This window comes from Arvicanthis niloticus, chromosome 6, assembly GCF_011762505.2.
Source record: "Arvicanthis niloticus isolate mArvNil1 chromosome 6, mArvNil1.pat.X, whole genome shotgun sequence".
Classification (NCBI taxonomy): domain Eukaryota; kingdom Metazoa; phylum Chordata; class Mammalia; order Rodentia; family Muridae; genus Arvicanthis; species Arvicanthis niloticus.
In genome coordinates, this window is record NC_047663.1 from 5,029,971 (window position 1) to 5,297,764 (window position 267,794).

At 51.0% G+C, this 267,794-nt stretch overlaps 1 protein-coding gene and 2 long non-coding RNA genes across 11 annotated transcripts in view; 1 reads left to right on the forward strand and 2 right to left on the reverse strand.

Moving 5' to 3' along the window:
• Positions 1-5,413, reverse strand: part of LOC143442597 (uncharacterized) — a 5,526-nt gene extending 113 nt beyond the window's left edge. The window contains exons 1-3 of the long non-coding RNA XR_013110875.1: positions 5,136-5,413; positions 2,959-3,027; positions 1-717 (exon numbers count right to left, since the gene is read on the reverse strand). The exon at positions 1-717 is cut by the window's left edge and continues 113 nt beyond it. This is a non-coding gene — a long non-coding RNA (uncharacterized LOC143442597). The remainder of the gene's footprint in view (positions 718-2,958; positions 3,028-5,135) is intronic.
• Positions 5,414-53,216: 47,803 nt separating this feature from the next.
• Positions 53,217-220,971, reverse strand: Septin9 (septin 9). 9 transcript variants are annotated; one of them, XM_076935407.1, is made up of 12 exons: positions 220,841-220,971; positions 199,161-199,211; positions 126,526-127,164; positions 63,388-63,579; positions 62,092-62,220; positions 61,701-61,782; positions 61,161-61,298; positions 59,510-59,627; positions 58,011-58,106; positions 57,738-57,834; positions 55,404-55,455; positions 53,217-54,459 (listed from the first exon to the last, which is right to left on the reverse strand). In XM_076935407.1, the coding sequence occupies exons 1-12, from the start codon at positions 220,857-220,859 to the stop codon at positions 54,324-54,326; spliced, it is 1,749 nt and encodes a 582-aa protein (XP_076791522.1). In that variant the 5' UTR covers positions 220,860-220,971; the 3' UTR covers positions 53,217-54,323. The 9 variants fall into 9 exon arrangements, with proteins under 9 accessions (XP_076791522.1, XP_034361352.1, XP_076791524.1 ...); XM_034505461.2 differs by lacking the exons at positions 199,161-199,211; positions 220,841-220,971 and adding an exon at positions 186,276-186,568; XM_076935409.1 differs by lacking the exons at positions 199,161-199,211; positions 220,841-220,971 and adding an exon at positions 152,038-152,089.
• Positions 220,972-246,520: 25,549 nt separating this feature from the next.
• On the forward strand, positions 246,521-247,960 carry LOC143442501 (uncharacterized). Its single transcript, XR_013110738.1, has 3 exons — positions 246,521-246,702; positions 246,797-246,911; positions 247,522-247,960. It is a non-coding gene; the product is annotated as an uncharacterized LOC143442501 (long non-coding RNA).
• Positions 247,961-267,794: the final 19,834 nt, after the last annotated feature.

Genomic DNA, 267,794 nt, shown 5'->3' on the forward strand with positions numbered 1-267,794 from the left:
CCTCTCCCAGGTAAAGGTGAGGTAGCCAGGTGGATCCTGGGAATGTATGGCAGTTGCCTTGATAATGATGTGGGGGCCGCCTAGATATGATGTCACTGGGCTTGGAACCTGATACCAACATACCTCCCTTTTTCTTATTATAAAGAGAAGAAAAAAAGGGGGGGAGGGGAAGCCGATGGTGAAAGGTGAGTCAGTCGTACGCAGTGTCTCTTAAACTACTTCCTGCTGTGTAGGGGCATAGTCCATTGTGGGGAGTAGCTGGCTTTCACTATCGGGGTCCACTCGGTTGATATATGTATCAGGTTCCTCTGTAGACAGCGGCTGGTAATCCTGTAACAGGAACTGATTAATAGTTTGGTTAGAAATAATAACACCAGAAGGATGACTAAAAAGGGTGTTACAAAAGAGAGTATCTGCTTTTATATGGGTTTAAAAAAGAAAAAAAACAATCTCAGAACTGAAGGTCTCACGTTCCTTAAAAATGGCATTTTTCTTGGAGGAACCAGTGAAGGCCATCTTCTTTAGCTGTCAGGACATCTGGGCCCCTCAGTTCTGAAGCACCACAGCTGGAGTCCTGCAGGTCTTGAATGTAGAAAAGAGTGTCTTGCAGTGTTGGTAGAAGAAATGGTTGGTCCATGATCCTAGCATCTGTATCTGACAAGACCAATATGGGCAGCCTCCATAATTGTCTGGCCAGTTTCTACAATAATCTTCTATCTGGTCAAAGAGAAAGCAAGTGTAGAGAGCACAATATTTAGATGGGACAACAGTTATAGGGGTGATAGCAATTTGGATCGGTTCTTGGCATCTGGCTATGGAGCAGTTTCCTGGCCCTGTTGGGAAGACTGTTTGTTATCTGTGGAGGTCTCTTGACTCTCGAATCTCCAGATGTAAGGCCTGACCTGAATAGAAACAAGCAGCAGGGGGAGGACAAGGAACCCATGTCTAGTCCAGTGAGGTTGAGCTCGGCTGCCGGAGTGGAGTCTCATTTTCTGGGATTGAGGACAAGGTGGGTGATTTCAAAGTCCTTAGAGCTTAATAGAGCACGGTCCTGTTAGGGTCGATGTGTATGAAGAGTCTATTTTAGGTGGGAGGATGAAAGGCTTGAGGTGAAACAAGTGGGCTCAATGAGGGAGTCCCTCAAGTTTAGCAGCTGTAGGGGTCACAAGAATTACCTTAAAAGGGCCCTGCCATTTGGGAGAGAGGGGTGAGGGCCGGTGACCTGGAGGGGAGAGAAGGACTTGGTCTCCAATGTTGACAGGCAGTGAACAGGAGACAGTGTGTGTCGAGGTAGATGGTGGTCAGCAAAGTTCCACAGGAGAGAAGGGAGGTGGCAAAGTAATGGGGTGAGTAGATGGTCTGGGAGGGGAGAGCATTTAGGTGAAAGACCAGGAGTTAGGACTGGACGTCCATACATGAGTTCAAAGGGAGAGATGAGGAGAGGCTGCTTGGGGAGAGCTCATAGTCTGAAAAGAGCCAGAGATAAAAGTTTTACCCAGGGGCTGGAGAGATGGCTCAGTGGTTAAGAGCACTGACTATTCTTCCAGAGGTCCTGAGTTCAATTCCCAGCAACCACATGGTGGCTCACAACCATCTGTAATGGGATCTGATACCCTTTTCTGGTGTGTCTGAAGAAAGCAATGGTGTACTCATATACATAAAATAAATGAATAAATAAATATTTAAAAAAAAAAAGAAAAAGAAAAAAAAAGTTTTACCCAGTCAAGATGAAGTTCCTGTGACAGCTTGACAAGGGTGGTTTTTAAAGAGTGGTTAGTTCTTTCTACCTTACCTGAGTAACTGTGGAGGTAGAGTTTAGACAGAATACTAACACTGTCTCCTTTTCTCTGCCATAGGCCTGACTTTTATGAAGTCTCTCCCTTGGGAAAACCAACACCTGCCCCTGGGAGAGGGGCCAGGACACAGAGCAAGAGACCTTTTGTGGGGAGGGAGTCTCCAAATCCTCTCTTGAGAGCAAAGGTTCCACCAGAACCAACACCAGCTATCATCCTCATCCATCAAGATTCAGAGTGAAGGCCTGTGCCACCGAGAGGGGTCAGCAGGCAAGGTCACTTGCTGCTCTTGCAGGGGACCCAACATCGGGTGACTCACAACCACCTATAACTCCAGCGTCAGGGAATCAGACACCCTCTTCTTGCCTCTGTCGGGAGCTGCATGCATATACACACAGACATACACATAAACAAAACATAAAAAAATAAAATCTTGAGGCTGGAGAGATGGCTTAGCAGTTAAGAGCACTGACTGCTCTTCCAGAGGTCCTGAGTTCGATTCCCAGCAACTACATGGTGGCTCACAACCATCTGTAATGGGATCTGCTGTCGTCTTCTGGTGTGTGTCTGAAGACAGCTGCAGTGTATTCATACACATTAAAATAAATAAATAGTTCTAAAAAGCAAAAAGCAAACAAACAAAAAATAAATAAAATCTTTACTAAAGAAGAAAAGGTAATCAGAAAAAGAAAAATGAATGGGTGCCTGCATCACTGGAGCCACGAGGTGGTGTCATGATGTTCTTCATATTGCATACGTGTGTAGACCCAAAATAGAGGGAAAGAAACACCCTCCTGGGACTCCACACTGGCCTTGCTTCTCTCTATGGCCCCAGGAAGGACACTGCCTGCAGGTCCCCTACAGCAAAAGGCAGCTGTCAGAGCAGCCTGGCTAGTGTGGTCAGGACCCAAGCCCAGCCCAGTCTGTTCCGCTGTCAGCTCTAGCTTGATTAATTCCCAGGAAGCTTTACTCTTGCTCCACCCCCCTCACAGCCCAAGATGCCAAATGCTGCCAGCTGTCCTGGGGCAGGAGGAGCGTTTGATCTGAACTGTTGTTATCCCTGAATGCCACGGCCAAAGCTAACTTCAGTCTCCCCTGACTGACCGACTTCTCCTCATCCCAGCCTTGGCTCCAGTGCCAGGCATCAAAGACAAAAGGAGCTCACCTCTGCCTGGCTGGCTCCAAGTGCAGGGCTTCAGTTGGTATCCAAATCACAAGCTGCCACTTGCACAGCCTGAGAAAGACAGGGAAAATAATTTATTCACAGGCAAAATGCTTCACTGGGATGCAGCCACACTGTAAAATCGCATGCAGCCACTAAAGGGAAACACACACACACACACACACACACACACACACATGCACACACTGAGAAGTATTTAAGGAATAGAATTCCAATGTGAACGGGGGGGGGGGGGGGGAACAAGATACAATGTGATTTCAAGTTTATAAAAATAAACAAAGAGACTAAAAAGGCAGAAAAGAGACCATCTTTCATTTTCATTTCCAGGGGGAAAAAAAGCACAGATAATGTTTGCTCTTCTATGCTTTTCTATAGTTTCTGGATTTTTTTCCCTCTATACACATAGATATTTCTTGGATAATGTGCAATTAAACGCTTGTTTAAAAAAAACAAAGCATAGGGGCTGGAGAGATGACTCTGTGGTTGAGTCTGCTCTTCCTGAGGAGTTGGTTCCGTTCCCAACACCCATCTCAGGTGGCTGACAACTGTAACTCCAGTTCCAAGGAGCCTGGTGTCCTCTTTTCACCTCCCTGGGACCAGGCATACATGTGGTGCACACGCATACTAACAGACAAGCAAACACCCATACAAAACAGATAAATCTTTAAAGCCGGAAGAAAGCCGGAAGATGCTTTGATGGCACAGGTCCATTCCCACCGCACGGCAAGTGGGTACCACGATCGGCAAGTAGAGTCTGCCCCACTCACTATAACATAGAGTGGGTCCCAGAACCCACCAGACCCTGTAACATGCTTCTAGACCCAGGTGGATGTGTTAGACCTGACATCAGAGCTCAGTGGACAAGGAGGGCTTGTCTGGGTGTCCCCATCCTTGGGACACCCACCACTTTACCTGTCCCAAATGGAATGTCTGGACAGGTACATGGAATAGGGGAAACTGACTACCAAAAGGAAAGGATTCGTGGGCACACCTGCCCTCAGTCTCATCCTGGTACTGAGCACCTCAATACCTCTTGGCTTCCCTTATCCCCACCCAGAACATGCCAGGCAGGCAGGTAGGTAGCAGGTGAAGGATGGCCAGAGGCTGGGAGAAGTGTTCGAAGGCCGCATCTCCAGCCATGTTAACTTCCTGAGCACCCACAACTATAAGACAGGGATGTAACAGCACCGGGCATTGAGATGCTGAGATGTAGTGTGGTCCACATGGGGGCCACATCCTCCTCCCTCAGGCGCCTCACTGAAAAGGTCCAAACCCAGCTCCAGCTTTCTGACCCACAGAGTTTAGCAGGTACCTGATTTTGCACTGCCACCAAGTCCCCAGGGTACCCTGCTTACTATGGGCGAGGACATGGGCCCAAAGCCAGAAGGCCATCAGCCTCACCCGCAGCTGGTGCTGGGCGTGAAGTTGACCAGGTTAGAGTAAACAGCTCAGGTTTCCCCTCCCCCCTTACCCGCCCCCCTCAGGGATATCTGTGTCACCAGTAGAGGAAAAGGAGCAGGGTGGGTTCGCTTTATCGCCCTGGCTTTTGTTTCTCAGGGATGCCGGTGCCCAGGGATGCGGTACCCTTCCAGGCGCCTCCCCCACTTCCCGAGTTCATCCGCTTTCCTCTTGCTTACAAACACCTGGAGCGTCTACGAATACGCGAGGTCTAGAAGTGGGGAGTTTATCACAGTTAAGTCGGTGGCGGGGAAAGGGGGGTGTGTGGAAGGGGAGGCGGCGGGGATCAGCAAAGATTAGTGAATTATTCACACCTCTCCATCAGGATGCTGGCTTCCCTTCTACTCAAGAACACGTAACAACACTCTTCTATTTTGCCGTCCATTTTGAAAGGATGCAAGGGAGGGGGAATAGTATAATGTTTAATTAAGAAATTAAGCCACTCCTTTCCTAAATATTCAATTCAGGAAGGGGGAGGGGAGAGGCCAGCCAGCCCAAGAAAATGGTTTTTATCACTAGGAGATAGAGAGAAAAAAATCCGATGCCCAAAATAGCCCCATGGTTGCCCTAGCAACTAGCATATGCTTCCCCTCCCCCTCCCTCCCGCCTTTGCATACGGCTGCATATTTCTATCATCTCCCTTGCAGGCACAGTTCATAAACACGGCGGCATAATAAAGAACGTTATCGCCGATGACTTACGGCCCAGCTGCGCCCAGCCAGATAGCAAGTGGCGAGCCAATACAATTTCATGCAGCGAGGGCCACAGATAGATGGGGTGCCCTTCAAGTGCGATGCTACTTCCGTGAGTCAATCCAGATTCGGAAATAAAGTTGGTCTCGCCCTCTTCCTCATCCGCCAGAGACAAAGCAGGCCTGGCTGATGCCCGGGAGTCTCATTAGGGCCGGAACAAGCTCGCCCTGAGCCCTGGATTAGCCTGCCAGACTTCTGAGCAGCGCTTTGCCCGCACCTCCCGCCTCTGCCTTGTCAAAGGGCCCAGCCTGGGATGGATGAGGGTCTGTTTGAATTAATTATCCTCTCTTCACGAGGATTACTGGGAGGGGGGTCCCATGGCTACGGTGGGGGTTGGGGTAGGCTCCACACACCCAGCCAGGATCCTCCAGAGGAGTGGGGGTGGGGAGGGGAGGTGTTAATCGAGGGGTCTCTCGGCTTTCTAATACAAGGACCCTCAAGGGCCACTATGTCCAGGGAGATTTCTCTGAATTAGGGACAGTTTGTTTCCTTGATTTGAAAACCCCTTCATAAAACTGCTTCCCTGGTCCTGGGTCCAGGCCAGGCCAGAGGTTTGTTTTACACCTAAATAAAATAGAGGTCGTGAGTGGTGGAGAAAGGATCTGGTCCACAAGAGAAAAGAGTCCAGGCTGCGGGCTCTGGGGGGCTCCTGGACAAGGACAGGAGTGGGGGGTCAAGGGCAAATCTGGACACCCTTACAGGAGCCTACTCAACCAACCAGCCACCCCTACCCATCCCCCATCCCTACCCTCCACTCCCACCCTCCCAGGCAGCACAGAATACCTAGGCAGAGAGGTCAGCTCACCTCGCCTGCCCGGTCCTGAGAATCCCCTACTGTCCCTCTACCACCAATGTAAAGTCCCTGCCAAGCCACTCCCTGGCCAAGTTAGACAACTGGAATAAGGTCTATCTGTGGCTACTCTCTGACTCTGGTGGGCAGAGGGCCAGGTTAAGGGGAGGTGACTGGTAGTGAAGCCAGGGACAATGTGGGCTGGGACTGCTGAACCCCAGGTAAATCAGGGTGGCAGGTTTGATCAGCACTACCTCCTGGGGCTGGGTAATACAAAGCCCAGATAAGGGCAGGTTGCAGTAATTGAGTCCTCAGGACCAGTCCACAGTAGAATTAAGCCAGCTGGGGAGCTCTGTGGTGAGTTGGGGGTCAGGAGAGTTGGGGAAGGCACCTTCTAGTCCTGGAAATCCCAAACAGGACCCTAGCACCCAGGGAGCCTTCTTACACCACAGGCAAAGCCAACTAAGAAGCTATACCTGGGCCACCTGCTCAGGGAAGAGCCAGAGAAAGCCTGTTGGGTCATAGAGAGGAAGCCAGGCAGGAGGGAGGCCCATGATCCTCCCTGGCACAAGGCCTCCTGAAGTGTCCTCTGACCTGGCTGCCAAGTCAGCTGTACTTATGCCATAAACGGCATTGCCTCTGGGTGAAAGGGCCTGGACATTTGGGTGACAATAGGTGTCAGAGGGGAAGACATGGAGGCCTGGTTTTTGTTCTGTCCAGGTATACCCAAGGTGCCTGGGAGAGGGGGTGGGGTGGGGACGTTCTCCAACATCTACGCCGAGCTACAGAAAGCAAGAAGAGAAAGCTACCCCTCTTTATCCTTTACCCCAGTTCTCCCTCTCAGAGCTCTTCCCCGGGTCCTATGAAGTTTCAGATTTACACATATAGAGGCAAAAATGGCATGACATTAAAAAACAACCATTTCAGCTGGGCTTTAATCCTAGCACCTGGGAGGCAGAGGCAGGCAGGTGAGTTCCAGGCCATCCAAGAGTACATAGCAAGACCCTGCAAAACAAACAAACAAACAACATTGAAAGTAGCAATTCAATGCCATTTAGCTCAATCACAACGGCAGGCAACCAGCATCTCTGTCTTGTTCCGAATCTTTCCTTTCTTGGTGCTGGGGACAGAACTCAGGGCCTTGGCTACACAAAGCAAGCCTTCTACCACAAAACGCCCTCCCAGCCCTCTAAACCTGCTTTATGTCAAAAGGAAACTGCTAGAATTTGGGCGCTGTGTCCCGCAGAGGCAGAGGTCCACGTGTGGATGGATGGCTTGGTCCCCAGGGTGTCATCACTGTGGACTTGAGCCTTGTGGGGGTCACTGGGTCACAGACCATTCTATTTCCTGATGAGGCAGGCTCATGGCTTTTAGACCTCCGTTGGGGATGCCAGGGAGAATGGTGGGAGCCTGTAGGAGAGCGAACAGCTTATCTCATGGCCTTAAGCACAGGAGGAAGATGGTCCTATGGCACAGTCCTACTTGGGGCACAACCTTTATGATCTTTAGAAATTTCCAGCTTCTCCTCCACTCTGCTAAATGCAAAAAGAGACTGGCACCAAAGACCGAAAGGTTTGCAGACTCGCTCAGCATCAAATCTGCGGCTGCTTCAGGACAGAGTTAGGGAAGAGGACCCAGAGGCAGCTCACCCTCGTATGTCTCCTCCTGTGTGAAAGGACAGGGCTCAGTGGGGCACACCTGGAACACAGCACTGGGGACTGGAGACAGGAGGATTGCCGTGAGTTTGATGCCAATCTGGGCTATGTGACGGATACCAGTCTAGTGTGAGCTACATAGCAAGACCCTGTTTCAAAACAAAACACCAAAAAAGAAGAAGGAAAAAAAAAAAAAAAAAAAACAACGGGAGGGAGCCGTCTCATTTTTCTTCCCATGGCAAAGGAGGTTGGTGACCCCTGCTCTCATCCAGAACAAAGCAGAACTAGACCTTGCATTCTTCAGACAGTGCAGGTCTGTGGGGTAGAAAATTCACAATTATTTCCTCCGTCTCTGGAAACCTTCACCCCCACCTCATAATGCTTACAGACTTCAACACTCAGAAAAATATCTCTGTATGTGGAGAGATTGTATGTGGAGAGACTGTATGTGGAGAGAAACACTGCTGAGAAATGACAGCAGGACTCTGTCCTCTCTGTCCCCATGTCATCTCAAGCCAGAGACCTGTTTCTTCTCTGTCATTCTCCAAGGTGAAGAGCATCTAGTCCCAGCAGTTCCCAAATCCCATCAGTAGCTGAGCCTCCAGGTCAGCCTTTGTGTCTTTGTCCCCTCTGCCCATCTCCAGTGGGGGTGAAACAGACAAACCTCCACTGGAGCCCTGTGTCAGAGGAGAGGGTGAGGAATTGTGGCCCCACAGAAGGAAGCTGGGATGGCTGGGACAATGAATGCCCAGCTACCTCTCTGCATTGAGCTGTTTATAAAAACAGACAGCTACACATTTCGTCTCTGATAAGACAGAATCCCCTCACGCTGCAGTCCTGGGCTCTGTGCTCTCTTGACTTGTCCTTCTCTGTCACATGACAGAGACCCCGCCCTATGATGCCCTGTGATGCTGCCTCCAGGAGGGGTGAGCATGGGGCCCAGGGCATGGAGAATAAGGGGTGCCCACTGCACATCTGGGGCTACAGTGAGTGCTAAGGGGAGGGGAGGGCTCCTGGACCCCCCCTCCTTGGGGTGAGAGATTTGTTTATGTGCTAGGTCTCATTAGCTGTGGCCTTCTGATTTCATCTCAGCAGACCACAGCAGATACATCTGGTATCTGTGATAAAACAGCTGAGGGAGAGGCTTGCTTTGCTCACAGTTGAAGGCGACAATACTTCATGTCATAGAAGGAAGTCACAGTGGGACAAGAGCAGGAAGAAGCTGCTCACATCCCCTGAAGCCAGGAAGCAGAGAGGGATGAACACTGGTGCTGGGATCACCTTCTCCTTTTTTTTTTTTTTTTTTTTTAGATTTATTCATTTTATGTATATGATGAGTACACTGTCACTGTCTTCAGACACACCAGAAGAGGACATCAGATCCCATTACAGATGGTTGTGAGCCACCATGCGGTTGCTGGGAATTGAACTCAGGACCTCTGGAAGAGCAATTAGTGCTCCTAACCGCTGAGCCATCTCTCCAGCCCTCACCTTCTCCTTCTTACTCAGTTCTAGTCTCTAGCCCATGGGATGCTGTCACCCATGCTCGGAGGAAGGGGTGGGGAGGAGGTCTCCCAACTTCCATTATTAAGCCGATCTAGAAACATCCTCACAGACACGCCCAGAGTTTTGATTCCCAGATGTTTCTGAGAGACTAGATCTTGGGTTCAGACTCCATCTCAGAGAACCTGACTGTCTTAGTCAAGGTTTCTATTCCTGCACAAACATCAGGACCAACAAGCAAGGTGGGAAGGAAAGGGTTTATTCAGCTTACACTTCCACACTGCTGTTCATCACCAAAGGAAGTCAGGACCGGAGCTCAAGCAGGTCAGGAAGCAGGAGCTGATGCCACAGCCATGGAGGGATGCTACTTACTGGCTTGCTTCCCCTGGCTTGCTCAGCTTGCTTTATTATAGAACCCAAGACCACCAGCCCAGGGATGGCTCCACCCACAACAAGCCCTCTCCCCTTGATTACTAATTGAGAAATGCCTTACAGCTGGTATCTTGTGCAGGAATAGAAACCCTGACTAAGACACTGACTGACCTCAGGTTCTCTAAGGAACTTAACAAGCTGGAACCTGGCACCAGTTTCCACATTTACTCCCCAACAAACCTGCACCTCCAAGTTACAAGCCTGCCCAGACACTTCACTTCCTAACAACCACCAATCAGGAGGAAGACAGAAATTAATTTAATGGTTTGGCTCTCAGCACCAGCCAATTATGTTAAAGGGCAAAATTCCGTAATCCCCCCCCCACACACACACATCTCAGATGTGTCTAGAGACCCCTCACTTGCTTATCATTTCCCATAAAGTCTTGTCCCCCTGAGAGCTGGGAGTTTCATCTTCCTGTCCTGCTTCATCAGGGATGATGGTGTATCCCAGGTACAAGCTTGTAAATAAAGATCCTAGTGTGATTGCATCAGAATCGGCTCCTTGGTGGTCTTTTGGGGTTCAAGAATGTTGAACAGACACAACATTGCTAGATCGTGCCAACCTGGCAGGCAGTGTCACCCACAGCAGAAGGCCTGGCATTGGCAAATGCGTCCTAAGCTTTCTCTGTTTTCTTTACATTTAGAGGCAGGGTCTCATATATCCCAGGTTGTCCTCAAACTCAATACAGAGCCAAAAATGACCTTGCTAGGATGACAGGCCTGTGCCACCATTCCCGGTTTATGTGATGCCAGGCTGAACCCAGGACTTTGCACATGCTAGGAAGGACTCCACCAAACTGAGCTACAGCCCCAGCTCTGGACCTTCCTTGTAACATCTCTAGGACAGCTGGGAAGGGCTGGATAAGAACCCTCTGAAGAAAGGCAGACGTGGACCCCAGCCAGACAGAACAGGACCACCTACAACAACTGCATGACACAGCTGCAGAGGACAAAGAGAGGGAATCTTGTCCTAGCCAGTGCGGCAGAGAGGGAGGCAACAGTTGCTGGGGGCTAGAAAATAAGACCCTCATGAGGTCCTAACCCTAAAGTGACATCAGGTGTGGCTATGAGAAGGAGGCACCAGCTTCCAGAAGAGCCGGATCTCACCAGGGCAGAGGTCACCGGTGCCACATGAAGGCCCGTTGTCTCAAGGGAATTGATGGCAGATGAAGGCCTGGCATCCGCAGGGCTGTGGATGCCGGGCGCTGAGAGAGGATGGTGGTGGCTGAATAGATGCCCCATAGGCTCAGGCATTTACACACTTGGTCCCTAGTTGGTGGTGCCCGTAGGTCCAGAGTTTAGAAGGTGTAACCTTGCTGAAGAAAGTGTCACTGGAGGCAGGCTTTAAGAACAGGTGGCCTCGGTGGCCTCAAGCCATATCAGGTTCCCTCCCTCAGCTTCCTGCTCCTGCCACTGTGCCTGTGCGCTGCCATGTTTCCGCCATACAGGCTCCCGCTGGAACCATACCCCAAATAAACACTTTCTTCCGTAAGTTGCTTTTGGCCATGGCGTTTTATCACTGCAGCGGAAAACCAGCTACTCCAAGTGAGAACAAAGAATGGCAGGGGAAAGGAGGCCACCAGAGGCATGTGAGGCCTCGGTACAAGGGTGGGGGACAGCCTTGCCTCTCCTGTTCTCCTAGTGTGTATCTGGGTGGGGGAGGGGAGGTGAAGGGTCCCTGGAGGGTAGCATCAGCTCTCTCCCAGAAGGAAATTTCACTGTGACAAGAAGCAGGAAGCCTGGGGTCACTCTCCTCTGTCTGCCAAGTGAGCTGTCTGTGCTGATCCTGGGCCAGGCCACCTCTTCAGAGTTGCCTTCTCCACAGGACCTCAAGCTGAAGCTGCTGGCCCTGTAATGTCTGCTAGGGCCTCTTTTGCCTGCTCCTGGACCTTTGTTTGTTTGTTTGTTGTTTGTTTGTTTTGAAGATTTACTTATTTGGGGGTCTGGAGAGATGGCTCAGTGGTTAAGAGCATTGACTGCTCTTTCAGAGGCCCTGAGTTCAATTCCCAGCAAGCACTGGAGGGTCATAACCATCTATAATGAGACCTGGTGCCCTCTACTGGCCTTTAGCAGAGGCCAAACACTGTGTACCTAATAGATAGATAGATAGATAGATAGATAGATACATACATACATACATACATACATACATACGTATTTTTAAAAAAGATTTATTTTGTGTACATGAGTGTTTTGCTTGTATAATATGTCTGTGTGCCATGTATATGCCTGGTGCCTGTGGAGGCCAAAAGAAGGTACCAGAGCCCCTGGAACTCGAGTTATGGACAGTTGTGAGCCACCACTTGTACTAGGACTTGAACTCACATCCTCTGCAAGAACAAGTATTCTTAACCCGTGAGTCATCTCTCCAAGCTTTTTCTTCCTTCCTTCCTTCCTTCCTTCCTTCCTTCCTTCCTTCCTTTCTTCCTTTCCTCCTTCCTTCCTTTCTTTCTTCTTTCCTTTGTTCTTTCTTTTCTTTTTGACACAGGGTCTCATATATTCCAGGCTGGCCTTGAACTCACTATATAACCAATAATGACCTTGAACTATTAATCCTCCTGTGTCATCCCCCGAAATTCTGGGATTTATATGCAGCATCCTGCTGGGCTACCTCTGAGGAACTTCTTAGAAACACGGGTGCCCAGACCTCCCTCCCACTACTCCAGTTCCCAGCCAAGGCTGAGGGTCCGCCTGGGTCAGCAAGACGGTCTCAGAGCCACACTGGGAAGCGTAAAGTCAGGCCATCGAGTTCCATGCAACAGATCCCAGAAAGACCGTGTCATCTAGCTGGATGCTACACAGAGGGACGTGTGTCTTAGGTGTCCCCTAGGAGCCAGGGTCTCCCAGACATCCAGTCACCACCAAATACCAACGCCATCCTGAGGAGGATACTCGCTCAGTTGGACACATGCTCGTTGACTCTGTCCAGATGCATCACTAGGAGCCGTATACAAACACTGGGAGAGAACAATTGTTAAATCCCACACCAACAGCTCGAGAGGCAATGTTCATCCGCTGAGACCCCGTAAATCTAGATATATTTTACGAATCTCACTTACATTTCTGCCCTGACTTGTACATAAAACTTGTAGAGATTTACACAAGCCAGCCGCACGTCACCCCTTCCCAAATGGCTCTACATCTCGGTGACCTTTCAGAAGCTAACGGCGGCTTTCCTGTTGTTACCTATAATTGGAAAAGCATCAGAGATAAGAAAATTTATGGTAATAATGATCTACCTGAGCAGGCTGTAAAGAATGTCGGGTCGGGTATCCGAGGGGGCGGAGGGAGACGAGTACCTGTTTATCTGAAGTTATCTCCATCCTCCAGGGCCACTGCCGCTACCGCTCTTGCCCCGCCCCCAAGCCCAAGGCTGCTGCTCGCACACAGCTGATCAGGCCCCCGATGTTGCAGGCTTCTTCTAGGTCTGAAAGCAGCTTAATTCTCCATGAATAAAGGCCAAGGTCTCAGAGGGGAGGGCACCCTCTCTCCCCTCCCTCCCCACCTAAGGCCCTTCCGCTTGTACATTGATTAACAGTCAATGGAGTTAAAGGTAAAAGGGGGTTGAGGAGAGAGATGAAGGTGTATGGTATGGGGCTCTTCCTTAGCCCTGGATAGCCCCGGCTTTCTGTCCCCACGCAGGGTGCTGTTCATTGGGGCACCCCAATGTTAATAATGTTTACATCTTGTTGGATCTGAGTTCCTGTGTTTCTGGCCACAGGAGGAAGTAGAAAACGACTTAGAATACCCTAAAATCTTCTAGAATTATGGAAATTGACTCACACATGCAGGAGCAACAGCTAAAAATTCACAATGGCCACCCTGGCTACCAAAAGAACATGGGTAACATGAGTGAGATTCTTTTAAAAAAAATCTGTGTGGGGGCCAGTATGTCTTGTCTTTTTATTAGCATGCATAGATTGCATGGAACAATGGGTTTGTTATGGCATCTCTAGATGTGTGTGTCTGGTACTGAGCTCAGCTTCACCCCGTCACCCTCTCTTGTCCCCTCCTGTCTCCTGTTGGTGTCCTTCCTCTTCTCAGTCAAATAATCCCTCTTCTGTTGTCAACATATGCATACACAAACACACACACATTCATGTGTGTGCACGTACGAGCACACTCTCACACACATATTCACACACCTGTGCACACATGAGCATTCACACACAAATGCACATATTCACACATGTGTACATATGTGAGCACTCTCACATACACATTCATACATCTGTGCACAAACACGCACTCTCACACAAATGCACACACGCACACATGCACATATGCAAGCACTCTCACATACACATTCACACATCTGTGCACACATGAGCACTCTCACACATACAAACACACATATTCACATATGTGTGCATGCATGAGCACTCTCACACACATGCACACAACACATACATTTCCACACACATGCACACATAAGCACTCTGTCTCTCTCTGTCTCTCTCTGTCTCTGTCTCTCTCTCTGTCTCTCTCTCTGTCTCTCTCTCTCTCTCTCTCTCACACACACACACACACACACACACACACATTTTCAAAACCTAAACTCCCCTTCTGAGAGGACATATTTGTCTTTCTGGGTCTGGCTTATTTCATTAGGAGAAAGTTCCTAGTTTCATCTACTTTCCTACAAATGGCATAATTTCTCCTTATGGCTGAATAAAATTCCACTGTCTACACCTCATCTTTATCCATTCATCAGGTGATGGGCATCTGAGCTAACTCATTAACTCAGCTCTTGTGAATGAAAGCAATAAACACACTTACAGGTGTCCCCGAGTTGACTTTCTGTTGGTGAGAAAGTAAACTTGCCACCTGCAGTCACTATGGAAACCAGGAATGAGGAGGTCCTCAAAAACCTAGCAGTAGCATCACCATATGACGCAGCTATACCCTGCCTGGGTACACGAGTATGTATTAGGATCACGTACCAATGGATCACGAGCATTTATTCGGCACCTTTGATATACCTGCAAGCCTTAACTCCAGAAGTCATTCATTCAAGTCTTAGCCCCTTCCCCACAGGCAGAGGGCAGAGGAAGAAGAACCCAAGCCACTCTGGACTCCATGAGGTAGGAGGCATCTGGGGTGTCACTGTCTAGAGCCACCATGACATTCCTCTAGGCCTCCCGTTTTCATAGGAGAGCCTATAACTGGAGACAGTGCTCGGGCAGTGGAGGGAAGAGACATTTGAGACCAAGCTGCCACCAGCGGAGACAGGAGGAAAGAGATGGCTCACAGCAGAACCCCAGATCCCTTCTCCTCCAGGACAAGTGGAATATGAAGGTGACTCTTAATGAGCTGATTCACCAGCCTACAGTTGGGGGAGCCACAGGCTTCTCACGGAACAACAGCAGCACAAAAGGAACTTGGCAACCTGAGAAGCCGTCGAGTCAGAGTCGAGGAGACCTGGGCTCCACTTAACGCACTCACAAGCTTCTAGGACTCAGGGAGAGAGAGAAAGCCATTCCCTAACTAGAGACCTGCTGAACCTTTTAGGGATGCCCTCTGACCCTCTTAGGCCCCCATGCACATCTGTCTTCGGCCTTCGAAGAGAGATCTTTGGCCAGGATGGTTGTGGGGAAGAAGGCCCAGTCTGGGCAGGGCAGGGTGGATTCCAGTCGCCCCTCATCCCCACCCTCGCCTCTCATAATTACCTTGACATTGAGTGGACGATGTAACCTGTTAGAGCCTTAGTTTCCTGATGTGTCAAGGAGAGAACAGAAGAAGCCTTCATAGGGACATGAGAGGAGTTTCAGAGGCCGTGTGTGTGCAATGCCCAGCAAGGGGCTGGAGTTCCTCCTCCTCCTCTTCTCCCCCTTCCTCCCTCATTCTCTCCTACTTTCCCTTCCTCACTTCCTCTCACCCCGCTCCTTCTCCTTCCTCTGTACCCCCCACATCTCAGCCCCACCTCTCCTGCTGTTGAGGCAACAGCGGCTGCTCCCTGCAGCCCAAGCCTTTGTCTCTGAAGAAGGCTTGGGCACACCTGGAGCTGAGGGTGACACCTAGAGGTGACTGTGATGGAACCCGTCCATCAGTGAGCCCAGGACACCATTGTCGAGGCTGTGAGCTCTGACTGTGGCTTGGAGATAGGGGCCAGCCTGAGGAATCACCAGCCTGGGACAGGAGATGGTGCTTAGTGTGTTCTTAGTAAAAATGGCTGAATATTCTAACTTGGGTTCTGAGGTAAGAAGTTATCTGTAGTAGGGGGAAACCCTGGAGTCAGACAGCCCGATCTCTGCCCTGTGTGCACTGGACACGCCAGTTTCTCCTGGTCTCACTTTTCCCATCTGTAAAATGGATCGATAGCAGTAGCTGCCCCACAGGCTTGAAATAACAGGACCAAGTATGGGATAGGGTACTGAGCTTGGGTGAAGCTGCCCATGGCTGTGCATGAACTGGAGCCTCCATTGAAACTTGGGATGTACAACTGAACATCCAGGAGGGCAGACAAAGGGTGCTGCTGACTAAACCCAGAGAGAAGCAGCACCCCCATCTTCTACCATTGGGCAGGCCTTCCCTCTTCAAGAGTCATCTGAGGCTTCCCCTAGGGCACCCAGAGCCCTGGAGACGTGTGTGTGTGTGTGTGTGTGTGTGTGTGTGTGTGTGTGTGTACAAAGGGACAAAGCTCCCACCAGATCCTCTGAGGGGCAAGCCCTCTAATCAAAGCTGTCATTGTCCTCCTCTCAGTGAGATTTCCAGGTCCCTCTGGACTGTGAGCGAGCAGCAGGGAGGGGCGTGCACTCCTGCACCAGTTGTAAATATAAAACCACCAAACGCACTAAATCCTAGAGAGGAAGTGAAACGCTTCCTCTGTGCCACAGAAAGAAACCACAGCACACAGAAGAGTGCCACCGTAGGCTGTCCTCAGAGAGGCTGCTGGGCCGTAGGGTACAGGAGGGCTACCCAAAGGCCTTCCCCGACAGGCCTGCCACATCTGCCTGCCTTCTGGGAGCCTGCCACTTTGGCACACACTCCACTTTACCTCTGTGCTGAGCACTGGGGTTTGATGTCTCAGTGGGTTCTATACCCCTGAGGCAGCTGCTGCTGTGTACCCATTTTACAGAAGGGGCATGTGGCAGACATCTTAGAGGCCCAGTGCAGACAGGGTGGAGATCAAACCCCGCCCCCCCATCAGGCATGGACAGCTTGGGGCCAAGGTGCTCAGGTGACCAGTCTCCAGAAAAGACGGACGGTATCAACTAGAAAAGAAATGAGACTATGGGCTGGGGACCTGGGTCAGGCGGTATCGTGCTTGCTTGAAGCCTTGGTTTGCATCAAGGTAAACTGGTTGTGGTGTGGGTGCCTGCCTGTGATTCCAGCACCCAGGAATCTGAGGCAGGAGGGTTGCAAGCTCCTACACTGGGAGGTGAGCCCTTTTCTCAAGTAAGTGAATAAGTATTCACATACTTATTCAGAATGCGAGTTCCATTCCTTGTCCCAACATGGATGAACTTTGGGGCAGTGAACCAGTTAGTTACAAGGGGCACAGCCTGTAGGATCCACTTACAGTCCTGGGGGTCATCCTGAGTGGGGGCTGCCCGAGGCTGGGGGAGGTGGAGATGGGGGGGGTCAGTGTTGAACAGGGAGTAGACAAGGCTCTGGTGACAGCTAACGGGGGTGGGGGGATGCTTGCATATTACTTTGAATCATTTAATGACTTAATATCTATCGTTTAACATTCTTAAATGGTTAAAATGGCTATGTCATGTACATTTCACCACAATTTAAAAACAACAACCTTGGACTGGAGAGTTGGCTCCTCAGGTGGACACCCTGCCCTCAAACCTGACGAGCCAAGTTCAATCCCCAGCACCCACTTAGTGAAAACATAGAAGTGACACCTGCAAGCTGACCTCTGACCTCTACACACCCACCGTGACACATGTATGCCCTCCACACTCACACATACACACACATATACACTCGTTCACACATCCATATACACACTCACACACATAAACACACACACTCACACATATATACACACTCATATACACACACTCACTCTCATACACATACACACACATGCAATAAATTAAATATACTAAACACTATTTAAAATAACCAAAATGATTTAAAATCACATCAGGTCGCTTCCACAGGCCATAGTCCCTGAAACGTATCTGGGCTCCATTTATGAAAGGAGAACCTCACACCCTGCATCCTGGCCTCACCCCACTACCCAGAGACCTCTGCTCTGCCCCTTGATGTATCAAATGTGGCTGACCCTCGAGGGCTTATCTTTAGTCGGCCTGGAGGTTTCTTTGTCCTTTTCTTTATAACACTGGTTCTCTGTCATGGAATTTCAATGTCACTTTCTCAGAATGGCCACTCCAATTTCTATCCTGTAACCCATCTTAGCCCTGCAGAGAGTCCCCCCAAAACACACACACTCCGCTTTCTCTCCCTGTCTCTGCCTGTTTTGTTTTTTAGTTTGTTTTGTTTCGTCTCTTCTGATTCATGAGAACAGGAACTTAGTTCTGAAGAAGCTGGCATATTTGAGGTGTCTGAAGGCGCTGAGAAGGAGGCTCCCAGCAAAGAGAATGCTCCCCCACTGCAGACCTGCCCATGTGATCTGGGGGAAGGGAAGCAGTGCCCCCAGGAGAGCAACTCAGCAGAAAACTGAGCAGGAAATGAACTTTCCAGGCATGAGAGGACGTGGGGACCCCCTGCACATACACTAGCCTCCCCGAAGTGGTTTCTGATCCAAGACAAGAAGGGCAGGGAGAGAGGACAACAGGCTGAGCAGTGCCACAGATCGAGACCAAAACCCCCCTCCGAAGGACGTCAGGATGCTCCCAGAGCCCCGCCCCCACTGACAAGCTGCCTGCTCCGTGCACCCTTGGGAGCCATTTTTTTCAGAGATGGTCCCCTTCAGCATCTTCTCCATCTGCCTCGCCAAGTGAACGGACACTCCTCCATCACTATGACCCCACCCCTGCGGTGCCCATCCCGGTAGTCCGCACCCCTGATGTCCTCATCGCTATGGTCTCCGTTGCTGCAATCCCCATCTGCAGTCCCTGTTCACTGCTATTCCCATCCCTGTGGTCCCTAACCCTGTGGCATCTGACCCCAAGTTTGGGACTCCAAGAAGGGCGCTCCGGAGGCACTTGACCTTCTCGTGGAGGAGGGGTGCTTGGGGGCGGCTCTCAGCGGAATGCGGTGGAGCTGCTCGGTTTCCAAGGCAACCGTGCCGGGCCGTATCCCAAGCTCAGCCAGTCGGAAGTGCGGGGCCTCCACAGCCCTACGGGTCCCGGCAGGATGCCAGCGGGGGAGGAGCAAGGACTGGTTCCCCCCCCCCGCCCCCGTGGCTTGGTCCCCAGGACATTACTGACCACTCCGCTCAGCTCAGCCGGCCGCAGGTCACAAGCGGACACCAGGCGGCAGCGGCAAGCCACCGGCCACTCCACCACTAATTACTTCCCATGATGAACGTGTTATTATGTCTTACACTCGAGATAATCAATTTGGAATCGCCACTTTGATGAGTTAATGGGCACTTGGTGGGTGTCATGTGAGAATCTGTGCAAGGAGTGGGTTCTATTTTTAACAGCAGCTGATCAGGGTACCAGAGTCAGGATGGGTATGAGCCCCTGTGCTGGGCTCTGCTTTCCCTTTCCCTCTCCTCAAAGGTAGTTCCTTCTCCCTCCCCTCCTCCACTTTGGTCCCCTTCCCTCTCCTGCTCCCCTCTCTCCACACACTGGACGTGATAATGACAAGGTTGACATCCCAGATCAGCCCACCACCGCAAAGACTGTCTTCCATATACACACTCAGTACCCAGTGGGCTGAGCTGTGGCCAAGGTCTATCAGTGACCAGTGACCACAGGACCTGCTTCACCTGGCCCAGGGATCTTCCTAACTTCCTCAGGTGGCACCTGGAACTGTGACTTGGTTTCTTCAGACAGGGAATCCGAGGTAAAATGAGAACCCCGGGGACATCTGCAGTGTCTGTCCCAGCAGCTGGACCCAGGGTCCATGAAAAAAAAAAAAAAAGTGACTACAGAAAAGGGTGAGTCACATTCCAAGCAGATCTACTGGATAGTCACTAACCAGAAAGACAGATTTTTTTTTGTTGTTGTTGTTTTTCCCCCCACAAAGAAATAAAAACGCTCAACTGGGGAAAAAACAGTATTCTCATGAAACGGCAGTGGGGTTATAGTAGGATAATCACCCGTTTAAAAGAAAGAAAGAAAAAAAGAAAGAAAGAAAGAAAGAAGAAAGAAAGAAAGAAAGAAAAGAAGAAAGTAGGGCCAGAGAGATGGCTCAGTGGATAAGAGCACTGACTGCTCTTCCAGAGGTCCTGAGTTCAATTCCCAGCAACCACACGGTGGCTCACAACCATCTGTAACAGAATCGGATGCCCTCTCCTGGTATGTCTGAAGACAGCAACAGTGTACTTATATACATAAGATAAATAAATAAATGTAGAAAAAGGGAGGGGAAATTCTAATAAAATCAACGCTATGTCTTAGCCCATAGCCCATTCCTGACCCCAGGTGTGAACACCCCAGGTGTGAACATAAAGCCGGCAAGACACAGACCTCAGTGTGTGACTGTAAGCTCTAGAACCTCCAAAGGAAAAAGCACAGTAGGTAGGATATTGTGGACTAGGGAAGGCTTCTAAAGTATGAGCTGATCTTCAGATCAAGCGGTTCCTTGATTTGGAGAGTTTAGATTATACATAAGCCCCAGGCTGTGGGTAAGTGCTTGTAAACCACACCTGTTGAAGAACTCAGTCCAGGCTAAGGAAAGAATTCTCACACCTGAGAAAGGAAGGAAGCTGGACACAATGGCTCACACCTGTATTCCCGGCACTTGGAAGGCTGAGGCTGAGGCAGGAGGATAGCCAAGAAGTAGAGGCCATTTTGGGATATATATTGATTTCTAGGCCAGTCTGGGCTACAGAATCTGGGTTACATTTCTAAAATAAGAATTCAGATTTAAAGTTGGCAAAAGATTTGAGAAGACATATTTCATTAAAAAAGAATTGCAGGTGGCAAAACGAAACTTTGCCCAACAGCATCAGGTATTGTGGAAGTAAGTACACCTAATAGTCACAGTGAGAGGTGGGGTGCTCACCCAGGGGCCTGGGGTAGGAAGGACTGCTTTGGGTTTGAGGCTAACCTGAGCTGCAAGGGTTAGCCTGGGACACAGAGTAAGACCCTGTCTCAAAACAACTACAGTAGGAGAGAATAAAAACTCCCATTGAGATCCACGACAAACCTAGAGGAACATCTAGAAAAACTGTTACTATTTGTTTTAGGCATATGAGTTGTGATGGGCACGACATATATGCAGTGCCCACAGAGGCCAGAAGAGGGCGCAAGATCCCTTGGAATTGCAGTTATAAATGCTTAAGAGCTCCAATATGGTTGCTGGGAATTGAACTCAGGACCTCTGGAAGAGCAGTCAGCGCTCTTTAACCGCTGAGACATCTCTCCAACCCCTGATTTGTTTGTTGTTTTTTGAAGACATTCCTCTATGTACCCCAGGCTAGCCTTGAACTCGCTCTGTAGACCAGGCTGCCCTTAAGCTCACAGATTCACTTGCCTCCGAATCCCAAGTGCTGGGATCAAAGAAGTGTACCACCACTGCCCAGCATTATGTTTTGTTTTGAGACAGAGTCTCATGTAGCCCAGGCTAGCCTCTAGCTTGCTGTAGCAAGCCTCATGCCTCAGCCTCCCAAGACATTTTTTCAATGACTTTTCTCATAGTTTTAACATTTGAACTTTATAACGTTTTTTTTTTTCTTCTGCCCAATGTCAAAGTAATTTTAGCAGTAGGAGGGGGTCATCTCCCCACTCCCACCCCCATGGCCACCACCTGCAGCCCCTGCTAAGACTTGGGGACATCCCAGAGAAGGCAGTTTCAAGATGGCGTCTTCAATGCCAGCATCCTCTTAGACCATCCATCATCTGGGCTGAGAAACACTTGTTCAGGGAGAGCACATGATTGGTGGTGATTGGGTGAAGACCTGGACGGGAGAAACCGTGGACCCAGCAGGGGAGGTGGGAGAAGAGAAGATCTGAGCTGAGTGTCTGCTGAGAGTTTGGATGGAGCTGCCTGCTTGGTGCCAGGTGTCACTTAGAAAACTTTCTCTGGCTGGCTGTCTGTCTGTCCTTGCGCACTTTCCAGGCCCAAGGGCAGAAGACTGAGGTCTGACAGCCAGGCCAGTTCCCTCCCCCGACCCACGAGGGACCATCCAAGCTCTTGAAAACATGACCTCATCCGGTCACTGCAAAGTGAAATTGGTCCCCAGCCCTCTGACCTCTCAGCAGTTTGAACTGAGATAAATAAACTGTCTTGTTTGCTTAAGAAACTGTCTGCAAAACCCAGAAGCCCAGAAGCAGAAGAAGCTCAGACTCAGAGGGAAAGGCTCTGCTGGGGGCCTGGTATCTGCCCGAGGCAGGGGAGCTGGGAAGTGTCTGACTGAGCTCCTCCTGGTTTGGTGCTGCCACCTCCTCACTATGTCCTGCCTGTCCTTTAAATACAGGGAGGGACAGAAGCTCTGCTTCCCAGAACAGACAGACAGACAGACAGACAGGCAGGCAGGCAGGCAGATGAGTATCCACCAAACCTCTCTGCCCGAACCCTCCCCCCCTCCTCCCCCTCCCTCCGCCCTCACTGTGTCTCACCTGGTCCTTGGGAAGACAACCTCAGAGACCAGGAGCCGGACATCCTGGAGAACTCCACAACCCAGGGACCATAGACACCTCCCACATGTGTGAGCCATGCCCTTTCTTGTTTAATGAGGTGACCTCCAGCAGGCTCTGTTACCCAGGAATTATTTCTGATTCACTGGTACCTCGAAGCTCAGAGAAGTGAAGTTGCTGGGCCAGAGTAGGATGGTCAATGTCAGGTCACAATCGTCCCCTCCACTGTCCTAGTGTCCTTTCTGTTGCTGTGATAACAAGGGACTTACGGAGCTGGGAGCATAGCTCAGTGATTAAGAGAGCAGACTGCTCTCACAGAGCACCCAGGTTTGGTTCCCTTTGGTTCCCAGCTCCCACATGAATGGTTCACAACCTCTTCTGGCTGCAGCATCACGGAGATCTGGCTTTACAGACACATGCACTTGCATGCACATATTTGCGCGCACACACACACACACACACATGGATGCATAGTTAAAAACGTTAAATCTCTTTCTCTAGTTTGAACTTTGATTTTATCTTGAAAGAAAGTACACGGTCATTGTTTTTTAAAAGATAGCTCTAATTTTTAAAAAATGTTAATTGATTTCTTTGTGAGTTTCATACCACAAACTCCAGACCCACTCTTCTCCCCGCTCCCTCATGTCTACCCTCTGCCCTTGCAGAAGAAAAAAAAAAAAAAACCACCCAAGCAAAAAGACTAAGCATAGGAAGCATGTCATCGTGAAAGCTGTGGTGTGTTGAAGTGTGCCCCACAGTGTGTCCCTCTGTCCACATCTACACTGGCGGATGTCCATTGCAATGAGTCATCCGTCTGGTTCTAGATCTCTGGCTTCTGTGACACCATCAATATTGAATCCTCGCCAGGACTCCTCCCGGTTCTCCTGTTGTTGCCCTGTGTCCTGGAGATCGATCATGCAGCTTTGGATCAGCAGGGGTGGTCCTTTCACAGTGCACAGATGATGTAGATTTGGGGGTGGGTCAACTCAAAGCCCTGGATCTGGACCTGGGTGGTAGCTAGCTGGTCAGGCTCTCCCACCTGGCCATACACTGGAGGCAGGGTCAGCTCTCCGGCTCTCATGCCCTTGGGGCCAGTTCATCCACAAGGTCAGAGCCAGCTTTAATCTTTTTTAATTAATTAATTAATTAATTATAAGTACACTGTAGCTGTCTTCAGACACCCATATGAGGGCATCAGATCTCATTACAAATGTTGTGAGCCACCATGTGGTTCCTGGGATTTGAACTCATGACTTCCGGAAGAGTAGTCAGTGCTCTTAACTGCTGAGCCATATCACTAGCCCCTTTAAATCTCCTAATATTAGTATTTCTCACGTGTAGGAGTGTTTTGTTGGAGCTTGAGTATGTGCTGAGCCTCCACGTGGAGGCTGGGAATTGAACCCAGGTCCTTCCCAACAACAAGTGCTCTTAACCCCCGACCCAACTCTCCAGTCCTAAATCTCTTTTTAAAAGTGGCTTTAAAACAAACAACCTAGGGGAGAAAGGATTTATTTTAGCTCACAAGTCCAGGTTATAATTCATCATTGCTGGGCAGTCATAGCTGCAGGATTCCTTAAGTCACACCCGAAAGCCAAAGCAGAGAAACAGCTTGCATGACTAGCACTCAGCGTGTTTTCTCCACCCGAGGAGTGACGCTACCAGCTACCACCTCCCCCCACGGACATGTCCACTGGCCACCCTGATCTAGCTAATCCCTCACTGAGACGCTCTTCCCAAAGAATTCTAGACTGCCTAGACTGCGTAGAGTTGACAGTTAAAACTAACCTCACACGACCTCCCCAGCTGGCTTCTCAGGCTCCGCCTCTCCCTCCCCCACCCCACCCTCGTCTCTCTGTCTTTCTGTCTCTGTCTCTCTGTCTCTCTGTCTCTCTGTTTCACTATCTCTCTCTCTCTGTCTCTCTAGCTCTCTCTCTCTCTGTCTCTCTGTGTCTGTCTCTCTTTGGAATCAGGTCTCTACCTGCTGCAAAGGTCACGGGAACAGCCCAACACCCCAGTTCCTGGGAAGAGCTTTTAAAAACCTGTTTCAGTCCCTGGATTTCTCCGTCTCAAGCCTTTGCTCCCCTGGGCCACGATGTCCACGGTGACTCTCTCGTACTTTTTTTCAAAGATACCTCTCTCAGCAAATCTCCTATTCAAGGTTCAAATGGAAATCTCCCTTTGCCTTTACAGCCCGTCACAATGTCTCTGACAGGACACTGGACCCCTCCTAATCACTGTCCCCTCTAGAGACTCCACCGTGGCACCAACACCACCCAGTCTGTGGTCAAGAAACTGTCTCTGATTCCTGCCCCATCCCAAGAGCAGAGAGGGCAGCCCACCCTGTACCCCTCAGCTCCGGTTCTCACTGGAGGAAACCTTCCAGAACCCAGAAGTGGAGCCCGACAAAACATCTACACACACACACACACACACACACACACACACACACACACTCCAGAATGTACAACCACCCTAGTTTTTCCCTGAACAAAGAGGCCCCCCAGCCCTTCCAGCCCAGCTGCTGGGTCCTCAGTAGATTAACACCCATAAATAGAGCAAAGCCGGCCAGAACTGGGTCATCTCTTCCTGAAGACCACAGCCCAGCCAGGACCTTACTTAACTCCAGACATCAGCCTTGAGGAAAGGCTAAGAAGCTTCTGGGTCTTCCCTACTTGCAGCCTGTCCTGTCCTGCCCAGTCCTGTCCCTGAGGTCCCACCCACCCACTTTACAAGCTCAGGTCTCCTCCATGCTGCACAGGCCACAGTTTCCTTCAGATTTTCGGGGTTTGTGTGTGTGTGGGGGTCCTACAGTGACGCCACAACCTCTTTCCTCCAAAGTTGTGATCAGGTGTATCTGCTGCTCCAGCCCCTGCTCTGTCATCTGTGACTAAACCACCACCTAGAAAGGCTCCTTGCTTTTTGCATATGGCTGTACTGTCCACCCTTGGGGGCTAAGGACAGCCAGCCTGTCATCTTAACTTCCTGGACTGGGTTGCCATGCTAGGTACGATATCAGGGACTGACATGAATGGGGCAGTAGGTGAGAGAATGAGAAAAGGATGCATATACACGTACACACAAACATGTACACACACACATGTACACACACACATGTACACACACACCATGACACAGACACACACACAGACACACAATCTACACATACATGTACACACATCTACATACATGTACACATACACACATATCTACATACAACTTTACACATGTACACACATGTCTACGCACACATCTATACAGAGATCTACACACAACTACACACATATCTATATACATGTACACATATCTACACATACACACACACACACACACACGTCAGGGGGATGCTCTGTCTGATGGAGGGCCTAACAGCCCAACCACCTACATCTCAGTGCATCTGACACGTACAGCCCAGGGAGAGGCTCATACCTTGAACCACAAATCTCCAGTGTTCAAATGCCTGAGTCCAGGGAGATCTCAGTCAACCTGCTCCTACCCCAACCTGCCAATCATCTGGATCAAAGTGGCAGGAGATTTGTTCCTTTAACACAAAGGTACCTCAGACCCCACCAGGAAAACCCAGCCTGCCTCCAAGGACTGGTGGGCCCAGATTTGGAAACATTCTTGACACACTCCTGAGACATCAACCACCAACACCAGGCCAGTGCCTCTCAGAAGCATCAAGCTTTGTGGTAAAATGACCAACTGCAGCACTGACTGACTATGGGACAGTAGGGGAGATGCTCCAGAATGTTCTAAAAGCCCTAGGTCTACCTACATTGGCTACCAGGACCCACTACCTCTGGTATATCTGACATCCTGCCCTTGATTGGCTGGTACAGTTGTCCATCATGAGCCTAGGCAACAATAGGGTAGCCTGTGCCCTGTGAGGTTTGACTGGTGACTATTGGAACATATGCTCAGGACTCCTGTGTGCAATGTCCATATCCCTGCAGACAGTGACAGTACTGTCTGGGGGGCTGGGAAGGGGGAGGGGGAAAAGTACATGTCCCCTGGCCTGGTCGTCTATGAGCTGCCATGGCAGGGGGTGTGACTTGGGTCCTCTACGGTTGTGTGTAGTTTTAATGATCATGGTACTGCCTCAGCCCGGAGCTGCAACAGCACTAATGGCCCCTCCAGGCTCCCTTTTGTTCCTCCCATTGGATCTGCAGTCCAGTGCTGACCTGGCTTCTCTTTCCTACTCTCCTTTACCAGCCCGCTCCTGAGACCCTTGAATCCGGGGATAAGACACACACATTGCCCGTTACCTTTAGAGCTTGCCTCTAGGCACAATTTCTGGGTGCAGATACCTCCTGCCTGGAAATACATGTCCTAATCAATTACTATCTCTGTCTCTCCCTCCACCCTAAACTTAGTGGCTTGCATCAGCTAGCTGCTGCCAACATCCTTGCCGCCCTCCTCCGCCTCCCCCCTCCCCCCGCCTGAAGTGGAAGCTGCAGGCCTTAGCTGCCCAGAGACCTTGCATGTCTGCTGCTTTCTCCTCGTTCCAAAGCATGGCAGAAAAGCTCCCTTCCCTTCTCCTTTTCCTCTTGGGACCCAGAAATCCCACCTGTACCTTCTGTCCAGCAATTGGCCCCTGGCCTTCTTTATTGACAAGTCAAGAACCAATTGGGGAACAGGATCTTAGCGATAGACCCTCCCCTTAAATCTACAGTAGCCAGGCCTTGGTCACTGGGCTTTGTTGTTCTTCGGGGTTGTTTGGTGCCAGAGATCACATGGAGCCCCTGAGCGCTCCTTCCCCTGAGCTCTACTTGGAATTCTTCTTGGGTTTTTTTTTGTTTGTTTGTTTTTGGGTTTTTTTGAGACAAAAAACTCTCTAAATTGCCCAAGAGGTTCCTGACTTGTAATCCTCCTGCCTCAGCCTCCCAAGTAGCTGAGATTACAGCTATGCTACTACAGTCTCAGGTAGCACGTCCTGGCTGCCTTCTACCTATGCCACTGTCACCAAGCCTAGGGATAACTCATCCTGCCCTGAGCCGGCTTGGGGATGTGTGTTCACATAGGAACAAGGGCAGTTGTCCATCCACACAGGATTTCAGAACCATTCTTATTACTTCCCCTCCATCTGCCCCTGAGCCTCCTGCATCTCAAAATTTAGGAATGGCTCTGACCCCACCGGCTGAGTCAGGTTACACTGCACAGGAAGTGCCCCTCTGGGACCCTGGGAATACAGGCAAATGTGTCTCTCTGGGCCCCATCCCTGTCCTTACAGGCATGGATCAGGCTACCTGGCTTCTGGCTCGCTCCCCAAAGCTCAAGTCTGTGCTTCCTTTCTGACCCCTGTGAGGATGCTCAGATCCTCGGGAGCCAAAACCTTCAAGTGGGGCTTTGGTTCCTGTACCACTGTCTCCCTGCATACCTCCCCCCCACCCCCCCCCATCACCACTGCATCCAAGCTCCTGGGAGAGAACTGTTTAATCCCGTGTATGGTATGTGTCTATTAGCCACACCAGCTATTGAAGAAACTCAATCCATAAATAATAATGAAGGTTGGGGGAAAAAAACAAACAAAAACAAACAAACAAACAAACAAAAACCAGGCATGGTCTCCTTCCTGAGTCAAAGGGCTGGCTCTTTTTTTTTTTTTTTGGACTGCCACTCTGAGCCAGAGGCCTTCAGAAAAAGAGTTAAAGAGTTAATTAATATCCCTCGCTGTGGACTAATTCTCTTTTCAACATGTGGCTGTCATTCCCCGTCATCACAGCTGATTTACAACAGGGTTTAATTAAATTCTCCCTACATAATTCAACATTCTCCAAAGACAACCCCAGAGTGGCCCGAGGTATTTAAAATGTCACCTGCTGAGACATATCACCTCTTCCTAAATAAATATGACAGTGATCAAACTTTGGCTAATTATGGTGACTTGGTTATTTGTTTGTATGTTTTAATATTTAATTGCTTTCATGTTCATCCAATTACGCTGCAACAGCAAATAGAAATTAACTGTTTTATCAGCATGTTCCCAGCCCGGCTACTGAACAACCTGACAGACTCGGAACAGTGGGAACTACCCAGGCTGAAAGGGTGGTATAGGCTTCTCCCCAGCTCGGTGGACAGGCGATTAAATTAAGGAAGCGCTCTGGCGGAGCCGGCGTGGGGCGGCAGGCTCGGCTTCCAGGAGCTTGGAAATCTCAAACTAACGTTAAGCGTCAGCCAATGCCAGCAGGGCTTTTGATTCCATACTGCCACCCGGTGGCCACTTCTTGAATTGCCCCAGTTTCTTAGGCTGAAGTTCCTAGGAAGCCGGAAACTCCTGGGATCCATCAACTAGCAGTGACTGTAACTCCTCATGTGGGTGAGCTGAGGTCGTTCACACTCTCGAAATGCTGCCTCCCCCTGAAGCTTTGGGGATTCTCTGCTCTGACAAAGGTATACTACCTTCTGCCAAGTCCCTGGGCCCGAGAGAGTGCCTCGAGGAATCCCGGGTCTTCAAGTCCACACTTGCAGGCACCGCCCTCCGGGAGTGGGAGCCGGGAAATGCTGGTCTTGGAAGCCGAGTTCAGACCCAGCAGCCCTCCCACAATAACCTCTCAGGCCTCCAAATCAATTTCCAGGATTATCTCTGAGGGACGCTTGGCTTCTTCCCTCCTTTACAATCGGCACCTGCTTCTGTCCCAAGCCAAACCTCAGGAGAATGTCAGAAAATAAAAAGGATGAAGGGTGACGGAAACCCGAGTGACTTCATCGACAGGCACGTTCTTCCACCTCCAGCCTAACCACACAGCTTCAACGTGCCAAAAATAGAAATAACCTCGCCTTGAACTCCTTGAGCTGTCTTAAGGAGGCGGCTCTGGCTGTAAGCTCCTGGGGGGCGAGGGGAGGGCTGGGAAACAGACAAAGAGGCCTCCTAGAGAGAGGCGGACCAGCCAGTGCTGGGATCGCTCTTTAAACTTCAGGTAGAACCCGGCTGGATCTCAAGGGCGGGGGTGGGGGTGGGGCATAAGGAAGTCTGTGTGTGTGTTTGTGCACCCACCAGCATGGGGCCATGGGGCTGTGGAGACTACTGGTTGACCTGAGGTGTCTTCCTCTGTCTTTTGCCACATTACTTTTTATTAATTTATTTTATGTTTTTCCTGTACATACACATGTGATATCTCTATATCTATCTATCTTATCTCTATCTCTCTATCTATATTTATATATATGCCGCATATAGTCTTAGTGTCCACAGAAGTCAGAAGAGGGCATCAGAGTCCTTGAAACTGGAGTTATAGATGGCAGTGAGCTACCACGTGGGTGCTGGGAACCAAATCAGGTCCTCTGTAAGAGCAACAAGGGCCCCTTTTCCACCTTATTTTTTGAGATAGGCTCTCTCATTGAACCTGAAGTGCCCACTGGTCAGTGGACTCCGGGGATCTTGTCTCTGTACCCCCAGCACTTGGATAAAAGACAGGGGCCACCATGGCTGGCTTTTACATGGATGACAGGGACCTGCTAGTGCAAGTGTGTTTATTGACCAGGCCGCCTCTTCAGCCCCAGAAAATGCTCCCCTTGAATAAAAACCATATATGGGCAATGCCAGCAAAATGGCAATCCCAGAGACAGGTCTGTCCTTTGGTTGTAGTGGGAGTCTTGGAAGAACCCTACACACACACACACACACACACACACACACACACACTGGAGCCACCTGCTGGAGACAGGGGCTGAGCCCTGACAGGCAAAGGAACACTGGGAGTCTTCTTTAATTAGTAAGAAGCCTCTCTGAGAGAATGTTCCTGGGGATGAGAGTTTATGCAAATGAGCACTGGCCCGACAGAGAGATTCTAATTGGTCCCAGCAGGTGCCCACGGCAGGGTCAGCCTGAGCTGGAAACGTGTGAACATCTCCATCAGGGTCCCTAAGGCCACTTCACCGTCAGGCCCACTTGCCTTGGGTCTGGCAAGTTTAATTCCACGTCCAGTGACAAGACCACAACTCCCATGACTCTGCTGAGAGTGACTGAGGGGGCAGGATGGAAGAAGCAGAAGAAAAAGAGCTACATGCCTGAGATGGACAGCCAGACCCTAGGGATGGCTGAACACGGGAGCTCCAGAGCCCGCAGCAGGGCCTGGTTTTGACCTCCCTCCCTCTGACAAATGAGCCCAGAATTCATTCTGCCCATCATTGCCAGAGTCCACCAGAGCTAGGAGGATGGCAAGATGGTTACACAGGCCTTCCCTGGACTCACTGTATCCCAGGATGTCATAGGCAGGCTCTGCCTATGCCCAACTATGTCACCTGGAAGAGCAGAAAGGGACACACAGATGGCTGCTATGTTTAGGACACAAAGAACGGGCGACAGCTTTAAAAACCAGGTGCCCATTAAATATTAATAAGGGTGTCAGTAAATATTGAGCACCTCCCCCAGGTGAGGAAGCCTGTTCTCCCCAAAGCCTCCTGAATTCAAGAATTTTTAAGGGTGTTGGAGATGTCTCAGTTGGTGAGGTATTTACCATGCAGGCAGGAGTACCTGAGTTCAGAGCTGAGTGTGGCGGTGCACACTTGTAACCCCAGCCTAGCAAGGTGGGAGACAGGAGGTGTCCTAGGACTCGCTGGCCAGCTAGTTTAGCTGGTTCCGGCCTCAGAAAGCAACATGGGTGTCAAATGAGGGAGATGTCCAGTGTTAAATCTCACAAAAATTTCAAGTACATAAAAGAAAATGGCCGTGATCTAGTAAGATGACCACCGCAGCACCTGTAGGTCGCCACAATACCTGAAATCCTGAGTTCGATCCCCGTGTCTGACACGGTACGAGGGGAGAAACAACTCTCACAAAACTGCCTTCTGACTCCCACACCTGCCCAATGGCAGGTGCACACACACACACACTCATCAATTAATGTAAAGTTTTGAAAAAAATACAGCCAGGTATGGTGGCTCATGCCTTTGATCCCAGCACATGGAAGACAAAGGCAGGCACAACTCTGTGAATATGAGACCAACCTGGTCTATGTTCCTGGAGAGCCAGGGTTACATAGTGAGACCCTGTCTCAAACAAATAAACAAACAGCCAGAGCTGGAGAGATGGCTCAGAGGTTAAGAGCACTGGCTGCTCCTCCAGAGGACCCAGGTTCAATTCCCAGTACTCACCTGGCAGCTCACAACTGTCTATAACTCCAGTTCCAGGGGAATACTCTCACACAGACATACATGCAGTCAAAACACCAACGCACATAAAATAAAACAAATAAATCATAGAAATAAATACACATACACACAAATAAATAAGCCAGCAAGCCATAGAACTAGAGTGTGAAGGTTCAGAACTTAAGAGTCCTGCTCTTTCAAAGGCCCTGGGTTCAATTCCCAGCACCGACATGGAAGCTCACAAACATCTGTAAGTCTAGCTCTGGGGGATCCAACCACCCCTTTTATCCTCCATGGGCACCAGGCACACATACATACACATACATGCACATACATACATGCACATACATGCATGCACATACATGCATGCACATACATGCATGCACATACATGCATGCACATACATGCATGCATATACATGCATGCACATACATATGTGCTCATACATGTACATGCATGCACATGCATGCATGCACATACATGTATGTACATATATATGTTCTCATACATACATGCACATACATTCACATACATGAATGCACATACATGCATGCACATGCACACATGCACATACATACATGCACATGCATGCACATACACACATGCACATACATACATGCACATGCATGCACATACATGCATGTACATACATAAGTGCTCATACATACATGTACATACATGCACATACATGCATGCACATACATACATGCACATACATACATGCAGATAAAACATACACAAAGAGTAAAATAAATTGGAAACAAAATTTACAAAAAAAGACCTGCGGCCCCAGAGCATGGGGCTGTGTTCTGCTGTGTGGTGCTGACCCCCGTTGTAAAGGAACACTAACTCAAAGGGAAAGTTTCCCGAAATAGACAGGGACTATTTTTTTGAGGGACTTGTGTCCCTCAAGCTTCTAGTCTCCTTAGTCCCCTTAGGTCCCAATAGTTCAAAGACCAGAGCAGTCAGTCACTGTGTCCCAGCTCACACGATGGCTCCTGTCACTGGATTCCCCCAGCCTGTTCTCGAGGATACGACTATCCATGTCTGCCCCTGGTCACATTTTCCAGACAACCTCAGGTGCCCCAGTCCTCGGAAGTTCGCCTTGGAGCCCACATTTGGGTCCCTTCCCTCCAAACAAATGGCCGGGTTCTTATCCACTCAGCAGGTCCCTTTGAAAGACAAATTGTTTTCAAAAACACAGTTCCCTGGGCTGGAAGCATAGTTCAGGTAGGATAGAGCTCACCAGGCATGAATAAAACCCTGGGTTTGGGTGCCAGTGCTGTTTAGCCTGGGCAGAGCACTGCACAGCTGTAATCCCATTGCTTGGGGTTTGTCCTTGTCCACACAGCCTGCTCTAAGGCAGCTGAGCTACGGGGACTCTATGTCAAAACCAAACAAACATCAACTGGTCTTTCAAATCTGGGCATGCTGGTGTGCACCTCCAGCAGCTGGGAAGTGAAGACAGAAGGTTCAGAAGTTCAAGGTCATCCTCAGCCTCAAAGCTTATTCTAGGTCGATCAGGACTGCATCAGACCCCCATCTAAGAACAAGCAGGCAAGCAAGCAAACAAACACGCTGTCTTTCAAAGCTGGTGCAGTGATGTGTGCTTAGAAGTCTGAGGCAGGAGGACCTTGAGTTTATGGCCAGCCTGGGCTACATAGCAAGACCTTTCCAGTTCCCAACACGATACCCGAAGGGGTGGGGCTGGTGGGGTTGGAGCCAGGAGAGGCAGCATTATGGATGATGCTGTTTGAGTATACTAATTATTAAAAATGGCCCAAACCGGGAACCCAGCCGCCAGTCAATTCGTTTTAAACGCTGTCTAATAACATTTAGAATAAAGAATTAATTTTTATCACCACTGGAGCTGTTGTACTTGCCTGTAATGTAGATGTATGACAGTTTGAATAATCTTCTCATGTTGGTGTACAGACACATAGACAGGGGCTGGAGAGATGGCTGCTCTGGCCAAGACCCTGGTTCAGTTCCCAGCACCCACATGGTGGCTCACAGTGGTCTATAAGCCAAGGTCTAAAGGATCTAACATCTTTTTTAGTTCTTCTGGCTTCCATGGGCGCTGAAACACATTGGTACACAGACATACATGCAGGCAAAACACCCATATACTAAAAATATAGGGATTTTAAAAACACAAAAAAAATACAGCAGAGAGGACCATGAAGTCCCTTCCGGCTCTGCCTGAAACCAATGAAACTCTCCCCACACCATACAAAGGGTCCCTGAATAACCAGTGCCTCTCTCTCAGAGAGGCAAAGCACATCCCCAGGTAACGTCTTTCCTTTAAGCCTTCTTCCGAAGTGACCAGGGGTATTCAGCTTCCCTGGGTCTTTCCTGGCTCACCCAGATCAGCACAGGTGTGGGATCTGTGGCTTTGAGCAAGCACTCAAGGCTCCAAGCAAGCACTCAAACCGGGGGTATTGTACAGATTCCAGTTTGCTCTTTGCTGGCCAAACCCACTGTGTTTGTCCAGTGAGAGGACCATGGAGACCCCGGAGACCCCAGGCAGCTCTTCCACCAACTCCCTCAAGTGAGCCAGGGCAGGAAGGCATTTCTTGGCAAGTCCCAGGCAAAACTTGGTGCGAGCATCCTCCACACACTCTGACTTTGCCATTCAGCTGTGGCTCTGGGCCAAGCAATGTCTGGGCCTCTAGCAATGTCTGGGCAGTGAGAAGTGACTTCCATCCGCCTGAGCCTGCCTGTGGAGCAGGCTGGGGGAAGCTGGAGCCTTAGCATCTCTGTACTGATGACCCACCTGCTGATCTCTCTCCGAGAGGGTCTGAGAAATGCTTCTCAAACTGGGCTCCCCTGGCACAGATGGAACCGTTTGTTCCCTCTGCCAAGTGACCTGTGGAGGTTCACCCGGGGCAGCAGAGGTGAGTGGCAGGGCACTCCATACTTCCAAAGTGAAAGGGTCATGTCCCTTTAAAGCTGCCAGTTCTCAGCAGCACAGCATGCTGGGAATCAGTAGGATGCAATGATGTCCAGGTAGAAGCAAAGACACCTAGAGTGTAGAGTCTTTGAAGGGCCGGTAGGGCCGGGCAGTGGTGGCGCACGCCTTTAGTCCCAGCACTTGGGAGGCAGAGGCAGGCGGATTTCTGAGTTCGAGGCCAGCCTAGTCTACAGAGTGAGTTCTAGGACAGCCAGGACCACACAGAGAAACCCTGTCTCAAAAAAAAAAAAAAAAAAAAAAAAAAAAAAGAAGAAGAAGAAGAAGGGCCGGTAGCTTGTACCTTCTTGGTGAGTAGAATTTGTATTGAAGTCTTTCTGAAGCAGAATTTCTTGTCAGTGTATAGCCACATGTCTTTGCAGATGCATGACCCTGTAGGCAGATGACTTACGGTCCTGAAGTGACCAGCGTGGAATGTGGAGGGATTTTATTTTCATTATTTTCAGGGCACTAGACATTATCCGAGATACAAAGTCATTGGACTAGTGGGCCCAGTGTCTGTGGAACACGGCCCCTTTACTTGGTTCCTCCTACCCTTGCCTCAAACACAGGTTCTGGGTGGCTGGTGTAGGGACCTGGCAGACACTGTATCTCTCACAAACTGCTTGTCAGATCCTTAAAGAACAAGGGATCCAGTCCATCAGTGAGTTCATGGATATTGGAGTACATGGCAAAAAAAAAAAAAAAAAAAAAAATCTGCATATCACTGGATTAGGGTAGTTAGACAAGCTACAGAGCCAGGGCTGAGCTGTAATCTTCAAAGCCCCTCCCCTAATGACCCACTTCACACTGCATGGCCTTGTCTTCTAAAGGGTCTATGACTCCCAAAATAGTGCCACCTGCTGGGGACAAGCATTCAAAAGATGAGCTTGTGGGGACATTTCAGACTTAAGCCATAACAAACTCAGAGCCTCAAGGGACTCTTAAGTCGAGGAGCAGGAAGGGACTTCAGGATGGTGACCAAAGAGGGTACTGTGAATGCCAACCATCTGTGAGAGACAGGGTGCATCTGCCATGCTGTGTGACCACATGGTCTCCAATATCAGCACTACACATCTCTGCTGTCACCCATGCCCAGAATCAGGGCTGCTCTCAAGTGCCTACACGAGTAGACAAGTTGACAAGTACCCAGTTTGCCTTTTATTTTCTTGAGACATGATCTCTCCATGCAGCCCTGGCTGCCCTGGAACTTGCTGTGTAAACCAGGCTGGCCTTGAACTCAGCGATACTCCTGCCTCTGCCTCCCAAGTGCTGAGATTACAGGCATACCTGGTCTGACCAGCTGTAGCGGGATACCATCCCACTACATTTGCATAAAGCTCAGTGATTGGGCTGTATGAGAGGTAGGCGGAGTGAGGAGAGGAAGAGGAGAAGGAAGAGGAGGAGCTAGGGAGAGAGGTAGGAGCCATGGAGAGCCACGAATGTATTGAGAGCAGTCATGGGTAATATTACCCTCAACATGACCAGATATAAGTCTTTGCATTAAATTTTGGCCACTGCAGAAAGGAATGTCTCTGCCCAAGGTTGAAAGCAGCTCTGGTCTATGGACATAAAGACAGTTAGAAGGCAGTTCGGGAACATGTTTATTTAGCAAAATAGCGGTGGTAGGTGGCCAACTAGAGGCTGTGACCTCACAATTCATCTGGGAGCTTTGATTTGACTTATAGTACCAGGCATGAATTCCCTCTAGTGGAGCAAGCCTCAGATTCAATTAGAAACAGCTGGTTACTCCTATGACAGTCATGACAGTTACACCCATGGACACCGTGATGGTTCGAATGAGAATGGTCCCCATATGTTTGAATGCTTGGTCCCAGATTAGTGGAACTGTTTGGGAAGGATTTGGAGGTGTGGCCTTGTTGGAACTATGCCACTGGGGGTGAACTTCGTGGTTTCAAAAGCCCACACTAAGCCCTCCCCCCCCAGCCTAAAACTTTCTGATCAGATGTGAACTCTCAGCTACTTCTCCAGCATCATATCTATCTGCCTCTATATCCGCCCCTCCCCCATGATGATCACGGACTAACCCTCTGGAACTATAAGCAAGTCTTCAGTTAATGGTTTCTCTTATAGGTTGCCTAGGTTATAGTATCTCCGCATAGCAACAAGACAGAAACTAAGACAGGCACATCTTGCCTGCCAGGTTGGTACTGTAGCTCACAGGGTCCATATCTGGGTAAGACCTTTGTTGACTCTCCCCACCCCCATCCTGCCACCCCAGCAAACTGCAGAGCATCTTCTAACAGTGTGGCAGCCAGCCATAGAGAGGACACTTCCAGCTTGGTTTCTTTGTGTCCTATAACCAAAGCATTCCATGTCATCAGTAATAGGATATTGCCAGCTAGTTCTGAGGGATAGGCAAGTGCAATGGATAATATCCTGACTTGTTTTGAGAACTTCTGGGACCTCTCTAACCTAAAACCATCATGAAAGTGTTCTGAACCTCCGCTGGAAGTTTTGTCTAAAAACCCCATGACTTCTGGGAACAGCAGTATCCGCCATATGGGATACTTCTGCTCCAAGGTCCTTGTTATTAGTCTATTCTTAGGTAGCTTATATGGGAGTAGGTTTCTTTCCAGTTTTTTTTTTTTTTAAACAAGGTTTTACAGGACTGGGGAGATGGCTCAGTGGTTAAGAACACTGACTGCTCTTCCCGAGGTCCTGAGTTCAATTCCCAGCAACCGCATGGTGGCTCCCAACCATCTGTAATGGGATCTGATGACCTCTTCTGGTGTGTCTGAAGACAGCTAGTGTACTCACATACATAAAATAAATAAATAAATCTTAAAAAACAACAACAACAAAACAAAACAAGGTTTAATGGGTAGTTCTGGCTGGCCTGGAACTCAACAGAGCTCTGTCTGCCTCTGCTTCCTGAGTGCTGGGATTACAGCTGTACACCATCATGGCCAGCTGTTTTCAGATGGTTTAAACATTTATTTATTTACTCATTTAGCTGGTCTGTGGGGAGCCTGTGCACACACACATAGGTCACGGTGCACATGTGGAGGTCAGAGGACAGCTTACGGGTGTCAGTTCTCGCCTTCCACCACGTGGGTCTTGGAGCTCAAACTCAGGCTGAGGGCTTGGCGGCCAATGCTGAGCCGTCTTCCAGTCCCCAGGGCTCTCCCATACACCCTTTCTTCATTAATTCTCCCCGTCTTCCCCCCACAATCCCTTCTCAGAGGTATATTTAAGTGTTGATTCCCTGTGTAGACACTTTGTAAGACCTCTGTAAGAAAATGCTGTTGAGGCAGCTAGATCAGGGAAGCCCCAGTAGAGACACTCAGGAAGTACAGACTCCCAGGAAGTACAGACACCCAGGAAGTACAGACACCTGGGAAGTACAAACACCCAGCAGGTTTTAGCTGGAGCCTCGGCACCATGACAGCCACCTATTATACCAGATGTCATTAGGAGCCAAGGAGGTGTCTTTAAGAACAAGCTTCGGCTTCTGTGTATCAGGACAGCCTAACAACACTCCACCGCTACCACCTGCGTGGCAGAGCAATACAGACATTTGTATTCCCTGTCATCGAGTCACAGGATTCACTCTCTGTCCCCTTCCTCTGTGTTTCCTAAGTCTTCACATGGCCATGCCTCTGGGTGTCTGTCATAAGGCCATCTTGTGCAGACACCAGTCCTGTTAGAATCAGTGCCTCTGTTCTCTCTGATCACCCCGTCTATGAACTTTGTGTGTGTGTGGGGGGGGGGGGAGGCACAAAGCCAATCTTGTACTTTCTCTTTATCGAAATCAGAGGCCACTGCTGCTCTCAGGTGTGTGTGTGTGTGTGTGTGTGTGTGTGTGTGTGTGCGCGCGCGCGCGCGCGCGCGCACGCGCACATGCCTGGGCCCTGTACTAGGCAGATGGCAGCTGCAACCACTGGCCTTATGCAAGGAGAAACATTCCAGAGCAATGGCTTCCAGCCTTCCCGATGCTGTGACCCTTTAACACAGCTCCTCATGTTGCGGTGACCCCCAGCCATAACATTATCTTCACTGCTACTTCACACTGTAATTTCACCACTGCTATGAATGATAATGTAAATAACTAATATGCATGATCTCTGATACGCATACTAACGGGGTCACGACCCATACTAACGGGGTCACGACCCATACTAACGGGGTCACGACCCATACTAACGGGGTCACGACCCATAGGTTGAGAACTATTACTCTAGAGAATGATTTCAAAATGAAAGTAATAAAATAATCCTTTTAAAGGCAGAGAGAATGTTCCAGAAAGCCTGGGTGTCCTAGAAAGAGTGGCAGGAAGGTGATTTCCAGGGTTAATGTTCTGGACATACTGGAGGACAGAAGTGTGGGGGAGGGGCAGCCCCAGTGGGCAGGCCCCCAGCAACCTCATTAGCAGACAGCTTTGACACGGAGGGACCAGGTGACTCTAGCTTGGGAGGTACAGTTGCTCTTCCCTGGGGGGACACCTCAGGAGGCCAGAGCCACCCTGACACCTGCCAAGTTGAATCCCCAGCTCTTCTAAACATCTTCCTCACCTGTCTCCCTGGCCTTGAGCCTGCCATGCCAGTGCAGGGAGAGACAGACAGCCCTGTAATGATGCCAGGCAGCCCCCAGTGGGGCTCCTCACATCACCGACTCCCAGAGGCAATGAAACACCCTCTGAAGGGACTTGTGTCAGAGGGGCTGGCATTCCTACCCACCCAGCAAATCCTGCCCAGCAGCAGAAAGGAAACACGGAAGGAAGGATGCAGTAATCCACCCCTATGCACTGTGGGAGGAAGAGGCAGGAGGACTGGGAGTTCAAGGCCAGCCTCAGCTACATAGCAAGTTCGAGACCGGGGGTTGGAGGACTATTTATTTCCCAAGGTGCTGCCCCTTGCTCCTACAAACCAGCAGCTACCTCCAGTGACCTCCACCTGTCCCCTGGGTATTGCCCAGCCTGATGTCAGAGCCACTCCTGGTCATTCCAAGCTCCCCTTCAAAGATGAGGGCACACACATGAATTGTGGTCCCCGAGTCCTTCTCAGTTATTGCTCCAGTCAGCCTTGCATTCTTCTGCTCCGCTCCCACACACTGCCTTGCACCTTCTCAGAGGCCTGAAGCAGCTCAGATGCACCTGCTCATCCTGCTCCTGGAAGCAGTGTCCAGCACCGATGGGCCCTCTGTCTTCCCCCTGGCAGAGGAGAGGAGAGCGAGAGGGGGAGCCGCCCCTGGCATGTGGCTCCTGGCCTTCCTGTGGCTGTGTGCACAGGAGCTGTGCTGTGTGCATCCGGTGTTTCCAGATTCCTCCCAGCACTGCAGCATCTGGAGGGAGAGGCAGAGTGATGGCCCACACAGCTCTCCCATTGACCCAAAACCCTGCAAATGGAAGAATTTCAAAAGCTGGAGGAGGGCAGAAAGGGAAAAAGCTAGTCCTTCCCATTGGCTCTTGTGCTGTTTCTCCCCTTCTGCCCACCCCCCATCTCCCCTCCCCACACCCAAGCTTGCTTTGCAGTGTTGTCTCTTCTTGCCTCTTGGGTAACCGTACAACTGCTGTCTGAACCTAGCCAAAGCTGCTCTGCCTTTTCTCTGGCTTTGGTTCTGAAGCCAGGTAAAGGGCCCAGGACCACACTTGATCTCTTCATAGAGGCTTTCAAGGGACAGGTCTGGTTAACCAAGCATCTTTATGGACCCTTGTCTTTCCCACCCCCTAGAGGCCCACATAGCCCACGTGCACCATGCAGGCTCAGAGCAAAACCAGGTACCAGCATGGCCGTGCCCAGCACGCAGATGAGGCCCATGGGAGACACACCATGGGAAGCCACACCCTGCAGTTCAGCTCCTGCAGGCTCTCTTTTGGCTGAGTTTACTTCCTTCCAATCAAGTGTAGAAAGGCCCACTCTCCCTCAGCCCAGTGCTTGGCATGGGAGCTCGCTCCTGCTGCCAGGGATGGAGCCAACAATAAAGGAAGGAGGCATGGTGGAGGGGTGGGCAGAGGAGGCACATGCTCTCATATCCTATAGGAACCACAGAGCTCGTGGGAAGGCTTCCGACAGGATCAGGGCTTGTCACACTCCCTCAGACCAGCACCCGGGACTGCTGTTTTAGTCAGACTTTTTCTTTAAATCCTTCAATAGAACAAGACAATGAATTAAGCTCTGATAAATGCCATATTGATGAGGATCCACATGGGATCCCAGGGGTGCTGGGGAGGCTGTCTGTGCAGGGGACCTGGAAGAGGGACGAGGTGCAAATGCCCTCTCTGGGCTTCCCATGGAGGTGGATAGGGTGGCAGGGAGGCTCACCTGGCTGCACTTTAAAGCTCTGAGTCCCTTTTCCAGAGGAGGGGAGTGGAGGAGGGGACCACGCAGGGCACCGACTCCGAAGGAGGAGGGAGGAGGGGACCACGCAGGGCACCGACTCCGAAGGAGGAGGGAGGAGGAGGCTGGCTGAGGCGCCATTTTCTCTCCATCTGGCACAGGACTTGGAAACTGTTCTGCTCTCTCTGAAATGGCTGTGCTGAGAGCCAGACCTGGGACACAGCAGAGGGCCCGTGGCCTCCTGCACGCCTTCTGTCCACAGCTTGAGCCTCGCTCGACCTTGAGTGGAGAGTCCTCAACTGCCGAAGGCAGATTGTTCTCCTTCAAGATATTTTGCAGAAGCCACTCGAAACCCTCCTCTCCAGCTCCCCGGGGGGAGGAGATGCTGCCAGTGGAACATCTGCTGAACAAAAATGGCCGTTTGAGGAGAAACGGGAGAGTGAGCCTGAAGATGAGAGATGCTTCATGAGGATGCCCAGGCCGCTCCTAAGTGGCCTTGAGTATTGTCATTGTCACATCCTCAGACCAGGTGGCATGGCACACATCTGTTTGAGGTTGCTTTCAACCTACTGGCTGCTTTCAGCAAATGATCACTGCACACGCATGGATGAACACACATGTGCACGCGCGCACACACACACACACTCACACACTCACTCACACACACCATGATTCTGGGTCAGAGGCATGGAAGAGTACATAGTTTAAGATTAAAGCCATGCATTTAGGGTCAGCCATAAAGGCTGGTTGCATGGGAAATCCAAAGCATACTGAAGTTGGTTATATTGTTCTCTTAAAGGCCGGTTAAACTTAAACTGGCCAAGCACACAGTAGGACAGCCGTTTAAGCACATGGTCTTACCTGATCCCAGAGCATATTATCAGCTTGGTGGCAGAGACTGGCAAAGGTTCAGGATTTGAGGGTGAGAGATATTCTCACAGAAACATATGAGCACAGTAGCCCAGGCTGACCTCAAACTCCTTTTCCCTTAGCAACCCCAGGACTGGATCCGAGGCCCCGCCAGACTAATTTTCCTTTGCTCTGTTTGATCCGAGTATGACTTGGAATTGAGGCTCAGCTCCAAGGTCTGTGTTTGCTTATTAGGGGCTCTTTCATCCACATCTAAAAAGTGCCAGGCATTTCCTGAGCGCTGGATTGTTTGTTTTATGTGTTGGTGGGACTGGGCCACAAGATTCCCAGATATCCAGCTGAGCTTCCCCTGCGTTTCTGTCAGACTGCCTAAGGACCGGTGCCACAGACTGCCCTCTCTAACATAGAGAGGCTTCGCCCCAGTAGCTGACGGCCTGTCGGGAACAAAAGGAAAGCCTCCCATGAAAAAGAACAGATTCCTCAAGCAAGACATCTGGGAAGCAGAAGCAAGTGGATCCCTCAAGTCCAGAAGGACAGGGAGATGTCTCAGGGATCAAAAACACTTGGTGTTCCAGCAGAGGCCCGGAAGTTGGTTCCCAGAACTCCCGTGGCAGCTCACGACCGACTGTAACTATGGTTTCAGGAGGTGCCACACCCTCTCCTGACTCTGTGGGCAGCAGGCACACACATGGCACCTCCATACGGGCATAACACTGACATACATGAAACAAATTTTTCCTGTGGTTAGATTGGCTTGACCCCTATGTCTCATGACTGCTGGCTTTGAGATAAAAACATTGACTGTTGGCTCTCAGGACTCCAGACAGATGATTTTGAATTAGGCCACTATGAGCCAGTTTTACCACAGATACCTTCACGTTCAGGGGTAAAGGGTATAGGCATGTAAGTTCAGGAAATTTAAATTATTATTTTTTTAAAAATAGGGTATGTGTCTTGCATGTGTGTGCCCATATGTGTTCACATGTGTGTATGAAGGGACTGTTTTCCCACAGTGGGGTAGGTCGTGGGTGGGCTCTGACATATTGGATGGTTCTGCTATTTTGCCTGCATGGCTTTCATTCTTGCTTCTGAGCCCATCTACTCTGCTGCTGCCCCTGATGATTCCTTTCACTTGTGCTAGCACTGGCTCCTTTGGGTGTCCGTCACTGACTGAAGACAGGAAGTTCTGCAGCAATCCTCCCTGCCTTCTGTTTATTTTGGCTTATGGTTCCAGAGGGCTAGAGTCCATATGGAGGGACAGACCATCTCCAGCTTGCAAGTGCTGGGGTTACAGACGAGTGCTGCCACACTCCTGGAACACTGGGGACTGAGCCAAGACTCTCACGCTTGGCCTCTACCAACTGAGCCACATGCTTGACCCAATGCTGTTCCAAAAACTTTCCAGCCCGGATCCCCACACCTCTGCAGGGTTCCTTCTCAGGCTTTGTCCCTCTCTTCCTCCACCCCAGACTCCCATTCCCTACGCTTGCAGCTCATTCCGACAGGGGTGGCTCCCTCGGCTGCCATAGTCCTGGGTGCCAACTCTGTTGGGACCTGTGACATCCTAGACAGCCAGCCATCCTTTTCACACTAGACCTAAGGCCTCTGGAGAGGACAAGTCCATCCTTGACAGCTCAGATTCCCAACAGAATCTCAAAACCAAATTATTTAGTAACTGAGCAAAGGGTCAGAGGTCAGCAGTGGGAATGACCCAACGACAGACCCTGCCAGAGGTGGATCATGCCATCTACCCAACCACCAGCTGGAGGGCTAAACTCAGGGCCCAGGGAGCACTGCATGACAGCCAGGAGCCAGCACAGGGGTGGGGGTGGGGCACAGGAAAAATGCTGGCCTTTAAATTAACCTTTTGGATTCTGGAAAGTGGCTTCCACACAATCTAGACATTTTCACGAACTGGAGCTGAGTGGGGGAGGGGTGGCAAATCCCAACCCCTGGAACAGAATGGAGGAAGCTATTAAGCCGCACATTTGTTCAAAGAGAGATAAAGACTACAAAGAATTACAAGAAACCCCCTAAATTACAAGTGTGGGTTTCAGTAATTGCTAAATTACAGAGCTCTGACTTTATTAGACACACAAACCCCCCCTCTGCTTCCACAGTTGCCAGGGCCTGCCTTGAACTGACAAAAGCCAGAACATTCTGGAGGAATCTGGGCAGGGAATCAACAGAAGCCCCCATTACAATGGAGGCCAAGACACAAAGATCAGGGCCAGGTTTCTGGTAGTGAGTCCCTGAGTCTCCCCAGGAGCTGTGTAGCCTGTGACTGCCCAGGTGGGTGCTGGCTGGCTGGGGATTTTGATGGATTTTGAATTCAGAAGATCAGCAGTTGATGCAGCCAGTGGAGTTGGGGGGGGGGGGGGAGAGAAATTTCAAGGTCATCTGAAGGTCATCTGGGCAGACAGTGTGAGCAGGATGACCCTAGGGTGACTTTTACTGTTCACATCTGTAACATCTGACGCGCCAGGAGGTCACACCATCTCTCTATAGCAACAGCACCTGTGTGGCTACACCAGCTTCCGGGAACCATGATCACACCCTCTATGTTAGTCACTGTTCTGTTGCTGTGGAGAGACGCTGTGACTAAGGCGACTTATAGAACAGAGCGTTTATTTGGAAGCTTGCTTTGCGGTTTCAGAGTCCGAGTCTGTGGCTCTCATGGTGGGGAGCATGGTGGCAGGCAGGCACGGTGCTGGATAGCAGCTGAGAACTAACACCTGATTCTCAAGCAGCAGGAGTCAGAGAGGAGGAAGGGAGGAAGGGGGGGAGGGAGGGAGGGAGGAGGGACGAGGGAGGAGGGAGAGAGAGAACTGGAAGTATCATGGGCTTTTAAAATCTCAAAGCTCACTCCCAAGTGACACACCTCCTCCAACAAGGCCACACCTCCTCCAACAAGGCCACACCTCCTCCAACAAGGCCACACCTCCTCCAACAAGGCCACACCTCCTCCAACAAGGCCACACCCCCTCCAACAAGGCCACACCTCCTCCAACAAGGCCACACCTCCTCCAACAAGGCCACACTTCCTAAGCCTTTTCAAACAGTTCCACCAACTGTGAACCAAACATTTAAATATGTGAGCCAGCAGGGGGCGCTCTCATCCAAAGCACCACATCCTCTGAGCTTCTGACAGGGCCCTGCATATAAGTGCATTCCACAATGTGAGAGTTTCTGGCACTATCCATTTCTCTCCTCCACACCAACTTCAGGGAGAAACCTGATCTTACCTTCAAATCACTCGTAGCCAACAGCAAAGCAAATCTGAGGCTTATTTTCCATTTTTTCCCTAAAGCATAATTTGAGGACAGAGAAATAAGTTGCAGGACATACCAAAAAAGTAACATAATCATGGGAAAAAACTCTCACCAGGAAAAGGTAGGGATGTGGAGGTTATTAGTCAGCGTTAATTTCCCTCTTCTTTGCTTCAATGAAATACCCAGCAGAAGCAACTGAAAGGAGGAAAAGCCTCTTTTGACTCAGTTTAAGAAGTCCACCATAGCAGTGGGGGCACACAGCTTTAATCCCAGCACTCGGGAGGCAGAGGCAGGGGGATCTCTGTGAGTTCGAGGACAGCCTGGTCTACATAATGAGTTCCAGGACATCCAGGGCTACATGGAATAGATAGGAAAGAAGTCCATCATGGTGGGGAAGACATGGCTGTGCGTGGTCCTGCTGGCCAGGGTGAGGGGCAGCTGTCACGTGGAGCTGATCAGAGAGCTCAGACCAGAATGAGGCCCTGAACCACCTCCTAAGTGGTTAGCTCACTGAAGTAAATAAAAATATGTAAAAAGACCTATGGGGGGGGGACAGTGGGAGAGGGCAAGTCTTCATGTGAACACATGGGAGTTTCAGCAGAGATAGAAACATCTGAAGAGCCAGAGAGGCTGGCGTGTGGCTCGGTGTTGGGGTGGGGAGCACTTGCCTACCACACATTGTAAAGACCCCAGATTCCCCCTTCAGCATCACAAAATAGACAGACAAACAGATCCTAAGTCCCTGTACCCATCCTCCCCAGCAGCCCCTGGCAGCCACCATCCCAAGGACAAAGAGGTCCTAGAGATTCAGCCACAGGGCACCACAGCTCTGTAAAGAGAGGCAGAGGCAGAAGTCAGTGACAGGCCTGTCCCCAAGTCCATTACAGAGGTACATTACGCTGGGCCAAAACCCTAGTTCTGAGCCGTGCCCACCTTGGCGAGGCAGGTGACTGTGCTTCTGCGAGTCCCACAAAAGGACCTTCTGCAGAGCTAAAGCCATTTCTCTCTAGGGACTCATGTTTCTTCCTGGGATGGGGCTCGGATGAAGGTTTTAACCAGGGAGAGAGAAGAGGCCACGGTGATGCCCCAGGAGGCAGGGCTGGCTGGAGAGCCCAATGCTAATGTCTCTGGCACCCAAGAGAGACAGGAAGAAGAGGAGGGAGAGGGAGGGAGGGAGAGGAAGGGGGAAGAGCAGGCAGTGGCATTGTGGATAAAGATACCTTACAGAAGTTCCCTGGCATCCAGGCCCCTCAAAGTGATGGTTTTTTAATTCAAGCAGACAGATCGAGAACCATTTACCCTGGGCAGCCTTAATTATTCATGCCCTATTTTCTTCAGATAAGCACCTTCTATGAAAGGAAGATGATTTTTCCCCTCAGAGTGCTCAGTGTTCATCCAGTGGCATCCTGGGTGCTCAGGAGCTGTGCTGGGTGCAGAAAGATCCCACCGGAAATGACGGTGACGCCCCTGTGGCCTAGGAAAGTGTTTCAGCTGTGACCCGGGTCCATCTGATCCTGCAGAGCAGGACAGTGCTGTGCGTCTCTCCAGCGGGTACGGGAAAGCCCTGGATTGGAACACACATCTCAAACTCCAGAGATGCTAAGAAGGCCACCTGCCAGGGCTGAAGAGAGGGTAACATTGTGACGAGGAGAGACAGGAACCTGGTGTGGCGCTTGGTCCAGGTGGCCCTAGGCTTAGTGCAGAATCTGTCCTGCAATGGGCTTGTAGCTTGGCTGTGTCTTAGTTACTTTTCTACTGTTGTGATTAAGCGCCATGACCAAGGCAACTTACAGAGACATTTATTTGGGCTTCCTGAACTAGAGGGTAAGAGTCCATCATGGCAGGGTAGCAGGGAGGTAAGCAGCGGACATGGTGGCTGCAGCAGAAGCTGAGGGCTCTCATCTTAAGCCACACGTAGGAAGCAGAGCATGCACTGGGAATGGTGTGTATGGCTTTTGAAACCTCAAAGTAAGACACTTCCTCTGGCAAGGCCACCCCCCCACACACTGCCACCAACTGAGGACCAAGTATTCAAATGCCCAAGACTATTAGGGGACATCTCATTTAAACCATATTGGAAATGTTCTCTCTACACTCACGGGGGATGGCTTGCTTCCCAGTGCACTGTTCAGTGGTGAACAGCCCCCAGGGCAGACATGACTGGTTCCTGAGGGCTCTGGCCTAAGCAGATGGGTGGATTCATTGTTTCATGATGTTACAGAAGGGTAGAAATCAGGACATGGAACCTGATTGCAGGGAGCAGTAAGTCACTGGGGTTGTACCTCTGAAGGGTAGACCTTGTCCCTCCTCTGTCCCTTCCTGTCTGCTTCCTGGTTACAAGGAGGTGAGTGGCTTTCTCTGCCTTCAGCCGTGAGGTTTCTGCCTTGCCACTGAGCCAAAAAGCAAAGCAGCCAGTAGACTGTGGCTTGACACGGACAACCTGTGAGCCAAAATACAGCTTCCCCCTCGAAGCTGCTCTTCTTGGGCTCTTTATCATTGCAATGAAACATGGGGTTCCTTCCTTCCTCGTTCTCCAGCATCGAACAATGCCTAAGTGACCACTGTCCCTGTTGGTGGGACACAGCATGTCCAAGGCCACACGGCAGAAAGAGACACTCACCCCAGTTCCACACTGCCCTCTGAGTCACACTGATATAGAAGAGACCCTCTGGCACTACTGAGGGCCGTCTGTCCACTGGCCCAGCTTGAACTCATGCCTCCAGGAATTCTTCCCTATGCAATTTAGGAAGGGCACCCCTGGGGTCTTTATGTGGACCCAAGTTCAAGGCTACAGAGTTGAATCTACGTGGGGAAGTGATTTTCTGCCTCAGCCCTACTTGTCTTGCTGCTGTAACAAGAATACACGATGCAAGAAACCTCAGGAAAGAAGGGTTGACTTCAGCCCACTTTTGAGGGGTGACAGTGTATCATGGTGGATGGAGACTGAGGGGGCTGGGCACAGGGTGCTCACAGGCAGGAAGTGGAGTGGTAGATGCTGATCTTTGGAGGGCTCCCTTTTTTTCTTCTTTTAAAATTTATTCAAGGACCCCAGTCCATGGGGTGGCGCTGTCCACATCCTGAAAATGTGCTTATAAACACTGCCAGATGTGTCTCCTAGGTGGTCCCAAATCTAGTAGGAAATGAGGACTAACCATCACATCTCTGAGCTAAAACTCATTGTCAACACACAGGCGCTCACTCGGAAGGAGGCTCTGGCTATCCCTACGCTGGGAAGGGAAGGCTGGATAGGAGCAGAGGAAGTGCAGAGAATTATAGTTGTTTTATCATTGTTACCAAATACCTGATAGAAGCAACGGTAAGAGAGGATTTTTTTTTTTTTTTTATGGCTCGTAGCTGATGGAGATACAGCCCATTGTGGCAGGAAGGTTTGTGCTGCAGCTTCCTAGAATCTCAATAGATCAGAAAGTTCAAGCAGGAAGAAGAGCCAGCCTGTAACCTTCAAGCCTCACCCTCTCCACATCCATAACCTCCCAGAACAGTGCCACCTGCTGGAGAGCAAGTGTTCCAACACATGAACCTGTGAGGGACATTTCACATTCAAATCTTAGCAGGCAGGAAGAAGGAGGGGAGCCTCCTCTGAGAGAACCTCCTGTCTCTTGCTCTAGAGAGACTCCCTGTTTGGACTTTGTATGCAGAGACAAGAGGATCCTGACAGTCCACTGAGAAGCCAGCCTAATCAAAATGGCAAGCTTCTGGTGCAGTGAGAGACCTGTCACAAGGCACTACAGGAGAGCTGCTCAATCTCCTGTCCCATCCTCTCTCCCTGTGCACCATGAGTATATACACTCGTATGCATGCAACACACACACACCCTGCAGGCGTGCACATACACACGTGCATGAACCCTATATGCAGGCAAGCATACCTACACACACAAAGGCACACATTTTTATTTTTACATTTTACTATATATTATATTTTTATTATTTAAATATATATCATATATTAGTTTTATATTTTAACTGGAAGTCACTGTCATTATTTGCTGTCCCCATGCCTACTGTTCAAATGTTTCACAGCCTGCAGGCACTGCATGAGTTATCAGGGACGTGAGTCTTACTTTACATCTTTCTTTATTATGTCTTACTTTAGTCTTTCATGACATGGTCTCGTTTGTACATATGTAGCCAGGCTGATCTCTGGTTCTCCGGCCTCCAGCCTTCACTTGCAGAGTATAGGGATCACACATAGTCTGTGCCACTATTTCTGGTCTTACTGTTAGGATAAGGTGGAGAAAAGATACCATTGGCAGGTCTGGGGCCGGGATACACCGCTAAGAGATCACATCATGCAGCAGAACTAACTGAGAAAAGGGAGAGAACAAAAGGCCTTCTTGGAGTGGTAACATGAGAGAGACAGACAGACAGACAGACTAGGAGACAGAAATATCAGGAGGGAGGGACGCTCTGCACCTGGCAGCTGTGGGTGATGACTGTAAGCTGAGTAGCTGCAAGGCGGGCTGGCAGAGCAGCCTGATTTATAACACTTTTTAAGGTCTTACTTCTGGGTGTGGCTCTTGGCAGCAGGAAACCAGGTGCAGAGGTGGGGGCAACATAGAGAGAGGTTCTGCAGCCCAGAGGAACCCACTGGCCATCAGGGCAGATGATCCTCTACACCAGGACTCTCCAAGGGCTCCTAGCAACGGAGGTCGGGTGACTGCCACCCTGTATTGGTGTGGTGCCAGCCAGTATCCCTCCCACGGGCATTCAGCTGCTACACAGGCCCCTCCTGCCTACGCCCTGGACAGCCGAGCATCTGGAAAATATTTCCACTTGAATTCAGGAAATGCACCTCAATCCTCTATACTGGTCTCCAATGGGCTTATAGAACAGTGCAAGGGTGGGAGGGAGCAGGGGAATGAAGTGAGGATGGGGACAAGATTCCTCCTTCCCCTCTCCTTCCAAGAGGCCAGAGGAGAGAGAATCATAAGAGGGGCAAGCCTCCAGTCAGTGGTGGCGCACGCCTTTAATCCCAGTGCTTGGGAGGCAGAGGCAGGCATAGTTTTGAGTTCGAGGCCAGCCTGGTCTACACAGTGAGTTCCAGGAACCCCTGCCTCAAAAAGCCAAAAAAAAAAAAAAAAAAAAAAAAAAGGGCAAGCCACTGGCTGAGGGCTCCTTCTGGGTAGAAGATACAGGGACCTGGGTGGGGACTGTGATGCACAGTCATATTGCATAGCCCATGAGGGCCTCAAACTCCTGATATTTCTTGCCTCAGTCTCTCAAATGCTGGGATCACCACCGTCCTCCCTAGAGTCTGAGGCCTGTGCTCCAGGATCAGGCTAGGCAACATCATTGGGTGTGAATGGGGATATTTGTTGTGTAATTTTTTCTGGCATTTTCCATATTGAATAAGGCTAGACTTGTAGTTAGAAACTGGTGTTTTAAAATGAGTAGAGAGACGGAGAGGTAGCTCTGTGGTTAACAGCACTGGCTGCTCTTCCGAAGACGCGGGTCCAGTTACCAGCCTCAGTACCCACAGAGCGGTCTGTAACGCCAGTCCTAGGGAACCCCGCCCCTTCTTCTAGCTTCCTCAGGCATCAGACACACACCTGGCTTAAAGATACACATGTAGGCAAAACATCTACAGACTTAAATAAATAAACTTTGATTTTTTTTGGGTGGAGAGATGGCTCAGTCAACGAGGTGCTTGTTAGGGGAGCACAGGGCCCTGGGTTGGTATCCTCTGAAGCAGGTAAAGCCAGGCATGGAGGCATGCAAATAACCTCATCAAACCAACTGGGAAACAAGCAGACCCATGGGGCTCACTGGCCGGCCACAGATCACAGATGCATACACACACACACACACACACACACACACACACACACACCCCAAACAAGGCGCTGTCTTCAGACTTTCACCAGCCTGACCCACATGCACTGGGCAGGCCTCTCTCCAGTGGCTCCCAGATGCTTTATCTGTTTCCTGCCTTTAAACCCTGAGGCCTGAAGTGGGGGAAGGGACGCCTGGCATTTGCAGACTCTGTAGGACACCCCAAATCTTATAGAAGCCTAAGCCAGCAGGAGCAGGGCCTGCTGCAGGGCCTTCCTCCTCGGTCCTGCCTCCGTGACAGTCCATTCTGGATTTTGCCACTGTCCCAGGAACCACTTGTGCTAGTATGCCGCTGGGGCTGGACAGGAGGAAATAAAGTCACTGGCATGGGGTCCCACACCATGAAGCCACCTTGTCCTTTTGTCCAGTTTCCTCTCCCCTCCCCCTCCCCCTTCCGCTCTGATAGTTTTATGGGAAGCCCACATTCAGGGCTGGAGAGACAGGGACAAGAGCCCACACTGCATGAGCCTTCGTCCCCGAGTATGGATGGATCCCTAGCACCCGAACTTTTTTTTAGTATAACCATGCATGCCTGTAACCCCAGTACTGTGGACAGTGGAAACAAGATCACTGGGCCTTGCTTTGTTGGTGGGAGGTGAGGATTCCCCCATCACTAGCTAGGAGGCACAAGAAAGCCCATGTTCCTGGGCAGACGAGAATGGCTAGCCACTCTAGTCCTACACAGTGCTTGTTTGAGTGGGAAGTGGGGTTTCCCCCATCACTGGCTTGGAGGCGGTTAATGAGTTGACAACTGCCTAAGCCTGTCTGGGGCTGGCGGGGGCTGGCGGTGCACATGGGGACAGTTCAGCCTTGAGGGAGGAGGAATTTGAGGGGGAGTACTTACCAGGGGACTTAGAAATGGGGGACTCAGGCAAGCGGCCTCCATGGACAAGACCCCCTTACCAGTGCCATCAACAGCCAAACCAACAACTTGATGCTTGGTTCTGAGGCCACTGAGCACAACTCACTGTCTGATGAAGCCCATTTGTCTTCATGTGGCCTTCAGAAGAGTGTGGGCAGGCTAGAGAGGTAGGGTCACTCCTTAGACCACTCGGCATGGTGTGTGCAAGCGAGCCTCGGGTTGTTCTCACATGCTCCTTCTGTAGCTCTGGAACCCCTGAGACCCAGGAAGGGGGCGTGGGGAGGTGAACGGTATCGCCCCAGACCCATCTGCACAGAAGCTTAGAATAAAACCTTATTTGAACACATGATCTTTACAGATGTAAATCAAGATGAGATTATCCTGGGCTGAAATGGCTCCTATGTCTAAGGTGAGTGTCCCTCAAGAGGAAAGTACATGAACCTGGAATAATCCCAGGAGCAGGAAGAGGCAGGGAACTGTGGATGGAGCAGGGTCATGCCAGCACTCGGTCCAAGGCTTCTAGAAAGATGAGAGTGTCGACCATTACTGTTCCAGGGTGCCTGGGCTGCAGTCACTTGCCCTAGGAACTGCAGGACATCAAAGCACACACAGAGTACCCCTCCCCTTTCCCAATTTCTGTACCCAAAACTGGCTAGCTCAGCCAGTTCCCTGGCACCATGCATGACTTAGTTCTCTTGGAATAACGTTATTGTAAATAGCCAGTTATCAGCACCTGGCATAATAAGATTTAGATTCGTATTTATGTGTATATGTGTGTCCGTGTCCACTACATTTGTGCAGGTACCATCAGAGACCAGAAGAGGGTGTCAGATGTCCCAGGAGCTGGGCTACAGGCAGTGGGTGCCGTTAACTAAACTTAAGTCTTTAAAGAGCAGAGAGCACTTTTCAACACTGTGCTGCTGGTTCCCAAAGTTTGAATTTGGGGGTCTCACACGACTTACAGTTTCCTTCCGGTGGATGCCTCCTCCACCCACCTGTGGACCAGACTGGTCCAGCGAAAGAGAACTCACTGCAGCTCCAGAATGAGCCAGTTTGTATTTGAAACATTTATTTCAGGAAATACATTTCAACACTTTGTTATTTATACAAAAACAACAAAAAAAAAAAAAAAAAAAAGAGAGAGAGACTTTTCCCGCCCCCCACCAGGAAGCCCCCAGCAAAGGGCGACGTGGAACGGCCTGGTGAGACGAACAGTTTCAATACCTGGTTACAGAGGCACAAAGTCATTCTGATGACACCGGTTGCTGCTAAATCCCCAGGGACACTGGGGCTGGAGAAGGCCCGGAGTACCCTGGGTCCAGCGTGCTGGAGATTTCCTTCAAAGTCCTGATTTTGGCAAAAGAACTTGGCAAGCTGGTAAGCAAACTGTTCGGCCGTAGGGCGTGATGAGGGGGCCTTCCATGCTTGGGTGGGGGAGTAGACACCCAAAGCAGGAAACAAATGTTCACCTCTCACCTGTCTGCACCCCACCCCTCCCACTGCTTCTAGGCTGCAGAAAGCTAGCCTGAGGTCTGTAGAGGCACCTTCCCCAAGCGGGTCCAGCCTAACCAACCTCCCCAAACTCCTTCTCCCCAGGGGCAAACAAGAATGGGAGGCAGGCAGGAAGGACATGGCTTTGGTCAGCTGCGCATGGATGGTCCCTAATGGTTCCCTCTGAGAGAAGATGAGTGAGCCAGACTCTGTTATGAAACCCCGCCCTGGAGTCTGGCTATCCATCTCTGACGCCCTCATCTCTCCCTCTTTGGGGGTATTTTTGATGGGTTTCGAGGCACAGGACTCTAGGCTCATGTGGACAACAAAATGGTCAGGTTTCTGGCTCCCACCTAGTACAGTCACTTGAGTCATTAAGGGACGAGCCTGAGGTGTGTGGGGCGGGGCAGGGTGAGGCAAAGAAGCGCCAATGTAACCAGAGCATCCTGGGCCAAAGAGGACCGGAGAGATAGGCCTTCCCGTGGCACCTGGGCAGGGCAGATCCCACACATCCTATGCCTTCCTTCCACGGCTTCCTCCCTCAGGAGACTTCCTCCCTCATGGCTTCAACACGTCTTCTTGCTTTGACCTTCCTAAGATTGGGGGCGGGGCAGGGGAGTATCTTTCATGCTCTGTCTTTCATAATTAAAGCCCAGTGTAGAAGCGATATCTACAGCACAGGGGAGAGAGAATTGAAGGGCGAGGGAGAAAAGACACCTTCTCCTCTCCAGCACGTCCCTGCTTTTCATCCAAAGGGACATCTGGGAAGAGGTGACTGGCTCTTGTGATCAAGGCACTTTCTGCTCTGGGACAAGCTCGAGGGGCACGGTTGTCACTTTGTCTAAGTGATTGGCAACTTTGGCTGTGACGTTTCTAGTTCCCTTGAGGGCAGGCAGCTGAGGGTGCTGTGAGCAATGCCTTCTGGAGGGGCAGGTGGGGCTCCAGGAATACCTGGCCAGCTCCATCCTCCTCTGGTGCAGCCTCTATAACCTGCTTGAGGCTATGGCCATGGGGTCTGTGGCTTAAGGGGCTCCTCTGCAGTTCCAGCCCCTAGGAACTGGCCCTCACAGACTTCAGCTAAGAACTCAGAGCGGGCACGGACACATAGCTCTTCTAATCCCTCAGGGGCTGAGCGGGGGGGGGGGGTCTAGCCTTCACAACTGGGGGCGGAAGTAGAGCACAGAGGCAAGTCCAGGCTGTAGCCCCGCCCACCCTGCTGCTACAGCCAATAAGAGCACACTTGGGAGGTAAACCGTCTCTTGTTACCTGGCAAAGTGTGGAAAGAGATGGATGGAGGCAGGTGACAAATGGAGATAATTATATAAAATAAGACAGGGTAGGTGGGTGGGCCAGGGATGATGAAAAGATCTGGGGGTGGGGTCCAGGGGCGGGACACATCTACATCTCCTGGGCTTCCGGCTCCTTCTCGATCCCGTTGGCCATGGCGCTGCTGTTGCCCTCGTTGAGGCGTTTCACACGGTAGGCTTCGAAATGGATGTTGCTGGTGATGTCTTTGATGTTCTGCATGTGCGTCCTGCAGGGGACATGGCCAGCATGGGGGTGACCACTTAGCCTGCTTAGGGTAACAACCACCTGCCCCTCCTGGCCCCTAGAGCCAGCCTGCAGGCTCTTTGTGCACACACAGCAGAACCAGGCAGAGTTCCCTCGCTCTCCGGTGACAGCCGACCCTATGTGGCTTCACATTCTAACCCGTATCCCCTTCTCTGTATCCACACTGGCTAGTCAGGGGCCTGCAGAAGGATGGGGGACTGGGCACTAAAACCACAAAGTTGTGGAAGGTCCCAAGGCCCCCACCAGCCGCCAGGACTTGAGTATTCGTGCTCCAAGACGGAAATTCAGGCTATGGCCAGCAGGAGGCAGCAGGTGACCACGGTCCCCAGAGGTGTCCACCATGACATCTCGAAACTGACAGTTTCTTTTTGCAGGTAGGAACCAGGGTCTTCAGCATGCCAGGCAAGCTCTACATTACAGACTGGCCCACAGTGCAGCCGTCCCCTCCTCTTTACTTTGTAAAGGGGAATGGGAAGGGCGAGGAGCTTTATCCTCAGAAGCCCCACCCCAGGCCCTCAGATAGTCCTGCCTGGCATATCTTTCTACTAATATATATTAATCGCACAAAGTGATAAGTTTCATTATGAAGTTTTTTTCTGTTTGTTTGTTTGTTTTGTCTGAGACATACAGTTTAGGCTGTACTGTGTGGACAGCCATAGCTGATGCAGCAGGTTTAGTCCACAGGGGACAGGAATTGAGCCCCTCTCATCCTGGTGACCTCATAAGGTTAGAAAGAATCCTCATTCCTTAATCCATCTCCAGGTTTTTGTTAGCTTGTTTTCAGCTTTGTTTCCGAGGACAGAGCTGACAACAGGCAGCTGGGGTAGGGCCTCTGCCTGTCCATCTAACCACCAAGCCCCAGAGCTGGTCCTTCCAAGGGACCTTCAGAACTGACGGCTGGCTCACCTGATAAGGAGATCCCGCAGGTAGGCAAATTCACAGTGAGTGGTATTCTCAACTATGGGAAAGAGAAGCAGGAATAATCAGTGTCCTGTGGGCAGGAAGCCCTTCCTCTTCCACCCAGAAAAGCCAACGCTTCCACAAAGCCCCGCCCACTGGGTGGGATGATTGACAGCTACTCGACTGGTTCCGGAGTCAACAGGGAGACACACCTCTAATGCATCTATGAGGGTGCATCCTGAGAGGTTCAGCTGAGGGAAGACCCACCAGGAATGTGGGCAGCAGCATCCTGTGGGTTGAGTTTCCCCAGCTGAATAAAAAAGGAAGTCCCAGCATGTATTTATCTGCTTCCTGACTGCGGATGGATACACTATGATCACAGCCTCTTGTTGTGCCGCCATGACTCCCCAGCACGATGGACTGCGCCCCGGAACTGTGAGCCCAAATAAATCCCCCATTCCTTGTGTTCTGGGCTGGGGTGAATTCTGTGGCTTCTCTGACCCAGTTTCTCAATAAAATGAGTAAATGGCTTAGTAGACGAGCGGCATTTGCCGCCCAACTCAATGACTGCAGCCTGATTCCCAGAACCAGGAAGTGGAAGGAGAGAGCCGACTCTTGCAAGCTGTCATCTTACTACCACATGTGTGTTTCGGTATATATGTACCCTCTTCCCCCAATAAAATAAATAAGTCAATAAATAAATGTGAAGAGAAATTTAAACGTGAGGACATCATGGCTGGGACCTCAAGGGCGCAAATGAGTCAACAATGTAATCTGACTGTGTGCAGCTTCTGAGGACTGTAGTTGCTTTCCATCCTCCAGGTAGGACTCTAGACACCTTCCAAGGATGGAACGGACACTTCGGATGGTGCGTACCAAGGATTAGGCGTAGGCACAGTTGGCTGGGACTTGGTCAGTTATGAACTCATGGGGTCCCTGATAGGAACTTCCACCATGTTCTAAGTTCCCAGGGTCCTCACAAGAAGGATGCTGGTTGTGGGAACGACCACCAGGGGGCGCTCCCAGGGGCTGCCTGGATCCTCAGCTGGGTATAGTGTTTTCATTGAGTGCATGCAATACCCAAATTGGCCATCAGGGGTCAGAAGAGACATGTCAGTATCCAATGCCACTCCTAGAGTCCCAGGACTTTTACCCCAAACCCTGCCTTGCATATTTGTGTAGAGGATTCGGAAGACATCAAAGACAGAAGGAACGGACTGAGGGGAAACCTTCATTCGGTTTTCATATCCCACTTTCCCTCCCTTGCTCTTTCTTCTTAGACAGTGTCTCAGGAAGCCCAGGCTAGCCCCAGGCTCACTGTAGGGTGGATGAATTGAGTCCCTGACCCTCCTGGCTTCACATCTCAAAGCCTAAGATCACAGATCCTGCAGAAATGACACAGAAACAGCAAGCCTGGTTTATGTGGTGCGGAGTGTGGGACTCAGTTAATTCGAGGCAGGCACCTGACCCATGGGACCTAGTCCAGTAACTCAGCAGCTCTGGACCAGTCAGGAAGGGGTCACATATCAGGTATCCTGCATATCAGATGTTTACAATTCATAGCGGCTGAAAACTACAGTTAAGAAGTAGCAATGAAATGATTTTATGGTCGGGGTCGCCACAGCACGAGGAACTGTGTTAAAGGGCCGCAGCGTTAGGAAGGCTGAGTTTGCACTGAGCTAACTCCTCTCTGGAAGGATGAGCAAGGGGGATCTTGGGAGCTTAAAGGGTTAAATGATAACCCACTATGGGAATGGGAGGGAGTCTATGCTCAGAGCCAGGAAACACCATCAAGACCAGATTCTCAGAGTAACTGTCCCTCAAAGACTTCTATCAGGCCTGGTGTGTGGGCACCTATGATCTCAGTGCTCAGGAGGTCAAGACAGGACTTGAGTACCAGATCATCCTGGGCTACATCCTGTTTTGCCTAGACCTTAGGGTGAAGGTCTAGCCTACACCTATGAAGGGCCCTAGAGAATTGGGAATTCCCCCCAAGTCAAAGCCTCAATTTTCTGCTCCTCTGTGAGGCCATTTGACCACATTGGTCACAAGGAACAAAGTGGGTTTGCAACTTCCAGGCAGCTCCGCCCTTTCCCATCCTTCCTTCTAAAAAGGGTGGAAAAGCAGAGAGTAAAGAAAAGCCCTGTAACCATCCCACCTGGGGTGCTGGACCCCAGGAAAGCCCAGAGCCCCAACCCTCAGTGCCTGGGACAAAGTAACAAAGTCTGACAAAGTCATTAGGCTCAGGGACCCTGGTGCACTTGGGGTGTATCCCACAGCCAGCGTCCTTACACGGAACAGGGACCCACAGTGCAATGGGTGGCGGCCCAGCAGCCATACCTTCAATGGTGCCCCACTTGGTCTTCCTTCCCAGAATCCTCTTGCCATTGACTTGATACTCGTGGTCGCTGCCCACCACAGCAAACGGAATCATCTCCTGGAGGAGGGACGGAGAGTTAGTCCCGTGCGGTCAGCGGGGCCAGTGCTACCCGAGAACAGCCCATGCCTTGGGCCTGGAAAAGTGCAGGCCTTGCCTTCAGAGGATCTACAGTGGATACATGGGTCTGTCTGCCCACCGCCCCTGACCTCCCAGCAGCAGATTGACCCACTGACCCGGAACTTCTCGTTCACCAGCCGGTCCTCTGCATCCTCATCAAACTCCTTCTGGGGGTACACGTCAATGCCGTTGGACAGCAGGTCTGCAGTGATCTGGGAGGTATGGGGTGAAACCGGCTATCAGCCAATCAGGTGCCTGAGCCATGAATCCCTACAAAGGCAGGCTCTGAACGGCCCCACCCTGAGAATATCTAATTTATTTAAACATCCATTTTACTTTTTTTTTTAAGTATACAAGTGTTTCACCTGCATGTATGCACATGTACCACATGCACACCAAGTGCCCAGAGAGGCCAGAAGAAGGCATTACTGAATTCCCGTGGAACTGGGTGTGAGCTGCCACGTGGGTGCTCTGCAAGAGCAAGTGCTCGTAAACCCTGAGCTATCTTTCCAGCTCCACTCCCACCCTTTTTGGAAACAAAGTCTGTAGCTCAGGCTAGCCCCAAACTGGCTATGTAAACAAGAATAGCCTCAAACTCCTGATCCTCCTGCCTCTACCTGCTAATGCTGGTGGTACAGGTATCACGGCCAGTTCTAGGCAGTGCTGAGGATCAAACCCTGAGCCTTCTCTATGGTAGGAGAGCATTCTACCACCTGAGTTCCATCCCGTCCAGGATCACCAGCTCTGAAGCCTCTTAGACATCATGAAGCAGTCCCCTGGCCCGAGGGACCCTGAGGCCACTATCCTAAGTCTCTCTGTGCTTCCTGTATAGTTACAGCTCATCACTAACCCACCCCCTTCCCCCAAGAAAACAACTCAGTCTTTCTGAGCCCTTTTTTCCTAAAACCCTCTCAGCATGGTAGCCCAGGATGTACCTGCCTGTTGAAACTCCTCAGTGTGACGACTTAATGACAGCCCAGGTAGCTGTCAACAGAGGACAGCCCAGGCGACAGCAATCTGTCTTATCTGTTCAAGCAGATCCAGGCTCTCATACACTGGGGAGCCTCCTGGTCTGTTCTCCAGCAGATGCACCCCTGACTACCCTTCCCTATGCATGCTGGGGAAAACCCCCAACACACACCCTGGGAAGAAAGCCCTGGCAGCCTCTGGAATTGGATTTCGGGCCTCCCTTAGAACCCCAGGCTGGAGATCCCAGGAGGCTCTGAAGTAGCCTTGCACAGATGAGGCCCAGAACTTATCCTACTGAAGCTGCTTGAAGGAACAGTCCTATCACTCGGACAGCAGTGGCCCCGACCATGGCAGAGAAGGAAGAAGACACTGAGACAGACTGTCATGCATGCTGGGTCCGAATGCCCTGAGACGCTTGCCTCTGCTTGGTCTATTCCCTTCTGAACCCCACTGAGACTGCTGGATATGAGGAGCCCCTGCAGCCACAAAGGCCAGGGGCTCCCCCAAGGCTGAACACATGCTGTGAAGGGCTGACAGGTGCCTCTCCTATCATATACCCCCGAAACTGGACAGGGCCCTGTCAAGCCTATAACTCATCTAGGCAGTCCTTGAGGGAGAGGGGCTGGGTAGAGGCCATGAGTCCTACCCGTTGTTTGAAGTAGACTCTCTCGTCCAGGGTCAGCGTGTCGGCCTTGGCAATGACAGGGACAATGTTCACCACCTTGCTTAGGCGCTTCATGAATTCAATGTCCAGGGGCCTGAGCCTGAAATGGAACAGTGCAAAAGACTCAGCTTAGGGGTCCCCTACCTCAGGCATCACAGTGGGGGCCATGTTGGTAGAGGGTTAAGGTTGGGTCTTAGAAGGGTTCAGGGTGAACACACTCCCCCTATGGAGCTGAGGGCAGGGAACCAGAGTAAAACTGACTCTAAGGTCCCTCATCCTCAAGATCATCAGAGTCCTGGACACTGTCCACTCAAAGAATGACCTGGCTCACATCACTGTCATGCGTTGGGGCTTTCAATGTCAGGGAAAAGGAGAAATGGGAGACGGTGTCCAGAAGCTCCAGGCTCCTGGGACAGGCTGGCTGTTCCCAGATCAGCCTGGCTCCAGAGACCCAGGGTTCTGATACAGGGAGGGGGTACAGGCTGGCAGAAGCCCTGAGCCTGGGCATCACTTTCTCATTGGAATGGCATCTTCTCCATAGCAGTATTGTCTGGCCCAGACAGCCTGCAGGAAGTGAAGCTACAGCCAGAAGCCGAGCAAAGATGGCCAGAAGCCACTACTGTCCCCTGGGACTGAGTGGCTGGAGGAAGAAACCAGGCGAGGTGCCCAGCTAGGGCCCTAGTCCAGAGGGTCACCACTGGGGAAGCGCCTCTGGCTCTCCACGCTTGATGCCATGTCAGTCTGTCTGTCAACCTTAGCCTTGCCCCAGACTGTGCCTGGAGCAGCTGCAGAACCCCAAGCAAGCCAGCCCAGGTGAGGCCTTATGGCACACCCTGCCATGAACGGGCTCTTGTGAGCCCCATTGGAGCTGATCACTACAGCCCAGACACCTATATTTGGGTTTTTACAACCAGACCCCAGTGAGACTTACACCCTCTAGACAGTGCAAGATGAAAAGTCACTTCAAAGCCCAGGCTCTTAAACCCAGGGAGGAGCTGGGAACAGCCTGGAGCGTACAGACTCCAGCAGCTGTGTCCAGGAGGCACCATATCTGTGAGTCCTCAACTCTTCTAAACAAGCTACCTCCAGCTCCTGCTGCCTTCTGAGCCCAGGACTAGATATGTATCCCACATGGAGTCAGGACAAGCGACCAGGATATCCAGCAAGGAGAGGGACAACACTTATGTACCGGGGACAGATGAGACTTACAAGACTTACAAGAGCCAAGAACCCTAGTTCTTGACCAACCATCAACAGTCTGCCTGGCTCAGGGGAGGGAGATTCCGAAACACACACACACACACACACACACACACACACACACACACACACACACACACAGCCTGACAGTCTCATTCCATCTGCAGAGGCTGCCTACCAGATTCTAGAACACCGCAGGGCCTGCCCTGGCCTCAGTTCTATGGATAAAGGGAAGAAGACACTCAGGGAGCCACCCAGTCCAGAGGTCACCGAAAACTTCTAAGGGCACAGACAGCCCCATAACAGTGCTGACACAGCTCTGACTCAGTACCCACCCCACCCCCGGCCCCATGCCCAGTGTCAGATGGAATCCTGCATGTATGGGAACTGGGGATTCCCACCATCAAGACAAAGGGCCCAGCATGGGACATACGAGTGGCCGGTGGCTGGGATGAAGTAGAGGCAGCAGTGGACGCGGGTGTCAGGAATACGCTTCTTGCGGTTGATGTTGACCTCCTCCTGCAGGTACTTCTCGTACTGGTCATTGATAAACTTCATAATGGGCTGCCAGCTGCATGGAAATCCGGGTTAGCCTGTACCCCAAATGGAACCCCTCCTACCATGTCCACTCTAAGCCCACCCTCCCGAGCCTCCATGACAGGCTAATTCCCAGAACTGTCTTGACACCCAGCCTCTGATTTCATACGGGAATGGCTGGCTGTTGCAAAGACAAACCAGCCTTATTTCAGATTTTTCTGCCACATTCTCTATGCTGATCTTTACCCTGGAGTGGGGAACCCACCCCAGATGGGTCCCACATGACCCCATTTTGATCTAGAATGTTAAACCCCAGATGCATGGGTTTAGGGTTTGAAGTGATCTTATCTGGGGGACTGGCCTCCAGTGGTATCACAGAGCCCCAAGACCAGCCAGGCTTTCCCCCATGAAGGAAGCTTCTCTGAGGTCAACCTACCAGTTCTCATTGTTGATGTGATCCCCAAAGCCTGGAGTATCAATCACTGTCAGCTTCATTCGGACCCCTTTCTCTTCAATATCTGCACAAATCATAACACACCAGGTCAGAGGAGTCACTCCAAGCCCTCAAGTTTCCTGGCTAGCCTGGAGTGTCCCAGAATGGGCTGTAATAACAGTTGAAGTTATGGCAAGGGGCAAGTGACCTCTTCTGGGTGGTGCCAGCCATGACTCTTTAGCACAAAGCTCAGTCTGGGGGTACATGGGAATCCAGACGACTCTCACTCAGTCTCAATGTACCCACAGGGTCATGGTGACCTCTCCAGTGCTATGCCCTTGACCCCACACTCTGGGAAAAGGCAGTCCCTACACCCAGCCTCCGTGGTCCTGACCGTGGGTGATCGACTTGATCTCAATCGTCTTGGGGATGCGTTCCTCCGAAGTGGGCTGCACTGACTTCCGGCTGATTTTGGACTTGAAGAGTGTGTTGATTAAGGTGGACTTCCCAAGGCCACTCTGCCCTGGAGAGAGAAGGGGAGGCGGGTTGGAGGCTCTCCAAGAACACAGTTCATGGCTACATTACACTATGACCAGGACATCCTTAGATGGCCCTGCCTGGGGCTTCACCTCCTCAGCGGAAGTCCAGGGTTGAGTTTAAACCCCAGTGTGGGACTCTGGGGCCTGGTTTAACTCAGCAGAGCTCCTTCCTGGTCCTAGGAAGGCTACCCAAAGCAGGAAGGGACACCAAGATTCCAGAGATATGGGCCTAGGTAGCTGCGGAGCAGGCATGACAGCCCCAAAGAGATGTGTCAGCTGTCTGAAGAAGATCTGGGCAGAACAGACATACAGACAGTTCCTCAGACAGAGCCCTGCAGTCAAAAGCCTATCTGACTCTGTTGGTTTAGGACATCAGCCTATGACAGGCATTTGCCCCAGACAACGCCATGGAGAGCAAGCACAGTCCCATTCAGAGAGTAAAAAATTGCCTGATGGGCCAGATACAGTGGCACTCTTAATCCTAGCACTGGGGAGACAAAGACGGGCAGATCTCTGTGAGTTCAAGGCCACCTTGGTTTACATAAGCAAGTTCTAGCCTCGTCACAGAGTGAAACCCTATCTCCATGTATGAAAACACTATCTCTGAAAGAAAGAATGAATGAATGAATGAATGAACTTGTTCCTTCCAGCCAAGAAGGTCCCCTTCTCAGGGTTACAGAGATGACCACATGTGTGGCGCCCAAGCCCTCTGTACACAACCTGTTTAGGTCATGCTGATTGGCCACCTACCATTCGTGACATCTAGCTGTCCTAGGCCACAGGAAGAAGGTGACTACTACACCTCACTTTCTGGGTAGACAGCATAGCTGGGGCTCCAGGAAACCTCCAGCCAGGCCTCCGGTATGAGGGTTGAGCCCTACTTAGGCTTGGAGGCCGGTGTCATTGGTCACAGAAGGCTTACACCTGCTCGGTGTTTCCTCACGCAGGGAGCAGGCTCTCTGTGGAGTCACTGGTGGGTGTAGTCCCTCCTCTCAGCACATGTACCATATCTGGTATGTCTCACTGGTTGACCCTCAGGTCAGAGCTATCCCCCTACTTTACAGTGAGGAAGACAGTCTGAGAGTTGCTTGGATGCAGGGGCTGAGGCTAACCCCCCACCCCGCATGGCCTGGAGGGCCTGTAAGACTCACCAACCACCATGATGTTGAACTCAAAGCCCTGTTTCATAGCCTTCCTGCGCATTTGCTCCAGGATGGAGTCGATCCCCACATAGCCAAACTCCATGGGGGCCTTCTCGTTCCGTGATGCGGGCGTCTGCTTGAGCATGGCATCTCTGGTGTTGTCAGCCATGTCGCCAACACAGCTGGGAGTCACCTCGGAGTCTGGGGAGGGAGAAACGGGTGTAAGAATGGAATCTGCAGCCAGCATACTCAGACAGGGAACCAAGGCTGCAGGTCAGCGACTTGCCCATGAAACTCCTGCAGAGCACTGCAGAACTGAAATCCCCTGTATGGTCGCATTCATTTGGTCCACACCACTCAGCCACCTGCCTCTCAGGGCTGTCTCTGCCAGCTCTGCCAACCAGGGCTCCCCTGGTTCCAGGAAGGCAGCAAGAACTTTGTTCCATATTCTCTTAGCCCCAGGTCCTGAGGGCTGAAGCCACGCCCTTCACCTTTGTCAGAGTTTACAGTAACTGTAGCACCCAGGGCCCTTCGTGGTCCAACAGGTGACCACAAGCAGCTCCCAGGGGAGGAGTGATCTGATCTCTATCTGCCTCTTCCAGACCTGACCCATCCTCACTGGGAGTGTCTCTACTTCCAGGTGCCCCACCCATACAGTCCTGAGGCAGGGTAGGCAGGAAACAGGCTATGGCAGACAGCACGTGCCCCTCACCCTCAGCAAAGGCCAGGGTTTGCAGGTCTGTGGACAGGCTAGAGGTTAAACTCCAAAACTTCAGCTTCCTTCAGGAGGTCAGCGTTAGAGCCTCTGGTGGCTGAGTGCACGGTCAGATGGTGACCCTAGGTGCTCGCACCCTGCAGGGGTGTGCAAGGCTGGTTCCACCCGGTCTGGTTGAACTACAGTATACCTAATTGCTATGCAGAGACAGCAAGTCAGTGCGGCTCTGAAACACAGGCTGCTATGGGGCGGCTGAGGCAGATGATACATTATTGTAAAGCCTCAAAGACATCTCTTTCAACCACTATGGAAGATGTCAGCAGTCTCAACTTATGACCCCACAGCCCAGCCCCCCAAACACAGCCAACACAGAGGGGTCACCAGCTGCTCCCGGGTTTCCTTCCCTATGTCTGTTCTACCTCCAGGGAAGGGCTCCCCAGCTCTGTCCCCATGCACACTAACCTCAAAGGAGGCTCAATGCATACTTGTGCCTTCTCCCTCGGAGAAGAAGGGAACCAACCAAAGGTGTTGGGAGGTACCATCCCAAGTGAGCAAGGGCCAGGAAGCAGCAAAAAGATGGGTCTGTACCACAGGGACTTTTGCAGGCTTTGGTTAAACTCTCTCCACTTCCGGGGAAAACACTGAACTCAGGCTGACTCGTTCCCGACATCCTCAGCTAGCTCAAACCTGACCGTTTCTGCCCTGATGGCTTTTCTCTCTGTTTTATTGGCATGTCCAGCAGGAGCAAAGTCGGACACCGCACTTCTCAGCATCTTCTCCGGGCTTGAGAGGCAGGATGGACAGGAGAAATGGCTTGCAGAGCTAGCTTCAAGAAGGAAATGTGGGGATTACCCTCACAGGCAGCTGGTTTACAGGCCAGTCATTTCCTGTTTCTCTTCCTCTACTGCAGGCACCTCTACTTCCCGCACAGGGGGAGCAATTAAAAAAGAGAATGCTTGTAAACACACCAGGAGCTGCCACGGGGTCCAGACACCCCCAAACAATGACACAGACAGGTCATAAGGGCCAGTGCCTCCCATCAGGAGCACCCTCAGCCCAGGTCAGTCCTCTCCACAAGGCTTCAAGAGTGTCTTGTCAGCTCTCCACTCAGAAATACTCTCCTGGGTTTCTAGCATCTTTAAATAAACAAAGACCTTGTAACATCTGGCCCTAGAACTTGTGGCTTTGGGGCCCACTTCCTGGAGAATGACAAGGGGCCCTGCCTTGCTGTGCAGTGGTTCAGGCCTTGCTCACATGACTGAAAATTGCTTCCATCTGCAGTCTTTGCCCTACCCCCACCTCTCTGCTCAACAGCGAAAGGAGGTGGGGCCTGTCCCCCAACTCTCCCTAATCGCCCCCATTCAAGGAAGGCACGCCTTGGCCCCAGGTGGCCCTTCTACATGTATTAAGGTTCACAGCAGAAACCCAAACCAAACTAAACATCCAGCCTGCCAGAGGCCCTGCTTGAGAAATAATAAGAACACAGTAGAGCCCCATGCTTTGCAGGGGCTCTGACCATTTCTGGCACACCCCTGTGACCCTTCCTCCTGGGAGAGCCTCCCTATCCACCTGCCTATCTGGTTGGGAGGTAGAACCTCTACCCAGAGTTGCCTGGGATCCCAGACCTGGAGCTCCAGGAGTGACCAGAGGCTTTCCCAGAATCCACCATGTCATCACTTGTGCCAACAGATGCATCCTGGGTCTGCACAGCCCAAGGCAATATCTGCAAGTCACTTCCACCTTTAAAATGTGTGGTAAAGGATGGAGAGATGGCTCAGCAATTAAGAGAGCTCACTGCTCTTCCAGAGGTCCTGAGTTCAATTCCCAGCAACCACATGGTGGCTCACAACCATCTGTCATGGGATCTGATGCCCTCTTCTGGTGTGTCTGAAGACAGCTACAGTGTACTCAGATACATAAGATAAATAATTTTTTAAAATGTTAAAATGTGTGGTAAATTTTACCTTCTTAGAGATGTCTGAGGCACTCCCCACTGTCCTGACCAGCCTCCTACCAGCCCCTGGCAACCTTCACTATGTCTAAGATCCTTGAGTAAGTGGGGGTTAGATGATCTCTGGCTTTTGGCTTATTTCATACAGAATAATGAACATCCTTAAAGCCCACCCGTGCTGTAGCACATGCCTTCTGAAGGTTTGATGATATTCCTTTAGTGAACACATTTAGTCTTAAAAAGAAAAGGCTCAACTTACATGATTTTATTGTTTAACGATTTTTTAAAACTGTTTTAATTATATGTATGCATGTGTGTCTGTGTATGGGTATTGTGTGCCTGAGTACAGGTGCCCAGGCAGGCTAGAAGAGGGTGTCAGAGCCCCTCTGGAGCTGGAGTTACAGGCAGCTGTGAGACGCCAGACATGGATGTTGAACTCAGTCCTCTAGAAGAACAGTATGTGCTCTTAACCACTGCGCCACCTCTCCAGCCCCTACACAGTGAGTCTTTTCTCCATTTATCTGTCCACAGGCACTTGAGTGCTTGCTTCTGATTGGCTGGTGTAAATACTACAGTGTGAACATGGGTATGTAGGCACTCAAGAGCTTGGGCTAGCTCTCCCTCTCTTCCTTCTTCCCTCTGTCCCTCTCTTAGTCTGGCTTCAAATTCAATGATCCCCCTGCCTCAGCCCTCTGAGTACTGGGATTACAGGCATACACATACCATCACGCCCAGAAAGAGCGTGCTTTCAATGGTTTGGGACACACATCCAGATGTGAGCTGTTCTATTTTTATTTTTGAGGAACCAGCGAAATGCATTGCATGTGACTTCCAAGCGCTGGAAACTGAACTCGTTCAGGAAAGATGCATGGTAAGAATCCATTTTAGCTCATCTCAGTTTTAAAGACCTACACGAGCCTGACAAGTGTACCAGACAGCCTGACACTCCTACTTTACAGAGGGGGCATGAGGTCTACACGCTGACTCTTTCCTGAAATATCGCTGGATGGTCAGATGAACAGAGACCAGACCTTGACTGGACTTCTCACTCCTGGAACCTCCCCTGGACTCCTGGGACACGAGGTCAAGGACATGTGTTCTGTGCTCTGATACCTGCCTATGGACCAGGAGGGTGTTCCCTGACACCTTCCCTCCTCAACCACCCAAGGCTGCAGCCTGCTCAGGGGCATCCTTGACTCCTAGCCCAGCAAGAAAGCTAACCACCAGCAAGGGTGGAAACACCTGCCAGTAATGAGAGAACTGACTCTCACGAGCTGTCCTGTGACTTCCACATGAGTGCTGTTGCACACACAGACACAGACATCCACACTGGGGGGTGGGGGGAGAGGAAGTGAGGAGAAAGAGAGAGAGAGACAAAGACAGAGACAGACAGAGCTAAGATGTTCACAACTGCACTAATAAACAACAGTATAGCAAGGGAATCTGTGGGAACCTAGCTCTCCGGTAAGAAGGAAATATGTAAAGGCGTTATGGACGTGACAGACTACCAATGAACCCTGAAAACACCATACTGAGCTAAGGAACAGAAACTCTAGAGTGTGACTGACACTATGTAACACTCAGAAGATGCAGATTCACAGAGGCGGTAGGAGGAGAAGAAACTCTATATCCAGCATGGAGTTTCCCTCCAGGGTGATAAAAATGCACTGAATTAGACAGGAGTAATGGTTACATGACATCATGAATAAACACACTGGAAATGCGCTCTTCATGGCTGATGGGAGAAGGGGGTGGGGGTGGGGCGCACCGGACAGTTGCTTATAGCACAGTTGGACAGAGTCCGGCCAGGCCACCTGCCAGTGTGCTCCTTAGGATGCCTGAGCCCCACATGCTAACACTCAAGCTGAGGTTCTGCTTACAGGGCATGCAATGCTCTGAGCAAGCGTCCAGTCATCTCCCAGCCAAGGGTGTTTCTGAGGGGTAGCAAGTAGGACCATGGGTCCTACTGTGTGCGCAGGCTCATCCACCCCCACTTCCTGCCTCAGACAACTGCTGTGAGCCCTACCTTTTCCCCAGTGGATGGTGGGTCCAACTGAGCCCCAAACCACTACCATCTGCAGACTTACCCACTGTGCAACATATTTTTCCCCCACCCCAGGGCCTGCCAAAGATGACAGGATTATGTCACCCTTCTCATTTACTGGGATGGGGCTGTGAGCCACATTTTGGGAGGGGCTCCCAGAGAGGATAGGACTAAGGCTGACCTTGACCCAAATGGTCATGAGAAAGAAGGCTCAGGCCAATAGACTTGTCAAGGACAGACAGGGAACCGGCACCCAGGAGCTGCCCATCTGGCTTCACCTTTCCCTGCTGGCCTCACCGGCCAGTACCCCAGAACTCTACCCAACCCTTTCTAACTGAACCTTGCCTCCCTGGCCAAATGCAGGGACAACTTGCTGGGCAGGGGGCATCCATGTGATGCTATAGGGCCCCCATACTCTCACCCACAGGATGAAGCTCTCGGCAAAAAGCCATTGCCGTTTTTCTTATCTTGCTCCAGCACAATCCCAGCTCTTAAAAGACAATACCTGTAACACTGCTATCCCTACACACTTCGATGGATCCTCACCATGGTGGCCCAGTGGAAAGCAGAGATAACCTGTTTCTGGACAGCGTGGTGGTCCAGGGGGCTCCCAAGACACCAGTCCTTGGTCTGCTGGCCTCCCAGGCTATAGCCAGTATGTCAAGATCAGCCCTGGATTTGTGGTAGATGAGCACCCCAAAATGCATCATACCCTCATCATTCAGAAGGTGCTGTCTCCAGGGCAGGGGCCCCATATTGGGCTGAAGGCAGAGCCCAGGGTTACCAGGATCTCCTTCCCAGCTGGCTGGACAGGTTATTGGCCCTTCCCAGGTCTCTTGGGGTAGTATCACTTAATTCAGTAAAGTCTGGAAAAAACAAAACACCCCAAGGGAAAAGGGAAAAAGGGGTGGATGTATTCTTCAACACCAGCTACAGGGCCTCAAGTAGGGCTCGGACCCCAGGGTGCTCCTGGCACATGAGAGGCTACACATTAGAGCCACACCTACAACAGACATCAAAGTCCACTTAGTATGAAAACTCCCCTCCAGGAGGCCATGAGTGGAGACAGGACACAAAGGCTCAGAGGTGATTCCCTCACCAGGTACACAATAGTGGGCAGAGGACTGTAATGAGCCAACTCGGAAAATAAAGGTGAAGAAAAATAAAATATAAAACAGCTACATGGTGGGAAGCTGGCCCATGCAGAGCTGAGGGCCCAAGGAGCAGGGATCGCCCTAGAGAGAGCTTACAGTATCGGCAGGCAGATTCCTATGTCCTCAGAGATCAGAACCACAACAGGGGTCACTCAACAGATATATATCAAGACCGCTGTGCTAAGAAACTGGCAAGAAGGTGAAAGAGCAGGCTTAGACGGGTGGACAGAGGAAGCTTTACAGAGAAAGACTTTAACTGGAGCCACGACAAACCCCCACAGGTAAATAGCTCCACCTGACTTCCTGACACAGGAATGTTATGCTACAGAAAGCGAGGACTTGAGGCTGGGGGGTGGCTCAGTGGATAAAAACACTTATTATGGAATTGTTGAGGATCTGAGTTCAGATCTCTAGTACTCATGTAAAAGACAATCACAACTCTATGTGCCAGAGCTGGAGGCCGTGGAAACAGGTATTCCAGAAGCTGAACTGACAGACCTCCAGTGAGAGACCCTGTCACAAAAAAAAGGTGATTGAGGAAGCTCAGCATATTCCTCTGGTTTCTACACGCTTGCACATCTGAACGCACACACACACACACACACACACACACACACACACACACACAAACACAGACACATTTTAGGGCACCCAAAAATACTTACTTAGGTTCATAAACCCAACTAAAGAAATAACTTGGAAGCTTCACGTAATGGTGCATATCTGTAAAACCAGATGCAGAGATAGGAGAACTGAGAGTTCAAGGCTAGCTTTGGCTATATAGTGAGTTCAAAGCCAGCCTGAGTTACATAATGAGGCAGTGTCTTGAGAAAACTTACGAGTTAGCATAGTGCTAGCTTTGCACACCCAGGGCCTGGGGGTGGGGTTTCGGGGTGACTTGACTGAGTAACTCTAGGGTTAACTGCTTGAGTTACTCTCAGTCCTGTGAGTTACACACACACACACACACACACACACACACACACACACAGGCACACACACAGGCACACACAGACACACACACAGACATACACACACACACATACACACACACACACACAGAGGCACACACAGACACAGGCGCACACACACACACACACACACACACACACGAGATCTAGGTTAACGGGTCCCGTGGCTGGACAGGATGAGCAAATCTAGGAGGGATACAGAGCTAAGGAGCATGGGAGATAAGTCTGAGGGGTTAAGGTTCCAGCAGCTAAGCCCCAGCTAGCAAGGGGCAGCTCGACCCAGGTTGTCGGCACATGGGTGGGCAGACATGAGGAAGGTTGTTTTCCGGAGAGCTGGGGCCCTCCCCATCTTCTTGGCACTGCCTTCACAGTGCCCTGTCCCTGCTGACTCACTGAAGGACCCTATGGTCCTCATAAATGTCACAAGAGACTTCCTGCCCTGCTCCAAGGATGGAAACTGCAGATAAATGACCCAATTTTGCAAATTCCTGTGCCCGGTTTCAAAAGCTGGACTTTTAAAACGTGCACATGGCTCATCTAATTTGATAAGTAAGTCAAATCGAATTACACTTCACACTTTGTTTGGGGCAGGAAGTGTCTCCTTGGAGTCTGCTTGAAAGCATGGATGCCAGAAATCTGAGACTCCTCCTGCACCGCCCCCGGACCCCCACTTGGAAACCCAACACAAACGCTTGGCCTTGGCTTTGGCCTCAGCAGAGAGGGATTTGCAAAGGGAGAGTTTCCCACCTCTCCCAGCTGGAGCGCCTTCCCCAGTCCAAGTTCCAAGAGGGGACTTAACACTGCCCTGATGTGGTTTCCGCAAGCTGTTCTCTGCTGGGAGATGCCCGTGACCTTGTGTCCAGTAAGGGCCTGGGAGGGACAGAGAAGCTTGAGACACTGTCCCATCCACTCCTCCTTCCTTCGATGAGGGCAGGGTGGGGAGGTGTGGAGAGGCAGGGGCCTTAAGCATCCCAAAGATGGGAGTAGGGTCCCTGCTTTGGCTGCTCGCCAAGCTCTCCTCACCCAACCTCCCCTCTATTGTGGGGAGGACTCTCAAGAAGCCCTGTACTTCTGCCAACGTGGTTTCAATTGGCCCCAATCCACGGAGGCAAACTTGGACCAGGTCCAGGGGCGCCCCACCCCCACCCCTCCCCCTCCGAGGAGGCCCCTTCTGTTCTTCATTTACAGCTAGCAGTTTCTCACTAGGCTGGTCCTATTGAGACATCAATCTTTGCTCAGGGCAGGTTCCAACCTGCAAGCCCTTCTCATTCATTTCCTCAAAAGCCACAGCAGATTTCCAACAGCACACCAAGGCCTTTGCAGAGCCCTCCAAATTTCTGGGTCAGGGATTTAAATACAGTTCTGGGGTCCACTGATCACCCTGCTTGGGCCCATTCCTGGACTCATCTATTGCATAGCAGCATCGGAGAAGGCAGCCCTGACTCTGCCCACCCCAAGGAATCTCCAACAGCAACAGCTGCACCCAAAGATCCAGCCCTACCCAGGATACCACTGACATGCCCTCCTGGCTGCCGGGCCAGATTCCCTTTGCTGTTGGCCAATGTCTATGGAGAAAGAAGGGGGTGGGAGAGAGGCCACTGCATCACCCCCATTGTGGACACTGGCCATTTATTACAAGAATTTCCTCTTATCAGGGATGTCCCCTAAGGGGGAAGGCGACAGAGCTGCCTCCCAATCCCCTGACCCCTGTCCTATCAGCTGCTGTCAGCTGCTGACATACACCAGAGCTTGGGGGTGGGAGGGGTGGTGAAACATGGTCAAAAGCTCCCCCAAATTATGAAATCATTTGAAATAACAAAAAGTAGGCTAAGCCCTCCCACCCCCTCCAGAAATCCTGTGGACAAGGCCTGACCCCAGAGATACAGGTCCTTTCTGCGTAGGTCAGCTGACACTACCAAAGGCTGCCTGGTGTCCCAGTCACTTTGGTGTGGTGGGGGGAGATGGGGACAGGGGCGGGGCATGACACAGAACAGGACAGGACTGAAGGCAGGGTCTTAAGGGCCAGACAGAGAGAAGCTGGTCCTGGCTGGTGCAAGTGAGTGAGGAAGAAGAAACCTCCAATTGTATTATGGAGTCTAAGAAGGTAAGACCAAAGAACAGAGATGAGCCATTCACACATGCAGCTCCAGGTCCCTGACTTGGGGAGACCCTAAACCCAAGAATTCCAGCCATCCACCTGGGAACATGAATCTCTCAGCATTAGCTTAGAAGGTGGCCAGCCTCAACTGTGCCACCTCAGAAAGGACTTTCAGATCCCATATACTGAAAAGATCCTCACACCATGACCCTGATCTCTAAGGAGAGGTAATTAACTGAATAGAGCAAATGCATCACGGCTGCCTATGGCGCACTGTTCAAATGGATGACCCAGCAGTGTCACATGCTGTCTGAACTGAGAGTAAGGATGGGTGGGTGGACAGATGGATGGGTGGGTGGATAGATGAATGGATGAACAGATAGATGGGTGGGTACATGGACAGATGAGTGGGTGAACGGACAGATAGGTGAATGGATGGATGGATGGACAGATGGATGGGTGGGTAGATGGATGAATGGATGGATGGATGGGTGGATGGGTGGATGGATGGATGGATGGATGGATGGATGGGTAGGTGGATGGATGGATTGACAGACAGAGAGGTAGACAGATAAATGCTTATCACAGTTCAGCAGACATGTATATGGCTCTATATGCCAGGACCTGCACCAAGTATTTGGTATCTAAAGCTACTGTCCTAACCAAGTCTATATGTGCAGGAACTGTCTGGAAGTATATATGACCCCGCCCCCACTAGTGGGAATACCTGCTCCATCCATTGCATCACTGTCCGCCCTTCTGTTTTATCACTACAAATCCAGTCAGAGTGTCTTGTTCAAGGCTGTGTATATTGTTAGCTGTCCCTCTATCTCCCACTGGGGGTGCACTAAGACCACAGGTACCCACATGCCTGCACCCGGATTTTACATGGGTTCCAGAAAACCAATCTTGGGTTGTGTTTTACTCAGAGTCATCTCCCCAGCCCCAGAAGGACACATCTCATCCAACCCTGTCTTTGCTTCATATCAAAGCTGGTGTCCCCAGTACCCAGGGTGACACAGAATAGGGCCCCTTTACCTTCTCCCACCTCTGACGCGTACCGAGGAACAGTAGGATCGAGCAAATAGTTGAACTGTATGCCATTGTGCATGCATGTGTAAATCGAGGTTATCTTTGTCCCCTAAGACCATTATGAAGGTGTTGGGTGACAGCCACAGGACATTGCTCACGCAGCTGCTGTTAGCTAAATACATGGGGCACCCCTTTTACTTTCTGTCATACAAACGCCTTCCAGACTCCTGTCAGCTCTTCAGAAAAAGCTCTTAGGAATCATCCTGTCTAGAACATTCTTTTCCTGCTGCTGCTGCACACTGCCCACTCCTCGGTCTTCCCAGGACAGCTAATCTATGCTGGTGGGCTTCCCTGTTTTTGCGAGTTGCACAGTCTATAGTAAGCACACACCATGACTGCTCATGACAGCATAGCCCCTAACATCTGAGGGCACTATGAATGTCTGGCTGGATAACTCAATGGGGGCCTGGAGCCCTTCTCTTTCTCCATTCCCTAGCGGGCCACTCGCTCCCCCGCCCCTCACCATCTGAATGAAGTGCTCACAGGGCCTGTGTGGACATGAATGAATCTCCCTCTTGGCACCCAAATGTGAGATTAACAATTTCTAGATGCTGTCGCCTGTGGAAGCCGTGTAGAACCAAGGAAGGGATCACAAGGAAGGGCTTTCCCAGGATACCCAGATCAGGGTCCACTGAGGAAAACTGCTCAGAAGTACTGACGGGTCAGGCGTCAGATGAGACTAGGGGCCGGGCTGGCCTTGCCTGGGCTTCAGTCCTGCCTTCTTTCCATCCTGTCCTAATACCAGGCTCAGACTGAGCAAACACTTAAAGCAAAGCAAGCAGCAGATATAGATACTGAGGACAGGGCCCTCACCTGGGCCTCCACCGCTCACATGGCTTCTGTTCCATTCAGACCATGAAGCCTGGCCTATCACACCCTGTGTGGAGGGCTGGGTCTCACTACTGTCTTTAAGCGCTGTCTAGAAGAAATGCCACTGCCAGGTGGCATCTCCTGAGACACTGGCCGCTTTGGATATTTTGTAGCCAGAACAGGGAAAATACAAGACGGCATGTTCTGGCAGCCCAAACATCAATGTGACTCACGCAGGTTGAAGAGAACCTGGCGGTTGAGACGCAACCAGGAAACTCCCAACCTGAGGCCTGCCTCAAGCCAGACCATCAGAGCGGCTTGAACATCAGGGCGCAGACTTGTGCACGGCTCTCTACAATCCACAGTAACTGCACTGCCTCATACCCGCCCTCCCCGGCTGGATTCCTTTATAATTAGCAACATCACAAGAAGGCCCAGGAATAACACGTTTCTCGGACACATCACTAACCGGCTGAGGAGGTGCACGGGTCTCCAAGCAGCCGGGGTCCTACACCTTCTGCTTCTTCTTCCACCTCTTCTCAAAACCAGAACTGAGCTAGACCTATTATGGGATGTAAACAACCAATCTCCAGGAAAACTGGCTTGCCTTGGATGGTCCTCAGCCAACACCGGAACCTGCAGCCTGGGAGCCGGCTTCTCCCAGGGCCTCTCCAACCCAGGCACTGGGAAGGAATGACATTCATATGGTAATTTCTCCCAAGGACAAGGAGACAGGGAAGGAGGGGAGCTGGCAAGCGTCTGGAAGCTGTGCCCAATGGGCCTTCCAAGTCGGCTTGCTGGCTGTCCCTAAAGAGTAGACACCGTGGTAGGGTAAGGTCACAGAGGGATGGGGGCGGTGCAGGGGAGAAGACTCCCCATTACCTGAAGTTGCTTAAAGCTTTAGTGGCTAACTTTTTTTTTTTTTTGGTTTAATTTGTGTGGTGGTGGTGGGGTAGCAAAACATTCCAGAAATGCCCCCCATAGACTTGTGGCCCCCGCAGGCACCATGCATACATGCCACCTCCCCTCAGAAGCCTGTCTCCCTGGGGCTGAGGCCTGTAGGATTGGCGGTTTGAGGGGGGGTCATACTCAGGAAAGTCCATCCCCACCTCACCTCATCCCATCTAAGGATCTTGATCAGGTCTCTTCCTGTTAAAGAATTAAAAGGCAAGAAACACCTCCACTGTGAGGAAGAAACCAGAAGGGGCTAGCCTCACTGTGAGCCTGTGGCTCCTCTTCCTTTGCTTATCAGGAATCCAATTCACAGTAGTCCCTCAGGCCCACCTATGACGACAAAGCATGCAGCCTCCCGATTCCCCTTTCTGGTGCCTTCCCAGGGCTGGACTGGTAAAGGAATCCTGAAGCCAGGGGCCAGGACCTGGGTGCAGAGCCAGTGCCTGCTGTCTCCCTCCTGTGCCCCTCAGAGCCCATGTGTAGAGTCGTCTTAGCTGTATGTCAGCCTCTGCCTCTAGAGGATACAGAGAGGCTTAGGGTATCCTGAAGGTGACCCCTGGAGAGCTGGAGAGAGGTGGTGGACCTCACCAGGCCCGGGACCATCCTCAGGTACCTGGCTTTGAAACCACTAGCCTAAGTGTCCATGTGACCCAGCGATTTCCCCTGACAAATGAAAACAGGACCATGTGGAGACCTGCACTAGCTCGGGTATCACCGAGACTGCGTCCACAGTGCCCCGGAGCGGAAGCTGTCCTAACAGCCCTCATCTGATGAGCGCTGACACAAAACATGGTCCCACCCTGTAATAGAGCATCCTTCCTCCATGAAAAGAGCTGCATGTGCACAGGGGGGAAACTCTAGCATACACATGGTTTGGCTCTATGGAGGTTTCAGGCACCCAGAGGATGGCGGCTGGGCACACCCCTTCCACTGGATCTACTTCTCTGGACAATTCTGATGAGTACAGGGTATAGTACTAGATGACCTTTTATACATAAGAACCAGATGTTCAAGGTCATCCTCAGCTACTTAGTGAGAGTCATCCTCGCCTATGTAGTGAGTTTGAGGTAACTGGGCTACATGAAACCCTGTCTCAAAAACAAAACAAAACCCAACAGAACAGTGACCTGGTAGGGTGAGCACATTCCCCAACACAGAAGTGGGCAGCATCCACCTCACCCATAGCTGACTAAACTCAGCCTACAGCCCCAGCCCAGGCTGGTGAATTACGCTATGTGGCTCCCAGGGAAGAAACAACCTCTTCTTGTTCCCTCGGGACAAGACTCTCTTATGTGTCTTGCAGTCCATAAGAGCAGGGCTTGGAGCCGGGCAGTGGTGGCAAACATCTTTAATCCCAGCAGCGGGGAGGCAGAGGCAGGCAGATCTCTGTGAGTTTGAGGCCAGCCTGGTCTCCAGAGTGAGTTCCAGGACAGCCAGGACCACACAAAGAAACCAGGAGCTGCCTTTCTTCGCATGGTCCTGTTTCTCGTGGACATGCCACAGTCATACAGATGATCGTCAAGGCCACCCGTGGGCTTTAAAGAGCCTCTGCGAGCCGGGAGCTGGAATCGGTCAAGTCACAAAAAGACACTTTCAAATTAAAGAAGCAAAAATCAATAAAATAAAAGCAGCCATGGAAACAACCAGACACACCCAGGAAAGGGTTAACTGCATCTGCCAAGGTCTCTGGGAAGGAGTGACTTGGGGGAAATCTGCCTCCCATTCCTGTTTCAAAGACTCAAGGGCACAGGCCCTGTGGCCACCTGTATCCAGATCTGATTGATCCAAAAGCAGGGGCTGCTAGGCCCTCAAACCCGTGCTGAATGTTTCCAGGAAGACACCGCCTCTTTCACACAGGAGTAGGGTAAGCCCACTTGTTAGGGCCACACAACCCCAAAGGGAGGAAGACCTCTGGATAGACAAAGGAGCTGACACAGTGGGGGCTTCTATAACTTCCTGCATTACCTACCCCCAAACCTCCAGACCTCTCAGGGCCAGCTCCCCCAGCTCCCATGAACTAGGAGTAGAGGGGTCTCTGATGACTTAGCCAGATGGAGATGCTAAAGCCCACACAGTGAGGTTGGCTCTGCCCCTCCTTTTGAATCCAACAGTGGGCCTGGCTGGGGCCTGTAAAGTCCTCCCAGACCAAGACTGGGTCACGATGGAATGTCCTACGTTTGGATAGATGCTTCACGGTACTGTGAAGTGCATCTGTGGGTCACTGGAAGGAGGAGGTGGCTGCAGCCCCCAGGGCAGCCTCAGGACTCTATAGGAGATGCACACGGGGGCCCAGTTCACAGCTAACCATGGAGGAGGTGGCCATGACACCTGGCAGGCTGGAAAAGAACAACTGAGCATCAGCCTGAGAACAGTCCCAGGCAAGTAGGAAGCCGGCAATGTCTGCAGGAGGGTAGTGTGGGGGTGGCACATGGATAGCAGCTTTCAAAGTAGCTGCTGGGTGCGGGGGACAACCCTGACCTTTCCTTACTTATAAGGTCTCCACAATCCGGGGACCCACACTTCCTAAGTTCTCCTCTGTCCCCCTGAACACACCCACACTGCTGAATCCTGAATAGCCCCTTCCTCCTGCCTCAAACCAGAGCTACCTTGCCTCCAGTACTGTTGAAATCTTAGGGCCCCAGGCATCACCTCCACTTCAACTCTGGGATGTATTAACCAAGATTCAGAAACTTCTGGAAGACCTATCTTCAGTGCTTGGCTTTTGTCAGCAGCTGCAGCTCACGACAGTTAGACCTCTACTCTCCAAATTCTGTGCAGATGGGCTAGACGATCTTCACTCGCCGGGGAAACCGCACAGAGCTGTAGCCCAAGGTTAGCAAGAGGAATAGAACCTGGAGGTCCACTTCCCTAAATGTCTGTGTTCTGACATCATATATGTCCCTGGGAGAGAGCGGTGGGACTAGATCTCACCATGCAGCCCAGGCCAGCCTCAAACTTATGTCCTCCCTGCCTCTCCCTCCCGAGTGCTAGGGTTACAGGCATGAACTGCCTCAGTGTTAAAGCTTGCGGTTAGTCTCAAAGCCAGCAAGATGCCAGAAGCTCACAATCCGGCAGCTGGGTCCTTCAGGGACCAGTTGCATTTCCAACAGCAGAGACAGCCCAGAACCTTGACCCTGTTCTCATGACTCACAGTGGGTCTCCGATCATGACCAACTACAATGGGTCTCCCATCCTGCACACAGTGGGTCTCCAATCATGACCAACCACAGTGGGTCTCCCATCTTGAACACAATTGGTCTCTCATCCTGACCCATATTGGGTCTCCCATCCTGAGCACAGTAGGTCTCCCATGCTGAGCACAATGCTCTCCTATTCTGAGCACAGTGGGTCTCCAATCATGACCAACCACAATGGGTCTCCCATCCTGAGCACAGTAGGTCTCCCATCCTGAGCACAGTGCTCTCCTATTCTGAGCACAGTGGGTCTCCCAACTGCCCTGCAGTATGTTTGAAGCCTCTGCCCTTTCCTTGCTGTCTCTCCTTATTGTCTAAACAGACCTTTGTCAGAGGCAAACTAGGCACCCACTTCTTGACTTTAGGCCTTGTATCATAAGCTAACCCTACTTTTATGAAGGCTTTACACAGGACGCTCCACTCTCTGGGAGCTGAGCCACTCTATTGTCCTGAGAGCATCAGGAGTTCTCAGCATCTTTGGGGTGCTAAAGTATAAGAGTCAGGGTGGGCGCCCGTTAAACCTGGATGAAGAATATACAGTGGAGAATGTCTTCCATTGCCTGAAGGGACTTGGTACACGAGTGGCTGAACTGACAGCCAAGGGTCCAGTTCTGCCCTGGCCACGCTCCAGAAGTCACCAGCAGAGGAAGTAACACCTTCCTAGATACATGCCATAGAGGTTCACTGGGCCCCAGGGAGCCCAGCCAACCTTCCCACATAGTTGTGGAGACACAGAATCAGGCCCTCTGGTGGTTGAGGACTTTTGCTCTGCATGCGTGCGTGCGTGCGCGCGCACACACACACACACACACACACACACACACACACACACACACACACACACGTGCGCGTGCAGAAAAGGCTCAGGCAGCCCTACAGAGACCTCAGTCATCAAACACCAAGCTTACAGTCACTGGTTACCAGGTGAGCTTGTGGTGCTTCCACTCAAACCAGCAGCAGTTACTGGAAGAGCAAATACTTATGCATAGCCAGTGGATATAAACTGGCCACAGACCTCGTCACCTCGGCGCCCTGTGCCACCAGGTCAGCTGCAGGTGAGCCAGGACGCAAACTCCTCTTCTCCCCGGTGGCTACCAGCATCCTTCTCCGCCACTCCGTGTCAGGGCCATGCCCTCCCTCCACCACCAGCTGCCAGAAATGATGCTCACTCCCAGTCAACAGACATCAATGTCTCAGAGCCCACGAGGAACACGCCACCCACTGCCGCAGCAGGAGGCACCTCTCCAGCTCAGTGTTGCAAAGGAGACCTGTTCCTGTCCCCCAAACCTTCAGCTCCCACAGGGGTCCTCAGGGCCTCGTTAGCATAGTCCTCTGCCCTTGGAAAGAACCTGTGAAAGTTACCCAAGGAACATTACTTTGTCTCTTCTGTGCTTATATATGTAACTGTCCATGTGTGTGCACTTGGGCATGTGTGCACATAAATGTGGAAGCCAGAGATAGACACCAAGTGCCTTCCTCAGTCATGCTCCACCTATTTATTTATTTATTTATTTATTTATTTATATTCTGGGTTTTCAAGATAGCGTTTCTTGGTGTAGCCCTGGCTGTCCTGGATCTGGCTCTGTAGACCAGGCTATCATGGAACTCAGAGATCCGCCTGTCTCTGCCTCCCGAGTGCGGGGACTAAAGGCGTGTACCACCACTGCTCAGCTCCTTATTTACTTTTTAAGATTCCTGGTTTGTTTTTTTTTTGTTTGTTTTGTTTTTGTTTGTTTGTTTGTTTTGAGAGATGGGGGAATCTCACTATATAGCTCTGGTTGTCCTAGAATTTACTCTCTCTGTAGACCAGGCTGACATTACAGAGATATGCCTGCTGCTGCCTCCCTTTTGAGTGCTGGGATTAAAGGTGTGCACCACCACTCCCCCACCTTCATTTATTCTGTTATTGTGGATAGCTTATGCACCTGTGCTACGGCACAGATGCAGAGGTCAGAGGGCAACTTGCAGGAGCTGTTCTCTCTGGAGTGTCAGTTCTAGAGACTGTCTGGCTTAGCAGCAGGCACCTGCCTTTACCTGCTGAGCCATCTTGCTGGCCTTTCCATCTAATTTTGAGACAAAGTCTCTTACAGAAATTAAAGCTGTCCAATCAAGATAGGCTGGCAAGCTTAGGCATCCTCCTGTCTCCATTCCCCCACCACCACCTGTCTTCTGTGGGCTTTGGAACTCAGATCCTTCAACTAGTACTGTAAGGACTTTACCAGACTGAGCGCATGCTCTCTCTCTCTCTCTCTCTCTCTCTCTCTCTCTCTCTCTCTCTCCCTCTCCCTCTCTCTCACACACTCTCTCTCTCTCTCTCTCTCTCTCTCTCTCTCACACACACACACACACACACACACACACACACACACACACACACACACACAGAGAGACCATATCTGTCCTCTTTCCTTAAAATTCCCACATGGGAGACAGGCAGGGAGGACAGAATCCCCCAAAGGCCCTTGAGCTGGCCTTGGTGAAACCAGAAAACATTTAGACTAGAGTAAAAAACCTGAGATCACGAAAAGCTGGTCCCCAGTCATTCAAACATTAACCAAGCCAGTACCTAGGTCATCCAGAATCCCCATTTATTGATCACAGTGATCAATAAATCTCAGTGGCCACTGAGAAGAGTAGACAAGACACTAAAATCGCCACTGAGCAGGAGGGCCAGTCACAGCACATTCAGGGCCAGACCTGGCCAGTAACCCGCTATAGGACAGCAAAGAGGTTCACTCCCTGGTTGGACCAGGCCTGTCTTATCTCCTCCAGTGGTAGCAGGCACCTGGAACAAGGCCTGGGAGATAAGATAAGAGATCCTGGAGCACTGAGCTCTGAGTACATTCCACTGTGGAAGGACAACTGTCCCACAACCTCTGGTGACCAGGGTATGCTGGTACCTAGCACCCAAAAGCAAGGGAGAAACCCTGCACGGTGCCACTTGGGAGGCTAAAGCAGGAGGCTTGTTAAGTTCAAGGTCAGCTTGGGTTACAGAATCAGACTTTGCCTCAAATAACTAGAAAGGAGACTGGAGCCATAGCTCAGTTGCTAGAATGTTCTCTTAATGTGGATGAAGTCTTGCGTTCAGTCCCCGGAAGGAGCAGAAGCACAGGTCATCCTTAGATATACACCTTAGATATACAGGGCGTTTCGGGCAAGTCCCTGTCTCAAAAAAGAAGACGGTGAGATGGGAGCCTACAACTGTCAGAAGCAGGGAGACTGAAGACAAGGGTACCAGAATCTAGTCCTCATGTGGCCGGCCAGCAGCAGGGATTCTGAATGCAGTCTGAGGTGCTCAAGGACGCCCCTCAACTCTTGGCTTCAGGAAGATGCCAAGCAATTAGGAAGGGGTGGAGCTCTGGGCAAGAGCCATCCACTGTACACAGATCAGGACAGTAGTTAAACCAGCTGCCCTTGCACCACAGCCAGCCAATACCTTATCTTTAAACAAAACTTAACATGTATGTGTATGCACAGGTACATGTGTCATGGCACCACAGCACATGGGTAAAGTTAAGATAGGAGGACAGCCTGCAGGAGATGGTTCCCTCCTATCTACGTGGAGTAGATAGAACTCACACTGTCTTGGTTGGCAGCAAGCATTTTTTGTTTTTTTGTTTTTTCAAGACAGGGTTTCTCTGTGTAGCCCTGGCTATCTTGGAACTCACTCTGTAGACCAGGCTGGCCTCGAACTCATGGAGAGCTGCCAGCTTCTGCTTCCGAAGTGCTGGGATTAAAGTCATGACAGCATCTTGACCTGATGACCATCTCACTAGCTCCAGGCCTCTGTGTCTTTCAAGGGTTTTGCACTGAGCTGCACCCTGCCTGAAAGGAAGCCCAGGACCCACACCCCAACCAGGTGCCAGTGACTTGGGTGGTGAGCTGTGCTGCAGGGGTAGGCAGTAGCACAAGATTAGTGTACAGCAGCTTCGGGCTCCACAGCCCTTAGTGCAAACTCTCCTTCCTGGGCTCACAGCCTGGGATGCTGTGCTCTTCAGGGTGCATGACAGAGAACAGAAGGGAAGAGGCAGGTAGGCCCACCCAACCCTCAGGCACCAAGGTGGTCTCAGCGCGCAGCCAAGCAGGCTGGGTGGAGACTCCCAGCGGCTGCAGAAACCTGGCAGGTGGAGGTCTCAGGTGTGGAGTATAGAAATGCCCACCTCCCTGGATGCAGACAGAAGCCCCCAGCCCCACTTCACTCACAGAACACATAGCATGCTACTCCACACAGCAGCCACCCTGAGAAGTCTTCCTTGGGAGGGTGTCCAAGGCTCTGCAGCTCCTGAAAGGCAGGTCTCTACCTGCCCAAGGAACAGATCGGGTGCTCAATAAACAAATCAAAGCTTACTGCTGGAAGGCAGAGTCTGGGAGAGCCCTCAGAGCTTATTCAGAGCTTACCCAGAGAGCTAAGTGTAGAGTTGGCTGGAAACTTTTCAAAAGACCAAACTGTAGGAAGTGGGACCCTCTGGGCGGGGCACCACTCCCAGACCATTTCCTAAGCTCAACTGGCAATACTGGCCTAGTCTATGATGTGTGTGTGTGTGTGGGGGGGGGGGGGTAAGGATGCTGAGGGGGGATGGTAAGGTCAAGGAGGCCCACCTAGTCTCTGCCAGTGGCCACTGGGTTTTTGCCTACATGCATTAAAATAAAGCTGTTCTTCCCACACACAGGGCCAGCATGTGAGAGAGGAAGCTTAGAAACTTCCGGGGTGGTGTGGGAAAGCCAGTGGAGACTGTGCTGCATGGAGAAATGGAAGACCGGAAGTGGAGCTTTAATGCTGGCTTCCTAGAGACCTTTGACACAGGCAGGGAATCTGTGCTGCCCCGGGCTATGGGGCCCTCTCTGTACAAGGGGGCCTCAGCCCAGGCAGAGCCACCCTATCTGACAGGAGCAGTGACACAACAGGAAGCTGGGGAGGATATTGTGGCCGGGAGGGGGGGCGGGGATTACAGGCAATAGCACTGTGGTTGCCCAATGGGGAGAAGGCTTCTGATCAATGCCCCAGAGCTGGAGGGCAGTGGATCTGGTACTCCGAGGACTCCCCAGGCCCAAGAAGGTCCCACTCGGACCTGGCATGGTGGGACTTATCTCACCTGGCTTCCTTTCTGGAAGGGCTTCTACCAAGGTTGTTATTACTACTTCACCCTGTGTACAGTAGGTTCTTCTGCCTACCAGCTGAACTGTCACCGCAATGACCCACAGGGGCCACCTGGTAGACATATGAGCATGCTCCAGTAGATGTAACCAAATCTGAGGTGAACCAGTAAAGAAATGACCAGAGAACTGAAAGAGTCAGCTGGGTCGGCTACAAATCAGGTCCCCAGAGACTAAAGATTAAAAGGCCATGATGGTGCACACCTATAATCCCTGCATCCAGGAGGGTGAGACAGTAGGGTGGCTGTAAGTTCAAAACTGCCTTCTATAGCTACCTCGTACCCTGAAAGAGGCTCAAGAATTGAAGGATGAACCACCTTTCCAAGCAGCCCTTGGGTGGAGGCTGGCTGCCCATGCAGAAGGCTTAATAAGCACATTTTTCCTATTTGCTGAAGAGCAACCCCCTGGCTGCCAAGCGAAACTGGGTAAAGTGAGCGATAGACACGTATAAATAAATGCCAAGGGCCCCACGATGCTAGAAACGAAGAGTGAATGAGGGGGGACCTATGTCACTGCAGGAAACTTCTACTTCACAGTCCTCTGGGCTTTCCACATGAGATCTGAACCAAATTCCAACTCTGTCCAGCACAGAGTGGCCAGAACCCACTACTGGGCTGCTTCCGGGTGATACATTTTTTTCTAAGAAAAGGAATCTCACACTTCTCTTGGGGAGCAGATCTTCTCTCCAGACCTCTGACCAAGAGCCGGCAGCTTTTCCTTAGAATGGGGTGGGGGTGGAAGTACGCACAGTAGGTCAGAAGTTCAGGCAGTCTCCAAGAGGGGAAGGCATTTGCCGCTGTCCTTCTGTGCTTGGATGCAAGTGACCATTCTCCGTGCTGCCCGGGTCCTTCCCTCATCTCATCTGGGCTGCAGAGCCTGCTGTTAGATACTGTTTTGCCCCTGGCTTTTACAGAAAGTACAGGTCCCTAAACAAGGTTCCAGAAGGCAGACACCCCCGTTGCACATTCTCTAGCGAAACAAATGCATACCAAACCCCCACCCCACCCAGCAACACCCTCCTGGGCTCAGCACATCACCAAAACCCAAAGCCGACAGAGAATACAAGGGTCCGATGGTGGTGTGCCACCACAGTGTACCCCTGTGGTCTCCGATGTACCACCTTTGTAACAGCCCGCAGCGACTAATTTCCAGCCAGCGTTGGAAGCCGCCCACTATTAGAAGCTGATAATTCTGTGTGGAGAGATTTTTGCAAGGAGCCTCTAATACACCTCTGCTCCTGCCCCGGCTGGAAGTCAGAGAGCCCCTTGCGGAAGCAACGTGCTTCAAGACTCTCCTCACCACTTGGAGTTGGCCAAACATTCACAAAGAGATAGCTGTGATCACACAAAGCCCCTTTTTCTTCTATTCTGCGATCGAAAATCTGGTTCCCGCGTGGAGACCCGGCATCCCGCCACCTATTCTCCCAGGAACCCAGGGCCGGTTTGCCAACCAGAGCCCCAGGCCTCGGGGCTACCCGGATCCCAGCCCCAGTGCACCCATCGGGGCCGGCCAGGCGGGCCCCACCACCTGGAGGCCCCCGGAGCAAACTGTGAGGGGCTGAAAGAACAAAGAGCGAGGACTCACCCCAGCAGCTGAAAGTCGGGCTGCCTGGACGCTGGAGAGCTGCGGCCCGCCCACCGGGTCACATGGCTCGGAGCCGAGCAGAGGATCAAAGGGGCTTTGTGGCCTCGGAACAAGGAGCCTCCCAGAGCGTGGGGCAGAGAGGTAGGAGGGCTCAGGACGGCCTGCGGAGGGAGGCTTGGTGGGGAATTGCTCCGAGGGGCAGGGCGAGGGGACGAGGAGGCGGGGAGAGGCGCACCGGCTGCAGGCGACAGCAGCAGGGTAAGTCTGGGGATAAGAGGAAAATGACAGGGTATCCGCGGAGGCGCTGTTACGTAGGAAGGTACAGTATGGTCCTCAGAGCCATGCAGCCCTAGCCTTTAACCAATGTTTGCCCAAGTCTGTTCCAATCCAGAATCACGGCACCCTCTTCTCAGCCAGGATGGTCTTCCATTGATCCTGCACAGGCTATCCCGGCCTCGCATTACCCCAACCCGGTCAGATAACAGGCATGCACCTTGGTCTTCCCGCAGCCTTCTGTGTTTTGGTAGGCCCCGCCCTCTCCCAATGCCCTGACCCCCCCCCCCCCCCCCCAGAGGCTTCTTGGCAGCTGAGACAGCTCGACCAACTTACTTAAGTGGGCTCTGCTGGCTGCAACCAAAGGAAGGAGAAGCAAGAAAGGAAGCAAGAACCTGGGGCTGGGCTGGGGCTAGCTCACCCTGACTCTCCGCTCTGGAGCCTCAGGGACTCCGGTTGTGTTCTGGCGCCTGCTTCTTCCTACTGTGCCTGAACCTCCGTGGGGGCTGGGCAGTGAGTCAGTAGTCTCCTCCCCCAACTCCTTGCAGGCCCTGTGATGTTCTGGGACCCTGAGAGTGATGAATCAGGGGGTCCAAAGGATAGGAGCTGATACTTCTGGGGCTGGGCCTGGATGCTGGGATCTGCCAGACCCTATAACCTCTGACCTGGAATGAGTCACTCCCAGGCTCAGGCATGGCCACGGTGGCCTCAGGCCAGCTCCCACACTGGGAGTGCTGGGGGTGGGATTCGAGGTTTGCTTAGAGCAAGAGCAATTAGTTCAAGGGGAGAGGAGCCTTTAGTAACTCTGGAGGGGCCTCGGGGCCAGTGACAGATTTCCCCCCATGTGACCTCCATCCCCCAAGTGTGTGCACTCTCATATTCCACCCCCAGCTGAGGTCTGCCCTATCTGCCAGGCGAACGCAGGAGCCTCCAGTCCCTCACGCAGCATCTTTGGAATCTGTCTTCCCTGTCTGGAGTTGATACACCAACTCCAGTCACCGTTAAAGCAGCAGGTTCATTCAAACCAGGAAGCACTCCATCTCCCTTATCACCAAGCCCCGCAGTTCAGTGGAGGGACTCCTATCTACCCATGTCAACACTGGTCACCAACTGCCCTACTGGCTCTCCTTTCTAAGGGCACAGGGCCCCCCCTTCTGAACCTTTATGCTTTGATACCCCCATACCCAGTCCCCCAGCTCTCTGGAGGGCCCCTGTGCGCAGCTCCAGGGAGCTTTCCAGATTGCCAGCCTGGGCGGTAGGGAGCACATGGTACCCTGTACATGGTAACTTTGTGTATTTCTGTGTCTCATTCAACACCATCAAATTGGGTGGTGGGGGGGAGGGCTCTTCCAGAACATGAAGGGGAAAGGGGCTTTTGGAGGCTTCTTTCCCAAGCAGGATATCCCATCCATCCTCAAGGAAATAGCCTGACAGCCACTCAAGTGCCATCAGACCCTCTGGCACAAAGCCCAAGATGCAAGTTACAGATGGAACCCCTGCTATCACAGGGGGAAAGAGGAGGGACCACGTGGCCCACTTTAATTGATCTCACAGAGCCAATATATTATCAGTTCAAGATGTCACCAACGTGAAAATGGCAGAGATATTTCACATACTTCTTTTCTGTGCTAAGACACTGGAATCCAGAGAGAGAATCTGATTCTTCTGGCACCACACTGCCGAGACCAGCCCCACACTGGGGCATTACAGTCCTGTGTGCCAGCTAGGAGGGCGCTGTACCCTGTACCCCATTACTCTTCTCAGTTCAGAGCCACTCAGAAGTCTTCTTGGAGACCCTGGTCACTTCTAGTACCAGATCTACAAGCCACTTTTTGGGGTGGAGAGGACCCAGCTCATGAAACCTACACCTCCTGTTGAGGGACTGGAAGGACCGTGGCACATACAGTTCCGACCAGAGTTTAGTTCCCAGCACCCATGGCAGACAGCTCACAACTGCCTGCAACTCCAGCTCCAAGGAGCTCATGTGTACTCACGTGCATGGAACTATGCACACACAGATACGGTTTAAAAAAAAATCAGTCAACCAATCAAATGTTTTAAAAGGGTATTGAAGAGCCGAGCATAGAGGAGGGTAGAAGGAGAGGAGTTCAGGGCCAGCCTCAAGTTCATGAGAGGCCAACCTGAACTACATGAGACCTTGTCCTTTCAGACAGGGTTTCTCTGCAACAGCCCTGGCTGTCCTGGAACTCACTTTGTAGACCAGGCTGGCCTTGAACACAGAGATCCACCTGCCTCTGCCTCCTGAGTGCTGGGAGTAAAAGTGTGTACTACCACTGCCTGGTTGACCTTGTTCTTTAAAAAATATATATTTATTTATTTTTATTTTATGTGCTTGGGTGTTTTTGCCTTCATGTATGTCTGTGCACAATGAGTGTGCAGCGCCTTAGGAGGCCAGAAGAGGGGGTTGGATCCCTTGGAACTGGAGTTATAGATGGCTGTGAGTGACCACGTGATGCTGGGGATACTGGGGTAACCTCAGTCCTCCGGAAGAGCAGAGCGGTAAATGCCCTTAATTGATGAGCCATCTCCAGCCTGAGACCTGGTCTTTTTTTTTTTTTTTTTTTTTTAGAAGATGGGGAAGTAGCTAGTTAGTAAAGTGATTGCCTGGCATGCAGGAAGCCTTGGTTTGAATGCTTCATATTCAGGACACGATGGCACACTCCAGTAATCTCAACACAGCATGTGGAGGAGGAGTTCAGGGTCATCCTCAGCTACATGGTGAGTTAGAGGCCAGCCTGGGCTATGTGAAACAGTATTCAAAAAAAAAAAAAAAAAAAAGATAAAAGCAGGAAATCTCAGAGATCCAGAGCCATGTCCCCAAGTTCACTGTCAGGAAGAGGGGAATTTGTCTTAAAGAATCAACTCAATAAATACCTGGCCACACGCCACGTAGACTGCGCCAAAGTCACCATCAGCTCTCTCCTGGATGCACCTTCTCATTCACACTGGTTTGAAGGGACATGGGATGATGAGTCCAACCCACAGGGAGCCAGCTGCTGACCTGACTCATTGTGTACTGCCAGATGCCTGTGCTGTGGAGCTCAGAACTGTTTTTGAGTAGAGCCCCCTAAAGCTGATGTGATGAAGACTTGGGAAGGACGCAAACCAGGGTCCCATGAACTGGATTCAGAAAGCAACTGGGTACTCAAGCAGAGACCCCCCCCCAGACAAGGGCAAGAGAGAAGGAGGTGACAGATACCCAGGCTACTTCAACTCCTGCCCTTCCGGTGCCTGGGTCTCCATCCACACATTGGCTTCCGCCCCATGTATATCCTTCCAACAGCCAACTCATCAAGCTATGTTTATTTATTCTAAAGTCACATAGGAGTACATTTTAAAAATAATTCAGGGAGAGAGAGAGAGAGAGAGAGAGAGAGAGAGAGAGCGAGCAGATTAGTGGCTACCAAGGGTAAGGGGCTGACATGGGCTGGCTCCTTAGGATATGGGGTTCCCACTCTCTGGTGATGAGAAGACCCTGCAGGCAGTGCTGAACCAAGACCACTTATATTATGACCAGGGTTGGGGGGGACTGCTTTATATTCCATGTGCATTGGACGCCCAGGATAGCCCAGACTCCAGGTCCTTCCACCTCAGCCATGATGACAGGTATATATCACTCCCAGCTAGAAAAACATGTGCTTGAAGAAAAAAAGAATCAGATGTTGGGCTAAGGACACAGCTGAGTTGACTGGATACTCAGCTAGCAAGTGTGAAGGTCTGGGTTCAATCCTCCCGGCTCCACACAACCCAGCTGTGGTGGCCAATCCCTAGAATCTTAACACTCTGGAGGTAGAGGCAGGAGGATCAGAGTTCAAGGCCAGCCTTGGAACAAAGCCTGGGCACTACAGGAAACCATATCTTTAAAAACAATTTTTTTAAAAGAATTAAATGCATTATTAGTTTCCATGACTCAATTTTATTTTAGCACATTATGCCTTAGAAGTATCACATCTTAAGACACACCAGGCTGACCAATGTCCTGTCCTCGGCCTGCAGGTGCCCTGACTTTTCATGGCAAGGGAACCTTTGGGTCTGAATATAGACAGTGACATAGAGTGTGACCCAGATGGGCCAGCCACAATCACAGGTGTCCCAGACCACAGAGATGCAGAGGAGGTCTGATTAGCATATGAGGTGACTACAATGTGACAGAGACAGCGATCATCAGAGCAAGTGGAAGGTGCCAAGAGCCACCAGAGCAAGAAGAGGCCAGGGACAGATCTCTGGATCCTCCTGCAGGAACCTCCCTGCCCACACTTTGGCTTCAGTCCTGTGGGCCTGTTTAGATTTCAGACCCTCCTCATCACTCATAACTGTCTGTTGTTACAAGCTACACCCTTTGCCCAAACCCACTTTAGCAGTCACAGGAAGTTAATGCGGCCCACGAAACATAAAGGTTAGCCAGCAGAGCAGGTCCACTCTCCAGCCATTCATCTAGGATCTTACTCCCAAGTCCCGTTCACATCCACCATGCCTTACCCCAAAGCAGATGAAGCCCCTCCCCTTTCCAGGTACCTGGTGTGACAGCTAAAAAGCCCACTCCCCACTGCACCCCCAGCTGAGTCCTTGCACAGACTCTCAGGCTCTGGGAGCAGCACACAAGGTCCTTCTCGGTGATACCAGGTGTCTCCAACTCCCCTGGAAGCAATAGTGAGGCCAGTACAGACTTATTTCAGAGAGTGACACCTGCCAGGAAGCACAGGACACCCACGCTCAACTCTACATGAAGCACCAAGCCAGCAGGAAAAGGAGATGGTATGCACGTGTGATCATGGTCCACGTGCACGGACAGAAACACACACACACACACACACACACACACACACACACACACACACACACACATCCTGCTCTCTTCTGGTAGGCACCCCGGCTTGCACAAAGCTCACCTTCCTGCTCACTGTCTTCCATCCACCCAGGCAACAGCTCAGGAGTACAGCAGATGCTTCGACTGAATGCCAAGAAAAACAACATCCTCCCCCGCCCGCCGCTCTGAGGGTCTAGCACTGGAGAACAGAGGCAGGGGCTGATACTTGCATGTGTTGCTGTGTGGCAAATCTGGAGGTCCTGGGGGGTCCTATACATGTACCTTCAAGGCTACATGTCCCTGAGGTGGGGAGACACTGCCAAATGGTCTTGAGGGAAGGCCAGAAGCAGGCATGAGGAGGAAGGGAGAGGCCCCTAGAAAGTATCTGCCACGGAAGACAGCAGCTTGCGCTGAGTTCTGGGTGTTCAGGTACCATGCTGGCTCCCGTCTGGGCCCCGGTGAACTGATGCTAGACCAGATCAGAGTCTCAGCCTCTCTGCCGCCTCTGCCTCCTCCAACTGTCCATTCTCAATAACCCAGCCTCTTGGCTCACTCATGTTCCCCTCTTCCCAGCACCCACTCACTTCGTGGCTGGCCATCTGGCCTCTACCCACCCCGATTCGCCAGGGCTCTGGGAGGATTCCCCTTGGCCCATCTCCAGCCCCGCCCAGCCTGAGGCAGCCCTTGCAGGACCCATCCTCGGATCTCCTTTCCTTTCACTTCTCATCTTGGCTTTCTGGTGTGACCTCCCCTCCCCTCTGCCTCCTCCAGGTTTCTGGTTCCAATCCCTTCCCAGCTGTGATCCATCTCTCTAGTTGGTTCTCAGGACACACCCCTCCTCCCTCTACAGGCCATGTTCTTCCTGGAGAACCCACGTGCCTGAGATACCAGATCCTACTGCGGGGGGGGGGGGGGGGGGGGGGGGCTGCTTCCCCCAACCCCAGCTCCAGAACCAGGCCTGCACCCCTCAGTCCTGGGATCTTCCCCTTCAGATTCCAGAGCTCAGTCTTCTCAGTCCTAATGCTTAGCTTTTGTGATTTTATAGCAGCCCCTCCTGCCATGCCCCATGCAGCTGGTGGCAGTCTATCCATTCCTCGATGGTGTCTACTTCCTGTTTTCCTCCTCCCCCCCACCCCCACAACTTCCAGAGAACCCCTGCACCCTGGCACATCCGAACTCGGCCCCACTGTTTCCCAAGAACCCTATTCCTCAGTTGGCCTCCATGGTCTCCCAGACATCATCACTTCCAGGGAGCATTCTCTCCAGTCGTTCATTACCACAGGTGACACACCTCCACCCCCACCCTGGGTCTTTCCGTGGCCTGGAGGACTGGCCACTAACTCGAAAAGCCCTGTCCCCTCCTGGTCTCCTTGGTAACAGGTTTCAGAGCAGGTCTGTGGCCCTAAGCTGTAGGGCAGGATGGGCTGTTTCCTCCTTTCTGAGAAGCCCCACCCCTACCCCTGTCAGAGAACAGCACCCAACTGTAGGCCTTTTCCTTCTTGAAAAGCTAACATTAAGCACGGCATGGTGTTGCATATCTGTGATCCCAGCTGAGGCAGGAGGATTGAGTTTTGAAACCAGCCTGAGCTACACAGCAAGACCTTGTCTCAAACACATGAAACCTGTGACACCCGCGTGTCTTCTGTGCTACTGCATGCTATCTTAACTTGAGGTGTGACCCCAGAGTCTGCAGCCAACTGTCTTACCTCAGTGTGATCACCACCCTACCTTGTAGATCAGTTCTAGCACGCTGCCACCCCATCCTTCAGGCCCTTCACCTCACCCCGACCAAACGCAGCCAAAACCCCACCAGGCCCACAGATTTCCACGGCTCAGACAAGGCTAAAAGTACCCAGGTGTCCAGCCCTGTGGGCTCCCTGGTCTAGAGAGAAGGGTAGCAGATTGGGTTCACCAGGCAGCTGGGCAGGGCAATGCCTCATCTTCCCACCCTGCAGCCAGGACAGAACCTACACACCTGAGGTGCTTAGGTGCTGGACTTTAAGGCAAATTCTACCTGTTTTGGTGTTTCCAAGGCACCCCGTTGATGGGTGATGGGGGTGGGGAGCAGGAAGGAGAGCCATTTCTTTGAGTTTTAAAAATGGGCTCAGTAAAGTTTCACTCTAAACCACACAGCACTGCCCAGGTAATACCTACAGGGACGGTACCTCCACCTCAGAGGGGAGGACCTCTGTCATCCAGGAGACTTCCTGGATGTGTAGCTGGGACTGAGAATTGCTGGCTTAAGACCAAATGTGGACACACACACACACACACACACACACACACTTCTAAAAGCTGTGCTAAGCTCAGCTGAGAGTGCTGAGACCCTAGGAGGTATCATTCAGGGCTGGGACACTCGCCACCTCCCCCTTGGGTAACCTCTGCATCCTCTGTGGAAAATGTTCCTGGCACAGGGCTACCAATCCTGTTTATGAGTTACCAAGGAGTGTGAGAATCCTAGCTGGGCAAGCGTGCGAATTTCTAAGAGGAGGTTTCTCCTCTGCTAAAGAGGAAGGGGGACATTAGGGGAGAGTGGCAAGATGCCGTGGGCAGACTGGCTTAGTGGAGGATCCATGAGAAGCAGGCTCCTGGGCTGGGGAGGAGCGTGCAGGGCGTGGTCACAGGCAGCTAGGAAGAAGGGTGTGGCAGTCAGCCTGCACAGACCAAGGCTCCCTGTTAACAAGACAGAAGTAGAAACTTCTGCCTGCCAGCTATGTGTGTCTGGGCTTGAAACGGTGATGTCACGTGCAAAAGTGTTAGCATCGTTCCCACTGAGAATTCCAAAGGCTGTACAAAGGCTGGAGACCTGGGTGTCTCACAGACACAAGCCCTAACACAAAAGTCAAGATGACAGGCTGAGAAGATGGTTCGGCAGGTAAATGCACTTATCACAAAAACACAAGGACCTGAGTTCGAATCCCAGCCCTGGCATAAATGTCACATGGGCATCTAGAACTCCAGTGCTGTGGAGAGCAGAGGTGGGAAGATCATGTGGCTCCCTGGCTGCCAGCCTTGCTCTAGACTCACTGAGGGAACCTGCGTCAAGGGTAGAGAGTGACAGAGCACCGTCCTCTGGCCTCCATGTGAACGCACAGGCACACACGCACACTTTTACCGTGCACAGCTGATAGAGTCAAGATGGTGGCTTGAGGCTCTAGCACTGAAGAATGACAAGTGTTTCCAAATCCCGACTTCACAGGCAAGGGACCTGAAGGAGCAAAGGCTTTTGCAAGCCCCAGGGAAGCAAGAAAGGCAGGTAGGAGGCTAGAGACAGGACAGTGGCAAGTGTCAGGGTGCCCCTTGGCATGTCCAGGGAGGAATGAACCATGGACACCTCCTGCCACAGACCCAGCTTCTCCAGCTACAGGAGCTGGCAGAATTCCACAGGTGGGGCTCAGAGAGGGAGACTGGGAGTGGGGGTGGGTGGGATGAGGATAGGGGGACAGACAACAACACACAGCAAGCCGGTCTCCGGTCTGCTCACACTAACTGACATCCTAGGGGCTTCGTGCTGCCGAAGAGCACCTCAGATGTGGAGCTGGGAATCAGCGCTGCAACCCTTTCATGACCCTGTCTGTATAACTGCAAGTCTGAAAAGTCCACGCAGGTCAAGAAGGAAAACAGGCGGGGCCTTTCCGTCTGTGAAAGGGGAACTGGAGGGTTTGTTCCCAATTTCTTTCCCACCAGAGGTGGGAGGGGAAGCTGTCTTCCAACCTGAGCTGGTAGTATCTAGAAGCATCTAAAAAGTTCCAGAGCTGCAGCCTCACCAGAGAATTCCTCCAGGCTTTCCAGAATAAGATCACCTTCCTGGCTGTGTGTTTCCAGTTACCGCCTGGTGACTAATGGCTGAAGACACACCAGCTTATCATCTCACTGAGCCAGAGGTCAGAAGCTGAACTAGGTCAGGGTGTCCACAGGCGTGCCCACAGCTTCCTAACTAGAGGTTCCGGGTTGAATATCTTTTCTTGCACTTTCTACCTATACTTCCTGGTTCTTGGTCCTTCCTTTTCCTTTGGCTTGGCCTTTCTCACACTGCAAAGCTGGGACACCTCCCCAGCCCCATTCTGAAGGACCCTTGAGTGGCACTGGGCCCATGTGGATCTCCCAGGGTCCTCTTCTTAGGGCTGGCTTCTATATAACAGCAACTCCAAAAGCAACCCCCATGGAACATGGTTTAGTCTCACTCCCCAGACTCTGTAACAAGGCATAGGAGACTCTGATTCCAGCAGAAATGTCAGGGTTGGACCACAGAGCTGAGCCTGCCTGCCCAGGTTCTAATCCCTGTCATCTCTAAGATGAGGTATGGTACCTCACACCCTCATTGCTGCCATGTGGAGTATAGGGGCATGGCATCTGGAGCCAGTCCAGATCTGTGACCATCTATCCGTCCCTTTGTCTCAGAGTGCCTCTCAAACCTCACCATCTCTCTTGGTCACCTGAAAGAGACACCCACATGAAGGGCATATCCCGTGAACACCTGAGCACCCTACTAGTGGGCAGTTATAGCCCCACACTCCATATGGTGAGCAGATGCTGTAGGCTCCTCAGCCAAGAGGTCCTGGGATGGGACAGTACAAAAAGCCACACAGTTGAGGAGACATCGGAAGGAGAGGGAGCCTTCCCTCTGGAGTCTGAAGTCTCCAGTCCAAAATTTCTGCGCAATTAACATCGTCGCATTGACGATGACGGTTTTAACAAGGAAACCACATTCCTTTTATAGAGAGATATTTTTGAGTAAGAATGCAAAATTAGCAATGAGTCGAGTGAGCTTCAGGCCGGAGCAGTACACACCCTCAGAGTATGGCTAGACTTCGTTCCCAGAAGTGAACCCCAGATTCCTGAGAATCTCACAAACAAGACTACGAACTTCACTTGCAATAAAAACTGTCTCAACTCATGAGTCCCGGGCTGTGGGCTGTAACTGGGGTTTTGGTTTATCAACTATAACTCTGTGAAACCACACAATGACCCGACTTCAGTTCTCAGTAGTCTTCCTCAGAAAAACCTGACTAATGGCTCTGGGGAAGCAGGGCCCTCTTAAGTAGCCTATGCCCACACTTGTTGACTCCAGTGTACAAACCTGAAGTCTTTTTTTTTTTTTTTTTTTTTTTTTTTTTTGGTTTTTCGAGACAGGGTTTCTCTGTGTAGTCCTGGCTGTCCTGGAACTCACTCTGTAGACCAGGCTGGCCTCGAACTCAGAAATCCGCCTGCCTCTGCCTCCCAAGTGCTGGGATTAAAGGCGTGCGCCACCACCGCCCGGCACCTGAAGTCTTAATAAACACCAACTCTAATTTGCTCAGCCTGGAACCCTTCCCATGCCACAGTCAAGCCAGGGGTGGTAGCACTGTTAAAACCAGAGGCAGGCACATCTCTACACAGGAGTTCCAAGACAGCCAGAACTATATCATGAGACCCTAGCCAAAAAACCAAACCAAACCAAAAAATCAGCACTAGTCAGCATCCACCACTAGCCGGCTGCTCCCAGTGTGACCTCTGACCTGGGGCGTGGCCATGGAAGATGCTTGCTTTCTCAGAGGCCTGGCTGCCCCACAGGCAGGATGTGCAAGTCCACAGGTGTGCAGGAGGACAGACCTGGGGGACAGTGAGGTGGCTCGGCAGTTATAGATAGTGCTTGCTACAGCAGCCTGGTGACCTGAGTTCAATTCCTGGAACCTACATAAAGGTGGACAGAGAGAAGTGACACTACAAAGTTGTCCTCTGACCTCCATGTGTGCGCCATGACGTGTACACACACACACACACACACACACACACACACACTTAGAGATGGTACAGCACAGTACTGGCTGCTCTAGCTGAGGACCTGAGTTTAGTTCCCAGCATCCACGTGGTGGCTCACTGTTCTTGGGAGCTGGGGTGGTCTGATGACCTCTTTGGGCCTCTGTGAGCACTAGACATGCACGTGGTGCCTAATACACATAAACTTTTAAACAAAATATATCTTTTTAAAAACCCACATTTTCCACTTTGGATGTGTGAGTCTCTCTAGGCTCTACTGGGCTCTCAGAGGCTCTCCTGGTACAGTACCTGGTCTGCTAGTAGGGTGACTGCTGACCCGTGGAGGTCCCCCATTAGAACCATTGGGAAGCCCCACCCCTCATCCCTCACAGGCAGGGAGGCCTGGGTCCCATCTGAGAGACCCCAGGAGAACTTTCTGTCTGCTCCCTGTGTGAGTGAGAGCCTCTCCCAGCCCTGCTCACCCACCCCCACAGAGGTCCACCCCAGGCTCAGGGCTACTACAGAGGTCTCACTTCTCCATCTCTGACCCTCCAAGGGCTTCTGCATCAGGCCTTGCTGGGGCTCGGTGCCTGCGGTGTGGCCAAGGAGCTCTGAATTACACCAGGAGCCATTTGTATGAGTGAGGCAGCAAGGCTAGGCTGTGTGACCTCTGCAAAGCTGCTTTGCCACTCTGGGCCTACTTCCTATAGGTGGTTTTATACAACCTATGTGTGCCTGAGTCTCATCCAGGATGCTTTAGCCCTGTACCCTATATTCAATCAGCACAAACAAGGCTTCTAGAACCTCCACCCCCACCTCCTCTGGCCTAATAACATTAGAAAGCTCTTGAGAGAGATTTCTCTCTCCCCACAGTGCCTTGTGTGTAACTTTGGATGGCCTAGGACCCAGCTATGTAATCCAGGCCTCCCAAGTGCTGAAAATGCAGGTGTAGTCACCCCATGCAGCCAGGGACACTCTTCAGCTCCAACCCACATACTGGGCCCCACCTTCTCCTGCGTTTAGCCCCAATGCAGCTTTCAGTTACTCCCAAGACAGAGGAACTGATGCCCTCCACCCAAGAGGCCACTGGAGGTGGCACTGGCCAAAGAGGCCAGGCCACACCCCTTCAGGGAAGAGACTCCATCAGTGGAGACAGCTGCAGGAAAAGGAAAGAGGGGAAGCGGGACCCTCCCTTCCCCCATCCTAGACCTCTACTCCAGGAGGCCCCACCCCCACCCCACCTCAGGAGATTCATTCTTCTGCCAAACCCCAGTAATGAATCCCACATTGCTGGGTCCCCCCCTCCATCCTCTGACTGAGCTCTGAACAGCTGGCCTGCAGAAGGTGCTTAGAGTTGAGCATGGCGAGGAGCCTGCTGAGTCCCACATCCCACCCACCCCTTCCTCTTCAGATAAGGCCCCTCTGTTCCGGCCCTGGCCCTGGGAAAGCTGTGTGTGTGTGTGTGTGTGTATGTGTGTGTATATATATATATATATGGATGTGTTAACCCTTTCCTGCAAGGCACATCCTCAAGGCTTCCAGTTCCCAGCAAAGGTGCATGCCACCAGAACAGAGAAAGCCATGAAACCAACCATCAATAATACACCTCCTATACCAATAAGTCAGTGACAATGCTTAGGTTAGACATCCAAATTTAAACCATCAGAAGCCTTAACCAAGGCAACTCATGTGACCTTTCTCTGTGAAACGCTAATAATGGCAAGACCTAACAGGACAGGGCCGATGGATTCAAGGAGGTGCTTAATGTATGTAGGGGGCCCTTAAACATGTTGGGGCCACAAAGCTCTAGTGATTCTAGCCACTTGAATACCACAGAACTAGCCTTGGCTCAGAAGCTCAGAAGAGTTGGCTGGGTTGGTTCCTGGAACTGTCTAGCAGCCAAAGGTAAGCGTTCTACTTCTTCTGAGCTCTGCCCGCCCTAGAAGCAGCCACAGCTGGAGGCCAGTCTTAGTTCCAGGAGGTGACCTCTCTGAGTCAGAGACCACAGGGACCCCTGGGGCTACCAGTGTCCGGATGTGAGGATATAGCACCATGATCCCCTGACCTCCTCAAACCCACGCTTCTCTCCCCTGCTTCAGTTTTAGCCACCGTGCCCAGGGCATTCTGGGACCTGAGCCTTGATCCTGTGCTGTACAGGGCTGTCCTTGAATTTCCTCCTCCAGTGGCCACATGGCTCGGCCCACCAGTGAAGAAAGTGTGAGGCCCAACAGGAATTGACGGGCTGCATTCTACATACCCAGACATGGGTCAGCAAAGCCATGAAGCCCCGGAGACCCTCCGTCAGCTCTGCAGCCCTACTGAGGTGAAAGGTTACCCTCTCTACCCAGAATTCTGAGGGGCTATTGGAGTGAAACAAACACAGAGATGCTAAAGTGTCTGTCCCCAGCCATACAGTTGGCAGATGCTGAGGCCAGAGGCTGAGCCCCAGCCAAGCTTACTCTACCTGGCACAGTCATGTCCCAAAGAAATGTTTACAGATAGCAGGCCACCGTGGAGGGAAGGACCCTGTCACTCAGTACAGGCCTCCTGGAGTCACCCCATGATGCACCAGCCCACAAAAGGCAAAACCTGAGAGCTGTAGCCAAGTGAGGATGCACAGGTGACAGTTGTGACAGTTGTGACCTGGCTCTGCCCACACGGAGTTAAGGAGGGCAAGTTGGTGTTGGAGTCCCACGGGCTATCACTCTAGCTAAGCGGCCTTTTCAGCCCAAGGAAGGGCTTGATTGTGACTACACAGCAGAGTGAGCATGTGCAAGAGGGAGGGAGCAACACAGAAAGCTCCCCGAGCAACACAAAGGGCCAGTGAACCCTGGGAACCCTGAAAGGAGGAAAAGATCCCCTGTGGATGGATGCAGGGGATCAGCCACTGCCAGCCCAGTGTTTCTCTTCCTCCGTTCGCTCATCCCCATTGTGTCAGCCCCTCAACCCACTATGGGCAACTGGTCACACTTGAGTCTCAGCCCAACCCCTCTCAGGCCCTAGAAAGCCAACGAGATCACAGCGCAGGGTGCAGCTGCTGCTTTCGGGGAGGCCGTGCCAGGCTCGAGGGTGACTAGGAAGCAGCTGGAGCCCTGTGCCTTCTGGCAGCTAAATGGCACTCTCCACTGGTCTGGCCAGAGCAAAAGCGAGGGGGGGGGGGGGCAGAGGGAACCTCTTGCCTGCTCAGGCTGGGGTTGGGGACATTAGTCTTGGTGTCAGATAACAAGCAGCAACCTGGGCCTCCTGGAGGAGAGCTTTCTTTTTCTGGATAGTGAAGATCCAGACAGAAGGAGGATCTTCACTCGGTGGCCAGGGACAGTGAAGAAGGGGTCCTTCAAACATCCTTGGGCAGCCTGGGCTCACCTTCAAACTATCCTTGGGCAGCCTGGGCTCACCTTCAAACTATCCTTGGGCAGCCTGGGCTCAGGAGCAGCTCATTTTGAGTGTCAGCCAATCTCCCTTGCAGCTGAAACCATTTTAGGCTTTCTACTGATGGAAGCCTAAACACATCCAGCTAAAGAGGGTGGTGGGCACCCCGGGAAGGGAGGGTCTCCTCTGATTTGAACTGGCAGTGCCTTAAGTGGACAGTCCCCTCTGAGAGCCAAGGGACAGAGGCTCCTGGGAAAAGGAAATGCAGCAAGCTGCTCTCCGTGAGAACAGAGACTGTGATGGCAACTCAGATCCCAAGTCAGCAACTCTGTCCCCGTGGTTCTCTCTGTACCCCTCTAGCCGGTTGCCAGGGAGGGCATTCAGTTGTGAGCATCCTGAGATCCAAGAATACGCAGAGAAGGGAAACTGCCAGACAAGTTGCTGGTAAGCGCCACTGTTTCCGGTCCCTCCCCCTCACTTCCTTAAGCCCCACTCAATCCTTCCACTGCCCCCAACTGGGGCACAGAAGGGTTAAGCAGCTAAAAGTTGACAGGCAGCAGCAAGAGAGCCTCCTTCTGTCCACCCACCCTGAGGACAGAGGTGACACAGCAAGAGTCTCCAAGAACTTCACATTCCAGTCGGAAACAGGAAGCCAGGGAGCTGGGCTTTGTTCTGTCCGCAGCTCACCATTCCCAGATCTCAGCTGCAGCTTCTGAGTGGGCAGATGGACAGATGGGTGGGCGGGTGGACGGATGGACGGATGGGTAGGTGGAGGGAGGGATGCCTGGCTGAGGAGGAGGGCAAGACAGACAAACACAACAAAGGGAGTTCTTGCTGAGTCTGTTGGCAGTGACAAACAGGTCAGACACTCTGCCCGCTGCCTATCCTGAGCCCACACCATGGGAACTCATCTGTTTTTCCTCATGGTCTCGGGAACAGGCGTTGCTATGAGCCTGTTTTACACAGAGATACCTATCTTGGCTAGGGTCTTATTGCCAGGAAGACCAGGCCCATGGCAGAGTTGGGCAGCATGCTGGGGCTTCCCTAGCCAGGGTTTGCTCTAAACAACACAGGATAGCAGGTGTCGGTCCTAGCTCAGAACCCATGGCCTCGGCTGAAAACATCCCCACTTCTTTCCAAGTCGAACAAAAAGAACAAGAAGGAGCATCTCCAGGTGACACTGAGCAGTGGATAGAGGCCTGGGAGCTGGCATTTGTTTAAAAATGAAAAAGAAACCTACTAGGTGTTATGTGTGTGATCCTACTAGGCGTAAGGCGCATACAAGTAATCCAGCATCTGGGAAGTAGAGGCAGGAGGATCAGGAGTTCAAAATAACAACCTCAACTACATAGTGAGTTCAAGGGTAGCCCAGGCTAGGAGACAGGCTGTTTCAAAGAAAGCCAAAGCAAACAAACAAACACAAATTAACTTAAATTTAAAATAAAATTTAAAATTCCAAGCCATGTATGGTGCTGCATGCCTGTAATCCTAGCACTAGGAAGGCAGAGGCAGGAGGATCGCCATAAGCTCAAAGACAGTTCGGTATGGAACATGTTCTAATGTGGCCAAAACTAGACATCGAGACTTTATCTCATAAAGCAGGGAAAAGAAGGGCTGGTGGCCCTAGAACCTGGATGCTCAGAGACAGAGCTACTCCACAGAGTTGTCCTCTGATGTCCATACAAATAAATAAATGTAAAAATATATACATGCATGGAGTCACAAACCAGGCATGGCAGTGCATCCTGTTAATCCCAGCATTCAGCAGGTAGAAGCAGGAAAATCAGAAGCTCAAGGCTAGCCTAGGCTACATGAAAGCCCATCTCACATTAAAAAAAAAAAAAAAAAAAAAAGAATCAAAATTCCGGCTGGATATGGTGGTGCATGCCTGCAACCCCATAGCATGTAGAAGGCTGAGACAGGAGAGTTGCCTTGAGTCTTAGGCCAGCCTGGTTTATAGAGTGTTGTAACAACAACAACAACAACAACAACTAATAATAATAATAATAATAATAATAATAATAATAATAATAATAATAAAGCAGGAGCTTTCCAATGAGAAGATAGCACTCCCAGCAACCCTGGCATCCATCCCGGCCTCGCCTGGCAAACAGCAGAGGCCAGAGGAGCTGCTGGCAGGACTGGGCTGGTTAGAACCTTCCCCAGCAGCTCCTTGAGATGAGAATCACTCTTCAGAAACATCCTAGAGCCAAGAACTGGATGTAGGGCAGGCGCCATTGTGGTCGCTTTCCCAGTTCCAACACTGCCACCGCTGGATACAAAGAGCCCTGGGGTTCAGCCAGGGTTTGTGTCAACATTCTCTGATTCATCCACAGCCTGCTGGGGTTCCTCCACCCCGCCAGGCATGACAACCCCAGGAAAAATGCAGGCATGGCGGGAACCCCAGGGTGTAGGAGGGCAGACTGTCCCAGGCCAAATCTGTGGAGTCCTCTGGGTCTAGCCCTCCAGGGACTCCTGAGACCTCTGCTGGCTTCAGTGACCGAGGCTTGGGCGGAGGAGGGTGGGGTGGAGTACCCCACGCTAATGGAGGGTGGCTTGTTAGTCAGCTCCTGTCCCCAATGTCACTGTCTCTCCCTCTGGCTGGAATGGAGGCCCCGGTAGGGACTGAGGCCTGATTTGTAGCTGAGGAGGTGGGTAGGGACACACCCTTCCTAGAGACGGTATACAGGGCATTAACCCTACCAGAGCAACCCACAGTCTCTGTCCTCACGGGGAAAGAAACATAACCACAGACCTGCCTGTACCACTGACCCCTGAGCGTGGGGTCCGACCAGCCATGGCTGGGACTCTTAGGCCAACCTAAGAGTCTTTCTATAGACTCTTTCTATACAAAAAGACCAGAAAATTCCAGAAAGCATCACAGTGTGTAGGCAGGCACAGAGGAACACATTCACTCTCCACAGCATCATCTCTCCAGCGGGAATGCATGCCCACGGCCCAGGCTGCAGGTCACCGTGTCTGACACAAGGCCACCACAGCTGTCCTTTGCCTGGCTTCCTTGAATAAGCCTTTGCCGCAAGACTTCTGGAGAGTCACAGGTCCGGCTTGGATCCTAGCTGCTGTGTGACCAGGGACCAAGAACTCAGCCACTCTGGGCCTCCTAGTTTCTGAGAGTGTTAGAGGAGACCGTGGAGATGGCTGGGCTCAATGACTGCCAAGTGGGGGTGGGGGAGGGCAAGGCTGGGTCTGCGGCAGCCATAGGTGGGACAATAGTGACTCTGGATAAGGCGTGCAGACCAGAGTGGATCACAGTACGCATACAGATGTGTACGTGCAGGTCCACATACTGACCTGGGCAGGTCCAGGTCACCAGACAGAGTGCTGTGTGGCCCAACAGACTCCACAGTGGAACCAGGATGGCGTAACTGCAGAACAGACACTGCCTAGGTAGGCACAGTACAGGAACGCCAAATGGAGCAGCTTAGTGACCTCCCCACCATCTCCCCGTCACCCCAGGCAAACAGTGTCCACCCACAGCACAAGCCTGCCCGCTGGCCTCAGAATCCTTACTACAGTGATGAAGGCTTGAGCCAGGGACGAGAGCCAACCCTGTGGTAAAAACGTACTTGATTCACATGCCTGATGGACACACTAGGAGGGTGAGGCAGGCACCTTCCTCAGCCATAGCAAACGCACTCCAAGGCCTGGTGAATGGCAGGTGTGGAGAGCGGTAGGGTGACTCTATGTAGTCCAGGCTAACCTCAAACTCACGATTCTCGTGCCTTAGCTTCCTAAGTGTAGGGATCGCAGGCATGCACAACCAACACCTGCCTCTTCCGTGGCTTCCAGAACAATCTCACCCTCCTTTCTGTTCTCTCCCTTCTCACTCTCAGAGTGGTAGCAGTTGGCCCACACTGGCTCTCTCTCTCCTCTTCCTTCTCCCATCCTCTCCCATCCTCTGGTCAAGTCCCTGAAGCAATCCCTATGGTTCTCATCACCCCTGTTCATGGTCTAGAGGTTGCCGCTTCTTCCAGGACATCCTCTCTGACTGCTTCTTCAGGTACCCACGGTGTCTCTGCCATACTCCTCTGGTAGTCACTGAGTATTCACACAGCACGAATGACAAGCCAGCAGCTCCCGCACCCAAGGTCAGGGCCAGAGAGAGGGCTCAGAGGGTAAAGGGGCTTGCAGCCAAGCCTGACAATTAGCAGGCGCAACTGACCCCCCTTAGCTACCTCAGCCTTCCACATGTGTGCTGTGACACACGCACTAAATAAAATGTAAAAATAAAATTCAAAATGACTGGGCCATCAGGTACTCAGAACTGCTTGCAGATAGCCTCCCTGGACAGGGACTCTAGTTGTGTTGGCTGAAGAGAGGAAGGGCCCTCTGAGGCTACGGCCGTGAAGCTGGCACCAGAGTGAAGCAGCCAAGAAAAGGAAGGACCCACCTCTCTCCAGCAAGAGGAAGGCACTACAAACATCCAGCTGTGAAGACAAGCCTTTTTAGACCAGGAGACACCCCAGGCTCAGTGCACAGGGGTGGCCTCTCAGCAGATGTGAGACCACTACTCACTGCCAGGGGGCGCCCTTCACACAAATCACCTGGAGAGGATAGTTCTGGGGTGGCTGTGGTGGCCACCATGAAGGACAGACTGCAGGGGGCAGCGTGGAGTGAGGACAGTCACCCATGTTAGGGCTGGAGAACAGACTCAGTATCCTTTAGGAAAATAGCTTTAGGCCTCACAGGCATGTAGGCTGCCTGAAGAAGCTTCTTCCTGCCACTGGGACCCTCCTCAGACTGTGCTGGGATGGACTGGAAGACACCAGTGTAGATGGGGAAGGCTGGGCCTGAGTGGCAGCCACACAGACAGGTCTCAAGCTGGTTGGTGACTGGGCACGGTGATTCTGAACCACCAAAGCAGTGGGTCACAGTGACAAACCTGGAGTCCAGCCTGCACCACACAGATTTCCGGAGCTGCTGGCTTGTTTCCCACACAGCTGGTTTTCCTGGGAGGCCGGTCCTGTAGACTCAGTCCCCAGCCAGCATGACCTCCCACAGCTGGGCCCCTCTTCTCATGCTTGGGTCACGTGGTGCAGGCCAGTGGGGCTCTGGGGGAGGACAGGCCACCAGAAAGAGTTTGCTGAGGGAGTGGGGTGGGGAAGAGCTCTCTTTGACCCAGGTCCCACTGTGTGTGGACAGACAGAGACGTTCACGGGTGGCTCTCCGGTATCACTCGGTCCCATACAGGCCCTGGTCACCCAACCCTTCTGACAGTGGGAATCTAGGCTGGCTCCTATCCTGATGGACAGGGATCTGCACTCCCGGCTTCCCACTTCCTCCTGGGCACTGAGCCGGCCCTAATTTCAGCACCAGAAGGACCCAGATTTCCGTTGGCCTGGGCTCTAACAAACCAGTGCTTAAAACAGCTCTGCAAAGCACTTTGTCTTACTTGTTTATTTAGAAACAAGAGTCTCATGTAGCCCAGGCTGACCTCAAACTCACTCTGGAGTCAAGGAGCTTCCTACCCTCCTGCTTACATTTCCCCAATGCTGGCACTATGGGGACTCAGTTTATACAGCTCTGGGGTCTGAGCCCAGGGCCTTTTGCATGGTAGCAAGCATTTTACCAACCAAACTACAGCCAGCCAGAAAACTTGCTGGTGCAAAGTGATTTATAGCAATGCCTCTCACCAGACTCTTCCCAAAGTCTTAGGAGGGAGGAAGACGCCAGCAATCCATTTTATAGACACATCAACTGAGTCATACAGAGACTTCCCAACGCTAAGTGTTACAGAGTCAGCAGAAAATACAGCAGGCAGAGAATATCTCTGATCCTGTATCAGGACCAAAGAAAGTCCTGGGAATCTGGGTGGGGCGGGGCACAGAAGAGGGACCTAAACAAACAAGAGACACAGAGGAGTGGAGCCGGAGTTCACCAGTTCAGTGACTGGCCTCAGCACAGAATCGTGAGGTGCATCTGCATGGTCTGATTGTCAAATCCAAGTAAGCTCAACTGTTGCCTGGATCTCTCCGCCTCCTGCCAGCTATCCTGAAGGACCACAGAAATGTGACTCTCACTTTCTGGAGTATTCAGAGATTCCCTCCTGTTGGGTCAAGGAAGCTAAGCAGAGGCTATCCCCTCATGCAGCACGGAAACCGTAAATCTCTTCCTTTACCTGCCAGCTGAGGCTCAGAGTCAAACACTCCAAGCTGTGTGGCCTGGGGCCAGTGAGTCCCTCTCTCTGTGCCCCCTCTTCACCACTAACCTACCACTTGGAACATGTAAGAAAGAACACAGTAAGTACTTAGAATTAATGAACTATTAATTCGGCTGGGAGTTAAGAGAACAGCCTCCGGAGCTGTCCCTAAAATGGAAACAAATCTCTCAACTCCAAGCACGGTAGACTGGAGCCGACAGCAGACTCCCAGGCCAGCTTCTTCTGGGCTGGGCTGGGCTCGGGTCCTCAGCCACCCTCCTGATGATGTCATACTGGCACCTGCTTCTACAACACATGTTTGGACTTTCCAGACCATCGGCCCCTCCCCACGACCTTCCCCCACACTTTCTTACTCATTCTTTCCCTTCACTGCTGTTCAAAAACAAACCTCAGAGGCCAAATGTGTCAGCTGGCTTCGTGGAAGAGTGTCTGCAGCCAGCATGGGAGGCCATGAGTAGCAGGAGAGTCTTGGGTGCAAAGACTGGGGGAACACTGAGATGGGTTACTGGACCAGCCAGGGCCCACCTGATGCTCACACAGCCTCCCAGACACTGTCCTTTACTGAGGAAATAAACTTCCTCGGTGTGCGTGAGTGAAGGCCAGAGAGTAATCTGACAATCTGACATGTCATTCCTGAGAGTGCCATGGGCACTTAGTTTTTAAAGACAGTGTCTTGCACTGGCCTGGGGTTCACCACGTAGGCTGGGCTGGCCAGCCATCAAGCCCCAAGGACCTGCCTGTCTCTGGCACCCTGGTGCCATCATGCTTGACTTTTTACATGAGTTCTAGGCATGGGTCTTAGGTCCTAATGCTTGCTATTGAGGAATCCCACCATATGGTCACCAGCCTGCAGAGAGGATACGTGTTGGTGCAAGACGGTCCTCCCGAGTGGTCCCCAGATGGGTGGCAGGAGAGGGACAAGTGGCCTGTTCCTGCTAACAGTTTGGTGGATGTGCAGAATAACCTTTAGCATGTCTCTCATCTAGCCTTGGACCAGAGGATAAGGGGAGACTGGGAGGTAAGCCAGGAAACAGGACACCTCAGGGCATTTTCTCAGCAGGTAGAGGCATCCCTGGAAACTCTTGGACAACAGCTTTCCCCAGGAGACGGCAATCCAAAGTTACACAGAGAAAGCCAGGAGGGCCAATGGCATTCCTGTATGATGGGCTGCAGGCAGGTGGCTGAAATTCTCTGAACCTCGACTCCCTTATCTGGAAGATAACTGGGGTCAGAGGTCAGTGCCCTTTTCCCAGGTCCAGCTTCATGGGCCTCACCACTGTACCTCAGTGCCAGGCCTGGCTCCTGGGGACAGCAGGCCCAGTGTCAAGACAGATATTTTCTAAACTCTCCAGGCCTCTTTCTCTCACCCCAGCTTGGCCCACCTCAACCCCTCCACCCACAGCTCTGGTGGCCTGCTCAAGGCCAGAGCCTAGAAATGAGAAGAAAAGGCAAGGCGTTCCCCTCCCAGTCCCCTGGGCCACATAAGCTGGCTGACCTCCCAGGAAGCAGGACACAGGCTACTGTCCTGGCTGCCCTGGCTGGCTCCAGGACAGGCAGGGAGATGACTAGGTTTTGCCTGCTTCTGCACCTAGGATCCTGGGATGGCCACAATGGGCCCTGGCTGGGTCTCAGATGGCCCAGGAGTACTGGGTGCTGTTCAAGACAGTGCACACCCAGCTTGGAGCTCAGGCCCAGAAAGACTGAAGGAAAAGCCTAGGGGTTCATAGGACCCTAAGGCTGAGCAGCCAGCTGGGCTGTGAGATGGAGGTGGCCAGTCCCTGGAGACCAGACACCCTACAACCTGCACCCAGGCATGATCTCAGGAGATCCTTTAGAGGAGGCCAGGGTATACAATCTCTTCTATACTTGCGGTTCTCTTCCCCCCACCCCCCACCCCCCACCCCGGTCTCAACACTCAGCTCATGCCAACCAGAAAGTGGCCTATCCCATTCTCTGGATACATGATAAACGCTGACTGAACTGGCAAGGACCCTCCAAAGTCTACCCTGGACAGGAGGACACTATGTGCTGGCATGTGCCCATCCACCACCCTGGACACGTGGCAAAGCAATACAACAGAGGCACACGTAAGACAGTGCACGGTCACTCTGCTCACCAAGCAGCCAGGATGCCACTCCCACCCAGCCTGGCATCTCTGGCTCCATTTCCCATAGCCATAGCCCAGAGAGCTGCTCGGGCCTTGGACTACCCCAGGGTAGCAAGGGTAAAAAGTTCTACCTGCTCACTGGTCCACACTGCCTCCCATCCATCCCCCTAGGGCAGCTCAGCAGCCAGGCTCTCCCAGTGCATCATTGAGCAAGTGCTGGAAGCTCTCTGGGCCTCAACTGTCAGATCTGGAAAACAGGCCATGTGACAGGAGGCGGGGCTCACGGGGGTTAGGACATCAATTACCAACTTTTTCCACCCACCTGAGAGAAGGGCTTTCGAACCTGGGAAGATCCAGAAAGCCACCGAATTCCTAATGCTTGAGGGACAGGGAAGACCCTGGGTCAGATGGTGACACAGGAACAAGAGAAAAGGGAAGCTGGCTAGGTCTCTCAGGCAGGCAGATACAAAAATAAATAAATAAATAAATTATATATATCTCCTAGGAAACACTCCTCCAATAGCACACTGGGCTGAGAACCCCAGAACTCCAGTACAGATGGTCACCCACCAGTAGACCCCCAAGGGTGTCCAAGACTCAAAGGCACAGGCTGGGGGCTGCCCTGAGGTCTTTACTGAGAATGTGATGTATCAAGGCTGGCCGAGCAGAAAATCTCAAGAGTACATTTAATGAGCCAGGCCTTAATCAGGGGGAGGCAAACTTCCTGTTCCCCAAGACCTCAGGGTGGGTGTTCAACTTCCCACACAGTGGCCTGGGCTATGTCCTTCCCCTCCTTCCCTGGACAGAAGGTCCCCTAACAGGCTGGGTAAGTAGTCCCAGCCAAGCAGGGTTGTGGATTCCAGGGTGACCCTGACCCTATAGCCAGACCCTCCCAGGAGACAGTCTGGGCCCTGGTTCTTCAGTTCTGTAAGAATAGAGGAAGGGCCCTGGCCTTCTTCCAAGGTTGCAGGGTCTCTGGGGAGGAGGACTCCCCACCACGGTAACCATGTGGTCTACCACACCAGTGCACATGGCCTGGGGGAAGATCCAGAGATGGGATTAAGGGACCACTTTCCCCAACCAAGGCTCCTCCTCCATCTCCTCCCCAGCCTCACCCTATACCAGAAAACTACTGTACCCCACAGGCAGGTTTGCCTCCCACGATTATACCCTCATACTGAGGTTACCTGGGGGCCGTGAGGAGCCCTGTGGGCTGGGTTTCCTGAAATCAGGGTGGTCGGTAATACAGTAGATTGTGTGGGGCCTTGCTCTGGTGCATCTCAATCCGCTGTAAGCGGAGCCAGCTGTGACAAGGACCTGTTCCCCACCCCACCCCCAGTGATCAGATAAGCATTAGTCAGCGGAACTGCAGGGAGCCAGCCAGCCAGGAGAGGCCTGAAGACAGAACAGAGCCAGGAGCAGGGGCCATCCTCAGCCTTCATTTCCAGAGTGGAAATACAGACACTTCCTCCTCTCAGGGCTGGCGGAGGAAAGCCAGCAGGGGTCAGCAAGCTGCTGGTGGAAACCTGTCACCCCTCAGGCTGGGTCCCTTTGATGTGGGCCTGGAAACACAGTGGAGGAAGCTGGGAGGTATGGCTCAGTCGCTGAGGTGTTTGCCACAACACCCACGTATAAAGCACTGTGAGAAAGGAGGATGGAGAGACAGTGGGATCCCTGGGGTTGCTGGCCAACCAGTCTAGCCAGGTTCAGTGAGAACACCCTGCTTCAAAAAGTAAAGAAAGAGGCTGACAAGGGAGCCCAGTGTGTGTGTGTGTGTGTGTGTGTGTATGCACCCACATACATGCATACATAAACACACACACACATGTACACACATACATAAACACACTCACACGCTTATGCAGATACACATGCACACACATGTATGCACACGTGTACAAACATGTACACATACACAAGCACATTCATACATATATACATGTAAACACATATGCAGATATACATGCATACATATGAACACATACACACAAACATGCACACACATACACAAACACATGCATACATATACACACGTACACACACATGCACAGATATACACGCACACACGTGTGCACACATATACACAAAACACATACACTCGTACATACACAAACATACACACATGTGAACGCACACATCCACACAAACACGAGGACTCCCCATCCTTGGTAGAACAGGAGATTGGGCAGGTTTGCAAACAGGACCTGCTCTGAAGTCAGACACAGGAAGATTTTCCACAGCTGGGGCTCTGCTCATCTGAACTGTACCCCACTCCATCTCTTCTCTCTGCCCAGAAAAACAGTAAGGGACAGATGAGAGGAAGTGGCCTAGGGACAGTAGCTAGGAGCAGCCTTCTACTGCTTGTGGCAGGGGTGGGCTAGCCCAGAGCCCTGAGAGGCAGAAGGAAGGGGCCACAGTAGCCACCAGTTTGTCCTATCCTTAGCTCAGATCAAAAGCAGCATGTGCCCCAAGTCTTGGTCCAGCCCTGGAAGCAGGGCCATGTGGGACTCCAGTGTCTACATGAACAGGGAGCTCCAAAGGGCCCTTTGGCCAGCTCAGGGGGCCCCAGAGCAGAAGTGACTTGTTAGAGCAGCTTTGATATCATTAGAGACATGAGAGCCCGTTGGCCTTGGAGACATGAGAGCATAGAGTAGAAACCAAGGGACTCTCCTGGTCATGGGGGCAATAAAAACCTGTCAAGAGGCCAGGCAGGCAGAGCTGTCCCAGGAGCCAGTAGCCCCTGAGGTGAAGTCCTAGTCATCAAGGCTGTCATGACACTCATGGATGGATGGGGCAGTGACCATCTCTAACCTCAGGGGCCAACAACCTGGGCAGCAAGGAAGGTAAGACTTCAGCTCTTGGCCATTTAAGATGTTCCACAGTGGCAGACAACGGGCGTGAGTGGTCCAAACCCTCATGGGAGCTCAGGTATGAACAGACATATGGATGACAGGAAACTCTTGCAAACAAAGACAATGGCCCTTGGCCAGGGACCACAGCCTGGAGTCAGGCAGGAAGTCAGGAATCACCTTGACAATCCATCAGAAGCTCACTCTCCTCTTGCACATACTAAGAGATGTCTGTTCTGGAAGACATCATCCTCTGTCAAAGTTGTCCCTCACCATGCCAGAGGCACAGGGAAGTCAGTACTGACACCACCAAACACCTACTAAGTGCCTACCTACTATGCGCAGCTCAGCATACCATCACAATGCCCAGGCACTTCTCTGCACTTCCATCCACTCAACCTCTCAACAACCTGGCAAGTGGGGAAACTGAGGCATGAGGCATGAGACTGTCCTGAGCTTTCGAACCAGGAATGTCGGGGCCAAAATTCAAATGCAGGTTGCCTGGCTTTATGGTTTGGTTTGGTTTTGAGACAGCATCTCATGTACCCAGGTTGGTCTTGATAATGTAGCCGAGGATAGCCTTGAATTCGTGCCTCCTGCCTCCATTTGTCAAATTCTGGGATTACAGGATGCAGCAGCACCTTGTCGGGTTTTTTGTGGTGCTGAGGATGGAATCCAGGCCTTTATGTACACAGGCAAGCACTTTCCTGAGCTCCACAGCTCCTGCCTTCCATAGGGTTCTGAACCCCAGATCTACTGCAAGCCATATCCCAATGCCCTGGGAAGGTAGAGACAGCAGGGAATTTGCAGACAAGACAACCAACAAAGAGAATGCCCAACTGGTCTGGAGCCAAAACGTTGAGTCAGCAGCTTATTGGTGCTCATGAATATAGCGCAGGAGAGTTTAAGGTTGGGGTCCCCCTTTCATCTATGGATAAAGTGACTGGGGATTCAGACATTAAGGGCTTCTGGGACCCAAAAATCAGAGGGCTTTATAGACTGGAGATAGGGGACCTGTGAAGAACCCGGACACTGCGTGGAAGGCAGGTGGCACCCTCAGGGCTGTGCTTCCTGTACTCGGAGCTGTAGGGTATAGACGGCTGCTTTGAGCCAGTGACTCACCCTTCTCATACTCCAGCAATGCCACGTGGCCACAGCCGATTCATGAGCTGCTGAGACTGAGCCTCTGCTGACCTGTCCTCACCCCAGCTTCAAAGGCAAACCAGACTTCAAACTAGTTCAAACTAGGCCAGGGAGCTGGAAGTATGGTGGGCCTATGTCTAGATGAAAGTTTGAAATGTGTCTACCATAGAAGTTGACCAGTATAATTTCGGGTTTTGAAAACACCATGTTGCGAGTCTAGGAGACAGCTCAGTGTGTACAGCACTTGCTGAACAAGCAGGAAGAAAGACTAGTCAGCAGCACACGTTAAAAGACAGAGCCGGGCTTTGGTGGTGCACGCCTTTAGTCCCAGCACTTGGGAGGCAGAGGCAGGCAGATTTCTGAGTTTGAGGCCAGCCTGGTCTACAGAGTGAGTTCCAGGACAGCCAGGGCTATACAGAGAAACCCTGTCTCAAAAAACTGAAAGAAAGAAAGAAAGAAAGAAAGAAAGAAAGAAGGAAGGAAGGAAGGAAGGAAGGAAGGAAGGAAGGAAGGAAGGAAGGAAGGAAGGAAGGCAGGCAGGCAGGCAGGCAGGCAGGCAGGCAGGCAGGCAGGCAGGCAGGCAGGCAGGCATGGCAGCAGCACAGGGAGGCAGAATCAGGAGGATTCCTGCTGGCTGCTGGCCAGCCAGCTAGCCAAACAGGTGAGCACCAAGTAATAAGGCAGAGAGTGACTGAAGAAGGCACTCAGTGTCAACTTCTGACCTACACATGTGTGCGCACACACATGAACACACACATATGACACATACATTCATGTGCAGACACATATATACATGCACACATATATACACACATACACATATGCATACACATGCACACTCACATGCACACACATATATACATACACACACACATATACATGCACACGCATGTACACATACACACATACTCGCACATATACATGCACACACTCATGTGTGGGCACACATAGACGCACACATACGCATGCATATTCACACATGCACACACACATTCACACATGCACACACAACATATATACACATGCACACTTACACACACACACACACACACAATTATATTAACCGGCTGAGGATGTCACTCAATGGTAGAACACCTGCCTCACACATACAAAGCCCTGAGTTCCATGCCAGCACTGGGAGGGAAAAGACAACCCCCGACCCCCACTGCATTAAGACACCATTTGTCTAGATTCCGGGTTCCGCACACCCCTTGCGTTCTGCTCCAGAGTCTGTGCTTCATTCCTCTTGTCCAACCTCCAGATGTGCTTGGCACCCTCCAGCCTGCACATCTGGAGCCCACCCTAAGGCTTACACTGATCCTGTTTGCCTCAGTACCAGGCATCCACAGCTGAGCCATTCCTCATTCTTCTTCTTCACCCTGGGCTGCTCACCTCCTCCCGAGCAAGCATGACATCCCCAGGGACATCACCTCCCTGGGGACACAGACTCATCTGTCGTATGCAGTGTGAGTGTTCGGAAGAATTAGTCACCATTAAGTTGACGCTCACTCTCAAAACCCCAGAGTAAACACGCTGCTCTATAGACTAAACTGTGACCATGCTGCACACCTGTGAGGCCTTTAGGTAACTTCGGGCACAGAGGGCTAGCCATAAAGAAGATACTGAAAACTCAGCACCTTCCTGACCCTCTCTGCTTCTGGCCACTACAAGGTGAGCGCTGCCCTCTGCCCTCTGCTCCCATCATGAAGTGGACTGCTGCAACAAGGGGCCAACCAGGCATGGACGGAGCCGAGCTGTTTATCCCGAGTATTTTGTCACAGCAAGAGAAAGCTAACCTAGCTTGCCTCGATATATCTGTATGCCAAGTGTGGGGTCACACCTGTAATCCCAGCATTTGGGAAGGTGGATCAAGAGCTTGTAGTGACTCTGAGGCTAACCTGGGCTACAAGAATGGAAAAACAAGAGACACAAAAGGCCATAGCATGTGATCCCACAAATAAGAAAGCTTCAGAATAGAAACCCCTAGATGGAAAGTCCCAGTGATGGCGGTGGCAGAATGGCAGCTCCTTCTAGAGAGGTAAACATTTTTTTTCTTTTTTTTCTTTCTTTTTTTTTTTTTTTTTTTGGTTTTTCGAGACAGGGTTTCTCTGTGTAGCCCTGGCTGTCCTGGAACTCACTCTGTAGACCAGGCTGGCCTCGAACTCAGAAATCCTCCTGCCTCTGCCTCCCAAGTGCTGGGATTAAAGGCGTGCGCCACCACCACCCAGCTGGTAAACATTTTCTTAAACTGGCTGTGAAGGAGGAGTGATGAAAAGCCATGTCTTGGAGCAAGTAGGTGGTCCCGTGGGCTGCAGGGACCTGTGCATCATGAAGTCTGGGTTGTGATTGAAAAACCACAGAATTGTGCTATAATGTCGGCCTGAGGTGGAGACAGGAGGATCAGGAACTCAAAGTCATCTTCCAATAGATACCAAGTTCTAGGCCAGCCTGGGCTACAGGGAGAAAACAAGGAGAAAGGAAAGGACAAAGAAATTCACACAACTGTGTACATTAAAGAGGTGAGGGGACTGGAGAAGAGGCTTGGTGGATAAAGCACTCAAGTGTGAGGACCAGAGTTTAGATCCTCAGCTGCCTGTAATCTCAGGTACTGGGAGTTCTGGAGCTGCTTAGCAAGACCCAGTGAGCTCTAGGTTTTTGTGAGAGACCCCACCTCAATGTATAAGGTGGAGAGAGATCAAGGCAGACACGCATGTGCACTCACACACACACACACATACGCACACACACATGCACACACGCATACGCGTGCACAGACACTCGCACATGCATGTGTGTACACACACATACACACACACACACACACACACACACACACACCCTATACCCTGATGTAAAATGTGCTTCTTCAGCTACTTTCTGGAAGATTCCAGACTTGGTGATCCTGAAATCTAGCATCCTGCCTGGACCACTGCCCTTCCCCCAGTCTAAGACAGTTCTTTTCCCATCATTCCTTCCTCCAAGGTTGCCACAATGGAAGGTGGGTAGGTGGCCTTGCTTCTCAGGGTCCAGGGTCCTCTGCACATGTCCCTCTCAGAACTTATGCCACTCTCTAGTGCACAGATATGCTTTAGAACATCGTGGCCCAGAGCATGTGTGACAGCTCATATATTCGCTGTCCCCCAGCCCCCTGCAGGTGGAACCATATCCCACCTGGACAGATGCTGAGGGGAGTCACAACGAACTGTCCCCTCTACATGCCCTCCCCCAGAAGGTGCTAAAGCAACCATCCCTGAATGGTCTGAATGATTTTAAATAGATGAGTGAATGATTTTTTTTTTTTTTTTTGGACAGTGGTTCTCAGCCTGCAGGTCTTGATCCCTTTTGGGGTCGCCTGTCAGATATCCTGCATATCAGATATTTACATTACAAATCACACAGTAGCAAAATTAGACTTATAAAGTAGCAATGAAAATAATTTTATGGTGGGGGGGGTCACCACAACATGAGGAACTGTATTAAAGTTCTCAGCATTAGGAAGCTGGCTGGCCACCTAGCCTGGCCAAACACTGGGGCTTCAGGTTTAGTGAGAGACCAACAATCTCAAGAGAATAGTGGTGGAAAACCCTAGGCCTTCTCCTCGGGGCTCCACATCTGGGCATGCATACACCACATACAAACACATTTTAAAACTATTGTTGCTCTTACACGCATGACTGGGGGTACACACCACCGTACTCGTGTGGAGGTCCAGAGGACAACCTTGTGGAGCCAGTTCTTTGCATCCATCTTTGTGTGGTTTTCAGGAGACTAAGAGATCACTTTTACCCACTGAGCCATCTCACAAATACATATGCATACATACGTACATATATGTATGCATTAAGATTAGGTCTTCCTGTGTAGCCTGGGCTGGCCCAGAATTCACTATATAGCCCAAGTTAACCTCAGACTCATGACTCTCCTGTCTCTGCTTCCCAAATGCTTGAATTACGTGCATTCACTACACACCCAACTAAACAATAATTGATTTCTTTCGGTGCTTGGGATAAAAAGCAGTCGTGCCTCCTAGGCCAGCACCCCGCCACATCCTCAGGCCTAAAAAGTAAGTTTTGAAGAGTCTCTCCAAACTCACAGCCCCATGGAAAGTAACTTTAAGTGTTTTTTTTTTTTCTTTCAATGCTAGTCACCCACAAAAGTATGAGGCCCAGATGGTTTCACTAGTGAGTGCCTTAACAGTCTTAACAAAGACAGGACTGTGTGTGAAAGCGGTCCAGAAGGAGAGGAAGAAAGAAACACATCCAGGGTGTTTCTGCTAAGCCAGCACCACGCTGTCACCAAAAAAAAAGCAAAAATAGCTCAGCACACGCCCCACACTGCAAAGCCAGCTCACTGTGCATCTGTGAAAAAAAAAAAAAAAAAAAAAAAAAACCCAACTCAAAACTCCAGATCCCACCACGATGCTCAAACCGAAATAAATTCCAGCAGATTAACAACATCAGTACATAAAAAATAAAACCACAGAAACATTAGAAGAAAACATGGATGAAATTCTTGTCTATAATTCTGGAATGCAGCAGGATGTGAAACCCAAACACTTAAAGAAAAAGCAGAAGCCTGACCAACACAAGCCTTCAGATTTTCTGTTTGCAAGAACACACTATAGCTCTGTGGGGTAGGGGGCTTAAACCTCTTACCACACACAACAAAGGTCAAAAGAATTTTTCTCCCCCTCTCCCTCTCCCTGCCCCTCCCCGTCCCCCTCTTTCTCTCCGGCTCCCTCCCTCCAATGAAGGATCTTAAGTATTCACTGTGTCGCCCAGGTTGGTCTCTTAACTACTGGCAATCTCCCTGTTCGAACCTCTCAAGGTCTGACCACCACCATCCGCTCAAAAACCTCTTAGAAAAGAAATCATGGGGCTGGAGCGATAGCTCAGAGGTTGCTGGGGAGCTAGGTTCAGTTCCCTGCACCCACATGACAGCTCACAATGATCTGTAACTCTGGTTCCAGGAAAACACTGACCCCTTCTGGTCTTCACAAGTATAACAAGCATGCTCTTGGTGCACAGATCTGCATACAGGAAAACACACATAAGGTACAAAATTTTAAAAAAAAATAATTAACTTAAAAATTACCATTTTTAGTCAGTAAGAAAACATAATAGTTAACAATCCAGCTGGAAGAGAACCACGGACCTTGGTCTGTAACAAATATTCAAAACATACAGGCGACAGACACCTCATCGGATCTCTGTAAGTTTGGGGCCAGCCTGGTCTGCACAGTGAGAACACGTAACTAAGACTGATGTAGTTTTGAGGTGAAATGTCTCCCAGAGACTCACTGCTAAATATCTGCTCCGCATGGTGATACTGTTAGGGAGGGAGAGTGGGAGGAACCCAGTTCCCCCAGCATAGGTCCTCCAAAGAGACTGGGTCCCTGTTTCCTGGTTCATCGTAACAGTGGGCTTTCTGGCTATGGCTATGTACCCCCAGCACGTGTTCCAGCTCCTGACCACGAGGCTGCTGGATGTGGTAACCTCCTGTACTGCCAGCGAAATCTCCTCCTTATAAGTCAGCTGTCTCATGTAGCAACACGAAGCTTCTTAGTACAGAGCTATACAAATAAATTCAAACCCACTGGGCAGCACCCGTCCCCTCGGCATGAGGGGAGTGCGCGTGCTCTTCCATTCACTACGCCTAAAAGCGCTTTAATGACAGACTGAGAGCTGGAGAGATGGCTCAGGACTCAAGAGGAAGTATTGCTCTCGAAGAGGATCCCAGCACCCACAGCAGGCGGCTCACAACTGCCTGGGCGTCCAGCTCGAGGGGATCAGACACCTCCCACAAGGGCACCTGCACTCACTGGCACATACCCATACAAAGATGCATGCAGAGACACACAATTTTAAATAATAAAAATTATAAATGTTGTAACTGCTTGAGGCTAATGTGGGACTGGTCAAACTTTAAGCCTGCACTTACTCAGATGCAGAAACTTGCACTTCCAAGGAGCACATGGAAATCACATGCATGAGCACACACACACACACTCACGCACATGCACACACATCCAGAGACACACACATGTACAGACACACACACAGAGACACACAGACACACACATGTACAGACACACACACTCACACACATGCACACACATACAGAGACACACACACACACACACACGAACACAGGCATGCACGCGCACATACACACACAGTGTAAGATGCTCAATACAGCCTCTTCTCTAGATAGCTTCTTCACATTAGCTCAGGCTGGCCTTAAACTCAGGTCTTCCAGCCCCAGCCTGCTGAGTGTCAGGATGACGGGTGAGCACGTCTAGGCCCAATTCCAGGTTCTTTAAAAAATGAATGAGGGGCTGGTGAGATGGCTCAGCGGTTAAGAGTACTGACTGCTCTTCCAGAGGTCCTGAGTTCAATTCCCAGCAACCACATGGTGGCTCACAACTATCTGTAATGGGATCCGATGCCCTCTTCTGGTGTCTCTGAAGACAGCCACAGTATACTCAAATACATGAAATAAATGGCTCACAAACAACCCTAGTTCCAGAATCCAAAGCCTTTGGCCTCTGAGGACACTTGTACAAATATGTCCATAACCCCCCCCACACACACAGACACACACAGACACACACAGACACACAGACACATGTCCGTAAGTAAATAAAATTTAGCTAGGTGTGGTGCCACATGCCTGTAATCCCAAAGGCAAAGGAGGGTGGATCTCTGAGAGTTTGAGGCTAGCCTGGTCTACAGATTGAGTTGTGTTCAGCAAAGTCTACATAAACTGTCTCAAAAAATAATAAAAATGTAAAAATTAAAAGATTGGTGAGGCGTGTACATACCTCTGAGACTAGCGGTCTCTGGAGGCAGGAGGATCAGAGCAGTACTGTCCTCTACGACGTAATGAGCGTGGCAGCCTGAAATGCTGGGGTTAGAACTGTGTGCCTGGCAAGCATGAGGCACTGGGTTCAAATCCCACCACTGCCAAGAATCTTCTAACTCTTTGATGCTGGATACAAACACATGTAGCATTCTAAGCAGAAACAACTGAAAGTTACCTCTGCTTCCTCTGCATTCTCAAGATGTCTCTATAACAGAGATTTTTTTTTTTCCCCTTTTTATTTTTCTCTTGGCCATGTTAAGGATCCAACCCAAGGCCTCAAATGCTAATCCGGTGCTTCACCACTAAGCCAACACCCCTGTCCACCACACACAGGCTTTTTAACAAAGTCTGCACACACAAAATTCCAAACGTTGTCAGCACGCCCAGCCATCATGGTACACCCTCCTGAGAACAGCGAGGGAGGGAGACAGCTTCCTTTTTAGGCTTCTTGGGATCCTTAGGATATACAATCTAGCAGTGAGCAAAAAAGACCTTTCAGAATACATGGTTGAAAGCTGAACAGGAAAAGGTAGGAGCCAGTGAGCAAGTCAGCACCTGTGTGGGTCCACCTGTGGGTGGGAGCAAGGCCCATGGACAGGGCCTCTGGACCAGGAGACCTGAAAATTCTAGCATTTCCTCTAGTCTGCATGCAAGACACGGCTTCCTTAAATAAGGGTGGAGCTCAGTTTTCATGTATGCATGTAACACAAACTCCTGGGTGCTGGCTCCCACCCCCACTCTTTGTCCTAATGAGGAGCCACACCCATTCTGAACACACACATTAAAAAAAAAAAAAAAAAAAAAAAAAAAAAGGGCCAGAGGGATAAGTCATCAGGCCCAGGGCAGAGCAGAAACAGGATCCCAGGCCCCAAAAAGTGAGCAAAGCCTGCCTGGCACCAACTCTCTGCTTCTCTGGGAGTCAGATAGAGGGCAGGGACCCGCACACAGGGACTTTCCCAGAGAGTTGGTGCTCTTGGGGGAAAGTGAGGTAGTCAGAAGCAGGGATGGGGTCAAAGGGCACAGGAGCCTTCTGGCACCCCCAACTCCTCATAAGCCTGCTGGTTATTAGTTTAGGGGGAATTTGTCTGTTAGGATTTTTAATTTTTTAATTTTCATTTATATATCACGTTTGGGTGGAAGCCGGAAACACTGGGTAGGTAGTTGTAAGTCACCTAATGTGGGTGCTGGGAATCAAACTCAAGTCCTCTGCCAGAGCAGAGTGTGCTCTTAATTGCTAAGCCCAGCGATGGAGGGAGGGAGGGAGAGATGGAGGGAGAGAAGGAGAGGGGCTTGTGAAGTCCAGAAGAGGGCATCAGATTCCCTGGAGCTTGAGTTCTAGGTGGTTAGAAGCCATCCAATATGGATGCTGGGAACTGAAATTAGGCCCTCTGAAAAAGCAACAATTTTTCTTTCTTTCTTCGGAAACAGAGTGTAGCCCTGGCTATCTTGGAACTCACTCTGTAGACCAGGCTGGTCTTGAACTCACAGAGATCCACCTGCCTCTGCCTCTGGAGTGCTTGAGATTAAAGGCATGACTACATGCCTAGTGTAACAAGCACTCTTAATCACTATCTCCCCAAACTTCCTGCCTCCACTGGTTTTATTGCTGAGATGGCTCACACATGCCTCGGGCTGGACAGAACTCCAGATCTTTCTTCCACCACCCACTCTGTTTTATTCTCTCCTGTGCCCAATGTTTGCAAAGAACTGGAAGGAAACTAGGTTTCAGATCCCAATGCCCCTGGTCTGTTGACCACAGGAGGGTAAAGGATTTCCCGTAATGGGGAAGGGACCTACCCTGTCCACTGCAAGGCCTAGAGGAAGTGAGAGCCCTGGATATACCTTCCTTTGCAACTCCCAGACTTGAGGCTCTGGGGACAGGGCCAGCATGTGCCACGTGGCACTCTCCTTGGCCACCAGAGAAATGCAGAGTCTAGTCAGAGTCTGCCCACATCCCGGGTGTCAGCTGGGAACATCAGTGTGCTGCTTCCGGGATGAATGTGCCTTCTGTCCAGCCACACGGGGAAAGCATGGCTATCTGCTCTGGGCCACCCTCAATAGCCATACCACCATTCAGACCCTGGATCCAGCAGCTGTCCAGGGCTTAGAGGCTGAGGATATGGGCATGGTTTCTCCTTGGGCAACTGCTCCATGTGGGTGGGTGTGGGAGGGTCACACAGTGCCATGTGCCGGGCCAGGCTCAATCCAGGCTCAATCCTGAGGCACCGCTGGGTGGTCAGAGCCTCAGCCACAGAATTGGAGGGGTGGAACAGGACCCGCCCCCCAGGCAGGCGTGCCCCAGCTGTCTTTCTCTCTATTTAAGGTATTCCACAGCTGCTGGGCCGTGATCCGTGGAGAGGCCTGGCTCTCCCTCATCACTGCGGCCTTGGTTCTGCAGACAGCTGGGCGGCAGACAGCTGGGTAGGCAGCCAGGGAGGGACTTTGCGTGGACCCCAGAGCCAGGTTCTGTCTGCCTCCATCTTAAAGCAGATCCCGCTGCTCTGACCACTCTGCCCCCCAGCCCTCCAGTTTTCTACCTTACCCTAGGTGGGAAGAGTCTGGGAGAGCTCAGACTGAACAGGTCCATTCTCAGGAGGAAAAGACATCCAGTCCCAGAACAGGGTGGCCACTGTGGCAAAGAGCAGAGAGGGCCATGTGGGTGCAGCGGCTTGGTAGGAATGTCCTTCCTGCAGACGTGGCCAGATCCCTCCAGAAGAAACACAGGAGGCTCCTCAGGCCCTGGTGAGCAACTTCTCTGCTGGCCTCACGAAGCACAAACAGGCTTTCACCGGCAGCCTTAACCCACCCCGAGGAGAGCTGAGCCCATGGACAGTCAGGGCGGTCCCCACAGCCTGTAGGTACCCTGCAAATACGATGGCTGTTTATGGAGCCCTCAGCAGAGCCTGGGTTATCTCCCTGCCAGTCCTCATGGTGATCACCCACTTTCCAACCGGACACCTCAACTTGTGGGAGATGCTAAGTCCTCCCCAGGCTGAACCTGGTACAGTCTTCCTTATTTGGAGCCCAGGCCTTCCTGTCCAGGAGTTCCCCTCTTCTGTGACACCCACCTGTTGGGTGGCTTCAGGGAACCTATGCTCTGATTAACCCCCTCCATGCCACAATGGATTTGTAACCCCACTGTCTGCTTGGGGCCTCTCCCCTATCTGTCCTTGGGTCTGATGTAGACACAACACCCAGGACACATGGCTGGTGGTCAGCCACCCATCCCAGGCAAGCAACCAGGGACCAACCCTACTGATAGACCCGACTCAGAAACTGAGCAGGCTGAGAAGTGGAGGTGCAGCCTGGACACACCCAGGAACTCAGCAGGCCTCATGAGCACCAGAGAAGGCAAGGTACCAAGAGCCTGAGGGAGTGGCAGGCAAGTGCAGCACCCTCCTTATAAGGCAGTCTGGGGAGCCACCAAGTGTGGCTGTGTGCCAGAAGGGAGGCTGAAGGGGCTGAGCCAGCAGCCTGCCCTCGAGGTATCCCAGCATCACCAAGGGCTCTATGACAACGGGAACCCAACATATATATAACAGAGCTTAGATCTCAGAGGCCAGGGAGCCTCGGCGCCTTTCCCCTTCAGCCATCTAAGTCCCCTTACTCCTCCCTGACCCCTCACCAGTGCACTCTGAGGATGGCTCTCCCCCTCTACTTGGCCCCCAGCACTGAAGGATGTGGAGCAGCGAACGAGAAGCATTAGCTTGGTCCCTTGGGGGAGGCTTTGGGGTCCCTGCATGTGCCTGCAGCAGCCGCTAAAATGTCCCCGGGTCACCGTCTGTCAGGCGCCACCATTAATTTTTATTGTCCGAGTCACTTACTAGTTACCTTAGGATACTCTGTAAAAATAGACAGTGGGCTGGCTGTGCCCCCTTCCTCCGAGGACCCCAGCCTCCAGTCGGGTGCTGACAGAATTCTAAAGAGTGTGTGGCAGAATGCTGAGGGTGATGCGAGCTTATGGTTAAAATTTAGTTCTTTCCTAATGCTTACAATTTTCTGCATTTTGAAGAATCGAAAATTACTGATTGTCCCATGGAAATCTGTTTTCTGCGCTGGGGTAAAAAACAGACCAGCAGTGGGAAAATGTAATTTACACATGCCAGTAATTTACAACCTAGGAGAAAGCGAAGATGGCCCGGAGTTACAGGAAGGGAGGGTGTGTCCACCTATGGGGAAGGATGGGTAGGGATTTGAGGGGAGTGTAGGAGTTTACCAACACAAGAGCTGGGGGTCAAGAGGTCGGAGCTAAAGGCTTGTGAGGAAGGTGTGAAAACCCAGAGAAGAGTCGAGGGGAGAGCTGGAGAGCTGGAGAGCAGGAAGGACCCTGCTGTTGGGTGTCTAGCCAGGAACAGCTCAGCAAGGGTACCAGAGACCCCATGGATGCCCCATGGACCTCCCAGAGGAGGAGACCAGGCTGTAGCATCGGAGAAGAGGCTGGGGGTGGGGGGTGGGGAGATGAGACAGTTCCCCAGAGACACACCATAAGTTTTCCAATAGGCTCCCTGGAGAAGGCCCTGCTTGCCTTGTCACTCTCTTTTGCTCTGCCCTGTCCTCCACTATCTTGGGGCTCTAGACAACCACGAAGGGCCTTCTGTGTGTTCAGCCATTGGTAAATACAGCCATATAAGCACAAGGACCTGAGTCATTCCCAGCACCCACAAGTGTCATAAGCACTTACCATATTAGCACTGGAGAGGTACAGGCACAAAGAGACTGGGAGACTGCTGGTCAGACAGCCGGACAGGCCAGCCCAGATTCCAGCGAGAGGGCCTGGCCCCAGACAGTGTAGGCTGGAGAGATGGCTCGTGCTCAGTCCCAGCACCCACGTGGTGGTTCACAACCATCCTCAACTCTAAATCCAGGACATCTGACGCCCTCTTCTGACCTCTGCAGGCACTGCATATGCACTCGGTACACATGCATACATGAAGTTAAATCAATCGTACACAAAAAATAAGATAAATATATCTAAAACTGAAAAAAATTAGCAAACTGGGAACTATAAGAAATGGTTCAGCAGATAGGAACACTGAATATTTCTCTAGACAGCCCAAGTTCAATTCCCAGCAGCCACATGGCCGCTTACAACTGTCTGTAACTACAGTTCCAGGGGGTCCATGGCACCAGCCATACACACGGTGCACATGTATATGTATGCAGGCAAAATACACACACATAAATAAAATAAATGAATCTTCAAAGAAAAAAAAGCAAGGTGGATGCCTCCTGAGGAATAACACAAAAGCTGACCTCTGCCTTACACACACATACACACACCATATACACACAGACACACACATATGTACACATATACACAGAAACACACATGCACACCCATACATACACACAGACACACATACATGTATACATACATACACATATGTACACATATACACAGAAACACACATGCACACCCATACATACACACAGACACACAGACAGACAGACATGTATACATACATACACACACAGACACACACATGCACACACACACACCACACATATACACACAAACCAGACACACTTATTTATGTGCACAGACATACACACACCACAGACATACACACAGATATACACACACACAGCACACACATATACACACATGGACACACATGCACACATACATACACATATACACACATATATACACATAGGTACACACATACACACATATATACACACACATACACACAGAAACACACATGCACACCTATACATACACACAGAGACACAGACACCAGAAATACATACATGTATACACACATACACATACAGACAGACAAACACACATACACACACATGCCCCACACACACACCACACACACCATAGACATACACACATCACACACATACACACACCACAGACATACACACACACAAGACACATATATACCCACATACACACACACCAGATACACACATATATATTCATGTGCATACACTTGCACACACACACACACACACAGACAGGCACATACATGCATGCACACACACACACCACACATATACACACATACACACAAACCAGACACACATACATATTCATGCACACACACACACATGCACACACATACACACACCAGACACACACATGCACACACATATACACACATACACACACCAGACACACACATACATACACACCTGCACACACACATACTAACAGACACACAAATGCACACACCCACACAGGACCTTTCTTTACCCTGGTCTATTAAGTTCCTGCCCTCTTCAACAGGTTTCCACAGAGCTTTTTCAATGTCTACCCACAAGCTGGCGAGGGCAGAGGCTGTGGACTAGTCCCTATGGCCCAATCCCCTGTGCAGCGTCTGAGCTGCATCCTCACTGGAAGACAAGCAACATCCTTCAGCAGACGTTCCCCACCCGGCCCCAGAACCAGGACCACCTTCTGTGCACCCAGCACCAGCTACAATCAACAGCTGGGTGGCAGGTGCAGCTGCCTGTCTTTCCAACCACATCCTGTCTGACTCAGCAGTGTGAACATCTCCTCTCAGGAGGGAGGTGTAGCTGATGCCTTTGGAGGTCTCAGATCAATCAGGCTCTGTGGAGGGAACACAGGGCACTGAGCCCTCAACAGTGCACAGGGCCTTGGTTCCCTCCACCTGAGGTCTGGACGCTCAGTCTGGTCAACCCTCAACAGGGTCAAGCTTAGGACTTAGGGAGAGAAGCAGGCACACACCCAGGCCTGGAAGGACCCTTCACAGGTTCATGAGTCCCTGGTTACTTACTGTGGTCTGACATCTGACACTCTAAGAAGGCTGAGCCCCAGGTCCCCACACCGTCACCCCATCCTGGTCCCAAGGCCACCAACCACTAAAGAATCAAAGAACAGAGGCTTGAAAAGCTACGTGCAGCCCCAGGACGCTGCAGCATTGTTTATGAGAGGCGAATGCTTGGAGTCAGTCAGATGTACATCGGTGGACAAACTGATTCTACCTGAACTGGGGACAGCTCAGTGGGAGAGCACTTGCCTGGCAAGCACAAGTCCATCATGGGGGAGAAAGTGTTCTGCTGTGCATATAACATGGTTCAGTTTGTTAAAGGAATCAGGTTCTGACATAGGGTCTAATACGGATGAACACCGAGGCCACCATGAAAGTCTCAAGAAGCCAGAGAGAATGGAGTAGGGCAGCCTCACCTAGAAAGAAGCATGGGGCTCTCATGACCTGAGGAAGGAGGCATAAGGAGTTACTTTGTGGGGAGCAGAGTTTCTATTGAGGTGTAGAAAGTTCTGGAAATTCCCGGAGGTGGTACTTGTGGCACAACCTGGATGTGCCCAGCAGCACTGAGCTGCATCCATTAACAGGACCGCAGCAGTCAACCTATCTTGTGTGTGTTTCGCTACAATTAATGATGGTAATTAAAGGAGTGGGACCTCGTCGTCACCCTCTGCTTCCGGACTGCGAACATGCCACTGCCATCTGGCTTTCTCCACCATGATGACTGTGTCCCCTGGAGCCGAGAGCCAACACACACCCTTCCCTTCCTTAAGTGGGTCCTGGGGCAGCAGTGAGAAGTTACTCATGTAGGGAGAAGGCCAGACTAGAGAGATAGCAGGACTGGAGGGAGGACTCACGTTCCTCCTCCCCATCCTCAGCTCTGGGCCTTCACCTGACACTCAGGCCGTGCTTCCTCATGGGTGAGATCTGTATCCCAGAAGGCCCACCCAGAGACCTAGCGATCACCAGAACATGGCTTGTTCCAAGAGCCATGGGAGCACACACGGCTCTGGCACCAACTACTCCCCTCCACTGCTCAAGATTCACAGTTCCAGGATCACATGACGGAGGCCTGGCAGTGGCCACCAAAGAAGCTTGGTACCCACAAGTGCTTCTCAACCGCAGGCTCTTGCTGTGGCCCTGAGCCTTGGGACGCAACTCTGCACATCCAGGTCTTTTGCCATTTCCATGGAAGTATGTGTCATACACACACACACACACACACACACACACACACACACACACACACACACAGAGGTTCTTCGAGGAACCTCAGAGCAAGGTCCTACCCCAAGTACACAGCCTGAAGACCCAGTGCTGAGGTACTCACCTTCTTGATTCCGATATGGGACCTCAGCCACAGGGGGCCTGGGCTCCAGCCTGCTCTGCAGCTGAGACATCGGGGCCTCGGAGTTCTCCGGGGTCTGGGGCGGGAGCGGGCAGTTGGGTGCCTCAGCTGGCTTGGGCACCTGGATCTCTACCCTTTTGGGGGCTGCATCAGTAACAGGCACGGCAGAGCCCTCGGGGATCTTGGAGGCAGGGGTCTCTACCCTGCGAAGCACTGGCTCCTGAGGCTTGACTAGGGTAATCTCCGTCCTCCGAGGGACAGGCTCTGGTGTCTTGTGGCCCAGGACTTCGGCCCTCTTAAGCCCGAACCGTGAGGGCCCGGCAGTGGAGGGGGTGCTCTCCACCTGCTTGGAGGAGATGTCGATCGAGAGCTCTGTGCGACGAGACATGGGCTCAGGCGCCTTGGCCCCTGCCAGCTCCACCCTCCGCAGGGAAGGCTTGGGCGAGCGCTGGCTCAGGGAGTCTACAAGGCGAGCAGCAGGCTCTGAGTTCTTCACCCCCAGGTCCTGGAATTTCTGGCTGGAGCTGGCCACCGTGGCTCGGAGCAGAGGGGTCTGGACCCTCCGGGGTGGCGTGGAGTTGGGTGGCTCAATCTCCTCGACTTCGAACGATCTCTTTAAGGCTGGAAGAGAGAGAGAAGAGAGGCTGTGGTGTGCACACTGGCAAAGGGGCCCTGGCATTACATGGCATTCTCTATGTTAAAGAAGGGCAGAGCTGCCAGGCCAAGGGAAGTGGAGAAGCCCAGCTACTTGGGAAGCTGAGGAAAGATCTCAGGTTCAAGGCCTGCTTGTGCTACAGACCAAGTTCAAAGCAGCTCAAGTAACTCTGTGAGAACCTTTCCCTTCCCACAAAAAGCAAGGGAGAGAGAGACCTCAGTGACGGAGTACCTGCCTACTAGGCACAAAACACTGGGATCAATACCCAACACGTTCAAAACGGAAAGAAGGAAGGACAGAGAAAGGTGTGCTGGGTAGGATGTTATGGGGCTTACGAGGAAGCCACCTCCCTTTTTGGCCTGCATGTGGTAAGTATGAGAGACAGACAAGTTCATCCCAGGACCTCCCAGAGTACCTGACACTCTGACACTCTGACACTCTGACACTCTGACACTCTGACACTCTGACACTCGGGAGGCTGGCCTGAGAGGATAGTAGCCTCTCTCTTGTTCTGCTGTGGTTACAACCCAAACCATACAGCCACCCCCTCTAGAGACTTAGGACTGCGGAGTTTCTCTCCTGTGCTCTCCTCTCCTTCTTCCTCTCCTCCCCTGACACACACCCAGACACCATCAGCCGAGAGAGCACAGCCCACCATGACATCCCAAGACACCTCAACAGCTGCACTATAAGGAATACTATTCCTGGGGCTGGAGAGCTCAGTGGTTAAGGGCCCTCACTGCTCTTACAAAGGACCTAGGTTTGATTCCCAGCACCTACCTGGTGGCTCACAACCACCCAGAACTCCAGTTTCAGGGGATCTGATGCCCTCTTCCGACCTCTGCAAGCTCCCACACACATATGCCACACAGATTCACTGAGGCACCCTCACATACACATTTAAAAAGGGATTCTTACCTGCCTAGCCAACAAAACAGTTTAGTGTGTAAAGCAGGGACCCCATGTGTCCTCTGACCCACATGCACATATAACTAAATAAATGTAATTTTTAAAAGAATACTATGCCCCTGGCCCAACAGAAAGGAACCATAGCATCCATCTCTGATACCAAGGCTGGAACCCTTAACCCCCTGGTCCCTTAGCTCAGCACATGCTTCCTGACAGACCTCATCAGCCTTGACCCTGTCAATCTAGTACTCTGGGCTGTGTCCTGCAGGACACTGACCACCCTGCCCCTACCCTGAGGCCCAGTGTTTCCGCTCGGCCGTGTTGACTGCTCCCAGGGGAGCAGAGGGTGGTGACTAGGAGGCCTCCAGTCTCTTGTCTCTGCAGCCACCAGTGAAATGAACACCAGCTGTTTAGGTTAGGCAGATGAAGAGCCAGAAAGGCCCACGTGGCAGGAACACTCACCAGCCCAGGCTCCAGACAATGCAGGGTCTCCCCCAGCCTCAGCCCCAGAACCCAGGTTTCATGGGACCCCATGATGCCTTCCCTCTTCCTACCCACAGCAAAAAGGACCAAGAGCTGGCCCAACCCCTGGCAACAGCTCCAGGGTCGCTTAGCATTCCAGGCTAGTGAGACGCTCACTCAAAAACAACTGAGGTCAACTCTGAATGTGCACCACATATACATACACACACGCACACACGCACACACGCACACATGCACGCACGTGCACACACACACATGCACACATGGGTTTTGTTAGAGTTTCTTTCTTGGGAAACACAGTTATGTCTCCCAAGGAATTAATATATCACTTTAAAGCCCCCCCCCCCTCGGGAACTGGTGTATTTCTTGGGCTTATTTACAGAGCACCGGTGAGGAGTTATCCTCAGGAGCAGAGAATGACCCCGAAGCCGCCACACTAGGGGTTTACCCAGAATAAATGATGGTACCCCTGTAGCCACCACATAGGTGGCACCCCCTTGGTTCCCCAGCCTATATATACACTAGCCTCTCCAGAGACCCCCAAGAGCAACTAGGGCAGAATCGTTTACAAATGGCTGGGAGGAGTGGCTAGCTCCCTCCTATAGCCCACAGGCCCACTCCTAACAAGCCTTGCAAGCAGGCACCTGCTGCCCTGATAGTGGCAAGACTGCATTGTGTTGATATAACTGCAGAGGGGAAAGGCAGAAGAAATGCAAGCTCCTGGTGCCTGGCTCCCCAGACTGCAGCACTCCTGTAGGGACCCCTTTCCTTCTGGTGGACAAAGAAGGGAACAAGACCCTGGGCCAATCATAAACTGCAATCACCCCCACCACTCACCATCCCTACGCCCAGTCTCAAGGCTGCTCTACCCCATTCCCATCCCTGCCCACACCCCCTCCCCCTCCCACATCCTCAGCAATGTCAATGGAACCTTGGTCTCTGCCTGTGCATTCTGCCAACAGTCCACATTTCCATGCTAATTTTGAATGCTGGCACAAAGCAAAATGAGCTGAACAAACTGCATCCACAGGCCTCAGTCACCCATGGTCTCAAGGTCCTAGGTCCTTGGCTATCTATACAATGTGTGTACACAGAGGGAGAGCCTGCCTTGGCTCAGATCCATCCCCAGATAAGTGCCTGTCCTCCTTAGGAGAAGAATCAGGTGCCAAGCCAGGCTCTCCCCAGCCTTCCTGGATCCTACGCTGCCCACACACTCCTTCCCCACCCCACGGGCCACGGGCTTCGGGAGTATGTTCAACACTAGACATGGCCACTCACGGCACCACCATGACCTCACTAACTTCCAACAGCGTGACTGCGGGCTTAGAGGATGGGCCTCGGGAGCAGAGGCATCACTTTCAATCCCACCCAGCCCAAGACGCCCCACTTTCTTCAAGGGTTATGCAGTGATTCTGGAAACTTCCCCCAACAAAAAGACCTCTTCAAGTGCTAACCCCTCAGAACTTTGTGGGAAACGGGTCTTACACTGTAATCAAGATAAGAATACTTCTGATTTGGGATGGACACCAAGCAGTGTCCTTGAAAGAGAAAGGCAAAAGATTATCCGGAGAGCTGGAAGCCAGAGGCCATCTGAGTGTCTCCAGCCACAGCTGCTGGGACAGACAGGAAGTATCCTCCCTTGGGGTGTTTGGATAGAGTACAACTTTACTGACACTTTGACTTTAAACTCCAGAACTGAGAGAGAATGGATGTGTCCATCCTGTCACCAATATTGCAGTATAGCAGCCTGGAACAGAAGCAGGAGATGCAGGAGAGTCGGAGTGGTGTGAGGTCATCAGGCCCTTCCTCTACGGAGCCCAGTGGGAGGGTACAATGTGCCACACTGCAGCTCAGTCCAGGGCATCTGTCTGAGACCCTGACTTGACTACATATCTGATCCCAGTGACTGGCTTAGTAGAGGCGTAGCCAGGCACAGGTTTGAGTTAGTGCAGCCAGAGGAACCCCAGTGAGCACCCCAAATTATATACAGAACATATAAGTCTCCACACTGCCCCGGTAGCTAAAACAGTACCACCAGCCCTTATGGCAGGAGGGGGCCACCCAGGCCTTTTTTACCCAAAATGCTGTGACTCACCCCTACCCAAGCCAGGTTCAAGTCTCAGCTACTTCTCTGAGCCCCTCAGCCTCTACCCTCCTAACTGGAACCAAAGGCTATTGAGGAATCTTATGCCCCGCCCACTTCTGGGATTTGCATCCCAAGGAAATAATCAGAAGATTTATGTAGGAGGGCACCTACATCCACACAAACATGGCAAACTCTGAAAACAGTTCGGGTATACAGGCCAGAATCTCATAGAGTCATCGGAATCACGTTGCGATAGATGAGAAATGCTGAGAATATTTAGTAAAGATAGCAGGATACAAGCCACATACACAGGGTCCTAACTCCCCCGTCACGGGCGGGAGTGCAGTCTTCAAAGATGCACCTTGCTAGGAAAGTTCTGGTGGTTCTGGAGGACTTTGCACAAGCTCCCAGCTCACTCCTTTCCCAAAGCACAAGTCCCTCCCCTTGTCCCTCAAGCACTTTGCCTCAGCTGCTATCCACAGAAAGGCCAGCAGCCTCCTTCCAGCTGTAAACCCTCCTTCCCCAGAACCCGTGGGGGGCCTAAGCCTGAGCAGCCTGGGTCTGGGCCTGTTTAAGGAGGAATGTAGCAAGCACAAGGGACCATTGTTAAGGCCCCTGCTCTGACCGCAGGCTGCGGGAACCTCTGAACTGCTCCTGGCTCCTGAAACCGGATCGAACACTTCCTGGTGCACGGATTGTATCGGGCCTGCTCTGGGAGGGACCAGGGAAAGCTGCAAAGCCTCGCCCCAGCCTGAGACCACTGTCCAGTAAGGAAACAGCAAGCTGGAGGCAAAACAGCACCGGGAGGGAACAGCATAGAATCGTAGCTCAGTCTATGAGATACTCAAATCAGGCTTCTAACCAGGAACTGCAGCATACACTAGCCACATGGAAGGCAGAGTCCACCACCCAGGGCATAGGACAGAGGGTGCCACAGAGGAAAGCTGTCAGTCCACCCACTGGTAACAACGCACCTGTATGGAGAGGAGCTGGTGGGTGGTGAACCAGAAGGTTCCCGGGCCGGGCCGCAACTGTCCTGCCCTGCTCTCAGGCTCCTTTGAGAACTGAGCCTTGGGCCCAGCTCCTTACTCTGGGAAAGAGTGGGGCGGGGCAGTGGGCAAGGCCTTGGCCTTGGCAGAGCTGGGCCTTAGCCTCCTACTCAGCCCAAACTGGAGGCTGCAACTCCCACCCTGTGGAGACTGAAAATGTAGAGCAAGGACCCCATGCCTTCCCCAGCTGACCTTGTGGCATGAGACCCATCTGAGAGCCTCATTCAAGGTTGACAGCTGAAGGCTCAAACTAAACAGTGCTGGGGCCACAGTGAGCTTCTATATCCTGGAACTCCAAACCTTAGCTACCTGTGCATGACGGTACACGTCACACGTGTGATGCAGTGACAGTGGCCCATCTCTCCCGGCTGAGGCCACACTTGTGGCTCAGGCACCCTGCTACCTTTACCTCATCTTAGGTGGCCTGCCTCTGCTTCTGTCTGGGACCTGACGGAGGCCACATGCTAGTCCTCTCCAAAACCAAGTATCAATACTCCAGCTCTCTGAATTCTGAGGCAGGACTTCTCTGGGGACCAGTTTGCCGTCCTCAGGGCTCCTCGGGACACACTGGACTCTGTTGCCTTTTGTGGCCTTGTCCCCTCTGTCCTATCCCAACACGGGGACCCTAGTGACCATCTTCCCTTGGGGGTCCCTGTCTCAGGAGCTACTTTCAGAGGCCTGGGCTGCTGGTGGGGGGATGGGCAGTAGGTAGGGGGCGGGGAGCAGGCTTAGGACAGGAGGAAGATACAGATGGGAGACACTGGGAGGGATGGGGAGGGATGTACCTTCAGGAAGCAGAACTGTCCCAAAGGAAGAACTTAAAATTAGTCCCAGTGAGTAGAGCCTGTACAGGAAGTCCGTAAACAGCCATCGCTACCGACAACCACGTGGTTATTTAACAACAAAGCCAGGCCAAGTCCATATGAAGACAGGAAGTTCTTCCTTCTCAGACAGTGCCAGCGGGACACCTCAGGAGAGCCTCCCCTCCCCCTCCCACTGCACCTTCCTCAGGTCCAGACCCTGCTGAGCCCAGCAAACAGACCCTAGAAGAAAGAGTACCTCTGCCCAGGGCTGCAGCATGGCGGCCAAGGGCTCTGGCTACCCTGGGTTTATCTGTACATGTGGCCCACAGATGGTGGCCAGGGATCATGACACCGAGGTCATTGCCCATAGAGTCCTGTCCCATGATCCTCTCTGCCTGCCTTTGGAAACCCAGCATGAACTTCCAAAGATCTAACCAGCATCTCTGGGTGAGAAAAAGGCTAGAGGCGTCCATCTACCCACTCCTGGGAAGAGGTACAATTGGTATCCCTGGGAAGCGATTCTGCCAGGGGATTTGGGGTTCCATGGACAAAGCCAGAGAAGGCCATTCTGCTGAAGCAAAGGGTCAACTCTGTGCTGTCTCCCCCTCTCCCTCCACCCTTCTCTCTCCTCCTCTTCTCTCTTGGTTCACTGAGACAGAGGCTCACCCTGTACATAGCCCAAGCTGACCTCAAACTCTCAGTGGTCCTCAGAGCCTGGCCCCACATTGCTACTTTCTGGTGACTTTAGAAAGAGACTTCTTCCTCTGCCAAGGTCACTCTGGGCCCTCAAATTCCCCTATCACATGCCAAAAGCAGGCTGGGTACACTTTGAAATGATCGTGTGAGGGAGTTCAGAAAAATCCCATTCCTGCCACTGGGTCTCTGAGATAAGACCAAGAGAAGCAAAGAACAAACATTCGGAGAAGCTGGGCACAGGGTCTCAGCCCAGCACACAGGGCGCCAGTGCCCACATCGCTTCTTCCCAAGCAAAGCTTGCAAAACCTGGTCCCTCAAAACAGGACACGGAATACAGGCAGCCCACAGGCAGCTGTGTGTGGTCAAGACCTCGTGTTCAGGATCCCAGACAACTGGTTTTTTTACTGGCATGCTAGATAAGACCTCTACCATTGGCTTCTTCCTAGGTGCCCTGCCCCCAATTCACTGTCTTGGTTTCTCCTTGGAAAGACCTGTCAACAGTGAGATGAAGTGGCACCCAGGTCCAGCCAGCAACAGGCTCACCCATCTGGGATCCACTCAGAGCCTGTCACAGTGGCTCCCCTAAATCCAACTACCTGCTTTGGGTGGGCCAGGCACAATGAGAGAGGCAGTGCCCACTCAGGTGACACATTTATGCACTGCCTCCCATGACCTAGAACTGTGGCCCTATTTGCAAAGAATTTCTCCAGTTATTAAAATGAGGCTCTGAAGGACTGCACTGGATCAGGGCGGGCCCTGAACCCATGACAAATGTCATGGAAGATGGGAAGAGATAAAACTGATAAAACACACACATACAGATGGCCTCGTGAAGGCCGTCACGGGTGCGTGTCAGGGATATATGTGCAAGCTGAAGACTGTTGACAGCCACCAAAGCCAGAAGAGACATAGGAACACATCATCCTTCCCTCCCTTGGGGCCTGGAGAAGGTAGTTACACCACAGACACCTTGAGTTGTAACTGCTGACTTGCATATCTCTGAGAGAACACTTACTGTATGAGGGTGGGAAGTCCCACCAAAGCTGATATAGCAGCCCCAGAAATGAAGGTCCCCTTCAATCCCAGAAAAGGGAAGAGGAAGCTTGGGTACGGCTCCATGGTGGAGCCTGTGTGAGACCCTGCACAGCAAGATCTCTGTCTCCAAAGAGAAGGGGAGAGAAAGAGAACGAGGAGGAAGAGGAGGAGGAAGAGGAGGAGGAGGAAGAGGAGGAAGAGGAGACTCGAGCCTGCCTTGCCATCCTGTTAGGCTTCTTGGCTTTCTGTCTACTCTAAAGCCACCTCTCAGTCCAGCTAAGAAGTCCAGGGAAGGGACGCTGCCACGGACGGGCCTCCTGCTCCTCTCTCTCAGCTCAGCATGTTTCCTACCCAGCTTCACGTTATCCAGCACTGTGCACAGTGACCCTTTCTCTTGCCTGGCTCATCAGCCAGGTGGAGGGTGAGGGTGGGGCCCCCTCTTTGTCAAACTGTCCTCATGTGCAGCCTGGAGGACCCAGCTGTCACAAACTGTTGACAGGGTCACGGCTCCTCTTTAGAATCCAGAGTTCCAGGTGACAATAAATTACAGGGTCACTCTGCCTGCAGCAGATGTCACACACACACACACACACACACACACACACACACACACACGTAGCCTCATACAGGGTCAGGAAGCCCTCCTCACAATGCCACAAACCCATCAGACAGGCATATAAGAAGCCTCTGCCCAGAGCTGTGGGACCTGAGCCTATATCATCCCCTGTGGGCCTCCAACGGTCTTCTTCCAAAGCCTGTGGCCCCTCAAAGAGGCTGTCCCAGTGAAGGCCCTCTTTGCGTAAATTTTAGATTCCTGCCTCCAACCTCCCACCTTGGCCCCCTCTTGCTTGGAGCCCCAGGGTCATTCCTCAATGGCCATAAACTGGTTGCAGAAGAGGCTCCCTTTCTTCCTTGTTAAATTATTGCTATGGGACTTGAACACACCTGGAATCGTCAGCTGCTGAAGAAACCGAGCTAAATTGAGAAGATGTGGGGCAGATATGAGGAAGAACTTCCTGGTTTGGGGCAGGAAGGCCACAGGGCAGAGGAGGTTTCTCTCCTTAATGCTGTGCAGAGGTGGACACAGAAGTATTTTGATTTTGTGTTTTGTTTATCAGACAGGGTCTTATATTGCCAGGCTGCTCTCAAACTCACTATGCAGCCAAGGCTGGCTTTGAATCCATGCCTCCTGCCTCTACCTCCCGAGCGTTGGGATTATAGGCTTGTGCCACTGTATACATCCAGAAGTGGGTACACAATGGACACAGTGGAGGACAGGTCCCTGGAGGAGGGTCTGGATGCTCCTGGCCTTGGGGAGGGGAGGGGGTCATGTGACCTTTGAGTTCCCTCAGGTCAAAAGTTCCCAATTAAATGGCAGCTGATGAAGGCGTAAGAGAGGCTGAAGACTTCAAAAGAAAGAAAGAAAGAAAGAAAGAAAGAAAGAAAGAAAGAAAGAAAGAAAGCCTAGCCTGTAGCTCTTGCCACTTAGAGTGTGAAGGTCAGAAGCCCCAGGGGAGGAGGCTATGTTTTTTTTTAGTTTGCACAGTTGGTCACCAAACCAGGGTTCCGTCTGGGGACAGAAAGCTAAGAGTCCAACTCAAGGCCAGTACCCAGCACACCCCATTCACCTCAGTTTACCTCCTATTTGCTCCCCAACATCTAACTCATCAGAAGGTTCTCGACTCCCCAAACACTACTCTCCCATATTCTGAGGCTTTGCACGGGTCCCATTTCCCATGATCCTCCAGGTGGGAGCCACGCCAAGAAGCCTCCATGAAACAATGGTCAGGCAGCCTGTTGATGCAATACAGGCCTGGCTGGGACCTACCTCCCTTTCCAGCATGGTAAGCCTGGGTGCTTTCCTGAGGACCCAGAGCTCCCCAGGGAGACATGGTTCTGTGTCTTCTCTGCAGCATAGAGAAGGCTGGTAGGCCAGGGTCAGTTCTCAGAGTCCAGTTCCCTGGCTCAGCTATTTCCTCCTTCTCCATCTTAAGCCCAGTCATTAGATACATGCGTAGTGACCAGTCCTGACCTGCCGGAATAGAGAAATACCCTCCCTCCTCTCTCTACACACCACGGGAAGATCTCAAAGGCACTTTAAAAGTGAGAAGAAAAAAAAAGTAAAGGAGAAGCGGCATTTACTACCAGGGGCCACTTGGCCCGGTGGGGCCCCCCATTAATCACACGAGCCATCATGGACAGGGTGCCAGCTGGAGCTGTTCTGTGGCCTGAGGCCCAGGCAGATATGAGCTATGGCCTAATTACAGGGCACAGTGACCCCAGGGGGCAGAGTTCAGGCTCCTGTCAGAGCAGCACCCAGGAGCCAGGGGAGGGGTCAGAGGCCAGCTCTTGACAGTCAGGCTCAATGTTCACCCAGCTGCCTGAGGTGGGGACAGAGCCTCAGGGACCACAGGGCCCTGCCTGTGCCCAGTCTGCCTTGCTTGGTTAGGTTCCACTGAGCCTGAGGATAGGGTGGGATCTCTCTTTAGCTTCAAAGACTCAGCAAAGGAGGGTCACGGAACACTGAGACTGAGAAAATGGGTTCACCGTGTAGAAGAGGCCACAGCTGGATGCTGAGAAAATTCTAGAAGAAGCTGCCATGAAGCAGAGGTGGAAGCTATGCAGGGTCTGGTATGGGGGCGGGGGGGCTCCTCCTTCTGAGACTCGGTGGGGTTCCCCTTTGTCAGCTAAGCAGTTGCTACCCCACGAAGCAGTCTTGAACTTAAACATCTTAGAACCTTGTGGGAGCTGGCCATAGTCTAGGGTCTCCATGCTTACCAGCTCTTAGGTGGGGCTGGAGCTCAGGGAGGAAAAGAAGAGCCAGGACCAGAGGGTTTTACAGGGAAGCAGTTCTGGGAGAGGGGACAAAGGAAGGAAGAGGGTAGGTGGGTTCATCTGGAGAGCATCCTTCCACATGGCAGGTGCAGGAGGCGGCTAAAGTCTATCACCAAATGTCTGGCTCTCAGGTCCACCAGAACTCATCCACTGCGCTGTCCGCCCACTTTGAGTCTTGGACCACATCAAAGTCAGTGATACAGGAAACAGGGACAGAGGGGACAGAGCCTTGTTGGTCCTTTTGCTTCTTCCAAAGTACAGCCCGTCAAACAGCTAAGAAACAAGAACTGTGCCATGCTCATCAAACAGACATGGAAGCCAGCAGTCACTCAAGGCATACAACGAGGGATATCTGGTTTCTTGATGCCCACTGCTCAGCCTGAGCCTAGAACTACCACTGCCGCCATGGCCACGACTGCTGCCACCACCGCCACCCTCACCACCACAGTCGGCTATGCTGTGAACTCATTATATCCCCAAAGAAAGGACCAGAATCCTAGGTACCCATGAAGGCTTTTGCACATCCCTTTAGAGATGTCAAGATCCTGGGTTTAGAGCAGGCAGACAGAAAAGAGTAATAAGGGCTGGTGAGAGGGCTGGGTGGGTAAAGGGGCTTGCTGACAAGCTTGACCTGAGTTTTATCTCCTGGACCTACATGGTAGAGAGAGAACCAGCTAGCACAGGATTTCCTCTGCCATAGCACAGACATGTACATACACATATATGTGTGTATACACAGGGGAAGGAAAGAGGGAGGGAGGGAGGGAGGGAGGGAAGGAAGAAGAGAAGGAAGGAGGGAGGGAGGGAGGGAGAGAGGGAGGGAGGGAGAGAGGGAGAGAGGGAGAGAGGGAGAGAGGGAGAGAGGGAGAGAGGGAGGGAGGAAGGGAGGAAGACTAAAGCAAAGGCAGAGGACATGCCTATACAGCAAGGGTAACCAGGCCTTCTAGGGCCACCATGACCAGAAGAGGACAGATGCCTGTGACAGGCTCCCCCTCTGAGTGGCGAGGACCCTGCCTCACAGATCCCTGAAGCTGCACTTCTGGCCTCCAGTGCTGTTTCCGGCCCAGCAGACCCAAGCGCCTGCATTCCCTGCGCTGAGCTTCTCCTAGGCCTCCTGCGACCAATCTGTCCTGTTCTGTGTCTCACACATTTGTTCTGTTCGTCTGCTCATCCTCAACACCCACTCAGTCCTGGTTCCCAACTGTATTTCCTCGTCAGTGTTCTCTGAGTGTCTGCGTATTCTGTCATCTGACACCAAAGGTTTCAGAAGAAATGTCCCTCAGATGAGACAAGACTTCTCCTCTCCTCTCCCCACAGGCGGGCACTATGCCCCTAATACCGGTGGGAGAGGAACTCATTCTCCTTGGCTCCTTAACAGTATCTCCCCTCTTCTGTGCAGGCAGCAAAGCTCTTCCCTCACCCACCTGACGCATCTCTCCCTGCTGCACCTCACTCAAGCCTCAAGCACATCAGCAGAGGGCCCCTAAATCCGTTTACACTAGTAACAGAAACACTGAAGAGCTGTTTATAGTAAATACAAACCTAAGGTGCCAGAGAACAATCTGGCTGATCCAGGACCTCCAGTCCACAGCCCAGAGCCCAGCAATTTAGCCCCTGACCTCTGACCTGTCTTCAGGCACCAGGCAGCTGGGGACTTGGGGATGTGAGGCAGGAAGAAGCCTCCTCCTCCTCCTCCCAAGACACTGCCTTGGCGTCTCTGCCTCAGCAAGGACCAGGCCCACCAGCCTGAAGCCCTCCTGAAGTGGGTGTTGGGGAGGTGTGGAGACAGGAAGGAAGCCTAGAGGATGGGTGTACTGTCTGTGTGACCACAGGACTGCTGGGCCATTCTTTTCTCAGCTAAAAGAACTGAAGTTTCAGATTTATCTTCCTCTGTCATCAAGGAGCTCTCTGAACTGCCCAAAGCTGGTGTGTGTGTGTGTCCATCCATCTGTCTATCTGTGTGTCTCTGTATGTATGTATGCATGTATCTATCTCTGTGTGGTATGTGTCTGTCTGTCTGTCTGTCTGTCTGTCTGCCTGTCTATCTGTGTGTGTCTCTGTATGTCTGTATGGTATGTGTGGTGTATGTCTGTCTGTGTGTAGATATGTGTGGTGTGTGTCTGTGTGTAGTAAATGTGTATGTGTGTGTCTGTGTTTATCTGGGTGTCTCTGTATGTAGTGTGTGTGTTGTCTATGTTTGTGTGTGTGGTATATGTATATGTATGTGTGGTGTATCTGTGTGTGTAATGTGTGTCTGTCTATCTGTCTGTGTGTCTCTGTATGTATGTGGGGGGTGTGTGTGTGTGTGTGTGTGTGAGAGAGAGAGAGAGAGAGAGAGGAAGAACTGATAAAGAAATGACCAAAGCATCGAGAGAGAGAGAGAGAGAGAGAGAGAGAGAGAGAGAGAGAGAGAGAGAGGAAGAACTGATAAAGAAATGACCAAAGCATCTCCATCCCAGCCCGGCCCAGGCACGTGGCCCCCCTGCCCTAGTTCCTGTACAGGAAGGACTCCTTCCTTTTCCTTCCAGCAGAACACAAAGATCTACAACCAGCTCAGGTGACTTCTTGCTCCTGAACTAACCTGGTCCAGCAACTCTAGAGTCCAACACAGGCTCGGCAGGGATGGAAATGGAGGGCCAGCCCCACACACCCTCCCAGCTCAAAATGGAAGACTTCAACTCTGACCACATTCCTTGTGGTACAAACAAGGCCTGCAGAGGTGGCTCCCAGCAGCCCTCGCTGCTGGACAAAGGTGAAACACTCCACGCTGCACTTACCCTGACCTGGCAGAATCAGGCCTGGCTCCAGCACTCTGGCTTCCCACTCCTCCCTTCCCAGACCTCTGTGCCCTCGACCTCCAAATGGAAAAAGAACTTTGAGTAAAGTTAGTTCTCTTTTTGAAAATTAACTTTAAAAATAATAGTTATGGGCTTTTTCCTGACTATCAACACCATCTAAGCACGGGGCAGAAAATGCGCCAAAAAAAAAAAAAAAAGGAGAGAAATAGAATCAATCCTACAAGACAGATAACCTCTGTCAGAATCTGGACAAACACGTTCCCATCCTGCCGTGACAGGCATGCATATCCAAATCTCACTGACACTTCTGCTTCTCCAGGTAGCAGGGTAGCTAAGGCTGCCCATGTTCCTGAGTCCTGCTTCTTGAATTCTCTAAGTTCTGATCTGATTCTAGATGGGTCACTTAAAAGGCAGCTCCAACCGTTCATCAGAGCAGCCTCTGGAACATAAAACATAGACCATCAGCCCCAGTCAGAGAAGGGAGGACCTGGACACCCCAGGGGCTTTCTGTGGGGCAGCATTTGGGGTCCCCCACCTTCTGTGGGTTCAAACCTCAGCTTCCTCACCTACCTTCTGTAATCCTATAAGATGCAAACCCAGTGGAAATAGCCCTCTCTGAAAATCCCCAGAGCTGCCAGCTCAGCAGCCAGCCCTACCCCCTGCTTCCCAACAGTCACCCAAGGACAGCGTCCAGCTTCAGCTGCCACTGTTCCCAACAACTCCCCAGGCTGTCACACACTGAAGGACACCCAGGACTACGATACCTACAGGGCACTGCCAGGGACAAAGGGAGCATGTGACTCACAAGGTCTCCAGAACTGCCCAAGGCCCACAGCCAGAGCCTGAATGGGGAGAAAGAAGTTGGCTTCATGTCCCTACTGCAGGAAACTCCTTACAGTACGGCATACACCCATCCTCCAAGCTGGTGCCAGCTTCCTCCAGCTGACGGTCACCATCCAGAGAGCCAGAGCCTGGCGAACCTATTGTCCTCTCTGAGAGCAAGAGCCTGCACGGAGAAGCAAGCCCAGTGTCCTGGACTCTCTCAAGTCTGTGTAGACTGTGTACTTCCCACAACCCCTCAATCCTCAGACTCCTCCGTGTGTGTGTGTGTGTGTGTGTGTGTGTGTGTGTGTGTGTGTGTCCCACACCGGTGTTAAGTTCAAACAAGAAACAAGAGAGAAGCTCGAAATATTTTTTGAACTAAAGGTAGAGGGAAAAGAAAAAGAAAAAGAAAAGCCCACACAGCCCCTCTCCTTTCCAGATCTTTATTTTTCTGTCTTGTAATAAGGAACACCAGACAGAGGACAGTGTGGTCCCTCTAGGCCTAATGTGGAGCTGGGGAAATATTTCACGGCAGATGGGAAACTGAAGCACAGAGAGGAGGATGACTTGTCCAGCACTGTGGAGAGGGCTCTGTCCTCATGTCCAACTGAGGCTTCTGTAAAAAGGCTCCAAACACCCCTGCCACAGAACATGACGGGAGACCAGAGCCCCCATTTCACAGATGCAAGACTGGATTGAAGCTGAGGCTGCCACATGAGACCCTAGGCTGGGGACTCCAGCTAGTCACTACTGCCAAACAGACTGAGATTACCATCATACCCAGGAACCAGGCAGATGAGAAAGGCAAACCAGACACCATGACAGTGGTGCCTGGCAGGGACTAGGGAACAGGTCTCAGCAGCACAGGGTGACAGCCAGTCACCTGGCTGGGATAACCTGGGTCTGCCAGGCAGCACCTGCCTCTGCCTGCTGCTCAGCGGCGGGGTTCACCCTGCTACCCCAGACAGAAAGCTAAGCTGGATGAGAAGCCGAGCCTGTGAACCACGGGGAAACAGCTGGCAGGGCCGGGACATGGGTCGGAGACAAAGAATGCACAAGTGGGAAAGACAGACAGACAGACAGACACACCCACATGCGAGCACACATGCCCCCCACTCAACCAGCCTCACTTTTGACAGCTGACTCCAGCGCAGCTGTTTGCAAGAGTTTGGCTTCCTCATTTAAATGCCAGCAGAGAGGTAAGTGAGAGAGCTGCAAGCCCCAGGCTGACCTGATGTCCAAGGACATGTTCCTCAGATCAGAGAAGTGTTTCTGTCCTGTCCCTCAAACCCAGCTGTCCCAAAGCCCAATTTCTCTGACCAGGACAACCTGGCCTTTGACCTCCACCCTCTACTGTACCAGGTCTAAGATATGGGAATAAAAGAGCCAGTCAGTTGGCATTCACCTGGTGGCCAGGGGTTTCTTTTGTAGTTAAGAAAGAATGAATGAAAGAAAGGGGAAGGAAGGAAGCCAGCTAGCTAGCTGGTGACCTTTCCTGGGGTTTCAGAGGGAGGGCAGGACTTGACACTCACCATTGCCCACATTCAGCTGCTTGCACTGGGGCCCCTCCCCCACCCAAGTTCCCCTTCAGCTCTGGGAGTGTCCTAGTTGGGAGGAAGCACCAAACCTGGATCTCACAAGCAGAGCAAAGCAGCTGCAGGAGGCCCTGATGTTGGTGGTGGTCCCAGACACCTCTGCATACACAAGTCTGCAGAAGCAGCAGGAACTTGGAAGTTTCATTTTGCAATAAAGGAAAAACCCCATAACCCAGTTAATCTTCAGAGCCATCCAGCCCCTGACCCAAGACAGGGGACAGTGGACAGGGGACAATGGAGCCAGGAAAACTTGTTCATTTATACTGCTGATGGTATCTGTCTCTAGGGGACAGAGGGCAGGGGCCTGGCCTTCCCTTCTCAGAGAAGCTGCCCACCCACATGGAGAATGGGGGAGCATCGTCCATCAGAGCCTGTTTCCTGAACCCAGGGAGGGAAAGACCCTGCCCTGAGTGTGGCATCCACCAGGATGCTGGCTCCTATAGTCTGGAGCCACTGCAAATGGGGGGAGGGGCCATTGCTCCACATTTTCTCCTGATGGAAGGTCTCTGGGGCTTAGGCTGAACTCCCATAAAGGTAGGATTGACAACTGATCACTCACCACCAAAACAAGATGAGACAGGAACCACCAATGACTACTGTCAACTTCCTAAAAGTAAAAGGGGAGCCACCTGGGACCCAGAATGGCTACTTCTCTCATCCTCAGGGGCTCCCTCAGCTTCAGTCTCCCATAAGGAGGTGCCCAGACCTTGTCCTGGCCTGTCTGCAAACACCTGTGAGCTCTTCCTCTCCCACACTGAAACCAGGAACTCGTTTAAAAGTCTGATGTTGGTTGTATAGGGTGCTGGAGTCCCAGCTTCCCAGAGGCAAGAAATTTGTGAAAAGGGACAGGGAAGGAAGCCCGAACCCACCCAGGCTGCAAAGGACAGCCATTCCCAATTCTCCCCTTATGCGAGCTCAGCCTGAGCCTTCAGAGACCCATGATCAGGAACAGAAGTGGGGCAGGGACACCCCCCCCCCCCCTTTTGCAGTCAAAGGAGCAGATGGTCAATGCTCAAGGTCTCACCGAAACCTCAAGACTTAGGAGAAGACTTAGGAGAAGCTGTAGGCCATATGGGCACGGGGATAAGGTTGTGCGCTCAGGACCACCACCCTTTAGTTCCTGGATTGTAGGCCAAAGAAGCCAGGGGAGTCTGGGGAGGGAGACTGAGTTATTTCCAGGACCAGCGACAGAGAAAAGAGCAAGTGGTGCTGGAGAGATGGCCCAGTGGTTAGAGCAAGTGGTGCTGGAGAGATGGCTCAGTGGTTACAGCACTGACTGCTCTTGCAAAGGGCCCAGGTTTGGTGCCCAACACACACGTGACAGCTCACAACTGTCTGTAACTCCAGTTCCAGGAGATTTGATGCCCACTTGTGACCTCCTTGAGCGTCAGACATGCACATGATGCAAATACAAACACGCAGGCAAACACCCGTACACATAAAATAAAAACAAATCTTTAACTAAGTCTTCCCTTCCTGCCTCTCTCCCTCTTATGAAGAAAAGGAGGAGGGGCAGGAAGAAAGACACTAGAACCCCTTACCTACCTTTGTACCCCCCAAGATGTTCCCCATGGAGCCAAGGCACAGGCGGTGCTAAATGTTTATGTTTCCTAGAGAAAGCAAGGTCGTTCTGTCTGCTTCTGAAATTCTTGGGACTTAGTGGCACTTTTAAAACATGACAACAAACTCGAAGTTTCTAGAACATCTGCTGGTTCCCGACTGAACGGAGCCTCAGGGTTCTGTCCAGACCAAATTAAACAGCCAGAGTCCAGAAATGCCCTCCGGGTGTCTGGGGGTGTCCAGAGCCAACTGGTGGGGCTATCTAGCCAACAAGATGACAAATCCTTGAACATCTGAGACTATGTTTGCAGAGAATTCTGTGAGTCTCCAAATTTGGGAAAAAAAACAAGAGGGTTTTGGAAAGAGAGCCACTGCTCAGCCAAACTTCCCCAGTGGCTTGGTCAAGAGAAACTACATGAATTCTTTTCCCAATTCATTTTAGGGAATAAATTTTCTGTCTGTGACCCCAACTCTCAAGAGGCTGAAGCAGGAGGATTGCTGTGAGTTTGAAGCCAGGCTGAGCCATACAGGCAGAGAGCTCACCTCAACTATCCTATACACCCTTTAAAAAAGATGAAACTGCCGGAAACTTCTAGTGATAGACCGGCACCTCACCAAGTCCTGGATGCCTAGTGTCCTTCCTCTGGCCATTGCTCACAGCACAAGGAGCCGACCACAAGCAACACTGAGGCCTGAGCCCAGAAGAGAGTGCCTAGGCCAGTCTGGCAGGGAGGTACAACTCTGTCCTGGGTTTAGGGGTCAACACGGACCCTCTAAGCAGCAGGCTAGCCTCCCTGACAGATAAAAGTGGGTGGTCACAGGAACTAGGGTCAGGGCCCTAGCATGACCGCTTCTGAAATGGGAGGTGGAGAGAGGAAAGAAGATCCCAGCTCTGTCCTCTTGGTAGCAGGATATCAGGCCCTGTCCCTCTGGAGGGGCAAGCAGAGGCCACAAGTCACCAGGGGGGAAACTCTCTGGCTTCTACACCAAGAACACAATGCATGTGTTTGTATCTCCCCTTGGAAATGCCAGTCCTGGGTGGCGGGAGGTGCTTTAGGTTCAGAAACAGGTCAGTGTGACTCTAAGCATAGCCAGAATGAGACAAGATTCAAGCCTGGGCAATCTCTTTTTCCAGGAACCAAGTCCCCCATAATCCTCACTCCAGGCTCAGAGTCCCCCAGACCTTATGGATGTGGGTGAGGGTGCATAGCTGATAGGTACCCAGACCTAGCAAGCTGGTAACATAGGGCTTGGGCTTCTCAGCCCTTCTGGGCCCTACTGGATGGGACAGTCACAGCTCAGAGCTGAGTCTGCACCATGCCAACCGAACAAGAAGGCTGGAGGCCACTATGCATCTCCACTAACGTGGCCTCCTGCTTTTCAGGTCTTCAGGCCTGGTTCACAGTCCAGTCACCAGGTGCGTGCCCTGTAGCTGCCAACACTTAACCCTGCAGACAGACATGCCAGACCTCCATGGGAGATAGCCAGAGAGGAGGAGGGGCCTCCCGACCCTGCTTCATCTGAGTATCTGTTTGGGCCTGAGAGATTCCCAGGAGGGTTCTTTTGGTACCAATTCCCTAACACTTGCCATTATCAGTGGCAACCCTGTTTACCAATCTTGTCCCCACAGTGGGATCAGACGGGTTCTGGTCTGTGTGACCTACCAGCACTGAGGATCTTCGTGTCTCGTGAAAACGTCGCTCCATTCCAACAGCAACCTCCAAACCCCACGACGCCAGTTCTATGCCCGGTGCGCGATACTATCTGTATCTCATAGAATGGCTCCCAAAACCTGGCACAACCCCATCGAGCTCTGAAGGCTCGGGGTGAGATCCTCAGCTCACTCTGAGCCACACAGACAATAGAGTGAGGTCAGCCAGCCGCCAGGTGCCCAGGCTGCCACCCATCACTGCCTGTAAAACCTCTCTCAATACAAACCCTGCCCCTACCACCTTCTACCCCACCCCACCCCCACTGCCCTCTCCACCACAGTGCTTCCTTCAAACCCTTCCTGAAATGTCGCACGCCTCAGGAAGGATTCCAGACTGATACCCCCACAAAGGGGGTGTGCCCCACCTCTTGCTACATATGTGGTCCAGGTAATTTTCAATAGGGTGCTTACACACCTACCATTCCCATTTAATGTCTAGTGAACTTGCTTATATGGGGACAACTGATGGGCACACCTAGTATCCCAAGCTGGGGGTGTCAAAAGTTTTGGGAATCTATAAAAAGGCCAGCCCCTCTTCATTGCAGGAAGCCCTAGAGCCCTGGAATCCCTCTCAGCAGCAAGGCAGAGATTCCCAAGAGCCTGGAGTGTCTGCTGGAAATCTCGAGATTCATCACACAGAAGGCCCATAGGCATTAATTAAGAGGCCAGGTCTACAGCTACATGTAAGCAACAGGCCTTTCCTCTAGGGAACAAAATGGCACCTGGGTCCAGCCATCACCACCCCCTTGTCTCAGAGGTGTCTACATGAGCCCTGATTTCTTGGCCACCTCTCTATTGAGGAGGAGAAGGACCAGAGGAGGTTCAGGGCTTAGTACAGAAGAGCCTCCTTGGGGACAACAGAGAAAAGTCTTGCCACTCGGATTGGAGAATCTGGGCTTCTGGGCCAGATCTGTTTCAACAAACATCAAGGACTCTCAGGATTGTTCTGGGCGTGCAAAACCGATTACAGCAAACGCTGGTGAGAAGAACAGGCCAGCGGCTGGCACTCAAAGTAGCTTTTGTTACAGAAGGACACGGCTCGTAACTGTGTTTTCGATAACAGATCTGGCCTCCACTCAGGAAGAACATACCATTCAGCTGCCCCACGCTTCTGCTGACCAGGAAAGGAAAGAGAGAAAGGAGTGACTCCTCCAGACACCCAGTCAGATAGTGGAAAGTCTCAGAGTCGCCTCGTGGGGGAGGAGTGGGTGTTACTGTCCACTCGAAACCCTTGATGTTGGGAAGTGAGAAAGTAGGAAATCACCAGCAGGTGAGAGATTATTAAGATTAAAATCTGAATTAGCACTATAAGAGATCTTTTTCATCCCTAGGGAATGGGAATGGGGGTGGGGAGATTCCTTGAAAGGAAACTAAGGACACAAGAAGTTCATGTCCTTCCAGGGTCCTGCCACCCCTCAGTCCCCAGGGATGGAAAACCAAGTCTGAATCTTATCAAGACCTTCATTTATGATCATAAGTGTGCCCCCTGGTTCACAGGGGGTGAGGTGGGTACAGGGTGGGGTTACGTGGGGACAGCTGGACTAAAACAGACAGAAAAAAATGAGAAAGAGAAATGAGTGTCCAAGACAGTTGTGACCAAGACTGAGACCCGAGCCCAGTTGACACACCTACTCCAGTGCACACAACTGCAGGCTGGATCCACCAGCCCCAGAGGCACACGGCTCTGACCTGGGAGTCCTAACCCATCATCAATCACTTCCCTCTGCCCTGTAGGGCAGGCTGTTCCTGCCTAGTACAGCAGCTAACTCCAAACCTCCTTGGGGGGCAGGCAAGCAGGCTGTTTGCTATATTAAAAAACAAACAAAACAAAACAAAAAACACCCCCAGAGATACATATGGCTCAGAGCTAGCCAGCATGTGCCAGCCAGAGCTCCCTGGAGGAGCACTTAGGTCCCTCTCAGCAGAGCATGTGTGCTCCATGTCAGGAGTCTGTCTGTCCGGCCTCACAAAGGGGCTGTGGGCCCCAGTGGCTGTAGCCAACCTGTCTCTTTTCTCCCTCTTCCAACTGCCTGGCAGAGCCCCATTACACCCTGAAGGAAGCCTGAGCAAAGATTGGCTGCTTCTCCAGCTGAGCCTGGCCACAGCTAGCGTCAGGGAACACCTGACCTTCTGTGGCTGGACCCCCTCTGAGCACTCACTGTAAACTGGCCCCTTCACAGCCCAACTTCCTAGCAGTCTCACCCTGAAATCTCCCGCTGCCTGTGGTTGCAGCCTGGTCAGAGGACTCTCTTCTTTCTCCGTCACAATTCGATTTCTGCTTTCCCTCAAGGTCTTGTCTCTCCACTCCCAACTTCTCCCTGCCAGTCTCTTGTGACTTTTCCCACCTGGATTCAGACCACCAGCTTCTCTCACCATGCTGGGCTGGGTCATATTCTCTCCACATCTCTCTATCCATCCAGCCGTCCAGCTTCCACACGCACACCCTCTCTGCACACCAACTCAACTCCGTATTCCTAGGACGCTTAGGACGTCACTTTTCGGGTCATGCATCCAATGCACAAAGCTTCTCTTGCATAAGTGTGTGTGTGTGTGTGTGTGTGTGTGTGTGTGTACATACACACTTTCACTAGTGATAGCCCTGGCTAGTAATTGCTGGGGACTCAAAGCCCTGACACCATTCCCCAGCTGAACTTTTCACAGTAGGAAGACTGGCACGAAGGAGGGCTGCATGCTCAGGAGGCCCGGCTTCCTTAAGACTGCCAGCCTTACCAAGATGCTTTCAATGAGGCCATTGTTTTGGACTAAATTTGAGGGTCAAGAAACTGGCTTGGGAGGCAGCCCAGTGAGGGCACGACACAGTGACTAAGGAGTTACACAGAGAAACCAAAGAGATGGGGCAGCTGGCCTTCACAGTGCAAAGGGGACCAGCTGCTGACACCCTTACAACCCTTAAACTTCTCCCTCCCCAGCAAGACCTCTGCAGCATTCTGCAGAAACCCCATCCCCAACTCCTCAGGGGATGAAAGCAGACACCTGAATGTCCCTTAGGTCTGGTGCAGAAAGCAAACATAGAGACCAGGACCCGGAAAAGGGAGTACCCCGCTCCCCACTCCCCAGCCCTCCACCCCCATCCTGCTCAAACCTTGCAGAGAAGAGAACAGATTCCCTGACATTCAGATTTTACTTCCAGGAGAATGAAAGGCCCCAGGGCAAAGGAGAGATGCACAGAGGGGCAACCCAAGGAGCTGGGACAGTCACTAGGGCATGCAGAAGGCACAACAGCACAAAATAGGCCTAGGGGACCCCAAAATAGACATGGACTCCAAGAGGTCCAGGTGGTTGGGGGCACAAGCTCTCCCAAGCTGCAGCACTCTGGTTTGTATCAGCACAGATGGAAAGTGCTAGAATCTAAAAGTTGTTCCCACCACTGAGGTAACCAAGTTGGAATGATATTCCAGGTTCCTCACAGCCTGTATGTACCTGCCAACACACAACGCATCAGCAGCCGCCTGCCGCCCCCCCCCCCGACCCCCACCCCACCCATGGCTTTGCACACACACACACTGCCTCACAGCTAGTTACCTAACTCAGAGATTAAGCTGACCTCAGGTGGGCTCAGGGCAAACCCCCTGGTTCCCGTCATGGGGCCTGGAGCACCCCCAACTGGTCACTTGTAGGACTAGGTCTGGCCTGAAACCTGGCCGACTTTAACTCTGTGGGGCCCTTCCTCCCTCGCTCACAGCCCACCAGAGGGCTCTGCCTAAGGCTGCCTGAGAGCCCCTCAGAGGGGCGGGGGCTCCGGGCCCGGCAGAGTCAGGCCCGCCCCTCGGAAACCCAGCCCCAGACGCGCGCGGGACACCATTGTGTAAGCCTCCCTTTCCACTGGCTTTATTTACTCCGGAGGAGGACGCAGGACTAGGGGCCACGGCACCGGCAGTGGCAGTCACGAGGCCTCTGGAAAGCCCGCGCATGCAAGCCCAGGGCGGAGATGGCAGGCCCACCCTTGGAGGAAACGGCCCCCCAGTATCTCTGCACTTTGTAAACTCAGGACAAGAGGCAAAAGTGCTGTCCTTGCGTGAGCGCACAGGCCCCCTCTCTCCCAAAAGGCTCTTCTCTCTCTGATGGATAAAGATGTCCCAGGCCTGGATGGGGGTACTGGACATCCCACCCTGGACCCTGAGACTCGCCGGGCTGGGATCCCCTCCGATGCTTGGGGCCTACTGGCCGATCAACTTGGCAGCCCTTGCCAGCACCGGGACTGGGCTCAGCCCCAACCCCGGAGCTGGCGTGGGGGAGGGGAGGAGGTCCACCCAGAGGATTCGGCCTCCCACTGGATCCGATGAGGGGAACTAACTTCCACGCTGGTGAGAGCTGAGAGCGTGCACCAAAAGAAGAAAACCCACTGGTTTCCAGGGTGGAATTGCGCTCCCTGAGGTTGTTCCCAAGAAGTCAAGCTCGCCCTCGAGGAGACGACAGTCGCAGGGCAAACACAAACAACAATAAAAAAGACGAACACCCCAGAGGCAGCGTGAACCTGGGATCCCCAGGGGGCGCGTGGTCCCCAACTATAGGGTCTATCATCCACAGGACCCCTTAATGGGGCTCTCCAAGTAGGTAACGCGGGGTCTGTGGCGCAGAGCCCCAGGGTAAGCAATCCGGGATCTTTCCTCTCCTGTGCTCAACCCGTCCCGTCTCAGGCCCGCCTGGAAGCTCCTGCCCAGCTCGCCAAGCAACCGCTGGGTCGGGCACCCACCTTCAAAGTCTGAAATGATCCCGTCCAGCTGTGCGTTGACCGCCGGGTCGGACATGGTGGCTGGTGCGCAGGGAGTCCCGCGGAAACCGGGCCCTGCGCGCTCCCGCTCCCGGTGCCGAGCTGGCCGCCCGAGCCCCTCGGCCCCCACGGTCCGCTGAATGAATGGGGGAGGAAGGCGGGCGCCGGCCCCTCCCCAAGCACCCGGGCCCCCGCCCCGCCCCCGCCTCCCGGCTGGATCAGGTTCCCGCACCCCAGCCGGCCTCCGCGACTCCGCACTGGCTGTTGCGCCCGCCTGTCAAAACTGGGCCTGGAGGGGTTGGAACCAGAGCTGCTTCTTCTACAGGGACTGCAGAGTCCCAGGCACACGACCTGGGCTAGCCCCCCTTCTCCCTTCCTGGCGGGTGCCCAGGGGACCGCGACAGACACGGCCTCGGCCCCTCCCCCTCACGCCCCTCCGCGGCCAGATGTGGGCGGATGTAGAGGATGTGGAGGCCGGGCCACAGCAGCGGGCGGGCGCCGAGGGGGACAAGATTCCTCCCCTTCCCTGGGCGCAGCGCTCTTGCTGCCGGAGGTTTTATTTACGCAGCCAAAGTTCGTGAGCGCCTCCTTCACGTACGAGCTCGGGGCCTGCAAGGGTTAAGCTGCAGCGTTAAGCTAGTGTGGGTCCGCAGGACATTAGACGGTTGACTACAGAGATGAGGGTCCCAGGAGTTCCCTACATCCACACGTCGAGGACTGCTACCCCCCTGCACCCCCGGGGGTCGCTGCTGCATCCTTTGAGTAGGTGCTACGGAAGGGATAGGGAGGGAGAGGCGGCCCTTCAGAAGAATCGTCCCAGTGCCCCTCCCCCTTCCACTGTATGGGCTTCCTGCGTACAGAGAGTGGACCACGACCTTCCCTCCAGAAGAGAGAAACCACAGTTCCTAACATCAGAAGGAAGGAAGAAGGCTGCTCCTGGGCCCCTTCCACATCAGTGGGTACCCACAGCCTGGCCTTTCTGTTCACGTAGCCTTCACACTTCAGACATCCCCTGGGCAAGCAGATAAAATCACTGGCTATACAGAAACAACAACAAACGCTAGTTACCAGGAAGGGTCCCCAGGGATGGGGGGGGGGGGGGGGGCGCGGTTCACCACTTCCTGGATGAGCCAACAAGTCTCCTGCCCGCTGGGCACTACCTTAGACCCAGGACCTCTGTTCAATGAGGGCTGCATGGATTTATAGCTGGAGACAGGTCCCTGCAGAGTAGGTGAGTAACTCATCCCCTGGTCCTCAGTGGTGAGTCCCTGAGCTGTCCTGGGTCTGGGTCTGTTCTCTCCCTACTCCACCATTCTCCGTGTGGTAATTGAGGGAGGAACCCATGCTGAGACCTGCAGAGGCCGGTGAGGCTGCAGAGGAGAGAAGCCTAGGCTAGGTTTGGTGAGGATTTTTTTTTAAGCTGCTGGAATAGAGTCCTTCCTATTTCAGAAAATGTGCCCCTCCCTCCCTCCCTCATGCCTCAGATGGTTTAAAAACTATTTTCAACCAAGTGAGCTTTTGGACATGAGAACTGCAAAACCATAGCCATTTCAGATGCACCCACGCCCCCATCCTTCTGGAAGCCATACTTCCAGGAGCAGTGGGCACCCTGGATGGCTTCTGTCTGGGTCTCAGCCTGCCTGGCAGTCTGACCATCACCAGGTCACCTGCCTGTCCCACATTTAGGGGATTTCGGGATCCAGTCTAAGAAGCTGAGGCTCTTACCACAAAGCCCTGGGAAGATGCCGGGTCCCTGGGACATCATCCAACCTGAGTGGGTGTTGTTCACTGGTGTTTTTTATAAAAAGCACCTGGTACACAGAGACACACCCGAGCGATTGTTCTCCCCAGGGCAAGTGCAGATTAGCTGAGACACAGCTCATTGTTGCTCCGCCTGTATCCAGGCAGAGGAGCCAAGCACACCACAATGCTCCAGTGGGTAGCCCAGCCAGGGTGCAGGCTTCAGGGGCTCCCCCACCCCCGGGGGACTCCATGAGACAATAGAAGTGGGTGCTGACTTCACAGCCAGAACACCCCTGTCCAGAGTGACTGGCTCCGGAACTCAGTTACCAACCCAGCCCTCTGGTCCTCTTCCACACTGTAACCACTCTGCCCGAGGTACCAGCCTGGGAACCTGCAAAATGCCCGGGCTCCTCCATCAGGAAAGCCAAGGCAGGTTTGGCTATCCTCCCAATAGGAAGTTCACCCTTGTGTCTCTTTTCTTTCTGTCCCACGAGGACAATGGGAAAAAGCAGGGCACCTCCCTTCTCGCCATAATTACCTTTTGCAAACTCCAAGATAACCCAACTGCCACTTGGCTTTGAACCAATTCCACCTACCCTCAGACCCTCAGTCCTCTCATCATCCCAGCTGTCCCAGATCACATGCTTGGCTGTGGCATTCTGGGACTGTCATAAGGTTGGGTGGCCACCCAATTCCCTCTCTATAGTCTTGGGCTATGGCCTTGAACTTAGCTTAAGAAAGGAATGTAAGGCTCAGAGCTCTGTGATCCAGGCTTTAAAGGGAGGATGCTATGCTCACTCAAAGTGAAACTCACCAACAGGCCTGCCTGCTTGTGGGTGTGCTACAGCTCCCGTCTACCCTAAAGAGATAACATGATTACTGGATGCTCACAACGGGACCAGACCTAGCCTAAGGGTCTGTGCTACAGGTGGGCAGATGAGGTTACCTGGGATCAGCGTGTGTCCTGGACTCAAAGACCAGATAAAAGATAGAGAAGAAGTCAAAGACAGAAGCCATCTGAAGTCAGAAGCAGCCACTGAAGAGTGGCAGCCGGAGGCCAAAATTCAACCTAGAGTCTCCAGGGGCAGGGTCTCCTCTCTGGAACCATATGGCAGACACCGTAACATATGTGGCATAGAACACTTTTATTGTGGTGTGAAGCCAGCCAGTGTATGACAGTATAGCCAGACCTAAGCTCACACCTGATCCATCAAGTCAGAGTCTTAGGACAAAGCTGTCTAAGAAGCCACCTGGTGACCTGGTGACCGTGGTGAACCGGTGAACTGGACTGGTCGGGCAGCTCACTGTCATGGGGGAGGGGCTAAGGACATGAGTCTAGTCAACTCGTAGAGCCAGAAATACCTTCAGAAATTTCTTTCTTTTTTTTTTTTCTTTTGTTTTTTTTTTTTTTTCGTTTTTCCTTTTTTTTCCTTTTGAACATGGGAAGAAACGGGCTAGAAGAGGAAGCCCGTAGGTTCAGCCCTGGGGAATGGGGCATAAAAAGCCTGGGAAAGAGGGTGCAGGAAGGGCTTGCGGAAACAGCCGCTTGGCTTGCACATCAGGATCCCTGACCCCTGAGCCCAGGTACAGCCTCAGCAGGAAGCGACTCAGCAGTGGGGGTGGCCTCCTCAGGGAGGCTGTGGCTCCCTGCCCAGCACTATTGCCCAGCAACTTTGGACAGGATGCTCCAGTCAGTGAGTGACAGGACTGGTCACCCCATAGTCTGGTCAAGGGTAGAAACCAATTGGCTCAACTCTGTGTGGGCCTGTATACACTATATATACCTTGTATACACCATATATATGTATATATACTATATAGATACACACCTATATAATATATAGTGTATATACCACACACATATACTATAGGTATAATACATATATACTATATACATTGTATAGGTGCCATATACATATATATATATATATATACTTATAGGTATACTACTTCATATATACTGTATAAATTGTATATATACCATATACATACATATACTATAGGTATACTTCATGTATACTGTATACATTGTAAATACATTCCATGTATATTACACTGTATACACTACTATACATTGTATACAGCATCTATACTATATATGCCATATATACTATATATACACCTATATATTGTATATAAAGTATATGCCATATATACTATATGTATACTGTATATATACTGTATACATTGTATATACATTCCATACACTGCATATACACTGTATATACTATATAGACACTGTATATAGTACATATATACACTGTATACAAGGTATAGTGCAAGTAGCCTGTAGAATCTTCCCCAGTCCCTAAGCTGTAGAAGTCACCATCTCGGCAAAATGGAGCCACTGTGGCCTCCCTAGAAGCTCAAGCCAAAAATATCTACAAATATATGTGTATATCTATAGTATATAGTATAGTATAATCCTTTTGAATTCCCTTCCCTTCATCCTCAACATTAAAATGGCTGGCCAGTGTACCCTGAACTATCTGGGGACCAGGCTAAGCAGCCTTCTCTAGTATCTAGCTGGATGCTATTTAACAACAGCAATCTAAGGGTTAAAAAATAGCATTTGTAGGAACTGACCCCTTTGCCTACAAGACAAGAACTTCTGTCTTGGCCAGTTCCAAGCTCACGGTGTGACATCATCCACTGTCAAGCTGCTTCTCCCACACAGGTGCAAACAATAGACTGGGACTCAGCTCAGGGATAGAGCAGGGGTTAAAAGGACTCCTACTTGGGGCTGGAGAGATGGCTCAGGGGTTAAGTGTACTGGCTGCTGTCCAGAGGACCTGGGTTCAGTCCCCAGCACCTACAGGGTAGCTCATAACTGTCTGTGACTCCAGCTCTGTCACACCAATGTACTTGAAACTAAATGAGTTAATTTTTTAAAGGAGTCTTGCTTACATTAAGTAAATCATTTATTTTAAATTATATTCATCAATTTTGTGTGTATGTGCATGCACATGAGGTAGGAGTCAGCTCTCTCCTGCTACCATGTAGATGTGGGGATGGAACCCAGGTCATCAGGCGTGGCAGCAAGCCTCTTTACTAGCTGGTTGAACCATGTGGCTATACATAATCTGGTTTTTAGACAGGGTCTCATTGTGCAGCACAAGTTGGCCTGGAAATTCCTAATTTAACAAGTTATCTAATAATATCCACGCTCCAGTGAACATGGAGACATATGCGTGTTCGCGCTCCTGCCCTCGGGTCTTCCAGGGGTAGACTCTGAAGTATCATGTGATAAGTCTACATTGTATTTTAAAATCATAACTCATACTTCATTCTTTTTAAACTTGTTTTCTGTAACAGAGTGTTTGCCTGCATTGCATGTCTGTATACTGTGAGCATGCAGGAACCCACGGAGGTCAGAGGAAGGCATTAGATCCCCTGGAACTGGGGTCATGGATGCTTGTGAGAAGCTGTGTGGGGCCTGGAAACTGGACCCAGGTCCTCTGCAAGAGTAGTGATCATTTGTAACCACTAAGCCACCTCCCCAGCTCCTGTAATTGATCCTAATTTAACAAGTTCCTCTAGTTCATATATAAGTATCTAATTTTACATTATGTCATATAGAATTAAATAGTGGCTTCTCCACATTCCCCACAAACACCCATCCTCTTACTGAGTTGTCTCCTCCCTCTCCAATGCTCTCCCACCCCCAACCCCACCCCGGGCTCCTGACTGACCACCCACTTTCCTCCACACACCCCAGGTTTCCAGGCTTAGGTCAGATGCCCCCGGGCCTCATTCACACTGAACAAACCCCTCACTGCCTCTTCCAGCTGCTCGGGCCTCATCCACCCACTAAGTTCACTGGCCTCTTCTCTGTTCCTCATGGTGTTTCCTGCCCCAGGACGTTTGTACCAGCTATCTCCTCCACCCGGACATCCCCGCATCTCTTCCCTGTGGTGTTTGTAATTTCAGTCTCTGACAACAGAATGGCCACCCGCAGCCCCCCTGAAACCTTAGACGCAGTTGCTACCTCACCTCCAGATATACACAGGGGCTATCTAGCCCGAGTTCAGCCCAGCAAATGACAGGGCACAATTTCCTTTACTGGATGGCAGTGTCATGTGAACTCCAGATGGAGGGACTGATCCAAACAGATGCGGGAGGCTCTCCCACCACACTGAGCCACCCCAGTTTAAAACAATCCGGAAACACAGGCAGAGCCCTGTTTCCACCTGAGCCACTCCAGGCCTTTATGTCATGGCCTTTCCCGAGTTTGGACTACCAAGTCTCCTGCAGGCCAGCCAGCTCTGAAACGTCCCCCGGGGGGCAGCCTCCTGGTGGGCACAGCTGACAAATGTGAACAGGGCCACAAAGCCCATCCCACCATCTGCCCAAGACATAAGGCTTCCCTTCACAGATTCACATGACTAATCTTCCTTAATTTCCCAGTCCCCAGCTGGGCCTGCTTCATGCTAAACGTTTACAGCAGGGCCTGACCACAGCACTCGGGCAAGCATCTCCCAGTCGGGGCTTCTTAAGCAAACTCCTCATTCCACTTGTAAGTCTTCTAAATGTGGGCTCCTGAGTCATCGCAGAGGCTCCCGGCCTCAGAGCCCAGCAAATGCTCTGCTCTGGGCTCCAAAGGCACCCACACCCCTTGTGCCCGAGGGCAGGCCCACCACTAGTCCTACAGTACACAGCTTACAGAACCCCCACAACCCCGTCTCTAGGACCAAACACTTCAACACTGCCTGGCTGGCTTATTTCCAGTTTCCCTTGCATATCTGAGGGAGTTTGGTTTTTGAGACAGAGAAGCCCAAGCTAGGCTTGAAATCTTGATCTTCTTGCTAACTTTGTCCTTGTCCTGGGATTACAAGCCTGTGCTACTATGCCTATCTTAGCTGGAAAAGTTTCAAGTAAAAAAGACAGGAAACCCATAGAACCCTGGGAGCAAGAGTAGAAGGGACTTTCAAGTGGCTCCCTCACTGGCTGAGTCCTGGCACCTGGGCTCTGAGCATGGGCTTGTCTGAAACCTTGCCCAGTGAGTATCAGTGGTGAATTCAGCTGCTCAGGATACCAGAGCTAGCCTAGTGAGTTATAACCCACATGGCAGAGAGACACACATGGTTCATGTATCTTCATGGTCACCTCCTCTCTTCAGCCCAACAACCACACGTTTCTACGTCAGCTTTGGAATGAACTAATACCCCTGGCATCCTAGCCCCCCACCTGAAGTTGGAGATGCAGAGATAGGGGAGGGGGACCAAGGAATGGGATCCACAAAGGTACATAAGGGACCTAGCAAGCGTGTCTAGACTGGACCTTAAATGTGTCTAGACTGGCCCTTAGTCTCAGGACAGTAAGCAATTAAGCTTGCCCCTCAGGCTGTGCCAGCTGAAGGCGTCTCACCCTGCACTGCCAGGACTCTTGGCTGGGCCCCATCTCCATCAGAGAAGGACAGGCTGTTCCCAGGGGCCTGCGGCACTCCGGTGTCCCCATCACCCTCTCTAAAGCAAGTACCCTTGCTCTATGGGGTCTGAGGCTGGAGGCAGTTTGCCACAGCTGCTGTGTAGGGACCAGGGCTGAGTCACCGGCGTGCCCTACTTCCACGTCAGCATGGTTCAGAGTAAGAAGAAAGCATTTATTTTTAAAGTCACCACAGTTATCCCAGTGATAAATCCCCAGAAAGTACCTCCCATCCCCACCTATGGCCATGGTGGGACGCTAACAATACCCCTGCCAGCCCCAAGGTGGGAGGCAGACAGAGAAATGACTCAACTGGGAACAGGTACCAGCCTGGGAAGGGCAGAGAACAGACATTCTTCTGCACCCCCGAGGGTCTGCAAGGTTTATCTGTTCTCCATAGGTCTGCTGCAACCCACCTCCCCACCTGTCCCAGAATGGCCATTTTGGTGGTTTGAATATGGGTGGCCCATAGGGAGTGGTACTGTTAGGAGGTGTGGCCTTGTTGGAGGAAGTTGCTTGGAAGCTCCGCCCAGTGTGGAAGAGTCTGTCTTCTCCTAGCTGCCTTCTGAACAAGAGGTAGAACTCTCAGCTCCTCCAGCTCCATGCCTGCCTGAACGCTGCCATGCTCCCCACCATAATGATAATGGACTGAACCTCTGAACCCGTGAGCCAGCCTCATCTCTATGGGGCTTGTCCTCTATAAATGTTGTTAGTATAAATGTTAAATGTTGTCTTTTATAAGAGTTGCCATGGTCATGCTATCTCTTCCCAGCAAGGAAACCGTAACTAAGACACCCATCCACTCCACTCTAGAACATTCCCAGAGTGGAGGATCTTAGTACCTAGCGTGCTGCTCAATCTGCCTTTGGCCATTTTGGGCCTTTTTAAAGAGACAAATGCTACATACATTAGCACAGGCCTACAATTCTAGCTCTCAGGAACCAAGAGGCAGGAGGATAAAATCTCAAGGCCAGCTTCAGCTATATATAGTGAGTTTAAGGCTAGCCTGGACTATGAGACTCTAAAGACAGAGGAGGGTAGGGGTACTGTGGCATTTGCTGAGTGGGTTTGAGACTCTAGGCTCCACCCCCAGCACAGCAAATGAATAAATCAGGCTGGGCATGGAGCTCACCTGGTACACTACTCACCTAGCATGCCTGCCTCCCTGGGTTCAAACTCCAGCACTCCATAAACCAAGTGGTAGAACCCTATAATCCCAGCATTATATTATATATATATATTATATTATATTATAATATAATATAATATAATATAATATAATATAATATTATATATTATATTATGATAGAGGCAGGATAGCCAAGAGTTCGAGGTCATCCTCAGCTAAGTAGTGGTTTGGGCTACATGAGACCATGCAGAAAGAGAGGGAAGGAGGGAGGGAGGGTGGAGGGAGAAAAAGGGAGAGAGGGAGAAGAAAGAAAGGGAAGGGAAAAGAAAAGAGAAAGAAGAGAAGAGAGGGAGGAGGGTTGGGAGCACCACCTGAGCTTCATCTCACCTCTGAGGTTTGCTCTCCTGCCTTCTGTGACCACCTGCAGGGCTCCCCTCAGGGAGAAACAGAGATGAGAGAGAGAAGCAGGAGGGAGAGGAAGTGAGACAGGAGGCAGAGAGGGAGCTGTCAGGATGACTCACGCTGTCCTTCAAGGAACTGGAAATCAGCTTGGAAGAGCAAGTCGGGAGGACCTAGGACTAGAGGCATCACTGGAAGGTCATCCTGGGCGCCTGAGTTTGGGAGCATCAGCCCCCCAATCAGGAGTAGATAAGACATCGGTGTTTACGGTGGTGACTGGCCTATAGGAACTTAGACTTATCCCCTCCACATCCCCTGCCTGACAACAGGTGCCCTGTCAACCTGAAAAGCCAAAAGGAAAAGGTCTTAACTGCCAAGGAACTGGAATCCCATCCACTCACAGGCAGCCATGAGGCCTGGGCCATGGAGTCTGTACACACAGCCTTGAAAGTCTCCTAAGACCAGGGGGTGGAGACGGTGACTTTCTTAGAAGCTTCTGGACTCTATTTCTACCTTGGCCAGTGTGACGGTTAATCTCAGCAGTCAACTTGATGAGTCTAGAATAATCTGGGAGAAGAGCCTCCAGGAATGCCTCAGATTGTCTTCATTTAATATGGTGGTTTAATAGGTATGGCCCCCATAGACTCATGTGTTTGAATGGTGTGTCCTTGGAGTATGTGTGGTCTTGTTGCAGGAAGTAAGTCACTGTGTGGGAGGGCTTTGAGGTCTTCTATGCTCAAACTCCTCCCAGTATAAAATCCAGTCCCCTCCTGGCTGATTTCAGATCAAGATGTAGAACTCTCAGCTCCTCTAGTAACATGTCTGTCTGCACACCGCCATGCCTCCCGCCATGCCGATAATGGACTGAACCTCTGAAACTGTGCCAGCCTTGATTGAATGTTTGCTTTTGTTTGTTTTTTGTTTTTGTTGTTGTTGTTGTTTGTTTGTTTGTTTGTTTGTTTTTGAGACATGGTTTCTCTGTGTAGTCCTGGCTGTCCTGGAACTCACTTAGTAGACCAGGCTGGCCTCAAACTCAGAAATCTGCCTGCCTCTGCCTCCCAAGTGCTGGAATTAAAGGCATGCACCACCACTGCCCAGTGAATGTTTTCTTTTAGGAGTTGCTTTGGTCATGGTGATAGTGTCTCTTCACAGCAATGGAAATCCTAAGACAGTTGAGTTGGGAAGACTTGCCCACTGTGGGCAGCACCATTCCCTAGGCTAGGGTTCCAAACTGTATGAGAAGGAGGAAGTAGGCTGCTGATGTAGCTTGGTGGGTAAAGATGCTTGCCTCCAACCCCAACAACCTGAGTGCAATCCCTGGGACCAACATGATGGAGGGAGAGAAGTGATTTCCTAAGTTGTCTCTGACCTCCATGTATGTGAAATGGCATGGACACACCCTCCACACACTAAATCAATTAGTTAATTATTTTTAAAAGACAAAAAAGGAGAAGAGTGAGCTGTGGATCCAATGTTCTCTGCTTGACTTTGGTATCCTGTGACCAGATGCCTCAAAACTTCCCCATCATGATGGACTGTCCCCTTCTACTCAAACCAAACACTTTCTCCCTTGAATGGTGTTTGCCATCTATTTATCATGGCTACAGGAAAGTGGGCAGCCAGTGAGCCCAGAAACCTGAATACTCCAGGGCTTTCCCCAGAATGTGGAGCCAGGACCAAGGGTGCAAGGGCCGCTTAGCTCTGGCTCCTCACTCAGCAAACACTGAAGGGCTGTTGGAGGAGATGCATCAACAGTCAAAGGGGGATCCAATGGACAAGAGTTTTCCATGTTCCCTGTCCCCCAAAATCTGGTAGTTTCCTGCTATGAATCACACCCGACTCACAGTGATTCTGTGGGAGACAGTGGCAGCCAGTTTAGGCCAGCTTCCCTCTGACAGGTGGCCTCAGTCCAGGCTGAGGACCCGCCTGGGAAACAGGATGGGACAAAAGGAGAGCAGGCAGGCGGGCGGGCCTGAGGATTACCCTGAAGACCATCTGGGCCTGTGTTCTCTGGTTGGCTGTGCCTTCCTTGCCCTGAGTGTGGCTGGAAGCCCCAGGCAGCCTAAATGAGCTATTTGTCCCTGATGGGAAGTGACCTCTGGGGACTAATGAGTTTGCTGTTAACACACCCAGCTCCCGCTCTGTCCCTGTTCCCCAGCGTGAGTCACAGTCGGATGACTGCAGACCGAGGGCCCTTGCCAGGGACTTGCCAACTCTGCCAAGAGGTCTGAGCAGAGAGAAGTCAGCACAATTGACAAATAACCAGAACCCATGGCCTGGGACCCACAACACTGTTCTACACCTGGGGTTCCTCTATATTTGGTGAATGTTCCTCCAGGCAACCTCTGGCTCTTAAGAACTAAGCGGGGGACAGACTGGAGACTTGTACAATGGCAAACTGAAAGAGTGACCTCACATGGCAATAGACCAGGAAGGAACAAGCCAGCCATGGCCTCTGGGAGCCAATTACCACTGTCCCATCCTGGGATGAAACAAGTGAGCCAGGCTTTGGGTTTTGATACTTAATACTAAGTACTATCAGGGCATTGAGTGCATCACAATCCACTGGGATCCCAGCTCCAGGGGACAGACACCGTCTTCTGTCTTCCGTGGCCACCCATACATACATGACACACATACACACAGACAAACACGAATAAATCTTTTTTAAAAAATAAAATAAAACAAGCCAGGTGGTGGTAGCCCACGCCTTTAATCCCAGAATTTGGAAGGCTGAGGCAGGAGATCTCTGTGAGTTTGAGGCTAGAATGGTCTGCAAAATGAGTGCCAGGATAGCCAGGGCTGATCTCCAGAGAAACCCTGTCTCAAAACAAACAAACAGCACTATCTCTGTCTATTCCCCCAAATTTCTCATCCCCACGTCTTCCCTCTTCCCTACCAACATTCCAGGCTTCCATGCCGATGGTAAGAGGGCCTTCCTAAAACTCAGGCATGCCTGGCTCTCTAAAGGCCTCGAGGTTGGGAACTCAGGGGGGCACACAGACCCAAGTGGAACCTTGAGAACTTGAGACACCGTTTCCCAGGAGGTGGAAAAACGGGTGCTTTAGCCGGGAAGCCACCATGTGAGTACCTGCCACCACAGACACACTCAGGCTGGCCTGATCTAGACGGTCCCTCACTGAAGCAGCCCTTTCCAGGTGATTCTAGATCACATCCAGCAAACAGTTAAAATTACCCATCACACTTAGTGTCTCCTACTGCAGAGGACCCCTGGGGAGGCGAGAAGCCGGGAGTAAAATTAACCTTGACTTTGGAAGGTCCTGCCAGCCTGAGGGGCCACCTCTGTGCACAGCTGCTTACACCAGGCAGACATTCCTGACCTTCAGGAGAAGGGCGGGGACATTCCCAGACAGGGCCATGTCTACCTTGGGTCTAAGCTGGTTGTAGGGACCAGAGAGCCTGAGTCCTGATGGCTTGGCCTGGCCCCAGGCTGCTGTCTCAGCCCTGTGAGTACACAGCTGGCCAGGGTGGCATAGCTCAAGAACAGGAAGTCAGCAAGGTTCTACAAAGGCCTCTAGAGGTCTGGAACTCAGGGCTGCACACAGACCCAAGTGGAACCATGGGCACGTGAGGTATCATTTCTCAAGAGATCAAAATGGGTGCTCCAGCCCAAGGAGCCACCAAGTGAGCATCCCCCTGATACAGGAAGCAAGAAGCGTTGAAACCCATGAGGGACAGAGGGGTTTTCCTCATCCTTGGACTGTGCAGGGCCCAGGGAAGCAGAGGCTTGACCACTCTCTTGTGAATAATCTAGAATATTCATCTAGGAAAAACCCAACGCTGTCATACTGAAACTTAAAATTTCAGAGCCTGTTGTCACCATTCTGCAGAACCATGTCACTTCTATGACACCTCCTCCTCACCCCACCCACCAGCTGAGCTGCAGCCACTGGACAGTACAGGCAGCTGCCACAGCCCTTCCACAGGTGCCCTGGCTCCCTGCCCACCGAAAGTCTCTGCTTCAGAGTAAGAGGGACCCCTGCCACGTGACTGCCGCCACTCTGTACCTATGAAAGGAGCCTCCGTGCATACATCAGGCTCCTCTTCACCCTTGTTTGACCTCCTTTTTCTACAGCTACAGAAGAAGCGTTCACTGCGCATATGGCTGGTCAGCTAAACAAGACATTTCTCAGCTGCCCTGACTGCTTGGGATAGCTGTGCAGCTGGGTCACGGCTGGTGGAGGGGATCAAGAAAAATTAAAGCACTGAATTTTCAAGCCACTCTCTTAAAATGAAAAGCACCATCAAGCCCCATCCCCTGCCCTGTCTTTCTTTCTCCCTGCCTGGATGTAGTCATGATGGCAGGAGCTGAAGCAGCCATTTTCTCACAAGGGAGAAGCTGCATGCTGAAGATACAGCAAAAAAACAAACTGGGTCCTGGATGCTCTGGGCCACCAGAGGCCTTGACCTGGACTAGGACACGAGGAGAGAAGCAAATTGTCTGGCTCAAGTCTTTTTGCTTATTAGTAAGATTATCATTATTATTATGCATGGTCAGAGAATCCCCCAATGGATATGGTATGGGGCCACCACCGAACCAGGAGGGGAGCTCCTCAAGGACAAGGTGGAGTGGGGGTCCTGAGCAGCTAGCAGGGTCGGCACGGGAAACATAGAAAAGAATTGCTAGCTGTGTGTGTCCAAGGCATAATTTGGGGTCTTAGCCTGGCAGAAAAACAGCTAACCTGAAAGAGGGGATGGGCGACAAACACAGGTGTGCCCAGAAGCAGCAGGGGATGTGCAGATCATGAGAGACATGAGGTAAGGTTGATGGGAACTTGGCAGGAGGGGAGCCAGGCGCTTCAGGGAGGATGCTGCCCCAGCATGAGGTGGGCACTGAGTCCTTCCTCACTGCCTCCTGACAACCCAGCGCTGAGGCAAAGGCACCCAGCTTGGATGGCTCCACAATAATGTGCTAAAACCACTGGCCCCAAAGAGAAGCTCAGTATGTGGTTGGTCGTGGATCTGAAGCAGATGGTTGACACCTTGTTTAACATGCACGAGACCCAACCTGAGCCAGGTATGGAGGAGGGTGGATAAATGACAGAGCCAGGATTGGACCCGGGTCCTAACACCTCCTGCACTCTGGTTGTGTGGACATTACCCTGGATGGGCATAGGGAGTGGGCAACAGTAGGAAAGCTTGAATTCGGCAGGGACTTGAGAAGGGATCAAGAATGACTCCAAGTTAGTTCCAGATGTAGGATGGTGTACATCTGTCGTGGCAGCCCTCAGGAGGCTGAGGCTAGAAGAGTGGTGCCAGTCTGAACCTTCTTAGTAAGTTCCAGGGCAGCCTGGGCTGCACAGTGAGATTCTATGACAAGGTCCCACTGTGAAATGTCCTTTGCAAGATCATACGTTCAGCTGGTCCTAGATGGTGGCATTATTTGGGAAGGCTGAGAAGCTTCTGGGGGGTGGAGCCTTGCTAGAGGGAGGCTGTCACTGGGGGGCGGGCCTGGGGGTGGAGCCTTGCTAGAGGGAGGCTGTCACTGGGGGGCGGGCCTGGGGGTGGAGCCTTGCTAGAGGGAGGCTGTCACTGGGGGGCGGGCCTGGGGGTGGAGCCTTGCTAGAGGGAGGCTGTCACTGGGGGGCGGGCCTGGGGGTGGAGCCTTGCTAGAGGGAGGATGTCACTGGGGGGCGGGCCTGGGGGTGGAGCCTTGCTAGAGGGAGGATGTCACTGGGGGGCGGGCCTGGGGGTGGAGCCTTGCTAGAGGGAGGATGTCACTGGGGGGCGGGCCTGGGGGTGGAGCCTTGCTAGAGGGAGGATGTCACTGGGAGGCGAGCCTTGAAGTTGGTAGCTTGGGTTGGTTCGATGTGACTTATGCTCGGTCACCAATATCATCCCAGCAAGGATGAACTGTGTCCATCCAGGACCATAGACTAAAAGAAATCCTTCCTCCCTTAAGCTGCTTTTTCCTTTATTCTGGAAAAAGACACTAAGACGCTCTGACTTTAAAAAGAGCAGATTCACGGTGAGCAAGGATGGAGAGGTTCACTGCAGTTGAAGGCAGTCTAGGTTTAACTGTAAGTGAACCTAAGCGATTTCAGCTTGACCATGTGTTTAGTCACAGGGCAGGGCAGGGAAAGTGAACAGGCAGCCACTGCGGGCTGTGGGGCAAGGCTGGACATAATGACCGAGCACACACATGTCACAACAGCCACAGGGGTGACTCGTCTTTCTTCCCAGGATTCCAAAGACCTACTGTGAGAGACCTGGCTGGCTTCCACACGCTGAGCTCACCTCCCACTGCCTGACCCAGATGACTCTCCAGGAAGTGTGAGCCAGCTCACTGTCCTGTCTTGTGCTCAGGGCCTGGCATGCAAACAAGGCAGAGAACATCAACTCCTTCCTTGACATCCAGAAAAGGACCCCAGCCCACCAGAGCACCCAGTTGACTTCCTGGATACCTGACCAGCCTGACTGAAGGCCACCTCCCAGAACATACAAGGCAGGGAGCCATCCTGACCAGAGCCCCTTCTTAGAGAACCAGCAGGGGGCCAGGATGATAGGAGGGGTATCTGGGGGACAAGGGGGAAGAAGGAGTGTCAGGAGAAGGAAGGGGTATAAGGAGTGGGGGTGGGGTGAAACATCAACAAGAGAGAGGGCAAGACAGCCTCTTCTGAGGGTCTACTGTGCCTCCCACCCCCTTTTTGAGGGCCTACTGTGCCTCGCATGGCCCTACTAGCCCTCCAGGGACTCTCTACCTGTCACCTTATTCTAGGGACTCTGTAACACGCTTTAAGGTAGCTGCCCCATGGTCTCTCTTCCTCAGTGGAGTATGGACAGAGGGCACCCAAGCTTCCCAACACTGAGTGTCAATGCTGGGTCTTGAACCGCATGCCCCGCTCCTATGTCCACCCCTGCTGGGGCTCTAGAGGAGGCAGTGGAACAAGACACACAGTGAGGTGCCCTGCAGGGAGGCACATCAGGGTCCTGAGCTACACCAGGATGTCTTGTTTTAGGGAAATTGGTGAGGTCAAGACAGAGCTCTACCAACGGTGGCCGCATCCTCAGCCCTACAGAGTTTGGGTGTCTTGTTTGCTTGCTTTGGATATTAGATATATCATGTGTTGGTTTTCCTCAGAGGATGGCAACTCAGGGCTGGGCCACAGGAACAAAGGAGAGGATACTTCTAGATCTCCTGGGACTGCTTAGCCGGACCCCAATATCTTACACAGAAGTTCTTTCTGTGTGGTGTGGGGACAAGGGTCTCCCCTATAGGTAAGAGGCCCACACAGATTCAGATCCCTTCTTGAGGTCTTTATATGCAGCCGTGCGGTACAGATGAACAATGCGGCAGTCAGGCACCAGCAAGTGTTGGTCAATGTGCTGAAGGAAGAACCCAGGGCTGCCCACAGGGGAGGGATAAGTGCCCGGATCCTCCCCACGGGGCACTCCACACATGTGGCTGACAATCACCGACACAGCATGCCAGGGAACCTGGCACACAGCCCGACGGCAACAGCCTGCTGGTCATCTCCAGCTGTCTCCCTGATGCGACAAGGAGTCAGTGTCTAGGGAGGGACAGAGGGCCCCCATCTTCATGGTCAGACACTCAAAGGGGGCACTGGACCATAGGATGATATATCAGGCAGATTGGCCAAAGCCTGCAGCTCTTTGAATGCTTGGGAAGCCCAGACTCTGTCACTCAGTGTTTTATTGAGCAACTACAACAAGCAAAGCATGACCAATGATGCACATTTACTAACTCAGAAACCATCCTGAGGCCCAGGGATGCAACTCACTTGGTAGAGGGCTTGCCTAGCACACATGGAACTCTGGGTTCAATCCCAGCACTGCATAAACTGGATATGATGGTGAATACCTCTAGTCCCAGCACCCGGGAGGAGGCAGGAGGATCAGAAGTTCAATGTTGTCCTCAGCTACATGGGAGTTCAAGGCCATCCTGGGCTACGTGAGACTAGGAGAGGGAGAAGGGGGGGAAGGGGAAGGGAAAGGAGAAGATGGGAGAGGGAAGGAGAGAGAGAGGAAGGGAGATAGCTAAGTAGATAAAGTTGGTTGGTTTTGAGATAAGCATGGTGTCCCCACTCTGTAACCCCAGCACACAAGGGCAGGAGAGCTGTTAAGACTTCTAGTTCAGCCTATGCTTACAGAGGCCTTGTCTCAAGACATTTTTAATTAAATTAAGTTAAACCACAAGACTGCATCTTGATCCCTTCCTGTCCTTGTATAGTTGTAAGAACCCAGTGTTTGGAGGTCAGAGGTCAGATCAGGGTGGGACTCTTGGCCACTGTTAGCTTGTGGGGCCAGCATGTAGTTCCACATCTTCAAACAGTACTTCTCTTTAACCCCAAGCCCACATTCGGTGAGATGCCACCAGTAGGGCACAGCTTGGATTGAGTAGGTCGTTGGCACAAAAGACCAGGATCAATGTCCCTGACAACTGTGTGACAAGCAGACACTGGCCCATTGCTGTGGCACACATGACCCATCAATGGTTTGTCCATCCATGAGGAGGGGGACATAGAAAGTGCAGCCAGAGCCAGTCAGGAAGCCCCTCCCTCACCTGCTCTTCCTAAGACATCCAGGGAGGAGAAGCGACCTGCCCAAGGGTCACTTCCTTCCCTGACAGCTGCAGAGAGGTGCACCTCCCAAGCTAGCTCAGAGGCCATGAGCAGCAAAGTGTGACAGGAGCCAGGCCTGCAGAGGCTGGGCATGAACCCAAACACCACATGCCAGATCATTCAGCCTTCAGCCAGAAAGGGGCTGTGGGCCCAGCAGAAGCTATAAAGAAACTAACTTTTTAGACACTGAGCTCAAAAACAAAGGGCCAAGGTGATTAGAACCTTCTTTGATGCCTTAGCTTCACACCAGACAAAAGATAGCCACTGTGCAATGGGAGAAAAATGACAGGCAGGCCTTAGACAGGTTCCTTGGCCCCTTGGAGGCCTTTGTTTTCTCATCTTTAAAATCAGATGGGGCAAGGCAGTGGTGGCGCACACCTTTAATCTCGGCATTTGAGAGGCAGAGGCAGGTGGATTTCTGAGTTCGAGGCAGGCCTGGTCTACAGAGTGAGTTCCAGGACAGCCAGGGCTATACAAAGAAGCCCTGTCTCGGGGAAAAAAAAAAAAGGAAAAAACAATCAGATGGATACTATCTCCCTCAAAGGTTCGCTATGAAATGAAACTATGTTACTATCTGTAAAGCTCTGAGAACCATCCGTCCAGGGCTCAGGGGACCTCGGCCTGAGCAGCTCCTTCCCCAGGCTCATGATTGCGTGCACGTGCGTATGTGCACGCATTAAGTCACACGCGTATCTGTGCTCTTACGCACATTAAACCATCTGCTCACACTTTCCCAGAAACTGTCAGGTATTTCATTTCCAAAGCTGGCCTCAAACTGAATGGAGCTGAGGTTCTGTTTCTATGGAAACCAGGGCAGCACACTTCCTGTCACCCATGCAGTTGAAAGGAAAGGACAGAGAGATGGATAGATAACAGGACAGAGCCTGATGCCGGCGCTGGCAGCAAGCACTCACTGAATGCAGACCCCTCAATATGGGGACACTGGGTAACTCAACTCGAGAGCCTGATGACCCATGAGGGGCCTGGCGGTGAGCCCCACTGCATACAGACCCTTCAGTACAGGGACACTTGGTGATTCAAACTCTTATAAGCTAAAAGCCTCATTGTATTAGCAGCTGCTCTGAGGTCCTGTCTTCTTGGCCACCCATGACACCCACATGGCTCTTCCTTGCAACTCTAAGGTACCAGCAACTCACTATTTCATGAGACATCCTAGTCGTCAATGGTAAGTGAAAATGGAGAGAGAAATCATGGTTTTCACATCTTTCAGAACATTCCAAGTTTCTAGGATTGCTTTGGTATTTGAGGGGGCTCAAAGGCTCACACTCCACCTGACAGCCCTCCAGGCGTGTGGCAATAGTGACTTTAACTCTGCTTCCTTCAGCATCCTATGTTTCCGCAGCCCCACCCATCCCAGGACCCTCGCAGAGCCTCATCTGCGACAGACACTCTCCCTCTCTCAAGCTCTGTGACCACAGTGTGTCTTTCCTGGGTCCCAACCAGCCCAACACATCCTCTCTTAGGATTGTAAAAGAGTGGACATTGACCCCGCACCACAAGTGCAGGCTTGCGCCCCCAGTACCTGTAGCTGTGAGCTAATTTGGAAATAGGGTATCTGTGGCTATTATGGAGTTAAAATGAGAGTGTGGTGGACTGGGGGTGGGGGAGGCTGACCCAACAACCAGAGAAGGCAGAGGGTGTAAATTAGACACAGACGTGCAAACATATGTGAACACATACATATACATACATATATATTCCACTTAGACATACATATACACAGGCATACACATATACACAGACAGACAGACACACATACCAGCACAGATACATGATACATATGTGCACAGAGAAATACATATACAAGACATGTGCACACACAGTCGAGAGACAGAGAGAGAGAGAGAGAGAGAGAGAGAGAGAGGAAAGAAAACCAGATGAAACAGAACAGAAACAGAAAAATACAGCCACAACCAAGAGATGCCAAGAATTCCTGGCCACCACCCCAAGGTGCATCCCTCAGAGCCTTCCGGAACAGCCAGCTCTGCCCACACCTTCCTTTCAGGCTCTGTCCTCAGAATGCTCACAAGACGATCCTGATGTCTTAATCAGCTGCTTTGTATCCTGCTAATCTAGCAGTCCCCACACAAATCCTGCCTCCCCAATTTAATCTCACAGTGAAAGTCACACGCTGTCCACCCCAGCACTGGTCAGCAAAAATTGGTGGATCTTTCCCATGTCTCATCTAGAGCTGCTGGCCATTGGTACATGTGGGGCCCCACATGACTACCCCCTAATCCACTGGGCCTCAGCTCCTTTCCCTGAACTTCATAGCATCTTCAGAAGCCAGGGTCAGCGAGAACCTATGAGATTTTGCTTTCGGTTCTGTTGTTATTTTTATGAGATGACATCTCAGTCTGCAGCCAGCAATCCTCCTGCCTCAGCCTCCTAGGCTGGGGTTACAATACGCTTAGCTCAGAAGCTGTGTTTCAGCTAATTGGTTTCCTAAGGTTCCTGGCCAGCTGGTAAGGCAGTTGCAGACCAGCCCTTCCTGATGTGGAACTTTCTAGGCTCTGATCTTGGCTGAGACTCCAGGGGCAGGGCTGAAGGCCATCTCTGAGGTCAGCTTTCTCCCTGCCCAAAGCTCATGTAAAAGAAGGGACAGTGGCATTCAGTGTGGTGATGCTTTGCTTTGTAAGACCCCTGGGGATATGGCTATGTCCCCCAAGCCCTCAGGAAATCATGATAAGTCCCTGAACCTTGGTCCTACACAACGGCTCGACAAACTGAAGCTGCCCCGCCCCACCCACATTCTCTGTTGTTGTGAACGAACAGCAACAAAACATGGTTTTATGCCAAAGGTGGGGCGTACAGCTTCCCAGAGCCGGTTTCCTGCCAGGCCTAGGTACTGACCATGGAGGTGCTGACCCTTAGCTGGTGTGTGTGGGTTTGCGCATGTGCGCTGTGAGTATTCAGGCATGCGTGCCCTTCTATATGCAGCTTGGAAGAGTGGAGAGGCAGGTGGAGATTCTGTCAGACAGTCACCGAGACATTGAAAGTATAATGAGAGCTATATGCACATACATTCCTACATCTGTATCCACCTTCACATTCAACAGGCATGAGCGCACACGTACACACACGCGTGCTTGCCCACATATGTCCCTGACATTTTCTTCACTGTGTGCATCTTACAGCCATCATAAAACAGCTCTGCCTTTGGGAGACTGGACTCGAGTGGCTCCCTGGAATCGGGTAATTCCCATCAGGGCTTCTAAGTGTGGGAGGTGGTTCTGCAGGACACACCCAGCCTCCGGTCCCCACCTCATCCCACCCTGCTTCCTCTCCTTGGTTCCCTTCACCCACGCTGGCTGCTCTGACCCCAACCTTTGAACTTAGGAGTGAATCATTTCCTCTGTCAAAGGCATGTATGGCGCATGTGCACACACAGAAGCGTGCAAGGGGAAAGAAGAGGCAGACCTCCTTCCTGCTCTGGTGCTCTAGCATATGCAGGGGCTGAAGGTGTTGGAACAGCACCTGAGGTGACACACACAGGCTGGGTTCATTGTAGAAGAGTCCAACACATGTTTGGGTCTCTGTCAGAAAGCCCCCAGCCTGAGCCACCCCTGCTTCTGTCTGAGAAGTACAAGAACGTGGAGGAAGTGAGGTCAGTGCCTTTGGCATCTTCGTCTGTGGTGGCTTGAACAGAATGGCCCCCAAAGGGTGCACATGTTTAAATGTTCGGTCCCCCGATGGTGGAACCAGAAAGGATTAGGAATGTGGCCTTGTTGGAGGAGGTGTGTCGCTGCAGGTGGGTTTTGAGGTTTCAAAAGCTCACACTATGCTATTCCCGTTGGCTCCCCCTCTTTCTGCCTCCTGCTTAGTGGGTAAGATGTAAGGTCTCAGATACTGCTCCAGCACCATGATCCCTGCATGATGGTCATGGTCCAACCCTCTGAAAATGTAAGCCAGGCCCCAATAAACAATAAACTATGAGTTGCCTTGGTCAGAGTGTCTCCTAACAGCACCAGAAAAGTAACTGAGACAGAAAGGTCAATGCCTTCGGGATCCCCCTCCTTCCATGCCTAGGGAGCAGATCCCAGGGTGCTGGGCAACAGGAGAGGATGAGAAAAGGAAGGCTGAGCCTGCTCCACACAGCAGCTACACAACACCTCAGCTCTGAAGGCCAAGCCCCAGATCTGCAGCTGCTGGCATGCACGGCACGTCACCTCTCCTGGTCCAGCCGATGACTGTGACACCAGGGCCACTCGGACCAGGAACTAAACTGTTCTGGATCCTACTGATGAGGCAGGTTGAGCCTGTGAGTCTGACGCTGCTGCCTACAAGCTCATAGCAGGCAGGAGGTTGCTGCTGACCTGCGCAGAAGCAGAGCACGGTTTCCACAGCGTGTTGGAAGGGCCAGCTCCTGGTACCCTCCAGCCAAGGGTAGCTGAGGCGCTCTCAGAAGAAACCTTGGAATGCTGCATCAGTAGCCAAAGAGAGTCAGGGTAGCCTCAAGCAGGTGGGAACCCAAAGGGCCTCTCCTCTAGGGTCCAGGGCCTTCCTTTGAGGATGCTACAAGCCTGGGGCCGGGCTCTCTGCACCTCCAGTTCTCACAGCGGTTGCCTCTCAGCACCTGCAGCGTCAGCTTGCTTCTTTAACAGCTCCCTGTCTCTTTGGTCTGAGCCTCTTTAACCCTTTATAGAGATTCTTTATATACGCGTGCATATGCAGAACTGTGTGGTTTGAGCATAGGTAGTGATTAATATTCAAATAATAATAATAATTACAAAGAAAGGCTGTGATGCTGGGGAGATGGCTCAGCAGGCAAAATGCTTGCCAAGCAAACATGAGGCCTAGTGCACCCAGCGGCAGTCGCCCCTGTGAGGCAGAGACAAGGAGCCCCAGGCCAGCTTCAACAGTGAGAGCCTGTCTCAGTGCAGTCAAGGGAAGAGGACATCAACATCAGGCCTCCACATGTGTGCATGCATAAACTCCTGCACCCACATCTACAAACACATATGTGTGCATGCATATACTCCTGCACCCACATCTACAAACACACATGTGTGCATGCATAAACTCCTGCACCCACATCTACAAACACACATGTATATGCATATACTCCTGCACCCACATCTATAAACACACATGTGTGCATGCATATACTCCTGCACCCACATCTACAAACACACATGTGTGCATGCATATACTCCTGCACCCACATTATAAACACACATGTGTGCATGCATATACTCCTGCACCCACATTTACAAATACACATGTGTACATGCATATACTCCTGCACCCACATTATAAACACACATGTGTATGCATATACTCTTGCACCCATATCTACAAATACACGTGTGCATGCATATACTCCTGCACCCACATCTACAAACACACGTGTGTATGCATATACTCCTGCACCCACATTATAAACACACATGTGTATGCATATACTCCTGCACCCACATTATAAACACACATGTGTATGCATATACTCTTGCACCCATATCTACAAATACACGTGTGCATGCATATACTCCTGCACCCACATCTACAAACACACATGTGTATGCATATACTCCTGCACCCACATCTACAAACACACATGTGTATGCATATACTCCTGCACCCACATTATAAACACACATGTGTATGCATATACTCCTGCACCCACATTATAAACACACATGTGTATGCATATACTCTTGCACCCATATCTACAAATACACGTGTGCATGCATATACTCCTGCACCCACATCTACAAACACACATGTGTATGCATATACTCCTGCACCCACATCTACAAATATACATGTGTGCACACACATACTCCTGCATCCACATCTGCAAACACATGTGTGCGCATGCACATGCAGAACAAAAACAAGACAGGATGGCTTGCAGGCAGCTGTCAAGGGAATTGGGACTACTTGCAAAACTAAAGCAAACAAATGCAATGTAGCTGTGACATTCTTACACTAGGGACAGGCACATATGTGTCGCCATCTCCGGCATGACATGCTCATGACACAGTGCATTGCTAATTCTAAAGGTAATCTGTATTAGAACCCACCAAACAGCCACCGAGTAACAACACTAAGAGGTGTGCTTAAGAAACAAGTAGGAGGGCTGGAGAGATGGCTCAGCGGTTAAGAGCACTGACTGCTCTTCCAGAGGTCCTGAGTTCAATTCCCAGCAACCACATGGTGGCTCACAACCATCTGTAATGGGATCCGATGCCCTCTTCTGGCGTGTCTGAAGACAGTGACAGTGTACTCATATAAATAAATAAAGTTTAAAGTAGGAATATGTATTTGTATAGAGTTTGATGATCAGAACCCAGGTAAAACATATGGTGTTATGTGTCTGTCACCCTAGCCTGGCAACAAGCACCTTTACTTGCTGAGCCATCTTATCTTCCCCTTCCCATATTTTTAATGTATGGGGAAGACATCACCTGTCCTCCTCAGTCACTCTCCACTGAGTCTGGAGTTCACTTGATGAAACTGGTCAGAAAGCCCAGGGATCCTCTGGCCTCTGACTCCTGAGTGCTGAGACTAAAGTCTGTGTCACCTCATCTGGTTATAAATTAATTAATTAGGTTTTCAAGACAGGATGTCTTAGGGTCTTATTGCTGTGAAGAGACATCATGACCAAGGCTGCTCTTAGAAAAGAAAACATTTAATTAGGGCTGGTCTACAGTTTCAGAAGTTTAGTTCATTATCATCATGGCGGGAAGCATGACAGTGTGCAGACAGACATGGTGCTGGAGGAGCAGAGAGTACTGCAGGCAGCGACGAGAAACTGTGTTCCACACTCAGCAGAGCTTACGTGTAAGAGACCTCAGAGCCCACCCCACAGTGACACACTTCCTCCATCAAGGCCACACCCACTCTAACAAGGCCACACCTCCTAATCGTGCCAGTCTCCATGGCTAAGTATTCAAACACATGAGTCTGTGGGGGCCACACCTATATAAACCACCATACAGGGTTTCTCTGGCTGTCCTAGAACTCTGTAGACCAGGTTAGCCTCAAACTCAGAGATCCTTGCCTCTGCCTCCTGGGCGCTAGGATCAAAGGCGTGCGCTGTGATGACCCAGCACAGTTAAGTATCACAGACAGAAGGCTACTCTGGTTTCTTCTGACCTTTAATGTTGTCTTTGGTTCCTGAGACAAGTCAGCTTCAAACTCTCAGTTTTCCTACCTCAGCTCCTGAGAGGGATTCCATATGCCTGGCTTGATAAATTTTATCTTGAAAAGTAGCCCAGGCTGGCCCAGGACTCAGAGACCCACCTGTCTCTGACTCTGAGTGCTGGGAGTAAGGGTGTCTACCACTATTCCGTTTTACCCACAGCACCCGTAGGATAGCACCTCATCGCGAACCCTGACCACCTCTGCTCAGACGTTCCCTCCTCCAGCTCGGCAATCTAGTTGAGATTTGTCACTCCATATCGTCTTAGAGAAACAAAGAATGACCTTATTTTTTCTCTTTTTCCATTTCCTTGATTTCTGCCTTTATCATCATTACTTCCTTCCTCCTACTGACTTGGTGGCTTAGTCAGGGCCAGGACAGGAAACAGCTACGATATCAGCGATCTTAACTGCAACTTATATAAGGTGTGTGTGTGTGAGTGTGTGTGTGTATGAGGTGTGTGCTTATGGGTGTGTTGTTCATTTGTTTTAATTTTTGAGACATAAATTTTTACTTTATATTTATTCATTTTTGTTTCATATGTGAGCATTTTGCCTCCGTGAATATCTGTACAGCATGTACATGCATGCTTGGTGCCTGAGAGGTCAGAAGAGGCATCAGGTCCCCTGGAACTGGATTTACCAATAATTGTGAACCACCACATGGGTGCTGGGAACTGAGTCCACCTGCAAGAACAACCAGTGCTCTTAACCACTGAGCCATCTCTCCACCTTGAGACATGGTCTTCTATGAAGTCCAGGAAGACCTTGAACTTCCTGTGTGTCCTACACTGGTCTCAAACTCTTGTTAATCTTTCTGCCTCAGACTCCTGAATGCTGGGGGGGTCACGAGTGTGAGCAACTACACCTGTTGTGCCAATTCTCACCGATCAGCAAAGGTTACTAAACACTAAACACTGAAAGGATTTATTGATCCCGGTGGATGACTAAAGCTGTCATTGTCACACATGTTGGTCTCCATGACACAGCACAAGGAACACAGGAAGGGGAACACAGGAAGAGGACTTGATTCATCCATGCTCAGAGAGTTGGGCTTGCCTCAGGTCCCATACTCCAGTCTCCTTCAAACTCCCACTGTGTCCCACTGTTCATTTCTAGTCTTCAAAGAAGCCTTCATGAGGGGCTGGAGAGACAGCCCAGCCTGGATGACTCCTGTAAAGCTGGGTTTGGCTGGCAGCTCATAACCACTTATAATGCTAGCCTCAAGAGAATCTATCCTCTGAACATCTGCAGTCCCACACACAGACATAGACAGACAGACACACAAACACACACAGACACATACAAACACAGTCACACAGACACAAGTACACAGACATACATACCAGCAGACACATACACACATACATACATACATACATACACACACACACATAGACACCTTCACACAGACACACATAAACACACATACACACAAGCACACAGATACATACTAGCAAACAGACACACATACAACACACACACGCAGACACACATAAACACACATACACACAAGTACACAGACACACACTAGCAAACAGACACACATATAGATGTACACACACAAATACACAGACACACATGTTCACACACACTAACAAACACACACATATATATATACACAGACACACATAAATGCAGTCACACACTAAGAGACACATAAGCACACAGACACACACATACTAGTAAACAGACACATACGTCCACACACAGACACACATATACACACAAAGACATATACAGACATAGACACACAGACACATATACAGATACACACACACAGACACGCATAGACACAAACACATGAAAGTAAATCTAACCCAGTCCTCCTGATAAACTGACAAGCACAAGAGAAAGGCCCCTGCATTGTATGAGCTCTTTCAGCAAATGACTGACCCCCAAGAAGGCTCCCCAGCCCACAGCTAGCTAGTCAGAATTTCCAGAAGACCAGACTTTCTGAGTGGTACCCAAAAGCCTTAAGGGACTGAGCCCCTACCCTTGAGACCCACATTGCTTGGGGACAGCAGAGCTGGTCTGTGTTACAGGACAGCGAAGTCCTCTAGAATGAGGGGGTTGGCTTGGTGCTTGGCAAAGCCATGCTCCCCACACTTGTGTTAGGAGCACCCCTGTGTTATGACAGGGTCCCAAGAGAAACAGTCTATTTGTTCTACAAATGTATATATATAGCACTTCAGTCTATAGTTGTGCCAAAACCTACAGTCCTCAGGAAGAGATCTGACAACACTTGCAAGAAACACTCAGTGAGAACCAGAGGCAGTGGATTCTGTGGGGAAACCAGCAGAGGGATGGGAGACTTTTGCATTTTCAAACTTATTTTGTGTGTGTGTAGAGGGTGTGGAAGTCAGAGGACCATTCTGGGGAGTCAGTTCCCTCCTTCTGTTGGGTGGGCCCTGGATAGTTGACACAGGCCATCAGGTTGGTGACAAGCAGCTTTTACCCTTGAGCTATCCTGCACCCCCAAACTCTCTCTCTTTTCCCTGTTAAAAAAAAATATTTTGGAGCCAAGGACTCACTCCTTCTATAGCTGTGGATGGCCTAGAACTCAAAGATCTGCTTAGCTTTTACTCTCAAGTGCTAAGATCACAGCACTTGGATGTGTGTGCATGTGTGTGCATATGTGTGCACGCGTACCTGTCTGTTTGTATAAGAACTGCTTACAGTGCTGTAGAGGCCAGGAGAGGAAGCCAGATCTCCTAGAACTTGAGTTATAAGCAACTGTGAGCCACCATGTGGGAGCCAGAAACGGAAGAGCAGCCAGTGTTCTTCCCTACTGAGCCATCTCTCCAGCCCTCTCATCACTGAAGACGGCATCTTGTGTGCCAGGCCGCCCCCAAGCTCACTGCTTGCTGGTGACCTTAAGCAGCTCTCCTGCCCCTGCCCCTTGAGTACTGGGGTGACAGGCATTGGCCACAGCCATGAGTGGTTTCTGTGGTGCTGACTCCTACGTCCCCAGCCCTCAAACGATTTTCAAGAGACATTCCCAAATCACACAACAAGAAAGGAGATGTCAGCAGCCAAAGCTGAGCGGCTGCAAAGACACAGAGAGTAGCAGTGGTGGAGGTGGCGGCAGCAGCAGCAGCAGCAGCAGCAGCAGCATGAACCTTGACCCTGCCCTACCCCAGGCCCCAAGCTGAAGCATAAAAACCGAAACTATCAACGTACTAGAAGAAAACTGGCTGTACCTTTGCAACTTGGCGAGAGGGAACTCTTATAAAACACAGAAAGTGAAAATCACAAAGGGGAGGGGAAAAAGGAGAGAAAGAAATTGCAAAATGAAACCTCACCAAAAAGCGATGGGGACACACTTACTTTTATTAAAAAAAAAAAAAAAAAAAAAAAAAAACATGATTAACTAAAGGAAAGGCCAAGCCACAGACTGAAATAAACTCTCTGCAAAGCATACATCTGACAAAAGACCAATATCCAGAAGTAACGAGGAAGAGTTGAGCCGTCCAATTTGAAAATGAGCAACAGATTTGAGAAAGATATTTTACAAAGGAAAAATACATGAATAGCTTGGAAGGTCATGAAAATGTGCTGGGCCACATTAGTCATCAGACAGAGGCAAAATTAAAGCCAGAGTGAAACAGCACACACACCCCCACCACCAGAATGACTAAAATTTAAGACTGACAGCGGCAGATGCCGACACGAACGCACAGTGACCAGAACCACTGCCTTCGCTGCTGGGACTAAAGCCGGATGGTGGCTGTGGGTGAAGACCTAGAAGTTTCTCCCGGAACTAAACAGACACCGATTCCAAGGGCCAATCAATCAGTCTAGGTGTTTCCATGAGACAGATGGATGCAGCTCCCGTGAAAGACCAGGATAAGATGTTCATCACCGAGCCCCAACTAGAGGAAACAGGAAAATGTCAAAGCCACAGAAGGGTCAGGCAGGGAGCAGGACACAGTTGTAACATGGAACACGCCGTGGGAACCCACAGCAGAGAGTGACTCTGGCAACATTCGAACTGGATAAGGGAATCCACGGTGGGGAAGTTCCCTGGAGGAGACAAAGGCAGCAGCTGCATAGGAAGGGACAGGGGGACTCTCGGACGATGCCAATGTTCCATGTTGTGGCTGCAGTTGGAACACACAGTGCATTTACCTGAAAAAATTCCCAGGACAGCATGCCCAGCATCCGGGAGACACGGAAATGTGGAAATAGAGCCACTGTGGCTAATGATACATGAGCAGAGAGGGGTAAAGACCATGAGTACTGGCATCTTCAGCTTATTAAAGCTGTGTCTCAGTCACTGGGCATGGCGGCACTTGTCTGTGACCTCACCCTTGGGGAGATGGAGATAGAAGGATGAGAAGTTCAAGGCCAACCTTGGCTATATGAGTTTGAGGGTCGCCTCAGCAATATCAGACTCAGTCTCAAAGACAAATTAATTAATTAGTCGATCAAATATGTCTGAAGGGAGCCTGATTACTGGTGGACAGATGTGGACCTAAAAGGAAACTCACGGAGGGCCCAGCAGGTGGGTGTGTCGGACGGTTTCACTCCTTCTCCTTGTTTGAAATGTTTCTCAGAAAGTTAGAAAAAGGGGCTGGAGGATGGCTCAGTGGTTAAGAGCACTGACTGCTCTTCTAGAGGTCCTGAGTTCAATTCCCAGCAACCACATGGTGGCTCACAACCATCTGTGATAGAATCCGATGCCCTCTTCTGGTGTGTCTGAAGACAGCTACAGTGTACTCACATACATTAAATAATTCTTTAAAAAAAAAAAAAAAAAAAAGTTAGAAAAATGGGGCCTGAGGGGATGGCTCAGCTGGTATAGAAGGTCTATTGCCTACTGGCTGGGTACCTGAGTTCAATGCCAGCGCCATGTAAAAGCTAGATATGGCTGTACATGCATGTGTATAACACACACACACACACACACACACACACACACACACACACACAAAGTAAAAAAAGCACAAAAAGCACAAAAAGGAAAGTAATTTTTGGAAACCAAGGTGATAAACGATACAGGAAGACAACATTGACCTCCACATGCACTCACACTTTTGCATACCGACCACAGACATACACACAAAGTGGGCTGGAAAAACTTGAGAGATTGAAACACATCAAACAAAAAAAACTACAAAAAGAGGCAGGAGGCACCTGCCTCCTTCCCCTGGGTGTTGTAGGCTGGAGTCGGAATTCGGTGGCTTCTTATTACTATTCCCTGAGGTTCCCTTTTTTGCTGCTTCCCTCCACTTCAGCCTAATCAAGTTGTACTGGCAGCCTCTGTAGCAGCATGCGAACCTGCAGATCCAAGGAAAGCACTGTCCAGGTATGCTGGGTTTTTAAGGACCTGCATTGCCCCCTGCTGGACAAAAGGATCCCTGCAGCTGCCCCTCTGTTCCCGCAAGAGGAGTTAGCTAGCCCTTGTTGGGTCACCAACACCCTGCAAATAGATGGTGTTGATACACAGGCTTTGCCTGTCTGCAGAACACACCCATCATGTCCACAGTGAATATCCAGGTCCTTGAGGATGCCCCCTGCCCACTGACACACATCACGGAAGCAGACCGAGGCTACCCTCTCCAGACAGGACACCAATGTCCCACCCCTTTCTCACTACCTTTTGCTGGAACACTAGGGAGAAAGAACCCTGAATCTGTAATGTATACTTTCTTTTTTAAAAAAATTGTTTATTATTTTTATTTTATGTGTGTGGGTATTTTGCTTGCTTGCATGCATGGTGTGTGTCTGCCTGGTATTCTCAGAGGCCAAGAGGAGTTACTAGAGTTAAAAATGGCTGTGAGCTGCCATGTGGGTGCTGAGGACCAAACCTGGGTCCCCTGCAAGAGCCTTAACTGCTCAAGCCCTGGGGTACTTTCTTCATTACAGCAATGCCTTGTGACATATACCATGCATAAGTCAACTCACTTGTGGCTGGGAGCCCTGAACTGGAGGATCCATTGCTGAGGACATCGGATGGCCTTATCCAAGTCCAGACTGAGGGCCACCTAGCATGAGCGCAGGGCAAACAGAACAGAGAGACAGAGATGGATGGGGCACGAAGTCGCAGGCCCTTTCTGCTTCCAGCCAGTCGAAGCAAGGTACCAGGACTCCAGAACTCAAGAGTTAGGAGACAGCCACCCAAAGCCACACCTCAGCAAGTCAGAGGCCAGTTCTTTCCCACCCATTTCCACAGTGCCCATCTCCACTCACACCCTGACTGGCTCCAACCTCAGAGCCTTTGTTTTTGATGTCCTCTCTGCCCATGGCTTTTGAACTGCTGTTTTATTCTGGCGGTTCAAGCCCCAAGTCAGTCCACCCCTAGGCAGTAAAAGATTCTAGTAACTCCCCATATACACACACCACCTCAGCCCAGGGAGTGGCTAGGTCAGCAAAGTACCTGTCTTGCAAACAGGAGGACCCGAGTTCAAAATCTCAGAAGCCAGGTAAAAAGCCAGGTGTGGTGACCTGTGCAATCTCAGCACAGGTGGATCCTCAGAGCTCGCTGGCCACCTGGCCTACATGACAAGTTCCAGGCTGTTAAGAAAGTGTCTCAAAACTTGGTGGGTGGTGCCTGAGGAATGATAACCAAGGCGAAATTTCCACTGGCTTCTACACGTGCACACACACATACAGACACAAGTCTCATGCTCAAACCCATGTGGTGAACAATGCTGAAGGAATCTCAAGTGGCCAGGTGTCATGCTATCCCCACTCTTTATGGTAAGCCACAAACCCAGGCGGGTTCTGTGAGGGAACCAACGATCCACAGAGCAGGAGAAAGTACTGACAGGATAGATCAAATAAGGATCTAATAACCAGCATATATAAAGAGCTTCCTCAACTCAATAACAAAGCAACTTGATTCAAAAATGGGCAGAGCCTGGTGTTGGGAGCCGACTTTAGTAGAAAGCGGCTAGATCAACTTTGCAGCCATCTGGAACCATATACCCTGATGAGAGACTTGTTTTTCAAAAGCCTACAACAGCTGAAGCACACTCTGATAAATATATTGTTTATCCCACATAGCTTGTTTTGCTGTTTAGTGACCCCAGCTGCATGGTGCACGTGGTAAAATGTTTTCACCTGTGTTCTGCTTGTGCTTATAAATACCCATGATTTCCTTGTAAGGGGGTGTAGTAGTAGGTGGTGGTCAGTAGGAGGTGTGAATATAGTCTGCGGGAGACAGTAAAGGAGACTTGACCACACATCCTGTCTTGTCTCCATTCTTTGAGTCTCTTGCCCCTCCATCCCCACTCTCTCTCTCTTGACCAGAGCACTTAGCCCCAAAGCATGGGGCAATATGGACAGCAACATAGTAGCCCCAAAGTGTGGGGCAGTGCGGTCCTCAACAGCCTGGTGTGACGGTACACACCTGTGATCCCAGCACTTGATAGGCGAAGGCAGGACCATCAGGGGTTCAAGGCCATTTCAACTGTAACTAGTCTTATAACTAGCCCAACACCAGCAGCACAGGGTGAATGGTGCCTCTACCACCCCACACCTTTACTCTGACACCCTCACACTCCACACCCCCATACCCCTACCACCTTCACCCCCACCCCCACTACCCCCACATAGTAGTTTCTGTGAGAAAAGTCTCTTGGGCAAGCTATATGGCTCAACCGGTAAAGGTGGTTGCCACCAAGCCTGATAACATGAGTTCTATCTCGGTATACAAGTGGTGGAAGCAGAGAATTGATTTCTTCAGGTTGGCCTCTGGCCTCCACACATGCCGTCGCAAGTGTACACAAACACAGATAAATGCTTAGATAGCACTTTTTTTTTTTTTTTTAAGAAAAAAAAAAGCAAAGGCTCTTTGTGGCTAGAATGTGGTATCTTCAGATGCGACCATCCCAGCTGCCCGGAGGCCTTTAATATTCTCATTTGTAGAAAGGCAGAGGGAAATCCGAGACAAGCCGGTCACGAGACAGCAGAGGCAGAAGCCAAGAAAGCTGAGGCTGCTGGAGCCACCGGGAGCTGGGAGAGGACTGGGCCAAAAGCTTCTCGGAGCTTCAGAAGGAGCTTGCCCTGCCCAGCACATTCTGCTTCTGATTTCTGACCTGCAGAGCTAAGCAAAGTCACACGAATCCATCAGTTACAGCTAGAGCCCGCCAGAGGCGCTGGGGCCAACCGGAGGTGGGAGATGACAGGATTGAATGGGGCAGGGAGAGGCTCGGGGAGAGCCTCCAAAGAGCCCCAGTTGCCTGCTCGGCCTGTGGCAGAGAAGAGCTGGGACCCTGGTGTCCCGCTACACAAACCAGACCCCAGCCAGGAGCACACATCCAGTGCCAGGGCCGTTGGACCCTTCCAGAGACCCATGTGTGGACTCCTTACTAGGCAGCGCCTCCCATGATCCCTGTCTGCGACTGCCCCACTGGTTCAGCCTTTCTTACCCTCCCTGCCCTGTCAGTCTCTCAGTCTCTCAGTCTCTCAGTCTCTCTCTCTCTCTCTCTCTCTCTCTCTCTCTCTCTCTCTCTCTCTCTCTCTCTCTCCTTGCTGAAACACAAACGCTTGGAACAAGATAAAACTGCTTAATTTCTAAGAGCCACAAAGCCGATCCAGAACAACGAAAAAAGAAACCACACCGACCCTTGGCTGAAAGAGCAGCATCCCGAGCCTCTGAGGCCTGTCCCTGCCCAGTGACTCATGCCAGCTGTGCTGAGCAGCCTGGGGTATTCGCCTGGGGAACTCTCTGAGAGCCCAAAAGGAGCCCGGCCAACCTCACAAGGCAGGATAGGGAAGGGAAAGGAAAGGAAAGGAAAAGACAAGGCAGAGCTAAGAATGCCCAGCTCAAGCCCTGAAACTCTTATCTGCAGCTGGAAGGTCCCATGGCTTCAACCAGGGCAAGACCACACCCTCTACCACACCTCCTGGACATCAGGGCTGGACAGGCTTCAGCCACCAGCCCTTGGGGCATCCAGCCAGCTAGGTTTCTATCTACTGGAGCACACATGCACCCTGGTCCACCACCTACCAAAATGCAAGCAGGGATGAAGGGAGCTGTCACAGCATCTGACATTGAGATAGAAAGGGAAGATGCATCACACCCAGCTGGAAGGGGGAGCCAGACAAATGCACAACAAAATCTCAGAAGCCCACCAAAGGGAGGGACTCAGATTCATTCTGCAGATAAGGAATCTGAGGCCAAGCCACAGAGCAATCTGTTCAAGGCCACCCTGCAGGGACAGGACCAGAGCTTGACTTCCCCAGGGACTAGGATTAGGGCTCCAACTGACCCCAATTAATAAACTGGGGTGAAGACCGGGCTGGAGGAAGGCGGGGATTTTCCTCTTCTGCCCTAGTCTGGCCATTTATGGCTGAGTTTTGGGGAAGAAACGATTGGTAAAAAATACATTGAAATGGAGGTTTCCTAAAGAGTCCTTCATGCCTGTGCCCAGACCCCAGCTACTCAGGAGGCTGAAGTAGGGGAATCATGAGTTTGAGATCAGCCAGGGACACATAACAAGACTACACCTCAAAATGAATTTAAAAAATGTAAGTGTTGGGGAAAACAGCAGCTGTAGAATACCTCCTGCATGATTGAGCCCCTGGATTCTATTTACAGCCCCCCAAAAGGAGGGGGAAGGGAGGGAGGGAGGGAGGGAAGGAGGGAGGAAAGGAAGGACTGAGCTTTGGCCCTGACCCATCCTAAGACAAGGTACCACCATGAGGATGTAGCTTGTTGGTAGAGTGTCTGCCCTGGTGCAGTACCCTGGTTCCATTCCCAGCATCACATAAACCTGTGGCAGGTTAGTAATACCAGCAACCTGACCATAGAGGCAGCAGGATCAGGAGTTCAATACCATCCAGGACTACACAGTGAAGCTGGGGCCCGGTAACCTGCCTCAAAACAAACAAAAGGAGAAGGTCCCACTCTGGCCCAGTGCAGCACTGCCCTTGGCTAAGGGCACTGGTGAGGGTCAGTGGGTGAAGGCTGGGATCCATGGCTCTCAAAGGCTGCTTTGTTCAGTGTATAAAAAGCTCTGGTCAGCCCATGAGGCTCCAAGCGCTCACCCTTGGGTCTCAAGGGAGCCACCTCCCTCTTAATTCGAGCCTCTCAAATACCCTGCTGTCACCTACATGGGCTGGGCCTTGTCATCCACAGAATGAAGGCTGGGCTGGACATATGTGTGGCTCAGTGGTTAAGGAGGCCCTGAACCCACAACCCAGCACAGCCACACAGACAAGTGCAGGCCCCTGTCCGCTAGCCACTAAAACAACTGTCATCTTACAGCTGGTGAAGAGGAGGTGGCAGGGCTAGGCTTCCTGTGAGGGGTACAGCACCACCTGTCCAGGCTTTGGAAGCAGCTGCTGGTGTCCTCTGCCATGTTGCCTCTACAAACTGGGCACAGAAAACTTCACCTCTCTACTTATCACCTCAAGCTGGTCTCGACAGTAGCGGAACACTGAATGTTTCCCTCCCAATCTCCTGTTGTGCCTGGCAGGGTCACAGGACACACTGCTGTCAGCAAGGCAGCAGGTGGCCACCTCTCAGTGAAGGCCTGGACAGCTTTGATGTCACATCAGAAATCGAAATAATCACAAGGTTGGTGGTGACAGGTCTCAGACAAGACCTGAGATATGTCTTCTTCCTTCCCTTTGGCTTCTCAGAGACCCCTGCTTCTGTGCATCCACTCAGAGGCAACCAATAGCCCAGGGCCAATGACACTTTTGGGTGGGGTTCAGTCTCATCATGAGCACAGGACAACACAAATCCAGAGTATGGGCTACATCCCTAAAATCTGCCCCCACTCTCTCCTGCAGCCCCAGACTCAGATGGTACCCAAGGCAGAAGAGGCAGTAATGACCTCAGACATTGATGGTCCCAGCAGGAACTGGGAAGCTTAACCTGGGAACGACTAGAGTGGCTAAAGAAACAGAGACTCCTTTCTCATTCCTGAACTGTTTACACCCCTGCTGGGTCTCTATTGGGTCTAAGGGGGCAGCAGGAGTGTGTGGTTGCATGTGCACTCATGTGCACTCACACGCATGCACCCTGGCCCAAGAACACACACACTTGAGGGTGCACACGTGTGCATATACCTCCTCCAAGTTCTGGGAGCACCACCTCTATAATCAGTAGCCCGGGAGGCCCAGCAAGGCTATTTCAGGAGGAGACCAAGGCCGGATGATGGACAAACAAGCTTGCCTTGGCCCTGGTGCAGAATCCATCCCCACCATCCACCCTTGTTGAGTCTCTGAAACCACAACGTTCACAGACGTAAAAGTGGCACACCGGAAAATGAAAGAGAAACAGCTCGGGAGAAGGGGCCCAGTTTAAATAAAAGCCAGACCCGACTGGGCTTGAGTGGGAAGCGACATTCCAGCTCACCAACGTGGAATAGTCAGCAGAAAAAAAAAAGAAGAAAAAAGAAAGAAAAGAAATATTTCTGTAAAAGTTGCTAAACGTGACCTTGGGTGCTCACTTCCCAAAGTCGCGGCACAGCCACACCATTTGGAGCAGGGTTGGGGTCAGGGATGGGGGACCCGGGACGTGGAGGATTGTGGCCTACCTGTGATGCGATCTCTCTCCATTCCTACGGATGTATTTACAGCAGGCAGCTGGGATGCCGGTGTCCCCTGCGCAGAGGGGTCCTCCTCCCCTTTCTCACCCCGTCGCCCTCCCTCTCTCTGCCTCCTCCTCCTCCTCCTCTTCCTCTAAAAACACTCTTTGTCTGGTCTAATTTCTTCAATCTGTTGCAATCACGAACAGATCCAAATTACCACATTTCCATGTGTTGGTCATATGTCTCTGTTCCGAACTGAAGTAGCATTGTCTTAGACTCACAGAGGGGGAGTGGGGAGCACAAGGAGAGAAATTTAAAAAAAACGGGGGGGGGGACCTCGATGGGATCCCGGGACGTCCCTGGGTCCTCTCCCTGAGCGCGGGACCGGCTGCCTGGCCCTCAGTGCGGTAGCCTCAGCCGTCCAGCGTGCAGCTTCCGGCACTGCCTCCTCTCCCCGCCCCCTCCAGCCCCCGCCGCTGGAGTCTGGCTGTTCCCTTTTAATATCCACTTGGAGATGCCTAACTAGGCTCTTGGAAACCAACTCGCAGAGTCAAATTCCTGGCCACTTCCAAAGTCTTTCATTTTCCTCCCGTCCAGCGATGCTGTGATTTTCTTGGGGTTTAAAACATTTAAAAAGCTTCTAGTTCCTGCGCGCCTGCCTCACCTTACTCTACCGGTCCAGATCTCAACCGAACCGCACCCAACTTATCTGCCCAGGTACTGGTCACCTCCCAGACAGGAGGACCGAGAGAAGGCTCCAAATACCTGCCCGAGGTATTTGAACCCTGAGAAGTTCCCCCTGTCTTGTCAGCCTGCGGATCAGAAGGACAGGCTGTCCCCACCCCAGGCTCCCAAGAGGCTGAGCTGGCTGGAGGCTTCCTGGAAGATTCCCACCCCACACACATGAGTCAGTAAGTCTCAGCGGTCCCCAGGGAGGGAACACGTCCTCCAGTTGTGATTTCCCCAGACTCAGCGGCTCTCTGAGAACATGGCTGGCCTGGGGCCTCAGATCTATTTCCTGGTGGACACCTGGTCCAGGGGCTGGTCACCTGGCAGAGGGAAGGAGGACCCTCAGCACCTGCCTGCTCAGAGCCCTGGCTGCGTGGATAGGCTCCAGTAGCCGCAGTAGGAAGGTCAAGGGGAAGTGCCCCAGGGAGTGGAGCATCCTTGTACCAAAATGTCATTCAAACCTGGTGGGAAGCAGGGCGTTGCTGTGCAGTCTTTGCTTAAAGAAAACATGCGTATGTTTTTGTCAGGGTTAAGGGCTGTTTCTGTAAAAATGGCATCTCTTTGTTGTATTGGGTTTTTGTTGGTACTTTGAAACAGGGACTGGAACTCTAGGTGAACCAGGCTGGCCTTGAACTTCTGAACAGCTTTTATTCAGAGCATTGGGATTACAGCTTGTGTCACTTTGCCTGGCTCAGACTTAACAATCTCTCTAGAGAAAGAGATGGCAAGCCTGAGAAAGCAAGCATTCATGCCTGATCACCAGGTGCTAGCCCAAATGTCACAGCCTTCAGACAAACCATACACTGACCACTGTGCTTCTGTCCCCGTGGCATCTTGACACATATTTATTGTTCACTGGTCTCTTGGAGATCTGAGTTTGGAGAGCCTCCCTCACCATAAGGCCAGATCCTTCATAACCCATAGGTTAAAGCACCCCAAGCCTGATATGTCACTCCAGACCTATCTACTCTCTGCCTGGGGCGGGACCCCAAATGCCTATCCCTAGACAGCAAGGCATCTTCTTGTGGGAGTGTGTAGATCATTTCTAGCCTCCTGGGAGACATCAAGGGAAATGTCCCTGCCAGGGAGCGTGGAGTGGAACCTCAAAGGGCAGCCTGCACCGTGAGAGAGTGAGGAGCAGAGCCTTAGTGGAGGGAGACCCAGGCACCGACCGGAAGGACTGGCAAATCGTTCCCTAAGACTTCACATCCTAGAAGCCATGACTTCCCTTGCTGGGAACGGGACTTTACAAGAAGTGAGGGATTTTGAGATGAAGATGTTTTGAGCCACCACAGTAATCCAGAACAAGGTCCTGCACCAGACCTTCAGAAGATCAAGCCAGCCGGGCAGTGGTGGCGCAGGCCTTTAATCCCAGCATTTGGGAGGCAGAGGCAGGTGGATTTCTAAGTTCGAGGCCAGCCTGGTCTACAGAGTGAGTTCCAGGACAGCCAGTGCTACTCAGAGAAACCCTGTCTCGAAAAACCAGAAAAAAAAAAGAAAGAAAGAAAGATAGATCAAGCCAGCACTGGGTGGGTGGGTGGAGGGGTTCCCACCCCTAACTGAGGAGCTACAGACATTTGATTGTTTCTAGGAGTGGAAGATTCAGGGTTTTTTTTTTTTTTTTAAAGGTGTGGCTCCTTGTAGGCCAACCAGTGGATGGTTCTACACAGAGGTCTGTGAGGAGCAAAGATTAGAGTTGATGGGTTATTTAATATAAAAGAGAGGGGTAGAGGTGATGGCTCAGTGGTTAAGAGCACTAGCTGCTCTTCCAGAGGTCCTGAGTTCAGTTCCCAGCAACCACATGGTGGCTCACAACCATCTGTAATGGGAAACTATGCCCTCTTCTGCTGTGTCTGAAGACAGTGGCAGTGTACTCACATACATAAAATAAAAATAAATCTTAAAAGAGAGAGAGAGAGAGCACATGAAGTTGGGAGGGTAGGGAGGTGGGGGTGTCTGGGAGGAGTTAAGGGGAGGAACCGGTGGTGACTATTACCTAAATACTGAATGAAAATCTAAATGAAACTCTCAAAGAATTAACAAAAATTTGTATTTTTCCCAACATAATATTTTTATTAGTTATTTGGGAATGTCATATAATGCATCTCAATCATGCACCGTTCCTTCGCACACCTCCCCCCCAAACCCCACCAAATCCAATCTGTGTTGCCCACAAACTAACTAGAGTATGGTTAAATTCCCAGTGGCCAGCCCCTTTAAAAAAAAAAAAACACCCTGAAATGCCTTCACCCCCATCTCCTGCCTGAAACCATCAACTGTGAAGAGCTCCAGGTCAGCATCTGTATCGTGACTTTTAAGGACTCTCTTCAATAGCTTCCTGTCTGGATTGTTTCCTTGGGGTGAGGGGGGTGAATTTTTAAAAGAGGGACTTTGACACACATAGGGAAGGAAGTGAGGATCACGGAGAGCTGAAGGCACTGCCTGAAGGCTGGAGTGATGTGGACACAAGCCAAGGGACACCTGGAGTCCCACACAGGTGGCAGAGGTGGGCAAGCGGCTCCCTGTAGGCCTGGCACATCCACAATGATACTAAGTGTACTTGTGGCCCCAGGACAGAGATACATTTGTATTACTTTATCCCACCAGTTTGTGGTAACTTCTTTTGGCAGTTGGGGAACACGAGGCAGGTGCACTGTGCAGACAGAAGTGAACACTGGGGTCATGTGACCATTTCCATCCAAAGCCGGCACAGCAATCAGCAGGAGGACAGGCGGTAGGCTGGGGCTTGCAGTTACTTTTTTTTTTCTTCTCTCCTCCTCTTTCCCCAACATTTTTGAAATAGGGTCTTAGCTCAGGCTAGCCTGCAGCAGAGGGTGACTGGACACCATGGGTTATTGGGTTTTGTTTGTTTTGTTTTCCAGATTTATTATTATTTTTTATTTTATGTATTTGAGTGTTTTGTCTGGACATATATATGTGTACTGTGTTTATCTAAGCAGGCCAGAAGAAAGTGTTGGATCCCCTGGATCTGGAGTTATGGATGGTTGTGAGTTGCCTGTGTGTGCTGGGAACTGAACCAGGGTCCTCTGAAGAGCAACCAGTGCTCTAACCACTGAGCCATTTCTCACTGCCCCCCCTCCCATCATCAGCCCAACTCTGAACTTCTGATCCTCCTGTTTCTACCTCCCAAGTGCTAAGATCACAAGTGTGCACCACCAGGCCTGGTTTTATTTACTCTCTTTCTTGACTTTGAGAAAAATACTCCTTGATGGTTTTTCTGCTTATAAATGCAATGTCTGTTCATTCTATTACATTTAGTGAATACAAAAAAAAAAATAGTAAGAAAGAAGAAATTGTTTCCTCCATATGAGACTGTCCAGGCCCAACTCCCAGGGCAGCATGCAAACCAGAAAGACTTGAGACACCACGCACATCAATCAATGGCCCACGATGAGTGGCCAAGGCCAGGAGCTGTTGTCTCCTGCAGACACCAGGATGCACAAGCCCTAGGCGTCCTGCTGTGGTCTCTGTGACCCTCAGCATTTGAGGACCTGGTTTGGCTCAAGGTCTGTTTCACTGCCATGCCTGAAAATCTAAGCACTCGGGCCTAAGTGGGGAAATAATCTGAAACCAAAAACCTGGCAGTAGAGACGGGTCAGATGGAACCTGCATTAGTCATAGGCAGAGGCTGTGAAGAGAAAGGGTGAGAGGCAGGGCAAGACCCAGCTACAAGAGCCAAGAAACCCACTGCCCACAGTGTGTGTAGGCTTGGGAAAGACAACTCAACAGTCACTCATGCTCCTCCCACTCCAGGGGAATGCAAGAGGCTGTGACACTTGTACTCAGGAAACATGGAAGCTCACGAGGGCTAGCTTGGTTTCAACAGCTTTTCCAACCTAGACGAGGTTTGCTCTTCTGGGGAGACAGAACCCCCAGGCCAAGGCTCTGAAGCATCTGACTATGCCAGCCTCAAACCCCAGTTCTCACCCCTAACCTGCAGTTAGAACCCCATTATCACTAGCCCTTCCCAGTCCTCAGGCCAGCATCCAGCCCTCACCCACTGATCTGGACGCCCATGATCTGGACGCTCAGGCCACAGTCTTTGTGATGTCACTCACATGTTCACAATCCCTCTAAGCTGCAGAGGGGACTCGCTGGGCACAAACCCACTTAAAGAAGCAGCTGGGGACCTATGCAAGTCAGGAACTGTTAATCTGGGAGGGCTCAGGCATTACCTCCTCTGTTAGGAAGCCTTCCAAGATTGCTCCCCCCACCATCCTGTCCCATTATATGACCTGGCTCTCCCAGATGTATCTGCCCCTGCTGCTTTTTTGGTGACCTTTTCTCCTGAGTGGACCTCCAGGGCCCCGGATTAAAGTGTCTACTTCTATGGAGCCAAAGGAAAAGGTACAGGTGACGTCACAGAGCAACCAGGAGCTGGGACCATGGACAACTGGAACTTTTCCAACTGCATCCCACAGGATGCACAGCTGAGATGCCACCGTGCCATCCTGGCTCTGCAGACCCCCTCCGGGGGGCATGTATCTGCACTCCAGCACTGGCTGGGGCAGGGGCGAAAAAACTACCAAGTGAGGCTAGGCAGCCTGAACTGACAGTGGCCAGGAGAGCCCAGGGGAAACAGGGAAGGAAGAATCCCCACTCTGTGACCCAGGAAAAGGGGTTTTGAAGAACCCACAGTGCGGGGCACCTGATAAATGCAACCAAGGTTATCTGGCCTCCACACATACAGGCAAACATGAACGTGCACACACACACACACACATACCCCACATACACATTCATACACACATGCACACCTACACGACACACACACACATTCATACACATGTACACACATTCATACACACATATACCCACAAACACACATGCACACATTTACATATGCACACACACATACCACACACACATACACATTCATATACACACATGCATACATACATACACATGCACACACATACACATTCACATACATACATATACACACATATACATACATACATGTACACAGTCACACACACACACACACCACACATACACATTCATAAGCACACACTCACACACACGCATACACATACATATACACAGGACACACACAAATCTCCTAAATCAAGTATGTTGACACACACCTATAATCTCATCCATCAGGAGTCAGAGGCAGGAGGATTACAGTAAGTTTGAAGCCAGTTTAGTCTGTATAGTCAGTCTTAGATCAGCCGGGGCTACATAGTGATGATCTATGCAGAAATGGTGATACCAATAAATAGGTAAAATACTTTCACTTCCAGCTGAGATCATTAAATCAAAGTCCCTGAATTGGAAACAAAGGCCGGCAGGCTGCCGCCTCAGAACCGGCCTGGCTGCCCCTGCTACTGTACCTGCCAACAGAGTGGGCAGCCGGAAGAGGCCCTGGCTGGGCTTCTGTAGCTCCTACAGCAAGTTGCTTCCAGCCTGAGGCCCGCAACATTCCTATCTAGAATCTTCTCTCGGCTTTTTATTGTACCTCAGGATCTGCCTTCCTAAACATGGGCCCGCTCCTCTGTTCAGGGGGGATGGGGGGGATTAGAGAGGGGGAGGTGGGTGGGAGGGTGAGGAAGTGGGAGGTGGGTGGGTGAGTGGGCACGTCTGTGGCACAGTTTACAGAGGACACCACGTGAACTTTATACACTGGTTCCTTTCCGGAGGGACAAGAGCCCAGATGGCTTATATTTCTCACTAAAGGTCCTCACGTTCAGCCATCGGCCACCTACCCCTCCCCAACCTCCACTCCCCACCCCCACCCCTGGTTGCAACCAAACCAGAGCAGGAACTAAAGGGGAGATGGTAGTTGAGGTGCAGTCCCGGAGTCTTCCACATCCCACACGGAGTCAGTACTATGCAGGAAGAAGGAGCTCAGGTTTGAAGGCAGCCTGTGCTACAAAAGCCAACCAAGTGAACATTTGAAAAACAGAAGTCCATCGGAGAGACGGCTCAGTGGTTAAGAGCACTGGCTGCTCTAGCTGAGGCCTTGGGCTTGCTTCCCAGCACCCACATGGTGGTTCACCACCATCCATCACTCCGGTTTCAAATGACCCATGCCCCCTCTGACCTCTGAGGGCACTGCATGCACATGGTGTAATGATATACATGCAGCAATCTCATACACAGAGAATAACTTGTTTAAACAGTCATGGGCTGGACAGATGGGTACTGCTGAGTTTGGGCCCCCACACCACCTCGGGAGACTCACAATCCTGTAACTCCAGCTCCAGGGGATCTGACACCCTCTTCTGGCCTCCACAGGTACCTTCCTTCACATACTGGCTCCACCCCACCTCCATACACATACACATAATTAAATATGTTTTTAAATAGTCTTAAATGCCTAGTGGGTAGTAACTGCCCAAACCCTGTTTCCTTCTGCTCCTCCCATAGCTTTCTGCCCCGGAGAACAAACATCTGCTTCTTGGTCAAAGCAAAAGAAGTCTGCTATTTCTGTTTGAAGCTGGTTCTTTGGCCAGTCCCGCCTGCTTCTACCAAATCCAGTCCTACAATGCCTGCTGTCTGCCTGCCGTGTGCCCCTTGCACAGGAGACAGAAATGGCAACCTGCTCACTAGACATGACAGGCAGGGCCAGCCTGTGCTACTCTAAATCCTAGCTGGAACCAGCAGGACAGGACAGGAAAGCTGTTTTTCAGAGATGAAGAGAGCAGTTTAGCCCAGGGAAAGGGAAGCAGGCTAGCCAGGAAGGCGAGGGGGCTGGGTGGGAGTGGGGGTGGGGGTAGGGGTGGGGGATGCTGGAGAGGGAAAGGATGAGGACTAGGCAGGGAGGTATCAAAGCTGTGCTGAGTTCTGAGGGTCAAGAGCAAAGGTAAAGCCAGGGGAAGTGTACACACATGTGTGCATGTGCACAAGTGGGGCTGGACCATAGCCTGGTCCCTGGTACAGAGGCAGGACTTGGTAAATGTCCCATGAACTCAGCTATGTGCAGGGAAGTACCTGCAAGAGGAAGAACAAGGACAGGCAGGCAGGCAGGCAGGCAGGCAGGCAGGCAACAGGACTGAGGAGACAGGGGAGGTCATGACATGACCCAAACCATGGTTGCCTCCTCTAGGGCCCCCCCCCTGAAAGTAGAGAGACGAGGATTGACCTGTGTGGAATGAAGAGGCAGGGGTCAAGGTCAAGGCTACTGCCTTGAGGACTTGGGTGGGTGGTCTCCTGGTTGGGAAGAGGAACCCCCCCACCCCAACCCCTCTGTTTACAGAAGGTCTCTATCACACTGGCCTGTGGGCAAGTCTGTAGGGCATTTTCTTGATTAATGATTGATGTGGAAGCTACCTACTGTGTGCAGCTGGTCTTGGGCAGTGTAAGAAAGCAGGCTGTGTGAGCTGAAAAGCACCATTCCCCATGGGCTCTGCTTCAGCTCCTGCCCTGCCTCTGCTAGACTGTGATTGGTGAGGTAACCCTTTCCTCCCCAAGCTGCTTTTGGTGTTTATCACAGGATAGAAACCTATCTAAGATGGGTGATAAGGCCAGGCATTGAAGAAAAGCCGGAGGGAGGAACCAGTGGGTTTCAGCAGAAGGGATGAGTCAGAGATGCTCGCAGGAGTCCAGAGGCAAGGCCCACTGTAACCTCGTCCTCTGCCAGACCCCTCCGTGTGGCACACTTGTTAACATGGCCTGGCACAGGGTCTCTGGCTGTCAACACTCACTCCCACAGTAGCTCCTCCCACCAAGACAGAAGGACACACAGCCCTGAGGCAACAACAGGACTGACACAGGACAAGTCCCACGTATCTGAAACCTACAAGGGACAGTAGCAGCTAGACAATTAGTTACACACGAGAGTCACAGTGTTAAGCCAAGGGTTCACGGAAGCAAGAAGGCTTCCTTAAAGGGGTGTGTGTAAGAGGGGTGTAAGGGATCAAAGGGAGTCTGGGGCACCAGCCAAGGCAGGCAGAAGACAGTAGTTGGGGGAAGTGCTTTTCCTGTCGTACATCAGTCTCCCTGTTTGGTATCACATCCTTTCCACAAGAGGCACATCTTCCAGGACAGGCAGAGGGAGGTGTCTGCATACCTCTCTATCAGAGACCCACAAATGGCTTCTCTCGCCAAACATCCAAAATCAAAGTGTTGGCAAACCACACTTTCTGGACAGCACCAAGGGAGGGCTGTCCTGGCTTCTTCTCAGCCTATCCTTGCCTTATGGCTGTACGGCTCTAGGCTCTGCCCTGGCTTCACCTTCACGTGGCTTCTCCTCTAGTTCCAAGGATGTCAGTCTTTGGACTTGGTAGCTCCAGATAACCTCACCTCTAGGTCATTAGTATCTTAGAGGTGAGTCAGTAGTGGGGTTAGGGACAGAGCCACAGACTTCAGAGGCAAAGCGGGCCCCAGGCACACACCGGATGTCGAAAGACATAGAAAGCTCCAGGGATTCTGGGCTGGAGGTAGAGAGGCCCAGATTCAGCCCAGGAAATGCTGTGTGAATTGTGGGAACCAGGGCAAAGGTCACCCAAGGCCGCAGTCTGCCTAGACAGGCTGCTTGGGGCATAGGAAGGGGGTAAGTGTGGGAGAACAGACTGGAAAACCACTAGGAAGGGTACGTTGGCGATGCCCAGAAGGACAGAGGTGGCATCTGTCCATCCCACCCTCCACCTAAGGATACACTCAGAAGAGCCATCCCAGCAGGGTCAGAAGCAGAGAAGGCCCACAGGTAACAGATTTCTGGTTCCCAGGAGGAATGGGTGAGCCAAAGCCATAAGGATTTCATGGTCCGACCTAAACCCCAAACGCTATGAGATAAGCAAGCAGACAATTGTGTGGTGCTCACAGTACGATGGTAGGGTGGGGATATAGATTGTTCAGAAGCAAAACCACAGATATCCCAAACTCAGGCTAGATTTCAGGTACTTGGTCATCCTGGCTCCCTGGAGGCTCGGCTCGTCTGCAGCCTCTCTGCTAGAGGTGGCTGGTCGGCAACTCTGTCCCATTACCTTATTCCTTGTGTTATATAATCTATCAATTGTGTCGTTTTGTTTTGTTGGGGTGGGGTGTCCCATCACCCTCGGGGACTGTCCTTGAATTCACTATGCAGATAAGAATGACCTTGGACTCTGAATCCTTCTGCTTCTACCTCCCAAAGGCTAGGATAACAGCTGTGGACCTCCACAGTCAGCTGAGACTGGGATATTTTGCTGACTTTTGTTCTTGAGACATTGTAGCCCATGCTAGCCTGAAAACTGTAGCCAGGCTAAGGTAATGCTCCCTCTCAGCCTCCCAAGTGCAGAAATTATTGGGTGTGAACCACTGTGCTCAGTTTAAAAAAAAAAAAATTAATAGGCTCGGTGTTGAATGTTTGCCTAGTATTCACAAGACCCTGAGTTCAATTCCTGATACCACAAAAATAAAAAGAAAGAAAGAGAGGGAGGGAGGGAGGGAGGGAGGGAAAGAGGAAGAGGGAAGAGGGGAATGCAGAGTTTTGTGTGGCTGTCATCAGAACTAAGGGTCTTGGCTCGTGCCCTGAATAGTTATTCCTGCCCAGACCTAAACAGCTTGGAAAGAACAGAAAAATGGACCTGACAGTCATGTAACCTAATTCTCCTTAGGGATTGGGACAAGGAATCCCAAACAGGAGAGACCATGTGACCAAAACTGGGAGGAAGACAAGGGCAAAGAGGAACGCCGAGTGTGAACCTAGGGCCTGGCAGATAGCACGTCCCAGGGTCTCGGCAGCAGGGAGGTAGGAAGAATAGGACCGAGTGCGCCATGGGAGCCCGCAGAGGCCCTGGGGAAGACTATGTGTGTCAGCAGGCAGACCCCATGCAAACCTAGATCACTGCTTACAGCTTTGGGCTCCTGCAAATTATGCCTTAGGCTTCCAAGCTGAGCAAGCCCAGGCTGCCAAGTGCTGACGGCACAGAACTGGCCTGAGCCTGGGGAGACAAGGGCAGGAGACCTCATGCATGCAGCCCAACCCTCCAGCTCTCCAAAGCCTGAACCCCCAAATGCTACCTATCTCTAGCTCTTTGGATCAAGGCTGTCCGACAAGGAGGAGGTGGGGGGGAGAGGCAGAGCACTGTAAAGCAAGGGACCCCGAGCACACAGCATGCGGACACACACCAGTGGTAGGGCTGGCTAGTGGTTAGGTCTCGCGGCTATGGTGGGCAGGCTGCGTCTTAACCAAGAGTGCTGAATCACTCAGCAGCCTAACCACCTCCAGCGGGGGCATCACCCTCCTCTGCTGACACCCAGGCTCTTCTCTTCACACATGGCACTCAGCAGCACACTGGCACAGCATCTACCACGTCAGCCATATGCTAAACCCAGTGCCACACTGGCACACTATCCATGTCACACAGGCAATAAATCCCCGAATGTCACCATTGCTCCCTACAAAGAGCCAGACACCCTCAGCCAGGCCACACCCTGAAGATGGAGCTAGGAGACAAGACACTGCCTTAGGAATGCTTAGGTTCCAGCACCGTGGGCAGCCCTGGCTGGTCCAGAATGGCCCATCTGAATAGCTACAAATTACAAACAAATTATGAATTTAATTGAAAATAAATTCTGTGCAAACAACTGAGCAACAAAATATACCAAAAGTCTCTACTTCGGTGGCCAACAGGTACATGTGGCTCGTGGCCACCCTCTTAGCAGGCAGCAAATAGGAGATGGGGGGTGTCCTTGCCTCCGAAGTCTCCCTGACTGGAAGGATTCCTACTGCATGGCTGGGACTGGAGATCTTGGCTCTCGTGAGAATCCTGATGACGATTTGTCACTGTGGGTTTCCTCTAGTGTCTCATAACATCTGCCTCCCGTGTCCACGGTAACCACCATTCTGCCCCCAGGTACTCCTCTGTCCACTCCAGTTAGCCCCCGACACACATGCACAGCATGAGCACATGTCCCCAGAAGTTTGTCATTTCCTACAGAAGCGGGTCCCATCATCTCTGCAGCCAACACCACCTCTAAGCAAAGGTTATCAGAAGGAACAGGGACCCCTCAGTCTGGTGCTAGAAAGGTCATCAGAAGTGACAGGAGAGCTCTGGGGATGAAGAAACTGGTATCGGCGGGATGTTGGAGATTGGTTCTAATGCTCTGATTCAGTTGGGGATCTGCATGTTCAGTCACTGAAGGTCCTTGTTCCCAGTTGGTTTTTGATCAATCAATAAAGATGCCAATGGCCAATGGCTGGGCACAGGGCGGGACACTTAGAGTTGTGCGGGTAGGACAAAGAGAGGAAAGGAAGAGAATTGCCATGACTCAGGGTAAAAGGATGGGACACAGGGGTGGCAGGAGATAATGCCAACCAGCCATGTGAAACTGGGTGGGTGACCACTGGCCACTTCCCCAATTGGGCCTGGGGTAGCAGGTGAAGGCTTAGGAGTGCCCAGCCTTTGAGGTAGCCAAGGTATTTTAAAAATAATCTAATGTGTGTGTGTGTGTGTGTGTGTGTGTGTGTGTGTGTTTTATTCGAGGATCCAAAGATACCTCTTGGGCAGGTGCATGTGTGTCAGACACACCAGGAGCACAAATCGGTGTAGCAAAAACTCACTACAACAATGGGATCTGAAGATGCCTGGCAGAAGACACACAGGCCCTGCTGAGGACATTAAAGGGAGGCAGCCCCTGGTGCTTGCCCAGGTTGAACCCTGAGGCTGGCAGAGCCTCCTGAAAGCTTTGGAGAGGAGCCCCCAGTGGCCCCAGAGTTCTGATAAGTGTTGGCTCCTCTCCTCCAATGGCTACTGGGAAAAATCAGAAGTCAAAGGAGCAGCATATGACAGTCCCTTCCCCACGCCAGTGGCTCACTGATGGAGCTGTCCACAGACGCTGAATGGGCCACCAAAGACACCCTGCTATGGCTCACCCACTGCAATTAAGGTCCTACCCTGTCTACTCCCTTACTTCTCTCCCCTGTGCCTTGAGGTGGTTAGCTGCCAAGGTGGGCAGCCTCTCTGCCAGACCTGAGCCTGGCTACCTGCACAGAGACACTACCTTAGAAATGCTTAGAATTCTAGAGCCTTGGGCAGCCCAGGTTGGTCCAGAATGGTCCATTTGTATAACTCTCCATTACAAACAAATTAGGAATTAGGAATAAATTCTGTGCAAATCACTGAAAGTTCACCACAGCAAAGGGCTCCAACCACTCAGGAAAGGCAGGCGGAAAGTCAGGTTTCAAAGGCAGCCAAGACTCAAGCTGCTTACCTGTGGGATCCGCAAGCCTCCGGAGGCGGCCGCTGGAGGTTCGTGTGACTCCTAAGAACAGAAACAAGGGGAAAAGGTCATACAAGGCCACCAGACTCCCTCTTCCTGGTGGGTGGCTAACATGGGTGTGTCCCCACTTCTGCACCTGCCAAAGGCTGCAGAACCAAATAAACCCAGACAGGTAGCCACCTGTGCCTCCGAGTGATGACAGCCACCCACCTGGATGCTTCACACAACTGTCACAGGACCCACTGTGCAGATAAGGAAGCTGAGTTTCAAAAGGGCTGGGTAACCTGCCTAGGGCCACATGACAACCAGAAGCTGAACCCATGGTGAGGGTCCAAGTCTGGTTTCACCTCAAATATCCTCACAGCAGTGATTGCTGATGGAAGGGGGTCATCTCACTCCATAGCACTGGGCCGGACCTACCACTTATGACCCACACCTGATTAACAGGGTTTCTCTGACACAAAAGCCAAAAGCCCTGCCCATCCTCCATGGCTCCAATGACTGGGCAGAGTGGGCCACATGGAGGAAGGTGGGAGGGAACTGCCCTCTCTCTCTGCCCCAAGAGGGGGCACAGGCAGAGTCTGAATCAGCTCAGTCTCGTGCCACACTCTGCCTGCAACCACATGTGTCCCTTGGCTGGCACTCCCCTGTTGGAGAGGCTTGTGGCGGGCAAGTCCTAACTTGAGGAGTTTGCGAGGTGCTAAGCTGAGCACACCCCATGGGCTGCCAAGAAGAGCAGACTCGAGAACCCATGTGTCTACACTACCACAACCAGGTCATAATGTTTACAGAGTGTCCCTCTTAAATGCCACACAACTATCCTTTAGCAAGTCAGAAGGATACCCCAACCTAGGCCACAGAGGCTATCTCTCCCATCCTCAACAGCAAGACAATCACCTACGCTAGACCTGGATACTTCCCTGTATCCTCCATCACCTGATACACAGCTAGCCTACTAGTCAAAGGGGAAACCTTCTCTTTAGACTCCTGCACACTTACACCCATCCATGCATCCATCCATTTATCTACCCAACCACCTAGCCCATCCATTCAACCACTCATCTATTTAGTCAGTCTGAAATTCCTGGCCTGTCCACCAGGAGGAGGATGCATGGGTAGGTGGATGGATGTGGTGAACCAAAGGAAAAGCAGAGGATGGATGAATGGATGGATGAATGGTTGGATAAATGGATGGATGGATGGATGGATGGATGGTTGGATAAATGGATGGATAGATGGATGGATGGATGGATGGATGGATGGATGGATGATAGATGGATGGTTGGATAGATGGATGGATGGATGAATGGTTGGATGGATGGATGGATAGATGAATGGTTGGTTGGATGGATGGATGGATGGATGGATGGATGGATGGATGGATGGATAGATGAATGGGTGGATGGATGGATGGATGGATGGATGGATAGATGGTTGGATAGATGGATGGATGGATGGATGGATGGATGGATGGATGGATGGTTGGATGGATGGATGGATGGATGGTTGAATGGATGGGTGGGTGGATGGTTGGATAGATGGATAGATGGATGGGTGGATGGTTGGTTGGATGGTTAGTTGGATGGTCAGGTAAATATGTAAATGGATGAACGCTTAGATGAACAGATGGGTAAGGGTATGAACAAACAGGTAGTTAAGATTATAAGGAGAAAGTATCTGGTCCTTTGAGTTGACAAGGCCCCCTGGACTAGGAGTGTGACTCAGGTGAGCTGCCCAGGGCTGTGGAGGAGGAGCAGTGGCCTTCTGTGTACCGAGGGGACAGGACAGTACGGTCACCTCAGCAGCAGCAGTGCAGCCATACCTGATGAGCAACACTGAATCTGTGGGTGAATGCAGTCAGCCCCACCCCTTCCGACCGCCTTGTATACAGTGAACTCATAGGAGGCACATACACACCAGGACCACCTAGTACTGGTGAAGAGCAATATTGTCCCCAAGTCCACTGCCTCCCCATCTTAGTTAGGGTTTCTACTGCTGTGAAGAGACACCATGACCAAGGCAAGTCTTATAATAGACAACATTTAATTGGGGCTGGCTTATAGGTTCAGAGGTTCAGTCCATTATCATCAAGGTGAGAGCATGGCAGCTTCCAGGCAGGCATGGGGCAGGGGCCAAGAGTTCTACATCCTGTTCCAAATGGAACCAGAAGACTACTGTCTTCCAGGCAACAAGGAGGAGGGTCTCAAAGCCCACCTCCACAGTGACACACTTCCTCCAACAAGGCCACACCTACTAATAGTGTCACTCCTCGGGTCAAGTATATTCAAACCACCACAGTCCCCAAGACAGAAACTGGGGTGAGGAACAGCCAACAAGAACAGGCAGCATTGAACATTCCTGTGGCCTGAGTCACTTCCGGATGAGATGGCTTTGCAGGGATGCTGGAGACAGAGTGCCCTGTCCTTCCTCTGGGCAGCCGAACAACCACACCCACCACCTGCCCTCTGGTTTCAGACAAAAATGCAAGTAAAGAGAATCTAAGTGTGTGAAAGAACCCTGGGCATCTGATCCCTTCTCCCCAAACCCAACTGGGAAAACAAGATTGTTTTTGGATTTCTGGGGGCAAAGTTTTCATTTTCTTTACACTATTTTTCTGATTTCCTAAAACAGGCATCCCTACCACACAGCACTGCCGGAAAGGCTGCAGAGGAAAGCTCGCCGGCTAGAAGGGGCTGGGGATCCCTGGCATCTCAGGCTTGGGCACGGTCCTGAGAAGAGCCCCAGACCAGGAATGGCTCAAATGCACTGACTTGGACTTCCTCCCTCAGGCCTGTGTCCAAGGCAGCCAAGGACCGTGGTCCAGTGGAGAATTGAGTTATTTTCATGTGACTTTAAAATAAAGAAGATCCAGAAGGAGGGAGACACACAAAACCCTGCCATCTGCAGTTAGCCCAAAGCAAATGACCCAAGTCCTCTGAGGCTGAGGCCCAGGTGCAGATCATACCTCACGGGCACTGGCTATGACTTCATCCAGTTAGAGAGCTTCCAGGTCAGAGGGGACACAGAGTCTTCCTCTGGGCTATTAATATTTAGTGACAAGGGAGTGGAGGGGATGCTGGAGAAACAGCTCAATCTGTAAAATATTTGTCACACAAGTGTGAGGACCTGAATTGGATCCCAAAACCCATGTACGAAAGCCAGGTGTACTTTGTTTCCACGCTTGGATCCCAGCACAGGTGGAGACAGACTTGTGGGCTCTCTGACGAGGCAGGCAGCCTCACCAAACCAGGGAGCTGCAGGCCAATGAGAGACCTTGTCTCAAAAAGCAAGATATAAGTGCCAGGCACGGGCGGTGCACGTCTTTAATTGCAGAATTCAGGATGCAGACATAAGTGGATCTCTGAGGCTACAGAGTGTAGCTGGGGCTACACGGTGTGGTCCTGTTTCAAAAATAAATAAATAAATAAATAATAAACAAAGTAGAGGCTAGGGAGACATTCTTCTGGTAAAGTGTCTGCTACTCAAGCCTGAGTTCAGATGCCCTACTAAGGGGTGCATGCACGAGTCACTGGGGAGGCTGAGACAGGAGGATACTAGGAGCTCAGCGGCCACATGGGCTAGCTGTATCAATGAGACTCTGAGGGTTTCAGTTTGACGGAGTCCCCCATGCTTTAAAGGGAGAGGCAGGAGGGACTTATAATGAACTTACTGACTGCTTTATTTACATAATATGCATACGTTTGTGTCAGTGTGTGTGACTCCTGCCACAGTGGCTTGTGTGGAGGTCAGGGACAACCTTGGATGCCTGTTCTCTCCTGCAGTGTTTGAGTCAGGGTCTCTTTTTCTTCACTGCGAACTCCGAGAGCTTCTGCTAGGGTTTCAGACCTGCACTACCAGGCCTGGCTCCATGAGCTGTCAATCACCGCACAGATTCACCGTGGGCACATATCTATTCCCAACATGGAGAAGACACTGTATGTAGAAAAATAATTGGATTTCAATTTTTTAATTTTATTTATGTGTTTGTTTTGGAGACAGGGTTCCTCTATGTAACTCAGGCTGGTGTTGAACTCAGCTCCGCCTGCCTTTGTCTCCTGAGTTCTGGATTAACAGCATGCACTACCACACTCTTTCCTTTTTTGAGACAGAATCTCCCTTCATAGCCCAGCTAGGCCTGAGACTCACTCTGTACCTCATAATGACCTTCAAACTCACAGCAATCCTCCTGCCTTAGTCTCTTTAGAATAACATGCAGGTGTCACTACTCCTAGCTTAAGTTTTTTTCTTAAAACTCAAGGAAATCCCTTGGAAAAGGAACAGGTGGTTCCTAGCTGACCTCATCCCAGGAGTAGTCCCTTCCTCTTGGGGCCTGATGTGGGGACTCCAGCTCTCTCTCTCTCTCTCTCTCTCTCTCTCTCTCTCTCTCTCTCACACACACACACACACACACACACACACACACACACTGTCAGCTGCTTGCTACAGATGTGAGGTGCAAGGGCTGCAGGTGCGAGGGCTGCAGGTGTGAGATGTGAGGGCTGCAGGTGTGAGGGCCACAGGTGTGAAGTGTGAAGGCTACAAGTGTGAGAGCTGCAGGTGTGAAGTATGAGGGCAGCAGGTGTGAGGGCTGCAGGTGTGAGGTGTGAGGGCTGCAGGTGTGAAGTATGAGGGCAGCAGGTGTGAGGATTCGAGGGCTGCAGGTGGGCCCTGAGAGCACATTCCAGGCCTATTAGGGGTTATTTGCAGCAAGCACTGAGCTAAGAGGCTCCTATCAAGCACAGGGTGTCTGCCCACCGTCTGGCTGTGAATTTGTGAGAATTCCTTCCCTGGTATATTGGTTATTCGTCTGTTGCTGTCATAAAACACCCTGACCAAAAGTAACTTAAGGAAGAGAGTTTACATTGACTTATGGTTTCAGAGGAATAAGAGTCCATAATGCAGCTGGGCAGTGGTGGAGCACGCCTTTAATCCCAGCACTTGGGAGGCAGAGGCAGGCGGATTTCTGAGTTCGAGGCCAGCCTGGTCTACAGAGTGAGTTCCAGGACAGCCAGGGCTACTCAGAGAAACCCTGTCTGGAAAAACAAAACAAAACAAAAACAAAAAAAGAGTCCATAAATGCAGAATGCAGGCTGTGGAGGTGCTTGCCTTTAATCCCAGCACTTGGGAGGCAAAGGCAGGCAGATCTCTGGAGTTTGAGGCCAGCCCAGTCTATAGTGCAAGTTCCAGGACAGCCAGGTCTACACAGAGAAACCCTGTCTCAAAAACAAACAAACAAAAGAAGCCCATGATGATGGGCAGGCCTGGTGGCTGGAGCAAGATGCAGGGAGAGCTAGGAACCATGAGGCATTCCACTCTCAAAGGCAGTCTCAGCAGCACACTTCCTCCAGCAAGGCTGCCCCTCCCCATCACCTCTCCAAACTATGCTACTGAGAGTCAGGTGTTCAAATACCCGAGACTATGGCAGACATTTCTCATTCAAACCAGCACATCTTCGAAGACCTAAGACAACTTCCCCGTAAGTCTCAGTGGCAAAGCTCCCCCTGAAATAAACCAGTGGGATAATTTGGTTTAGTTACAGAGCCTAGGTGGAGAGTCACTGCTAGGAGTTTAAGTGACCCCAAAGAAGCCTCACTGGAAAGTCTTAGCACAGAGAGTGGCTTCCCCAGAGTTTCACAGACAGAGCCCTGCCAGCCTTCCACAGTCTGCCTACTCCAGTACCACCCCACTAAGAGACCACTTGAAATTGCGGCAGACTTGCATTAAAAAAATGGCTGGGAGGGACAGCTGGAATTTCTGAAGGTCCAGTGACCCTCGCTGGCCTCTCCCGTGGGGAAAGGTCAAGAGCCAGCAGGTCTTCCTGTTGCAATCCCAAGATTGCAAGCTGATCTGGTGGCTGTTTTGCTTGGAGGACCTTGTTCTACAGCACGACTGGCTCAGAAGTTTCATTTCTTGCATCACAAGAGTAAGGGCTGGGGATGGAGGTGGCACAGATCAAACACCATCAGGGAGCCCTTGGTCTTGAAGCCAGATCTCAGTCCTTTATTTACCCTAAAGTGGAGGGCCTGACTCCTGACCCACAGGCCTCCTGTCCACGGGCAGTGAGAGGCAGACAAGCCCATCCTCCTACAAAATGCCAACCAAAAGAAGGTGCAGCACTGTCTCTGTAAAGGGCCCTTGGTCTGCCAGTTAGGTAGGGCTTACCATGGGGGCCCAGCTGTAGGACCAGACCCCCAACCCGAGCCCCACCCCCTGGAGGCAGTGTTGCACTTAAGCTAGAGCTAAGAATCATACTTCTTATTGTCTTATTGTCTGGATGGGTTTTTTTTTTTTTTTTTTTTTTTGCTGTTGGAGGCAGTTTCCATATGTTGTGGGTTGCCCTGGTGCTGTTTGTATTCTGATATTAATTCTGCTTTCTCAAGAGGGGCTGCCCCTTTGAGGAGTGGATCATCTACTCAGGTGATTTCACGGAACCTTCTCCCCATTCTAACTGGTCAAATAAAGACAGGAGCCTGTGACTGAGCAGTGGAAGGGAAAGGTGGGGCTGGAGGTTTTAGAAAGGGGAAGAGAGAGAGGAGGAGGGGGAGACAAGGAGGCAGAGAAGAGGAAGAGGAGGTGGAAGGAAGATGGAGCAGAACTACGTGGCCTGAAGAAGCCAAAAGTAACAAGAGATCTCATAGTTAGGGAACAGAATCGTGTAGTGGAAGATCTGCCCAATCTAGGTGTGCAGCTTATAAATATTATAACTGAGTTGTGTGTTCTCTACATGGGCTTATTGAGGTTGGAGATTTACTGAAACATCCATATCAAGAAGATGTGGAGGTGTGAAGACACTTACTCGGCATTGCGGCTGCACCAAACACCACACTGGGAAACACGGATAACAAGGGAGCTTTCGCAGCGTCCGGCCAGCAAAGGTATCTGACACTCAGTTGAGGGAGGGGAGCTCAGGGTGTTCACAGGGCAACGGGGGTTCCAACTATGAGATGCTAAAGCCTAACATAACATTAGTACACACCCAAGGACCCGCAGAGCCTTCTTCAAAGACACCAATGGGTGTCTGGGGCTCACTGCTCTCCCATGTGAGGTTGCCATATTAAAACACAAAATGCTTCACTGAACTTGGATCTCAGATGTGAGGCAAACCGCTTTTCGTGTGTAAGTATATCCCAAATGTTTGGTGTGTCACCCTCACACTGAAAACAGATTCTCCCTGTGTGCACACATACCTGCAGGTCAGGGGGCGACCTCACTCCTAGGGAGACTTCCACCTTGTTTTCTGAGACAAGATCTCTCTCTGGGACTAGGGGCTCCCCAATTTGGTTAGTCTGGCCAGCCAGTGAGCCCCAGGGATTCACCTGTCTCTCTACCTCCTCTGCACCAGGAACACAGGCACAGATCTACAAGGCTTTTTTATGTGGTGCTGGTGAAGCCAGGTTTTTTTTTTTTTTTTTTTTTTTTTTTTTTTTTTTTTTTTTTTTTTTTTTTTTTTTTTTTTGAGACAGGGTTTCTCTGTGTGTAGTCCTGGCTGTCCTGGAACTCACTCTGTAGACCAGGCTGGCCTCGAACTCAGAAATCCACCTGCCTCTGCCTCCCAAGCGCTGGGATTAAAGGCATGCGCCACCACCGCACGGCGAAACCAGGTCTTCATGGTTCTGGCAGACACCTTACTAACTGAGCCATGGCCCTGCTTCTAGGCATCAGTCTTCTTTAAGAATTCAAACTTAACTGCAAACTTGAGGATGCAGTAGGCTGGTGGCTGACAGAGGAGAGGGGAAAAAAAACTCTGCTTCTTCATTCTTGACTTAGCAACACCTGGCCTTTAGTGGCCAGAAGGCAGACTTTACCAAGGAAGGAGGTGAAAGGTTGAAGCCTACAGATGAATGCCGAGTTGTACAAGCCAGCCATGACTGGCCACCAAGAGCTACAAAGTCAGAAGTCAGCCCAGTGAGACCACTCAGAAGGCCCTGTCCCCAGAAGACTACTGAAACACAACGGGCACCAAAGGTCCCTAAAGCCAGCCCAGGAATGGGGGGAGGGGGTGGGATGGGGGGCTGGAGTTCACCCTGGAGCACTCAAAGTGGCAGAGGATGTGGAAATAAGACCGGAAATGCCAGACAGAATGAGAGGTGGCTGAATGGAAAGGCCAGCACTAGGTGAGTCCAGCGTCTCCTGGCTCCAGTGACCAGCATCTCCCCAGGACATCCAGATCCCTGGAAGAACATTCACACCCCAGGTGAGAACCTCTGCTCTGGGGGTGGGGGTGGGGCATCTTTCTTCCTGTCATCAAGGTCCACTTCAAAGGACCTGTGAGGAGAACGCTCCCCGGGAGGTCTGAGAAGTCCTCTCATCTCAGGAGCACCACGGGGTCCACTGGGCAGCCGCCCTCCTCATGACAGTGACCTTCCAGTTGCCAGGTTCCAGCAAGCACAATACAAGTTACCCTCAGGGAAAGCTTGCTGCTACAGTGTGTTAAAGCCATAAGCAAATCTGTAATGTGCAAATTATCCAATGCAAGCTGGACTAAGGATGACCTCACTGTTCCTCATAGTTAAGCTGGTGGCCTATGTCTCTGGTCCCCACACTCAGAAGGCTGAGGCTGGAGAACTGCCGTGAGTTCAAGGCCAGGCAGGGCTACATGGGAAAAAGGACCGGCGTGCCGGTGCTTATCTTTTAGTCCCAGCACTCAGGAGGCAGAGACAGGGAAATCTCTGAGTTTGAGGCCAGCCTGGTCTATAGAGTGAGATTCTATCAAAAAAAAAAAAAAAAAAAAAACCTTTAAAATTTGTGTTTGTTTTTCAAGATGGTTTCTCTGTGTAATATTGGCTCCCCTGAAACTCACTCTGTAGACTAGGCTGGTCTTAAACTCAGAGAGATCCATTTGCCTCTGCCTCCTGAGTAGTGGGATCAAAGGTGTGTGCCATCACCACCCAGCAAGAAAAAAGAGAGAGAGAGAGAGAGAGAGAGAGAGAGAGAGAGAGAGAGAAACAGAGAGACAGAGACAGAGAGGGAAAGGAAAGGAAAGGAAAGGAAAGGAAAGGAAAGGAAAGGAAAGGAAAGGAAAGGAAAGGAAATTAATGCACGATCCCAGCCATGGGTCCTCCATAGTGAACAGCTAAAAAAGTCTCTATGAACTCTCACCCTGTATCAGAGATTCACTCCTGACTTGTTCTGTGGAGACTGAGACCTCCACAGCATGAGCACACCCTACTCAGAAAGCATCTCAGGTACTCAGGTGAGTCAGAATCCCCAGAGTGGGGATAACGGAAGTCCATTTCCCCACAGTCCAGGAGCCCAAGTATAAGATCAGCACACGCGTGGGACTGGTTTCCAGTAAAGCATTTTTGTGTGTTTGTTTTGTTTTGTGAGACAGGGTTTCTCTGCATAGCCCTGGCGGTCATGTAACTCACTCTGTAGACCAGGCTGGACATGAACTTACAGCGATCTGCCTGCCTCTGTTTCCCAAGTGCTGGGATTAAAAATGTGTGCCACCACTCTCAGGCTCAGAGAAGCCTCTGTCATCTTGTTTTCATGTGGGCCCTACTGCCCCCTCCCCCTCATAAGGATGTCAGTTCTGTAGGCTCAGGCCTCAGCTTCATTACCTCCCCATGGGCTGCACATCCAAATAGTCCCATTGTGGGTACTCATCTAGGGGTAGAATGGGGGTGTGGGAGTGTGGCTTGAATGAGAATGGTCTCCACATTCTCATTCCCAGTTGGTGGAACTGTTTGGGAAGGATTAAGAAATGTGGCCTTGCCGGGCCGGTGGTGGCGCATGCCTTTAATCCCAGCACTTGGGAGGCAGAGGCAGGTGGATTTCTGAGTTCGAGGCCAACCTGGTCTACAGAGTGAGTTCCAGGACAGCCAGGGCTACACAGAGAAACCCTGTCTTCAAAAAAAAAAAAAAAAAAAAAAAAAAAAAAAAACCAACCAACCAACCAACCAAACAAACAAAAAAAACAAACAAAAAAACAAAACAAACAAACAAACAAAAAGAAATGTGGCCTTGTTGGAGGAGGTGTGTCACTAAGACGGATGCTAGGCCCAGTGTCTCTGCCTGCTGCCTGTGAATCAGGACATAAAACTCTCAGCTGCTTCTCCAGCGCCATGTCTGCCTGTGGGCTGCCATGTGTCCCATCATGATGATAATGGACTAACCCTCTGAAACTGTAACCAAGTCCCCAGTTAAATGCTTTCTTTTGTAAGAGTTGCCTTGACGGTGGTGTCTCTTCAGAGCAGTGCAACAGTAACTAAGACATAAGAGGACAATTCAGTCCATACAGATGAGAGGCCGAGCTTACAACCTTACTTTCCCACAAAGCAGTGGGCGAGGTGGGGTGAGGCGGCTGATGCTAGAGGCAGGCCATCCTGCTGCTCAAACACCAGGGAAGCAATGCTGGGGGTTGGGGGGAGGTCAGTAAAACACACCTTTTCTTCATACATCCTATACTGGTCTCCTAGAGCTACCGTTGTTGACACTCCAGGCCCTCCTTGATGTGACCAAGCTGACCTCTTACAGGCTATGGGGACAGAGCCCTCAGGTCTGCTGGTTTTAAGCTGGGTTCAATCAGTGAGAGGGGTTGGTACAGGGGACAGCCAAGGAGTTTCTTCCCTTCCCTGCCTTGAAAGGTGTTCCCAGCAACAAGTTCTGTCCCCTTGGTGGTTCTGGCTCCTGCTGGAGACGCTCCTTTTGTTCAAGTCCCCCACAGCTGGGCTCAGCCCTGAAATCTGGCGGCAGGACTTCCTCCCTCTGAGCTCTGAATGGAAGCAGTGGTCTAGGGACTCCTGCAGGAGCCACTCAGCCAGCCCGCTTGGCACCACCTAGCTGCATTTATGGCATCTCCGGTTGTTTCCGTGTGTAGCTCGGTTACTGCTCAGCCTCCCTAGGTAGAAATGGAGTCCAGGAATTCTCTCTTCATTTCCAGATTCAGTTCCTCCTCCCGCACATGATCCAAAATCATAGACACCAGCCACCAGCATGCTCTGCGGCTCTCTGCGCCAGAAAACTGTGGGCAGTAGGGAGGGGCGGGATTTGAAATGTACAGAGCCAGGAGCCAGTCTCGGAGAAACCATCCCAATTGCCAGGGGAAAACCTATACAAGGAGGGTTCTGTTCTCCTGCAGCCTGAGTCAGAGATGCAGCGCTAATCAGAAGGGCGGGCGGGGCATATCTGATCATTATAAATGTCTCATGTGCGGCTGGCTCTTGACTGGAATCACACTGCCAGGACAGAGCATAAAAACTGCATCCACTATGAACTCTCCCTCTATAAATCTCCACTGTGAGGGCCAGGTGGATGGCTCAGTGGGTAAGGTGCCTGCTGCACAGCATGAGGTCATGGGTTCAGATCCCCAGCACCCACATAAAAAGTGTAATTTATGCACATATTAAAAGGGTGTGCAATCGTAATCCCAACACTGAGGAGGCAGAGACAGGAGAATCCATGAGACTCACTGGCCAGCCCGTCTATATTAAAGGGTGAATTCTAAGTAAATGAATAAGACTCTGTCTTAGCTGGGGTAGGGGTGGTGGTGGTGAGCACACCTTTAATCTCAGTACTCAGGAGGCAGAAGCAGGTGGATCTCTGTGAATCCAAGGCCAGCCTGGTCTACAGAGCAAGTTCTGGGACAGCCAAAAGTTACACAGAGAAACCCTGTCTGGAAAAAATACAAACAAACAAACAAAAAACAAAAATTAGAGAAAGAGGGGGAGAGAGAGAGAGAGAGAGAGAGAGAGAGAGAGAGAGAGAAGCTCTGTCCCAGAAAAACAAAGTAGATGGTAGCTGAGAAACAATGCCCAAGGTTGACCTCTGGCCTCCAGTCACGAGTGTGCGCGCACACACACAAGAAGGAGCGCGCACACACGTAACCCCGCCCTCTCCCATCCCCATCTCTTCTCTTACAGGAATCCCAGCCACCAAAATAAATAAAGTTTCAGTCTAATGGGATGCTGCATACCTTAAATCCTGGCCCTTGGTACAAAAGGTTGAAATCCTTAAATTCCAGTCCAGCCTAGACTACAAAGTGAGTTTGTCTCAAACCCCTGACTCAAAAGATAAAGTGGGTGAGGGGAGAAGGAGGAAGAGAAGAAAAGATATTGACCACTCAGATTAACTTTCTGTTTTCCCCACAGAAAATAAAACACAGGTCTTGGTGAAGAAGAGGGGCCAAAAGAAAGTCAGGAAAATGTTACTTTGAAGAAGCAACAAGTTATTTTGATACTTTTCTAGATTCTGCGTTTTTTCCAATACTTAATAGCTGTCTCAAATGTCCAGTTTAAATTGAGGGCAATCCCTGTACTCAGCAGACAGAGGCAGGGGGTCACCACAGAATTCCAAACTAGCCAGAAGCACAGAGTGGGATTCAGTCTCAAGGCAACACAAAGAAACAGAATAGCAAATAGTAAACTCAGTACTGTGTGCTAAGGAGAAAACTGGGGCTTTGTTCATGCCAGGTGGGGGGCGGGAGGGGGAAGAGCTCAGGCACTGAACTGAATCTTGCCCTTTCAGAGGACCAGAGTTCCATCCCCAGCACCCACGTAGTGGCTCACAACCATCTGTAACTCCAGTTCCAAGGAACCCAGTACGCCCTTCTGACCTCCGAGGGCACCAGGTATCCATGCAATAGAGACAAAGCCTTTGCACAAGTAAAATAAATAAGTCTTTAAAAAAAAAAAAAAAAACAAACAAACAAACAAAAAAAAAAAAAAAACAGTGTAGCTGAGTGGTAGTAGCTCACAACTTTACCCCAGTACTTAAGAGGCAGAGCAAGCGGATCTCTGTGAGTTCGAGGCCAGCCTGGTCTACAGAGCAAGTTATAAGACAGCCAAGGCTACACAAAGAAACCCCGTCTGAGGGGAAAATAGACTTTTTAAGTGTTTAAGTATACAATCTGGATTTTCTTTCCCATTTGGCTTTTCAGTCCTGTGCATCATCAATATATAAAAACATTCCCAGGGGCTGGGAAGATGCCCCAGTTAACTAGTCAATTGCTTGCCACACAAGCATAGCACATGAGTTTGGTTGGCAGCACACATTGAAATCCTAGTATCATGGCTCAGCTGTTAAGAGCACTGGCTGCTCTTCCAGAGGTCCTGAGTTCAAGTCCCAGCAACCACGTGGTGGCTCACAGCCATCTGTAATGAGATCCAATGCCCTCTTCTGGTATGTGTGAAGACACAGCATATATATATGAATGATATTCTTTTTTAAAAAAATTCTAGTACCAGGCAGGCAGAAACAGGAGGATCCCTGGGGCCCACTGTACATCCTAAGTAGCAAGCCCCAGGCCAGTGAGAGAACCTGTCTCAAAAACAAATCAGCCGGGCGGTGGTGGCACACGCCTTTAATCCCAGCACTTGGGAGGCAGAGGCAGGCGGATTTCTGAGTTCGAGGCCAGCCTGGTCTACAGAGTGAGTTCCAGGACAGCCCGGGCTACACAGAGAAACCCTGTCTCAAAAAACAAAAAACAAAACAAAACAAAACAACAAAAACAAACAAACAAAAAAACAAATCAAGGACTAAAGAGATGGCTCGGTGGTTAAGAGGGCTTGCTGCTCTTGGAGAAGACCCAAGTACCATTCCCAGCACCCATACTGGATGACGCACAACCACCCCTAACTCTAGCTGTTAGAGCCCTAACATTGGCTCTTCTGGCCTCTGTTGGTATCAGCACTCATACGTATTAACACGGAGAGAGATGGCCATAAACACACATAATTAAAAATCATAAAAATAAATTAAAAAAAAAAAAAAGAACCACCTGTATTAATCAGGATTCTCTAGAGGAACAGAACTTACAGAATGAATGAATAGATACATATATATATACACAGATTATATATAAAGGAAATTTACAAAAGAACAAAATGAAAAATAAAAAAAGGTAAGAGTCAGACGGGCGGTGGTGGCGCACGCCTTTAATCCCAGCACTTGGGAGGCAGAGGCAGGTGGATTTCTGAGTTCGAGGCCAGCCTGGTCTACAGAGTGAGTTCCAGGACAGCCCGGGCTACACAAAGAAACCATGCCTCAAAAAGAAAAAAGGGGGAGGGGCTAGGGATTCATTGGAATGGCTTACAGGCTGTGGTCTAGCTTGTCCAACAATGGCTGTCTACTAATGGAAGTTCCAAGAATCCAGAATTTGTTCAGTCGGGGAAGCTGGATGTCTTAGTTGGTGTTCAGTATATGCCAGAATCCTGAAGTGGACTCTAATGCCAGTGAAGGACTGGAATTGCCAGTGAGACTGAGGGCAAGCAGGCAAAGAGCTTCCTCCTTCCATGATGTTTATACAGGCTGCCCGCAGGAGGTGTGGCCCAGATTAAATAAAAGTGGATCTTCCCACTTCAAAAAAAAAAATCTAGATTAAAAATGGACCTTTCCAGTTCAAATGATTTAGTTAAAAAACAAAACAAAAAAAAAAAAACAAACAAACAAAAAAAAAACAACCCTCACAGGTGCATCCAGCCACTTGGATTTTAGTTAGTTCCAGATGAGGACACACTAGCATAGCACCCCAATAATCTTTACTGTCAACGTGATTGGACTTGGTCTCACAGAGGAGGCATACCTCTGCTCTGCCTGTGTCTAGGATGGCATTTTCAGAGACCTTTAACCGAAGAGAGAAAGACCCACCCTGAGTGTGGGCCACACAGTCCCGTGGCCTGGAGCTCTCTACTGCATAAAAAGAGGAAGGAGCTGAACCCCAGAATTCATCTCCCCCTCGGTTTCCTGATTGTGGGTGAAGGGTGACCAGCTGCCTTCAGCCTAGGCCATCATGACTCCCCCACTCCCATGGACTGGCCTGTCACACTGTGAGCCAAGATGACGTGTCCCACGCTTTTGTTAAGTACTTTGTCACAGCAACAGGAAGAAAACCAACATGTAGTTTCACTTCACCTTGGGGTCATTGGATTACCACCCAGGAATTCCCCAGAGAGAGGAGAAGGCAGAGGACCAGCATGTTGAGAGCTCCTGGAGGGAGTGACCGGGATAATGGGGAGAAGACTGAGGCCAGAGATACAAAAAGCCAGAAAGCCATCACCAATCGGCCAGAGGAAAGAAGGTTCCAGAAGAAATCACTGCAAAGTAACCAGCCAGCAGACGACTGAGTGCCAAGTGGGGTAGCCTGTCACCTGCAGCCATCGAGCCATGCCCATGCCTGGGCTCAGGAGGTGACAGGGACAGAGAGATAGATCACACTGCACCAGCCTCATGTGCCAGTCACTGCAAGGAATCAAGATAGCAGACAGCTGGTCTCAACAGCAAGCCAGCGCAGGGACCACTCAGCAGGTTGACGGACACTCTCTCCATCATACCTCTTGATGAAAGGCTATCCTGAGGACACTTGTCTGGCTTTGGAGACAGCCATAACAATAGCCAAAGAGTCACCATTACCGTAGAAAGGGATCAGTGAGCAAGACCCTTTAGGAAAGCTGGTGAAGGGCCATCAGACAAGGTGTCTGCTCTGAAGAGCTGCTGAGGCTCTTGCTCTGAGCCACGCCTGGTATGTGACTGCCCCGTGAAAGAGGCAGAGTGACAAGGACATGCAACCCTGAAAGCATGTGGTGCCGCTCAGATAATTAAATGATACATTACACACTTGTGGGGACAAGCAGGGCGAGAGACATAAAACTGAACCTTACAGCACATAGGGTTTTATCTTCCCCGTTCTACTTCCTGTCTGCCCTGCTGAAGGAAAAGTCTACGACACAAAAAAACAACCACAGGCAACAACAACAAAACAAACAAATGAAAGTGATAGATACGTGGCCTGTCTCAGAAAGCATTTCCAGAGGGGAAAAAAAATCAAATAAAATAAAAGCAATCAAGGTCTCTGTCAAAGCCAGCCCATAGCCACCAGGAAGCTCTGCCACCCAGTGACTCACCCGACATAGCTGAGGTTTTACCACACCTTGTAAGCAGAGAGGCAGCGTGATGCCAATGCTGGTGAGAAGCCACCATTCCTCCCGGCTCCCTGGTACATCTGGCTGCCCTTTTGTCTGGCACCCTGCAGTATCCATATGACCCAGAAGTCCTCAGCTATAACCTTACCTAACCACCGCCCACTCTACTGAGTCAAAGATATATAGAATTATCGGTGCATTTTACAAATAACTCCTCCAGACCCCTCTATGCCCAGTGGTCAAGTCCCTAGCACGCTGGAAGATGACAAGCACTGCATGTAACCCACTTCCAGGCTGCTTGGGTTACAGTAGCCTTATCCTCTGGCTGGGATCTGATCCTCTACAAAGAGGCTTGTGAAAGGAGGGCCCCAGGATGCAAGTCCCATTGATCTCAGCTCAAGGCCCCGGGCAGCCAGCCAACTAGCTCACTGGTGCCCAGCCCTTCCTGCTAACCACGCTCACCTGGAACTCAGCTCAAACCTGAGCACAGTTGCCACTACTCCTGAGTCAGCTGCTGTCCCAACACGCCTGGTCTGGCAAGTACCTGGGTACAACACTCCAGGGCTTCTGATGCTGCTGTGGCCCACCCTTATCTCCAGATGTAGTCTGGGGGACTCAGAGTGTGAGCATGGCCAGGGAGGAGTGAGTAAGAGACCACTGTGGCAGACTGCAGCCACCAACTGCCACACAGAAGGCAGTCACGCCTACCAGACCTCTCCTCGGGACCCTCAAGCCAGGGTCAGGTGGGTTGCTTCAGTGAACCTCAGCTCCACAGAGACCTTCTCCACCCTAATCTCAGCATTCCAAGCCATGTTGAAGGTCAGGGTTTGACTGGTGACTTGGGACCTAGCCAGGGAAGGTCTGGGTCCAAGGGCCATCCTGCGACCTGAAGCCAGGATTGGCTTTCCTCCCTCCCATTTCCTGTCCTGAGGTCTCCGGGCAGCCAACAGTCAGGCTTCATCGAACCAGGTCAGATCAGTCCCCAAACAAAGCTTGGTTGTTGGAGATCTGCTAGAGGCCACTGACAAGTAAGGCTCCTGGGGCCGCCACCCCCCCTCTGGTTGGAGTAGCTTGGTGTCATCTTCACCATGGCTGCAAGTGGACCCGGGCCCAGGGCAGGGTTGGAAAGATAAGGCCAAGAAACTGGGCTGGGAGCAGACTGCCCCTCAGCCTTGGAGGCCCTGCAATGCTGTTGCCGAGAGCCACCAGGGAGCAGTCAGAATGGAGCCTGAGGCTCGGCAGCACTCCGCAGACCCTTCTGGAATAAATGGCTCAGGTCACATGGAAAATTAAGACGGATCAGGAACTTTGGGGAGCCGGGGCCCCTTGAAGCTCAGCATGGCTATCCTGGCAAGGCTGACCAAAATTCCTGGAGCCAAAGCAAAGCTCTCCCAAAGACCTGCCCACTTGTCACAACTGGCTTTGCTGCTGCCACAGACAACCCTGCAAGCCTGGCTGCCACAGGACCCCTACATCTGACACTACACATGCTTTCAACCAGGGCTTAGACTTCTCTTAATTGGCACTTCGGGATCACATGACCTGAGGCAGTCAGTCAGGACTCTGAGGTCTCTCTAGGAACCCCTCAGCACAGCAGTACTTTGTGTCTTTGCGAGCCCCAGGCAGCGTCACCAGCTTTCTGGTCCTGATGATTCCTCCCCAAAATCCCTAAAGCAGTGAAGAACTGGAGTGCTTCCAAAGTAAAAGCCCCCCCAAAAACAAGCCTAAGACTGAGCAAGAGTCACCCCGTTCTCTATCGAAACATCCATACCCTTTGAGCCTAAGGTCTCTCTCTTTGGAGCCCTTGACATCCCTGGAGCCATGAGATGCACTCAGCATGTACCCTGGGGCCTGGCTCTGTGCTGGCCTGTGCTAGATCTTTCTTATCAAAAACATCTTTAGCAAATTGCAGAGCCCACGCAACACTGCCCACGGACAAACATGCGGAAGCCCGGCTGCCTCCAGGTTCAGCACAGGTGGTGGAGCCTCAGGCAGCCTGGGACAGACAGGGCAATCTGAGAAGGGCACAGAGAGTTCAGGTGGGGAGCACACCTTCCATGATCTTGTTTAGACATCCAGGTGAGGCCTTCAGGCACATGGACAGCCCACTGTCTGACTAAGCCAGCTGCTCCTAAATGACAACTCTGTCCTCTCCGCACCCATCCTGGTGTAAGCAGATCCCACAGGTGACCTCTCTCATACTCTATCTGGTACATTTTACTCAACTCTGTGCTGGTAAGAAGCTGCAGGGTGGAAGCTGGAGAAGGAGGCAGGGGCAAGCAGGGCAGAGGGCTGCCCGTGTCTGAACTTGCCTTCCCACCTCCCCAATGGTCTGGGAAGGGCTGGCTCCTGACTTGTGCTCAGTCAGCTCTCTTGGGACTAGGGGCCTCAGGATCCGGACAAGGATGGGACATAGCCACAGACTGGCTGCTTGAGGAGGCTGCTTCCCCTCCAGCCCTGTCCCTTAGATACACCAGAGCAAAGAGGCTTGACCATGAGGAGTCGAGAGGTGGCCAGAGCAGACGCTGAGCTGTGGCGGGACCAGTGGAGAAAGAAGCTTTTCATCACCCACGCTGACCAGCTCGTGGGTAGCTTACTCAGAAGTGACCTCAGAAGGTGCACCGCTCACCCTTCCAAAGCCCCCTAGAGTGCTGGGTAGGGCTGAAACCCTCATCCTGTGGATGTCCTAGGACTGAATCCCTGCCCAGTTTAACGCTGGTAAAGCCAGCCACCCGCTTCGAGAGTCTCCTGAAAGCCACAGGAATCCCAAGATAATTCCAAAATGCACACAGAGATATGCTTGCACAATTCTGGTGGTGGCTCACAGCTAAGTCCCCCCACCCCCGCCCCCGGCCTCTGCTGCTGAAGATTTCCAAGAAAGCCAAAGGCACTGAAGAGGAATTCCAGGAGATTCATATGATGTGAGAAGCCGAGTTCAGGACCTCAGAAAACAACAGGAATAGCCTGCAGCTGGCTCCAGCACAAAGGGACCCCCAAACCATGGGCGTTGAGGGGAGTCGAGGGAAGCTCTGGGCCCTGCAATGGGTAACACACAACCTCCTGGTCCTTCTAACGGCCCACAGCAATAATTCCTAGGATAGCAGCTAGAGAGTTAGAATAGGTACCTCTGAAATTGTTCCTGTAGAAACTCAGTCACAACCAAGCACCATCCATGTTTAACAATGACATGTGTGGGGTGAAGAACCCCAGTCCCCACAGTCTTAATCCCAAGAGCTTCACAGCTCAAAGCTCCTTCCCCGCTAACCACTGAGCCACACCGCTCTAGCTTTCCACTGACACAAAAGGGGAGATGTGTTCAGGAAGAGCCAGGGCTCTATTAAGCCTGCCAGAGGGTCCCCCAAACGCCCCTGGTGTCCTGCGGCTTCCCAACCTGGCAAAGCCCATTTTATTTTCCACTACACCGGGACCCTTATTCCCAGAAGTCAGGCTCAATCTCAGTCACCCCCAAAGCCCCAAGCTCCTCCTCCTGAGTGCTCAGAGCCTGGAGACAGTCTCGCTTCAGAGGAGACAGGGGTGGTGATAGCTGGTGTCTCGCCCGAATCTAGCCTCCTCAATGACAAGGCAAGCTCCTGCAAGCTAAGAGCGTGCCCGTCATTGCTTTTGCGCCCTGTGGCCCAACTATGGGTGCCCACCTCAGAAAGCATCCTTGGTGATGGCACATAAACCACGCTCCTGGGTCACTCCAGACAGACTTCTCAGCTGCCGTCTTAGAAGCCCTTAGAGACTGCTCGCCGCAGGTCTCCGATCACAGCAGCCATTCTGTGGATTTCAGGTTCATAAATAGCGTCTAAAGCGATATTCCCACTCAGTCTACGGGAAAAGCACAAACCTCTCTGGTTGCCCTTGGATTTGCAGATACTGTAGAGATTTTTTACATTCTTTGCTACTTTGCTGAGTTCCTGGTGGCGATGGGGGCTTAGGGACAAGCTAATTTGGCCCTACTCAGAACAAGGCTGGCCCCAGGAAACCGGCATGGAATTATACCCCATACAACCCCAACCCCATACAACTGCAGACCCAGCACCCCTTGGCACACTGCCAGAGAGGGAACAAACTAAATATGGTCCAGGTCCTCCCTTTGGCCCATCCTCCAATGGCCCTGTCCCTTTAGGTAAACACAGGGAACTGAGGAACTTGGTTTTACAGGGGCTGTAAGCTGGACTTCACAGGACCTATCATAGAAAGTTTCATCTTTTTACAAAATTTTACCCAGTCGAGGTTGGGTGGGTATAGGAGAGACAGTGGAGCGAGCACTGGTCCTACCCCTGCCATCTCTAATAAGCTTCAGGCTCAGACTCCCCCATCCAGACTTGGGCAGTGGAGTCTGGGGTTTGTGCAGTAAGCCAGGCACCTGTGAGCTGAGAGGACCTGGCTACCTCAGTGTCCGTATCTACCAGTCAGGAAGTGTGAAGGACCAAGGACAAGAAAGCACAGCCCTTGGCCGTCCACCCCCAGGCCAGACAGAGAGGCTGGGAAATGGCCCCGATGTCCACAACCATTCCAAACATCTGGAGCATGCTGGGGAGGGAGAAGGGCCCAGTGCCAAACCTGAGCACATACCACCTGGAAGCCCCCTCCTCCCCCACCATCCCAACCATCACATCAACAAGTTCTCCTGAAAAACTCCAGTGACTGGGGGCTCAGCAGCCAAGTTAGCAACTTAGAGCTACTGCCACGGAAGGCTATTTTTTTAGGGAGAGGCTAAATGACTCTCTTTGAGATGAAGTAAGGTCATTTTTGGTTCCTGAATATGGAAAACAAGAGAAAACAGAACATGACCTCGAGGCAGGGGAATGGCCCAAATGACCTCTTCAACTCTAACTCAGTCCCCTGATTCAGAGTTTTTATCTTAAATGAATCCACAGGTTCTAGGCAGAGAGCTTCCTGTCCAAATAGATTAGGAGAGGAACCTGAAGAGAGGGTTTTTGAAGTTAGGAGAAGTGGACAATAGATCCGGCCTGAAGGGTTAACTTATCTTGTGCTCACAACCTCAGTTGGGCTATCTGTGGAATGGGGGGCCCAGAGAACAGAGGGCATACTTAGGAAGGATCAGTGTAGAACCCCTGGAGAGCCCAGTGGACACCCCCCCACATACACAACACTATACTCGTCAGTGTGAAGTTAGCATGCTAGGGCACCCGTGGCACCCTGAGACCCAAATAACTGGCCTAGACCTCCTGGGTGGTCCTGTTTGGAGATCTTCCAGTGCCCCACGGAACAAATGACTAACTGGAGATACCGCCCCCGCAAAAAAAAAAAAAAAAAAAAAAAAAAAAAATGCCGGGGCCTGGTCCACCAGACACTCAGATTAAGGCAAAGACCCCTCCACCCGACCCCACCCACACAGACTGCAGCCAGGCACGTCAAACACCACCTGTAAGTCAAACATTCCACCGACGGGGCAAGAAGGATGCCTTCAGAGCAGCCCTCACACTCCAGAGTGGGCTAGGTCTGCGGGGGACAGGGAAAGGGGACCCTAAGTCAAGATCAAGAGAAACTACCGCGTCAAGGACAAGAGTCTTGAATATCCTCCTCCTCCAGGCCCTGGGGACCCAGGTCTGAGCATAGGGAAAGCCAAGTACGGGGGACGGCAGAGCCCCGATGTGGAGCGTCCCTACGATCCCCATCTGTGAAGGGGACTCTAGACTGTCCTGGGGGTACAATGTCCGGCGAGGTCTGGGCTACCGAACCCACTTGGTTCCCTGGTGGCCTCGCCCACTCCGGCCACTAGCTCTCGGGTGATTCGCGCAGGTCCCCGTCGCCGACCCTCCCCACGCCGGGCGCGGCGCCCACCTGTGTAGGACTTCTTCATGGTGCCGCCGTGGCCGCCGTTCCCAGGAAAGTGTGGCGGCGAGGCCGCTGGGGCGCGGGCTCCCAGGTGGCTAATCCGGGTTGCCGGAGGGCGGGAGGAAGGCGGGAGCACGGCCGCCCCGCCCCGTCGAGGTGCGCGCCTCGCCCCGCCCCGCGCCCCCACGCAGGTGCGTCCCATGCCACCCCCTACAGCCCCCCTGAAGCCGAAAGTAAGTCACTTTCCCAGGGCGAGGAGGGAGCTGGAGGTGGAGGAGACAACCCGAGCGGCCCTCGGGCCACCTACGGAACAGTCGCGGAATGCCAGGACACTGGCTTACGGACCCTGGCTGAGCACTATCCACGGGTGCCATGCCGGCTGCCCCGATGGGCTTGGGCCTCCGTGTCCTCTTCGGGAAGGTGGCCGCCTTGGGGCTGGTCATTATTTCTGCCGCACTTTACATTCAAGAAGAGACCACTCTCTATGCTTGTGCCTGGCTCCGTGTCTCCCTGTAACAGCCGGAGAAGGGGAATCTGGATCCCTGCAGCCGCAGAACTCTTTAAATTCTTAAAAGTGCACGCGTGTAATCTCAGCACTTGGAAGGCTGAGACAGGAGGCTCACTATGAGTTTAATGCCAGCCTGCGTTATACAGTGTTATACAGTGATACTCGCAAGATCCAGTCTTTAAAGAAAAAAAAGGCGGGGATGTGATAGACGGCCGGATGCACAGCTCGCCTTTTATCCTAGCAGAAGCAGGCGGATTTTGAGGCCAGGCTGGTCTACAGAGTGAGTTCCAGGACAACCAGAGCTACACAGAGAAACCCTGTCTCGACAAACCAAAAAGATAAGGGGGTAGGGAGGGTAGAGGTTATGGTTGAGAGATGGGTCGGTGGCTAAGAGCACTTGCTACTTAGGACAAGGACTTCCACTGGTATCAGCACACACGTGTGAATCTCAGGGACTCACAAAGTGGAGAAGCCAACTCCCACAGATTGTCCTCTGACCTCCACATCACATCTGAGCTGTGGCATGTACCCCTCCCCCAACACACATACATGCTCACAATTAATAGATGTGAACAAAAGAAAGAAAGAAAGAAAGAAAGAAAGAAAGAAAGAAAGAAAGGAAAAGTCTTTTTATAATAAAATGTTCTTTGTTTTGGTTGTGTGTGAGTCTGTGTGTGTGTGCGTGTGTGCATGCTTACGTAGAGGAGAAAGTGATTAATTCTGTCCAGTGGGTGCTGAAAGCCATCTATTGAGGTTATGCCAAAGCAAGGCAAACAAGGCTTTGGAGAAGGTGAATGTGCCAGGTAGCTTAGGTGCTGGGAGGTGCGGGTTCCAGGCAGTGGGCAGGGTGTGGTGGAGCCTGCGGGCACTACTGCCTCACCAACTCACAGGGCTGGGGAGGAAGCACAGGCAGGTCCAGGTAGGGGCAGAGCTGCCTTGGCACAGAGCTCTGAAAAACCCACAGAAGACTGGCAGAGGAGTTACGCCACCCCAAAATCCCCTTCCCTTTTCCCTTTCCTTTTGCAGAGAATGCAAGTATTGCCACTTGTGGGAAATGAGAGTGTGCCCAGTGGGGCTTTTCTCACCTGGTTCCCTTTCTCCACTAATCTGCATTGTGCACACACACACACACACACACACACACAGAGAGAGAGAGAGAGAGAGACAGACAGACAGAGAGACAGAGAGACAGAGAGACAGAGAGAGAGAGAGAGACAGAGAGACAGAGAGAGAAGAGCAACACAAGTGGCTCCAAGATGCCTGTTCCCTCCCTCATCTGAGATCCTAAGTCTCCACAAGCTAAAGGGAGTGGGAGGGCACGGACAGCCACACCAATGCCTCCTTACCTCTGATCCCTACGTGTTCCTGTGAAAATCTCCCAGAGAACCTACTGAGTTCCAGGAGGCTGAACAGATAGATGGGAGGGGCAGGAGGTTCCTACACAGGGATGTGTGAGGAGTTTGCAGACAGTAAAAATTAAATAAGCATCTCATTTTGTTTGTTTGCTTGTTTTCCCTTTTCTTTTGTGATTTTTCCAAACAGGATTTCTCTGTATAGCCCTGGCTGTCCTGGAATTCACTCTTGTAGACCAGGCTGGCCTCAGACTTAGAGATCCTCCTGCATCTGCCTCCCAAGTGCTGGGATTGAAGTCCTGCACCACCACCACCTGGCTCTCATTTTGAATTTTTCAAATGGACATGGAACATATTCACTGCCTGGGCGAGCACAGGATAGCTAAGGTCGCCAATGGTGACAGCCCAAGACCACTATACTCCTTCACTAAACAGACTCCTAGGCCATCCATCTTTTAAAATGTCCTCTCAACATTCACTTCCCCTGCCTGCTCAGTGGTTTATGACCCCTCGCCTGCTTTCCTCACAAGCCAGGGTTTGCTGTGATGAATGAGGGTTATGACACTTCCCACATCTTGCCAGGCTGAGCTCATGATTAGTAAGAAATACTAAGAATGGGGAGGGGGGGACAAACACTCTGAGGCAGAGGCAGGCAGATTTCTAAGAGTTCGAGGCTAGCCTGGTCTACAGAGTGAGTTTCAGGACAGTCAGGACTACACAGAGAAAGCCTGTCTCAAATAAACAAGAAAGGAAGGAAGAAAAAGAAAAAAGAAAATTGTCTGTGTGCCTCTGAATAAAACAGCATGTGGCGTTAAAAAGCTGCTGGGCTTGGAGGCAGTTAGTGCAAGCGGAGAGAAACACTCTTGGGCGCTGGAGGTCACTTCCTCAGTGGTGGCAGAAAGCCTAGCCACACCGTTGCCTTCAGTGGTGGCTTTGCAGGTCTGCCTTGGGCCTTGACATCCTCTGGATGCATAACTTAGACCAGCCTTTTGCTGGTGGCTCAGCTCTGGGTGTGAGATTCCCAGACATCACCATCACCTTAATAGTTTATGGTTGGCTGAGGAGCTTTCCAGACAGAGTGCCAAAGGTCTCAGCTGCCTCTTCCAACCTGAGGGGATCCGAGGCCGTCTCTGGACTTGGAATACAGCGATACTCAGGTGGTGTGTGTGCGCGCACACACACGAACACACAAAATAAATAAATCTAACACAAAACCAGCTGGTGTGGTGATGCAGGCCTCCTATCTCAGCACTCTGGAGTTGAGGAGCAGTAACTGCAAGCCAGCACTACAAGAGACTTCCTCAAGAAGAGGAGGAGGAAGAGGGAGAGGAAGGAGGAAGAAGGGGAAGAGGAGGAGGAGGAGGAGACAATAAAATAACTCAGGAAAAACTTCAAGGTGCCTCGTGAACCCTTCAAACAGCCACAGGATTCCTGAGTCATCTCAATTACACCTTGTAGGTCTTGAGGAAGTCCCCAGCAGTCTCCTGGTACAAAGGGTGTCTCAAAAGGTTTGGTGATGTCCAGGGATGGCGCGGCGTGGGGGTGGGGGTGAAGCCAGGAGTGGAAGGGAGGGACATTTATATTCTTCTAGGTGGTTTCAACATAATAGACACATGCTATTTGTTGCTCACTGGTAAAACTCTTAACATATAAAACACCAAGATGGATCCCAAAGTAGAGCGTGAGCTCAGTCGTCATCCAGAGCAGCCAGCTCGCGGTGCTCACGGAAGACCGCTGTGCGCTGTGCGCGTGAAGCAGAAGCCCTTACTCAGGGCAGCCCTGAGATTTCTCTGTGTGTGCTGGGTGACTCTTCGGGAGGCCTGAAATTGCTTCTAAATAAAAGTTTTATTAGTTTTTAAAAACCGTTTTGTGGGTGTGTTTGTCTGGCAGGGTGGGTTTTCAGCACACACACTGGAAACACCTTCTCTTTGAAAGGAGTTGGGTCGGTGCCCTACATAGGTTGGTAGGTGCCAGAAGGCAGTGAAAGGGCCTTTCACCCCCGGGGAGTATGGACACTGCCTACTCTGGGACCTGACAGTGGCTGGCTCAGTGCTTAGGTGAAGAGGGAAGCATGACTCAGGACTGGAGCCAAAGGGTGAGAATGCCTGATGAGCAGGTCCCCGGAAGACCCTCCCACTCTTGGACCCCTCCCCAACTTCTGGCCTACACTCTTTTTGTCCTCTGCGGAGAGAATAAAGTTTTCATCAGAGCATAACTCCAAAACTGGCCACAGAGTACCCAACATGCTTTGCGGTCACCTTAACCCGTCTCCCACCCCCCACCCCCCACCCTCCACCCTCCCAACCCCCAACCCCCCCACCCCCACCCCACCCCCCACCGGGGTCTAGGTCCTTCCCTTCTGTGTAGGCTTCAGTATGAGTGGGAAAGCCACTTCTCAGACTAGGTTAGAGCGGATCCGGATCCGCAGCCCCTGCCTTGTTGTCTTGGGCCTCAGAGCATGGGCCACCAGCAAGAATAGCCTCCCGAGGAGTTCCCACCCAGAGGAGGCTACGGCCCAAGGCCCGTGCGTGGGAAGTGCAGTACTACGAAGACCGAAGACCGTGGTTTGAAGCTGCTCACATGCAACCCCTCCGTGTCTGGAGTCAGGGCCCAAGCCTGTTTCTTCAGGTTCTCTCCAACTTTCTTTCTGCAGCTGGGAGCTGGTCACAGTCGGCGTTGATAGGAGATAGATCTGCCACCAAGTTCAAAGATCCCAGAGCCTGTTTTTAGTCAGTCGGATGCAAGCACTTTACTGAATGGGTTAGGCCTTCTAGAGAGGAATATCCTGGTACAGCAAATTGGGCCTTCAGTGTCCCCAAGGAAAGGAGTCAGCCACCAGGAGATGGACAGTCTCTTACCATCTGATTACTTTGGTCTGGGGGTGGGGGTGAGGGGTTGAGCAGCACTTCGGTCTCCAGCAGCCCCTCTCTCATGTAATCATCTGAACCCCAAAGCCTCTTTCTGCCTCTGTTCTCCTTTGAAGACCTCCCCATGCCAGCTCTCCGCTGAGTGGTTCCCCTTGGGGCACAGTCTCCTCGTAGTAAGACTAAGCTGGCACCTCCGGCCAGCTTGACTCAGCGCCTTTGCTGCTGATTCTGCTCTGACTCCCGCTGTTGCAGGGTCAGGCGACTGAGGCCTTCGCTGAAGTGTGAAATTTACAGTAACAAATGTACACAGACAGCCCAGGAAGCCCGGTGGGTGTGTCTTCTGACATTGCCTTCCTGGAAGGCACTCTGGAAAAATAGCAAGAACTTTAAAATGCTCATGTGTTTCTCTCTCAGTAATTATTTTTTTCCAGTAGCTGGTTCAAAATTGATCTTTTGAATATGTCCATGTAGTATCCCACATGGGTCCCGGAGACAGCTTTTGCTTTGGTAAGAAAGCTGGGCAGTGATCAGTTGTTTAAGACCAGTTGAACGGCTTTGGGGGAGGTTAAGAATGTGCAGGAGCACAGTGGAGGTGGACACCTTTGATCCCAGAGGCAGAGGTGGGCAGATATCTGAGTTCAAGGCCAGCCTGGTCTACAGAGTGAGTTCTAGGACAGCCAGGGCTACACAGAGAAACCCTGTCTCAAAACAACAAAAAGCACATCCCTTACATTTGCACATCCACTTAGAGCATTTCCAGTGTTCTAATCCTGTCTATAGATCTGAGCTTCTACCTGGTGTAATTGTCCCTTGAGCTAAAATATCTTTTAGTCCTTATAGATCAGATCTGAGAGATCAATGGCCTCCGGTTTGCTTATCTGTAAATCTCTAAAACCCTAACTCAAAAAGATAAATAAATTTAAAAAAAAAAAAAGAAAGAAAGAAAGGAAAGAAGGAAAAGAGAAAGAAAACAAACAAAAAAAAATTTTTTTAAAAAGGAAGAATATGCAGGAAGGTATGCAGACAGAACTAACCAGGTCCTGAGGTCTGAGCGAGCTCAGAGAACAGAGCCTTCTTGAAAGCCAGGGAGAAACAAATGAGTGCTGTCAGCCAGTGCAAAGGGCCTGTGGCAGAGGGAACAAGGAGCAGGGCTGTCTTTTCTTTCTCTTTCTCTTTTTTCTTTCCTTTTTCTTTTTTGAGATAGCATGTCATTTTAACCCTGGCTGGCCTGGGATTCACAGATTCCTTCTGCTTCTTCCTGCCAATTTCTGGGGTTAAAGGCAACACCATGCCCAGCTCCGCCTCCTAACCCTGCTAGGTTCCTTCTTATGCATGTCATGATCTGGAGACCACTGGACACGCTGGAGCCCAGGAAGGCTGGAGAACTGGGCCTTCAGCTACTAAAAATTTTATTACATATATTATAATTATATATTACGTATGTATGATAATAACTATAATATATATTTATAGTGTGTGTGTGTGTGTGCACCACACCCGCCTGGTGCAATGTGAGTTCTGAGCATACACACTGTAGTCCTCCTGTTTGAATGGCAAGCACTTCAGCCACAGAACCATCGCCCAGCCCCTCAGATGGAGAACTTCCCCCATGTGCATATTCTGTCTTGAGTTGATTTCTTTATTGCTGCTTTGGGTTTTGTTGAGACAGGGTTTTGCTATGAAGCCTAAGACCACCTTCAACTCAAGCTCTTTCTGCTTCGGAAGTGCTGGGATTACAGGCGTGCACTGCTGTACCTGCCTTTTGACTTCAGAACCTTTTTATCTCGGGGCCCCTGGAAGGTGCTATGGGACATACTTTGAGGGGCTGCACAAAGCGGAGGGGGTCCTTGCTCTGGTGTCCTCTGCACTTTATTGAGTATATACTGCAGGCTGGGTCCATTCTTGAATGACTTGCAACAGCCTGTGTTGGGAGCCGACTTTAGTAGAAAGCGGCTAGATCAACTTTGCAGCCATCTGGAACCATATACCCTGATGAAAGACTTGGTTGTCAAAAGCCTATAACAGCTGAAGCACACTCTGATAAATATATTGTTTATCCCACATAGCTTGTTTTGCTGTTTAGTGACCCCAGCTGTATGGTGCACGTGGTAAAGTGTTTTCACCTGTGTTCTCCTGCTTGTATATATAAATACCTCAGAATTCCCTTCAATAAGGGAGGCTTGAGAAAATAGAAGAGACTGAATCACACCCTGTCTTGTCTCCATTCTTCGCGTCTCCTGCCCCAAGAGCCACACTCTCTCTTGACCAGAGCACTTAGCCCCAAAAGTGTTGAAGCAAAAGCGTTGAGGTAGAGTAAAGGCCTCAACATTAGTGCTTTCCGAACAGGGACTCCAGTAAGCGAGATACAGTGGAAGACACCCTGCGCTGGAGAACCAGTCGACTGACAGAGCTGGCTGAATTCGGAAGTGAAACAAAGGTGATTGTATAGTAACAAAAACAGGGCAAGAAAAAAAATAAGCAGAAACAGAGGAAAAAAGTTTTAAAGATGCAAGGAGTAATAAAGATGCAAGGAGTAAATTGCAGGCTGCTCTGAGTCAAGAGAGCCAAACAGATAAATAAAGGTTATAGTAACGAAAATGGGGCAAGAAATAAGTGAGTAAAAACAGATGAAAAAGGCTTTAAAGACACGAGGAATAAATAGAAGGCTGCTCTAGACAGAGAGCTAAGCAGAATGACAATGTTAATTGATTTAACTTTCAAAATGGGTGTGATTCTGAGTTATATAGTTATATTTTTCTGGATAAAAACTCAATGTAGGGCTGGTGAGATGGCTCAGTGGTTAAGAGCACTGACTGCTCTTCCAGAGGTCATGAGTTCAAATCCCAGCAACCACATGGTGGCTCACAACCATCCATAATGAGATCTGATGCCCTCATATGGGTGTCTGAAGACAGCTACAGTGTACTTACACACACACACACACACACAAAAAAAAAAAAAAAATCAATGTAAAGGTTTTTCTGGTTACTGGCTTAAGGAAAGGCTAATTTGGAAAAAAAGGTTTTTCTATGAGTTTTCTGATGAGGTCATTAAGGTAGTAGTTATGTCTTCCAGAATTATATGGATCAGACATGACAGAGGTAGGCCTCCAGAACACTAGATTTCAGAGAAACAAAATAATTATCTTGATACTAAAACTTGTTTTGAGATTTGTATATTACAGAATACACAGCCTTGGTGAATGAATCTTCTTATCACCTGCATGTTCACTGATGCCCTGGACTTCCAGCTGGATGCAGTTAAGACAGACTTCAGATGCTTATCAATTTACCCTTCCCCTCATTCCTCTTCTAAAAGTCAACGCCCATGTTCAGCTTGAAGTTAATGAAGAGTCGGCGCCCCAATTCCTTGGACTTGGGGACTGAGGTGGTTAATATTAGGCTGTCTAAATCTGTATAATTGTTACTAAGCTGATGCAAAATTCAAGGATTTCATTGGTATAAATTTGTGGGTACAAGGCTTAGACCTTTCACTTCTCCAACAGGGGAAGTTGTGTGTTGCCTTAAAGAGTGTTGCTTTTATATCAACGGTTTAGATATTAAGTCTCTTGTCTCTCGGGTTCATGCTGTTCAAACTGATGGCTTTGGTTCGGCAACAGATAACAAATGAAACCCATACAGGTCCGCTATTACAGGCTGGAAGTAGGGGACTCTGAAACCTCTGTCATCAAGACTGATGAGGATTAACCCCTAACTTACGTGCTAAGCCGGTTAGCCAATGACGGGTAAGAGAGCATATCGAGACCCTTGCCCCTAAAATAAGGGAGGCCTCACCATCTTAAGTGAGGCTGGGGTCCTTTGTTCCAACCTAGGACAGGCACGGTTTCCGTAAGTTTTCCCAGCCTTCCCTTTTGAAAAAAAAATTTAAAAAGGGGGACCTGTTGGGAGCCGACTTTAGTAGAAAGCGGCTAGATCAACTTTGCAGCCATCTGGAACCATATACCCTGATGAAAGACTTGGTTGTCAAAAGCCTATAACAGCTGAAGCACACTCTGATAAATATATTGTTTATCCCACATAGCTTGTTTTGCTGTTTAGTGACCTCAGCTGTATGGTGCACGTGGTAAAGTGTTTTCACCTGTGTTCTCCTGTTTGTGTATATAAATACCTCAGAATTCCCTTCAATAGGGGAGACTTGAGGGAGACTTGAGAAAATAGAAGAGACTGAATCACACCCTGTCTTGTCTCCATTCTTCGAGTCTCCTGCCCCAAGAGCCACACTCTCTCTTGACCAGAGCACTTAGCCCCAAAAGTGTTGAAGCAAAAGCGTTGAGGTAGAGTAAAGGCCTCAACAGCCTGGACCTGAGTTGTCTCTATTTTGAGTCTAAATGTCAAGAAAGAATGAGTCCATAATCCCATTCACACAAATAGCCACCTGCCATAGGCCTGCATACCAGGAGGAACTAAGTGAACGATAAGTTATGCCAATAAATAATGATACCTGGGAACCAATCCAACTGCCTCGGAAATGCAAGACATAGGAACCTGTCAATCACACCAGATGGAACCCTGTCACCTGGGACTGTAAAAGAAAGGGTACTCGAAAACCAAAGTGTGGCAGGTAAGCCTGCCCCAGGAAGTTGCCATGTAGAACGACTCCTGCCTCTGTCCCTGTGTTACATCTAGAACACAGGGTCCCCTGCCCATGACACTCAGCCCACTTCAAACTGTCCCCAGCCCTCCATCTGACAGCTGTACCTGAACAGCTGGTCCCTCAGCCTTTCCCTATCTGCTCTGACTTCAAGATGGCCTCTGGCCGGGTGGTGGTGGCGCACGCCTTTAATCCCAGCACTTGGGAGGCAGAGGCAGGTGGATTTCTGAGTTCGAGGCCAGCCTGGTCTACAGAGTGAGTTCCAGGACAGCCAGGGCTACACAGAGAAACCCTGTCTCGAAAAACAAAACAAAACAAAACAAAAAAAAAAAAAAAAAAAAAGATGGCCTCTGAACTCAGCATCCTCCTACGTCACTTAGCCGTTCTGTGACATAAATATTATGGTGCAAAACCAGTGTGCGAACTGAGAGTTAATATTAGTAATTAAGATAGAAATAGACAAATGTGTGATTGCCAAGGGCCACCTATCAAGGGGAATCAGAACTATCTAGTAAGCTGGAGCCACTGAAAATGACCTTGTAAATTTATTGTTGTGCAGTAAAGTACAGTATTGTGGAAAGACACAAACACGTCTATGTTTCTGGCTTAGCTGCTCACCCTGCTTGCCTGGGGGTCCCTCAGTGAGCTGGGGCAAGACAGTTCATTGGCTGAAACCTTCAAAGCTGGTAAGACACCCCCTACATCCTGCAGATGGAGATTCCTCTGACCCATGGCCCAGTCACCTCTGATCCTGCTAATTTCCTGCTGCCCTTGCCTCTGTCCCTCCTGGGTCTTTCCTCCCCGGAGGAAGGTCAAGGGTGAGGTGTCACTGCAGGACATGAGAAAGGATACCATCTGCCTTCCATGCTGACCCTTCACCAGCACCTCCCTGGAGAGAAGCTAGGACCCAAGAGAAGTCAGTGGAAACTCCACACTTGCGGTGCTCTTTTTCGGCTTATTTTTGGGGTTTTTGAGCAGGGGAGGTTGAGGCAGTGTTTCCGTCTGTACTCCTGTAATGCTCTGGAATTCACTCGTGGCAATCCTCCTGCCTCAGCCTTCTGAAGACTGGGATTACAGGTACGAGTCATCCTAATCAGCCTTTCAAGACTGTGTGTGCGTGTGTGTGCATGTTTGTATGCACACGTGTGTGTCTGTGTGTGTGAGTACGTGTGTGCATATGTGTCTGTGTGTGTGCATGTGTCTGCATGCTTGTGTGTGTGCATGTGTGTGTCTATGTAAGTGCATGTGTCTGCACACATGCGTAGCTCTGTTCCTGTGCCTGTAGAGGTCAGAGGTCAACCTCAACCTATCTCTATTCACCTTATTTTTTTACTATTATATTTGACATAGTGTGTGTGTGTCTCTGAGTGTGTCTGTATAGGTGTGTCTGTGTGTCCCCATGTATACATGTGCTGCTGTGGGTTCCTATTTCTGGAGGGTGTCCCACAACGATCTCCCTACTGGGGACAGGGTGAGAGCAGGGAGGGCTCGCTGTCTCCACGCTGCCTCCAGCCTGTGTCTCTGCTGTCTGTAGGTAGGTCTCCGTCCCAGCCTGATGTGGGAGGTAGAGGCCAAAGGACACAGAGTGCCAGCAGGAGAGGAAATTGCCTGCCCCTGCCGCTGCCTCTGGGCCCTGTCGCTGACCGGTCTCTCCCAGGTGTTGCCCCTGTCTCTCCGCGCTGAACCGGTCCAGGCCCAGGCTGGGCCATAAGGAGCCGGCTAGCTGGCAAGGAGGCAGCTTGGTGTCCCAGGCAGGTTCTGGGAGAGCAAAGCTCTTCCCAAGTGTTACAGCTCTTGTGACAAAAACTCTCGGACACCAGGATGATTCTTGAGCACGCGCCTTTACTTCCCCTAAATAGAGCCCTTATATAAGTTTTGGGGTGGGTTAGGGTCTGACAGCAGATAATGTCTATTGGCTTGACCTGAGAGCTTGGAGATACCTCATCTGCATTCAGAAGAGCCTGAGGTACCGTTCCTCGTGATTGATGGTCATAAGCCTCTCTGTGGGAGGGGTTGTTAGAGGACTGAAGCTAAGTGAAAAGAACCAGGGCCTGGGAGCAGAGCTGAACTCCTGCCGTCTGATAAAGGTTCCTGGGTTTGAAACTCATGATCAACCAAACACCCAGCTGCTTCTCACAGCCCACTGCCCTACATGCTGCCACCATTATGAAAGAGGAAATCACTTTTCTTCTTCCACCATACGGGTCCCAGGGATTAAACTCAAGTGGCCAGGCTTAGCTGAAAGCCCCTTTACCCACTGAACCATGTCAGCAGCCCTCCACCTTCTTACCTGGCCCAGGCTTTCTCCTTAAACCCTGAACTCTCCCACTCAGTGAGAAAAGCTGAACCCCAGGGGTTCTTTTACTGCTTCTCGCCACTAGGATGGCAGGCACCCACAACCACACCCAGCTTCTTCCATGGCTGCTGGGGATCCTGTCTTAGTTAGGGTTTTTTTGTTTTTGTTTTTTTTTCCAGACAGGGTTTCTCTGTGTAGCCCCGGCTGTCCTGAAACTCACTCTGTAGACCAGGCTGGCCTCGAACTCAGAAATCCACCTGCCTCTGCCTCCCAAGTGCTGGGATTAAAGGCGTGGGCCACCACCGCCCGGCTTAGTTAGGGTTTTACTGCTGTGGACAGATACCACGTTCCACTCCCTGGCCCCCATAGGCCTGTTCAAATATATGAGTTTCTGGGGCCATATCTAGCCACAGCATAATAAAAAATACATTTAGTCCAACTTCAAAAGTCCCCATAGTCTACAGCAGTCTCAACAGTGCTAAATGTCCAAAGTTCAAAGTCTCTGCTGAGATTCATCCAATCACTTAACTGTAATCCCCAAAGCAAGAGAAGAAACCAGCCAGACAAACTCCAAACTCTTCGTCTCCATGTCTGATGTCAAAGGGGTCTTCAAATCTCCAACTCCTTTTTCATCTTTGTTGACTGTAACAAAGTTCTTTCTCCTGGGCTGGTTCTACCCCATGTTAGGGTCAGCAGCTTTCTTCAGTAGATAGCCACAGCTCTGTCATCTCAACATATTGGGCTCCCCAACACTACTTCAGTGATATAGCTTCTTGTTCCGTTCCAATGACTGGGATCCACACATGATCTTCTGGGCTCCTCCAAAGGCCTTGGGTCACATCTCCAGCTCTGTCCTCTATAGCACTCTAAGCTCAGGTTGATCCATTCCACTGCTGCTGCTGTCCTTGGTGATCATCCCATGGAACTGGCATCTCCAATACACTGGGGTCTTCAACTGCAACGAGGCATCACCAATAGCTTCTCATAGGCCCTCTTCGTGGTGCCAAGCCTCAGCTTCTTTGCATGGCCCCTTCAGTCCTAGGCTGTCAACTGCAACTGAGGCTGCACCTTCGCCAATGGCCTCCCATGGCCTCTCACAGTGCCAAGCCTCAGCTGCTCTCCATGATCCCTTCATGCCTTCAAAACCAGTACCACCTGGGTGACTCTTACATATTACCAAGTCCAGCTGCAGCACAAGGTACAACCTTGGCTATCTCTGGAACACAGCTTCTTTGTGAAAACACTTCCTGAAGATTTCACCTCAGTGAAAAAAAGTGATGCTGGTCTCTTCTTAATCACCACTGATTTCTTAGCTCCAGCTCACCAGCATCAACTGTCCCAGTAGTCCCTTCTATTCTTGACTCTAAAGCCAGAACCACATGGCCAAAGCTGCTGCTTGCTGGGGTTAGAACAAGCCCCTCCCCCTGCCACTCATTCTATTACCAGCTTTCTGTTTTCCAACTCCCTCATTGCCTAAGCTTGGCTGACCTGGAACTTGCTCTGTAGACTGACCTTGAACTCAGAGATCTGCATGGCTCTGTCTCCTGAATGCTGGGATTAAAGGAGTATACTCCCACACCTGGATTTAAGCTTTTCTTCACCTAGAACCTGCTCTGTCCTAGGCTGACTCAAGAGATCTGCTTGCCTTTGCCTCCTGGGATTAAAGGCTTGTACTACCACACCTGGACCTAAATTTAGCTGGGTAGGATCTTGCTACAAGGTCACCACTCCCTTAATTCAGTTTAATATCCTTGAACACAGGATTCAGCTCCATTTCACTTCCTGGTGCCCCTTTAATACTTGAACCATATATTTTATATTTTTTTTTTCCTTTTAAGCTTGCTATGCTTGTTCAAAAGGCTCTTCATGAGATTTAACCAGAGAACAAAGTCTCTGCTGGGCTTTTTTGAGATTTCCTTTGTCAATGCGATTAATATAAATCTCTTTACCTTAGCCTCAGCTAGACTCTTCAGGCAAGGGCAAAAGGCAGTTACAAGTCTCTAGGCCACATACTGCATTTCTCCACTGAAACCTCTTTGGCCAGGTCAGCACAGTTCAAATCACTCTCAGTAACAAAGTCTTCCATATTCCTACTAGGATGGCCCACTAGGCTCTACTTAAACATTCCACTGCTTTCCAAATCCAAAGTCCTAAAGTCCACATTCTTCCAAACAAAAGCATGGTCAGGCCTAACACAGCAATACCCCAGTCCTTATTTAGGGTTTTACTATTGTGAACAGACACCATGACCAAGGCAACACTTATAACAACATTTACTTGCAGCTGGCTTACAGGTTTAGTCCAATACCATCAAGACAGGAACATGGCAGCATCCAGGCAGGCATGGTGCAGGAGGAGCTGAGAGTTCTCCATCTTCATCTGAAGGCTGCTAGGAAGAAGACTGGCTTCCAGACAGCGAGGGTGAGGGTATTAAAGCCCATTCCCAAGTGACACATCTATTCCAACAAGGCCACATCTCCTAATAGTGCCACTCCCTAGGCCAAGCATACACAAACCACCATGGATCTGTAAAGCAAGCACTGTACTGACTAAGCCACCTCCCCAGCCTTTCCTCTCATTTTTAACTGTCATTCTCTCTAGGCTTGTTTTTCAGGAGCTGTATCACCCAAAAGCCGGCCCATCCAGGCATGAGTGGCACCTCAGGAAAGTCAACCTTTGTCCTCCTTTGCACTCCAGCATCCTCAGGACAACATGTGCCTGGGCAGCACTCCCAGCAATGGTGGGAGGAGGACAGGAGGGATGAGTGGCTGGGATCTCAGATGAAAGTCTTACACGACCCTCCCTCACCTCTGTGAGGGAATGTTCTAGGTTCTATCCTGTGAAGGGCGGGGACGGATATGGCAGCTGCTATGACTCAAGATGGAGATGGTCACATTTTTTCTAGAGGACAGAGCTCTACAACAGACTTCAGCTCAGCACCCCTTACCGGCAGAGCAGGTGGCACGGTGAGAGTTCCTCGGACATTTCCACCTTGCAATTTTGTTGCAGTTATTAGCTACCTTTTCTTCTGGCATTGTCATCCCGCTTCCTCTCCCTCTTCCATACCCCTCCCCCTCCTCCTAACCCTCTCCTCCTCTCTTCCTGCGCCACCCCCCCCCCCCACCAGCTCAGCCTCCCTCTGGGCTTCTCTTGCCCCAGGCCTTACTCTTCAGTAGCCTGAGTAAAGTGGAGCTAACGCAGCCTGTGGTCGGTGTCTCCTGGTGAGCCTTATAAAATAAAAACTTGTCAGTCTTGGTGCCACCTGTCTTTAATCCCAGCACTCAGGAGGCAGAGACAGGCAGATCTCAGTGAGTTCTAGGACAGCCACATAGTGAGACCTTGTCTCAAAAACACAAAAACGTTTTATTCGGGTTAACCAGAGTGTGTCTGATTTGAAACCTGGAGCATATCCTGGGTGGAGCCCCAGTATGTTGAGCCTTTGACCAAATCACAGTTCTGCCCTGAATCAAGCTTTGACATGACCCCTCGCCACCCTGGGCCTCAGCTTCCCCATTTCTCCCTGAGGATAGCTAAACTCACCTCAGAGCTGTGGTGCCCAGGATAACACGTGAGTTATTTGGTGGTTACAATCTCCCTAGCTGGCATCCCAGGCTTGTCTCTCAGCCCACAAACAGCAGTGTTAATGATGGATAGAAATGTGGCTTGTGGAAGCCGACCTGCTGGAAACCCAGCCCCACTCAGGGCTCCCCACTCCTCCGAGCCTGACAGAGAGGAGCCAGGTGTCTGCTCTTATCCCAAGAGCAGTCATCTACATATCGAGAACATCCTCATTTGTTTTTATCAAAACATAAATAAATACAGGACCTGCCAAGCATTGAAAGAGGAAGGCTGGGAAAACAGGCTTGCCACCCTCAGTGCCACAGCTGTAGGTGGCTGAGGGTTACTGCCATTCCGACCTTTGAGCACTATCTCTGGACCTCCCGCCAATCCTTCGAAAGTCTGGGAGTGCCCCTGGAGGGGCTGTAGGATCCACCCCAGCACACCTAGCTGGACAGGGAACTTCTGGCAAGCAACTTTTTGGTGTAAATCCATCCCTCGACACTAAATGTGTGCATATACACACATTCATATGTACATGTAAACATAGCCTACAGTTTGAGCTTTACAAAGCAGGGTACATTTTGACTTGATAACCCTGAAAATCTCCTGAGGCCAGCACCCCTAGGCTTGGGTGACCTTTGTAGAAAGGTATCCTTAACTTCCTCTCCTTAGTCATTATCCCCAGCACATGGTGAGGACCAGGACCTCTGAGTGTCAAGTTCTGGCCTGCCCAAGGCAAGTGAGATAAACACAGTGCAGACAAGGTCTGTTTTGTTTTTGTAAAACTCAAGATGTTCGGAAGACATCTTCTTCATTCTGTCCTCTCTCCTCTCTCTCTCTCTCCTCTCTCTGTGTGGGGGCGGGGGGGGGGGGCTGTCCTTAAAGAACACAAGACAAACCAGGTATGTTTGATCCCATTACTCAGATCCCAGTACTCAGAAGGCAGAGGCAGGTGGATCTCCATGCACTCTGGCCAGCTCTGGTTTACAGAGCTAGTTCCAGGACAGCCAGAGCTACACAGAGAAAATCTGACTTTAAAAACAAAATAGAGGGGCTGGTGAGATGGCTCATTGGTTAGGAGCACTGACTGCTCTTCCGGAGGTCCTGAGTTCAAATCCCAGCAACCACATGGTGGCTTACAAACATCTGTAATGAGATCTGATGACCTCTTATGGGGTGTCTGAAGACAGCTACAGTGTACTTACATATACTAAATAAAAACCTTTGGGCCGGAGTGAGAGAAGGGAAGGGGGAAAAACCAACAACACACAAACATAAAACCACTAGCCAGGGATATAGTGGTGCACAACCTATAATCTCAGCACTCCAGAGGCAGAGGCTAGAGAGTCAGGAGTCCAAGACCAGTCAGGGCTACATAGAGAGTCTGAGGGTAGCCTGGGCTATAAGTAAACCCTGTCATAAAGAACCAAACAAATAAATCTGTGGTGGTGTGAGATGTGCGTCCGTTAAGGTGTATTTGGAGGGCCATGTGGGTGCTGGGAATGTAACCTGGAACCTCTACTAGAACAGCCAGTGTGCTTAACCATTGAGTCATTTTACAGCCTCTTAATCTACTTGGTTTTGTGCAAGTATGTATGCATGTGTATTTGAATACATGTGGAGGCCAGAGACAACCCAGGGTGCCATTCCTCAGAACTGTTATCCACTGTATTTTAAGACAGGGTCTCTTATTGACCTAAAACTTTCCTGTTAGGCTAGGAAGCACACCCCAGGCTTCCTGACTCTCCCTCCCAGGCACAGGAGGAATCAGAAGTGCACACAGGCCTCTGCCTGGATCTTTAATATGGATTTAGAAATTAACTTCCGGTCGTTGAGCTTACGGAACAAGCTCTTTACCAGCCAAGCCCTCTCTCTCCCCAGCCCCTGAGTTTGTGTAGGGCACTGGCCTAGCACGTGTGAAAGCCTCGACTGGATTCTACCCTCAGTGTAACAAAGGTAAAACAGAAAATATTTCTGACAAAATGCAAATGTATGACCCTAGGCATGAGTTGTCTTAGCTAGCCAGGAAACTGAGGCAGGAGGATTGCTTGAATTTAGGCTTTCAAGGCCTGCAATGAGTAACATAGTGAGCTGCTATCTGTCCTTCCTGTCCATCGGAAAGCTCCAGGCTTTTTCGTTTTTTCAAGACCCAAGGCCTGGGGAAGTAACACATCTGTCCATCTTCCCCATACTGCAGTCAGCTGCTGGGCTGCAAACTGCAGCTGACACTTCAGCCACTCCGCATATCCCCTCCTCCCAGCTCCTTCCTTGTGGGGCCCAACCTACTACCTAAATGCCAAACACTCCTTTCTGCCCCCAGCCGGCTACCTTCCACAGTTGCAGCCCCTCCCTCGGGAGCTGGGCGCTATCGCCACCGCGCAGACCCTGGGACCGGCCACGCCCCTCTCCGCTGCCACTACCAAGGGAAAGGGTCTCTTTAGTTCCTTAGCTGCAGGACGAAGCTAAAGTCCCCACCCCCACCCGGGATCTGGAAGAGGCCACTTGAGGGTGTCCGCGTGTGAGTGCCGGTCACGTTGCAGGCTAACAATTTGTGCATTTTTCTTCATTAATGTTATAATTCGATAAAATGGTTTATCAACAATTAACCATTAACTTCAATTAAGGAAGAGTCATCCAACAAAGAAAGACAGCACAGTTCATCTTGCAAGGACAGTTTCCTGCCGCTGGCTCTAAAGCGGGAATAGTAATTTACGATTGGTTGCCTGTACACGGCAGGCAGGAAGAACAGGCAGCTGGGCTCAGATCTGGGTCAGTGTGATGGGGTTTCATTTTTTAAAATTAACCTTCCAACTCATCGCATTCCAGGACTCTGGAAGTTTATGCTGATTTTCTATTTTTAATGACCTTATAATAAAAAGAAAAAAGCCAAAGTATTAAAAGAAGACAATATTTCAAGGTTTCATATATCAAGTCATTCCACATAGTAAAGTGAGAGACTTTAGGGAAAGGATGTTAAAAGATGCAACCTCAGCTTGCAGTGGTGGCTCAGGCCTTTAATCTCAGCACTCAGGAGGCAGAGCAGACTAGTCTGGGAGTTCATAGCCAACCTGATCTACATAGTAAGTTCCAGGCCAGCCAAGGTGACATAGTGAGATACCTCCCTGCCCCCTTCAAAAGATACAGCCTTAAAATAAGTAAGCTAGCCATTCCCATGCAACAGACAAAAGAATGAGACAGGGTGCTTGGTCTTGCCATCACCATTTTTAATCAGAGAAGAAGGTACTGCATACAGGTTAAAAGCATGAGGCTATAGACCAAAGATCCAGAAGAAGCAGTCTGAACTCGGGGATGCCTAGGGGGCAGAGAGCAGGGCTACTGGGTGGAACACAGGCAAGGCCATTACAGGCTAGAATTTGTCTCTCAAGCCATGTCTGCTGGGTTACAACAGCCTGGGCTACATACAGAGTTCAGGCCATGCTACAGGGTGAGGCCATGCTTCAGACAAAATCAGGGGCTGGGGAGAGGGCTCTGCTGCTACAGAACTTGTTCCATAAGCTCAAGGAACCAAATTTGATTTCTAAACCCATATTAAAGATCCAGGCAGAGGCCTGTGTGCACTTCTGATTCCCCCTGTGCCTGGGAGGGAGAGTCGGGATGCCTAGGGTGTGCTTCCTAGCCTAACAGGAAAGTTCTAGGTCAATAAGAGACCCTGTCTTAAAATACAGTAGATGACAGTCCTGAGGAACTGAGGGGCTGTCACCAAGCTGTGCCCAGGCTGAAGCAGCTGGAGGGGGGTTACAAGGGGGGGGGGGTTAGCCAGGGCCAACGGGTGGGGGAAGGAGACTTGACAGTCTGATATCCTGGGTCTCCCTCAGTAGATGGGCATTCTGAGAAACCTCAAATGACCTCATCATCCTGGAGTGAGGCCACTGGAAAAGACAAGTCATGTGCCTGCAATGGGGGGAGGGAAGAGAGAGAGAGAGAGAGAGAGAGAGAGAGAGAGAGAGACAGAGGAAGAGAAAGGGGGAGAGAGAGAGGGCGAAGGAGAGAAAGAGAGGAAGAAAGGAGGGAGAAAGAAAAGAGAGAGGGAGGGAGAGAGGGTGAGAGATAAAGGGAGAGGGAGGGAGAAGGATAGAGAAAAGAGAGAGGGAGGTAGAGAGGGAGGGAGGAAGATGGAGAGAGGCAATTCTGCCACCCAATCCATGGGCAAAGCTAGCCCTAAAGACAACTGGAGAAACTTGACCATGTGGGGATTAAACCACTCCAGATGTGATGGAAAGAATATAAAAAAATCTGAAGATTTTCAAATAAAAATGTTTGGCATCATCAAAAACCATGAGAAATTGTTGAAACCCTGACTGGCTTCAGTGAAATAAAAACAGGTGTTCAGGGAGAGGAACCCACTGGAAACCCCACCAAGCTGAAGTGTGATTCTCAAAATGTAAAACTGGGCAGATGAACATGACTTGGCAGGACACCCTGAAGAAAGTGGTAAGCTAGCTAGCCGGTGGAAGTGACCAAGAATGTGGCACAGAAATGAACAGACCTAACAAATCAGTCAGAAGCGTGGGCAAAGAAACACAGGGCAGATTGAGACTCAGGAGAGAACAGAAGCAATGGCATACAACACGAGCTGCTAAGGAGGAGAGTTGACACTTAACAGCAAAAAGGAGATGCAGTATGCCACTCAGGATAAAGAGATGTCCACCCATTTCAAGAGATTTCAACATAACTGTGGTACATCTGAGGATAAAGAGATAACTCTTTATCCAGATTTTTTTAAAGCAATTACTGTGCTGTTTTTTGTCAACTTGACACAGCTAAAGTCATCTGAGAAGAGGGAGCCTCAGTTGAGAAAATGCCTCCATAAGATGGAGCTGTAGGCAAGCCTATAGGACATTTTCTTAATTAGTGATTGATTGGAGAGAGCTCAGCCCATTGTGGGTGGTGCCATCCCTGGTCTGGAGGTCCTGGATTCTATAAGAAAGCAGGCTAAGCAAGCCAAGGGAGAAAGCCAGTAAGTAGCAGCCCTCCATGACTTCTGCATAAGTTCCTGCCTCCAGGTTCCTGCTGTGTTTGAATTTCTGTCCTGACTTTCTTCAATGATGTGGAAGCATAAACCAAATAAACCCTTTCCTCCCCAAGTTGCTTTTGGTCATGATGTTTCATCATAGCAAAAGTAACCCTAACTGAGATGGTAACCTACCAAGAAATGATATGTATAATTCAGTAGATTTACTGGGGCTGAGGATAGGACTGTGAAGGCTAAGAGAACAAAGCCAGTGTCCTAGGGTCCTATACCCAGCAAAACTATCTTTTTGGGGGGAGGGGGTCACAACAGGGTTTCTCTGTGTAGCCCTGGCTGTCCTGGAACTCACCCTGTAGACCAGGCTGTCCTCGAACTCAGAAATCCACCTGCCTCTGCCTCCCAAGTACTGGGATTAAAGGCATGCACCACCACTGCCTGATTTAGCAAAACTATCCTATACCCAGCTAAACTATCACTTGAGGAGTGTAGATAAGTGGATGTGTTTAGACATGCAAATCCTGAGAGAGTTCTTCAACTACAACACTTCCCTGCAAGAGACACCAAAATGTGAGCTTCAGTGGGAGGCACAGTGAACTCCTAAAGAAAGAGAAATCTATAAGAAAAGACAGTGAACACAGGAACATGCTGGTTAATTTAACTGATTATGAACATAACAAGTTTTGTATGGGACTGAAATTCTTTTTCATTTGTCTTGTTTTGCTTTTTAAATTTCTTTTTAAAAAACTTTTATCTATTTTATTTACATGAGTATACTGTAGCTGTCTTCAGACACACCAGAAGAGGACATCAGATCCCATTACAGATGGTTGTACGCCACCATGTGGTTGCTGGGAATTGAACTCAGGACCTCTGAAAGAGCAGTCAGTGTTCTTAACTGCTGAGCCATCTCTCCAGCCCCCTTGCTTTTGTTTTACAAGATAGGTTTTCTCTGTGTAACTCTGTCCTGGAGCTCACTCTATAGACCATGCTGGCCTCAAACTCAGAGATCTGCCTGCCTCTGTCTCCTGAGAGCTGAGGTTAAAGGCATGCACGGCCACCACCATCCTGCTAAAATTCTAAATAATAACAAAGATAATGTTCTATGAGAAATTCAAGCCTACTAAAAAATACAGAGAGACTTAATAACTAGCCCTACTCTTGGTCCAAGGGTGAAGTTCCTCTTGCGGCTGGTCCTTGGAAGTGCTTCAGGCAAACGAGGTGGGAAGGACTGGGAAGGCGTGGAGCAGGGATGAAACATCTGTCCTCCTTTAGTCTTCTGAGCACCAAGAGCACCACGTGCTACCTCAGCCACATTCTGCAGGCTCGTGGGACCTTACAAATTTGTGAATTGTAGCTGAGGACCACTGCCTTGGTGACCTGAGGATGGACTGAATGGAAACAGGGACAGCTGAAGTTGGCGGTGCTTCCTCTTACAGCAGCTGGTTCAGCAGGTAAAGGTGTGTGCCTCTGAGCATAATGACATGAATTTGACTCCCAGAACTCGCATAATAAGAGGTGAGAATTGACCCCTGCAAGCTGACCTCTGACCTCTACATGTGTACCTGACAGAGGGAAGCAAGCCCTCTCTGGAAGCCTGTAATCTCAGCAAGGGAGGGCCCAGGCCACTCGGCTCACTGGTGCAGTAACTCAGCTGTCAGCCTTCGTGAGCCATCGAGACCTCTGCTTGTTTCCCCACCTCAGCTGACCCAGTGTCGGAGCTGAACTCCGGGCTTCAGCTTTTATCACCAGGAACTGAGAACATCCTCCCTGAGGCTACATATTCTGGATGCACAGGTGAGGACACGGAGGAGCGACTGTTCTTGGCCTGGACTGAGTAGCTTGGGATGTGTTTATCATCCAGACCACCTGGAAAGAGCAAGTGCACGTGCAGGACAGAGCTCACATCAGCACCAGTGCCCGTGTCAGGATAGCTTAGCTGCTGGTGACTCAGTCCTGAGATTACAGGCTTCCAGGGAGACCAAACACCTGGAAGAGGATGCAGCCCTGGGCCCAAGTACAGGTTGAGGATGAAGAGACAGAGCTGAGGGACATGCAGATGGTCTGGAACATGGGTCTCTGTCAACAGACAACCATTCATAGGAGGGGCTGAGGGACAAGAGACAGGCGCCAGCAAGGTGGAGCACCAGATGGCAGGCCCTACCAGGAAAAATGGGGAGGACAGGGAACAGGCTAGGGCAGGGCAGGGCAGGGCAGGGCCCTCCATGAGTGGGAGAGATTCATCTTGCCACAGCTGAGGTCTGGCTGGCTCCATTTCTACTTCATCCCAGGCCCCTCTGAGCCCCAAATTCCTAAACCATGACAGGATTCAGCACCCTTCCTGGGCCAAGTGCCAGTGATAGAGAGGTGGAGGGTAGGTTCTGGTGCTGGGAAATCCTCCAGATCTGAAGACACACAGACACCAGAGCTCCTCTTACCTCCTGGTACCAAAGACCAACCGAACTCCCCCTAAAGCTGGGCTCCCCAGAGCAGCTTTGGATTCATACCAGGCCAAAGCAGGGGCTGACAAACCTGGCTGCCTCCAAGCCAACGTCCAGCTTATACAGGGGACATAGAAAACCCATGGGGCTAAGGAGATGGCTCAGTGGTTAAGAGCACTTACTTGTACAGAGGACCAGGGTTTGGTTCCCAGCACCCACACAGTGGCTCACAGCTGTCTGTATCTCCAGTTCCAAGGGATCTGATGCCCCCTACTGGACTTCATAGGCACTGCACACACACAATGCACAGACACACAGACAGAACACCCATACACATAAAAATAAGTAAACGAATAAACAAATAAATAGATACTTTCTATGGTTACAAGGGCAGACGGAATCAGATATGAGGATTAAGGCTTGTTTTAGTTTTTGAGACAGGGTCTTATGTGGCCCAGGCTGGCTTCATGTTCAATGTCTAGCTGAGGATGGTCTTGAACTTCTGATCTTCCTGCTCCCTCTGTGAGCTCTAGGCTTACAGGCGGGCACCACCACACCTGAACTATAAGGTGTTAGGCTATTAAACCTTGGACTTCTTGCATGCTAGGCAAGCATTCTGCCAAGAAAGCCAAGCCACATAACTTGCCAGGAAGGAAGAGGTACACACCTTTAAACCCAGCACTGGGGAGGCAGAGGCAGGAGGATTTCTGAGTTTGAGGCCAGCCTGGTCTATAGAGCCAGTTCCAGGACAGCCAGGGCTACACAGAGAAACCTTGTCTAGCTCAAAAAGAAAGCCACACCCCCAGCCTTAAGATTTATTTAACACATACCCCTCCCCATGCTGGCGTTGAATCCCAGGGCCATGTGCGTGTTAGGCAAGAACTTCTCTACCTTGGACTAATGACCCCAGCCCCAGGGCAGAAAATCATTTTCCTGTAGGTTCCATTTCCCTCAAAAATCCCCTCACAGAGTCCACACCCTCACAACCCAGTAAGTGTTTTCAGGCTGCGGAGCAGGCTGAGCTGGCTCTTAAGCCAGTGGAGCTGGGACCTGGTAGGTGTCTAGCCAACTCCCTGAATGAAGAGCCTCAGGTCAAACGCTGCTCCATCTCCCGAGGCCCTAAGGCCTAGCCACTGGGCAGCAACCCAGGAGGCTAGCAACTTCCACATACCCCAGCCCCTTTCTTGGGAAAACAGCATCCCCCTTTGATAAGGGATGTTTTCTAGGGGTCTCTGTTAGACTTTATCCACTGTCTGCTCCTCCCCACTCCTTAGGGTACTTGTCACCAGGTGGTGGCGGCACAGACTTTTAATGCCAACACTCAGGAGGCAGAGGCAGATGGATCTCTGTTGAGTTCTAGGCCAACCTGGTCTACAGAGCTACTTCCAAGACAGCCAGGGCTATACAACAAAATCCTATCTCAAAAAATAAAAAAATAAAAATAAAAATAAAAATAGGGCACTTAGGACACCAGTCCTCCTTTCCTTAGCCTTGTCTCCCATGATCCTCTTGGTTCTCACAGGCTGGCCCACGGAAGAGCCAAAGCTGCTCAGCGCCTGACAGAATCCAGACTGTGGCCCTGCAAGACCTGTCAAACCCGAGGCTCACTGGCACTGGAGGCCAGACTGTGTCCTGTGGCTCTGCTAGGGGATGTCTCTTCTATTTCCCACAGAAAATAACACCAGGACCCTGTGATGGTCCCTTTCACCTCTCTCGCCCCAAGCTCGACCATATGGTCAAATAGAGCTCTCAATGGAGGCAAGATAGCACAGACCTGCCTATCCCTGCCCTCTCCACCAGGCACAGCTCCTACTATGTAGAGAACAGTGCAGAGAGGAGAGCTGGCCCGTCACCGTGAGACTGCTCAGACGGGGACATTTTATAGCACGCACCAGTCACCCAACAGCGAGAGATAACCGGGCCTAACTCACAAACCAGCAGCAAGGATGTGGCACAAACAGACTCCCTTCCCTTACCTCCTGGGTATAGTATCTCATCCCCACCCTCAAACACCAAGCCAGCCAGTCAGCATGAGTAGTGAGGAAACGAGCTCAGCAGCCCTGGTAATGACCAACCTGGGTAAATGCTCCTCCTCAGGACACCTGCCTTAGGGTTACTCCTGCTGTGATGAAACACTGTGACCAAAAGCATCGTGGGGAGGGAAGGGTTAATTTAATGTACACTTCAGTCCCTCACCGGAAGGATGTCAAGGCAGGTACTCAAAGAGGGTTTGACCCTGGAGGCAGGAGCTGATGCAAGGCCATGGAGGGGTGCTGCTTACTGGCGTCCTGCTCAGCCTGCTTTCTTACAGAACCCAGGACCACCAGTCCAGCGGTGGCTCCACCCACAGTGAGCCAGCCCTCCCCCATCAATCACTAATTAAACTCAGCTTGAGTTTATGGAGGCATAATTGAATTCCCCTCCTTTCAGATAACTCTAGCTTCTGAAGAATTGATAGAAAACTATCCAGGACACATGGTGAGTCTGAGGCTAGCCTGGGCTACAGGAGACTCCTGACTCATAAACAAGGCTTGGTCATAATTCAGGACAGTGACCTTCAAGTTCAGCTGCTTAGGGGTCAGTGACAAGGTGGCTACCAGTGAGGGCTCGGTAAGCACATGACACAGGGCAGGAGTGCCACCCTCATGGGGATAGGGCAGAAGGACTTCCTGGAGGAGGTGAGAGCTAAGCTGGTAATGCAGGGTCTTCCAGGCCAAGAGTCTCAAGGAATTCTGCAGCTGTCCTCCCTGGGACACTCGGGAGGGAGGGAGAGGAGGGAGGGAAAGTAGGTGGGTGGGTGGGTAGGCCAAGTCCAGAGCCAGGAGCTCCAGGAAGGTCCTGAGCCACACAGGATCTCAATCTCCAGCAGGTGGCGCTCTCGCCTTGGGAATGAGGTTGGTCCCACATGGGCCAGTGCTTTCTGGCAGGGACAGAGGACAAGGAGAGGCAGGCTCAAGGACAGGACACTGGATGGACTCTTCCTAGGTCATTGTTATCTCCTCCGAACCATTGGTGCTGTTTGTGGACTCTTGATGTGGGGAGTTCTCATTGTTATCTGACCCCACTCCTCATCGGTTCTGAACCTATCAGGTTCCTGTGTCCCCTTCATTCCAGGTGCTAAGTGACCCTTCAAGCCACACCAACTCCAGCATCTCCTGATCGAACCCTAGTCCTGGAGCAGGACGTGTGGTTCCAAAGGTCTCTGTGCTAACGGAGAAATCGGGACACATAGAGCCAGAGATAAAGTGAGCGGCAGGGGTGGGGGTGAGGGTGGGGGAGCAGGTCTCTTCCTGACACCTGGGCCCCTCCCCCAGCCCCACTCATTAATGTCATCTGCAGGGCTGTTCAGAGGAGCCGGGTTAGCATACCAGCATACAGGCTGTCAGAAAGGGCCATCCCAGTCTGCGGAGGCAGTCACTCCAGGGCCAGGCAGGGCCTGTGTGTGAGTAACATGGTGAGCGTAACTGTTTATGACCCCTACTCCATAGATAAGAGGATCATAGCCCCCAGCTAGGAAGAGAAGATGGGCAATTATTGAGAACATCCATGACCCTGCATCTACCTGTCCCCAGAGCCTCCTGTTACACACATGCACACACATGCATACATATTCAACCACATGTACACAAACACACACTCATATATGTGTATATGCACACATGTACACAAATGTAAATGCACATATTTACACATACATATATGTATGTGTATATATATATATACACACACACTGACATACACAAAACCCACATACATAGCAACATGCACAGATACATACATGAACACACATGCACACTATGTATGTACACACAGCACACATGCATGTGTAAAACACTCTTCAGGTTCCCTCTGGTCTCGCCCTCTGCTGGCAGGAGGAGCAAGTAACACCAGTTCTGGCCAAGTTTAGCTCAGCTCAGCTTACAGGCCAATGCCAGGCTCCCAGACTGCTCCCTACTTTGCTGAGGCGATCTTACCCTCATCCCTGCCCAGGAAACAGTGAGACAGAAACCCAGATCACGTGCTACACCGAGTGAGCGCCTATCCTCTCTTCTCTTCCACCCCAGTACCACCATCTCAGGATCCAGCGCCTTCATTCGTGCTTCTGTGGAGAGTGGCGGCTGCTCACGGCCTTGACCATCCACCTGTCTCCTCCTTGACACAGAGTCTGGCTCAGAATCACAGTGCAGTGAAGCCTACCTGATATCTCTGGCCTGAATGCTCCCTGCTCTCTCTCAGGAAGCTTGAGTCCAGTGGAGAAAGATACTGAGGCCATTCTAGGAAGTTCCAGGATTCCAGGTGGGCAGTGTTTCTTTAAACCAGGTTGTCAGGAAAAGATGGCTATGGAAAGAACTGGGGAAGAGTACTGCAGGCAGAGAGAGGGTGGGTGCAAAGGCCCTGGGGCAGGGACCGGTGTGCATACATGCACACACTCACAATAACTTTCTCTTATTAATAAAAAGGGATGAGGAGTGTGTGAGAGCCCATTTACTTCCTGTAGCGATGGCTGCATCTGCTACCAGTCATGAAAATAGAAGGCCAGGGAACAAATTTTAGAGTCCTCCCTGACATCCCAAGACAGATTGCCCAGCAGAGAGGGATGCTCTCCCTTCAGAAGAGCGCCAGACAATACCGGGATAAATGATGTTAGAGAGTTGGACCCCGTGGTTGTAGCCTTAGAAGACTGAGGAAGAAGGAGCATGAATTTGCAGCCAGGCTGAGTTATGTGAAGAGCAGAGGCTGGCGAGGCTGCTCAGTGGGTGAGATCACTCACCCTCCCTCCAGAGATGGAGCCCTGATTCCCAGAACCCACAGCTGCTGCTTACCACCACCTGTGACTGCAGCGCCAGGGATCTAATGCCCCCTCCTGGACCCTGAGGACACTGCACACATGTGTGCACACACACGGGCATACACACATGACTAATAAATCTTTAAAAACAATAATGGCCTAGTATGGTGACATGCACACCTTTCATTCTAGCACTGGGAGGCAGAGGCAGGAGGATCTGTGTGAGTCTGAGGCCAGCCAGGGCCACTTAGTGAGACCTGTCTCCAAACAAATAATTAAATTAAAATAAATTTAGGAAAACAATAAAAGCTGCAATAAGAGTAATTTACTCAAGCAGCCCCGCCCAGTAGGGACGCCACGCCCAGTAGGGAAAAGCCACTCCTACAAGGCAGCTATGCAGCCTGTGCTATGCTACATTTTCCCTAACCCTTACTATGGGCTGGCGGTGCTGGTTTTTTTTTTTTTTTTTTTTTTTTAGATATTTTATTTACACTTCAGATGCCATCCCCTTTCCCCATTCCCCCCCCACCCCCCCTTAGAAAACCCCTATCACATGCCCCCTTTTCCTTTTTGCATTTATACATTTTTTTAAAATAATGTTAATCATAAGCGTTATAAGTTTGGAATTGTTCAATCAGAGGTGTAACCCACTGACCAACCTAGATATAACAACTATCTTTGACTGGTGGAGATACATGAATATCTGCCTCCCTGTCTCCCCCCTCTTTCTCTCTTTCATCACCTAGCTTCTCCTATCCTTCTTCTCCTCCTCTTCTTACTCCTTTTCTTGCTCTCAGTACTCCTCTTACCTTAGCTCTTCCTACACATCACCCTTCCTGTTAAAATGAAACTTTTCTCTCAAAATACAATTAGAGCATAATTATGCCAATTTGTACCAGTGAGGTACAAGATTGTCCTAATACCCAGTCCATCATTTTGTTGACTAACCAGCACCTCAGTTATCTATCCTAACTGAAACATTTAGTTCTGAACCTGGCTTTAGGATGAATGTCAGCTGACCACCATCCACTCAAATCTTTTCTCTTACGGTAAATAGCTATAAGTTTTCAACCCCATCAGAAATCCAGAATGACTGAGTTAACTATAATTGTGGGAAGCACAAAGCATAGCTTCTAAAACTTAGCCAATTTATAGAGACCTCTGAACACCTGAAAAGCCCCTATACTACCGAACGTTGGAGCATCAAATCTTCAGCCTTCTGGCCCAGAATCATCTGACAGACCTTGGTGATGCAGGATTATTAAGGACTGATTACTCTGTCTAGGCAGATATAATCAGTCGACTATTCTGCATGTGTGTCCTTTTCTGGACAGTAATTTGTCTGTAGATGGAGAGAGGCAATTCTTGCCTAGTGGCTGTTACCACACAACTGGAGTAACTCCAAGGATGCTCAATTTCTTCTTAGAATCCACGACAGGAAGCTGTCAGGAGCAGACAGGTCTCTAATCAATATGAACATTAATATATAAATATTTGTAGCATCAGTTCTATGGACTTCTGATGTTTTGAAAACCAACTATCCATGTAAGGTAACCTGGACTGTTTTCTGTTAACTCCTCTCGGCTATTTCTAAGTAAAATATGGAAAGCACCCTAACAATAAACTCAAAAATATGAATTTGCTATAGTCCCTTAACTCATAGGTTAACCATCCCAAATCAGTTAAAAAAGTTAAAAAAGGGCTGGGTCTAGGCATTGTATTCCTAAATGTGTTATACAGGCACAATGCCCATGAGTGTATCAATATTCATCTCATTTTTATATTAATAAGAGGCTCGTACCAATGAAAACCTTAAATTTGAGATCAAAGTAAATTTTGTACCATTTAAGAATTTATAACTTCATCTTGATAATAATTATACAGATTTCTACCAGTAGGTTATGGCTATGCAGTAAGTCCTAGCTAATCCCCCCTGTTCCAACAAAACCACTACTTGTCCCTAGAAAGACAGACCATTATTAACCACATTAGTCCCCAAGCTCAGGGAATAGGGGTGCTGACTCTTCTTTAACTTCTTCAAGCTGATTAAGGGCGTTGAGATTTTAGAAGAGGGGTGGGGGGGAGAGTAACTTGATAAGCCTCTGATGCTGTGTCTTCACTGAATCCTGTTTTAGGGGACTGTGGAACCTTTGAGACCTAGAACCCAGCTGGAAGACATAGGCCCTGAGAGGTAGAAGCAGATGGAGCCTGCTTCTATCCAGTATGCATTGTGTTTCCTGCTTACGGAAACATACACAAGCAGGGCTGTGAGTTCCCATTGCCACGAACAAACGGAGCCACTTCAGCAGCAATGCCGTCCCAAACCCTGAGAAACTGAAACTCCCCGCAACCATGTGTAGTGAGAAGTCTGGCTTCTCGAAAAACACAGCAATGTTACAGGAATACGTTTTTGTTTTAATCCCAGGTGTGGGATATGGGGCTGCCTCAGATTGTCCACAGCGGCTATGATTTATCTCGTGCTCTGCCAGGGGCGTGATTCTGCCCGCTGAAGATAGTTTGTTTGGAATTCTGGGGACTCTTGAGACTATAAAATGCCAGAGCCGAGAGCGAGAGGCTGCGAGGCTGCGGCAGCTGCTCCTGCTGCTCCGTGGTATCCTGATGGCAAAGATTGGATTTACTCCAAGGAACTCAGTGCCCTAACCAGCGAGAAGTAGTCTAAGGAGATGGATACCCCCTTTCCCCTCTAGCCTTCTTTCTTTCCTACCTAGTGCTGGGGTTGGGAGAAGTTAAGATGGAGAAGGGCAGTAGGAATAAAGTCGCCAAAAGTACAGATAAAACCATGAGCCAGGACAACCCTTCTTTCCTCTGCAGCTTCTGACAGCTTGTGCCAGAGGAGAAAAGCATTCAAACCCTCAGTCTCAGGCTTGTGCTTTAGTATGCAAGCTTTTCTTAGTGGATTCTAATTTTGTTTCATTTAAAAAAAAAGGGGGGGGGATGTGGCTGAGTTTGAAGATTCCTTAGCTGGCATGCATGAGGCCCCGGGTTCTATCCTCAGTATTGCATAAACAGGGCATGGTGGCCCACGCCTGGAATCCCAGCACTTGGGAGCTGAAGGCAGGAGGATCAGGTGGCCAAGGTCATCCTACACAGTGAGGGCCAAGCCAGCCTAGGCTACAAGAGAGCATGTTGTTTTTTAAAAATAAAAATAAAAATAAAAAAGTGGAAGAGGAGAGGAGGAGGAGAAAGGAGAGGGAAGAGGGGAGGGGGAGAGGGAAGGGGACGGGAGGATGGGGAAGGGAGGGGCGGTAGAGGTGGAGGGGGATTAGAAGAGAGAAGGAATTGGACACTCTGTAGCCCTTGCATGGAAGAGTTGCTCCAAGCAATAGCTCCTCACAGACTGGCAGGAAACTGGATGTCACCAGTGCCCAAGTGCCACCCCCGGATCACCAGGGGGTCACCAACAGACCATTAGCAATGGAGAAGAGTAGCCTTCACTCCAACCTTCAGGTATCTATGAGCCAGGCTGGCCCAAAAGTGAGTGTGAGTCTGATCAGACCTGGCTTGGCACTAGCATGTGACAAGCAGGCCTTGGGAAACACAACGTGCCAGCTGGGAGCCTGGTCCCCCCAGTCCCCTGGCCCAGGCTCTTCCACAGTCAAGGCCTTTGTCTTAGTCCGTTTCCTGTTGCTACAAAATATTCAAGGCTGGGTCTTTCAGGCAAAGACTGGGCTGATGAGATGGCTCAGAGGTAAACGCTTAACCCTCCCGTCGGATGGTCCTGTCCCATGCAGAGAAGCCATGCAAAGGAAAGCTGGGTGTGATGGTATGCATCTGGAATCCAGCAGCCTACAATGAGAAGTGCCCTGAACATGTAGGGCCAGTTAGCATGGCAGCAATCCTGCCTCAACAAGGTGGAAGGAGAGAGCCAACTGTCCTCTGACCCTGACACACGCACTGTGACACTCAGGCCCCCCTCTCATAAGACTAAGAAATAGAACTTATCTATAGAGGAGTATTTGACTCATGAGCCAAAGGGTGAAGGTGTCCAGACGGCATTGTGTGGACACGCTGGCACGAGCCCTGCCCAGCCTCCCAGCATGGCAGAGAGACAGGAGCCAGTCCCCCTGAGCAGCCTAGTGAGGACTGGTTGGCCCACCGAGATCAACAGCAATGCCCCTGTAGGAGTGCTTTTGGGGTTATTTTACCAGGTTCTTTTACCCACCACTTTTCCAACTCTTATCCATCCTAGTCCCTTCCAACACCCAACACTAGGTAGGAGAGAAAAATGGTTAGAGAGGAAAAGGGGCGTAGGCCTCTTTAGACTACTTCCTGCTGACTAGAGGCATCAAGAATTTGAAAATTATTTTTACAAAGTTCCTTGGGGCAAGTCCAATCTTCTGCTATCAGAAGAGCTCCAAACAGCAAACCAGCAAACACAGCAGCAGGGGTCCATCAGCCGCCTCAGGCCCTTTCAGGGCTCCCCCATTTATACCCTCTCCAGAGTCCCAAAGGTAAACTATCCACAGCTGGCAAAAGTCACAAGCAGGAGACAATCGTAATCCATGGCTGTGGACAATCAGAAGCAGCCCCAAATCCTACACCTGGGATTAAAACAAAAACACATATTCACATGACATAACTGGGTTTTGAAGGAACCCAAAATTCGTGCTACACTCTTCCAATGACCTGACCCTTATAGGTACCCCCTTGTAAAGTTACATCACCCTAATACTGCCAAGGACATGGCTTCTATCACATGGTCCTTGTGAGACACCACTACACTGGGGACCAAGCTTCTAGCACACAGCTCACTGGGGAGCACGCTGCAAACACAGCAAACATACGAACCATCCAAACCGTAGTACATTCTAGATTAGAGGTGACAGGAGAGTTGCATTTACTACAGGCCATGCATAGCCCACTGCTGTGTCCTGTGGGATGAGCAGGCCATACCAGAAGGAGGCAGATCTGGCACAGACAGAATCTAAGCAGCACCACAGGTGTGTGCCACCACACATACTTAAAATGTTATTTTTAAAAAAAGTCTAAAAATATTTAGGGAAAAATGTCAAGAAATGATACTTAATGTTTAATTAAAGAAAACGAAACAGCAAAATGTTAGCAACTGTTAAGTGTAGCTGACAGAGCCAAAGGCATCCAGATCGCCAGCCTCTGTAATTCCTGTGTGAAGTTCTCTAACAGTTGTTTAACTAATTTATTCCCTTTCCTCAAGGAGGGGAGAAGTGCTTACAGTATTTTTTTTTTTTTTTTAGTGTACATTTTGTTTATTTTGTGCCTGTGTCACAGATGGCTTATGGAGGTCTAAGAACAACTGGAGTCCGTTCTCTCCCTCGGCCATGAGGGTCCCGGGAACTGAACTCATGCTGTAAGTCTTGGCAGCCAACAGCTTTGCCCACAGAGCCAGCTTGTCAGCCCCCACCGCCTGGCCTCACATTTTTTTTTTTTTTTTTTTTTTTATTTTAAGTTAGTAAAGTCTCCACAGCACACAATGGGTTGCTTGTCTTTGGGGCTGGCCAGGCAGAGCATGACACAGGGCCAGCCTGTAATGGCTGAATGATGCACATTCACTCTCTTATGCATCCAAAGGCCAGAAGTGCAGTCAGTGCCATGGACACTGGGTCTGAGTGGACAGTGGGTCTGAGTGAATGCCATCTCATCGATGTCCCCAATGCCAGGACTCCTATGGAACCACCACGACCACCTTAGTCTAAAACACAGAGCCCATGAAGAGGACCCATGATGTTCTTATGAGGAGAACAGACTCCCGATCTGAAGCACAGCTGCTATTTAGGTCTGACCATTCTCTGTCATGGCGGCCTGTTGACCATCTTGGAGCCATTCAGTGGCCTCCTTGGCCCCATCCTACCTCAGAAACAGTATCCCTTTTCCCGTGTGCCGTGTTCCAGGGTGAAGACCCACAAGTGCCCAGCACACCTCATGAAAGAGGGACATGGCAGCTGAGGGAAGGGATTCAGAGATGGCTCACCAGCCAAGAGCACTAGCTGCTCTTCTTGAGGAGCCAGTTCAATTCCCAGCACCCACGCTGTGGCTCACAACCCTTTGTAACCCTAGCTGCAGGGGATCTGATGCCCTCTTCAGGCCTCTGAGAACACCTACACTCACATGTAAACATATACACATGATTAAAAATAAAATCAACCTATAAGAGAGGTCACGGGATCTTTTTGGAATGGTGGGTTGGATTCCCGGGAGTATTGCACAGCAAGGGGAAGGAGGCTCCAGGCTGGAGCCACAGACCTCTCATAGTGGCCTGGGTGTCCCACGAGGGGTGTCACAGGCAGATAGTTAGATGGATGCATGTCCACCTGGCTGTGGGGATGAGCAAGCCCTGGGGCTCCTCTGTGGGAATGGTGTAACCTTGGCCTCTGGTGTACCTGGAGTAGCTTCATGCTGGGCCCCCTGATCCACGAAGCTACACACAGCATCTGGGTCTCCTGGTCCACAAAGCTGCACACGGCAGGCCAAGGCTGCTTTGCCTTTTTTGCCATCATACCTGTGCCACGCCCTGGGACCAGGAGTTGGACCATCTGAACGATGGTGGATGCTGAGACCTCGTATCTGGTCTCTTTGTCCTTTCCCTTCAAGACAAGGCTGTGACAGCCTGTGACATCACCCTCTGGGCTAATGCTGGCATCAGCAGTGACTCATGGGTTCCAGCTGCAGCTATTAGTCTCAGAGTGTCACTATGTGTGTGTCAGGCTGGGTGCTGAGGGCTCACTGTGTGCGAGCATCCCACACTGAGATGACAAGCCGGGGATCTAAAGAGTGGGGAGTCTGTCCTCAAGGTCACTCAGTGGTCATAGGCCCAAGGAAGGGCAGGGGGCTCCTGGCGGGGAAGTGACCGCACTGAGGCTCTCATGACTCGGTCCACACGTGACTGACTCAACTTGCCCTAGTTATCTACAGTCAAAAGGCAGGACTCAGTCTGACCTGAGGGCTTGGGGGATAGCTGGGAGAAGGGGAAAAAAACCAACTGCCCATCTGCTGGGCTGAATGTACCCCCAAGGAGTCAGGAGAAGGGGGCCGAAAATAGAAGCAACGAGCTGCTCATTAGCATGTAATTTTCCCCTTATTTGCATAGTTTGCGCCAGAGCCACTAAGTGTACAATTATAAAATCAAATGCGTGAATGAATTCCTGTGCCCTACCTAGAATAGACACACTGCATCCTTAGGCAGGCTTGCTCTTGGGCTCCTTCTCCCTCTCCCTCCCTCCCCCTTCCTCTTCTTCTGTCTCCCTCCCTCCCTCCCTCCCTCCCTCCCTCCCTCCCTCCTTCCCTTCCTCTCTCCCTCCCTCCCTCCTTCCCCTCTCCCCACCCAGAACTCCCAACTGAATATATTCTTGATTTAAATAAAACTCCCTGGGGATGGAGAGACAGCTACTTGGGTAAAGTGCACCTGAGTTGGAACCTACATAAGAAAAAGGCAGCATGCTCCTGTAATCCCGGAGACCGGAGGATCCCCGGGCTTCTGGAAGCCGGCCTTGCTAACTCAGCAAGCTCCAGGTCCCAGTGAGAGACCCTATCTGAGGGAACAGAGGATTGGTTCCTGACGAAAGGCACCTGAGGCTGATCTCTGAACACACACACACACACACACACACACACGCACACGCACACGCACACGCACACGAGAAAAGAAACAGAGAAAGAAAATTCCCCCAGCATGCATCACTTCCATCATTAAACAGAGAGCCAGGAAGTAATCATGAGTGAAATCAACCATCACGGAAGGATTCTCACTGCAGGGTTTTCAGTGTGCGCTTGGGCATGAACTTGGGCTTCCAGGCTTAAGTATCTGCTGTTAGCACTGAGACACAGCTGCTGTACACCGGGTTACAGAGCATAGTCTCCAGTAAGAACTGGCACTACCTTGGCATGATTTGAGGCAAGACCTTTGTTTCTGGTCCCTGTTTGCTTGGGTTATTATGCCTGGCTATGGACCATCTGTCTCAGGAGAAACCCCTGAGGTCCCACCAATGGCGTGCCACCGGGCGGGACAGAGCATGCGCAGAAAACACGAACACGGCTTCCAGGACCTGGGGTGTTTGGGTTTTTGAGACTCAATAGATAATGTTAACTGTCAACTTTACAGAATCTAGACTAACCTGGATGATGGCTCTGGACATGCCCGTGGGGGGTTATCCTGATTATTTTAGCTATTGTGGGGAGCCCGGCTATGGCTGTGGCTACGGTCACAACCTGGCTGGCATCGTGGGCTGTATAAATGGAGAAAGGCAGCTGAGCCCCAGCATGCTCTCCTCTCTTCTCTGGTTGTACGTGTGATGCAGCCGCTAGCTTCAGGCTCCGCTGCCTTGGCTCCCTGCCAAGCTGGACTCCCGTTCATGGAACTTGGCTGCAATAAACTCTTTGCGCTAAGAAATTAGAACCCAGGATCACACTCTGTGGTCCAGGCTATCTCAGAACAGTGTGGCTCAAACTGGACTTGAACCTGTGGTGGTTCTTGTGTTTCAGCTTCTGGAGAGCCAGGACTACAGGATCGTGCCACCACACCAGGCTGTCAACTTCTGGCTCCGACTATAGTCTGGGTTGGTGTTGAATTGTGCGTGTCTCTTCTAGAGTGAAGGAGACTCACACAGGCTGTCTCTGAGTTTCTGCACGTACAGGGCTTTCTGGGTAAGGATTTGCCTTTGAAGGATTTGGGTTGCACCTGTCATTGAAATCAGACACTGAAATCATCTGCTCCAGCATCTGCTAAGTACATACAGAGCACCAGGAGGCTGGAAGCCCAGAACCAGGGCCTGGAGCCCACGCCACAGTCCTGGACTCACTGTTCTCCCTGGACAAATGGCTTACTTACCGTAGATAGACTCGGCTTTCTTTGTCCCCATGACAGGGGTGTTGGATTAAGTAAGTGAGTCTCAGCTGGGGGAGGGGTGCAATTCTGCTTCTCTAGGAGACCAGGGGTGTTAAGCATCCCAGGGCCCAGGGCAGCTCCACACCCCAGGCAAGGGAGCTCAGCCGACCAACAGCTCCAATCTGGAAAAACTGGAACAAACTGGCTCACCAAGTGAGGAGCCAGGGGGTGTTCCTGAGGGGCAGTGACATTCCAGTGGGAACTCTGTCCTTTCTGGGGAGTAGGGAGGGAGGGAGGAGGTGCTGGCTCACATGGAGCTCAGGCAGTACACTCTGGGAACTCAGAGCACCAATGAGAGCCCTAACAAGGGCTCCCCCAAATGTCAAGTCCACCCTGAAACCACCTCCTCTGTTCTGTTTCCCTGGTAAAACTGGCCAGCCACATGACCTGGGGACAGTCAGGTGCCGTGGCTGGCTGCACTATAAATCTTTTCATCAGAGAAATGCTCATTTATGTCTTTCATTTCAAAAAAGTTTCTTCTGTGTGTGCAAGTGTTTGGCCTGCACGTACGTCTCTGTGCCATATGAAGCCCTGGTGCTGGCAGAGGCCGGAAGAGGGGGGTTAGATCCTCGGGGACTGAAGCTATGGAAGGCTGTAAGCGGCCATGTTGGTGCTGGGAACTGAACTCGGGTCTTCTGGAAGAGCAGCAAGTACTCTTTGCCACTGTCTCAATAGACAGAAGAAGCAATAGTCATGACTTACACACACACACACACACACACACACACACACACACACACGTTTTGTGTTTCTGAGACGAGGTCTCACGTAGCCCAAGCTAGACTTGAACATATGTCTGATGTAGCCAAAGCTGGCCTTGAACTCCTTGATCTGCCTACCTCTAATTCACTTTACTTACATTTTTTTTATGTGTGTGTGTAGTGGGGGTGGGGTGCACATTCCATGGCGCACACATGAGGGTCAAAGGACAATTTGGGGAAGTTGGTTCTCTCCTTCCACCACGAGGGACTCTAGGATTGAACTCAGGTCACTGGGCTCTGTGGCAAATGCTTGTACCTGGCAGGCCATCTTCTCCGCCCCGACCTCCATTTCTTCAGTGTGGGTCTACACCACCATCCCTGGCTTGACTTTTCTACGTAGCCCAGGTTGGTCTTGAACTCACAGAGACTGGCTGGTCTCTGCCTCCTGAGTGCTGAGATTAAAGGCATGCTTGTGTTTTTATTATTATTATTATTATTATTATTATTATTATTATTATTATTATTATTAAACTGTGCGCATGCATGTGTATGTTCGTGTGTGTGTGTGTGTGTGTGTGTGTGTGTGTGTGCACGTGTGCCCACAGAGACCAAACGAGGGCATTTGCCCCCTGGGGCTAGAGTACTAGGCATTTGTGAGCTAAGTGATGTAGGTGCAGGAACCAAACTCTTTCAAAGAGCAGCAAACACTCCTAACTGCGGCACCATCTCTCCAGGCTCTGACTTAAAATGGAAGCGCAGAGCAGAGCCCACATGCCTCTCTCAAATCTGCAGGGTGAACTCCACACAGGACAAGTGCTCTGCCTCCGGAGGAGGTGCCAGTGGAGCCAAGCTGGTGAGCCATAAAGGCCACTCTCAAAGCATACCCCTCCCTCCAGATTTTCTCTAGAAATTTCTCGGGAGGCCGAAGTGTTCTAAAGGGGAAAGGAAAACAAACCACATGTTCCAGGAGATGCCACAGTGACACACTTACACACACACACACACACACACACACACTCACACACACACACTCACACACACACACTCACACACACACACTCACACACTCACTCACACACTCACACACACACTTACTCACACACACACACTCACACACACACTCACTCACACACTCACTCACACACACACTCACTCACACACACTCACACACACACTCACTCACACACACACTCACACACACTCACACACACACACTCACACACACACTCACACACACACACTCACACACACACTCACTCACACTCAAACACACTCTCACACACACTCACACACACACTCACACACACACTCACTCACACACTCACACACACACACTCACTCACACACACACTCACTCGCACACACACTCACTCACACACACAGAGGACCTGAGAGCACTCAGCAACTTTAATGTGAAGAACTTTAGTGTGAAGACAGCGTGGAAAAGAGGGCCCTCACACCCCAAAAGGTGTCTCACTACTGTGGTCACAGGTCACAATTCAAGGCCAGCCTAGGCCTAGTTGGGGTCCCTATCACTCTAGACAAGGCTTCTACTTCAACCTGAAGTTAGCTGCCCCCACCTGCACACAGCAGGGCCAGGCCACACAGAAGCCTGCCTGACACAGGCCTGGTCCCTACCTGCTGTCCCTGTGGCCTCAGTCAGGGACAGACAAGACACTATCACTCCTACCTGGCCTGAGCTGTCTCTGTGGACACCTGCTTTGGATCCCAGGCAAAGGCAGATTTTAAATGGAACTTGGGGACTGGCTGAGGAGGGTGGGGGTGGGGTGGGGCCAGGGGTGAGGTCACTGTCAAACCCCCCAGCTCCATGAAGCACTTCCTGTCTTTCCTGGCTATGCTTCCTTGTCCCTTCCACCTTGCTCTTCCAGGAAGGACTGGACTACGTTGGTCGCCATGCAGTTGATGAGTAGGAAGAACAAAGAACAGGGGTGGGGGCAGAGGGGTGGAGGGTGAAGAGGTATGGGATGGAGAAGTGGAGGGGTGGAGATGTGTTTGCACTTAGTATTTGAAGGAAAATGAAGTCAGCCCTTTTTCACTGACATGGAGACTGTCTTGAAGTGGGCAGCCATGTTAGCTGGGCAGGTCTAGCCTTCTGCTAAGGATGACCCCCAAGCAGGCCTACCCTCTGCTAGGAGCTGAGCTGGTCTTCAGGGGTATCTTGTCCCTCAGCCCTGGTGGGACAAAATGCCAAGGTCAGGATTCCTGAGGCACTACCTGGCTGGCTTCTGTTTTTTTCTTCTGCTAGTTGACGCAGTGGGCACAGACGCCAGGCCCTCAGAGCCTCAGTTTCCCCAATGTGCAATAGGGCTGGAGCTGGGGCGATGAGCTCAGAGCAGGCCTGGAGAGGACTCTGACTTGGCAGGTTAGATCATCCAATAGGCCATGCCCCTGCAGGGGCGCTGGGATGGCCAGGCTGAGCCAGAATAGTGCTATAAGTAACACTTTGGCAAGGGGATTTTGCAAGTGTCTTTGGGTTGCACATAAGCCTGTGTGAGGCACAGGGGGACATAAAGAGACACTGGCCACTGACTTCTAGAGTCGTGGTGGGAAAGCTTCCAGGCCACACCTTAGGCACAGGGCACCTGCAGGGAAGGTGTGAACATAGCCGATCAGGTGACCTGGGGCCAGTGCTGAGCCAACTCAAATCCCTTTATTTACACTGTGAAGACTTGATAAAGCAGAGATTAGTGAAGACCCAGGGACTCCAGGCCTTCAGTCAACAGACAGGAACCTATCCATTGCTGTTTTGGAGACAGCCCCACACCTTTGAGACAATGAAACAGAGTGGCTGAGGATCCACAGATGATGCTGTGGGGGTCCTATATATGTCCTCCACAGTGGGAAGCAGTGGCCCTGGGAGGCCCTTCAGTCTATCTTTGGCAGCTTCGGGCCAGGCTGAAAGGGAGTGCCATGAGAAGCAAGCGATGGTCACCTCAACCCCTCTCCCTGGCCCTGTCTCCTCACCCCCTCACCCCCACTGCCTGAGTCCTGGCTGAAAGCCCTGATGTGTTAGAAGTCTTGCGTACACAGAAGTGGAACATTAAAGGCAAATACAGAAGAATGAACCTGATGGCTATGGGCTGGGCAAGTGGGTAGCTCAGGTCCCCAGTCAGTGCTTCAGAGAGGTCTCACCTTTCCCAATTCCACTGAAGAGACCTTGAACCACCAAGACAGGCCCCCAGCTTTCAGCCATGTTGAAGAGTGAGGCCCGATTCCCTGAGAGTCTCCAGAAGCATCTGTCCTATTCTCCTCTGGCATTCACACGAGGCTGGGGCCTGTGTTTCTCTGTAGAACAGTGTTTCTCAACCGTCCTGATGCTGCAACCCTTTAAAACAGTTCCTCACGTTGTGGTGACCCCCAATGGTAAAAACATTCTCATTGTGACCTCATAACTGTCATTTTGCTACTATTTGGAGTCATAGTGCAAATCTGTGTGTTTTTTGATGGTCTTAGGCAACCCTTGTGAAAGGGTCATTTCATCCCCAAATAGGTTCAGACTCACAGGTTGGGATCTGCTGCTTTAGGGAGTAATAAGGTTATGGCTAGAGATGCAAAGATGCCCAGGCCAGAGGGAAAGGCTGCTGGCCAGCCACCCTGCTCTAGTCCTCTCTCTGTCTTCTCTTGTGCAGCCCACCACTAGGCACAGTCCCCATAAAGAGGCATGGTGCTGGTCCAGGCATGGTGGTGCACACTTTTAATCCCAGCACTCAGCAGGCAGATCTCTGTGAGTTTGAGGCCAGCCTGGCCTACAAAGTAGGTTCCAGGACAGCGAGGGCTTTTACACAGTGAAACCTTGTCTTTAAAAAAAGAAAGAAAGAAAGAAAGAAAGAAAGAAAGCCAGGCAGTAGTGGTGCACACCTTTAATCCCAGCACTTGGGAGGCAGAGGCAGGCAGATTTCTGAGTTCAAGACCAGCCTGGTCTACAGAGTGAGTTCCAGGACAGCCAGGGCTACACAGAGAAACCCTGTCTCGAAAAACAAAAACAAAAACACAAAAAAGGCATGGTACCAAGCTCTGTACCCATGCAGGTGGCTACAGGTAGACAACAACCCCCTGTGGTAGAGGGGACAGGAAGAAGGATTACCTCTCTGTGGAAGTGCCTCTTTCCACTCTGTTCTTGCCCAGAGTTGATGGTGTGGGTGGGTGGGAGGCAGGGACAGCTCAACCTGGTTCCCTGTGGTGGTGAATATGGCCAACCTGGCAGCTGACACATCTCTGGGTATGTCTTTGAGGAACTTTCTGGATTAGGTTAGCTGAGGTGGGAAGACTGGCCCTGAACAAATATGGCACCATCCCATGGGCGGGGTCTGGACTGCGCACCATCGATCACGTCTTCCTGCTTCTTGACTGGATGCAGTGTGACCAGCTGTCTCACGGCTGTGGCTCCTCACCATCACAGATTGCACCCCAAGCTGTGAGCCCAAGTGAACCTTTCCTGCTTTAAATCATCTTCAGTCAGACCACTTGTCACAGCAAGAAAATTACAGGCTCCCCACCGCACCTGCCACTGCTCTTGCTGAAGGGTGCTCCCACTGTCCCTCCGGGAGGCCCCAGTATACTGGGCCTTCCTTTCCCAGCCTTTGGGATCAGCCTGCCCTCTCCATAGGCCCAATGGTTTTCTTAGGAGTTCATGAAATATTTTCATTTCTTTTAGTCAGAAGAAAAACTGACTTTTTTTGAATGCCCAGTGTGTTGTGAGTGCAGCCTGGGTGACAGGGCCTCCTAACAGATACCAGTGAGACACTGGCTGATGTGGGCTGACAGGAGGAGAGACCCTGAGAGGAAGTGGTGTGTGGGCCCGAGGTCAGATCACCTCCCACTTACAAAGCTAGGGCCTGCAAGACATCATTGGACTTGTCTCCATTGGAAGGTCAGGGCGCTTTCCACAGGGCAGGCCAGCTCAGGCTTAGATTGGGCAGAACTGTTCACGAACATGACAGACATCCCAGTTTGGTGAGTCCCACACTCCACAGGGGCTGCCACCAGCAGTTCACAGGAGGCCAGCCTGGGGGAGACAAGAGAGGCAGAGCCAGAAGCCCTTCCCTGGCCACCATCTTCCTCTGTCAGCTTCCCTTGCCCTGGACCTGGTGCTTACCCCAATACATGGCCTGCCCTGTCATTCCCAGCTGCTGCAGAGCTGAGAAGTTGCCAGGTGACATCTTAGTTCCATTCTTCCTGGTCATCTCACATCCTCTCCTCAAGAGAAAGAAAACATAGTATAGACCCTTACTGGTCCTAGCAGATTGGAGACTGGAATTGCTGACATCCCAATCCAAAACCAGGCCTGGGCTTTCCAAGATGGTGCAGAGGAGGGGAGCATGTGAGCCTTTTTCTCTAGGTTGTTATCTTGGCCTGATGGCATGGGAGATCGGCTGCCGTACACGATCTATTAAACAAGGTTCATACTCCCTCCTTTGACGAGGCAGTTGGTGACAATGGCTTTGGGTCACTGATAGATCTATGACAACAAACTTAGGGGAAGCTTTGTTCTGGCTCACGGTGTTGGAGGCCTGGGCCAGAGCTGATTGGCCCCATTCCTTTTATGGCAAGATACAAAAGCATTGATCCGCTGGGCAGGAAGCAAGCGCAGAGTGAGGCTCTACCAGCTCCCGGAGCAGATCTCCCTGACCTAAAGGCTTCCCAGTGGCCCCACCTCCTAAAGGTTTCTTCTCTTCCAATAGTGAGCCTTGAGCACAAGGGCCTCTGGGGGCTCCTGCCTGGTCTGGTGGGGACAGGAGCCAGCACCAGAGGAGGGATAGAGCCAGGAATACCTGAGCAGCCTCCCCTTGGGCGATAGACCCAGAAGTCAGCTATCACAGGTGTGAAGTGACCTAGCCAGGGCAAGAATGGCAGAGCAAGGCAGCTATCCTGGGCTTAAATTTCAGCTGTAGACTTGTTGGGAGCCAACTCCTAGCAGAAAGCGGCTATCGTCTTTGCAGCCATCTCAGGCCATATACCCTGACAAGAGACTTGTTTTTCAACAGCCTACAACAGCTGAGCACACTCTGATAAACATCTTGTTTTTCCCACATAGCTTGTTTTGCTGTTTAGTGCCCCTAGCTGCGAGGTGCACATGGTATCCACGGCTGCAAGGCACGTGGCAAAGTGTCTTCAGCTGTGTTCCCCTGCTCGTCCACGGCTGCAAGGCACGTGGAAAAGCATATAAATACCCAGGATTTCCTATCAATAAAGGAGACTTGATCAGACCATCTGTCTTGTCTCTATCCTCTCTCTCTTGCTAGACCCTGTTGACTGACCCACGGACCAGAACAGCAGCGTGGGCCAGGACATTCTGGCATCCCAATGTGGTGTGGGATCCAGGACATGGACTGACTACGCACAGCATAGGATGGCATGAATTGCAGACAGGGCTAGGTGGGGCATAGGCAGCAGCTCCGACTCCTACCTCTAACCAGGGCAGTGCCTGCACTGGCTTTGTGGCACTCTCTAGGAGAGCTCCTGGTTGTCTCTTTCTGGTTAAGCTCAAGGTCAGGGTGAGCAGCAGCCCAGTCTCCTCCCCCCCCCCCCCCCCCCCCGTGAAGAAAGAACAGCCATGGGCAGTGTGTGGCAGCAAGACTCGGCTTTAACTAGGGCAGCGGGTCCCCTCTGGAACAACAACAGTGAGGGACGGCTCGGTGGCTAGATGCCTTTCCCCCAGCTCCTGCCCTGCACTGATGTCCTTGGCATGGCCACAGTGTGTCCTGGGGCCACTGTGAGTTGCTTCAGGACAGTTCCTGCCCACAGCACCTGCACCACATGACTGGGAGAAGAGAAACCTGTGTTCTTCCCTTGAGGCACACTGACCTGGCCAAAGCTGGTAACTAACAGGGACAAAACCCACCACACCCTTGTTACAAGGTAATAAAGGAAACAGGCTCTGCACCAGGTGAACATACACTGTGTGCTAGAACTGCCACATACCAGTCACAGCAGGGGCTGGAGAGACAGTTGTCCTCATCACAATTAGAAGCCACATTGTGGGTTTTGGTTGTTCTTAAGATTGCGGGGTGGGGGGCTGTCTTGGGCTGCAGAGATGGCTCAGTGGTTAAGAGCACTGACTTTTCTTCCAGAGGTCCGGAGTTCAATCCCCACCAACCACGTGGTGGCTCACAACCATCTGTAATGGGATCTGATGCCCTCTTCTGGTGTGTCTGAAGACAGTGACAGTGTGCTCACATACATAATTATTTCAAAGAAAAAAAAATATCTCACATAACCTAGGTTGGCCTCAAACTAGACATACAGTTGAGGATGACCCTGAGAGTGTGATCCTCCTGCCTCTACCTTCCAAAAGCTGCGATGATGGCTATGATGGCTTTATGTAGTACTGGGGACAGAACGCCCCACGTTCTGTCCCTAGCCACATGCCTGATCCCTTCCCTTTGTTTTAAAGAAGCATTTGTGTGTGTCTGAAACCGTTCAATCTGAGCTATTTGTTGAGGTGTTAGTAATAAGTCTCTTTAATTTATGAGAACTTCCTGCCCGGCAGCTCATGGCTCCTTCTTAACCATCTAGTCCGTATCTGAGTCTGGAGCGCCCTTAGCTAGCCTCTCCCTGATGTGCCTCCACACTGTCTTCTGGACAAGGGGCAGAGTTAAACTTCCCATCATTAGCTGAGGATGGAGGCATATACTTTATCATCCGAGCAACTTGAGAGGCTGAGACAGGATTGCTGAGAGTTTAAAGCCGGCCTGGTCTACGCAGTGAGTTCCTAGCTAGTCTAAGTTAGAACGAGACCATGTCCCAAAATAAAACAGGAGAGTTTCCTACAGTTACTTTATTATTCTACTCTGAACCCACAGGACACTCAGAACATCACCTAACACAATGTTTGCATTATCCCTTCCCATCCTTCTAGGCTGTTGCAGACAACACCTCCAAGAACCCCCACTCACTTCTCTAGTCGTAGCTTTGTAGACGACAGGCTGGCCACCGGCCACCCAGTGCTCCGAGCAGGCACAGGCAGCTTCTCCAGAGCACTAGAAAGGCCCTGGGTGAGAGGAATCCCAAGTCAGGCCGGTGGCCAGCTTCACCGGGGCCCTTAGACTCCAGCCAGTTTGCTGGCCAAAAAGGATTCTGTTCACCTTTTCCTTGAGAAATCTTATTTTATTTGCTCCTGGTCTGGAGTTCAGTCGTCATTCACAGGCGCCAAGAATTTCTTTTTTAAAAAACATCTAAATTGTGTGTGTGTGTGTTTGTGTGTGTGTGTGTGTGTGTGTGTGTGTGTTTAGGCCCCCATGTACATATCACAGTATGTGAGGTCAGGAGTGACACCTCCTTCTGCTGTATGTGTCTCAGGAATGGAACTGAGGTCATCAGGCTTGTTGGCTCAGAGGTCCTGGCTCCCACTCCCACTTGGATGTCAGTCTCCACTTGGGATTCGGTTGTCCCCAGTTTTCCCCTGCTCTGTGCTCCCTGCTGTCAGCCTGAGGTCATTTACCCTCTCATTTCCGTAAGTTCTGTCTCTGCACTTCTAAGACTCTCCATTTTTATTTATTATTTTAACTTGTTTCCATATTCTAAGTTCACTTTTAAAAATTTGGGGTGGGGGTGGGAGGGAGGGAGGGAGGGAGGGAGGGACAGGCATGGTAGTGCCCTTAATCCCCAGCAGGGAGGCAGAGGCAGGAGGATCTCTGAGAGTTCTTAGACAGCTTGGTCTACAAAGTGAGTTCTAGGACACCTGGAGCCACACACACAGAGAAATCCTGTCTTGAAAATCAAACATTTGGTGTGTGTGTGTGTGTGTGTAGTCAAGTGTCTCATGCTGCCTCTTAACTCATAATGTAGCCAAGAATGACCTTGAACCCTGACACCCTCCTGCTTCCCCAGTGCTGAGCTTAAGGGCACACGCAACCCCCCTGTTTTACGTGGTGCTGTGAATGGAACCCAGGGCTTCCAGCAGGCTGGGCCAGCATTCTTTGACCCACTCACAGCCCAGACCTAACTCAGTTTTTCATGTTGGGTCACTGGCTTGGTGGATGTTACTTTGCACGAGCTCCCTCCTTCAGTTTCGGTGGTACAATGGTAAGCCCGTCTGTTCCCAGAGCTGCCCTGCGGCCACCCACACCCATGGTTGCTCAGTGTACAGCAGGTCAGGTAGGCCAGTCTGCCCTGCCCCAGACCTATCTATCAAGACCCGGGGCTGCAGGGCATCCCTGCTGCAGTGTTGGGAGCCGATTTTTAGCAGAGAGGCTAGATCATCTTTGCAGCCATCTGGAACCATATACCCTGATAAGAGACTTGTTTTTTTAATAGCCTACAACAGCTGAAGCACACTCTGATAAATATATTGTTTATCCCACATAGCTTGTTTTGCTGTTTAGTGACCCCAGCTGCATGGTGCACGTGGTAAAATGTCTTCACCTGTGTTCTCCTGCTTGTGCTTATAAATACCCAGGATTTCCTTGTAATAGAGAGAATAGGGAAATAAAGGAGGAACCAGACTTGACCACACACCCGGTCTCGTCTCCACTCTTCGAATCTCTTGCCCCTCCGTCCCCACTCTCTCTCTTGACCAGAGCACTTAGCCCCAAAGCGTGGGGCAGTGTGGACAGCAACATAGTAGCTGCCAAGCATGGAGAGTCTGGTTCCCAACACTGCAGCATCTTCCAGACCACCTCTGCTTTCTCCTCCGAGTCCACGAGGGTTTTATGACTACTGATTTGTCCAAGAGATGGTTGTTTTGGACATTCTAAGATTACTTACTGCCTAGTTTTATGGTAGAGTAATAGACACGGGAGCTATTACCGTGGAAAAAATACAACAAATGCTGTCATTGTAGTGTTTTGGAGCATAGGACTCAACACTCCCAACAGTACCCTTGCTGTATGTATGTGGGGACACCATTGCTGTCTTCCCAGAATGTGTAATTCTCCATGTCCTTGGTTTTCAGTTTTTAAAATTGCATGTATTTGTATGTACCTCTGTACATGCCATGCATGTGAATGG

Bases quoted from the DNA above. Each gene is read 5' to 3' on its own strand.
- Septin9 (XM_076935406.1), bottom strand. From the start codon at position 139,784: ATGTGGTCAGAGTTGAAGTCTTCCATTTTGAGCTGGGAGGGTGTGTGG. The intron at 59,628-61,160 runs GTATGTCCCATG...GTTCCATTTCAG, and splicing joins ATCCCAGCCACCGGCCACTC to GCTCAGGCCCCTGGACATTG. The intron at 55,456-57,737 runs GTATGGCTGCTG...TCTTTCCCATAG, and splicing joins CAAGTGGGGCACCATTGAAG to TTGAGAATACCACTCACTGT.